This window comes from Salmo trutta, chromosome 33 (genome assembly GCF_901001165.1).
Source record: "Salmo trutta chromosome 33, fSalTru1.1, whole genome shotgun sequence".
Lineage (NCBI taxonomy): Eukaryota > Metazoa > Chordata > Actinopteri > Salmoniformes > Salmonidae > Salmo > Salmo trutta.
The window spans coordinates 238,934-527,291 of record NC_042989.1 but is presented as its reverse complement, the minus strand read 5'-3'; the positions used below and the strand labels follow the sequence as shown (position 1 = coordinate 527,291).

Below are 288,358 nucleotides of genomic sequence, written 5' to 3'. Positions count from 1 at the left end.
TCAGCAAGGAAGAAGCCACTGCTCCAAAACCGCCATAAAAAGCCAGACTACGGTTTGCAACTGCACATGGGGACAAAGATTGTATTTTTTGGAGAAATGTCCTCTGGTCTGATGAAACAAAAATAGAACTGTTTGGCCATAATGACCATCGTTATGTTAGGAGGAAAAAGGGGGAGGCTTGCAAGCCGAAGATCACCATCCCAACCGTGAAGCACGGGGTGGCAGCATCATGTTGTGGGGGTGCTTTGCTGCAGGAAGGACTGGTGCACTTCATAAAATAGATGGCATCATTAGGAGGAAAATTACGTGGAAATATTGAAGCAACATCTCAAGACATCAGTCAGGAAGGTAAAGCTTGGTCGCAAAATGGGTCTTCCAAATGGACAATGTGTCACGTCCTGACCATATACTTAGGTAATTTTGTATTATATTTGGTCAGGACGTGGCAGAGTTATGTTTGGTTATGGTATAGTGGGGTTGTGAGTGTTGGGTTAGGTTCTAGGTTAGGTTTTCTATGTGTAGGTGTATGTCTATGTTTGGTTAATTGGGGTTGGGACTCTCAGTTGAAGGCAGGTGTTGTCTATCTGCCTTTGATTGAGAGTCCCATATAGTGGGGTGTGTTTGTGTTTGGTATTTGTGGGTAATTGTATTTTGCACTGTGTTTCGTTTCACCTGTGAAACTGTCACCTTTCTCCTTTGCGTGTTTATTTTGTTTTGTCGTTTCCATCTATAATAAATATGATGTGGAACAGTCAACCTGCTGCGTATTGGTCATCAAGTGATTTCGACATATCTTCCGATGAGGGAGAATACGAGGAACGTGACAGAATTACCCACCAACAACGGACCAAGCAGCAGAGGAAGGAGCAGCACAAGGAGAGGCACCAGGAGAAAAGCTATCTGGAGTCATGGACTTGGGAGGAGATCCTGGATGGGAAAGGACCATGGGCTCAAGCTGGGGATTATCGCCGCCCGCAGTGGGAGATCGAGGCGGCGAGAGCTGAGAGGCGCTGGTATGAGGAGAGGGAGCGCAACGGACACGGGAGGCAGCCCCACAATTTTCTTTGGGGGGGGCACACGGGGAGATTGGCGGAGTCAGGTGGTAGACCTAAGCTAACTCCCCGTGCTTACCGGAAGCAGCGTGGTACTGGTAAGACACCGTGTTATGCTGTGGAGCGCACGGTGTCCCCAGTGCGCGTTCAAAGCCCGGTGCGCTACATACCAGCCCCCCGCAAGTGCTATGCGAGTGCAGGCATCGAGCCAGGGCGGATGGTGCCAGCTCAGCGCGTCTGGTCTCCAGTGCGCCTCCTCGGTCCAGGTTATCCTGCGCCGGCGTTGCGCACTGTGTCTCCAGAGCGCTGGGAGGGTCCAGTTCGCCCAATGCCTGCTCTCCGCCCGTGCCGGGCCAAAGTGGGCATTCAGCCTGGAGTGTGGGTAAAGAGTGTCCGTACCAGAACTCCAGTGCTCCCCCACAGCCCGGTTTATCCTGTGCCTCCTCCTCGGACCAGGCCTCCAGTGGGTCTCCCCATCCTGGACCATCCTGTGCCACCTCCCAGGACCAGGCCTTCAGTGGGTCTCCCCATCCTGGTCCAACCTGTGCCACCTCCCAGGACCAGGCCTCCAGTGGGTCTCCCCATTCTGGTTCATCCTGTGCCACCTCCCAGGACCAGGCCTCCAGTGGGTCTCCCCATCCTGGTCCGTCCTGTGCCACCTCCCAGGACTAGGCCTCCGGTGGGTCTCGCCAGTCAACAGTCGTCAGAGCTGCCCGCCAGTCAACAGTCGTCAGAGCTGCCCGCCAGTCAACAGTCGTCAGAGCTGCCCGCCAGTCAACAGTCACCAGAGAGGTCAGACTGCGCTGAACTGCCGGAGTGGCCAGACTGCGCTGAACTGCCGGAGTGGCCAGACTGCGCTGAACTGCCGGAGTGGCCAGACTGCGCTGAACTGCCGGAGTGGCCAGACTGCCCTGAACTGCCAGAGTGGCCAGACTGCCCTGAACTGCCAGAGTGGCCAGACTGCCCTGAACTGCCAGAGTGGCCAGGGACGCCCGCCAGCCCGGTGAGTCCTGTGCCTACGCCTAGGGCCAGGCCTCTGTCATGTCTCCCCAGCCTGGTGAGTCCTGTGCCTGTGCCCAGGGCCAGGCATCCATCATGTCTCCCCAGCCTGGTGAATCCTGGGTCAGGGCCGTCGGAGTATCCGACACCGGTGTACGGCCCAGAGGATCCGACACCGGGGTGCGACCCAGAGGATCCGACACCGGGGTGCGGCCCAGAGGATCCGACACCGGGGTGCGGCCCAGAGGATCCGACACCGGGGTGCGGCCCAGAGGATCCGACAACAGCTTGCGACCCGGGACTGAGGGGAGCTGCCTGTGACCCAGAACCGGGTGAGTCTGGTCACAATTCTAAAGTAAAGTTGATTAACTATGACTGTGATGATTCTGCCTACAACCCAGAACCGAAGGAGTCTGCTTACAGCCTGGGACCGAAGGAGTCGGCCCACGAACCAGAACCAAAGAAGTCTGCCTACTGTCCTAAGCCCAACAGGTCTGTCTACGGTCTGTTGGACAGTAGGCCAGAACCGGAGCCACCTCCAATATAGGTGGGTTGGGGAGGGGGGGTGTAGCACTGTGCCGTCGTTGACGGCAGCCACCCTCCCTTCCCTCCCTTTAGTTAAGGGGTTAATTGTGTTGTTTTTTTTGTTTTTTTTTCTTCTGTTGGTTTGGTGCATTCAGTGTATGCACCTTTAGGGGGGGGTAATGTCACGTCCTGACCATATACTTAGGTAATTTTGTATTATATTTGGTCAGGACGTGGCAGAGTTATGTTTGGTTATGGTATAGTGGGGTTGTGAGTGTTGGGTTAGGTTCTAGGTTAGGTTTTCTATGTGTAGGTGTATGTCTATGTTTGGTTAATTGGGGTTGGGACTCTCAGTTGAAGGCAGGTGTTGTCTATCTGCCTTTTATTGAGAGTCCCATATAGTGGGGTGTGTTTGTGTTTGGTATTTGTGGGTAATTGTATTTTGCACTGTGTTTCGTTTCACCTGTGAAACTGTCACCTTTCTCCTTTGCGTGTTTATTTTGTTTTGTCGTTTCCATCTATAATAAATATGATGTGGAACAGTCAACCTGCTGCGTATTGGTCATCAAGTGATTTCGACATATCTTCCGATGAGGGAGAATACGAGGAACGTGACACAATGACCCCAAGCATACTTCCAAAGTTGTGGCAAAATGGCTTAAGGACAACAAAGTCAAGGTATTGGAGTGGCCATCACAAAGCCCTGACCTCAATCCCATAGAGAATTTGTGGGCAAAACTGAAAAAGCGTGTGAGAGCAAGGAAGCCTACAAACCTGACTCAGTAGCACTAGCTCTGTCAGGAGGAATGGGCCAAAATTCACCCAACTTATTATGGGAAGCTTGTGGAAGGCTACCCAAAATGTTTGACCCAAGTTCAACAATTTAAAGGCAATGCTACCAAATACTAATTGAGTGTATGTAAACTTCTGACCCACTGGAAATGTGGTGAAAGAAATAAAAGCTGAAATAAATAATTCTCTCTACATTTCACATTCTTAAAATAAAGTGGTGATCCTAACTGACCTAAGACAGGGCATTTGTACTAGGATTAAATGTCAGGAATTGTGAAAAACTGAGTTTAAATGTATTTGGCTATGGTGTATGTAAACTTCCGACTTCAACTGTATATTGAATTTACAGCATTAAAGGGGGAATCTGTGATTGGTACATCCATTTTTGGACTTTTAAATCAATGCTATATATTGACTGAATCTTGAAGAATATAACTTAGAAAAGACTCATGAATTTGGCTAAACCGTTTTGTTGATGTTTGAATTCCAGATTGTCCCTAAAAAGGTGCTTTGATATGCCTAAACATTTGTGCAAAGTGCACCATTTCCTGGACACATAAAACAATAAGAAAACTGAATAATTAAATTATGTATCCACTTTTCACGACCTATTGAGTGCAAGTCAACATATGTGTTATTGCAATTTGCCAGGCTTGTATAGCACAGCCTGTATCTACTCACCAGGGTACAATAGCTCCGCCCAGGATGTGTGTGGAAAATGGAAACCCAGTATACCCATTAATATGCCCATTAAGCGGGCACAGTTTATCATGGCAGCACAGCACAGGGACCGGACCAGGGGCAGAGGGGCTCATATATGCCCCATATTACAGTGGCATCGATCTGAGTCTGATGAACAGCACAAATAACAACGGCCTCTATAAATAATTGATGCGCCTGTGTAGATGAATCGGGGGGGACAATATAAGGGGTTCATACAAGTCTTACAATTAATTAGAACCAGTAGGCTTTAAGTAAAGTGTCGCAGAATCAGGGATCTGTCTGTTTTAACCACAGTATGTAACGTCCATTCCGAATTCACATACACTACTATTATCAATACTACTCTGTGTGGGAGATGTTATCACTGAGAATTCGGCAATGGGGAGAAGGATGGAAAGAAGGACTGAAAGGATGGCAGTAGGGGATAGTCAGTGTGTTGCCTTGCTTTGTGAATTATACGGAGAGCTAAATTGAATCAGAGAGGAAGTCTGGCTCCATTGATCTTCACTCTTCTGCTCAGCTCTCTCTCTCTCTCTGCCTTTCTCCTTCTCTCTCTGCCTCTCTCTTTGCTCAGTCTCTCTCTCTTTCCATCAATCGATCTGTATCAGATTGCAGGCCAAATTGCAGCAACTGCTGTGGCAACCAAGATGCTTTGGACAGTGTCACGGCATCAATGGTCAGACTGACGTGATGCACTGTTAGCAGTTAGGAGTTAATGCTATGGTTAGGATAATTGTGCTTGACGTTGAGTCATTGTTTGAGCATTGTCTTGTCTTGTCTTTTAATAGGCATAGTGTCCCAAACTTATTCTTCTCCGAGACAAGTTGTTGAGTGGACGGTGTCATTTAGTGAATTCCTCGCTCTTACTTTGCACTTCCCTTCACTTGCTTTGCAGTTCACCTGTTCATTGTGCAGCTAAGAATGTGACAACATTCCAAGGGCAAACACTAACACACAAACAGGATGTTGTTATTTCCTTTGATTCCTAGAATGCATTTCCTGGAAATCAATGGGCCTGTGTTTAAACCCTGGAAATGTATACCTTTGATTGGCTTCAATGTCTCAGCTGAATGTATCGGACAACACATGGCGTGTCCTGCTTGCTTGCACAAAGGAGAACCACAATGGACTGTGTAACAGTCTGCCATTTGCGTACTATCCTTGATGATTTTGAACTTCTGTAAGATCCTACTGTATATCAGGAGTGAGAGTGAGAAAGACCTGGTTTAAAAAATATCCTAGTATTTGTTTTGTTTCTAAATACTAAGCATCTGAAGTGCCAGATTGACGGATTCACCATTTTTTAACTATTCCATTGGTAATATTGTGCTTTGCATATTCAATCAAGTGTAACGTACAGATGTAGGATCTTAATTTGATCACTCTTTTGTTGATGAACATTTTCCTGCACAGCAGGAAATGCTAACTTGTAGTATATTCAAGGTTTTAAGAAGGTTTCTAAATATTGTAATTTCCACCAGACCTGGATGGAAAATAGTTGTATTTTGTTGTTTATTTCAAAATACCAACTTTTCAAATACTTAAGGTAGTCGAATATACTTTATATAGAGTTTAAATTAAAAGGCAACTATTTTATTTATATTAAGATAGAGGTCTCAGGAAAAAAAATCATATTTGAAAGTATTTTGAATACCTCTCAGATAACCAAGTAATATTTGAAGGTATTTGAATATATGCAAGTTATTTGAAAACCAAAAAATATTTATTTGATGGCTGCACAATATTTGAACCAAAAATCTACAACAGTTAGTTGAATTAGTCTAAATATATGACAATAAGCACATGGTTTGGAGGGCTCTTAGATATGAATCTTAATATAGCCTATAGCCTAGAAATTAATTAGGGCTTTCCCCGACTAAAAAAAATCTTGGTCGTCCGAGAGTCATCTGTTCTTACAACCAATTGTTTGGTCTAAATTTTAAAACGTGTATTTTTTTAAACATATATAGACACTATGGGTTTTAATAAAATCAGCTTGTCTGATGCTTTAAGGGCACTATTCTATTAAATAATTAAGACACACAAATGATTCAAGAGGGAGACAGTCAGCCAGAGATCAAATAACCAGAAGAAAAAAACATGTTCAACCCGATCCTCCTCCTTCCGCTGCTGCTGGCAGATTCTGCCGTTATACTTCTGAAGTTGCCAGTAATAGGCTATAGGCTACACCAGGGGTCGGCAAACTTTTTGATGTGGAGTGCCAATTTACTATTTATCTTTCCATTACTACTGATCTGCGTGCCAGTTATGATTTTCATATGCATTTCATTTATTTCTAAATCATTGCCATGTGGTTTGTCTAAATTCTATCTAAAGCTAAATTAAAATTATACAAATCTAAAAGTTAAAAATAATCTAATGCAAGAGTGTCCCCTGAATCAGGGGCAAACCATGTCAATATATCCTCCAAAGACTGGCTTCGAGAGCATTATCACTTTTATAAAACGGGTTACCAACATATTCAAATAATGATTGACATATTTTCATAAGAAAATGTTTAATTTGGTGAATTTATTCATACTATTTCATCCTTCCACGAGATATAGTCCCGACACAAATCTAAGGTTGCTACCCAAGCCGGGTGGTCGTTCGTTCTATTGGTTCAGTTAAGTCTTTTTGTTCTGTATCTATGGACGCGACCCAGTCGTTAATTCTAAATGTTCCATTGCCATACTGGCTGGCAACGTTCTCATCCCTTGCTTGCTAGCTAGCCAAGTATGGCTAACTTACAGTCACGTCAAACAGTGCAGACAGAATAACAGCAATGTAGCTGCATTTGCGTTTGTTTAACCTGTTTTCTAGTGACATTAATTTTGATACATCCATAACAATGAGCTGATGATATATGATTTTGCCTGGCATAGAAAATGTGCTCTCTCATCAGGACACTGTTGTTCAGAGGAGCTAGCCAACAACACAGCTAACACAATCACTTCAAACGGAAGCTGGAAAGAGTGCAAACCAGCTGCATTTAGTTTTGTTTTACCTGTTTTCTATTGACATTTCTTTGTATATATTCATACAAATGATTCCAGCTGATTCTTGATTTTGACTCACTGAGAAAAGAAGATGTCTGCCTTTCTGTCTCGTACTGACATGTTCATTACTATGGGACAGCTGGACGGTGAATTTCAATAGTGAAGCAATGTTGCAAATGTCAGAGAGACAGACAGCAAGGTTTATACAAATCTCTGCTGTTGAAAACCAAATGCTAGTTTAAAAGAAATGGGAGATAATGTCTATGTAAGGACCGACGCCGGAGATGAGAAGCAGGTGTCAAACATTTAATCTGGAACAGACAGGGAACAAGACAGGAACAGCGTCAGCACACAGGTATACAAGGACATATGAACATTAATGCAGAAGCAGGGAACAGAGCGGGGAACCAGACAGATATTGGGAAGGTAATGACAGAGGTGATTGAGTCCAGGTGAGTCCAATAATCGCTGATGCACGTGACGGGGGAAACGCAGGCGTGCGTAATGATGATGGCAGGAGTGCGCAATGCTAGGGAGCCTGGCGCCCTCGAGCACCAGGGGGAAGAGCAGGAGCAGGCGTGACAGTCTAGATGCTTTTCATAGTTGAGATCAAGTTTATAAATTGCCTGGCTGGGCTGATGAGGTCAGTGGATTGCGCAATGAGATGGAACAGAGTAAATAAGCATTTCAACATCATAGCTTTTGCCGGTGGTAACTTGTGGAATAGACACCGGCAGTGTCACGGTTGTCGTCGGTAATGGAGGACCAAAACGCAGCAGGTATGTGTATGCTCATCTTGCTTTTTAATAAATACAAAATGAACACCAAAATAACAAAGAACGAACGATCAACAAAAACAGTCTGGTAAGGCACAAGGCTAAACACAGAACAATCTCCCACAAAATACAAGACAAACACACCCAACTAATATAGGACTTCCAATCAAAGGCAACACCAAACAGCTGCCTTCAATTGGAAGTCCAACCCCAATTAACTCAACATAGAAACACACACACTAGACTAACCATAGAATACATGAAAACCAAACAGTGCCCAAAAACCCCGGAATACTTAAATCAAATGCCCTTTCAACAAACACACCACCCCGAACCACATAAAACGAATACCCTCTGCCACGTCCTGACCAAACTACAATACCAATTAACCTTATACTGGCCAGGACGTGACAGGCAGGAATGTGGTTTTAACCAATCAGCATCCAGGATTAGACCCACCCGTTGTATAATGTACAACAAAAATTTGTGCTTTACCGTATTAAATCCATGAATGCTAACACAAACTCCTCTGGTCTTCCCCTGAAATTTACCTCATATTCTATGGATGTGACTGACAAGAATAAACTGCTTGACATGTTTAATGAGCATTTTTCTAAAGCTGGGCATTTATTTGACAATTAACTCCTTCCTAACATCTCAAATGAGCCTGTGATAATGAAACTGCCACATGCCAGCCTATGGTTTATCTATTTCAGTTTAACGAGATTAAACTTTCAGCAGTTGTAAAGGAACTCAAATATATTGATATTAATAAGAAAGTGGCTGGCGCAGAAGAATTAAACCCTCATTTAAAAAAAATTGGTTCAGAGATCATTGCTGCACCTCTCACTCATATATTCAATATTTCATTAGTGAGTAATACCATTCGAAAAGTCTGGATAGCAGCCTATGTCACGCCTTTACATAAGGGTGGAGATCCGTCCCAGTTGGATAACTATCGTCCCATATCTAAACTGTCTGCACTGGCAAAAGTTTTGGAAAACCTGGTGAACTCGCAGTTGAAAGACTTTTTTTATAATAACTCAGTTTTATGTCAATTCCAGTCGGATTTTAGAGACAAGCATTGTACAATTACTGCTGTAAGTAAGGTTGTAGGTGATATTCTAGATACTCAGGACAAGAAAAATCTGTTTTTATTGACTTATCGAAGGCCTTCGACACTGTTGACCATGCCCTGCTGTTGTATAGACTAAAAAAGGTTGATCTAAGTGTTGATGCATTGGATTGGTTCCAAAACGACCTTTCTGACAGAACACAGCGTGTAGCTCAGGAGGGTATGAAATCTGAGTTTCGAAGGCTTACAGTTTTAGGTCCGATCCTTTTTACACTGTATATAAACGATATAGGGAAGACTTGACTCTGCAAATCTCCATCTGTATGCTGATAACACAATTATTTATTCTAGCGCATCTAATATTGAAAAGGCTTTTCAGGACTTACAGCTGGCTTTTGATATTATTCAAAGGCAGCTTTTACAATTGAAACTTGTGCTTAATGGAAGGAAAACAAAGTTTATGGTTTTCTCTTCCCTGAAAGTAAACAGATGGAGTCAATTGCATATTTTATCTATAAAAGGTCAGAAAATTGATAGGGTCACCTCGTATAAGTATCTTGGGATTTGGTTAGATGAAAAGCTGAATTTTAAACAGCACATTGATAACTTGACCAAGAAACTGAAATTGGGTTTCTATTTCAAGAACAAATCTTACTTTTCAATGTTAGTCAGAAAGGATCTTGTTCAAAGCACTTTTTTTCAGTGCTGGATTATGGTGATAGTGTCTATATGCAGGCCTCAGCAAGTACCTTGAAAACTCTGGACACAGCGTATCATGGTGCTTTAAGATTTATTACAAATGCTAGACCACTGACCCATCACTGTGATCTGTATGCTATGGTGCAATGGACCTCTCTCTCCACTAGGAGGCTAAAGCACTGGAACACTTTTGTGTACAAAGGATTGATGGGACAACTCCCTTTGTATCTCTGTTCTTTACTGACCAGATCAGTCACTCAATACAGTCTTCGTTCACAGTACCTGCTGTCCTTGTCTGCTCCTAAGGCTAGAGCTGAGATGGGGAAACAATATTTTTCCCATAATGCCCCTTCATCCTGGAACATGCTTCAAAAGTTAGGGGAGTTAGTGTCCTTGCCTGTTATTAAGACTCTGATCGACAACACTGTTTGTGATAACTGCAGTTGTTTCTAATCTTCAACTGTATCTGTGTCTGTATCTGTGACACTTTGTCTTTTGTGTGTATTTTGTATTTTTCTGTAATATGTTATGGACACGCTGCTATTTTCCTGTTTTGCCTTCATGCCAGGTCGCCCTCGCAAAATAGGTTTTTAACCTCAATGGGTTTTACCTGGTTAAATAAAGGTTAAATTAAAAAAATATAATAAATACTTATGCTAAAATGCAAAACATTTTACTGAGCTATTTACTTTATGTTTATCTTATTTCTTAAGTTGCATTGCCGAGAAGGAACCTGCAAGTAAGCATTTCGTTGGACAGTGTATACCATGTGTATCCTTTACATACGACTAATAAAAGTTTAAACTTGAGCTTTCTGTAGGTATATATTTTTTTTCTTCACAACTCTCAATATTCACCTCAAATGTACACCATTTACATTTACATTTAAGTCATTTAGCAGACGCTCTTATCCAGAGCGACTTACACCAGCCATTGTGAGGCATATTGTCACGGTTGTCGAAAGGAGAAGCGGACCAAAGTGCAGCATGTGTGTCGTTCCACATTTTATTTATACTGTGAAACTATGCAATACATTAATAAACTGAATGACAAAACAACAAACTGTGACGCAGAGGTGAAACATACACTACTCAAAATGTGTCTCCCACAAACCCAGGTGGGACAAACACCAACTTAAATATGACCTCCAATTAGAGACAACGATGACCAGCTGCCTCTAATTGGAGATCATCCCAAACACAGCCCAACATAGAAAGACAAAACTAGAACAACCCAACATAGAAATACAAAACTAGAACATAACAACATAGAAAAACTAAACTAGAAAAAACCCCTGTCACGCCCTGACCAACTCTACCATAGAAAATAACAACTTACAATGGTCAGGATGTGACACCTATAGGCCTAAACTTTAATATTTTTATTTTATGACATTACATTTACTGTTGGATGAATACATGGCTACTAGCAGTGGGTAGTTTATATTTAATTAGCCTAGTTAATGCACATAAAACATTTTTAATTCTGGAGTCCTATTTTGACAGTAAAATAAAGCAACTATAGTCCTATTGTGAACTCAAAATTCATGACCATCACTGAATAAGGTTGCACAAAACATCTTGAGTCATGCATTCCTGCTCGGATGTGTTAGATTAAACAACTTTTTTCTTGAGTACCTCAGTACCTCAGTAGTCTATGAATTACACTTCTTAATAAAGCACTATGAATTACTTTATAAAATGATTACTCATGATTTGGGTCGGTGCCACCAACTGTAAAAGTTAGTGGCACTAGTGACACCTTGGGAAAATGTTAGTCTGGAGCCCTGTAATAGTAATTAACACTTTAGGGTATATGTCGATTCAGGGGAACACATGACAGGCCCTAATTTGCAATATAGCCTAAATTGTTAGCTTGGCTTTTATAACATACAAGGCTTAAAGCTATAAAATGTAACTTTTTGTGGGACCCAACCAAATTCACATAGAAATGTGAATTATAGATCTGTCTTCCTCGTTCTAATTGAAAGTAAGTCTAAAAAGCAGTAGATATGTTCTATGTCCACACTTTCTATACTTCTCATTCTTAAGTTTTGTTTTTACTTTCGGTTTTGTACACCAGCTTCAAGCTACTGAAAATACAATATATTTCACAATGGTTTAGATGGTACAATGATTCTCTACACAATGACTGCTTGTTTTGTCAAATAAACTGAAATCAGGCGAACTATTAGAATTTTAGCAACCAGAAAATGGCGGCGCAATTTCTGAATATTGCACCTTTAAGCAGACAGGTAGACAGCCATAAAGAGAACAAAAGAAGCACAGAGTGACATCAGAGAAGATGCTGAGACAGATAAGACAGCACAACAAGCAGGCAAACAAAATGGCTGGAGCAGAGGCACAGTTATTGTGGTGAGTTGTATCTCCAGTGTGTTTTTACATATTGTAATTGTTTTAAACATGAGCTGGTTAATTAATTAACCTTTTACTGCAGTGGGCTAAATCAAGGTCACACAGAGTGTTTCTTGATAGTCTTAAACAAATCTACTTTGAAACAAAAGTATACAGCTCACACACATGGTTATTGCCCCCCCCCCCCCCAAAAAAAAGACACCTGCACCATGTCAGATATAGAGTTGAAATGCATTCAATTTTGAATCCCCATATTACACATTATATACATCACAGAAGGGTCAGGGTGTAGTGTCTATGTGTGGGGATGGGTTGGTGGTTGGTGGCCAGCCAGGGTGGTGGTGGTGGGGATAGTGCAGGGTGGGGGGGTATAAGTTGGAGGCGCAGGCAGTTATGTGGGCCAAGGATGAATTCTTGCCACAGTCCGCCCCTGATTCTATTTCTATGGAATAAACCATCAGATTCTATGTTTAGCAGAGATCTTCTGTGTATATAGAGACGAGGGAGGTCAAAAAAGCATCTAAAGATGCACTTAGCTCTTCTATGAGTGGTCTGAGGCAGGCGTTAGATTATGAGCGTGTTCAAGTGCAACGTTGATAACAATGGTTTTGGGAAACAGCTTGGAGATTTAATAATGCTCCTATGAAGGACCTTCATGTCTTAAAGTAATGATGGACTGTTGTTTCTCTTTGCTTATTTGAGCTGTTCTTGCCATAACATGGACTTGGTCTTTCACCAAGTAGGGCTATTTTCTGTATGCCCCCCTACCTTGTCACAACACAACTGATTGGCTCAAACGCATTAAGGAAAGAAATTCCACAAATGAACTTTTAAGAAGGCACACCTGTTAATTGAAATGCATTCCAGGTGACTACCTCATGAAGCTGGTTGAGAGAATGCCAAGAGTGTGCAAAGCTGTCATCAAGGCAAGGGGTGGCTATTTGAAGAATCTCAAATATAAAATATATTTTCATATGTTTAATACTTTTTGGTTACTACATGATTCCATATGTGTTATTTCATAGTTTTGATGTCTTCACTATTATTCTACAATGTAGAAAATAGTAAAAATAAAGAAAAACCCTTGAATCAGTAGGTGTTCTAAAACTTTTGACTGGGAGTATATATGTAATGGGGAATTGATAGTTAGTGTCTATCAAAGGGCAAACAATTCACACAATGAAGTTATGAAACAATGAATGCGCACGAATTGGCGGGAGAGAGCACTTGAGCATCTTAGCCACACTCAACATTTAAAATTATACCCAAGACAAATTATCTTCACATACTGTAGGCCTAAGGAATACTCTCACAAACTGTAGGAGGTCCAAAGCAGTAGCTTTTTATGGAAAATCAATGCAATTATTTTCAACATTTTATCAAATTGCTTGGCGTGGCAAAGCAAATCTTAAGATTCCTGTCTTAGTGTGATGGACTGTGCCATCCCCACTGCCTCTGCAATGGATTAGTCCACTGAGTCAGGCGCGAGTCAGACAGATGTCTCCCGTGCCATGAATTATATTTTTTTGCAACAGCTTCACAAAATAAATCTCTTATCAACTAAACAACCGACCAGTCGACTAATGGGGTCAGCCCCAAATTAAATATATGAGGGACATGGAATCACCTCAACATTATTGTAGATCACTTTTGCAACTTCAAAATGACTAAGAAATATATTCTCATGAGTGAGACATAAGGTAATATGCTACACATGACATCAAGTTATTATACATGTGTAGTAATTTTGATTATTACAATAACAACATTGTTGTTACATAGGACTTTGGAAATTATTTTATAATTGCATAATAATGGAGTTATTACATGAGTGGAAAAAAGAATAGTCATTATTCCTCATGTACAGTAGATACAAAAACTACATTTATTGCGATGCAATTAAAATGCAATTACCAATATATTATATAACAACATGTAATGCTAAATGTTGCTCCAAAAGTAATTACGCGTTTATTACAGAGGCACAAGAGCAGTTTAAATGTTAAGTGCTTCTGAGAATCCAAACAGTAAGAAAATATGGCTATTAAGTTTGGAAAGGTAACTAAATATCCCAAACTGCCTTCTTGAATCAACTACAGCCAAGGTAGGTGTAAAATCATGTTAGTTTCTGTTCTAAGTAAACTATCCCTTTAAAGATGGTATAGTGTGTGTTTGAAACAAGAACACTTACCTTCAGATGGACAAAGCAAGTTGGATTTGCTAAGCATCCAACTTGCTGTTTGCAATGTTTGCAAATGGTTTTGAATTACTCTGCAGTATTTTCAGGTACCATAAAATATATTGCAGCTTTCAACCTTGTCAGTGGCATGTTGAAAGAGTCATACAGTAGTTGAGCGTCACAACTTATTTATACTTATCTGGACAAATTATAATTGGTTAACTGGTTTGACTTGATTATGTCAACCTGGGACAATGGATATTCAAGAGCATGGACATTTACAAAATGTTAAAATAGAAATGTATTGTGTAGATATGGCTGTCAAATAGATTGGAATAATATAGGAGGTTGTGTATGCTATTAATTATATTTCTATCATCAACATGCAGTTCCAGATACAGCCCTTCCAATAGTTTAGGTAACCAATCCAATAGTTTTGAAAAGTATTCACTTTCTGAGATCTGTTTTCCAATAGTTGTAGTCACCTCCAAAGTAACTATTTGTTCCCCCGGAAAAATAGTTACTTTCCAAAGATCATAAATTAAAACTATCGTTATCCCAGGTCTGTATCAACTCCTACAATAATTATCTATTAATGACAGTATAATCCACATAATAATTGATATTTCCTGTTGCCGCAGGATGATTTTCCTGCTGTTGCAAACTGGATCAAATTAAGATCCTACATCTGTAAGTATTTGAACGCGAACAAGCCCTTTTTGAACCAAGGTCTGGTAGAAAATGTGTATATATGTTACATTTTAACTTGAAGTAAACTAGCAACGCTCCCTGCTACACCTCCAGGCCCCATCAATTGGGATCAGCCTGGATGACTCACTACTCTCCCATTCCAGCATATGGCCATAGCCATTAATATACAGACAGACTATCTCTCCTCAATATGTATCTCCCACTCAATACACTTATCCGTGGTGCTGGAATCATGTAAATCAGTGTATCAGTTTTCCGCCCCCCATTTCCTGCAAGCTCCATTCAATACTAAGCTCTCCCTCTCCAATGTGTCGCTGACTAACACATTAAAGACTGGGGTTGTTCCTCACCAGTAACTGGAGAGGGCTGAAGCTGGCTGGAGCATCATTGGCCAGTGGCCCTTGTCTTGTACATATTGTACATTCGTATATGTATTACTAGAGTGTCTGCAGTTGTACAGTATAGGTACTACTGTCTAGGGGCAATGGCCTATAAGCTAGACGGAAACTGTTGTCAGAGTTCCATGAGTTATTTTCTGAATATTTGTTGATTTGTTGTCTGAACTTATGTAATTGTGTCTTCTGGGTGTGTTTTATTGCCTTGGTCAGGTCGTTATTGAGAATTTGTTCTCAACTGACCACATGCTTTCCAGACAGGTATTGTTTGGCCACAGGATTCTTGGGATTTCTTGCACTGAAATGCATCACAGGAAGTCTTCCTTAGATTGTTAAGTTAGTGGTAGCACTCAGAATTACAGAGAATTTCAAAATGACATTGTTAAATGGTAATAATACTGTAATAACACATGAATGACTGTTGATTTGAGATTGTTTTAATCAAACACCTCCAAGTTGTTATTGATAATGTTACCAAAACTACCACAATTGATAAAACATTATTTCCTAGCAAATATACCAGTGCAATATTTAAGTGCCAAGCTGTTGAGTTCCGAATACAACAATCAACATGTCCGTGAATACAGTTCAACCACCGTATACAACTATGATATTCCATTTTTTCCCCAAAGAGCATCGAGCTAAAAAAAGCCGATCTAGCACTTGCACATCCCCTTCCTTAGCCTAACACATTACCCATCTGATCCAGAGTTGTCAATAACAGCTCTGGAGACACTGAGGAATCACTGAGGGCCATTTCTATCTCTGATTCCCCCCCATAGTTGACTTATCTACCTCCTTACATCCTCTTCCTGTCTCTTGACCTCTAATGCCCTGGAGGACAAAATCATTAGAAAAGGCTTGTATGTCTCTAATGTTCATGTAAATGTTCAGAAGGCACCCGAAAAATCAATAGGAGGAGAGAAGAAAAATTCCAGTAACTGTGTGTCCGTGCTGCTGCTTACAAAGATAATCTTACAAGGCAGGCGTGGACCTGGGAGACATGGAAACATAGTCAGAATGCCATACAATGCACGCATACAGAAAATATTTTGAATGGATGTTTATTTTTGTAATTTTTTTAGAAACCATTATATTATCCTTAAACTCTGCACCCCATACTGAGCACTCTGTTCTGCAACCTCTGGTCTCTTGGCCCTCCCACCCCTACTGGAGGGCAGCTCCTGCTCAGCCCAGTCCAAGCTCTTCTCTGTCCTGGCACCCCAATAGTGGAACCAGCTTCCCTTTAAAGCTAGGACAGCAGAGTCCCTGCCCATCTTCCGAAAACATCTGAAACCAACCTCTTCAAAGAGTATCTTAAATAATTCCACAGCACCCCCCCATCATGACTAAATGCTACTGTCCGACTGTCTCCTTCTGTGACTTTGGTGATTGGTCATCGCCTCCATCTTGGTGTTGATTTGCTTTGTAGATTGGAAGTTGCAGATTGGAAGGAGGTATCTTTTCTGGCCAGACGGTGTGGGTGTGCGCAGTGGGGGCGGCTCCACTATTAAGATCAGTGCCGTGGCTTGGCGTTGCTACACTCCAATACAATTATTCTGACAAGATTTTCAATTAAATGCAAATCCTACTGTAAATGCCTGTTTGTAGCCCATTTAATGGAATTCCCCCCCCATGTTTTTCAAAGGAGTTCCTTTGAAGGAGGCACCTCCCCATGGAGAAGAAAGATCTCCATTCAGCTTCAATGGCTTCACCTCATCCAGGAAGGCACCAAGCTGAGAAGGAACTTGTCTCCCCCTTTCATTTAACATTTACATTACATTTAAGTCATTTAGCAGACGCTCTTATCCAGAGCGACTTACAAATTGGTGCATTCACCTTATGATATCCAGTGGAACAACCACTTTACAATAGTGCATCTAAATCTTTTAAGGGGGGGGGGGGGTTAGAAGGATTACTTTATCCTATCCCAGGTATTCCTTAAAGAGGTGGGGTTTCAGGTGTCTCCGGAAGGTGGTGATTGACTCCGCTGTCCTGGCGTCGTGAGGGAGCTTGTTCCACCATTGGGGTGCCAGAGCAGCGAACAGTTTGGACTGGGCTGAGCGGGAACCGTGCTTCCTCAGAGGTAGGGGGGCCAGCAGGCCAGAGGTGGATGAACGCAGTGCCCTTGTTTGGGTGTAGGGCCTGATCAGAGCCTGAAGATATGGAGGTGCCGTTCCCCTCACAGCTCAGTAGGCAAGCACCATGGTCTTGTAGCGGATGCGAGCTTCAACTGGAAGCCAGTGGAGAGAGCGGAGGAGCGGGGTGACGTGAGAGAACTTGGGAAGGTTGAACACCAGACGGGCTGCGGCGTTTTGGATGAGTTGTAGGGGTTTAATGGCACAGGCAGGGAGCCCAGCCAACAGCGAGTTGCAGTAATCCAGACGGGAGATGACAAGTGCCTGGATTAGGACCTGCGTCGCTTCCTGTGTGAGGCAGGGTCGTACTCTGCGAATGTTGTAGAGCATGAACCTACAGGATCGGGTCACCGCCTTGATGTTAGTGGAGAACGACAGGGTGTTGTCCAGGATCACGCCAAGGTTCTTAGCACTCTGGGAGGAGGACACAAGGGAGTTGTCAACCGTGATGGCGAGATCATGGAACGGGCAGTCCTTCCCCGGGAGGAAGAGCAGCTCCGTCTTGCCGAGGTTCAGCTTGAGGTGGTGATCCGTCATCCACACTGATATGTCTGCCAGACATGCAGAGATGCGATTCGCCGCCTGGTTATCAGAAGGGGGAAAGGAGAAGATTAATTGTGTGTCGTCTGCATAGCAATGATAGGAGAGACCATGTGAGGATATGACAGAGCCAAGTGACTTGGTGTATAGCGAGAATAGGAGAGGGCCTAGAACAGAGCCCTGGGGGACACCAGTGGTGAGAGCGCGTGGTGCGGAGACAGATTCTCGCCACGCCACCTGGTAGGAGCGACCTGTCAGGTAGGACGCAATCCAAGCGTGGGCCGCGCCGGAGATGCCCAACTCGGAGAGGGTGGAGAGGAGGATCTGATGGTTCACAGTATCAAAGGCAGCAGATAGGTCTAGAAGGATGAGAGCAGAGGAGAGAGAGTTAGCTTTAGCAGTGCGGAGAGCCTCCGTGACACAGAGAAGAGCAGTCTCAGTTGAATGCCCAGTCTTGAAACCTGACTGATTAGGATCAAGAAGGTCATTCTGAGAGAGATAGCAGGAGAGCTGGCAAAGGACGGCACGTTCAAGAGTTTTGGAGAGAAAAGAAAGAAGGGATACTGGTCTGTAGTTGTTGACATGGGAGGGATCGAGTGTAGGTTTTTTCAGAAGGGGTGCAACTCTCGCTCTCTTGAAGACGGAAGGGACGTAGCCAGCGGTCAAGGATGAGTTGATGAGCGAGATGAGGTAGGGGAGAAGGTCTCCGGAAATGGTCTGGAGAAGAGAGGAGGGGATAGGGTAAAGTAGGCAGGTTGTTGGGCGGCCGGCCGTCACAAGACGCGAGATTTCATCTGATATAATCACACCAACTGTTGTCACCTTCTCACCAAGCTGCTTGGCGATGGTCTTGTAGCCCATTCCAGCCTTGTGTAGGTCTACAATCTTGGTCTTGGCCATGGTGGAGAGTTTGGAATCTGATTGATTGATTGCTTCTGTGGACAGGTGTCTTTTATACAGGTAACAAACTGAGATTAGGAGCACTCCCTTTAAGAGTGTGCTCCTAATCTCAGCTCGTTACCTGTATAAAAGACACCTGGGAGCCAGAAATCTTTCTGATTGAGAGGGGGTCAAATACTTATTTCCCTCATTAAAATGCAAATCAATTCATCACATTTTTGACATGCGTTTTTCTGGATTCTTTTGTTATTATTCTGTCTTTCACTGTTCAAATAAACCTACCATTAAAATTATAGACTGATCATTTCTTTGTCAGTGGGCAAACGTACAAAATCAGCAGGGGATCAAACACTTTTTCCCTCACTGTATATAGGGCAGGTAATCAAGGAGGTGATGGAGTCCAGGTGAGGGTGTGACTTGGGTGGGAAAGTCTATGTTTTCTATTTCTTTGGTTTTGGCCGAGTGTGGTTCCCAATCAGAGGCAGCTGTCTATCGTTGTCTCTGATTGGGGATCATATGTAAGTTGTCATTTTCCTTTTGGGTTTTGTGGGATCTTGTTTTCTGTTTAGTGTCTGTGCCTGACAGAACTGTGCGCTTTCATTTTTGCCTTTTGGTATTTTGTTTGAGTGTTTTGTGAATAAAAGAATCATGAACACTTTCCACGCTGCGCTTTGGTCTACTCTTCCTACCACCAACGAGAGCCGTTACAAGACTGGAGGACACCAAATTTCTTGGGAAAGCATTGATTAAATTAATAAAAAGATCAGCATTCTTTACTCAGTGGGCATTTGTTTCCCTGAAGAAGTTTCTGTTTTTGTAAATTCAGGACCTCAATTTACAGTAGATTTTTCTCTCTCCAGTTCCATGTCAGCTATGGGGTGTTTGCTTGGCATCTCTGTTCTTTTTGCTGCTGGTGCCAAGTCTGGTGCAAGATCCAGGCCTTGCTGTTTCTCCACGGCATAGGGTGTCAGCTCAACTAAAGGAAATAAAGAAAATTAACTCATTATTAGTCGGCTACTTATGTGCCCATTTTGTACAGCCATTTAATTGCGGCTTGTGATATGCCCAGCCTTGGTACAAATGATGGCTGTAAGGGACTGATAACGGTAACATTGTAGTGAATTAGCATTAACGTTAGTTTTCACGTTTACGAGTTATTTATGCGTACTAAATATTGGTGGGTCGAGTTGTCCATGGTCATCATTGGGGTTAAGGAAAAGGGCAAACTGTGGGGGAATCATCTTGCATATTTTCTGGGAGAGAGAAACAATTCCCTGGCCTTGGATGGATGCCCCCCTCCTGTCTGAAATAGCCCCCATCTCTCCTCTGTCACATTCTTTTTGGCTTTCACTTTTACTGTACGTTTGTCCAACACGCCTTCATCTGATTTGTGCCACTCTTTTCTTTAATCCCTGTCGATCCATTAAATCTTCCACATAAAATGGCCCAGGTGTCTTCCTTCTTTTTGACAGTTGTCTGTCTTTTTATCCTCCTTTTACATTCCTAAATTCTTCCATCAGCTCTGACAAGATTTTTTTTTCATAAACGGAGATATTTGAACTTTTTTGACGTGCCATGATCAGGTGGCTAGCGAACAAATAATAAATGGCTAAATAACGTTAAGTCATGACAATAATAAGCCAACTAGCTTCGTTTATAAACTAGCTAGTCAGCCCAGCTACAGTAGCTAATGTTAGCTCACGAGCGGGTTGTCTGTTGTAACGCCCTGGCCATAGAGAGGGGTTTTTTGTTCTTTATTTTGGTTAGGCCAGGGTGTTACATTGGGTGGGCGTTCTATGTTCGTTTTCTAGGTTTTTTGTATTTCTTTGTTTTGGGCCATGTGTGGCTCCCAATCAGGCACAGCTGAAGTTCGTTGTTGCTGATTGGGAGTCACACATAAGGAGCATGTTTTTCCTTTGGGTTTTGTGGGTAATTGTTTCTGTTAGTGTTTTACGCCTGACAGGACTGTTTGGCTGTCGGTTTATCTTGTGTTTGTATAGTGTTCTTACATTAATTAAATACTATCATGATGAACACTAACTCCGCTGCACCTTGGTCTACTCTCTCTCACGACAGCGGTTACATCTGTCTAGTATAGTACTGGCAAATAACGGATTTTATATAACGGAAGTGATAATTCCCGAGAAGCCAGTGTTTTGTTGGATATATTGGCACGGGTGCTGTTAGGCCTGAGACGGCAGTTTTATGGAAATGTACTAAATGGGAAGGGGGAGCAGTACAGCATAAGTAGCTACCTGGCACTCCGTACTGGGCTCAACAGGTTTCTAAATGACCCACCCATCGATCGCAGCTAGTGCCTTATGAAGGACACTGAATTCACCACCTCGAATCATGTATTTCTGGGCAACATCAAACAGCTAAGAAGGCAAGGAAAAGATATTACAAACAGCCACCCTCCCATCACCGATAAGGACATGGCCCAGCTCCAAAACTCCCAGGCTCTGAATCCTGGTATACCAAGGGGTCTGGTCCAGAAAGTGTGGTTCGAACTCCAGTTACATCTGGGTCGAAGAGGAAAAAAGGGGAACATACAACTAAAGCCCAACTCATTCCTCGTAAAAACAGACGAGAACAGTGTAAGGTATGTTGTTCATAGCCTGTTTGTGTTATTTCTAATTTTCCCGTAATTAGTCTACTGGAAAACAATATTAGACAACGCATTCACTGTCTCAGATAAGCCACTCTCACATATAACGAGATCATAAAAAATTATCTGGACCCAAGGGAGTCACCCGTGCCAAAATATAGGTTGCCTTGGTGTTCTTGGGCACTGAGACTATGGTGGTCTGCTTGAAACATCTTGGTATTACATACTCGATCAGGGACAGGTAGAAAATGTCAGTGAAGACACTTGCCAGTTGGTCAGCGCATGCTCTGAGTACACGTCCTGGTAATCCTTCAGGCCCTGCGGCCTTGTGAATGTTGACCTGTTTAAAGGTCTGACTCCCATCAGCTATGGAGAGTGTGATCACACAGTCGTCCGGAACAGCTGGTGCTCTTATACATGCTTCAGTGTAGCTTGTCTCGAATCGAGCATTGAAGTTATTTAGCTCGTCTGGTAGGCTCGTGTCACTGGGCAGCTCGCGGCTGTGCTTCCCTTTGTAGCCCATAATAGTTTGCAAACCCTGCCACATCCGACGAGCGTCGGAGCAGGTGTAGTACGATTCAATCTTAGTCCTATATCGACGCTTTGCCTGTTAGATGGTTCGTCGAAGGGTATAGCATGATTTCTTATACTCTTTCAAGGAGTGGGTTAGAGTCCCACTCCTTGAAAGCGGCAACCCTACCCTTTAGCTCAGTGCGGATGTTGCCTATAATCCATGGCTTCTGGTTGGTGTGGCCACTGTGGGGATGACGTTATCGATGCACTTATTGATGAAGCCAGAGACTGATGTACTGTACTCCTCAATGCCATGCAGAAGAATCCCGGAACATATTCCAGTCTGTGCTAGCAAAACAGTCCTGTAGCTTAGCATCTGCGTCATCTGACCATGTCCTTATTGCGCGAGTCATTGGTACTTCCTGCTTTAGTTTTTGCTTGTAAGAAGGAATCAGGAGGATAGAGTTATGGTCAGATTTGCCAAATGGAGGGCGAGAGAGAGCTTTGTACGGGTCTCTGTGAGTGGAGTAAGGTTGGTCTAGAGTTTTTTCCCCCCTCTGGTTGCACATTTAACATGCTGGTAGAAATTAGGTAAAACTGCATTAAGTCCCCAGCCACTAGGAGCGCCGCCTATGGATGAGCATTTTCTTGTTTGCTTTTAGCCTTATACAGCTCGTTGTGTGCCATCTTAGTGCTAGCATCGGTTTGTGGTGGTAAATAGACAGCTACAGTGAGGGGAAAAAATATTTCATCCCCTGCTGATTTTGTACGTTTGCCCACTGACAAAGAAATGATCAGTCTATCATTTTAATGGTAGGTTTATTTGAACAGTGAGATAGAATAACAACAAACAAATCCAGAAAAACGCATGTAAAAAATGTTATAAATTGATTTGCATTTTAATGAGGGAAATAAGTATTTGACCCCCTCTCAATCAGAAAGATTTCTGGCTCCCAGGTGTCTTTTATACAGGTAACGCGCTGAGATTAGGAGCACACTCTTACAGGGAGTGCTCCTAATCTCAGTTTGTTACCTGTATAAAAGACACTTGTCCACAGAAGCAATCAATCAATCAGATTCCACACTCTCCACCATGGCCAAGACCAAAGAGCTCTCCAAGGATGTCAGGGACAAGATTGTAGACCTACACAAGGCTGGAATGGGCTACAAGACCATCGCCAAGCAGCTTGGTGAGAAGGCGACAACAGTTGGTGTGATTATTCGCAAATGGAAGAAACACAAAAGAACTGTCAATCTCCCTCGGCCTGGGGCTCCATGCAAGATCTCACCTCGTGGAGTTGTGATGATCATGAGAACGGTGAAGAATCAGCCCAGAACTACAGGGGAGGATCTTGTCAATGATCTCAAGGCAGCTGGGACCATAGTCACCAAGAAAACAATTCGTAACACACTACGCCGTGAAAGCCTGAAATCCTGCAGCGCCTGCGAGGTCCCCCTGCTCAAGAAAGCACATATACATGCCTGTCTGAAGTTTGCCAATGAACATCTGAATGACTCAGGGGACAACTGGTGAAAGTGTTGTGGTCAGATGAGACCAAAATGGAGCTCTTTGACATCAACTCAACTCGCCGTGTTTGGAGGAGGAGGAATGCTGCCTATGACCCCAAGAACACCATCCCCACCGTCAAACATGGAGGTGGAAACATTATGCTTTGGGGGTGTTTTTCTGCTAAGGGGACAGGACAACTTCACCGCATCAAAGGGACGATGGACGGGGCCATGTACCGTCAAATCTTGGTTGAGAACCTGCTTCCCTTAGCCGGGGTATTGAAAATGGGTCGTGGATGGGTATTCCAGCATGACAATGACCCAAAACACACGGCCAAGGCAACAAAGGAGTGGCTCAAGAAGAAGCACATTAAGGTCCTGGAGTGGCCTAACCAGTCTCCAGACCTTAATCCCATAGAAAATCTGTGGAGGGAGCTGAAGGTTCGAGTTGCCAAACGTCAGCCTCGAAACCTTAATGACTTGGAAAAGATCTGCAAAGAGGAGTGGGACAAAATCCCTCCTGAGATGTGTGCAAACCTGGTGGCCAACTACAAGAAGCGTCTGACCTCTGTGATTGCCAACAAGGGTTTTGCCACCAAGTACTAAGTCATGTTTTGCAGAGGGGTCAAATACTTATTTCCCTCATTAAAATGCAAATCATTTAATAAAATTTTTGACATGAGTTTTTCTGGATTTTTTCGTTGTTATTCTGTCTCTCACTGTTCAAATAAACCTACTATTAAAATTATAGACTGATCATTTCTTAGTAAGTGGTCAAACGTACAAAATCAGCAGGGGATCAAATACTTTTTTCCCCCACTGTATGTTGAGATGTGACTGTTACTTGAACTCTGTGAAGCATTTATTTAGGCTGCGATTTCTGAGGCTGGTAACTCTAATGAACTGTAGCAGAAGTAACTCTGGGTCTTCCTTTCCTGTGGCGGTCCTCATGAGAGCCAGTTTCATCATAGCGCTTCATGGTTTTTGCGACTGCACTTGAAGAAACTTTCAAAGTTCTTGAAATGTTTCATATTGATTGACCTTCATGTCCTAAAGTAATGATGGTCTTTCGTTTCTCTTTGCTTATTTGAACTGTTATTGCCATAATCTGGACTTAGTTTTACCAAATAAGGCTATCTTCTGTATACCACCCCTACCTTGTCACAACCCAACTGATTGGCTCAAACGCATTAAGAAGGAAATAAATTCCACAAATTAACTCTTATGAAGGCACACCTGTTAATTTAAATGTATTCCAGAGAATGCCAAGAGTGTGCAAAGCTGTCATCAAGGCAAAGGGTGGCTATTTGAAGAATCTCATATATAAAATATGTTTTCATTTGTTTAACAATTTATTGGTTACTACATGATTCCATATGTGTTATTTCATATATTTGATGTCTTCACTATTATTCTACAATGTAGAAAATAGTAAAAATAAAGAAAAACCCTTGAATGAGTAGGTGTTCCAAAACTTTTGACCGGTAGTGTATGTTATTGGGAAATCAGGGGCCATGGCAAAGCATACACTTTGATAGTGGAGGAGCAGCAAGGGAGGCATTATCATTGGACAGTGTCACCTTTGTTGTATCAGGGTTTAGTTTACATGCTGCTCAGAGACGATACGTTATCATTATCGTTATCTCTCTCTCTCTCTGTTGCTAGCTAGCATTAAACTTATCTTATAAAAAACAATCAATCTTAACATAATCACTAGTTAACTACACATGGTTGATGATTTTACTAGGTTAACTAGCTTGTCCTGTGATGCATTTAATCAATGCGCTGCCTGTTAATTTATCATTGAATCACAGCCTACTTCAACTTCGCCAAACGGGTGATGATTTAACAAAAGCACATTCGCAAAAAAAGCACAATCGTTTCACAAATGTACATAACCATAAACATCAATACACAGAAGTATATGATTTTTAAACCTGCATATTTAGTTAAAAGAAATTCATGTTAGCAAGCAATATTAACTAGGGAAATTGTGTTACTTCTCTTGCGTTCAGTGCAAGCAGAGTCAGGGTATATGCTACAGTTTGGGCCGCCTGGCTCGTTGCGAACTGTGTGAAGACCGTAATTAATTTGCCAGAATTTGACATGATTATGACATAACATTGAAGGTTGTGCAATGTAACAGCAATATTTAGACTTAGGGTTGCCACGCGTTCGATAAAATACGGAACAATTCCGTATTTCACTGAAAGAATCAATGTTTTGTTATCTAAATTATAGTTTCCGGATTTGACTATATTAGTGACCAAAGGCTCGTATTTCTGTGTTTATTATATTATAATTAAGTCTATGATTTGATATTTGATATAGCAGTCGGACTGAGTGGTGGTAGGCAGCAGGAGGCTCGTAAGCATTCATTCAAACAGCACTTTAATGCGTTTTGACAGCAGCTCTTAGCAATGCTTAGCAAAGCGCTGTTTATGACTTCAAGCCTATCAACTACAGAGATTAGGCTGGTAATACTAAAGTGCCTATAAGAACATCCAATAGTCAAAGGTATATGAAATGCAAATGGTATAGAATTATAGGAATTATTATTAATTCCTATAATAACTACAACCTAAAACTTCTTAACTGGGAATATTGAAGAACAGGGAACTTAAACGTTAGCTTTTTTACATGGCACATATTGCACTTTTACTTTCTTCTCCAGCACTGTGTTTTTGCATTATTTAAACCAAATTGATCATGTTTCATTATTTATTTGAGACTATATAGATTTTATTTATGTATTATATTAAGTTGAAATAAAAGTGTTCATACAGTATTGTTGTAATTGTCATTATTACAAATATATATATATATATATATATATATATATATATATATATATATATATATATATATAAATATATATATATATAAATAAATCATCCAATTAATCGGCATCGGCTTTTTTGGGTCCTCCAATAATCGGTATCGGCGCTGAAAAAGCATAATCGGTCGACCTCTAATTAAGAAATTGGCCATTTGCTCTCTAGGTCATGTTTAGGGTTAGCTAGCTAGCTAATAAGCTTATTAGCAATACTTATCATAACTGAAAGTTAAATACTCTCACTAGCTAGCTAGTTGTATTTGCTTGCTAGCTAGCTAGCCTGACATGCTATGAAAAGGTGGAGACACCACTAGTGAAGATTCAGGCACTATGGCATCTTGTGTCAACATAGCTTGTGTGCCTTTTGTAAATAGTGAACATTTTATGACAGCTAGCAATGATTTAATCCTAGATTCATCAGGGAAAACAATTTTAATTTAACACTTCCATAACTAGACCAGTCCTTCACAGTTAATGAAACAGAATAGTTGGCTGGTTGTTTAGCAACAAAACCGGGGCTTGCAAACTAGGGAAGTCAAATGACTTTTTCTGGAGCTCCCGGTTAAATTGTGCATAAGAACTTTTTTTTCATCTCTAAATGGTTAAACTAGTGAGAAATATATGTGATTATTGGAAGAATCTGTGAGTTTGCTTAATTTACTATCATCCTAAATTAAGATATTAAATTATTTTGCTATATCTAATTAATTTATATTACACTACTTTCCATGATGTGGACAGTATGTGTTACTACATTACACAAACTGACATTTTTGCCACATCGAATTGGGGGGAATTACACATCCTCTTTAACTCAGATTGGTGATGTTTATAGTCAACATGATGACACAAGATCATTTGCTTAAAATATATCAATATCCTTAGTTTTGTACTGTTTATTTTGTCACAAATGGCACATATAATTTGGGGGTGTCTATCAAAGTTGCTGGCCATACACCAACACACGGATTGACAGTCAAACGATCATTTAAACAGCAGCCAACCATTGTCACTGTTGATATAAAAAAATATATATCCTATGGCGGGTTGTGATTAGTTGAAGTTAACAAAAAAAGTGGTTTGTTCCCTTTTCCATGATGGCAGCCTCCCGAAATAGAAAGAAGCCTTCTACAAATTCTCATCTAACCAACCCTGTATAGTTTCCGTGTGGTCTTTGTATAATGTACGTTTAAACAGTGCATACAACCAAAACGTTTTACCCCCATTCTATTGATTTCAACGAGTAATTATATGAGTGATTGACAAAAAAGTGTTGTTACACTTACCGCATTGGCGACCCACTTCAATCAAAATGAAACACTTAAAAATGTAGCTGGCTATCTTCTACAAGTTGTCCTGTACCTGTAATATACATATTATTCACAGATTCCATGTGGGTTTAGAGCTGTGCTAGTTTTAACAGGACTTTCCACTTGATTTCCTCCCTCTCGCTGATTGATTTCAACGTGATATCGATGAGTGATTGACAAATCAGTAACCAGGTTTCCATCCAATATTTTTATGCGAGTTAAGCATGTCAGATAAAAATAATTATGACTTGGCCTTATGGAAACAGCAAATTTGTCAGTAAACTTTCCAAATGTAGACAAAACCAAAATACGCTAGACAAGGTGGGATCTTTTTGTGTCGGTAGAAGAGCCATTATGCGTAAATATTTATATAACCATTATATCGAAATAAACTTGATATGGTGTTTGGTCTTCACACGGCAACAAAACCATCAGTCGATTTGAAAATGCGATGGAAAACCATTTAAATTGTTTGTTTTTTATTCGGTAGATGGGAATTTTTATGCGCAACCTTTTATGCGCAACCTTTTTTGCGCAACAAGTTAATTTGATGGAAACATCTCTGGTGGGAAAATGCGGATTTTAGAATATTGTCAAGAAAATCTGTCGCCAATTGGATGCGTTTCCCTTTCTGTTTTGACAACCCCCTATCAAAATCAAACACTAAAATGTAGCTGAATGTTTTCTGCGGGTTTACCAGTGAGGTAAAAAATAACTCCCAATTCCATGTCGTTTTTTAGTTGTGCTAGTTTCAACAGCATGAACAACCAGATTTCCCCCCTAATTAATATGAGTGATTTATTGCCACTTATCAAAACAACAGGGTTTTTGGTGCTTGTGCAGTTTACAAGGTTTAATTGGTGACAGAATATTCAACAGAATATTCTAAAATCTGCATAAAGAAAATATGTGCATTTTCCCACCAGTGGTGTGTTGGCACCAAAGTGATTTGTTGCAGATATAAATCAGTGTGTGACGACGTAGTGCACACAAAATGTACTTTTTCGCTTAAGTTCTCATTTACCGAATACAAATCTAAAGTTCAATGTGTTTCAACTCTACCAATGGTTTTGTCACAAAAGCTGTTGTGATGAATAGCATTTATGCCTACTCTGGTTTTGGCATGTGTGCAGTAGCCAACAGCTCGCAGATACAGTGCCGGTAGGCTATGTGGGTTGGCTAGGGGTTAGAGCATTGGGCCAGTAACCAAAAGGTTGCTAGATCAAATCCCCAAGCTCACAAAAATCTGTTGTTCTACTCCAGAACAAGTAATTTAACCCACTGTTCCTAGGCTGTCATTGTAAGTAAGAATTTGTTATTAACTGACTTGCCTAGTTAAATAAAAATTAAATAGTCTACATGATAATTATGGATATGTGAGAATATTTTTTGTTGTTGTCAAGCATCGATTATCAAGTCACCAGAATAACACCCTTGATATTTATTGGAAAGGAGCATCAAGCTCATCACCATGCACTTTCACCCTCTATGAAGTTCATCATAATTTATTTCATCTGTAGCCTAATATGCCACGTTCACGTGCTAGTCAGGGCGCCTGGCGCCCTCAAGCGCCGTGACAGTACCCCCCCCCCCCTCTAGGGGTGCCACCCGGTGTCCCACCTGGGTGAACCGGCCAAGACATGGGCACTGGGCAAGCCAGTTGGGGCGTGGAAGCCCAACGAACCGGCAGGAGCGTGAAAGCCTGGCAAGCCGGTTGAGGCATGGAAGCCCGACGATCCGGCTGAGGCAAGACGCCTGTCGATCCCGCTGCAGAGAGGGAGCCCGAAGATCCAGTGGAGTGTGGCGTGGGATGGGAAGCTGCCAAGCCAACCGAGGCAAGGAAACCTCTTGAGCCAACCAGGGCGTGTAAGCACGACGGGCTGGCTTAGGCACCCCGGTTCCATCGGCGGCGGAATCCACCCCGACGTCACCAACAAAACAAACCAAAAAAACTCCTGGACCGGCTGGGCGAACAAGAACTGACGATCCGGCTGAGGCCCGACGTGGGATGGGCGCCATCCAAGCCAACCGGGGCAAGGAAACCTCTCGTGCCAACCAGGGCGTGCAAGCACAACGGGCTGGCTTAGGCACCCCGGTTCCATCGGCGGCGGAATCCACCCCGACGTCACCAACAAAACAAAACAAAAAAAACTCCTGGACCGGCTGGGCGAACAAGAACTGACGATCCGGCTGAGGCCCGACGTGGGATGGGCGCCATCCAAGCCAACCGGGGCAAGGAAACCTCTCGAGCCAGCTAGGTCGTGGAAGCCCGACAAGCTGGCTTGGCACCCCCGGTTCCATCGGTAGCAACCCAGAACCGATGCCACCATACCAACCGGAATGCCAGTACTCCCCGATGCTTCGTGTGAATTCCTTAACAAACCTCCAAACGAGCTTCAATGCCGTACAACACTCCTTCCATGGCCTCCAACTGCTCTTAAACGCTAGTAAAACTAAATGCATGCTTTTCAACCGATTGCTGCTCGCACCCGCCCGACTAGCATCACTACTCTGGACCGTTCTGACTTAGAATATGTGGACAACTACAAATACCTAGGTGTCTGGCTAGACTGTAAACTCTCCTTCCAGACTCATATTAAGCATCTCCAACCCAAAATGAAATCTAGAATCGGCCTATTTCGCAACAAAGCCTCCTTCACTCACGCTGCCAAACATAGTTCGTTTTACGAGGGTATCCTACCGATCCTCGACTTCGGCGATGTCATTTACAAAATAGCCTCCAACACTCTACTCAGCAAATTAAATGCAGTCTATCACAGTGCCATCCGTTTTATCACCAAAGCCCCATATACCACACACCACTGCAACCTATATGCTCTCGTCGGCTGGCCCTCGCACATATTCGTCGCCAGACACACTGGCTCCAGGTCATCTATAAGTCTTTGCAAGGTACAGCTCCACCTTGTCTCAGCTCACTGGTCACCATAACAACACCCACCCGTAGAACGCGCTCCAGCAGGTATATCTCACTAGTCATCCCCAAAGCCAACACCAGTATTTTGCACACCAGTATTTCTACTTGCACATCATCATCTGCACATTTATCACTCCAGTGTTAATTTGCTAAATTGTAATTACTTCGCTACTATGGCCTATTTATTGCCTTACCTCCTTACGCCATTTGCACACACTGTACATAGATTTTTCTATTGTGTAATTGACTGTTCTTTTGTTTATCCCATGTGTAACTCTGTGTTGTTGTTTTTTGTCGCACTGCTTTGCTTTATCTTGGCCAGGTCGCAGTTGTAAATGAGAACTTGTTCTCAACTGGCCTACCTGGTTAAATAAAGGTGAAATAAAAAAATTAAAAACTTGTTATCTCTCAAATACATCGGTACAAGTTGTTTGTTTGCTAGCTGTCGAATTGTCACCATATTATCATAGACATGACATGAGTCAAAACACCTCAAAACAAGAAACGGTATCAATACGATACAACGAGCTGAAACGAGCCACCTGACTTCCCCACATGGCAGCTTCTTGTCATTGTTGCTAGCTATCTGACCTTTCAGAATCGTGCCTCATCAACATGCGTGCATCATTTTTGTGAAGTTGTCCGCCAATGAAGTTGTCCGCCTATACAAGGCAACACAATTTATTTTGACCACCATCAGTCATTTCCCTTACTTAGCAAAAGGTGAAAGTGGAGGTAAATGCTTGTTCTATGGCTGCACCCAATAGTGTCCACGTAGTGAGACTGGGCCATCTCCTGTTACACATCCTGGATAAGAGGAGAGTATGAGATGGCATATCCACAATACAGTTGTTATTCAATCACAGTAAATGGGATATAGGAGACAATGAATTATTTTGCTTGACAAAGCCAAGAGCAAATAATAATTTCCCCCATATACTTTAGTGGTGTCATTAAATTAATTATCACACAATTTCCTCAAGTAGAATGTTAGTCACTCACTCACATTCTGTGTACCATTTTAGAAATGTAAAGAACCACTAAAGATAAAACTTAGTGCTTCGTCGTGAGTGAGAAGAGTGTGTTGTTCTGCAAACTCTCAGGTGAGTTGGATAAGGCTTCCTCGGTCAGTGTTTTTGGCTTCTAAGGAGATGGGATCATTCGTCCCATGTGTGTGGCCTCACCTTGTGGAACTTGATCTAATTTCTGGTTAGTAAGTCCTCTAATTTATAGGGAGACTCACAGAAGGTGGGCTCTAATGGCCGGACAGTGTCATTGGGACCACCCCGTTGATTGTAAGGATTCAGCATAGCAATATTCACATGATATAAACCTGAGACTTACTCATAAGTGTTCACAGCATGTTTATCTTGTCCGGAAGACAGTTTCACATTCCCCATGATGAAAAGCGTAGATTGTAGAGTACAAACATGACCATGGTTACCTTTACACACTGTATGTTACAGCAACATCCACATTATACCCCCTTTTAATGCCAGAAAAATCAGAAGAAAGATATTCAAGTTACAGTATATCAACATGTCATGCATGAGTCCTAAGGTTTTAAATGTCCTTTTGCACTCTAGGCGCCATTTTATCTTCGTTACAAAGAGTAACAATTCCTGACTCTCCTCTTGGGATACACATGCAGATCACCAGGCGGTTTGCTAACTTGCTGAAGGGTCTGGTTTATGTTTCCTCACCTGCTCAGGCCATTCAGTCACAAAGGGAGAGCAGTTTATTGGTCCTGTGATGGGTTGAAAGGGGGCGCCGTCAATTACAGAACTGTAAATCTTGGCCTGGAATGTGGTACTCTGTCCACTTATGGGCTCTTATTATAACAGAACTGAACACAACTGAATTCATACTGCATTTGTAATGAAGAAAGTAAGCAAATTAGGCAAAAATTGGGGAAAGGATTGACCCACTATACATGGTCAGTATTTCATTAGTATATTCATTGTATTCCCACACCTTTCGGTCAGAGTTTCACTAACACTAAATGTGTCTGTGTCTTGCAGAGCCTGTGGCATGCTGCTGGTGGAGACGCTCCTGTCCGAGCCAGCTCTGTTCCAGGAGCTGGACTGTAGTAGCAACACCATGTCCTCTCCCCCCATCTCCCCCTCCCAGCCTGGGGAAGGCCTGGTCCTCAGGCCACTCTGCACAGCCGACTTCAACAGGGGTAAGGAAGGAAGTGCCACTGCAACACAGCCGTACCTGGGTTGTCTTCATTAGGCACCAAACGGAAGAAAACTGACAAACAGGAAGAGACTATCTGGACTTGTCCAATGGGAAACGGTCATTTCTGTTGCAAAACCTTTTCCTACGGTGTTCCGTAATGAACACACCCTGACTGACGTGTTCCCAATAATAAGATTGACTGACCTGAAACAATAAGAGACTGACTTAAATGTTCCTAACAATAGAGTGGCTTTACTGAAAGTCAGGGTCTTCACGATAAGAGACTGACTTGCCTGGTTCAACAGTAATGTATTCTATTCTTTACTGCTCAATGTCAAAAAGAAAAGGTTGTCTAAAAGAAAAGGTTGAATTTACGTTGAATGGAAGTTTGCTAATAGTCCCAATGTTGTATTTGCTACACAGGATTCTACAAGATGTTATCCCAACTCACAACTGCCGCGGATGTTACTCCAGAGCAGTTCATCAGTAAGTACCAACCAATGCATATACTGTATGATGCCTCAGATATGGCAAGTCATTTGACAGGTTGATTTCGACAGTGGGCACTGTATTGTGGATGTAAGTTTTTTCAGTTTTACAGTACACCAAATATCATGCAACATTAAACCCCTCCTGGATCTAGGTGATTTCATCTCCTTTTTGGTTTATGTAGTTGGTCTATTCATATAGAGACATATTCTGATTTGTGGTACACCTAAATCATGCATTAATGATAATGGGATATTTGTTTAAAATCACATTTGTCAAAATAGTATTTCAGCCCATAGGTAACCTCTGCCTACTGACATAATTTACATATCATCTGCCATATTTTGTCTATTTCACAGAGAGGAAGGGTGGAGGAGGTGGTTGTCAGTGACGTGCCGGAGGAAACAGCTGGGGAAACTGTGAGTAGTCTGTGGTGACTCTGTTTCAAGCCCTGTTCTGTCATAATCTGGTATAACATGGAAGATATATTTCAGAACTTCAAATCAGTCTAGTTTTTGCAAACTACTAACAACTGTCTTGCAGGCTATTCTTCTGTTTAATTCTTCATTGTTAACAGTCCTTGTTTTCTCTAACCAATTTCAGGTTAGTGTCGACCCTCACTCTTTTCAGCAAAAAAATGGAATGTGCACCCAACAATGTGGCTTTCTACAAAAAGTTTAGCTACTCCGCGTCAGACGAGACCTACACGAAGTGTTGATTCTTCGATTGAGGTCAGGAAACTTCGTTCTCTCTCCCTGGGAAGAAATTGGTTCCAGGATATTGTCACATAGTTCAAAGTTCAAGTCGTCTTCCCACCGTCAGTCACTGTCCCTCTGGTCACAAAGCTACCTCACCTGGGCTGAGATCTGACATTGTGTCCTAGGCTTCCCCAGCTTTTAAACAAAGGAATGGCAATCCAGTGTGGAATCCGGGAACTTTTGCAAGTGCAATAAAATACTCTCTGCGCCTTATGAGGCATTATTTTCATTATTAAATCATTTGAATGTTAAGAGGGATTTAGTGAATAATATTTACATAAAATAATGTTACAATTTTGATTTAAGATGAATTGCAGACTTTTCCACATTGTGAGATGTGCAAAGGCAAGTGGGAAAACCCCCACTGACACTTACAAAAAACATTTGGGAATGGATCGATTAAACTTTACTTGGAATGAAACCTTGAAATGCAGCGTAGAAGACCTGGGACATTCATTATGCTAATGTTCTGCGCATTCATTATTGAAAATGTGACACAATCACCCACTGAGATGGTATTTTATGTTCATATCGGCATAGACTAATAATCATGCTTAAAACCTATTGGCCTATTGGGCAACATGCAATACAGAATTGCTATCAAGTTTGGACAGAATCCTTTTTCATAAGTATTCAGACCCTTTGCTATGAGACTCGAAATTGAGCTCAGGTACATCCTGTTTCCATTGATCATCCTTGAGATGTTTCTACAACTTGGAGTCCACTTGTGGTAAATTCAATTGATGGGACATGATGTGGAAAGGAACACACCTGTCTATATAAGGTCCCACAGTTGACAATGCATGTCAGAGGAAAAACCAAGCCATGAGGTCGAAAGACTTGTCCGTAGAGCTCCGAGACAGGATTGTGTCGAGGCACAGATCTGGGGAAGGATACCAAAAATGTCTGCAGCATTGAAGGTCCCCAAGAACCCAGTGGCCTACATCATTCTTAAATGGAAGACGTTTGGAACCACCAAGACTCTTCTTAGAGCTAGCTGCCCAGTCAAACTGAGCAATAGGGGGAGAAGGGCCTTGGTCAGGGAGGTGACCAAGAACCCGATGGTCACTCTGAAGGAGCTCCAGAGTTCTTCTGTGGAGATGGGAGAATCTTCCAGAAGGACAACTATCTCTGCAGCACTCCACCAATCAGGCCTTTATGGTAGAGTGGCCAGACAGAAGCCAATCCTCAGTAAAAGGCACATGACAGCCCGCTTGAAGTTTGCCAAAAGACACCTAAAGACACTCAGACCATGAGAAATAAGATTCTCCTGTCTGATGAAACCAAGATTGAACTCTTTGGCCTGAATGCCAAGCGTCATGTCTGGAGGAAACCTGGCACCATCCCTACGGTGAAGCATGGTGGTGGCAGCATCATGCTGTGGGGATGTTTTTCAGCTGCAGGGACTGGGAGACTAGTCAGGATTGAGGGAAAGATGAACAGAGCAAAGTACAGAGAGATGCTTGATGAAAACCTGCTCCAAAGTGCTCAGGACCTCAGACTGGGGCGAAGGTTCACCTTCCAACAGGCTAACGACCCTAGGAACAGCCAAGACAATGCAGGAGTGGCTTCGGGACAAGTCTCTGAATGTCTGAATACTTTCCGAAGGCACTGTATATAACATTCTATTGTTTTCAAGAATTTTGTATAATTTAAATTGAAAAACTAAGTTTTAAATCCAGTGCATTTTGTGTATCAGTTCATTAACCATGTGCCATGGAATTGGTACATCGAAAATCTCTTCCCAACTATTTTGCAATCTATATGACACAGCTTTGGTCCTTAAATGAAATGGGTATACCTATTTATCACAATTGTCTTTAGCCAATTTTGGTCTTTAATGCAAGGCCAACAGACAAGTTCCTTACTTTCTCCCCCTTCCACTTGCCTTTTCCATTTTTTTCCATTTTGAGTAGAGCAGACATTTCCATTTATATTTGTTAGCTGCATGTGTCACATAACTCCACCAGTCATTAAAAATACACTGCTCAAAAAAATAAAGGGAACACTTAAACAACACAATGTAACTCCAAGTCAATCACACTTCTGTGAAATCAAACTGTCCACTTAGGAAGCAACACTGATTGACAATAAATTTCACATGCTGTTGTGCAAATGGAATAGACAACAGGTGGAAATGATAGGCAATTAGCAAGACACCCCCAATAAAGGAGTGGTTCTGCAGGTGGGGACCATAGACCACTTCTCAGTTCCTATGCTTCCTGGCTGATGTTTTGGTCACTTTTGAATGCTGGTGGTGCTTTCACTCTAGTGGTAGCATGAGACGGAGTCTACAACCCACACAAGTGGCTCAGGTAGTGCAGCTCATCCAGGATGGCACATCAATGCCAGCTGTGGCAAGAAGGTTTGCTGTGTCTGTCAGCGTAGTGTCCAGAGCATGGAGGCGCTACCAGGAGACAGGCCAGTACATCAGGAGACATGGAGGAGGCCGTAGGAGGGCAACAACCCAGCAGCAGGACCGCTACCTCCGCCTTTGTGCAAGGAGGAGCAGGAGAAGCACTGCCAGAGCCCTGCAAAATGACCTCCAGCAGGCCACAAATGTGCATGTGTCTGCTCAAACGGTCAGAAACAGACTCCATGAGGGCGGTATGAGGGCCCGACGTCCACAGGTGGGGGTTGTGCTTACAGCCCAACACCGTGCAGGACGTTTGGCATTTGCCAGAGAACACCAAGATTGCCAAATTTGCCACTGGCGCCTTGTGCTCTTCACAGATGAAAGCAGGTTCACACTGAGCACGTGACAGACGTGACAGAGTCTGGAGACGCCGTGGAGAACGTTCTGCTGCCTGCAACATCCTCCAGCATGACCGGTTTGGCGGTGGGTCAGTCATGGTGTGGGGTGGCATTTCTTTGGGGGGCCGCACAGCCCTCCATGTGCTCGCCAGAGGTAGCCTGACTGCCATTAGGTACCGAGATGAGATCCTCAGACCCCTTGTGAGACCATATGCTGGTGCGGTTGGCCCTGGGTTCCTCCTAATGCAAGACAATGCTAGACCTCATGTGGCTGGAGTGTGTCAGCAGTTCCTGCAAGAGGAAGGCATTGATGCTATGGACTGGCCCACCCGTTCCCCAGACCTGAATCCAATTGAGCACATCTGGGACATCATGTCTCGCGCCATCCACCAACACCACATTGCACCACAGACTGTCCAGGAGTTGGCGGATGCTTTAGTCCAGGTCTGGGAGGAGATCCCTCAGGAGACCATCCGCCACCTCATCAGGAGCATGCCCAGGCGTTGTAGGGAGGTCATACAGGCACGTGGAGGCCACACACACTACTGAGCCTCATTTTTTACTTGTTTTAAGGACATTACATCAAAGTTGGATCAGCCTGTAGTGTGGTTTTCCACTTTAATTTTGAGTGTGACTCCAAATCCAGACCTCCATGGGTTGATAAATTGGATTTCCATTGATTATTTTTGTGTGATTTTGTTGTCAGCACATTCAACTATGTAAAGAAAAAAGTATTTAATAAGATTATTTATTTCATTCAGATCTAGGATGTGTTGTTTAAGTGTTCCCTTTATTTTTTTGAGCAGTATATATATTTACCAAGATGTTTTATCCCCCCCAAAAAATGTAATAAATTTGAATATTTGAGTTGTACCATAATATTTGTTGTAATATTTGTTCTGTCTTTTCTGGTGGATTAAACTGAAATTGCAACCAACATTCCATGGCTTGTTTAAAAAATAGCAATATATTTGTGAGAATTTAATTCTCAAATAACCAAAAGTGAGAGGTTGTAATCTGAAAAAAGGCCATGCTTGAACATGAGGTGAGACATTCTTACTAATCTGCTACAGAACCAGTTCGGATTTAAGTATAACTTTTGCATGACTGAAGCCTTTAGTGAGAGGTCTAATGCTTTAATATTGAATAATTTCTGCCCTCCAAATTCATATTCATTATATAAATAGGCCAGTTTCATTTTGTCTGGCTTGCCATTCCAGGGTGATTATTCCACAAATAGACAGGTATTTTACTTTCCACGGTTGCAAGATCTTAACTATTTTTGCTAACTTTCTATAAAAATGTATTTTAGTGAGACCATTTCTTTTTTTTGGGATATGAATGCCGAGTATGTCCACTTCACCGTCAGATAATTTTATTGGTAAACTACACAGTAATGTAAAAACAATTTTTTTTGTGATCCAATACATAATATAGTACACTTAACATAACTTGGTTGTAATCCAGAGAGGTTAGAAAAATGATCTAGATCTTCTATGAGGCTGTGGAGGGATCCAAATTGTGGATTTACAAGAACATGAATCATCAACGTACAATGACACCTTTGTTTTTAAGGTATGGATTTCTAATCCCTTAATATTATTGTTGGATCTAGTTTTAACAGCAAACATTTAACAACTAACAGTTGAAAAATAAATCCAATATGGACGGTGTTAAGAGATAGTTGGAAGGGGTTGAATGGAGCTAAAGGGTGGGACTAATAACAAGATAACCAATGTAAAACATACAGGGTCTGTAAAATGTATACAGGTTCAGAACTTTTGTGAAATAGCAGTTAAAAATATCAAACTGGATGGACATCAGAAATAGAGGAAGGCCAGGAATAAAAACAAACAAAACATAATCATTGTAAAATGTGTATAGTGTGTATAAGCTGGAAGTAGAAGCCTAAGTGTTACTGCTTATTAGTTTACTCCAATTGGGGGAGCGGTGGTAGGGTTTGCGGGGAATAATAAGGAAAGGTATATTAAAAAAAAGTGTGCATGTGTATATATGTACAGTTGAAGTCTGAAGTTTACATAAACTTAGGTTGGAGTCATTAAAACTCATGTTTCAACCACCCCACAAATTTCTTGTTAACAAACTATAGTTTTGGCAAGTCGGTTAGGACATCTACTTTCTGCATGACACAAGGAATTTTTTCAACAATTGTTTGTAGATAGATTATTTCACTTATAATTCACTGTATCACAATTCCAGTGGGTCAGAAGTTTACAGTAAGTTGACTGTGCCTTTTAACAGCTTGGAAAATTCCAGAAATGATGTAATGGCTTTAGAAGCTTCTGATAGGCTAATTGACATAATTTGAGTCAATTGGAGGTGTACCTGTGGATGCATTTCAAGGTCTACCTTCAAACTCAGTGCCTCTTTGCTTGACATCATGGAAAAATCAAAAGAAATCAACCAAAGAAATTGTAGACCTCCACAAATCTGGTTCATCCTTGGGAACAATTTCCAAACGCCTGAAGGTACCACATTCATCTGTACAAACAATAGTACGCAAGTAAAAACACCATGGGACCACGCAGCCGTCATACCGCTCAGGAAGGAGACGTGTTCTGTCTCCTAGAGATGAACGTACTTTGGTGCGAAAAGTGCAAATCAATCCCAGAACAGCAGCAAAGGACCTGGTGAAGATGCTGGAGGAAACAGGTACAAAAGTATCTATAGCCACAGTAAAATGAGTCCTATATCGACATAACCTGAAAGGCCACTCAGCAAGGAAGTAGCCACTAAATGTAGTTTAGGTGTATGTAAACTTCCGACTTCAACTGTATACATATGATTCTTTCATTTGTTTTTTCCCCCCACTTTAGTTTTAGAAAATATTTTCTTAACTCCATTTCTTGAACGGCATTGTTGGTTAAGGGCTTGTAAGTAAGCATTTCATGGTAAGGTCTACAGTCGTGGCCAAAAGTTTTGAGAATGACAAATATTAATTTACACAAAATTTGCTGCATCAGTGTCTTTAGATATTTTTGTCAGATGTTACTATGGAATACTGAAGTATAATTACAAGCATTTCATTAGTGTCAAAGGCTTTTATTGACAATTACATGAAGTTGATGCAAAGAGTCAATATTTGCAGTGTTGACCCTTCTTTTTCAAGACCTCTGCAATCCACCCTGGCATGCTGTCAATTAACTTCTGGGCCACATCCTGACTGATGGCAGCCCATTCTTGCATAATCAATGCTTGGAGTTTGTCAGAATTTGTGGGTTTTTGTTTGTCCATCCGCCTCTTGAGGATTGACCACAAGTTCTCAATGGGATGAAGGTCTGGGGAGTTTCCTGGCCATGGACACAAAATATCGATGTTTTGTTCCCCGAGCCACTTAGTTATCACTTTTGCCTTATGGCAAGGTGCTCCATCATGCTGGAAAAGGCATTGTTTGTCACCAAACTGTTCCTGGATGGTTGGGAGAAGTTGCTCTCAGAGGATGTGTTGGTACCATTATTTATTCATGGCTGTGTTCTTAGGAAAAATTGTGAGTGAGCCCACTCCCTTGGCTGAGAAGCAACCCCACACATGAATGGTCTCAGGATGCTTTACTGTTGGCATGACACAGGACTAATGGTAGAGCTCACCTTGTCTTCTCCGGACAAGCTTTTTTCCGGATGCCCCAAACAATCGGAAAGGGGATTCATCAGAGAAAATGACTTTACCCCAGTTCTCAGCAGTCCAATCCCTAAACCTTTTGCAGAATATCAGTCTGTCCCTAATGTTTTTCCTGGAGAGAAGTGGCTTCTTTGCTGCCCTTCTTGACACCAGGCCATCCTCCAAAAGTCTTCACCTCACTGTGCATGCAGATGCACTCACACCTGCCTGCTGCCATTCCTGAGCAAGCTCTATACTGGTGGTGCCCCGATCCCGCAGCTGAATCAACTTCAGGAGACGGTCCTGGCGCTTGCTGGACTTTCTTGGGCGCCCTGAAGCCTTCTTCACAACAATTGAACCGCTCTCCGTAAAGTTCTTGATGATCCAATAAATGGTTGATTTAGGTGCAATCTTACAGGCAGCAATATCCTTGCCTGTGAAGCCCTTTTTGTGCATAGCAATGATGACGGCACATTTCCTTGCATGTAACCATGGTTGACAGAGGAAGAACAATGATTCCAAGCACCACCTTCCTTTTGAAGCTTCCAGTCTGTTATTCGAACTCAATCAGCATGACAGAGTGATCTCCAGCCTTGTCCTCGTCAACACTCACACCTGTGTTAACGAGAGAATCACTGACATGTCAGCTGGTCCTTTTGTGGCAGGGCTGAAATGCAGTGGAAATGTTTTGGGGGGATTCAGTTCATTTGCATGCAAAGAGGGACTTTGCAATTAATTGCAATTCATCTGATCACTCTTCATAACACTCTGTGGAGTATATGCAAATTGCCATCATACAAACTGAGGCAGCAGACTTTGTGAAAATCAATATTTGTGTCATTCTCAAAACTTTTGGCCACGACTGTACACCGGTTGTATTCGGCGCATGTGACAAATACAATTTGACATGGGTTGTATTAGTTACTGGTTATTTCATCCCTCAGGAAGTTTGTAATCAAGAGGAAATTCTGTCCCATAAAATACATAGCTACAGTACATTTGGTATCAGATATCAAAGAACTGCCATGTATATTTGTGTGGGGTAAATTAAATGTTGTAGTGAAAGCTTATTTATTCAACCCTAGTTTTTTTCAGTATTAGTCTTAACTGGAGACATTTGTATGTTATTTTTTAACATTCAACTGGTTGTTACTTTGTCTATTGGTCGAAATACTAAAACCTGACTTATACTACATGGGTGCATTGACTTTTACGTGAACTTCCATAATAGTGTTAAATTGACAATCTAGAAATGACAGTACAACAGACATGTTAGCCGTCTGTTTATTGAGCAGAGCAAGCTTTTCTCTCTCCCTTTCATTTAAATACCATCACATTTTAAGCCTGATCTCTGTCAAACATTCCCAAATCCCAAATGTGGGCCTGCATCTCTCCATAGGGCATTGACTTTCTATTACGCCAACTGCCACCTTCTGGCGAGAAATAACAATTCAAGTATCAAAAGTGCATTATTGCAATACTGTCCCGCTGAAAATGCAAAATGCTTTAAATAGTATAAAACTGCAAAAAACATCAGTGCATACAGCAAAAAATAATCACTTATGAACTGTACCCCCCTCCCTTTGGTCTCAGACGTCAGGAAGCGAATCCAATCCCCCACCCTTTCCCTTTAGAAAAGTTGAAATATTTACATTTTTAATCCCAATAAAAATGTAAAAAGTAAAGAAAAAAAAAAAGAGTGCACTGTATGCAAAGACACGGCTATCTGCATAATAAACCTATCCGTTCTGTGCAGCAGTGACCTGCATTCCCCCGAAGTCCTCATCTTCCTCCAGGCTTCGTTTCAGGCTGCCTACGAAGTACAGACATTCACAGGGTAAAACATCCAGAAGTAAAGAAAGGGAAAGATAGCGGTGACTGGTGGTGAACTTAAAAAAGGGATACTTCGGTACAATATGCTACCTTACATTTTTTTTCAAACTGCACGCAGAGCCATAAAAATAGTATCTGAGTTTGTCTGAATCTGGGTAAGTAGGAAGTTACCGAAGTATCCCTTTAATAAACTTTGTGTAAACACCTGAATTTCATGGGAAAGAACCACTTGTCTTTGGGCACTTTTGAGAGCATCAATTCCGCTCAGTTGCTGATCAACTTCTTTCAATGCATATTGCAAAATGGGGATAAAAGTTGAGCCTACATGTCGACTGCATAAACCACATGATTGGCGGTCATGCCGTTTTGATTTAAGTCGCTGCAAGTCTCTGCAGTTGCTCCTCACCCACTGCACCCTGCAGCTATTGTGGAAAGCACAATTGTCCCCCAATCATTAATTAGGGTGTTTAGCTTGATCTACGTGAACCTGAATAAGAATAATTTGCCATGATTTATAAGCTGTAGTGCCCCCATATACTCTACTGGCAGACCGCGGTCGGACTTCAACCCCTGGTATCATATAAACACTCATAAGGCATGGAAAGTGTGTAGAATTGCGGGAAATTAGCTTTAAAAATGAAAAATTCTATCTCCGCCAAGAGGGCTGTGAACAGTTTGGGTCGCATGGGGGTTTGCCACCTAGGAAAGGTGTGTGACCGGAACTTCTCAAATAGTACTTGAGTACTCCTGCTATAGTCGATTCAAACGAATGTGATATTTGAGAGACCTCTCACTGCAATATGATATTTAGTTTGCGAGTGTTCTTAATGTGTTGATGGACGATATAGGGTGGTAGAATGTCACGATAAACTCTTCATTAACTAAAACCTCTATTGAACAATGGTGGCTATTTTGACGCTGCCCTGTTGCTATGAGCTTTGCAGTTGGAAAACCACTAAATGTGTTGTCTGTACATAAGAACCTCCGCCGACTGCAATTGAGTGCTTTCTAGGCCGTTGGTAAGTCACCTTAAAATGCACCCACGGTGACACACATGTATGGTAAGCGTGGAATGAGCCCAGGTTCCTGTAACTGTAACCTGAATGGAAGATGCACACACTGACCTGGCATTCCAGCATGCAGGGAGAACGATCTGCCCAGCTGTATTGGTGACATCATCTTGATGGTTAGTTTAGCTGAGTAGATCGCTTCATATTCCTAGAAAACAAGTCATCAAGAGATGGAGAGCGCAGCATTACTAACCATTCAGACAGAAATGTCTTGTATCAAGCAGACATCCATCTGCCACATTTGTAAAGTTGTAATCTCAGTGATCAGAGCTGTTTGAAAGATTATGAGTTCACGACTTGATACACAGGACCCTACCTGTAATTGATGCACAAAGCCCACGTTAGGGTTGATGCAGAATCTCCTCTCCTGAACGTGGCTGAAAGCATCCCTGTAGAAGAACCAGCACATTTCAGAAGGACATTTTACTAGATATTTGGTCACAATGCATCTGGACAGTGTCTTTGTAATAAATGAAACCTGCTTGGTTTGTTGAACAGTCTTACCTGTACTTTATGCCAAATGTCTCCATAAGGTATGCAATAACTAAGGCAGCGCTGAAAGGAGAAGACAATAATTGTGATTGAGAGTAATACTTGTCTAACAGGAAGATCAAGCAAGATCAATAGACAAGCAGGCAAGAAGAGTATTTTCAAACACTAGGGATCTATTCAAAATCAAATCTATCACGAGACGTGACAAACCTTCTTGATATCCCTGCGTTTCCATGAACTAGTACCTTTCCTATGTGAACAAGACAAGGACAGAGTCAAGATACACTACCGTTCAAAGGTTTGGGGTCACTTATAAATTCCCTTGATTTTGAAAGAAAAGCACATTTTTTGTCCATTAAAACATCAAATTGATCAGAAATAGTGTAGACATTGTTAATGTTGTAATTGACTATTGTTGCTGGAAACAGCAGATTTTGTTATGGCATATCTACACAGGCCCAATTTCAGCAACCATCACTCCTGTGTTCCAATGGCATGTTGCGTTAGCTAATCCAAGTTTATCATTTTAAAAGGCTAATATTGATCATTAGAAAACCATTTTGCAATTGTTAGCACAGCTGAAAACTTGTTCTGATTTAAAGACGGAATAAAACTGACCTTTGAACTAGTTGAGTATCTGGAGCATCAGCATTTGTGGGTTCGATTACCGGCTCAAAATGGCTAGAAACAAAGAACTTTCTCCTGAAACTCGTCAGTCTATTCTTGTTGAGAAATGAAGGCACTTCCATGCAAGAAACTGAAGATCTGGTACAACACTGTGCTACTCCCTTCACAGAACAGCGCAAACTGGCTCTAACTTAAATAGAAAGAGTGGGAGGCCCCGGTGCACAACTGAGCAAGAGGACAAGTACATTAGTGTCTAGTTTGAGAAACAGATGCCTCACAAGTCCTCAACTGGCAGCTTCATTAAAAAGGACCCGCAAAACACCAGTCTCAACATCAACAGTGAAGAGGCGACTGTGGGATGCTGGCCTTTTAGGCAGAGTTGCAAAGAAAAAGCCATCTCAGACTGGCCAATAAAAAGATGGGCAAAAGAACAGACACTGGACAGAGGAACTCTGCCTGTACTGTATTTCTTATCAATTTGAAGGTATTTTAAATGGACAAAAAATGGGATTTTCTTTCAAAAACAAGGACATTTCTAAGTACTGTTTAGTACTGCAAATTCCAACAATTCTCAAGGTGCAGGGTACAAGAATTGTACCATTGAAGTAAAAGTACCCGCACACTGTTGTATGTTTATTGCAACTAAATTGTAAAGACAAGATACTATTCAATTAAAGAAATATTTATTACCTCCACTGGCTAAACAGCCATCAATAAATTCTTTAATCTGTGGAGAGAAAAAAATATATACATTTTAGGCCTTTAACAATAACATGACAGGGCAAATCAAATCAAATCTTATTTGTCACATGTGCCGAATACAACACCTTAGTGAAATGCTTAATTACAAGCCCTTAACCAACAATGCAGTTAACAAAAAAAAATTCAGTAAAAAATGAAGAATAACAGTAACAAATAATTCAAGAGCAGCGGTAAAATAACAATAGCGAGGCTATATACAGGGGGTACAGGTACAGAGTCAATGTGCGGGGGCACCGGTAAGTCAAGGTAATTGAGGTAATATGTACATGTAGGTAGAGTTAAAGTGACTAGATAATAAATAGAGAATAGCAGCAGCGTAGGGGGGCAATGCAAATAGTCTGGGTAGCCATTTGATCAGCTGTTCAGGAGTCATGGGTTGAGGGAAGAAGCCTTTTGGACGTAGACTTGGAGCTCCGGTACCGCTTGCCGTGCAGTAGCAGAGAAAACAATCTATGACTAGGGTGGCTGGAGTCTGACAATTTGCAGGGCCTTCCTCTGACACTGCCTGGTATAGAGGTCCTGGATGGCAGGAAGCTTGGCCCCAGCGATGTACTGGGCCGTACACACTACCCTCTGTAGCGCCTTGCAGTCCGAGGCCGAGCAGTTGCCATACCAGGCAGTAATGTAACCAAGTTAGGATGCTCTCAAAGGTGCAGCTGTAGAACTTTGAGGATCTGAGGACCCATGCCAAATCTTTTCGGTCTCCTGAGCGGGAATAGGCTATGTTGTGCCCTCGATTGTCTTGGAGTGTTAGGACCATGATAGGTTGGTGAAGTGGACACCAAGGAACTTGAAGCTCTCAACCTGCTCCACTTCAGCCCCATCAATGAGAATGGGGGTGTGCCTGGTCCTCTTTTACCAGTAGTCCAAAATCATCTTCTTTGTCTTGATCACGTTGAGGGAGAGGTTGTTGTCCTGGCATCACTCGGCCAGGTCTCTGACCTCCTCCCTATAGGCCGTCTCGTCGTTGATCAGGCCTACCACTGTTGTGTCATCGGCAAACTTAATGGTGTTGGAGTCGTGCCTGGCCATGCAGTCATGAGTGAACAGGGAGTACAGGAGGAGACTGAACACGAACCCCTGAGGGGCCCCTGTGTTGAGGATCAGCGTGGCAGGTGTGTTACCTACCCTTACCACCCAGGGGCGGCCCATCAGGAAGTCCAGGATCCAGTTGCAGAGGGAGGTGTTTAGTCCCAGGGTCCTTAGCTTATTGATGAGCTTTGAAGGCACTATGGTGTTGAACGCTGAGCTGTAGTCAATGAATAGCATTCTCACATCGGTGTTCCTTTTGTCCAGGTGGGAAAGGGCAGTGTGGAGTGCAATAGAGATTGCATCATTTGTGGATCTGTTGGGGCGGTATGCAAATTGGAGTGGGTCTAGGGTTCCTGGGATAATGGTGTCTTTGTGAGCGATGACTGGCCTTTCAAAGCACTTCATGGTTACAGACATGAGTGCTATGGATCGGTAGTCATTTAGGCAGGTTACCTTAGTGTTCTTGGGCACAGGGACTATGGTGGTCTGCTTGAAACAAGTTGGTATTACAGACTCAAGACAGGGAGAGATTAAAAATGTCAATGAAGACACTTGCCAGTTGGTCAGCGCATGCTCGGAGTACACGTCCTGGTAATCCGTCAGTACGATTCAATCTTATTCCAATATTGACGCTTTGCCTGTTTGATGGTTCTTCGGAGGGCATAGCGGGATTTCTTATAAGCTTCCCGAGTTAGAGTCCCACTCCTTGAAAGCGGCAGCTCTACCCTTTACCTCAGTGCGGATGTTGCCTGTAATCCATGGCTTCTGGTTGGGGTATGTACAGTTGAAGTCGGAAGTTTACATACACCTCAGCCAAATACATTTAAACTCAGTTTTTCACAATTCCTGACATTTAATCCTAGTAAAAATTCCCTGTTGTAGGTCAGTTGGGATCACTTGATTTTAAGAACGTGAAATGTCAAAATAATAGTAGAGAGAATGATTTCAGCTTTCATTTCTTTCATCACAATCCCAGTGGGTCAGAAGTCTACATACACTCAATTAGTATCTGGTAGCATTGCCTTTAAATTGTTTAACTTGGGTCAAACTTTTTGGGTAGCCTTCCACAAGCTTCCCACAATAAGTTGGGTGAATTTTGGCCCATTCCTCCTGACAGAGCTGGTGTAACTGAGTCAGGTTTCTGGGCCTCCTTGCTCACACATGGTTTTTCAGTTCTGCCCACAAATTTTCTATTGACTTGAGGTCAGGGCTTTGATGTCCACTCCAATACCTTGACTTTGTCGCCCTTAAGCCATTTTGCCGCAACTTTGGAAGTATGCTTGGGGTTATTATCCATTTGGAAGACCCACTTGTGACCAAGCTTTAACTTCCTGACTGATGCCTTGAGCTGTTGCTTTAATATATCCACATACTTTTCCTCCCTCATGATGTCATCAAGTACACCAGTCCCTTCTGTAGCAAAGCACCCTCACAACATGATGCAGCCACCCCCGTGCGTCACGGTTGGGATGGTGTTCTTTGGCTTGCAAGCATCCCCCTTTTTCCTCCAAACATAACGATGGTCATTATGGCCAAACAGTTATATTAATGTTTCATCAAACCAGAGGACATTTCTCCAAAAAGTACAATCTTTGTCCCCATGTGAAGTAGCAAACCGTAGTCTGGCTTTTTTTAATGGTGGTTTTGGAGCAGTGGCTTCTTCCTTGCTGAGCGGCCTTTCAGGTTATGTCGATATAGGACTCGTTTTACTGCGGATAAAGATACTGGAGGAAACGGGTACACAAAGTATCTTCACATGGTTCTTTGCTGTTGTTCTGGGACTGATTTGCACTTTTCGCACCAAAGTACGTTCATCTCTAGGAGACAGAGCACGTCTCCTTCTTGAGCGGTATGACGGCTGCGTGGTCTAATGGTGTTTTTTCTTGCATACTATTGTTTGGCACTGAGTTTGAAGGTAGGCCTTGAAATACATCCACCTCCAATTGACTCAAATGATGTCAATGAACCTATCAGAAGCTTCTAAAGCCATTACATAATTTTCCGGAATTTTCCAAACTGTTTAAAGGCACAGTCAACTTATTGCATGTAAACTTCTGACCCACTGGAATTGTGATACAGTGAAGTGTAAGTGAAATAATCTGTCTGTAAACAATTATTGGAAAAATTACTTGTGTCATGTACAAAGATGTAGATGTCCTAACTGACTTGCCAAAACTATAGTATGTTAACAAGAAATATGTAGAGTGGTTGAAAAACGAGTTTTAATGACTCCAACCTAAGTGTATGTAAACTTCCGACTTCAATTGTACATACAGTCACTGTGGGGACGACGTCATCGATGCACTTATTGATGAAGCCAGTGACTGATGTGGTGTACTCCTCAATGCCATCGGAAGAATCCCGGAACATATTCCAGTCTGTGCTAGCAAAACAGTCCAGTAGCTTAACATCTGCTTCAGCTGACCACTTTTTTTATTGACCGACTGCAATACTATGTAACATTATCCACCACTCATGCTGAAACTCACCATAGGGAAATATCTAATTATGTTTTCCACAGGATTGTCAGCAATATCTAAAACGAGGTATCTGAAAACAGAAGCAAGCCACATTAATTAGCTGATATATTAAGTGAAAGATGTCATTGGTTGAGTTATAAACACCACAAGTACATGTTCTCAGTTTTGTCTCTTACCTAAATTTATGTGGGAAGTTGGGCTTTATAAAATTGGCTTCGATATCTTGGCGGACACACACCATGTGCGTTATCCCTTGTCTTTCAAGGACGGAAAGCTAAAAGAGAACAAAAGAGTTGAGTTAACTTGAGATTCTACAATGTTATTTTATCGTCCAGGGCCCGGTTTGAGCTGATCCGTCATTAGTATTGTGGAGGAATTATAATTTCAAGGTAAGATTTGAATGGAGAAGGATGATCAGAGAGCAGCCCTGGTTTTCTTTCGATCCTATCAGTATCAACACATGCTCCAACGACACACGTAACTTGTTTTTCGGTCGTTTTAGGATCATTAAAACACTTAAAACCCAGTCTATAGTCAAGCATAAGTTCCATCGCTATCGGAAAACTGTGCTGAGGCCCTTCAATGTTTCTATGACCAACGTAGAGGTCCGGTGTGGGTTCTGGCTTTTGATCTAGCCAAGCAGAAACACACCTGCTTCTAGTAATCAACTAAACCCAGTCTATAGTCAAGACTTTGACTTCTGTTGCAAAATGTTGTCTATTGCAAATTAGCGTTATTTGTGGCGGAGTGGACTAAGACACTGCATCTCAGTGCAAGAGGCGTCACTGCAGTACCTGGTTCGAATCTAGGCTGGATCATATCCGGCCGTGATTGGGAGTCCCATAGGGCGGTGCACAATTGGCCCAGCGTCGTCCGGGTTTGGCCGGGGTAGGCCGTCATTGTAACTAAGAATTTGTTCTTAACTGACTTGTCTAGTTAAAAAAAGGTTAAATAAAATATTTGGGTAGTTCCCTCCCAGTTTCATTCCATTTGGTTCTTAAATAGTAAACGGTTTCCACTTGACTGGTCTGGAACAAATACCTGCACCCACACCTGCCCTCAGCAGATAAGAACAGCCACCCCAGCAGATTTACGGGATACCAAATTACCTTGCTTTTCATAGCAGCTGAGTAGGGACCTAAAAACAGGCCTGGTAGAATTTCCTAAAACAAAAGATGAACAGGTTTTAGGTACATCATTATGAGATTACATGATTTAGCTACTATAGCTAATATCACTCAGCAGCAGTCACTTTTGGTGCCCCTAACAATAATTCCACTTTGGGGACAAAAAGGGCAACTAGCTAACGGTACCTGCATCTCTCTTCTCATTGGATACGCCCAGTCCTGTGGAATAGATCAGAAAAATCAATGGAATATGTTAACTGACTGGTTAGCTAGTTCTCTAGTCGGTCAGTAGTCATATGCCACAAGATACCCCTACTTGGATGTGTTATTGTAGCGAGCATAAGCTACACTTGCCAATGGGATAGCCAGCTGAACTCTTTCGACTGGCGATATGTGGTTAGCAAACTAGCTAGGAAAATTAGCTAGGTAGCTAACGGAAAACATAATTTGATCAGAAATGTGATTCAAGAGAATTTGAAAAATGCTTCAGACATGATTACATTTAGTTAAAAGTCTAATTTAGCGAGTGAGATTACATGTTATTAGACTAAGTTGTTCATGTTTAGGGCTGTTTTTGAGTATGCTCGCAGGTTAGCTAAGTTGCTCATGACATTTGCTAGCTAACCAGAAAGATTTAGCTAGCTGCGTTAGCTTGCATGCTAGCGCTTACCAATAGGTCATCCTTTGACGCAGGAAGGGACGGGAACTGAAGTTTATTATCCTCGTCCATGTTGCAGTGTATTCAGGCGGACGTGGCCTAGACCTGTCACACGGTTTTCGTGGTTTGCTAAGTGTATAATTGCAGGAGTTTGTTTTGAGGTTGCGTATACATGTCCGCCATGCTGCTCCCTCGGAGGAGTCACGTGACCAAAGACTGTAACGTCATAAGTTACGTAGATGTCGTTCGTCACTAGTTACCACATCCACAAAGTCATAAACCACGCCCATTTCTACAATTTATCTTCTTAAAAGGGGATTTTAAACCTATTCTTCAACCTAACCACACGGCTAACCTTATGCCAAAACATAAAGTTAAATTAAGACAAAAAATGGTTGTTTACATGGTAACACCGTTTGCCCTAAAACACCACCGGAGAAGAAGAATGGTTTCCACGAGTTACCATGTGGAAACCATTCTTCTTCTCCGGTGATGTTTTAGGGCAAACGGTGTATTGCCGCCCACTAGTGGATGCTGGGAATTAAAAAAGGTTCCGTGCTGTCTGGTTCATTGGGACGTCCCTACAGCCACTGTATTTGAAATTGAAAAAGGTTAAGACAAGCGTCAGGGTTTAGGTTTATGGTTTAGGTTAGGGTAGGGATGTCCCAAGAATCCCGGATGACCAATAAAAAAAGGGATATCCAAAACGTAAAACGGAATTCACTCAAATGTCCTAAAAAAACTAAATACAAAACAAAAAAGTAAAACCCTCAGTCCCTCAAAACACACTCAGAGCCCGACTCAGGCCTGATTGTCCATTCCATATTTTACTTTGACCTGTCCTGTTTTTAGGATATGTTGTTTGTTAACATGTCATCACTTTTTTTATTTGATGGGCGCCATTTAGTTTAGGCTATTTGATCAGAGAAACCTGCATCATGTAAAAACTGTCTGTCTCATTACATTGTCATACATTTTATCTACAGCCTGTAGGCTACAGAAAAGGCCACATACTCTTTCTACAGATATATCCTATATCTGCTACATGATTTATGTTAGATTCTTTTTTTGAATGTTGGGGGAGCGCTGCAACAGCGCCCCGGAGAGGCAATAAATATTTTGCAAAGTGGGCACTGCTTATCACAGGGCGGCATCAGTGCTCACCTAAAAAGCCCCTATGCCAGTGGTTGAGATAATTTGTCATTGTTTTTGGGCAGAGTTATGTGAAGTTTTATGTCTTGTTGGAGGTGAGTCTTGGTCAGTTTAGTTCAGAAAATGCTGCCCTTGTCAATCTGACGCCATAGGGGGCCGCCTAATCTACTTCTGAAGTTTGTCACCAGAGCAATAAATGCCAAAATATCTACTTCCTTCATGACAATGGCGCCGGAGAAGGCAGACATTTTACGTGTCCCCAACAGATTGTATTTTTTTGTTTATTTATTTGTGTTGTTTGTAACTTATTTTTTTATTTATTTTGTATATAATGTTGCCGCTACAGTCTCTTATGACTGAAAATAACTTCTGGACATCAGGACCGGGATTACACACCACGGATTGGCAGAATCCTTTTTTCTTTTCATGAGTCTGATGAGCCCGACGTGAACTATATACTGCTTTCTCGGGAACAGGCCCAGATCCCCGTGATTTGCGTGAAGAGGAGGTGGAGAAAAAGGGTCCAGAGGGCGGGCTGCCTTCTGATAATTCGTAGGTGATCAAATAAACCCCCACTTCCTTCCATTCTGCTAGCAAACGTGCAATCTTTGGACAATGAAATAGATGATCTACGCAGAAGATTAAACTACCAACGGGACATTCAAAGCTGTAATATCTTATGCTTCACGGAGTCGTAGCTGAACGACGACACGATCAACATACAGCTGGCTGGTTATACGCTGCACCGGCAGGATAGAACAGCGGCTTCTGGTAAGACAAAGGGTGGCGGACTATGTCTTTTGTAAATAACAGCTGGTGCACAATATCTAAGGAAGTCTCGAGCTATTGCTCATATGAGGTAGAGTATCTCATGATAAGCTGTAGACCACACTATCTACCGAGAGAGTTTTCATCTGCATTTTTCGCAACTGTTTACATACCACCACAGTCAGAGGCTGGCACTAAGACAGCATTGAATGAACTGTATTCCAACATAAGCAAACAAGAAAACGCTCACCCAGAGGCGACGCTCCTAGTTGCCGGCGACTTTAATGCAGGGAAACTTAAACCACATTTCTATCAGCATGTGAAATGTGCAACCAGAGGGAAAAAAACTCTGGACCACCTTTACTCCACACACAGAGACGCATGTAAAGCTCTCCCTCACCCTCCATTTGGAAAATCTGAAAATAATTCTATCCTCCTGATTGCTGCTTACAAGCAAAAATTAAAGCAGGACGCACCAGTGACTAGATCAATAAAAAAAATGGTCAGATGAAGCAGATGCTAAGGTACAGGACTGTTTTGCAAGCACAGACTGGAATATGTTCCGGGATTCCTCTGATGGCATTGAGGTGTACATCACATCAGTCATTGGCTTCATCAATAAGTGCATCGATGACGTCATCCCCAGAGTGACCGTGCGTACATACCCCAACCAGAAGCCATGGATTACAGGCAACAGTCGCACTGAGCTAAAGGGTAGAGCTGCCGCTTTCAAGGAGCGGGACTCTAACCCGGAAACGTATAAGAAATCCTGCTATACCCTCCGACGAATGCCCTCCTCCATCAAACAGGCAAAGCATCAATACAGGACTAAGATTGAATCGTACCGGCTCTGATCCACTCCAATTTGCATACCGCCCCAACAGATCCACAAATGATGCAATCTCTATTGCACTCCACACTGCCCTTTCCCACCTAGACAAAAGGAACACTGATGTGAGAATGCTATTCATTGACTGCAGCTCAGCGTTCAACACCATAGTGCCTTCAAAGCTCATCAATAAGCTAAGGACCCTGGGACTAAACACCTCCCTCTGCAACTGGATCCTGGACTTCATGATGGGCCACCCCTTGATGGTAAGGGTAGGTAACAACACATCTGCCATGCTGATCCTCAACACAGGGGCCTCTCAGGGGTGCGTGCTCAGCTTCCTCCTGTACTCCCTGTTCACTCATGACTGCACGGCCAGGCACGACTCCAACACCATCATTAAGTTTTCCGATGACACAACAGTGGTAGGCCTGATCACTGACAACGATGAGACAGTCTATAGGGAGGAGGTCAGAGACATGGCCGAGTGGTGGCAGGACAACAACCTCTCCCTGAACATGTTCAAGACAAAGGAGATGATTGTAGACTACAGGAAAAAGAGGACTGAGCACGCCCCCATTCTCATCGACGGGGCTGAAGTGGAGCAGGTTGAGAGCTTCAAGTTCCTTGGTGTCCACATCAACAACAAACTAACATGGTCCAAGCACACCAAGACAGTCGTGAAGAGGACACGACAAAACCTATTCCCCATCAGGAGACTGAAAAGATTTGGCATGGGTCCTCAGATCCTCAAAAGGTTCTACAGCTGCACCATCGAGAGCATCCTGACTGGTTACATCACTGCCTGGTATGACAACTGCTCGGCCTCCGACCGCAAGGCACTACAGAGGGTTGTGCGTATGGCCCAGTACATCACTGGGGCCAAGCTTCCTGCCAGGACCTCTACACCAGGTGGTTTCAGAGGATGGCCATAAATAGACTGTTCTCTCTGCTACCGCAGGGCAAGCGGTACCGGAGCGCCAAGTCTAGGTCCAAGAGGCTTCTAAACAGCTTCTACCCCCAAGCCATAAGACTCCTGAACACCTAATCAAATGGCTACCCAGACTATTTGCATTGTGACTAATAACATTTGATTTGATCTGGATCCTTTGAGAACGGCACCCACAGCACTGGACTGCAGTGTCTCCACAGCAACTGACTCACTAGAACATTATTCAACTTTTTGTTGCTGCCTCTGCATTGGAGAAATGCTGAACAGCATTTATCCAAGCAATCTCTGTCCCCACCCTTACAGGACATTCAGGGAACTCATGTGCATAGCTGCAGGAAGTACGGGGGCTGAGGGTGCTGCGGCACCCCCTGATCAATCATAATAATAAAAAAATTATAATAAAACTGGGCCTTAACTACTCCTGTATGAGCAGACCAAAATAGCCATCAGCAGCGCAGGGACAAAACATTTTCAATACCCCCACCACTAAACATCTTCCAGGGGCCATGCTCATGTGCATGCTTTCCACCACAATTGCGATATTCAACATCATCATCTTCTGCAACAAAACAATCACTCAAGTCATACTCTCTGCAACACTTGACACATGCCCAAATGCTTTGCATTTGGAACACTGCAGTAAGCTGGGTACAAATGCCCTCACAGGGTAACTCACATATCCAATCTTGGCATGTGTAGAGAGCAACTCCTCATAAAAGAACAATAATACAGACGTACTCTCTATCTTCTTTCCATTGAAATTAAACATCAATCGTCGAGCCCCAACTACACTCCAGACATTTTCATATTGGTCTTCTCCGCCCCAACTTCCACAGAGACTCCAGAAAAAACACCCTTCATTGGTGCTCTGCTCCAATGGCAGTCACCTCTTTCTCCTTGATTCTGGTGAGCGCAACACACAAAAAATCTACACAATTCCAGTTCTCGTCAGCCTCAAAGATTCCACAGTACGCAACACATTCTTCATCATTTAACATCAAACGGATCTCCCAGGTACATCTTCTTATCCTTAAACCATGCTGCTACTACAAACTGTGAAGTAGGCCTAGTTGAAGTATTTGTCTTAGGACAGCACAATACATTTATACTAAAAATCCATGAGCAGTAGGCTTACTAGATGTTGCTTTAACTGTGATTTGAGCTCTCTTTATCTGTCCTTCAGTGACTGTTGTCCGTCCATTATTCTCATCACCTTCATTCTCATCTTTGCAGTGCCATCAGATTCAAACTCAGCATCCGCTTCCGCCATTCTCTGCTCACCACGTAATGGGTTCTCAACTGCTCTGTGTAAAAAAACAAACAGGAAAAGGACTTGAGAGAATTAAGAAAGCAGTTGGAGCTGAATTTTCATTTCAGGTATATCAGTCTAGACTCAGTTACAATGAACTACACTTGTCCACTGTATCAATAGGCCTAACTCTACATACAACCATCCATACAATATTTTAGTAATTACATACTGTACATACATGATGGTGATCATGATGAGGATGATGAAGATGGTGACATAGAACAGACAAACATACATTCAAGACACATGCAAAATACATAAATATATAGTAAGATACAGTTCAGTGCAATTGAATTCCCTTTGCAGCTGTGACATTAAAGTTAGTATCAGTTAGTATAATTTATTGTGCTGTCCGAAGACAAATACTTCCTGTACAGTCTCTGTGTGCATACAGTATAATGACCTGTGTGTGTACTGTATGTGTGCTTGTTTGTGTGTGCTTTCGTGTGCGTGTAGACAAATGTTTGTGTCAGATGGCCACAGACAGGTCACGCCAGCTGACTTTTTACTTTGTGGATGGCACTTGCAACCATCACTGTCCTTGGACCAGAGATAAAGAGAATACATAGAAGATGAGTGTGTGTGTAATATGAGTGTGACAGATTTCTTAAGATAATAGTTTTAATCGCAGTAGATGCTATGTGACTGAACAACACGGCAAGGCATGGCACAAGTAGCAGAGAGACACAAGCATCGGAAAATGTTAAGATGAAGATTCCGGCCATGATGTACTGCATATGCATTCACAGGGTAGGTACATATCGTGAGTCGCTTTAGGTGAAGAGAGAGAAGAGGACCACTGCCTTTAAAATGAGTCTCTTTCAAGAAAGGAGAGTAGTTCAGCCTCTGAAATGAGTCCTGCCGTGGATTAGGACCCCTTCCATGGAGCTAAGAGGTGAAAACAGTCTGTGCTGTATGTTTGAGTATCTGTGTGCAGATATGACTTCAGATCTGAAATCCTGCAAGGACCTCAATACAATTCCATCATTTTCAGACTGTTTGAATTAAAGCTGGAATGTTTTTCTGTGTTGTCCTGAAGCCCAATCCACAAGCAGAGACCAGCTGTATGTCCATGAAGAGTGACCAGTCTATGATGCTGCCAATAGAATACAGACAGAAAGCTTTTCCTACAAAACAAGGGTAAATTCCCATGCATATCTTTTTTTGTTGGGGAGGGTGACATTTTATTATACTTTTTACTAGTTTGCAGTCTATCAAAAAGCCAGTGAAGTTTAGGGATGGAGAACATTACCTCTACATAATAGCATGAAATGTAACAAAGTTATTACAATTGAAATGACGCATAGAAATCATAGAACACTGTCAGAGGAAAAATACACTATTGCTAAATCTAAAAGTGAGGGACTTGACATCACATTTAACAAAAAGGCATGATATTCTTTGTTTCGTGGTTTAACTAATGTTCGTGTTATGTTTTTGACAAGGCCCAGCATGAGAGATCGGACTCACCTGTACCTAGTTGTGTGTCCATGAAGACTGCCTATAGAATTCAGACAGAAAGCCTTTCCTACAAAACAAGGGTACCTTCTCATGCATATATTTTTGGTGGGGGTGCTGAAAATGTTTTGTCCCTGCGCTGCTGATGGCTATTTTGGTCTATTTTGGGTGACATTTTATTCGACTTTACAAATGTTTCTCTCTACAATACTCTACGGCAGGGTTTCCCAAACTCGGTCCTGTGGCCCCCCCCCTGGGTGCACGTTTTTGTTTTTGTTTTTGTTTTTGCCCTAGCCCTAGCTTTTTATCAGCTGTGTAGTGCTAGGGCAAAAACAAAAACGTGCACCCGGGGGGGGGGGGGCAGGACCGAGTTTGGAAAACGCATCTCTATGGGACAAAGTTCTTAAAGTAACTGTCCAGTATAAAAAACTCACTTTTAAAAGTTCATATTCATGTAACTCATACCCAAATAATGTTGTTGGATCGTATTTGTGGCCAAAGCAACTTGTAAATAGACTGTTTCAACTATTTGAAGATGTAATACTCCTGAGGAGGATGAGATGGCTAATCAGCGGTCTACTCGCATGAATATTTTTAAGGACTGGTATACGCCCACACCATTCCAACACAGAAAAGCTGATCTTTAATATACTTAATTGAAATGTTCTGCATTGTTGGGAAGGGCTCGCAAGTAAGCATTTAATTGTTAGTCTACACCTGTTGTTTACGAAGCATGTGACAAATACAATTGTATTTAATTGTTTTGTAAGGAAAACAATTTCAATCATATTGAATGTAATGAATTATAGGTCATATTTCATAGAAATCTGGAAACACTGGCCAGTTACTTTAAATTGAACAAGGTTATCACATTTGAAATGGTACATAGAAATCAAAACACTATCAAATGGAAAATACACTATTACACACATGAGAAACTGTTGAGTGACAAAAACCCATCAGCGTTGCAGTTCTTGACACAAACTGGTGCGCCTGACACCTACTTACATACCTCGGTCAAAGGCACTTCAATATTTTGTCTTTGTAAGGATCGAGGCTGGTAGACGAGAAGCAAATACAGGGAGTGAACTTTTAATAGGCAACGGACATGGAACAGGACAGGACAGCGTCTGGACATGAACACATAACAACATTACTGCTGACACAGGAAACAAATGGTGGATCAGACAGATATAGGGAAGGCAATCAACAAAGTGAAGGAGTCCAGGAGAGACCAGTGAGCGCCAATGCGCATAATGATGGTGACAGGTGTGCGTAAAGAAGAGCAGCCTGGCGCCCTCGAGCGCAGGAGAGGGAGAGCGGGAGCAGGCGTGACAGTCTTGCCCATTCACCGTCTGAATGGCAGACATACCTCACGTCTCAATTGTCTCAAGTCTTAAACATCCTTTGTTAAGCTGTCTCCTCCCCTTCATCAACTGAACTTTATAGCATACCATAGAAGGGGGTTTTACTCCCATTCAATCCTGGCACAGGCGCACCACAAGAACATATACAGTAGCAATGAAATTAAAGTGACTATCACCTCACTGTTTTTTTTTTTGGGGGGGGGGCACGCCACCCTTCTTTGGAGGACTTTGTTTTAACAGCTTTTTCTTTTGTTGTTACATGTACACACATTTTACATACATCACTGTTATTTGAAGAATTTGAAATATAAATTATATTTTGATTTGTTTAACACTTTTTTGGTAACTACATGATTCCATATGTGTTATTTCATAGTGTTGATGTCTTCACTGTTATTCTACAATGTAGAAAATAGTACAAAATTTAAAAAAAAACCTTGAATGAGTAGGTGTGTCCAAACTTTTGACTGGTACTGTATATATTATGCATAGGTTGATGAGGGAAAAAATGTATTTAATCAATTTGAGAATAAGGCTGTAATGTAACAAAATGTGGGAAAAGTGAATGGGTCTGAATACTTTCCGAATGCACTGTACTGTATATATGGGCGAGCTGAATATATATAGATTTTATATAGATTTTTTACCAATATAATGTATTTTAATCATCTCATAAGGATTCAGACTAACAGCCATTATTATCAAAGCCATTTTGAGTCAATGACTCAACAATTTCCTACATAGAGACATAAATGATAATAAACCTTATAATAGGATATCATAAAGGCTTGTACAGTACATGCATATAACAAGTAATGAAGCATTATACCTAGAGACTTGAAGCAAATGTGTTACTGATTTTTCTATAACTTTTGTTTTCTCCATCGGATGCCTGTAAGCTCACACTGGATCCAAACAGAATGCTCTCTCTGTCTGAGGGAAACAGAAAGGTGACACGCGGAAGCTATCAGCCATACAGTGCATTCAGAAAGTATTCAGCCCCCTTCCCTTTTTCACATTTTGTTACGTTACAACCTTATTTAAAATGTATTAAATACTTTTTATCCTCATTAATCAACACACAATACCCCATAATGACAAAGCAAAAACAGGTTTTTAGACATTTTTGCTAATTTCTTAAAAATAAAAAACCTTATTTATTTACCTTATTTACATAAGTATTCAGACCCTTTGCTATAAGACTAGAAATTGAGCTCAGGTGCATCCTGTTTCCATTGATCAACCTTGAGATGTTTATACAACTTCGTTGGAGTCCACCAGTGGTAAATTCAATTGATTGGACATGATTTGGAAAGGCACACACCTGTCTATATAAGGTCCTACAGTTGACAGTGCATGTCAGAGCAAAACCCAAGCTATGAGGTTGAAGGACTTGTCAGTAAAGCTCCGAGATAGGATTGTGTTGAGGCACAGATCTGGGGAAGGGTACCAAAGCATGTCTGCAGCATCGAAGGTCCCCAAGAACATAGTGGCCTCCATCATTCTTAAATGGAAGATGACTGGAACCACCAAGATGCTTCCTAGAGCTGGCCTCCCGGCCAAACTGAGTAATTGTGGAAGAAGGGCCTTGGGTTCTTGGTCACCTCCCTGACCAATTGTCACTCTGACAGAGCTCCACAGTTCCTCTGTGAAGATGGGAGCACCTTCCAAAAGGACAACCATTCTCTGCAGCACTCCACCAATCAGACCTTCATGGTAGATTGGCCAGATGGAAGCCACTCCTCAATAAAAGGCACATGACAGCCCACATGGAGTTTGCCAAAAGGCACCTAAAGGACTGAGAAACAAGATTCTCCTGTCTGATGAAACCAAGATTGAACTCTTTGGCCTGAATGCCAAGTGTCATGACTGGAGGAAACCTGGCACCATCCCTACGGTGAAGCAATGATGGTGGCAGCATCATGCTGTGGGGATATTTTTCAGCGGCAGAGACAGGGAGACTAGTCAGGATCGAGGGAAAGATGAACGGAGTAAAGTACAGAGATACCCTTGATGAAAACCTGCTCCAGATCGCTCAGGACCTAAGACTGGGCCGAAGGTTCACCTTCCAACAGGACAATGACCGTAAGCACACAGCCAAGACAATGCAGGAGTGGCTTCGGGACAAGTCTCTGAATGTGCTTGAACCCGAATGAACATCTCTGGAGAGACCTAAAATAGTTGTGCAGCAACGCTCCCCATCCAACCCGACAGAGCTTGAGAGGATCCGAGAGAAGAATGAGAGAAACTCTGCAAATACTGGTGTGCCAAGCTTGTAGCATCATACCCCAAAATAATTGAGGCTGTAATCGCTGCCAAAGGTAACTTCAACAAAGTAATGAGTAAAGGGTCTGAATACTTATGTAAATGTGATTCGTTTTTTTATTATATACATTTGCAAAAATGCCTAAAAACGTGTTTTAATTTGTAATTTTAGGGTATTGTGTGTAGATTGATGAGGGGGTAAAAAACTATTTAATCAATTTTAGAATAAGGCTGTAATGTAACAAAATGTGATAAAGGTCAAGGTGTCTGAGTACTTTCCGAATGCACTGTATCCAGATCACCCAGAGAAATATGAGGTCTGGCCACAGATGCTGTGTAGAGAAGGGCTGACTGGGTGCTGTTACTGGGACTCTTTTAGGGGTGGCATAAAGGAAATAGCGGGAACAGGAGAGGAGGTTAACTGAATGCTTAGAAATTATGATAAGTCCTGGATTCTGCAATGCTCTAAGTACAGATACTCTGCCTGCCGCAACTGTAAACAGACTACCATACACTCCTATTCTGTTGGAGGGGGCAGGTATCTGGACTGGCCAGTTGACACTCTGCGGTGTGTTTTACCCTGTTCTGTTGACTGTCCAGGTGTTCTCGCTCCTCTGTCTCACTTTATCCACTGGAGATCAGTGTATACTGTGAAATTGATACAAACTTTTGAAAAGGATAATGGTGCAAACCACTTACCTGTAAATGTTTATAATTATTGGCCATGTGGTCACAACGGTGATAAGTGTAGTTTAATGCTCGTCACTGCAGGCATGTTTTGATAAACTGACTGCTTAGAATGACCTACCAAGATGTGTGCATGTGTAACACTGATTTCCACCCCACTGTGAATCATCCTCTATTCTGACATTTTCACCATCTTTTATGGCAGTGTTATGTTTTGCTATTGCATGACAGGTGGTTTTACTCTACTCATACGTCACTTAAGGGCTCGATTTAATCCGGATCGAGGAAGATCTGTGGTATAGCACGATTGAAATGTAAAAAGGTAACCTATTTCCGATTGAGCCGACATATACAGTGTTTACCATGAATGCAGTCTCCATTAATGCGGGAACATTGCCTTTAAATTTTCATCCTGCTATACCCCGGATCTTCTGCAATACAGATTGAATCAAGCCCTAATTTAGAGGTACGCCGCCTTCAAATCAAATGTGCCTAATGTTGAGATACAAAAATAAGGACAATGCATTGCCCATGGACACTGAAGTCAAATGAACAGCTCAATAACAGCTTTCAAGAATTCCTTGTTGAAAATGCTTTTTATTATAATTGAATTACGAAATTAACAAACATTGCGATACATATTGCTGTTTTTTGTTTTGAATCATTTTAAACAATTAAAGCATTTGGAAAAATAAGAAATAGATGTCAAAAACAGAAGACATACAGCAGATTACATGTACAGTAGAATATCTAAAGTTGATGGCTTTCCTACGTGTTTTTAGGGGGTTCAAAAAACTTGAACAGACAAACTCTGACAATTACATTTTGGTATCTTTTTTTCTTGGTCTGCAATTTATCCCAATGCATGATAGGAGTTGTTGTCCAAATGCTATCATGTGATACTATAACCATCCAAACGAAGATCAATAAGTGATGTGACTAGTCCACAACAACAGCAATGCTTTTAATGTCTTATTTGCTGCACCCAGCACAACAAAAATGTTTCAGTCCGTCTTCTGTCCTGTGATCACCACAAAGGTCATTACCCCACTGACCATGTAAGGAATGTTTGAAGTAAACAATACGTCTGAAATATTGCAATTCTATCCATTTCAGTGCTTGGTATCCTTAACCCTCTGTCCCATAAAACACACACACACACACAAAAAAAAAAAGAGTGTTCTTTTACCATTATCCTCAAGACATTCCTCTTCCACCTCAGGCCAGCTGAAAAGAGAATCTCATTTGTCCCATCAGTCAAAAGGAATTGGAAAGTGCATTGTTTTTGCTATGGGTCTGATATGGCCACACAATGGCCAGTGAACAGATTTCAATGTGCTTGTTGATATATAGGGTCACCTGCCCACATATTGGTGTTGCCCCTTATAAGAACATTAATAATGATGAAATTACAAAATGATGTAGCCAGTGTTATTACTACTACCACCATGTTTTCACACCACAGTAGCATCTGAAAAGTTCAACCAGACCCCTCCTTTAGTACAAATGATATACAGATGTAGGTTTCGAAACCAAAAAAATACCCTATTGCAAGGGAATATTGAGATCACTTGGCAATATCCAATCCCCTTTTCTGACAAAGCCAGAGTTTGTGTTACAGGCGAGAGGAAAAAATAATCCTGATTGAAAGTTATCCATTTGTTTTCTATCAAGCTCTAGTGTGTCTGGTTGAACTCTCCTTCAGTAGTGGGGGTATAAGGATTTGCTCACAACCTCATTGGTCAAACCGTCTTGGTGAATGATATCATTTTAGAAGTAGAAGGGAACACTGTTTGAATTTCTCCTCAGATATCACTCCAGCACTTAAACCCCAATGCCTCCCGTGCTGCTCCTTAAAAAAAATTGTATTCAACCACCTCACATCAATGTAAATCGCACAAACTTGTAATAAATGCATAATATAGTTCAGGTACGTTACTGAGGAAAACACATCAATACGATGGCCATCAATACTATGATCAATGTTTTAAGAGTAGACTGGTGACGAACTAGGCATTGAGTAAAAATTGGCTCTTTTCCTTTGAGACACTGAGGCTTTGTGGCTCACCCAGTGAACCATTTTGCTGTTCTACAGGCAGATCAGAAGACAACATCAGAACGCAAGGACACACATTTAGAAAATATTAGCACACGCCATAAATACAAGTAGATATGGAAATAAAGTCAGATGTTTATAAACACTCTGTATTCTCCCAATAGTTTCTGTGAGAGGGAGGAGACAAATCAAGAAAAAGATACATCTGCTTTTGAAATCTCTCCGTTGTCTCTGTATCCCTCCTTCAAACAGGAGGTATGTCAGGAAATGCTGATTTCTGTCTCTCATTTAGTGATTTATTGATAAATTGATCATAGGAGAGTGCAACTGTCACCAGATGGCTTTACTTAATGTTGATCTAAAAATATGTCTTGCTTTCCACAGTTTCCACCTCATGAATGGCTTTTCTGGCATTTCTCACCTCCATGTCATCTGTTTATTGTTCAAGAAGCAAATTGAGGTGCTGGAGTTGAAATGAAGAAGGGACGACACTGGCTGGTAGAGGTGCACACATTTGGGTATTAAAAAATAAATAAAAAATCACACTGAAGCGTATGAGGAAAAACAAGCGGCTTAGCCCTCGAGGGTTCCTGGTGTCAAGAACACAGCTCACGGTTGGCTTGGTCCAGGTTTGAATGTGCTTTTTGTCTGCCAAGTCGGTAGGGGGCGCTGCTCACCCTCCCCCAGAACCTCATCTTAACTGTCCCTGCTCAGAGGGCCAGGAGGGTGGGGGAGTTGAGGGAGTCCGAAGACTGATCCCCGCTGCTGCTGCTGCGCAGGTGAGCCTTCGAGCAGGACTCAGAGGATGGCGAGGGGCTCTCTGGCTCCAGCATGCTGGGGTAGGTGAATATGAGGCTGGGGGCGCTGGGTGTGGATGCTGGGGTAGAGGCTGCCACCACCGGGGTGTTGAGGCTGTCACTATCGCAGAAGATCCCACTAACTCCCCCAAGGCAGATAGGCTTAATGACAGAGCGCTGGAACTTGCCGTCCACGTCGTCTTCTTGTGGTTCTTGCTTCACCACAACGGGGTTGATGGGGCCTCGGGGACCCAGATTGTTGCGCATGGTCAGGGGGAGAGGGGCACACTGCTGCTGGTGGTGGCTCCTCTGGTGGCGATCATTCGGGGGCAGCTTGCACATGGGGTTGTGGGCCACCAGCATGAACTCCAACTTGTCCTTCTCCTTCTGCAGTGTCTCTATCTCTTTCTGTAGATCAGCCTTCTCTTCCTCCAGCTCCTCAGTCTCCTGGAAACCACAACACCAAAAAACAGCTGATAAGGACGCATTTTATCTTCAGTATCCGAAGGGTTCACATTCAGCTCAATTACAATTCTGGTGTATGGAGTAGACAGCAAAGCCCCAACCACTGTTTAAGGTACACATTGGTAAGTTTCTGCATCACCTAATGCTACCACAAGAGTGCGGTGTTTCCCAAAAAGAACCCAATGCACATTATATTTCAGTGTACAGTGCCTTCAGAAAGTATTCATAACCCTTGACTTATTCCACATTCTGTTGTTTCACAGTCTGAATTCAAAATGGATTACACGCAATACCCCATAGTGACAAAGTGAAAACATGTTTAGAATTTTTAGCAAATTTATTGAAAATTAAATATGTAAATGAGATTTCTCTAGGTATTCACACCCGAGTCAATACTTACAGCGGTGAGTTTTTACGGGCAATTCCAGAGCTTTCCACACCTTGATTGTGCAACATTTGGCCAATTATTCTTTTCAAATTTATCATTGCTAGACAACCATGTTTAGGTCTTGCCATAGATTTTCAAGTAGATTTAAGTCAAAACTGTAACTCGGACACTCAGGAACATTCACTGTCTTCTTGGTAAGCAACTCCCGTGTAGATTTAGCCTTGTGTTTTAGGTTATTATCCTGCTGAAAGGTGAATTTGTCTCCCAGTGTCTGGTGGAAAGCAGACTGAACCAGATTTTCCTCTAGGATTTTGCCTGTGCTTAGTTCCATTACGTACATTTTTAACCCTGAAAAACTCCCCGGTCCTTAACGATTAAAAGCATACCCATAACATGATGCAACCACCACTATGCTTGAAAATATTGAGTGATACTCAGTAATGAGTTGTATTGGATTTGCACCAAACATAACACTTTGTATTCAGAACAAAAAGTGAATTGCTTTGCCATATTTTCTTTCCTTTAGTGCCTTGTTGCAAACAGGATGCATGTTTTAGAATATTTTTATTCTGTACAGGCTTCCTTCTTTTCCCTCTGTCAATTAGGTTAGTATTGTGGAGTAACTACAATGTTGATCTATCCTCAGTTTTTTCCTACCATAGCCATTAAACTCTGTATCTGGCCTCATGGTGAAATCACTGAACGGAAGGATGCATGTATCTTTGTAGTCACATGGTGAATTGATACACCATCCAAAGTGTAATTAATAACTTCATCATGCTCAAAGGGATATTCAATGTCTGCCTTTTTTATTTTTTACCCATCTACCAATAGGTGCCCTTCTTTGTGACGCATTGAAAAACATCCCTGGTCTTTGAGGTTGAATCTGTGTTTGAAATTCACTGATCAACTGAGGGACCTTACAGATAATTGTATGTTTGGGGTACAGAGATGGAGGTGGTCATTCAAAAATCATGTTAAACAGTATTGAATTATTGCACAGAGTGAGTCCATGACACTTATACATTTTTACTCCTCAACTTATTTACATAAGTCCACTTTGACATTATGGGCTATTGTGTGTACTGTAGGCCAGTGACAAAAACAATCTCAGTTTAATCCATTTTAAATTCAGGCTGTAACACAACAACATTTGGAAAAAGTCAAGGGGTGTGAATACTTTCTGAAGGCATTGTAAGTTTGCTAAGGAAAAGATACAGCGAAAAGGCAATCAATCAACATCTTGGCCATCTTGCGCCTAAATTACCTGAACTCAAACCTGTATTTGTCAGAATATCTGGCATTCCGGTTTGACCGTTATCCTGATACGAAAAGTAATTCCTATTTCAACTTTGTCCAAACAAAAAACACATTCATGTTAAGGTTTTTGTTGTTCCCAGATGGCGCTACGTGATGTAACACGCAAAACACAGCGTGTTTCCTCTAGCGTAATGTGCCATTAATGTGTCACGGCCACAGCAGACAAAGACAGACCCTTAGAAGCCTGTAGTCACCAGATTGGGCGGGCAGAAAACAGATAAGTCACAGGCCTGTCTGAGAACTGTGTCTCCAACACAAAGATATGAGAAAGTAGGAAACAAACTAGCAGACCCCCACCAAAACAAAAAATAGGAGCAATAGAACAAGAAAGAAGGATAAGTCTGCTGACATGGTTGGAATATGACACTTCCTTATTTGGTAATTCAACAAAGAGTCGTGTGTGGTGGAGGAGGGAAAGCATTTTTGCTGGAAGCAGTTTGGGGGAGTTAGAGGGTGTAGCCATGAATTTGTCAAAATTGCACGGGATAGTAAGAGATGAGAGATGGAACTCCCACTTTATAAAACATCCCCCATTCATAATGACAGCCGCCTGCAGCACATTCCTTTCCCGTTTCTTTTGTAATTGAGCTAATGAGTCTAATTAGTGCTGTCTGCTTGGCTAGGAGGGTTAGGGCCCAGCCCTGTCCATGTCTACAGCTGTCTGCACCCAGACAAAAACCTTTACATCCACTGTCAGCACGGCTTAGTGCTAATAGCTAAAGTTCCCCTAGAGACCTAGACAAACCAGTATCGCAAGGTTCTGGTTTGAGGTCGACACATGAATACGTGCAACACTGTTTGAGAAGTGTTAGTGAACCGAGCTGAACATGAAACTGTCCTGCACAAGGGAATAAGTTTTCCCTTTTCATGCTTTGGTGCTTCGTTTGTACTGCAAGTGCACAACATATGACGAATAGTAGCAACTAAGTTGACAAATAGAGAGTCTCTGGAATTGAAACTGACAGGGACGTGTGTGTGTGTGTGTGTGTGTGTGCGCGTCTGTGTATGCGCGCGTGTGTACGCGTAGAAGAGTGTGTTGTGCCGTTGTACGGTGCCGTTGTCAAACTAACCCCTTGGAGCATCTCGGTGAGCTCTCGTCTGCGATTGCGGCACTTGGCGGCTGCCAATTTGTTCCTTTCGCGCCTCACCCTCCTCTTCTCCTCTTCCTCAGGGGTAAGCTGAGGGCAAAAAGAACACACTTTGTGAGTTGTCATTAACACTTAAGCTGAACAGCGCAAACAAGTAGAGAAGCTTTGGGTTACAACTATAAGCCTTCATCTTCAATATCGCCAAATTCCTCATATCTTGGTACTTTGAAAGTAGAACTCACTCTACTGTTTTACAATGTTAGAAGATTTTAAAATGTTTCTTGCCGCCACTAGATGCTCTCCACACTGCCAGACATTAGTAACTTTTGAACACACGCATCTGTACACTTGTGGCCCTCACCTGCTCATCTCTCCTACGTCGTACGCGGGTGTCCCCGACGGAGCGTATGACACCCGGGCGGGCGAGGGTGGTGTGACCCAGGAGCCCAGGGCTGTTGGACAGGTGGTGGCTGTAGGGGTGGGAGCGTGAGTAAGGGTTGGACATGGAGGTGATCACTGTGGGCTGCACCATCCACTGCAGGTCCTGGCTGGTCGTTATGGCGTTTATCGTGGGGATGAAGGCACTGCTAGAGCCAGGCATGTCGGCCCGGTATTTCTAGATACAGTAAAGGTAGCAAAGAGAAAGGGAGGTTGGGGGGGGGGGAGGAGGAGGGCAGATCAGGAGAGAAATGGTGAGTGGATGATTTCAAGATGACAATTGATCCTTCATTTGCTGTTGCAACCTCTGACAACATTTTCCCGGGAAGCCCAATTCAACCACTGCCGAAATCTCACTGTGTTTCTAATACAGACTGAAATTAAACAGACTTCCCCTTGCTAATCAGGAAACTCTTGGGTATGTTGTGGTGGACTGCTAGAACAATTGCTTCATGGGAAGCTGGTAAAATTATATTTGTAGTCTAGCTAGCCACTGAATGGCTCTGAATTCCCTGTCAGCATGCAATTTTGGAGCCAACTAGTGCTCTCAAATCGTATCCTCATGTCGACAGCAGATGGGAGTTATATTCATAACATTGCCAACTTAGCTAGCTAACATACATCTTAAGAAAACAATATATATTAAGTGGCTAGCTAGCTAGCATTAGAAATGTTTGGTGGTCAATGAGACAGTGCTAGCTAACCACCTGGGCGAGCAAATAATGTAGCAAAAGTATAATTTCAGATTTTAAAAATACTCCATGAACTGGCTCTGAATTTCAGGAATCACAGTTGCTACTCCTGCGGCACTTAAATTATTCAGCCATTTAAGCAATTAAAAAAAAAAAAAAAAAAAAACGCTGTTTATCAACATAGCCTTCACAGGCTTTCATACCATTTAAAAGTGACCAGTGTCCAGGTGGTGGACTCGACTATCCATTGGAGCGCTGCAATTGGTTGCCCAAAATTCTGGGGCAGGGCCTAGCAAATAAGTTGTGTGTGTCTTCAACTCTAGGGAAAGACCCATTGTATTGGAGTAACATAAAATGGTGCTTGTATTTCATCTCAATTTCCATTCATTCATTTATTTTTTGCTTAAATCCAATTGTATTTATTTCACTTGTTACAACAGCAGAAGAAAATAAACACACCACTTGACATGTAGGCTATTTGACTCTGCTATCAATTTCCAAGTCCTGTAGCTTAACAGGTCACCCACTCTTAATCATACTCACAAATCCTCTGCATTGAAGCCTACTGTAGTAGTGAATCACTGACTCTACACACAAACACTGTCTAGATTCACCCGTTTAACCCCCGGAGTGGCAGTCAGTGACACATTCAGTGAATCATGGCGGGAAAGCCCGTAGTGCTGCTGCTGCCTCCATCTTACTATGGCTATAGGAGAGAAGAGCTTAGTTGCGTCAACCAGCAAGTCATCTGGTGAGCAACATGGTATGGAATTGTACACCTCTCTGGAAAAAAAATACAATCCATGGAGAAAGGACAAAGGTGTGATGACTAGTTTATTCCTGTCAGAAAATGTGATAATGTTGTTTTGCATTGGCACTGATATCACTGGATAGGCCCATCTCTTTCCTTATACAAGTGTAGCCTATATAATAAAATAGATTGTATGAATAGATTAGATAAGACATCAAGGTTACTTGGGTTTCTGAAGACTATAACGCTCATAAGACAGTGACACATTTTACCAACATTGTGAGTGGCAGCACAGAAGTGACCATCTGTGAAGCAAAATATAGTAGAGGCCTACTAAATAAAGCTTAAGCTTAAGCCCTCATGAGGCACCTTTATGGTGATAGGACAATATTTTGATGGTATAACGATATTGACCTAAAGGCGAGGATATGACACCAGTGAGCGTGTCCATTATACAGACAATGAAAGCTCTTACAATGTTCGATGATTAATTCATCCATTATGTCCTTGTGGTGAGTCGTGTTTGGGATATGTAAAGCATGTGCGTAAAACGGTCAGTTCCAGTAAGGCGGAAGTGGCATTATATTAGGCTAGAGAGAAAAGCCAGGTCCCCCGCCAATACATTCCAGAAGTGAGGCAACAGTGAAAATTCCATTGCATTCATAAATCCCAGGGGCAGATAACTAACCAGAAGGTAAAGTTATAAATTGAGTAACCTAATGGTTGGTTACAATAAATTGCGGTGCCTGTTGCTACACGGAGAGGACATACATTTCTGGTAAAGGGGGGGATATGAAAATATGTCAAGGAAGGCGATTGTGCAAACTTGATTTTAGAGACAATAGGTGAATCGACCGTGGGTAAACTAATTAAAATGCATGAAAAGCACCATTGTTTGGAAACATTTCAGGTGCAGGGTCCAAATAAAACACGTAGCCTACACGTTTCCTGGCAACGAGATTTGTCTCCCATAGGATAGGCTATCATGTCAGTCCTAGTGCCTTGTGTGTCGGAAAACAGCTCCACACGTGTTGCCCCCTTTCCCGGATTCTGGTCCTTAATAACTCACTGGGACTTGCCCACTGCTGTAAGAGAAAAAAAACAGACCTCTTAAACTAACAATACTTGTCCTCCGCCCCCAGAAAACTAAAGGATGATGTAAAATTCCAGGAACTTTTGCCTGCATAATACTAAACCCTTCCAGGGTAGAGAAAGCACCAATGGCAATGCTTGACTATCTCGAAGCTGATGTAACCCAAACGGTCTTTTGATGTGTAGGCTCATTTTAAAAGACCAACTTAAACTCTGACCAGTCCAGCTATTGTGCTTCTGCACGCCCACTGGTTCCATTTGGCAGAAGCAGACACCGTCATAATGACAAAATCCAACTGATAAAGTCACGTAAAATTGCCACCCGTCTTAACACTTCCAGTCAACTGATTATTAGGCCTACAAAAATGAGTCACAGTTCCCACATTTGTCTTATTAAAGGAGATCTGAACAGCCTATGTCCATTATTCTAAATAAGATTAGAACACTGGTGTATGAAAGAACAACATCCCGATTGTAGCGAGCACAGAAATGCCCTTCCATGTGCCAGTAGGCTTACAGCAGGTTGTACATGTGCTACTGCCTGTGGCTATTTAGCATGTAAATCATGGTGGGGGGGGAAAAAAAGTGGGATGCATGCCAGCAAAGCCACAACACAACACTAAACAATACATTAATTGCACTATAACGGTGACAAACGGTGCACACAAACTGTTAGGGTCTATATCAAAGCTGTCCCAACAGCAGAGTTCCAACAACTTACCACTGCTACACCTGGCTTTCAGCAGAGCCTTGTCTGACAGCGAAACAGTTCATTCAGCCTCATTTACTGCCTTAAAAAAAAAAACATAGCTGATATGGCTGATTTGCTTAAACAAATGTGGTTTGTACTGACAATTGAGATGTACAAACTATGGCATAAGGGGACGACAAGCGGATAAGAGGCAATCCGTAATTTCAATTAAGACAGTAATGACCGAGCGACGACGGACGCAGTCAATATGTACAGCGACAGAATTTAAAAACATGGGCCGTTCTTACAGTGTACTCCCTGTACAACAAGTCAGAACTGTAGGATAAATAAAGGGGGCATATAAGACAATGAAAGCACTTACAATATTCAGTGATTCAATTTCTCTAAAACATGTTATAGGTTACATGTACACCATCAAGTTAGAACAGTAGGTGAAATTAAGAGGTGAAAATAGACTAAATGATTAGGGTGAGGCACATTAAACCCCGTTTGGGTCTTTGCATGTCAAAAAAGATGCATCATATAACACTACTTGACGCGTTAAATAAGCTTTTAATTTGACTTGTCAAATAACACAATTCTATTATAGAATGTTGTGTGTGGTGAATTTGCATGTGCAAGCCAAGCGCCATCACTACTATCAGTAGCACTGTCAAAGCTGTACAAAAAAGTTGTCAAACAAGCACACACCAGCTACGAACGATGTGTTCACAATACAGCATTGGTGAAAATAGGCCAAATTATTAGGGTGAGGCACATGGGCTACTAACAGTTTACTTCACAACATACACTTAGTATTACTTTCTTAACTGCAGTATACATATCTCCCTTGCATATTACATAATTTATGCAGCAGCATATATTACATTTTTGGACTCACCTTGTGAAGGTGGCGCTGCGGTCCTATGTGGCCAAATTTTATCATCAAACTTTGTCATCAAAGTCTGGCATTCTCTGAACTTTTAAAAAACTTTTTTTTAATTTTTTTAACAGCCACTCCATTGAATAGCAGGCTAATATTAGAGGTTGCTTTGCAATGCTTGCAGTTAGCCACTGATTCCTTCCAAACGACTCAATGTTGAATTTGCAATTTCCAACTTGTAGTAATCTTTATGCCCAATGAGCACCGATAAGTTTTATCTATAATTTCTCTTCATATGACAAGGATTAAAAAGGATTTGCTAGTAGATTGTCGACTTGATTCATGATGATGACTGCTAGCTAAGATTGTGAAAGTATAATGCTGACATGATCAGTCCAATTAAAGCTACTGTACATATAACGTGATTTGACATCATTTTATCTGTGGCCAATGACCTTGAGCCTTAGAAGGGCACTTGTAATAACTATGGCAGGACCCAAAGGGCTGAAATTGTGGATGTCTACCCTTACTTAAGGACTAAAGCTAGGCGATGACGTACTGTCCCCATGAGTGACAGAACACTGAGCCAATCACGGCGCAATGCTCCCATTTTCTGCTGGCTCGACCCCACCACCACAGAAAGCACAGAGCTAGGCTGAAACACTCTGCCCCACCTGCCCTGAATGACGGATCGCCACTGGATACTGCCAACATAAAAACAACAGGAAACATGTCTCTGTCGCCTTCGTAAAAACTATCGATATGCTACATCTTAATTTAAAAAGGGAATATTTGACTGGAACAGCATTGGAAGGAGACATGAGGTGTGACACGCTGATATATATGGTTGTTCCTCAATGATAGCCACTGAGCATCACATATCAGAATGAGAGAACGGGAGGCAGGTAAAATAGGTAACGTAATCACAATAGGACATCTGGAGGAAATTCCAGCCTCGAAGTCTCCATGTTCTCCAACATCCCCGAGGGCGCATTCAGAGACGCTTCATAAGCTTTTTAACCCGCCGTTCCCAAGTCAGGCCAACATCTTCCAGTGCATGACTACATGTTGCCCATCTGCAACACACACACACACACCTCGAAGCTTTGGGTCGAACCCTTTGGCGTATCAGCGTCGACTGGTTGTCCATATTGTACACAGCGTACAACCACTGACTGACACTATAGGCCTTGCTGCAGAACTAAAGTCAAGATTCATTGTTGCATTGTTCACTTTACACAGTTTGAACACCAATCATCATCAACAGATCAGAGACCTAATAGACAGAGAAGAATTGGGAGAATCAGTGTGTGTTTGTTCAAGGTGACCAAATTATGCGCATGAATAAAGCCTTTATCCAGTGCGGGAAACGGTAGCCCTTTGGTTTAAGCATTCCAAGTACGGCGTGATCCAATAATAGCCTACCAAATGTCCTCAGCATTTCTATTTCAATCCATATCTTGCAGGAAAAATGTTGAGAGCAATTAGCATGGACAAATATGATGTAGCAACCTATATGCAGTTTGGTGTGTATAATAATTCATGATAGCAGATTATACTTATCCAAAAGTTATTATAATACGATTTTGGCTACATTATCTGTGGACACTTTCGAAAGTTACATTTTCCGTTTACAAAATATGTATTTCCCAATAAAGCCTCCCATCAACTTCTGGTGCACAGTCCCATAGCAGTGCAAGACCTGGGTGTTAAAGTACAGCGACTGTGCAATACCTGATTGTATATGGAAATTCGGATGACACAAACACCTGTCAATAAGTAATTTTCTGCAGTTAGGTTTCATGACATTCCAAATATATTCGGCATTGGTCGGTCATTTTGTCCTTTTTATGCACTTCACTGGCGCACCGGTGTCTTGGCCAGAGCTATAGCGCTATATATATAACAGGATAATGCGACGCGCTCTTTCCAAAGGTAAAAAAAGACTCTACAGCAGTAGGCTATAGTTTGGAGTAACATATTCAATATAAATATAATGTTCTAAATGCTTCTCAAAAATAAAACTTGACACAGCAATATATTAGAAAGATATCATGCACCTCTATTGCATTGCACACCGATAATTACACACAGCGTGATAGCCTTGCCAATACTGTAACTACGCATCAAGTTAGGCCTACCAATCGAAAAGTGTGTCAGTGGGTAGTAACTCAAAAGACAACTGCAGTGACATTTCGATACAATGAAACAAATGATAGTTGTGAATATCAATATTTTCATTTGAGAGAAGAGAAAATACATAGTGTCGGTTACCTGGTAGCTTGAGGTAGAGATCGGACTGCCGATCGTGCTGCTGCCGCTCGTGAATGACTCTGGCTGGGCCGGAGAAGTGCTGCTGCCGCGGGACGAGGTGTCGTAGTTCACGGAGTAGTCCTGGTACATGATCCAGGAAAGAGGAAGATTTCAGTAGATGATATGAGCTCCGACGCTCTCAAAAAAATCCCCTGACAGAAAATCTCTGACAGTGCGATCCCTTTTTGTGTGCCGAAAGTGGACCAGATTGGAAAGTGACCAACTTGAACACAGTCTTTAAAACACTCTGATATCCCCCCCAAAATTCTCAAAATAGCCTGGCTATTAGTGCAATAAATCCAGTCTCCTCGAAATGAAATAACTTAAGGCAATTACCAAGAAGTAAAGCCGAATTTTTTATTTTTTTTGTCCACTCCAAATAATTCTCTCCTCGAGAATAACTTCAGCTATTGTTCTTTCCTCCACTGCTAGCCTATTCAGGTGTACTACAAAAAAAAGTCAGTAGGACACCTACTTTCGCTACCAAAACAGAGTTGAGTCACAGACAGAGGATTTATGTTTGCTTTCCACCTCAGCCTAGTCTATAGAATCCCTTCCCCGCGACACATTTATTTCAGCTATCCCTTGGTATATTTATTTCTATATCCCTTCACCGCACTTCCTAAGATGACTCACTTTAATGGCAACACTTAGAAATGCAACCGCTTATCAACGCTAACGGCTCCTCACGTCACTGTCTCTGGGCGTAGACACTTCTCTTGGGAAGGGGTTATCATAGCTAAGATTGTACAAATCAGCACACAGTATCGTAAATCAGTTTTATTGTTCATACATAACATAGTTAAAGGTGATTTATTATGTTTATGCTAAATGTTAATGCACATGTATATACAATCCGTTGGAGGTGAGACTCACCCTTTGTCTGATTTGGTACGGTCCATTGACGCATGTTTCCTGAAATGGGCAGTTGCGTCAGAGGACACGCGTGTGGGTTTCCTTGGTAAAGACACGTCAGAGACTGGAAGGGATTACCTCCCCTCCCTCAACGCACTTTCTCATCTCATCTCATCTCATCTCTAGCTCTAGCGTCTCTGGACCGCATAGAGTAGGTCTATGCAGTTAATCCCCGCACATTATATCTTTATCTTGCAGTCCTTTTGGATATTAATTTCATGACTATTCAAAGTGTTTGTAGCTTTTGATTTTTACGCGAAGAGAGAGAAAGAGAGAGAAAGAGAGAGGGAGAACGCAATCGAGAGAGATGATATCCCTTTAAAAAAAATCGCAGCTTCAGTATGTCAATTCCTGCCCTTATGTGTAGCCCAAGGAACAGATAGATGTCGCTAGGCCAACAGTAACGTGAAATAATAAAGGAAACGCTACCACTTTCTCGAGCGCCAGTCTAGAACGTCTTTAAGGATACGAAACTGCAATGACATTCTTTCCCCCGTCTCGAGTCCGTATAGCACATCGAACTATTTGGACCAGTGACATTTGAGAAAATACATCTGGCAAAGGCATATTGCTTATGTGGTCCATGCATGATATATTGGTTATTTTGCTGTAAAGACATCTGGAAACAAAACACAACACAAAAAATGCTATGGAATTATCATAGAGTGCAGCCGTGGATAATGTGTTTTACAAAAATGTGTTTCATAGCTACAGCAAAGGATGCGACATGAAATGTGGGGTAATTCAGACCCAGTTCCAGGAGGGCATAGAGCCCAGAATACGCCACGTAGAAGAGGTCTACTAAATGCCGAATTAACTGCAATCCAATGTTATATGGTTCCTATGTTAGTCGTTAACACCACAACTACAAATAACACGCACTAAAATAGTGTTTGTTACATGCATCCTTGCCAAGACAGCGTATTTAAGAGAGAGGCCTACGCTCAACAAACTACCGTTAAATTAGGTCTACACTTGTTTAGGAAACGTTCAAAACGAAAGACCAATGACAGAGACCAAAAGTGTTCCAATATGACACAAAAGGAACAACACAGTATTGGGAGTTTCCTCAAATTACCTTTGAATTAATTGAGTCGCCCCTGACCTATAGCCATAATCTGTTCAAGCCAGTTTCCAGAGTGGTCCACTATTTCTTCACTGCATAAAATGAATGAAAAGCCAGGCTATCGGGAAATAGTTGAAAGGTAAAGGCTACAATGCGGCCTAGTTCCAGTCAGATATGTGAGGGGGTCATCTATATTCATCACCAACAATGTGAGGAATGCTTGTTATGAGAATGGCAAATTGCAGGAATCAAAAGCAGGTATTTGGATCATCCACAAAAATACAGATTTCATGGAAATTGGTGCGATTATGGTTGTTTATACAGTTGAAGTCGGAAGTTTACATACACCTTAGCCAAATACATTTAAACTCAGTTTATCAACATTTCTGACATTTAATCCGAGTAAAAATTCTGTCTTAGGTCAGTAAGGATCACCACTTTATTTAAAAAATGTGAAAAGTCAGAATAATAGTAGAGAGAATGATTTATTTCAGCTTTTATATCTTTCATCACTTTCCCAGTGGGCCAGAAGTTTACATACACTCAATTAGTATTTGGTAGCATTGCCTTTAAATTGTTTAACTTGGGTCAAACATTTCGGGTACCCTTCCACAAGCTTCCCACAATAAGTTGGGTGAATTTTGGCCCATTCCTCCTGACAGAGCTGGTGTAACTGAGTCAGGTTTGTAGGCCTCCTTGCTCACACACGCTTTTTCAGTTCTGCCCTCAAATGTTCTACAGGATTGAGGTCAAGGCCTTGTGATGGCCACTCCAATACCTTGACTTTGTTGTCCTTAAGCCATTTTGCCACAACTTTGGAAGTATGCTTGGGGTCATTGTCCATTTGGAAGACCCATTGTGACGAAGCTTTAACTTCCTGACTGATGTCTTAATCTTAAGTAACTCTTCCCACAATCAAAACAGTGGTGAGATTTCCATCCTGTGTGTACTCGCTGGTGTATTTTAAGTTCTGATGAAGATTTGCAACGTTTTCCACAGTTTTCCACATTGCTTCAATATATACACAATTTTCCTATCTCATGATGCCATCTATTTTGTGAAGTGCACCTGTCCCTCCTGCAGCAAAGCACCCCCACAACATGATGCTGCCACCCCCGTGCTTCACGGTTGGGAGGGTGTTCTTCAGCTTGCAAGCGTCCCCCTTTTTCCTCCTAACATAACGATGGTCATTATGGCCAAACAGTTCTATTTTTGTTTCATCAGACCAAAGGACATTTCTCAAAAAAGTACTATCTTTGTCCCCATGTGCAGTTACAAACCGTAGTCTGGCTTTTTTTATGGTGGTTTTGGAGGAGTGGCTTCTTCCTTGCTGAGCGACCTTTCAGGTTATGTCGATATTAGATTTGTTTTACTGTGGATATAGACACTTTTGTACCTGTGTCCTCCAGCATCTTCACAAGGTCCTTTGCTCTTGTTCTGGGATTGGTTTGCACTTTTCGCACCAAAGTATGTTCATCTCTAGGAGACAGAATGCGTCTCCTTCCTGAGCTGTATGACGGCTGAGTGGTTCCATGGTGTTTATACTTGCGTACTATTGTTTGTACAGATGAACGTGGTACCTTCAGGCGTCTGGAAATTGCTCCCAAGGATGAACCAGACTTGTGGAGGTCTACAATTCTTTTTCTGAGGTCTTGGCTGATTTCTTTTGATTTTCCCACAATGTCAAGCAAAGAGGCACTGACTTTGAAGGTGGGCCTTGAAATACATTGTAACGCCCTGGCCATAGAGAGGGGTTTTTGTTCTTTATTTTGGTTAGGCCAGGGTGTTACATTGGGTGGGCGTTCTATGCTCATTTTGTATGTTGTCTGTTTCATTGATTTTGGCCGTGTGGCTTCCAATCAGGCACAGCTGTTGTTAGTTGTTGCTGATTGGGAGTCACACATAAGTGCCTGTTTTTCCGTTGGGGTTTTGTGGGTAATTGTTTCTGTTAGATTATTTCCTAACAGGACTGTTTTGCTGTCGTGTTTTTGTTCAGTTTTGTATAGTGTTCTTACGTCTACTCTCTCTCTCGACAGCCGTTACATACATCCACAGGTACACCTCCAACTGAATCAAATGATGTCAATTAGCCTATCAGAAGCTTCTAAAGCCATGACATCATTTTCTGGAATTTTCCAAGCTGTTTAAAGGCACTGTCAATTTAGGGTATGTAAACTTCTGACCCACTTGAATTGTGAATTATAAGTGAAATAATCTCTCTGTAAACAATTGTTGGAAAAATTACTTGTGTTATGCACAAAGTAGATGTCCTAACCGACTTGCCAAAACTATAGTTTGTTTACAAGAAATTTGTGGAGTGGTCGAAAAACGAGTTTTAATGACTCCAACCTAAGTGTATGTAAACTTCCCGACTTCAACTGTATTACAAAACATTATATTGACACTTGAACATGTATCTGTAGAGGCCAAGGATTACGTGGTTTTTGGTCCATGCCTATTTCCCAAACAAACATCTGCTAATATGAGAACTTGTCTAGTGTTAAATATGGAAGAAGCCATTGCTCCAAAACTGCCATGTATTCATTCAAAAAAGCCAGACTACGGTTTGCAACTGCACACTGCGACAAAGATTCTACTTTTTGGAGAAATGTCCTCTGGTCTGTTGAAATATCAATAGAACTGTTTGGCCATAATGACCATCGTTATGTTTGGAGGAAAAAGGGGGAGGCTTGCAAGCCGAAGAACACCATCCCAACCGTGAAGCACGGGAGGGACTGGTGCACTTCACAAAATAGTTGGCATCATGAGGTAGGAAAATTATGTGGATATATTGAAGCAACATCTCAAGACATCAGTCAGGAAGTTAAAGCTTGGTGGCAAATGGGTCTTCCAAATGGACAATTACCCCAAGCATACTTCCAAAGTTGTGGCAAAATGGCTTAAGGACAACAAAGTCAAGGTACTGGAGTGGCCATCACAAAGCCCTGATTTCAATCCTATAGAACATTTGTGGGCAGAACTGAAAAAGCGTGTGCGAGCAAGGAGTCCTACAAACCTGACTCAGTTACACCAGCTCTGTCAGGAGGAATGGGCCAAAATTCAACCAACTTATTGTGGGAAGCTTGTGGAAGGCTACCTGAAACGTTTGACCCAAGTTAAACAATTTAAAGGCAATGCTACCAAATACTAATTGAGTGTATGTAAACTTCTGACCCATTGAGAATGTGATAAAATAAATAAAAGCTGAAATAAATCATTCTCTCTACTATTATTCTGACATTTCACATTCTTAAAATAAAGTGGTGATCCTAACTGACCTAAGACAGGGAATTTTACTAGGATTAAATGTCAGGAATTGTGAAAAACTGAGTTTAAATGTATTTGGCTAAGGTGTATGTAAACTTCCGACTTCAACTGTACTTTATAAAGACTAAATAGGCTACTTATAAATGTTTTTAAAATGTTGGTATTTCTTATTAATTGCATTGCTCACAATGCTTATACATGCTTATGAATGTTATGACATACTCATTGATTAATAATATGTACATTACTTATATAGTTTAAGAAGATTTATTCATGAAAGTAATTATACATTGTTACCTAATTGTTTTACATGGGCTCTCTACAGCCTTATCAACAATGTAGGACAAGGGCGTGCAACACATAGGTAGTTACAAACAGCACAGGAATGAAATCATCAACATGTACTGATCTCATCTTTACTAATGCTGCACACATTTGCTTTAAATCAGTATCCAAATCCATCGGATGTAGTTATCACAATATAATAGCCTAGGAAAACCAAAGTTCCAAAGGATGGACCTAATTTAGTGTATAATAAGTTATACAATAAGTTTTGTTGTGATTCTTATGTTGATGATGTAAATATGTGCTGGTCTGTGATGTGTAATGAGGAGCAACCAGACCCTGCACTTGACACATTTATGAAATTGCTTATTCCAGTTACTAATAAGCATGCACCCATTAAGAAAATGACTGTAAAAACAGTTAAATCCCCTTGGATTGATGAGAAATTGAAAAATGGTATGGTTGAGAGGGATAAAGCAAAAGGTATAGCAAATAAGTCTGTCAGCACAACCGATTGGCAAAACGTACTGTAAATTGAGAAATCACGTGACTGAACTGAATAAAAAGAAGAAGAAACTGTGCTGTGAAACAAAGATAAATGATATAAAGAACAAAAGTAAAAAGCTTTGGAGCACCTTAAATGAAACTTTGGGCAAAAAGGCTACCCAGCTCCATCATTCGTGTCTCATTCATCACAAACCCACTGATGTTGCCAACTACTTTAATTATTAGCAAACTTCGGAATGCCATGACAACAACAAACACTGACACTACACATCCAAGTATATCTGACCAAATTATGAAAGACAAGCATTGTAATTTTGAATTCTGTAAAGTGAGTCTGGAAGAAGTGAAAAAATGTATGTTGTCCAGACAACAATGACAAGCCAACGGGGTCTGACAACTTCGATGGAAAATTACTAAGGATAATAGCGAACGATATTACCACTCCTATTTGCCATATCTTCAATCTAAGTCTACTAGAATGTGTGTGCCCTCAGACCTGGAGGGAGGCAAAAGTAATTCCGCTACCCAAGAATAGTAAAGCTCCCTTTACAAGCTCAAATAGCTGACCAATCAGCCATTTACCAACCTTTAGTAAACTTTTTAAAAAAGTGTTTGACCAGGTACAATGCTATTTCACAGTAAACAAATTGACAACATAATTTCAGAATGATTGTAGGGAAGGACACTCAACAAGCACAGCACTTACACAAATGACTGATGATTGGCTGAGAGAAATTGATGATAAAAAGATTGTGGGGGCTGTTTTATTAGACTTCAGTGCGGCTTTTGACATTATCGATCATAGTCTGCTGCTGGAAAAAAATGGTGTTATGGCTTTACACCCCCTGCTATATTGTGGATAAAGAGTTACCTGTCTTACATAATAACACAGAAAGTGTTATTTAATGGAAGCCTCCATCTTAATCTAGGTAGAATTCCCAGGGCAGCTGTCTAGGCCCCTTACTTTTTTCAATCTGTTTTAAAGCCAGTGTGTCTATGTATGCGGATGACTCAATACTATACACGTCAGCTACTACAGCGACTGAAATTATTGCAACATTTAACAAAGAGCTGCAGTTAGTTTCAGAATGGGTGGCAAGGAATATGTTAGTCCTAAATATTTCAAAAACTAAGCATTGTATTTTGGAGAAATCATTCACTAAACGTTAAACCTCAACTAAATCTTGTGTTGAATAATGTGGATATTGAGCAAGTTGATGTGACTAAACTGCTTGGCGTAACACTGGAGTGTCATGGTCATGGTCAAAACATATTGATACAACAGTAGCTAAGATGGGGAGAAGTCTGTCCATAATAAAGCGCTGCTCTGCCTATTTAACAACACTTTCAACGAGGCAGATCCTACAGGCCCTAGTTTAGTCACACCTGGACTACTGGTCAGTCGTGTGGTAAGGTGTCACAAAGAGGGACTTAGGAAAATTACACTTGGCTTAGAACAGGGCAGCAGATTTAACATTAATGATATGCATGTCTGTATTTGTTTGTTGGTTTGGCAATGCCACTGTCAGCCAGATAAATATGCTGAGAAGGATTATCACCACAGCAAGCAAGGTACTTGGAGTCAAACAGGCAGGCCTGGATGAGATCTTTAAGGTCAGGACCCTCCGCAAGGCTCACAAAATCATTTTAGACCAAAGCCACCCCCTGTACCCGGACTTTGAACTACTCCCCTCTGGGCGCAGGTATAGGGAGCCCCTCAGCAGGAAAAAAAGAACTAGACAATCATTTGTACCAGGTGGGATATCCCTCCTAAATAGCTCAGGCTAATGTTCCTATCAACTCAGTAAGGCCAGTAGGCTAGTCTTTAAAAAAATATGTTTTATTGGTATGTAACTGTTATGAAAGTTGTATTGTCAATTTTGTTTTGTATTTAAACACCACTTTAAATGTGTACATGACACTGCAACAAAATTTCCCCATGGGGACAATAAAGTCAGTAAGTAAGTCTCTCATGGCTCAAAGTGGAGAAGAGATTGACTTCATCACTACTTGTTTTTTATGTGTTGACAAGTGGAATGCACCGAGCGGTCTGTTTAAACTACTAGCACACACCTCGGACACCCATGCATATCCCACAAGACATGCCACCAGAGGTTTCTTCACAATCCCCAAGTCCAGAACAGACTATGACTATGACTACATGGAACTGTATTCCACATCAGGTAAGTGATGCCAGCAGTAGAATCAGATAAAAAAAACAGATAAAAAACATCTTATGGAACAGCGGGGACTGTGAAGACACACACACACACACAGGTACAGACACACGCATGCACACACACGCTTGCCCACGCACTCTACACACACGTACATTGTAATATTGTTTTATGGTGGTATTATACATTTTGTATTGTAGATATGTGTAATTATGTTATATGATGATAATGTTATATGATGTACTGTTTTATCGTACATTATTTTATGACGGCAGGTAGTCTAGTGGTAAGAGTGTTGGACCAGTAACCGAAAGGTTGCTGGATCAATCCCAGAGCTGACAAGGTAAAAATCTGTTGTTCTGCCCCTGAACAAGGCAGTTAACCCACTGTTCCTCAGTAGGGTGTCATTGTAAATAAGAATTTGTTCTTAGCTGACTTGCCTAGTTAAATAATGAGATCAGGAGGGTCGAACTCTTTTGACCCACTGCCTTCAATGACTAAACCCAATTCCTATTGTTTTTATCTCCACCAACAGCCGGCATTCAAACAAAACACAACTCAGTGTGTAAATCAATAGAGGTCAAGATCAATGTTTGACCATCCACCTCCATATGACCGTGTGAGACAAAACAGCATTCTGCTAGCTGGTTACAGTTTCAGTGGTATTGTAATATCCATCTGTATAATATGTGGCTTTGTTTTGCTGCAGGGCTTATGTTAATTTCAGCATGACATCAATGCAAATATAATAATGACAGTACATCTGGTATATATATATGGAAGACATATTTCAAATACACTGACTCAAATACACTCCCATGCATTTAACTCAGGTATCTGAAAATATTTGAAATAAGTATTTGAAAATACTGTAGAATACTTTCCAAGAGTATTTCCAAATACATTAAAATATTAAATTACTTGTCTTTCAAAGAAAATATATCTGAATTCTTAATTTGAATGTATGTGAAAGTAATTGAGATATTTGAAATAGTATTTGTCTGATTGAATGATATAAATAGTATGCTTTTTGGTGTACTAATGTTTTCACTTGTGTGAGGACAAATCTGAAAGATTAGGAACATAGGGTAACGTGTAATTTATGTATTATTATTTACCTAGGCAAGTCAGAACAAATTCTTATTTTCAATGACAGCCTAGGAACAGTGGGTTAACTGCCTTGTTCAGGGGCAGAATGACAGATTTTTACCTTGTCAGCTCGGGGATTCGATCTTGCAACCTTTCGGTTACAAGTCCAACGTTCTAACCACTAGGCTACCTGCCGCCCCATAATGATGAAAGTGTAAAGATAAAAGTGAGATGGCTGGAAAGGTGGGGAGAAGAACTGTGTGATTAACCAGATTATAAACTGAAGTGGGCTCAATTCCATTTGTTTAACAGTAAGCCAAGGATATGAACTGATATTCAAAGTACGAGGAAATGTTTAAATCGGCTATTCAAATCATTGCATGAATGTATGGGATTTGGATGACAAAACTCATTTGTTTTCTTTCTCTGTATCACCTCTTCAACAGTATTTTTTAAACAGGTTTAATTAACACTCTAACCTGGATAATAGCTCATGTGATCAGACTAGCTAATCTGATCACTCCAAATGCTGTCTATGCATGCACACGCTAAAGTGCTGACTCGGAGGGCAATGGGGTAAAGGATCAGACAGGGAACTAGGCAGTGTGAGCTGTTATTGCAGTCATATGCACGAGGTGTACGTACAACTATTTATGATGTCAGCATGACAGTCTGATATACATATTTTACATATAAAAATTCAAAAGCCTAGTTGTACTACCATTATTATTATTATTATTATTATTATTATTATTATTATTATTATTATTATTATACTATAGATTAGTTGAGATGTTATCCAGGTGACTGAAAATATAGTGGTTTGTCTATAAGATTTTCTAACCACCATCTAAATTTAAGCAAGAAAATATAATTTTGTTACAACCTATTTTAAATGACAAAATGTAAGCCAATTATGCACCCCTTTGTTGGTGACGTCTACCATGGTCTTCATAATGTTATTACATTTCATGTAATATTTTGTAGAACCAGTGCTCAAGATGACAACCCATTCACGTCATGAACCTTGCACAGATTTGTATTGTATTTCAATCCAGATTGGTAGACACAGCAACCTATCTTTCTGCAATTTTATTTGCCGGTTACCATGGTGACTAATGTCAAGTAGTAAGAAACAGAGGAGCACACCAGAACAATAGAGCGTTCCTGACCTTAATGGAATGTGTGATACTGAGGAGAATTTATTTTATTTTATTCTGATGTGCATTTCCTCCCATAAGACCAATCAAAAATAAAGTATGCAAAAAAACATAAGGATAGTGTAGCTGTCAAGTGTCTTAACAATACCCTTCCAGTTGTTGCAATTACATAGTAATAACTGCAGGTTTGACAAGCTCAAGATAGACATCCAAGTGCAGTTTTAACCCTCTGGTCTCTATTCTGACAGCCGTCATTATGATGTGAACTAATTAGAGGGTCAGAGCAAGAAAATCAGAAAGCCTATATGGTGTTTTGGACACGTCAAGCCAAGAGCTTCCAGGGCTTCACAGTGATTGATAACCCCACCTATGATCTATTTCTATGACTCCATCATAAAATTCTTCTTTACATCCTTGTCAGATCACTGATCTGGAGGTATGGGCAGGCTTTGATACGATTTTAAACAGGTGGTGATCTCAGGGATCCAACCTTTAAAGGTTCCTTATGGATGAGGCGCTAGTGAATAGGCCTACCTCTTTGCTTATTTTAAACAGTATTCGAGCAGTAGTCAACAAACCCTTCATTCATAATGCCTCAGTCTCCTTATAATTTCAATATGTCATAAAGTATCCAATTGGACACTAGTGCTGTAGAAAAAAGAATAGCCTTATGTGAAAACCTCTGAAGAATAGCACTGTCTAAAATGCCAAATTGCCATTATGTAGCAACCACCAAATGTTTCTTTGTTTGTTTGCTGAGGGCGGAAAAATCGAGCTGGTGACCTGAGAGGTAACTCAATGTTGTTAAGGAACGTTACGGTTCAACACTTCTCCTTTGTATGTTGACAACCCGCAGTCCATTGCATAGTGGACTAAACGTGATTCTCGATATTCGTTGCTAAATGCTATACAATTCTGCAATGGAATCATAACCTTTACCCTAGCCATTCTAGTGGCAAAAACAAGCTACAACAACACCATGTGCAACAGGAGATGACTGTGAGTGAAGGTACCATATGTGACCTGTTTGAACAAACTTTTTTTTAAATCAAAATGCGTTTTTTGGCAGAAATGCATTCTCGAACATGTGAACTTTCATGTGTCTTAATAACAAACTTGTATGCCAAATGTAAATACGAATACAATTGTTGAATTACGAGCCTCGTTGGTTTAGCCACAGTTAAAGACAGCAACTTTCCCGCTAGCCATGATTGGCTAAGATAATGAGTGGGCTAGACATGCCGAGAGATGAGTTTGGATTGGTCTGCCATAACCTGTAACACACTTCTGTCTATTTGTTTCAGAGGACGAATGGCTCTCGACCTTCGCCTCTCCTGAGTCCGTACGGGAGTTGCAGCGATGGGACAAGACTGTAACTACCATTTGGATACCACAAAATTGGGGAGAAAAAGGGGTAAAAAAAATTAAAAATAAAATAATAATAATATTGTTTCCAGTAGCACAGTTACAGTCACCAACAGTCACTAAAGCTTGTGTGAACGATGCTGAATGGGTGTAGACAAAGAAGAGCTCTCCAGTAGGTACCAAAACATTCAAAGGCCATTTTCTAAAAAGTGAAGTTACAAGTTTATCAACTTTCAAAGCAGAATTACTTTCTCATTGTTCCTCAAATGCAGTGTATGATATACCATTTTGTAGCTTTGTGCTTCTGCTTTTATCCAATGTAAAAAACAGAATCTCCAATTTTTCTACATAAGACTGAATCAAGGCGTTCTTATGTCGATATCCTCAATCACGTTACACATGAACACACTTAACAGTAATAACTGAGTTTTTTTTACCATAAGTTTACAACCAGAGGGTATCAGTTCTTCCTGCTACAATGGAAGGAAGTATGCCACGAACACAGCGTACCTCCAAACAAAGAAGAATGAAACACTGCTCAGGCAAGGCGAAAAACAGAAGAGGGGAAATGTTGGACTGTTTATCTCTGTCCGTCAACAATGTTGTCCAGTGCATACGAGAATGTCGGCCTGAGCGGGAAGGCCCGTCAGCTTGGAATGTCAATGGCTTTTTTTTGGTCGGAGCGCAAGTCGTGCTCCCGTTGACTACACTAACTGATCCTTTCTTATGATGACTCTACATTCCTGTCCCATGATGACTCCTAAATACAGTGATAAAGTGTAATTACTTAACACAAGGATGATCTAGAGGAACTAAGAAGAAATGTAGGTTGTCAGGCTAGATCTGAGAAGAATTTGAGGTTGTCAACAATGGCCATCTAGAAGGCAGGTGTGCCACAGCACAGCAAACATTGAGAAGCAGGGGGAAAAAAGGAAGCGAGATAGAGAAAGTGATATCATTAAAGGGAAAGAAATAGAGAGCGACACACAGACAGAATATCTCTTATGCCACTATGTGCACACTCAAATGAGCACCGTCCTGTCTGAACACTCTCTTTACAGACACATTAACGAAGGAAAATCAGGAATCCAGAAAATGTGATTATATCCCTGGATTCCCATGGAATGCTTTAGCAAGATTATCACACAATAGACTTGAGCTTGTATTTCTTAATCTTGAAGAAAATAATTCATGGTGCTGCAATTTGTGTGCCAATAACTGCCTCAAGCTCAGCATTTTGCTTCTAATCTGCTAGAATCGTCCCAATAATGTTTTTGTGTTTTATCTATGCTTTTGATCATGTTCCCTCATGTACATTTTAAATGGAAGCAAATGAGCAGGCATCTCTATAATGACTGATGAGTATTCCCACTAGGGATTCTCTTCTAGGTGCTAAGGGACAGTCAGCTGGTGAAGATGAAGAGACTGACTTCTCCTGACTGCTCTTGTCTCATGCACAACAGACTATTTCTCCCCTTTGCCATATGCAAACAACTACAGCACAAATGCTGTAGAGGAGAGGAGACTTGAGCGAAAAAGAGGAGACATGAGCGAAAAAGAAGGAAGGAGGGAGGGGTGGAGTCTTTTCCCGAGGTCTACTCCTCCAGTGAGTCCATTTCTTCTGGCTGGATGGAGGCTTAATGCGAGTGTGGAAAAGTGGAAAATGTAATTAGGCTGCCAAGGGGGGTTTGTGTCACTTGGCACGAGCGACCCCCCCCCCCCCTTCACTCTTTCATTACTGTGTTTGCTGCAGTCCAACCCGCACCTCACTTTTTACCCACAGTCCTTGGGGGCATGACCTACAGGGCTGACGGGGGCGGATCGAGGTCAACCATGTACAGCTGTGCAGTGGCTGCCATCAAGTGTCAGGGTAGTTTCAGGTGCTGTTTTCTCTGGATTGGGTTAACGTTTCTTTATGGTTACGCAAAAAAGGGCAAATATTCTTTGTAGCTACATACTGTATAGCCTCACAACAAAATGTGATATTAATGAGCTTAAACATCAGACATTTGTAGGTGTGTATGTGAGTATGTGTGTGATGGTGTGCCAATTTTCATTTAATCTATATAGCCAAAATGGTACTTATCTATAGAACAGTGCTAATCTTTATAGCTAAAACAGTTATAATCTGCATATAACACAATATTTAGTAATAAACTTGTTACTGTAAGCCTGTTACTGTAAATAGCGAGAATTCAATGGTAAAAAAAACTACATTCATTTCATATGGAGCACATTTCACTCAAACTTGAATTCGAAAACCTGAAGAAATTTCGAAAATTAAGTTGTAATTTCGTGTACATCTATAATTGACATATCATATGCTTACAGTAGACTACTTCACATCCATTCAGGCTCAGGTAAAGTTTCCCATGTTGCATGGACACTTGTCCACACACTATGAAAAGTTACTAACACGCACGTATTTACATATATTTATTTCCTGCCTGTCCAAGTCCTGGCTGTCACTCCACCTGACAGGTCTATCAGTGTACAAGGCAGATTGGGATGTGTCCCTCAGTCAGTGTGACAGGCTGAACCGGCAGCATCACAATCCAGAGTGACAGCTCCTCAGGTAGACTTGCCAGTGGAAAAGAGAGGGAAGAGAGAGATGGAGAAGGAATGGAGAAAGAGCAGAGGAAAAGTGGTAGAGTGCAAAGAAAGAGAGACAGACAGGCCACAAAACTGTAAAAGGGAAGAGAAAGGGCAACCCATGAGAAACCCATGAAGGTCAACTTCAAGTCACTTTTATTTACATTACCTCTAAATTCCACTTAAACCTCCAGTCGAACCTCTCTGCCAAGAAAAACAGTGTCTACGATTGCCAAGTAGGCCTATTAGGCAGATCAAGATGAAACTTTTATGCTGATTTAGCATGTCAAGCCTTCGCCAAATTCCCTGTTAAATATCAGAGAACCAAAAGCTGCATTCCAGAGACAAACCACCTGAGGGATGTGCTTTGGTAAATCCACGACATGTTTAAATCAAATATTTGTGATTGTACCCTAGAGGAAGACGGAGTATAAAAAAATATCTGCCCTCATCTCGTCAAAAGCCATCAAACCCATCCAAAATGCCCAAACAACGTGACAAAAATGGAAAACCTACAAGCTCTGGAGCGAGGAGTCCTTTGATCGGCTTAGCCACACTCTCCTGGCTTCTCATGTTTCGGCTAGGATGAGAGTAATTAGCTATTAACAATCACCGTTTAACGAGATCCTGTTTTTATCTATACGAGAGGGAAAAATCTGCTGCTTTGACAGTGAGTGCATTAGAATATCCCTGTGACTTCGGGATAAAAAAAGAGAGGCCCGATCCAGTAATTCTCTCAATTCCATGACATCTCTGGGCTATTTTTTTATTTTTATTTTAGGCAAATCCCCCCACTCTCCTCACTCCTTCCCAAATTAGCTAAGCCTCTCAGCTCCATCATCTTAAACATGGCTTGCATCAACAACCCCGCTGCATACCAAACATTGTCTCCTGCTGAAACCCCAATATTAGCTCTCCAGCTTGTTAAAAGTGTGGAGCTTTTGACTTTCTTGGCCTCAGTCTCTGCTTTTGAAAGTTTTTTGAGTTCTTCGAGTTACTTCTTCTTAGGTGAAACCGGTGTGAGTGATGCTAAAATCTAGCCCCGGGTTATCACCTAGGGAAGATGCTACAGAGCTTAAGTGATCCTGTTTCACACACCTGTCATTAGCTGAGACTGTTAGATCCATGGCTGCCTTGAAGCTAACCGCAAACAGGATTTCAGTCTAATGTTGATAAAGCTAGCTAGCAGTGGCGTGTATTCATGGATGCCAAGGGAAGCCAGGCTTCCCCAAAAGATTAACCCCAGAATAAGAACAATTATTTATCTTTTGTCTCTCTGTTTCATACATTTCCTTCAATTTGCAAAAGACTGAATGTATCTCACCGGAGAAAGCATCCAAGTGAACGAAACAGCGCCCCTATGTCTCAGTATGTGTAGCGTATATCTATCTGATGCTGTCTGGTCAGAAAGAGTATGACAGTGTTGCTGCCCATAGCATTGAATGCAAGGGAAGCCAGCGAGCATTTGGCCTCCTTTGCAAAAAAAGTAAAAAAGAATAATAGCCAATCAGCATTGAGCCTAACTGAGTGAGCTCAGCTGTGAATGGTCCTGGCACACCAAAAAAAAAGTGTGAAGGGAAGCCAGTTTGGATTTGGCTAAAGACCAATCCCATCACAAGCCAAATGTCATTATTCACAGATTTTTTTTTCTTTTTTACATCTTGTTGTGCTGTTGTCATCCAGTGGCTAGCTAGCTAAAATCATCCCTTTCCTTAATTAGCCATGGGTGGAGATAGGGATTTGGACTTGTGGTTTTACTTAATTCTCCGTACTGGCAAATCATTATCATCAAGGTAATTCTGATCCAACCATAAATTCATACACTGTGCCCCTGGCCTGAGAGGATGGACGTTCAACATGTAGCTAGATGTAGTATGCTAATGTTAACTAGCTGGTCTGGCGTATCGTTGCCCATGAAAGGAAGTTAGGCTAGCGAGCAAGTATTTTAGCCATGTAACCTAGTACAACAAAAACTAAAAGTATGTACTGCTGTTTAGGCAATATGAAAGAGGAGGATGGCATTGGCGTTTCTTTACAAGTTGGGTGAGTCAACATGTTTTTTCTACTTGCACGCACACACACACAGAAATCAGTACCATGGACACCCACATCATATTTAGCTTACGTTGATTGGACTAAATCGTTTTTGGTGTATTTTAGTTGTCACTGTATTAGATTAAGCACAGGTGATTAGATGATGTTGAAATGTTGAAATTGAAATGGTGCTGGAATAGTGGGGTCAGCTCCTGTTCTCTTTGTGACTTGAGGTAACGCTCTGTGGTTCTAAATCAATAGTTGTTTAGTGGTCTGAAAATGTCGGAAACATTACCTCGCTTGACCATGCTGTAGGTCATGTAACTGTTTATTACATGCAATATGTTTGTGGACTTCACCACACAGATGTTGTCGTCCGATTTTCGAATGAAAGAAATGTGTGGTTGAATTTATTCTTATTGTCTCGGCCTTAGGCCGATATATCACGGTGTTAAGGCATATGAACAAGCAGGTTACAGAGCAAACAACTCAATTATCACAACACATACAGTAGGTTGTAATATGGCTTTTATTTCTGGATTGGCTTCCCCAGTGATTTTACCCACGCACTGCGCTACTGCTAGCTAGCCAACTCCCTTGAGTTGAGTTGGAAACACCTGCTGAGCAAAACATGCCAGGAGCTCGAGGAAGGAGAAATAGTGTGAGGTAGGTGAACGATTTGACTAGTGCAGTGTTAGCTAGCTAGCTACATAGTTGTCTTTGTCATAGCTTGATAATTGTGTAGTTTAGTAATTATCGAGGTTAGCTAGCCAGCTATTTCCGTCCCCCGCGACGCCATTGTTCCATACCTAGCCAACTATTACCGACGAGCAGCATTGTAGAAACTAAATACATTACAAAGGAACGTCTTGATTAGTGTTATGTTAGCTAGCTACAAAGTTGCTTTTGTATCATGACAAGGTGTAGTACTGAAACTATCGAGGTTACCTAGCCAGCTACACCTTCAAACAAAGTCAACAACGCAGCCACTGCTAGCTAGCCTACTCCACCAGCCAGCAGTACTGTATCATTTTCGTCATTTTAGTCAATAAGATTTTCGCAACGTAAGCTTAACTTTCTGAACATTCGAGACGTGTAGTCCACTTGTCATTCCAATCTCCTTTGCATTAGCGTAGCCTCTTCTGTAGCTTGTCAACTATGTGTCTGTCTATCCCTGTTCTGTCCCCTCTGCACAGGCCATACAAATGCTTCACACCGCGTGGCCGCTGCCACTCTAACCTGGTGGTCCCAGCGCGCACGACCCACGTGGAGTTCCAGGTCTCCGGCAGCCTCTGGAACTGCTGGTCTGCGGCCAACAAGGCTGAGTTCATCTCAGCCTATGCTACCCTCCAGTCCCTAGACTTCCTGGCGCTGACGGAAACATGGATTACCACAGATAACACTGCTACTCCTACTGCTCTCTCCTCGTCTGCCCACGTGTTCTCGCATACCCCTAGAGCATCAAGCCAGCGGGGTGGTGGCACTGGAATCCTCATCTCTCCCAAGTGGACATTCTCTCTTTCTCCCCTGACCCATCTGTCTATCTCCTCATTTGAATTCCATGCTGTCACAGTTACCAGCCCTTTCAAGCTTAACATCCTTATCATTTATCGCCCTCCAGGTTCCCTTGGAGAGTTCATCAATGAGCTTGACGCCTTGATAAGTTCCTTTCCTGAGGATGGCTCACCTCTCACAGTTCTGGGTGACTTTAACCTCCCACGTCTACCTTTGACTCATTCCTCTCTGCCTCCTTCTTTCCACTCCTCTCCTCTTTTGACCTCACCCTCTCACCTTCCCCCCCACTCACACGGCAGGCAATACGCTTGACCTGATCTTGACCTGATCTTTACTAGATGCTGTTCTTCCACTAATCTCATTGCAACTCCCCTCCAAGTCTCCGACCACCACCTTGTATCCTTTTCCCTCTCGCTCTCATCCAACACTTCTCACTCTGCCCCTACTCGGATGGTATTGCGCCGTCCCAACCTTCGCTCTCTCTCTCCCGCTACTCTCTCCTCTTCCATCCTATCATCTCTTCCCTCTGCTCAAACCTTCTCCAACCTATCTCCTGATTCTGCCCCCTCAACCCTCCTCTCCTCCCTTTCTGCATCCTTTGATTTTCTCTGTCCCCTATCCTCCAGGCCGGCTCGGTCCTCCCCTCCTGCTCCGTGGCTCAACGACTCACTGCGAGCTCACAGAACAGGGCTCCGGGCAGCCGAGCGGAAATGGAGGAAAACTCGCCTCCCTGCAGACCTGGCATCCTTTCACTCCCTCCTCTCTACATTTTCCTCTTCTGTCTCTGCTGCTAAAGCCACTTTCTACCACTCTAAATTCCAAGCATCTGCCTCTAACCCTAGGAAGCTCTTTGCTACCTTCTCCTCCCTCCTGAATCCTCCTCCCCCCTCCTCCCTCTCTGCGGATGACTTCGTCAACCATTTTGAAAAGAAGGTTGATGACATCCGATCCTTGTTTGCTAAGTCAAACGACACCGCTGGTCCTGCTCACACTGCCCTACCCTGTGCTTTGACCTCTTTCTCCCCTCTCTCTCCAGATGAAATCTCGCGTCTTGTGACGCCCAACAACCTACCCGCTTGACCTTATCCCCTCCTCTCTTCTCCAGACCATTTCCGGAGACCTTCTCCCCTACCTCACCTCGCTCATCAACTCATCCTTGACCGCTGGCTACGTCCCTTCCGTCTTCAAGAGAGCGAGAGTTGCACCCCTTCTGAAAAAACCTACACTCGATCCCTCCGATGTCAACAACTACAGACCAGTATCCCTTCTTTCTTTTCTCTCCAAAACTCTTGAACGTGCCGTCCTTGGCCAGCTCTCCTGCTATCTCTCTCAGAATGACCTTCTTGATCCTAATCAGTCAGGTTTCAAGACTGGGCATTCAACTGAGACTGCTCTTCTCTGTGTCACGGAGGCTCTCCGCACTGCTAAAGCTAACTCTCTCTCCTCTGCTCTCATCCTTCTAGACCTATCTGCTGCCTTTGATACTGTGAACCATCAGATCCTCCTCTCCACCCTCTCCGAGCTGGGCATCTCCGGCGCGGCCCACGCTTGGATTGCGTCCTACCTGACAGGTCGCTCCTACCAGGTGGCGTGGCGAGAATCTGTCTCCGCACCACGTGCTCTCACCACTGGTGTCCCCCAGGGCTCTGTTCTAGGCCCTCTCCTATTCTCACTATACACCAAGTCACTTGGCTCTGTCATATCCTCACATGGTCTCTCCTATCATTGCTATGCAGACGACACACAATTAATCTTCTCCTTTCCCCCTTCTGATAACCAGGTGGCGAATCGCATCTCTGCATGTCTGGCAGACATATCAGTGTGGATGACGGATCACCACCTCAACCTGAACCTCGGCAAGACGGAGCTGCTCTTCCTCCCGGGGAAGGACTGCCCGTTCCATGATCTCGCCATCACGGTTGACAACTCCCTTGTGTCCTCCTCCCAGAGTGCTAAGAACCTTGGCGTGACCCTGGACAACACCCTGTCGTTCTCCACTAACATCAAGGCGGTGACCCGATCCTGTAGGTTCATGCTCTACAACATTCGCAGAGTACGACCCTGCCTCACACAGGAAGCGGCGCAGGTCCTAGTCCAGGCACTTGTCATCTCCCGTCTGGATTACTGCAACTCGCTGTTGGCTGGGCTCCCTGCCTGTGCCATTAAACCCCTACAACTCATCCAGAACGCCGCAGTCCGTCTGGTGTTCAACCTTCCCAAATTCTCTCACGTCACCCCGCTCCTCCGCTCTCTCCACTGGCTTCCAGTTGAAGCTCGCATCCGCTACAAGTCCATGGTGCTTGCCTACGGAGCTGTGAGGGGAACGGCACCTCCGTACCTTCAGGCTCTGATCAGGCCCTACACCCAAACAAGGGCACTGCGTTCATCCACCTCTGGCCTGCTCGCCTCCCTACCTCTGAGGAAGCACAGTTCCCGCTCAGCCCAGTCAAAACTGTTCGCTGCTCTGGCACCCCAATGGTGGAACAAGCTCCCTCACGACGCCAGGACAGCGGAGTCAATCACCACCTTCCGGAGACACCTGAAACCCCACCTCTTTAAGGAATACCTGGGATAGGATAAAGTAATCCTTCTAACCCCCCCCCCTAAAAGATTTAGATGCACTAAATGACTTAAATGTAAATGTTTCAGCTTTGGTTGAGAGCCCTCAGCATTAACAACCTGCAGGGGCCACAAAGGCCAACCCTGACAGGGCCCTATTGCAATATACGGTTAAGTAATCAAAGAACATAAACATTTATTACAATCAGGCAAAGAGGTTGTGGCTTGATTAACTGTGCACCAAACCACTTCTCCAAAACCAAAATGGCCGACAATCATTAGCAAAACCATTCCACGGTTCAGCAAAGGTTAAACTGGTTTTCAGCAGTAAAGAGATGCCGAGCGTCATTTTAATAATCTCTCTCCAGAGATCCCCGGGTAATTATTCCTACCTTTAATGATTCCGGCCGACTGCCATTGCAATCTCCTAAATAAGGCTGGATTAGTGGATTTGGAGTATTAGCAACAGAGTTGGCAGGCAGGAGAACTCTGTGCCGTGAGTCAGGGAGTGAGAAACACAGCTTCAAAAGGTACCTTGAGCAGCAACCTTGGTAAGATCATTACGAAGACCGTATCACTATTAAGAGGTTTAAAGTAAGTGAGAGAGGCGAGTTCCATGTGGACTACGTGATATGACACTTGTGCCTTAGTTTAAATTGAAAGAGTTGCTTACGAGCAACTCATAAGGTTTACTTCAAAGTGCTTCACCTTCAAACTTAAAACCGATTTCTATGAATCGTCGACAATGTTAGCGTCTGTAGATTCCTCACAGCTCACTCCAATTTATATTCATGTATTGAATAATAAAAATACATTATTTTTAAATATATTTAAAGCTGATAAAAAAAAAAGCCAAAATCTATTAAAGGAAAACAAAATGATTTTTGAACATGAAGTGAATAAAAAAAACTTAAATAAAGACTGCAATCGAGAAGCCTTTGTTAGAGAGGCTGTTACCCCATATCCTCTGTTCTTCCTCTGCACACCCTCCTTCCACTTCTCAAAATAAAGATAGCAGTTCGTCCCCGGGCTGATGAGAGAGACGATTTGAAAGCAGGTCGGCAAAGGTTACCGCGCGAAACATGGAACGCCGCAAAAAAAGACAAAAATAAAAATAATGCTTTTAATATTTTTTTATTAATAGACTTAATGCTGTTAAATGCCTCAGATACATTCACCGTATAGTTCCCAATTAGACTTGACAGTTGCTGCATTACCAACAATAAATATAGCAAAGGGCTGGCCCCCGGGCCAGGAAAGACCCCTAACAATGACCCCCTAAGATTTAATGATGAAAACAAGCATGCACACACACTCCCACTCTCTCTTTCACCCTTCCTCCCTCACACAGACCATCCCTCCCTCCCTACTCTCCCTGTTAGTCTCGCTTTCTCTCACACACCATCCATCCCTCATTCCCTGTTTCTCTCTCCCTTTCTTTCAAACACAGCTACATTTAGCACAGGCCATAATTTAATCACAGTGCATCAGTGGCTTAGTGACAAGCAATAATAATGAAACAATAAAGAATGTATTTACAGACAGTACAGGATTTCAGGGTTTGTTGGGAATAGGAGTGATTGAGATGGTGGTGAAATGAAAATATAACAGAAAACATTTAGTAACATACCTTCATGAAGTAAGTGAATAAAATATGATCACAGGTCTTTACAAATGAAAAATGGAACATACAGTATTCTCTCCAATGTTCATTGTACTGAGGAATACTCTCAAGGCAAAGATTAAGACAACTGTAGAATGATAAAGTAATGGTACCACTCTAGTAAGAATGTATTATATGAATCAAGATGAACCAATGAAGGTTTTTCCAGAAGATGACCGTATCACATCAAGCTCTAGTTAAAGAGTTCAGGGCCCTTTTCCAGTTTTCTTACAACCAATCAGAAGATCAGAAATGATGCCTTGTTTGAGGTTGTAGCACCTTGGCTGGGCAAGCCCAACATCTGTCTATTGACGGACCAAGTGGTTCTGAACTACTGACCCTAACCATTTTAGCAACAGCATTTCCTCTCTGTAATTTTTAAGAAAGCTGAAAAAACAACTAAATAAAATGGAAACACAGACAATTCAGGGAAAAGAATAAAACACATGGCTCAACATGGAGTTACAGAGAGTCCCTGTACAGCGTACATTGTCACTTATGTGCAGCGCATTCACACACACTACACTCCTAGAGTTTCACAGTGGCAAAGGCACCTTCCTGAAATTGAGGAATGAAGCTCTTGAAATATGCTCTGTGGAGTGAGAGAGAGAAAGAAAGATACCAATTAAACGTAATTTAGATAGACACAGATTTACTGGGAGTACTACAGTTCTTATCTGACCATAAAAGCACAGCACCAGTTTGTTCTTTCAGCAGTAGAATGTTCTCTCCTGACATGCTGAGAGTATAATCTAAACACAAAACATCTCAACAATTTACCACTGTGAAATCAAGACAGAGAGACCGACGGCTACTCCTCATTATCTCAATGTTCAATCTTCCTAATAGAAAATGACAAATTGTGAAGAGCAAGCAAGCAAGTAAAACTAAAAGAAAAACCAAGACAAAAAATGCAATGGAATGACAAGGTACAATAACTTAGAGCTGTCAACATCACCAAACAGTGTATGCGTGTGTGTTTTCAAGGGCGAGTTTCACTCCATGTCAGGTAGCCGAGATTATAAACTCTTCTCAGTTATAAACCAGTAGCTGATAGGTTGCAATCCCAGGCATTTGGAATGTTTGCATATTTTGGGCCCTCCACAGTGCCAAACTAAGACTGAAAACTACTTGTCAGCAAAACAGAGATAAGATACTGACTTTCCTTGGAGACTAGCGATGTAAACAAAGAAAATTCCATCTAACTATCAACTTTAGGACAAAAACTCAACTGTTACAGTTAAGCACTCCTTTGCTGTGCTAAGTAAACACGATAAAGCTAGAGATAACGCCATTAATTCACGAATAGGGTCAACGGGTTCTTGTTAAATAGAAAATAGGTCAAGTAAATACAATTTGGGAGATCCATACATCTATAATTGTTATTACAAAAAAATCCATATAAATCTTCACCAGTGTGAGTAGTGATATGTGTTTTCAATTAAAGTGATTTGATGTCCGTACTGTTAGTGATTATTAGTATGACAGGGATTATTTTGCTTTTCATGTTTCCATTATAAATCCAGATAAGTTTAATTGAGATAAAATCTATTTTACGAGGGAGACCTGGTCCAAAGATGGCAGCAGGTTCTAGTTTTGTGCTAGTCGATTGGATTACATGACTTAAACAAATGACTTAGATTTGAATCATTATCATCATGTATTATGGGTAATTACTGTACGGTATAGTAGCTCAAATAGTCATTGTTGTCCAGTATGCTACGGGTGATGTTTCCCCTAGGTACAGATCTAAGATCAGCTTCCCCTCCCCCAATCCTAACCATTAGTGAGGAAAAGGCAAAACTGATTCAAGATCAGCATCTAGGGGCAACTTCACCCAGTAGCGTCTTGCCTTACTTGGCTCTTTTGGCCATCTCGTTGCCGTCCCATCACGGGCTGTAAGGGTAGGACTTCTGCACTTGCCAGTAAAGCTGCCCACTGTTGGTGAAGTGGTACACAGACTGGAATGTCAGGGTGGGCTGGTCCCGTGGGAAGTACAGAGGAAGGTCCACTGGAGGAGGAGGGGTGAGAGAAAGATAGAGAGAGGGAGAAAAAGAGAGTTTGGGGAGGAAGACATAGTGAGACTGAAAGAAAGTGGTGTGTCTGTGTGTGTGTGTGTGTGTGTGTGTGTGTGTGTGTGTGTGTGTGTGTGTGTGTGTGTGTGTGTGTGTGTGTGTGTGTGCGTGTGTGTGTGTGTGTGTGTGTGTAACTCACCATGGACAAGGAAACAGAAGTCTTCCCACATGAGGAGAAGAGTGAGCTTGGTGAATCCCTCTGCATCATACTCCACCATCCCCTGCATAAAGCACACACACATTGGCAAACCTTTCTTACATAGACACTGTAATGTGCCCACCATAAAAATCAAATACAATGTTACAGATATGCTTGCTCCCAAAAACGTTTCCTTGCCCTTCTCCCTATTCTCGCTTACATGCGCACGCACACCAGACTCACATTCCAAAGTGACTGAGAAAGGCAGCAATGTACTCTCTCCTCTTGTGGTAGTCTTGAATGATATACTGCACCTGAGAACAGGGGAGGGAGAAAGAGAGAGGGAGAGAAATACCTACGTTATTCTCAGATATCAGCAAATACCAGCTGAAGCAGAACTGTACAATATTAAAATGTTACTTTTTGGTTTGGTCATCCTGAAAAGCCAACCAAATAAACTGAAAATAAAAAGCTATTTAAATCACTTAATCAATTGAGTGACTTGAGTTCAAATTCACCCCAGTTAACCCTGGTTGGTACACATGGATTTTTGCTACTTTGATGCAAAAATGTATACTGATCAAATACGTATCCAGCCTCTCAAGAAGACGAGAAACCATATCATTAAAGCATCAATTGATACTCTTCAACTTAATGCGGCAGGGTTTTTAATGAGTGCACTTATCGAAACGCTGAGATGTCAAACTCAAAGCGTATCAGAGAATGCGTGTACACTTGGGGTCAGACACCAACCTGACGACCCCTTAATGACGCTAATAAGCATGAAGCGCACGCATCCACCCACCACACACAAACCAGACTGTTGTAGTATGTTGATAGCTCTGAGTTGCAGTTGCTGGTGTGTGTGCCTAGCAGGGACGCTCCAGGTTTGGTCGACTATTGACCGTCCTGGGCAGGTGAGAGAGACTGCGGTGACTGCACTCTAACCACCTTACAGCCCCAGACCGAAATCCCCAATTCTCAATCGCAAAAATAGCATAGTCTAGTCAACCAATGGGTATTCTGCGTCAAAAATCAGTTGACATTAGTAAAGTATATAAGCATGCACAGAAGGGGAAGTTGCCCTGTACCATAGACAAGACATTAGCTTGTTTTCCTCCAATTCCAATCTTAACCATGCATTTTTCTCCGTCTGCCACACACACACACACACACACACACACACACACACACACACACACACACACACACACACACACACACACACACACACACACACACACACACACACACACACACACACACACACACACCTCCTGCTGGGAAACACACTACACACAGTGATTCAGACTCCCCTATTCAAGTCTATTCGTCTTTGTTTACGTAGGACCAAGTGGGGGGTAGTCACAGCTCTCTGAAAGGCAGCAAGGCCACACTGTCTGTAAAGAGTGTGTTTATTTAGTCACAGCAGGGTGTGTGTTTGGAATTGTGGATCACTGAACTTAAACACACCCGCCCTCCCTGGCATGACAACGGGGAATCAAGCATTCCTATTGGCTATGTGGTAGTCTAACTGACGACAAAAAGGTGAGATCATGCAGCAGGTATTCAATGTGCCCGCACCCAGGACATGCCGCCTCCGCTTCTGGCATGTGTACCTGCCCCTGGAGGGTATTATGCAATGTGTCCGGAAGTGTTTCCTGTAGTAATGTGTAACAATCCTCATTCACCTCATTTCTCTCTCTCTCTCACACATACACACACCCTGAAGTTTTGCTTTTCATAATGTGTCAGGTCTTCCATCAACACATCTCAAATCAAATCAAATTGTATTTGTCACTTGCGCCTTACCGTGAAATGCTTACTTACAAGCCCTTAACCAACAATGCAGTTCAATAAATAGAGTTAAGAATGACTAAATAAACTAAAGTGAAGTGAAAAAAGAAACGAGAAAATTACATAACAATAACAAGGCTATATACAGGGGGTACCGGCACCGAGTCAATGTGCGGGGGTACAGGTTAGTCAAGGTAATTTGTACATTTAGGTAGGGGTAAAGTGACTATGCATAAATAATAAACAGAGAGTAGCAGCAGTGTAAAAACAAAGGGGGAGGTTCAATGTAAGTAGTCCGGGTGGCCATTGATTAATTGTTCAGCAGTCTTATGGCTTGGGGGTAGAAGCTGTTAAGGAGCCTTTTGGTCCTAGACTTGGCGCTCCGGTACCACTCGTGGTGCGGTAGCAGAGAGAACAGTCTATGACGGGTGACTGGAGTCTTTGAAAAACAGTACGTTTCATAAACCAAAAGAATGAAAAAAGAATTACATATTCAGCATTGCATCAGCAAAGGTGACACAGATGTCAGTTGTGCTCTAAATACTGAGTTCAACAGAAGAATAGGTGACTAAAATGACCAAAATAAAATGCTATTACATTTTGAGGTCTGACTGATTCACTGATTCACTGATTCATGTCTCCCACACCTTTAGTGTGCTTCATTGTGAATGCTTGTCCCTGAATGGAATTTCATCCAACAAATTCTCATGTGCTGTTTGGATTTTGGTTCAATTTAGTCTGTGTCTGGCCAGGTAAAAGATAGTTCTTTCTTCTTTCACAATACAATTTAACAAAATCCGGTCCAATGGGAGCCTGATGAAGACCTGGTGGTCTAAACATTGTCTAATCAATTCACATGGGAGCATAATGCAGTGTACAGAATACACTTTTTTGACATGAACCATGTGCTCCAAGTCTATCGATATGCAGATGTTATTTATTTTATATTCATCAAAACACTCAATGAATAATTGACATCCTGTTTTGTGGAGAAAAGCAGTTGGATGCTTACACACGTACTTTCTGCTCCTAGTTGATTGAGTAACATCGACCTATTCCCTTCTCTCTCTCTCTCTTCACCCTGTTGTGCTGCTCTTTTCTTCCCCCTGGCTTACAGGAAAACCAAACAGGCCACGTTGCATGCGTGAGCATTGCAAAATAAATTAACGTGTGCATGTTAGTCAATCATTTTATCCACACTGCTCGCGCATGTCAACAAGTGTTTGTGTTGCCAAACACAAAAATAGAAAATAGGTTTTATTTAAGATGTTTGACGCACTGCAATTCCTGTGTCTCCCATCTACCCACATGGGCATACAAACCCACGTGGGTGCTTGAAAAATGAACAAGGAGAATCAAAGATGACTAACTAAAAACGAACTAGGTTTCCCCTTTTACTGTGTATTAATCAGAGTAGAGAAACATATGGTTTGGAATGACTCTGGGTCTAAATTCTACAAATATCCAGCTAAAGAAAGGACCATATGCATTGAAGGTAAAATGACAACCCAATGTTAATCTCCCAGGACAAACTATAGCAACAGCAAGCTTCCAAACGTCCATGAATGTTTCATGTGTGTTTTGACCTGCCCCCAAATTAATATAGTTGGTTCTATTATTTTAACCTGTGTGTCATGATCACGTCTGGTGGGGATAGACAAAAATCAACATGCACATGATGGCCCACGTGGATGCACGGACGGTTTGGTCATGGTGTTAATCCACCCTCATCCTCCATATCATCCCCCCACACACCTCTGCCCTCATTGACCCCAGATGCGGTGAGGCACCGCTGGGGATCTCGCTCTACTGTAGCTGGGTCTTGGCTTGGACAACCAGGGGCTGGGGGTTGACTGGGGACAGCGGTAGCGTCTCCCTGAGTATGCTGGCCAGTGTCCAGGTGAGGGAGGGAGGGGGATAACGGGGCCCACCTTGGGGGTAGTTACATAGCAGAATGTCAACATTCCGTCTCTCCCTCTCAACTCCTAGCGAGCGCAGAGACAGACTGTGAAGGTTGGCCAGTATACTAGAGCTGGCGCCAGACAATGATCAGCTGGTGGGCATTTTGTTTCAAAGGAGGGGCACTCATTTTTGATGCTATATTTATAGTTACATAAAATATATGCAACAAATCTTCTACCAACAGGTTTCTGTGCCTATGCACCACATAACCAATAAGCAAAGCATAACTTCTACATTCTGATTACCGACATTGGGCGCTTCAACATCAAGGTTTGCGTTTTCAACATTCAATTAGACTAGGCTAATGTCAATCTCAAGAAACAGAAAATACATCCCTCCATACCTTATACTCAGTGTAGTAGGCTAGGTTATAGGTCTACTGTATTAACCAAACATTTGATCATCATTTTGAAGAGTAGCATGGCCTAGTCTCCCTAGGCAGACAGGTTGCTAAAGGTAATACTTTTTAAAAGTGAAATAACAAATCTACAGGCTATATTAAAGCATTATGTTCTAGGTGCGTGAGGAATAGGCGCACGGAGGGGAGAGGAAAGCTTTCCTGAATAACTGGGCCTGCTGGGAGCATAATATTATTGGGGGCCACATTATTATAGGAACGACTTGGGAGAATGATGATCCACGACAACAGACAGGGTATCTCACTATCAGAAGTCAAAAGACATCCAGACTGGCTTGCTAATGTGCCTTTTTAGAACTTGTCGAGAGTAGACCCACAACTAATTCAAATGGTTGCCTAGGCAGATGCAGTTATTTCGGAATGAAACATTCAAAATATCTCTCTCCTTTTGATGAGCTTCAAAATGAAATTTACTCAAGTTTACAGCAAAATGTTGTAATAATAATACAGTTAATAATTTTGGTGTTGTAGTCTATGTAGGATCATTTCATCACCATCCAATGTGATCACACCATTGCACGCACTCTCTCCTTTCAAACTCCCTGCCAGTTGTTTTGGATGCTTTATACAGTCGCTTGCGAAAGTATTCACCCCCATTGGCATTTTTCCTATTTTGTTGCCTTACTGCCTGGAATTAAAATAGATTTTTGGGGGGTTTGTATCATTTGATTTACACAACATGCCTACCACTTTGAAGATGCTAAATATTTTTTATTGTGAAACAAACAAGAAATAAGACAAAAAAAAACAGAAAACTTGAGCGTGCATAACTATTCACCCCCCCCCCCCCCCCCCCCCCAAAAGTCAATACTTTGTAGAGCAACTTTTTGCAGCAATTACAGCTGCAATTCTCTTGGGGTATGTCTCTACAAGCTTGGCACATCTAGCCACTGGGATTTTTGCCCATTTTTCAAGGCAAAACTGCTCCAGCTCCTTCAAGTTGGATGGGTTCCACTGGTGTACAGCAATACTTAAGTCATACCACAGATTCTCAATTGGATTGAGGTCTGGGCTTTGACTAGGCCATTCCAAGACATTTAAACGTTTCCCCTGAAACCACTCAATTGTTGTTATAGCAGTATGCTTAGTTTCATTGTCCTGCTGGAAGGTGAACCTTTGTCCCAGTCTCACATCTCTGGAAGACTGAAACAGGTTTCCCTCAAGAATTTCCCTGTATTTAGCGCCATCCATCATTCCTTCAATTCTGACCAGTTTCCCAGTCCCTGCCGATGAAAAACATCCCCACAGCATGATGATGCCACCACCATGCTTCACTGTGGGGATGGTGTTCTCGGGGTGATGTGAGGTGTTGGATTTGCACCAGACAGAGTTTTCCTTGATGGCCAAAAAGCTAACTTTTTGTCTCATCTGACCAGAGTACCTTCTTCCATATGTTAGGGGAGTCTCCGACGTGCCTTTTGGCGAACACCAAACGCGTTTGCTTATTTTTTTCTTTAAGCAATGGCTTTTTTCTGGCCACTCTTCCGTAAAGCCCAGCTCTGGAGTGTACGGCTTAAAGTGGTCCTATGGACAGATACTCCAATCTCCGCTGTGGAGCTTTGCAGCTCCTTCAGGGTTATCTTTGGTCTCTTTGTTGCCTCTCTGATTAATGCTCTCCTTGCCTGGTCCGTGAGTTTTGGTGGGCGGCCCTCTCTTGGCAGGTTTGTTGTGGTGCCATATTCTTTCCATTTTTCTTAATAATGGATTTAATGCTGCTCCGTGGGACGTTCAAAGTTTCAGATATGTTTTTATAACCCTACCCTGATCTGTACTTCTGCTCAACTTTGTCCCTGACCTGTTTGGAGAGGTCTTCGTCTTCATGATGCCGCTTGCTTGGTGGTGCCCCTTGCTTAGTGGTGTTGCAGACTCTGGGGCCTTTCACAACAGGTGTATATATACTGAGATCATGTGACACTTAAATAAAGTCCACCTGTGTGCAATCTAACTAATTATGTGACTCCTGAAGGTAATCGGTTGCACCAGATCTTATTTAGGGGCTTCATAGCAAATGGGGTGAAAACATATGCACGCACGACTTTTCTGACTTTTACTTTTTAGAATTTTTAGAAGAAAGTTATTTTTTTCATTTCACTTCACCAACTTGGACTATTTTGTGTATGTCCATTACATGAAATCCAAATAAAAATCCATTTAAATTATAGGTTGTAATGCAACAAAATAGGAAAAATGCCAAAGGGGATGAATACTTTTGCAAGGCACTGTATAGGCTGGCTATACATTCAGCTAGGATCTATTCTCGAATATGCTATTAGTAAAGAAAAAGCTTTAAATAACTGTCCAATAAGCTATTGTAGACTAGCTGTTCCTGGGATTCCACAAGACCTAAGGAATAGCTGAAAGGCAGCACCGCAGTGCCAGGTGCATAATTGCACAAGATTATAGTGAAGCCAGACAAGCTAGAGATGTGCAGCCTATAAAAGTTAGAAGGTAAACTCTTAGAAAAAAGGATTCAAAAAGGGTTCTTTGGCTGTCCTCATAGGAGAAGCCTTTTTGATTCCAGGTAGTACCCTTTTTGGTTCCATGTAGAACCCTCTGTGGAAAGGGTTTTACATGGAACCCAAAAGGGTTTTTCCTGGAACCAAAAGGGTTCTACCTGGAACCAAAAGGGTTCTACCTGGAACCAAAAGGGGTTCTTCAAAGGGTTCTCCTATGGGAACAGCCGAAAAAGCCTTTTAGATTCTAGATAGCACCTTTTTTTACAAGAGTGTAGCCTACAATATCTGTGCTTCCGCCTCCCGAGGCTGCGCTCCCAGTCCCCAGCACAAAAAAATCTCCCTTGACAAACTTTTTTAGGGACATGAAAATTATCCTACCGAGGCTTGAGGCTACAACACAACGAAAAATGGTATTTGGGTCTTGGTGGTAAATGGTTTTATCTCATTAATAACACTACCCAGATAAAAGTTTTTTGCTTTATCTAAATAAAGTCTAAATATATTTGTTATTAAATATATAATGTCACGCCTTTCACCTCCACTTAGCATTGGCTTAATTTAAGCACCACCTCTACTCGAGTTGATTGGACACACATATTTTAATTCCATTATCAGTGGACATGAATACAGTCACCAAAGATTCTGTCATACCTTGTTGGTGAGGAGCTGGCAGACTTGAGGTACATAGTCGATGAGGCAACCTCCACTAGGGAATGCTGGGATGTGTAGTGCAGAGGAACCTCCCAGGGCGCTGATGGACAGAAAGAAAAATAAAGAGTTAAACTACGGTACACAGCAATTCAATTCATATCACTACTAAGACCCTAGCCAGCAGATTGCTTACAGCCATGCTAGGGTCGGACAGGCTTCCTGTGTAGATTAAGACCCTGCTTACAGCCGCGCTAGGGTCAGACAGGCTTCCTGACTTGAGTATCCTCGTAACTGACTGACTGCTCTTTTTACTGCTGAACTATCACGTGTAGGATATATCAGAGGTCAAACATGCTGCCACGGAGCCTCGGGGGCGGGATGCGTGTTTGACAAGGGATCACGACGGCCCAATAGAAATCATAAACCATGTTTTTTCATTGTGTGAATTCGATTGAATGTCATTATAAGGCAGTATTTGGTGTTCTACAGTAGTGGTGTTGTGTTTCACCTTTTAACAAGAATATGACTAATAGTCCTGGGTTCACATAGTATTTTCTTTCAAATATTTGATTGAGCCTGCATGGAGTGCCAAATGGACAGGGTTTACACCTTTGGGGATATTCTGTTTCTTCTATAGCTCCAGACAAGCTCAATCAAGAGCAACCAAATGTTTTTCCGAAAGAAAACAAACACTATTTGAACCCAGGTCCATATTCAGGTCTCTACATAACTTTATTAGTTACATGTTTATATGCAACGTTCTGAACATTTCACCTTACTGAACACAACACTGATGGCCCAAAACCACAAGGTGTGGTGGGAAAGGATGATGAAATGATGATGATGATGACATCGTATGGGTCAGACAGAGGTTGTAACTGAAAAAAACATTTGAAAAAGTCACACTGCAATATCCAGGCATGAGGAGGAGTTGCCTGAGTGCATTGTGGGAGGCAGTTAATGTAAGCCATGGATGTTCATCAGTAGATTCATCATGTCTAAAATTCTTTGGGAGTCTTCTTACTGACAGGCCTCATTTATAAACTGACGACTGTGCGGATTTTACACACTGTGGGCTGTGACCGCTTCCCTTTAATGCAGTTTTGCAAAGCAACCAATTGCGGTTTAGCAACTTTCTAGTGTTGCTCATGATTTAGATACGGTATGAGTCAAAAGTTGGACACACCTACTTTTTCTTTATTTTTGCTATTTTATACATTGTAGAATAATAGTGAAGACATCAAAACATTGAAATAACACATATGGAGCCATGTAGTAACCAAAAAACTTTTAAACAAACCAAAATATATTTGAGATTTGAGATTCTTCAAAGTAGCCACCCTTTGCCTTGATAACAGCTTTGCACACTTTTGGCATTCTCTCAACCAGCTTCATAAGGTAGTCACCTGGAATGCATTTCAATTAAAAAGTGTGCCTTGTTAAAAGTTCATATGTGGAATTTCTTTCCTTGACTACCACAGCATTCTGTTGCGATATGCCATGTTTTTCCAACAGAACAATGAACCAAAACACACCTCCAGGGTGTGTATGAGCTATTTGACCAAGGAGAGTGATGGAGTGCTGCATCAGATGACCTGGTCTCACAATCACCCAACCTCAAACCAATTGAGATGGTTTGGGATGAGTTAGACCGCAGAGGGAAGAAAAAGCAGCCAACAAGTGCTCAGCATATGTGGGAACTCCTTCAAGAACTCCTTCAATGTCAAGCGTGTGCAAAGCTGTCATCAAGGCAAAGGGTGGCTACTTTGAAGAATCTCAAATATAACATTTATTTTGATTTGTTTAACACTTTTTTGGTTACTACTTGATTCCATATGTGTTATTTCATAGTTTTGATGTCTTCAGTATTATTCTACAATGTAGAAAATAGTAAAAATAAAGATAAAACGTGGAATGAGTAGTTGTGTCCAAACTTTTGACTTGTACTGTATATATAGTGTATGTAATGCATTGGAAAATGTAATTAATGCATTTGAAAAACATTCTGAAATACATTTTAGAATATATTTCCACATGTATTTATCTATATATTTAAAAATGTATTCGGAAATGTTTAATAAAATATATTACAACATTCATTTAAATGTATTCTGTAAGAAATATGTTAATTAAAATGCATGGCAAATATAAAAGTAGACCAAATCATATTGTCACAAAAAGGTGCTTGTCTCCACAATTAAATCTAATTACAATTTAAATTAAACACAACATTACTCATTAACTGGTGTGATAATCCATTTCACGGGAGGAAGAACAGGCATTTCTCAGTCTTGATGTACAGGTCATGCTCCAACAGGCGACCAAGCACTCTCAAAATGTCTTCAATATACACCACTACACCCTGCCCGTGCATGTCCCTGAAAATCTCGTCTACAAAGGCTTGGAAGACTGATGGCACATTCATCAACCCGTACGGCATGAAGAGGTACTCATAGTGCCCAGAGGTACTACTGAAAGCCGTCTTCCACTCGTCTCCCTCTCGGATATGCACCAGGTTGTAAGCGCTCCTGAGATCTAGTTTAGTGAAGAAGCGCGCCCCGTGCATTGACTCTATCCCTGTGGCTATGAGCGGTAGCGGGTAACTATACCTCACAGTGATCTGATTCAGACCCCGATAGTCAATACACGGGCGCAGACCCCCCTCCTTCTTCACAAAAAATAAACTCGAGGAGGTGGGTGAAGTGGAGGACCGAATGTACCCCTGACGCAGGGATTCGGAGACATATGTTTCCATAGCCTCCATCTCCGCCTGTGAGAGGGGATACACGTGACTCCTGGGAAGTGAAGCGTCTACCAGGAGGTCTATCGCACAATCGCCCCATCGATGAGGTGGTAATTGAGTCGCCTGCTTTTTGGAGAAGGCGAGAGCCAAATCGGCATATTCAGGGGGAATGCGCATGGTGGAGACCTGGTCTGGACTCTCCACTATTGTAGCACCAACGGAAACCCCTAAACACCTACCTGAGCACTCTCGCGACCACCCTGTGAGAGCCCTCTGTGGCCAAGAAACAGTGGGGTTATGACAAGATAACCAGGGTAGGCCCAGCACCACGGGAAACGCAGGAGTCAATAAGGAAGAGACTAATTCTCCCCGTATGACCCCCTGCGCCACCATGCCCAAAGGCGCGGTGACCTCCCTAATCAACCCTGACCCTAATGGTTGACTATCTAAGGTGTGAACGGGGAAGGGCACATCCACGGGAACAATGGGGGTCCCTAAACTATGAGCAAACGCTCTATCAATGAAATCCCCAGCCGCGCCTGAATCTACGAGCGCCTTATGCTGGGAATGCGGAGAAAACTCAGGAAAAATGACAGACACAACATATGTGCAACAGAGGGCTCTGGGTGAGAATGGTGCCGGCTCACCTGGGGTGATGCCAGAGCGCCCTGCCTGCTGCCTCGATTCCCAGAGGAACCAACCCGGCACCGACCGGCAGTGTGACCTCTGCGGCCACAGATGGTGCACGAGTGGGAACCCCCTCCGGTCTCCCTGCGCACCGCCCCTCCCAGCTCCATGGGTATCGGAGAGGGGGTGCGGGAGGATGGAACCACCAGACCCTGATCTGGACGTCCGCGAGTAGCCAGCAGGTTGTCCAGCCGGATGGTCAGGTCCACTAGCTGGTTGAACGTGAAGGTGGTGTCTCTGCAGGCCAGCTCCTGATGGAAGTCCTCGCGCAGACTGCAAAGGTAATGGTCGATCAGGACCCTGTTGTTCCATCCCGCACCGGCAGCCAGAGTCCTAAACTCCAGGGCGAACTCCTGGACGCTCCTCGTCTCTTGCCTCAGATGGTAGAGGCGTTCTGAGCAGACCACAGTGGGCTTCTCTTTTGAGCCAACAATAGCAGATCTAAGAGTGGAGTTCAAATGAATGGGTACAAGATCACATCTGACAACACCCCTGGTAGTATAGACAACAGTACAACAATAACACTTAGAAAGGATGGGAGGTCTTGGGTGCCCCTGGTGTAAAGGACTTCAGCATTAATATTAGTGCTAACAGGGGAAGGAAAGTGTCTCATCAAAAGCTGAAAAAGGTCAAAAATGAATTTGGAATATTTTGTTAAATACGACGTTCCGATCGCTCTCCATCAATTCTTTGACCCAAAGGGTTCCCAAAGTTCCCATAGACCTAAATCCATGTGTACAGTACATCTCCTGTTTTGGGCTAATTAATGACACTCCCTACTCAGAATTTCATGAGAAGACTTTGGCCCATGGCAACATGTTCCTGCAACCCTGCTATTCTAGTTACTGTCCTGACATGCCAAAAAGAGTTTCCAAAGAAACTTTAGTCACGACAGAACATTTTCTAGAGAAACTTTATCTGTGACAAAGACAGATTCCACAATCCAAAGAACCTCAAGAGCATAAGGTAAAATGGTGCCCTAGTAAAAAATAATTCCCGTGAAAATATTGTTCTAGGAATTGTGGGTGACGTAGTCTCATGAAACTGCCTGTCATAGTCAGAACCCAAATCAGGTCACACTGGGAGGGATTATGCTGGATCCACCAGGGACACAAAAAGCATGACAGGGGTGAGGGTGAAGTCAGGCAGCATGATGTTCTGTAGAACAAAGGATCTCCTCCACACAGTGTGCAACCTGGAGGTCTTTGGGTGCTTTTGATATACATGAGGTGCATTGCGGAACACTCACAATTCTTTTGGTGTGTGTGTGCGTATGTGTGTGTCTGTATGTGGAGTGTTCTTGTGGATGCCTGCGGCTATGTTAAGTATGCAGCTCCCTCTGGATATGAGTCCAACCAGAGGGAGGGCGTTATAGCTATGGCTACAGTACAAAGACTATAGAGGAAAACTGCAAAGAACTTGGGAGCTTAAAGCACACAAACACAAAAGCACACTAAGAAATACATTTGTGGAGGCACACATAGATCATAGAAGCACATACATAAAGACACATGTGCAATGCACATTACAAACACAGACAAAGGCACTTGCATTCACAAGGGGCACGCACGCACGCACGCACGCACGCACGCACGCACACACACACACACACACACACACACACACACACACACACACACACACACAAACAAATAGACCCAAACATTGCGCTGCCACAGCCTAAAACTGTCTCTCTCCGTTTATTTTTTTGGGGCTACCAAATCGGCTTTGGTTTGGGGGCAGAGACGGTGCCCACTCAATTATTTTATGTAATGCTGCAGGCTTTCTGGTTAGATCTCATAGAACGACTCGGTATGCTCAGGTTCAGACCAGCCAAAAGTGGAGATGAAAAGAGAGAGAAAGAAGAAAAAAGAGATAACAGCGAGGCAGGAAAATGGGGAAGGAGAAGGACGGAAGAGACATGGTCCGTCAATCTAAACCTTTTAGATGGCTAAAACTTGTAGATGACTTGTAGATGGCTGGCATAACCATGTCCATTTAACTTTAAATAAGGTAATGATTTGAGTAATGACATTTAATTAGAGGCTAAAGTCCCTTTAAAGATACACTCTGTGACCTTAATCACAACACATTTGTAACATATTGAATTAATTGGATTCGTAACATATCACACAAAATGGATGATGTAGTACACAATTGGATGACGTAGCACACAAAAAACGGGGACCACTTTTGGCTCATAAGCAACACTTTAAAAACTACTGGCTGAAATTCTGAGTGTATCTTTAAAAGAGTTCAGCACTACAGTACAGCCTGTCCTTATTCAAGTGGCTACTGAATGTACTTTTGAATAACGACAATAAGTGTTCAGGTTTTTGTATGGCACATTTCAATATCCCAAGGACTTCACTTCACAGTCAATCAAAGAGGAACGGTCCTTTTGAAGATACAGAAGTAGGCCTACATGCATTCAGAAAGCACTGCTGTCAGGAAATCAAAACCTCATCCACAGCATGTCAATAGAAGTATCGATGTGAAGTGAATAAACACAAATGTGTAGGAGAAGAAACTCTTAACATCTTTCCAAATCAATGCGAAGAAGAGTGGTGAAAGTATTTACTTCTGAGCAAACTAACGTACAATCTAACATACAATAGCTACAGCCCTATGTATAGGCAAATATGTGGGTGTCAGGGGAGTAGCTATAAAGTCTCTCTCACTGGAACTGCTGGTCTGTTTGAAAAGAGAGATAGGAGAGAGGTAGAACAAGAAAGAGATAGAGGTATAACATTAAGAGTGAGAGTGAGTGAGCGAGAGAGAGGTATAACATCGTAGCTTTGGGGGGGAATCATATCCCGGAGCTACCATGGCTCTCTGAGGAAAGAAAGGGAAGAGAGAAGGAAGTGAGATATCAAACAGCTTCAGGAGTGACGGAAGAGAAGAGAGAGCAGAAGAGAGGAGAGAACAGCCCTATGTGTCGTTTTTTCTCTCTCACACTCACTTCAATCGAGTGGGAGCGACCTCACTGTGTATAGTAGCGGCTCTTGGCTCCTCTTTTAAGTCCCACTCTCTCCCGCTCCCTTTGAGGCTACGCCAGCAAGACTGACTGGGAGGCGAGAGAGAGATCAGAAGCGGAGGGGAGAAGCAGGGGAGCGAAGAAGGAGGGAGTGAGAGGGAGAGGAGTAGGGAGAGGACAGAGGGAGAAATTAAGAGGAGAGAGAGGGATGATGGGAACAAGAAAAAAAGGGAGAGAATGATGAAAACTGAAAGAGAGAGAGAGAGAGAGAGAGAGAGAGAGAGAAGAAAGGAAAGAGAGAACACAAGCTGTTGAATTTTTCAGATTTATTTTATTTTTCTTTGCCGGGTCAGCTTCAAGGGAAGGGGGACATCAAGCTGGGGCCAAAGTGGAACGAGTACACAAGCAAGGGCAGAGGCAAAACCAACAGAGCCACAGGCATAGATAACACACACAGTACATCACAGACATATGGCTGCGCGCACACACGCACACGCACACGCACACACACACACACACACACACACACACACACACACACACACACACACACACACACACCCAAAGTACCATGTCAGTGCTACACTCAAGCAAGCATGCATGCATAAACATACACTACCATTCAGTTTGGGGCCACTGAGAAATATCCTTGTTTTCCATGAAAACATACATGAAATGAGTTGCAAAATGAATAAGAAATATAGTCAAGAAGTTCACAAGGTTATAACGACCCTGCCTCACACAGGAAGCGGCGCAGGTCCTAATCCAGGCACTTGTCATCTCCCGTCTGGATTACTGCAACTCGCTGTTGGCTGGGCTCACTGCCTGTGCCATTAAACCCCTACAACTCATCCAGAACGCCGCAGCCCGTCTGGTGTTCAACCTTCCCAAGTTCTCTCACGTCACCCCGCTCCTCCGCTCTCTCCACTGGCTTCCAGTTGAAGCTCGCATCCGCTACAAGACCATGGTGCTTGCCTACGGAGCTGTGAGGGGAACGGCACCTCCGTACCTTCAGGCTCTGATCAGGCCCTACACCCAAACAAGGTCACTGCGTTCATCCACCTCTGGCCTGCTCGCCTCCCTACCTCTGAGGAAGCACAGTTCCCGCTCAGCCCAGTCAAAACTGTTCGCTGCTCTGGCACCCCTATGGTGGAACAAGCTCCCTCACGACGCCAGGACAGTGGAGTCAATCACCACCTTCCGGAGACACCTGAAACCCCACCTCTTTAAGGAATACCTAGGATAGGATAAAGTAATCCTTCTAACCCCCCCCCTTAAAAGATTTAGATGCACTATTGTAAAGTGGTTGTTCCACTGGATATCATAAGGTGAATGCACCAATTTGTAAGTCGCTCTGGATAAGAGCGTCTGCTAAATGACTTAAATGTAAATGTAAATGTCTGTAGCTTAGTATCTGCGTCATCTGACCACTTCCGTATTGAGCAAGTCACTGGTACTTCCTGCTTTAGTTTTTGCTTGTAAGCAGGAATCAGGAGGATAGAGTTATGGTCAGATCTGCCAAATGGAGGGCGAGCTTTGTACGCGTCTCTGTGTGTGGAGTAAAGGTGGTCTGGAGTTATTTTCCCCTCTGGTTGCACATGTAAGATGCTGGTAGAAACTAGGTAAAACTCATTTAATTAGCCCTGCATTAAAGTCCCCGGCCACTAGGAGCGCCACCTCTGGATGAGCATTTTCTTGTTTACTTATGGCCCTATACAGCTCATTGATAGCAGTCTTAGTGGCAGCATCGGTTTGTGGTGGTAAATAGACAGCTACAAAAAATATAGATGAAAACTATTTTGGTAAATAGTGTGGTCTACAGCTTATCATGATATACTCTACCTCAGACGAGCAAAACCTAGAGACTACATTAATATTACATTTATGCACCAGCTGTTATTGACAAATAGACACAGATCGCCACCCCTTATCTTACCGGAGGCAGCTGTTCTATCTTGCCGATGCACGGAAAACTCAGCCAGCTGTATGTTATCCATGCTGTCATTCAGCCACGACTCGGTGAAAAGCTTTCGGAAAAGCTGACCACGACTCCATTTTGTTGCTCCCAGCTTATAGACAGAAACTAAAACAGGAAGCACCCGCGCTCAGGTCTGTTCAACGCTGGTCCGACCAATCCGATTCCACGCCTCAAGATTGCTTCGATCACGTGGACTGGGACATGTTCCGCATAGCGGCGGACAACAACATTGATGAATACGCTGATTTGGTGAGCGAGTTTACTAGCAAGTGCATCGGTGATGTTGTACCCACAGCGTCTATTAAAACATTCCCCAACCAGAAACCGTGGATTGATGGCAGCATTCGCGCAAAACTGAAAGCGCAAACCACTGCTTTTAATCAGGGCAAGGTGACTGGAAACATGACCGAATACAAACAGTGTAGCTATTCCCTCCGCAAGGCAATCAAACAAGGTAAGCGTCAGTAAAAAGACAAAGTGGAGTCGCAATTCAACGGCTCAGACACGAGAGGTATGTGGCAGGGTCTACAGTCAATCACGGACTACAAAAGAAAAACCAGCCCCGTCGCGGACCACGATGTCTTGCTCCCAGACAGACTAAACAAGTTCTTTGCTCGCTTTGAGGACAATACAGTGCCACTGACACGGCAGCCAATGTGAGTAAAACATTTAAACGTGTTAACCCTCGCAAGGCTGCAGGCCCAGACGGCATCCCCGGGCCGCGTCCTCAGAGCATGCGCAGACCAGCTGTCTGGTGTGTTTACGGACATATTCGGACATATTCAATCAATCTTTATCCCAGTCTGCTGTTCCCACATGCTTCAAGAGGGCCACCATTGTTCCTGTTCCCAAGAAAGCTAAGGTAACTGAGCTAAATGACTACCGCCCCGTAGCACTCACTTCTGTCATCATGAAGTGCTTTGAGAGACTAGTCAAGGACCATATCACCTCCATCCTACCTGACACCCTACACCCACTCCAATTTGCTTACTGCCCCAATAGGTCCACAGACGACGCAATCGCAATCACACTGACCTAACACATCTGGACAAGAGGAATATCTATGTAAGAATGCTGTTCATCGATTACAGCTCAGCATTTAACCCCATAGTACCCTCCAAACTCGTCATTAAGCTCGTGACCCTGGGTCTCGACCCCGCCCTGTGCAACTGGGTCCTGGACTTCCTGACGGGCCGCCCCCAGGTGGTGAGGGTAGGTAACAACATCTCCACCCAACTGATCCTCAACATGATCCCCACAAGGGTGCGTTCTCAGCCCTCTCCTGTACTCCCTGTTCACCCACGACTGCGTGGCCATGCACGCCTCCAACTCAATCATCAAGTTTGCAGACGACACTACAGTGGTAGGCTTGATTACCAACGATGAGACGGCCTACAGGGAGGAGGTGAGGGCCCTAGGAGTGTGGTGTCAGGAAAATAACCCCACACTCAATGTCAACAAAACAAAGGAGATGATCGTGGACTTCAGGACACAGCAGAGGGAGCAGCGCCCATTGACGGGACAGTAGTGGAGAGGGTGGAAAGTTTTAAGTTCCTCGGCGTACACATCACGGACAAACTGAAATGGTCCACCCACACAGAGCGTGGTGAAGAAGGCGCGGCAGCGCCTCTTCAACCTCAGGAGGCTGAAGAAATTTGGCTTGTCACCAAAAACACTCACAAACTTTTACAGATGCACAATCGAGAGTATCCTGTCGGGCTGTATCACCGCCTGGTACGGCAACTGCTCTGCCCATAACCGTAAGGCTCTCCAGAGGGTAGTGAGGTCTGCACAACGCATCACCGGGGCCAAACTACCTGCCCTGCAGGACACCTACACCAACCGATGTCACAGGAAGGCCAAAAAGATCATCAAGGACAACAACCACCCGAGCCACTGCCTGTTCACCCCGCTATCATCCAGAAGGCGAGGTCAGTACAGGTGCATCAAAGCGGGGACCGAGAGACTGAAAAACAGCTTCTATCTCAAGACCATCAGACTGTTAAACAGCCATCACTAACATTGAGTAGCTGCTGCCAACATACTGACTCAACTCTAGCCACTTAAATAATGGAAAAATTGATGTAATAAATGTATCACTAGCCACTTTAACTTCTTACAGATCATTGGGACACTAGCGTCCCATCTGGCCAACATCCGGTGAAATTGCAGAGCACAAAATTCAAATTAAATTACTATAAATATTTAACTTTCATGAAATTACAAGTGCAATACATCAAAATAAAGCTTAATTTGTTGTTAATCCAGCCGTTATGTCAGATTTCAAAAAGGCTTTACGGCGAAAGCAAACCATGCAATTATCTGAGGACAGCGCCCAGCACACAAATGCATAACAAATCATTTTCAACCAGGGAGTTGCGACACGAAAGTCAGAAAGAGCGATATAATACACTGCTCAAAAAAATTAAGCGAACACTTAAACAACACAATGTAACTCCAAGTCAATCACACTTCTGTGAAATCAAACTGTCCACTTAGGAAGCAACACTGATTGACAATACATTTCACATGCTGTTGTGCAAATGGAATAGACAACAGGTGGAAATTATAGGCAATTAGCAAGACACCCCCAATAAAGGAGTGGTTCTGCAGGTGGTGACCACTTCTCAGTTCCTATGCTTCCTGGCTGATGTTTTGGTCACTTTTGAATGGTGGCGGTGCTTTCACTCTAGTGGTAGCATGAGACGGAGTCTACAACCCACACAAGTGGCTCAGGTAGTGCAGCTCATCCAGGATGGCACATCAATGCGAGCTGTGGCAAGAAGGCTTGCTGTGTCTGTCAGCGTAGTGTCCAGAGCATGGAGGCGCTACCAGGAGACAGGCCAGTACATCAGGAGACGTGGAGGAGGCCGTAGGAGGGCAACAACCCAGGAGCAGGACCACTACCTCTGCCTTTGTGCAAGGAGGAGCAGGAGGAGCACTGCCAGAGCCCTGCAAAATGACCTCCAGCAGGCCACAAATGTGCATGTGTCTGCTCAAACGGTCAGAAACAGACTCCATGAGGGTGGTATGAGGGCCCGACGTCCACAGGTGGGGGTTGTGCTTACAGCCCAACACCGTGCAGGACGTTTGGCATTTGCCAGAGAACACCAAGATTGGCAAATTCGCCACTGGCGCCCTGTGCTCTTCACAGATGAAAGCAGGTTCACACTGAGCACATGTGACAGACGTGACAGAGTCTGGAGACGCCGTGGAGAACGTTCTGCTGCCTGCAATATCCTCCAGCATGACCGGTTTGGCGGTGGGTCAGTCATGGTGTGGGGTGGCATTTCTTTGGAGGGCCACACAGCCCTCTATGTGCTCGCCAGAGATAGCCTGACTGCCATTAGGTACCGAGATGAGATCCTCAGACCCCTTGTGAGACCATATGCTGGTGCGGTTGGCCCTGGGTTCCTCCTAATGCAAGACAATGCTAGACCTCATGTGGCTGGAGTGTGTCAGCAGTTCTTGCAAGAGGAAGGCATTGATGCTATGGACTGGCCTGCCCGTTCCCCAGACCTGAATCCAATTGAGCACATCTGGGACATCATGTCTCGCTCCATCCACCAAAGCCACGTTGCACCACAGACTGTCCAGGAGTTGGCGGATGCTTTAGTCCAGGTCTGGGAGGAGATCCCTCAGGAGACCATCCGCCACCTCATCAGGAGCATGCCCAGGCGTTGTAGGGAGGTCATACAGGCACGTGGAGTCCACACACACTACTGAGCCTCATTTTGACTTGTTTTAAGGACATTACATCAAAGTTGGATCAGCCTGTAGTGTGGTTTTCCACTTGAATTTTGAGTGTGACTCCAAATCCAGACCTCCATGGGTTGATAAACTGGATTTCCATTGATTATTTTTGTGTGATTTTGTTGTCAGCACATTCAACTATGTAAAGAAAAAAGTATTTAATAAGATTATTTCATTCATTCAGATCTAGGATGTGTTATTTTAGTGTTCCCTTTATTTTTTTGAGCAGTGTATATGCCTTACCTTTGAAGATCTTCTTCTGTTGGCACTCCAAAAGGTCCCAGTTACATTACAAATGGTCCTTTTGTTCGATAAAGTCCTTCTTTATATCCATAAAAACTCAGTTTAGCTGGTGCGCTTCAGTCAATAATCCACTCGGTTTCCCTCCTTCAAAATGCATACAAAATGAATCCCAAACGTTACCAATAAACTTATCCAAACAAGTCACTCAACGTTTATAATCAATCATTAGGTAAATTTAAGACGGAGAATCGTTATTGTCTTTACCGGAGATAAACAAAAAGAGCACGTTCTCTCAGCCATGCACTTGGAAACACTACAGGCAAAATGGGAGCCACTTAGAAAAACTACAACTTCTCCCTCATTTTTCCAAAAACCAGCCTGAACCTCTTTCAAAAGACTGTTGACATCTAGTGGAAGCCCTAGGAACTAAAATCGGGGACGATTTCGCCCTATTATAAAAGTGGCAGCCATTGAAATCAGTGGTATGCTGATTTTTATTTTTGTTGTTGATGGTTTGTCCTCGGGGTTTCACCTGCCATTTCAGTTCTGTTATACTCACAGACATTATTTTAACAGTTTTAGAAATTTCAGAGTGTTTTCTATCCAACTATACCAATTATATGCATATCCTATCTTCTACGCCTGAGTAGCAGGCAGTTTACTTTGGGCACACTTTTCATCCGGACGTGAAAATAGCGCCCCCAAGCCATAAGAAGTTAAACAATGGCACTTTATATAATGTTTACATACCCTACATTACTCATCTCATATGTATATACTGTACTCTATACCATCTGCTGCATCTTGCCTATGCCGTTCGGCCATCACTCATTCATATATTTTTATGTACATATTCTTATTCATTCCTTTACACTTGTGTGTATAAGGTAGTTGTTGTGAAATTGTTAGGTTAGATTACTTGTTAGATATTACTGCATGGTCGGAACTAGAAGCACAAGCATTTCACTACACTCACATTAACATCTGCTAACCATGTGTATGTGACAAATTTTTTTTGATTTGATTTGAGATATTACAGTTTATAATGTCCCGTTGGTAGGATAGTCTTGATCGGAGCTTATCCAGTTGATTATCCAATGATTGCACGTTGGCTAATAGGACTGATGGTAGAGGCGGGTTACCCACTCACCGTCGGATACTTACAAGGCACCCCTATCTATGACCAATATATCTCCATCTCTTCTTCATGCGAATGACGTGGATTTGGGCCTTGTCCGGTGTCTGAAGTAAATCCTTCGCTTCCGACTCATTAAAGAAAAACATCTTTGTCCAATACGAGGTGAATAATCGCTGTTCTGATATCCAGATATCCTTTTCGGTCATAAGAGACGGTGGCAGAAACATTACTTAATTATTATTTTTTATTTTTTTATTTTTTTTGAAATAATGCGAAAAAACACAATAGCACAGTTGGTTAGGAGCACGTAAAACGGCAGCCATCTCCTCCGGCAGAATGATATTCCCTGATGGATTGAATTTGAGTTTTTTTCTCATCAATCTACACACAATAGCCCAACACAATAGGTTTTTAGAAAGTTTTGCAAATGTATAAAAAAACAACAACTGAAATATCACATTTACATAAGTATTCAAACAGTACTTTGTTGAAGCACCTTTGGCAGTGATTACATCCCCGGGTCTTCTTGGTTATGACGCTACAAGCTTGGCACACCTGTATTTGAGGAGTTTCTCCCATTCTTCTCTGCAGATCCTCTCAAGCTCTGTCAGGTTAGATGTGGAGCGTCGCTGCACAGGTCTCTCCAGAGATGTTCGATCGGGTTCGAGCTCAGGCTGGGCCACTCAACAACATTCAGAGACTTGTCCTGAAGCCAGTCCTGCGTTGTCATGGCTGTTTGCTTAGGGTCGTTGTCCTGTTGAAAGGTGAACTGTCGCCCCAGTCTGAGGTCCTGAGCACTCTGGAGCAGGTTTCCATCAAGGATCTCTCTGTACTTTGCTCTGTTCATCTTTCCCGTGATCCTGACTAGTCTCCCAGTCCCTGCCGCTGAAAAACATCCCCAGGAAAATAACCTCTCAGTCAACGTCAACAAAACAAAGGAGCTGATGGTGAACTTCAGGAAACAGCAGAGGGAGCACCCCCCTATCCACATCAACGGGACCACAGTGGAGAAGGTGTAAAGCTTCTAGTTCCTTGGCGTACACATCCCTTACAAACTGAAATGGTACACCCACAAAGACAGTGTGGTGAAGAAGGTGCAACAGGAAGGCCAAAAAGATCATCAAGGACAACAACCACCCGAGTCACTGCCTGACCACCCTGCTATCATCCAGAAGGCGAGGTCAGTACAGGTGCATCAATGCTGGGACCGAGTGACTGGAAAAAAGCTATTTCAAGACATCAGACTGTTAACTTCCCTGGGCTAGTCAACAGCCAGTGGAATCGCGTGGTGCAAAATACAAATACCTCAAAAATGCTATAACTTCAATTTCTCAAACATATGACTATTTTACACCATTTTAAAGACAAGACTCTTGTTAATCTAACCACATTGTCCAATTTCAAAAAGGCTTTACAGCAAAAGCAAAACATTAGATTATGTCAGGAGAGTACCGTGCCAAAAATAATCACACAGCCATTTTCAAAGCAAGCATATATGTCACAAAAACCAAAACCACAGCTAAATGCAGCACTAACCTTTGATGATCTTCATCAGATGACACTCCTAGGACATTATGTTATACAATACATGCATGTTTTGTTCAATCAAGTTCATATTTATATCAAAAACCAGCTTTTTACATTAGCATGTGATGTTCAGAACTAGCATACCCACCGCAAACTTCCGGTGAATTTACTAAATTACTCATGATTAACGTTCACAAAATACATAACAATTATTTAAAGAATTATAGATACAGAACTCCTTTATCCTCTAGGGGCTAGGGGGCAGTATTTTCACGGCCGGATGAAAAACATACCCAATTTAAACAGGTTACTACTCTGGCCCAGAAAATAGAATATGCATATTATTAGTAGATTTGGATAGAAAACACTCTGAAGTTTCTAAAACTGTTTGAATGGTGTCTCTAAGTATAACAGAACTCATATGGCACGCAACAACCTGAGAAAAAATACAAGCAGGAAATGAATATCTTGTGGCTGTACTATTTTCAAGTCATTGCCAATAAAACACACAGTGACAAAGGATTCATTTTGCACTTCCTATGGCTTCCACTAGATGTCAACAGTCTTTATAAAGTTGTTTGAAGCGTCTATGATGAACAGAGACCGGATGAGAAGGAAGGGAAGTTGATGTCCCTGGGATGTCGTCACTTCATTATTGCGCGTTCATGCGCGTTCATGTGGGATGAGACCTTTTTCAAAATGTTTTTCAAGACACAGGAAAGGTCCGGTTGAAATATTACTGATGTTTCACGTTAAAAATGGCCCTAAAGATTGACATGTTTGAACGAACGTAAATAGAACGCGCTAACAACACGGAACAACATGGAGTTATTTGGACATAAATTATGAACTTCATCGAAAAAAAAAAACATTTGCTGTGGACCTGGGATGCCTGGAAGTGCCTTCTGATGAAGATTATTAAAGGTAAGGGAATACTTCTAATGTTATTTATGATTTTAGATGATTCCAACATGGCGGCTATCTGTATTGCGTAGTGTATTTTTCTGAGCAGAGTACTCAGATTATTGCAAAGTGTGCTTTCCCAGTAAAGTTATTTTGAAATCTGTCAATGCGGTTGCATTCAGGAGGTGTTAATCTATAATTCTTTGAATAACAGTTTAACCACGTTTTATAATGAGTATTTTTTGTAAATTCACTGGCAGTTTTGGGGGAGACACATTTTCTCAACGACACGCACCGATGTAAAATGCTGTTTTTGGATATAAATATGAACTTGATAGAACAAAAAATGCATGTATTGTCTAACATAATGTCTTAGGAGTGTCATCTGATGAAGATTGTCAAAGGTTAGTGCATAATTTTAGCTGGTTTTCAGCTTTTGGTGACGCCTGTCCTTGAATTGAAAATGGATGTGTGTACTTTTTTGGCTATGTACTCTCCTAACATAATCTAACTTTATGCTTTCGCCGTAAAGCCTCTTTGAAATCGGACAATGTGGTTCGATTAAGGAGATATTTATCTTTTAAATGGTGTAAAATAGTTGATTGTTTGAGAAATTGAAATTATTAGATTTTTGCTGTTTTGAATTTCCCGCCATGCTAACAATCCCGTAAGTGGGATTCTATCCCCAAGAGGTCCCCGAGAGGATTTATGCAATCGCGGTGTCAGATTTTAAAATAGCTTTTCGGCGAAAGCACATTTTGCAATATTCTGAGTACAGCTATTTTGACACCCACCAAGTTTGGGACAACCTAAACTCAGAATAACTATTAGAAAAATTGGATTACCTTTGCTGTTCTTCGTCAGAATGCACTCCCAAGACTTCTACTTCAACAACAAATGCTGTTTTGGTTCCAAATAATCCATAGTTATATTCAAATAGCTCCATTTTGTTCGTGCGTTCAGGTCACTATCCGAAGGGTGACGCGCGAGCGCATTTCGTGACAAAAAAAATTCTAAATATTCCATTACCGTACTTAGAAGCATGTCAAACGCTGTTTAAAATCAATTTTTTTGCTATTTTTCTCGTAAAATAGCGATAATATTCCAACCGGGCAACGTTGTATTCATTCAAAGGCTGAAAGAAAAAAATGGAAAATTCTCATGAACGCGCATCTCCAGTGTCACTGTCCCCAGGCTGACCACTCACAAATTCTCCTGCTGTCCTTCGCCCAGAGACAGTAGACACCCCATTCCACTTTCTGGCGCCTTCTGAGAGCCAATGGGAGCCTTAGAAAGTGTCATGTTACAGCACAGATACTGTATTTTCGATAGAGATGCAACAGAAGGACAACAAATTGTCAGACATGGCACTTCCTATATGGAATCTTCTCAGGTTTTGGCCTGCCATATGAGTTCTGCTATACTCACAGACACCATTCAAACAGTTTTAGAAACTTTAGAGTGTTTTCTATCCAAATCTACTAATTATATGCATATTCTAGTTTCTGGGCAGGTGTAGTAACCAGATTAAATTGGGTACGTTTTTTATCCAGCAGAGCAAATACTGCCCCCTAGCCCCAACAGGTTTTAAAAGCCATCACTAGCACATTAGAGGCTGCTGCCCTATATACATAGACTTGAAATCACTGGCCACTTTAATAATGTTCACATATTTTGCATTACTCATCTCATATGCACATACTGTATTCTATTCACATTGCTTGTCAATATATTTATATATTCTTAATTCCATTCCTTTACTTTAGATTTGTGTGTATTGTTGTGAAATTGTTCGATATTATTTTTTAGAAAAAACTGCACAGTTGGAGCAAGAAACACAAGCATTTCGCTACACCCACAAAAACGTCTGCTAAACACGTGTATGTGACCAATAAAATTTGATTTGGTTTGACAGCATGATGCTGCCACGACCATGCTTCACCGTAGGGATGGTGCCAGGTTTCCTCCAGACGTGACACTTGGCATTCAGGCCAAAGACTTCAATCTTGGTTTCATCAGACCAGAGAATCTTGTTTCTCATGGTCTGAGAGTCCTTTAGGTGCCTTTTGGCAAACTCCAAGCGGGCTGTAATGTCCCTTTACTGAGGAGTGGCTTCAGTCTGGCCACTCTACCATAAAGGCCTGATTGGTGGAGTGCTGCAGAGATGGTTGTCCATCTGGAAGGTTCTCCCATCTCCACAGAGGAACTCTAGAGCTCTGTCAGAGTGGTCACCTCCCTGGCCAAGGCCCTTCTTCCCTGATTGCTCAATTTGGCTGGGCGGCCAGCTCAAGGAAGAGCGTTGGTGGTTCCAAACTTCTTTCATTTAAGAATGATGGAGGCCACTGTGTTCTTGGGGACCTTCAATGCTGTAGACATTTTTTCCCCCCAGATCTGTGCCGCGACACAATCCTGTCTCGGAGCTCTACGGACAATTCCTTCGACCTCATAGCTTAGATTTTGCTCTGACATGCACTGTCAACTGTGGGACCTTATATAGACAGGTGTGTGCCTTTCCAAATAATTTCCAATCAATTGAATTTACCACAGGTGGACTCCAATCAAGTTGTAGAAACATCTCAAGGATGATCAATGGAAACAGAATGCACCTGAGCTCAATGTCGAGTCTCATAGCAAAGGGTCTGAATACTTACGTAAATAAGGTATTTCTGTTTTTTATTTTTAATACATTTGCATAAACAGTTTTTGCATTGTCATTATGGGGTATTGTGTGTAGATTGATCAGGATGTAGATTGATGAGGACATTTTTGTATTTAATCCATTTTAGAATAAGGCTGTAACGTTACAAAATGTGGAAAAAGCCAAGGCACTGTATGTTTATATTATAGTAAGGTCTGCTGTGCAGCCCTCTCTGCTCCATCTCTCCTCCCCCCAGCACCACACGGTCCCCCCTTCCCGCTCTCTTCTTTCATGCCTTTAGCCTCCTTCTGTCCACCCTCCTCACTCAACTGGCGGAGGACCCTGAATGCCGCTGCAGCCTGGTCCAGCACATGGGCAAGGTCATGTGCCAGACCAGGCCACGTGCTAGACCCCCCCCCCCCCCACACACACACATACAGCTGAGTGGGCAGGCTTCTCCTCTTGATTGTTGGTATTCTCATCCTCATTGGAAAAAAATATGGCACAATTCTCTAATTGCAGTTGGAATCCAATTCACTACCTGAATCAATTTCCTGAATCAACTGACCAATGATATAGACTCTGGTGCTATTTTGCACAATCAGAGAGTACTTCAACGTAGAGTGTGGAGAGTGCAGGGGACTAACTAGATCAAATCAAAGTTTATTTGTCAAGTGCGCCGAATACAACAGGTGTAGACCTTACAGTGAAATGCTTACTTACAGGCTCTAACCAATAGTGCAAAAAAGGTATTAGGTGAACAATAGGTAAGTAAAGAAATAAAAACAACAGTAAAAAAGACAGTGAAAAATAACAGTAGCGAGGCTATATACAGTAGCGAGGCTATAACAGTAGTGAGGCTACATACAGGCACCGGTTAGTCGGGCTGATTGAGGTAGTATGTACATGTAGATATGGTTAAAGTGACTATGCATATATGATGAACAGAGAGTAGCAGTAGCGTAAAAGAGGGGTTGGCGGGTGGTGGGTGGCGGGACACAATGCAGATAGCCCGGTTAGCCAATGTGCGGGGGCACTGGTTGGTCGGGCCAATTGAGGTAGTACGTACATGAATGTGTAGTTAAAGTGACTATGTGTATATGATAAACAGAGAGTAGCAGCAGCGTAAAAGAGGGGTTGGTGGGGGGAGGGGGGAGGCACACAATGCAAATAGTCCGGGTAGCCATTTGATCATCTGTTCAGGAGTCTTATGGCTTGGGGGTAAAAACTGTTGAGAAGCCTTTTTGTCCTAGACTTGGCTAAAGTGTGCCCTGGTTAAAGTGTGTGATTTTGGCTGATTTCTATGTATTACTATGCCATGCAGGGGAGAGGTTGGCCCTGTGGGGAAGGTGGATAGAGTAACCTGTCACAGCACACCTGAACACATCTGTAGAGGAAGAGAGGGACGGGAGAGAGAGAAATGAGGGGAGAGAAAGATGGAGGAAAGGAGAAACAGAGAGCTAGAGAGCAAAGAGGACAAAAAGGGAGACAGGGATACATGGAGAGAGAGACACAGGGAGACAGCTAGAGAGAGAGACAGCGAGAGATAAAGAGAAGGTAAAAGGGAGAAAGTGAGAAAAATGGAGGACAGAAGAAACCGGGAAGAAGTAAAAAAAAAAAGAAAGAAGGGAGACAAGGACAGGGGGGAGACAGAGAGAGTTAGGAAATTTGAGGGAGAGGAGGGATGAAGAGAGAGAGAGAGATAGAGGGGGAAGAGGCCCCTTAACCTGGTGTGACAGGGCGTGCACTCGTAAAAAACATCTCCAGAGATTCATTCGAGCACAAACATCCAGACCAGGCAGGCTGGAGGGGGGCCTGGGGTCAGGAGAGGGGATGTACATACCTAACACTCTGCCCGACACACACGCACACACACGAGCATACGCACACACAAATTCATGTATATTTTGATGTGATTTATTTTGTCATGGCTCTTCATGATGCCCAGCCCACATGGGCTTATAAGACACTGTATTCGCTGTATCCAAATACAATTATCATACTTATATATGCGCACACACGTACATACGTACGCCCATACATACAGTACATACATACATACAGTACCAGTCAAAAGTTTGAACACAAATACTAATTTCAAGGGTTTTTCTTTATTTTTACAATTTTCAAAACTATGAAATAACACATATGGAATCATGTAGTAACCAAAAAAGTGTTAAACATCAATAAATATTTTATACTTCAGATTCGTCAAAGTAGGCACCCTTTGCCTTGATGACAGCTTTGCACACTCTTGGCATTCTCTCAACCAGCTTCAGCTGGAATGCTTTTCCAACAGTCTTGAAGGAGTTCACACATATGCTGAGCACTTGTTGGCTGCTTTTCCTTCACTCTACGGTCCAACTCATCCCAAACCATCTCAATTGGGTTGAGGTCAGGTGATTGTGGAGGCCAGGTCATTTGATGCAGCACTCCATCACTCTCCATCTTGGTCAAATAGCCCTAACACACCTGTTGGGTCATTGACCTGTTGAAAAACTAATGATAGTTTCACTAAGCTCAAACCAAATCGGATGGCAAATCGCAGTAGAATGCTGTGGTAGCCATGCTGGTTAATTGTGCCTTGAATTCTATGGTTTTTGCACTTGAAGAAACTTTGAAAGCTCTAAAATGTTCCGGATTGACTGACCATCATGTCTTAAAGTAATGATGGACTATTGTTTCGTTGCTTATTTGAGCTGTTCTTGCCATAATATGGACTTGGTATTTTACCAAATAGGGCTATCTTCTGTATACCACCCCTACCTTGTCACAACGCAACTCATTGGCTCAAATGCATTAAAAAGGAAATAAATTCCACAAATTAACAAGGCACACCTGTTAATTGAAATGCATTCCAGGTGACTGGAAGCTGGTTGAGAGAATGCCAAGAGTGTGCAAAACTGTCATCAAGGCAAAGGGTGGATACTTTGAAGAATCTCAAATATAAAATATATTTTTATTTGTTTAACACTTTTTTGGTTCCCACATGATTCCATATGTGTTATTCAATAGTTTTGATGTCTTCACTATGATTCTACAATGTAGAAAATAGTAAAAATAAAGAAAAACCCTGGGATGAGTAGGTGTGTCCAAACGTTTGAGTAGTACTGTACGTACATGCATACATACATACATACATAAATGCCTATATACATACGTACACATTTGCATTCCTACTGAAATGAACACAAAAAACGTTCAGTTTTACAAAAAATTCCCATTGCGAAAATGCATTTTAGCCTGTTAATTGATTGAAATAGCAGTCAATGTAGTGCGCGAGCTGCTGCTTCGGCTCATCAAACAGCTCATTTGTTGCTGCTGGAGTGAAACGTGTTTTTATAAGCCCAATCATTGCGTAACAATTCTAAACGCAATCGTGTGTTTATAACAGTTTAGATGGCCACGATTTATTCTCAAATGGTAATTGAAGCGCACTTCCCATTCAAGGGCATAGGTAACTACTATGCAGGCTTCAGCGCGTCACACCCCACTTTGTAATGAGCTGGAGGCAGTATGCATGCTTGAAAACATATACTTAATTGTTTGAAACCTGAATGTTTTACTACATATTATGAGGCATGTCTTACCATGCTTCAAAGTAGCCTAGCCAAAATCTAACCAAACATGCAGGCAATTATTTTATAAAGACTTCCATATGCCATTGAAACCAGTAGCCTATTTCTCTTATGTTCTACTGGTTTTCAAATGTCTTTCATTGTCCAGTAGCCAAAGGAACTATCCTAGTCATATTAGCAACCCATGCTAGTGTTGTTGCATCTTTATAGCCCCTGTTTCTACATTTCTAATGGATATTTTCATCTTTGTCTCATGAAACCGTACACATGTGCAGTGCGCATTTGACAACAGTGTTTTCAGCTAATTGCATTATGGAACGTAGCCTACTGTCTTGTGTGTATTCCTGCGCTTATAATGTGAATAAATAATAGTTGATCAACATTTTATTCTTATTGTTCTGATCTGTTGCATGAGCCTCATTGCTTTTAAACATTTTGGGGATGTAGCCTAGTTGTATGAATTTGGCCTAGTCCAGACCTAATCCCAATTGAGATGTTGTTGCAGGATTTGAAACGAGTATGTTTTTGGGGGATTCAGTTCATTTGCATGGCAAAGAGGGACTTTGCAATTAATTGCAATTCATCTGATCACTCTTCATAACATTCTGGAGTATATGCAAATTGACATCATACAAACTGAGGCAGCAGACTTTGTGAAAATTAATATTTATGTCATTCTCAAAACATTTGGCCAGGAATGTACATCCAATATTTTTAGCTTAAGGAGAAAAACAAAGGTTGGTTCCAAAATGTATATTTTTTTACTGTCCACTTCTTATAAACCTCTTCCTCTTGATACTGTGTGGAAAAGAGACCTTCCAGGCATGGATCAATGTTTTAGTTGGGACGTGTGTGGTCTAATATCTCCTTTTGTTTACTTTTAAAAGATTTTTCGGTACATCATTTATCTCTATGTCAGAAGCGCATTCTTCTTGCTGGGATAACAGCAAGAAAATGATTGCAGTACAATGGAAGCCTCCACACTCACTTGCTATCCGTCAATGGATCCTCATTTTCTGGGATGTAATTTACACTCACTGGCCAGTTTAGTACCGGGTCGAACCCCCCTTTGCCTCCAGAACAGCCTGAATTCTTCAGGGCATGGACTCTACAAGTTGGAAACATTCCACAGGGATGTTGGTCCATGCTACAGATTGGATGGCGGTACCCCACCACCACCGGCCAGTACCGTTGACATCATGTCTAAACTACTGGCACACAGCTCGGACACCCATGCATACCCCACAAGACATGCCACAAGAGGTCTCTTCACAGTCCCCAAGTCCAGAACAGACTATGGGAGGCACACAGTACATGACTACATGGAACTCTACTACACATTAAGTAACTGACGCAAGCAGTAAAATTACATTTAAAAAAATAGATAAAAACACACCTTATGGAACAGCAGAAACTGTGACGCAACACAAACATTGGCACAGACACATGCATACACACGCACACACACGATAACATATGCACTATATATACACATGGATTTCGTACTGTAGATATGTGGTGGAGTAGGGGCCTGAGGGCACTAAGGGTATTGTGAAATCTGTGAATGTAATGTTATGTTTTAAAATTGTATAAACTGCTTTAATTTTGCTGGACCCCAGGAAGAGTAGCTGCTGCTTTGGCAATAAATACAAATATACCAGGCAGGATGGGTCCATGGACTCATGCTGCTTACGCTAAATCCTGACTTTGCCATCAGCATGACGCAACAGGAACTGGAATTCGTCAAACCAGTTTTTCCACTCCTGCTTCTTCTTGTTTTTAGCTGATAGGCGTAGAACCCGGTGTGGTCGTCTGCTGCATTAGCCCATCCATGGAGTCCACTACCAGGATCGACGAGATGTGTTCCAAGATGCCGTTCTGCACACCACTGTTGTTCTGCACAATTATTTGTCTGTTTGTTCCCCGCATGTTAGCTTGCACGATTCTTGGCATTCTCTTTCGACCTCTCTCATCAAAGAGCTGTTTTCACCAACAGGACTGCCGCTGGCTGGATCTTTTTTGTTTGTCACATCATTCTCGAGAAACCCTAGACACTGTTGTGCTTGAAAATCTCAGGAAGGTGGCCGTTTCTGAGATACTGTATCTGGCGTACCTGGTACCGACAATCATACCACGCTCAAAATTGCTTAGGTCACTCGTTTTGCCCATTGTAATGTTCAATCGAATAGTAACTGAATGCTTCGATGCCTGTCTGCCTGCTTTATATAGCAAGCCCACTTACATGTGATTGTCTGTAATAGCGATCCATTTTCGTGAATGCGGTAACTAATAAATACCTAATAAAGTGGCTGGTGAGTGTATATGGAGCTAAAGAAAACACCGAAGCAAAAAAACACTTACTGTTCAATGCTGGGGGACAGGTAGAGTTTAAAGAACACCTGGGTTGCCTCTGCGTCCTCGAAGGTTACGGAGAGAAGGGCCACGTCTTCCCCAGGGTCCAACAATGTATCCTGGGGGAAGGGGGGGAGGAGGGGGAGTTAGTACTCACAAAGAAGTCTCATTTCACTTCTGCATGACTGATATGAATTAAACAAATCAATGTGAATGAAGTTAATTAAAACTTCCCCCCACACTGTAGGACATTTGGATTACAGCTGAAGTGAGCTGTACTTCAGTAATAAGTCAAGCTCAACCCAACCAAGTCCAGTTTAGCTTAGCTCAGCTACAGTAAGGCCAAATTCCCAGTCTAAGACTGATTTAAGTAAATCTGAGTGTGTTTGAAACAGACACACAAAGAGAGGGCAAGAGAGAGAAAGAGAAGAAAAAATAAAGATAAGAGACCAGATTTGTTTCACGCCGCGTTAACTACAACAGCTGCAGCCGATTAGCGGTGCTGATGACTGGGATCACCAACCATGTGTGAAAGAGAGAAGCTACTCGAAGCTGCTCTAGATGAGCCGATGACGCCGATCCATCTCTTCAAGGTTTTGATTTATTCCCCCCATTCTCTCTGTATCTATTGGTCTTTTTTCCTAGAGCTAGGCCCACCCTGTGACGGATTGTCATTAGCACGATCTGACATTAAGCACGGCTCAGGCTAACCGAAAGAGGGCCGGGGCGTTAAACAAATGTCTTACAGTCGGTTTGAACTCATCCATTTGGGATAATCACTGCCCTTCGCAACAAGAGGGAATCTCCCTCACCACCATACGGTATCGGTTAAGGGTCGGCGCTACCAGTTCGTTAGCCAGGCGACTCAACACGGCCAACTCCGTAACCAAAGCAGGCACAATGAGGTCTGTTAAGAGGAGAAGAAACTGCCTTTTCTTTGATAGGCGCGAAACGGTTGACTGTGTGCACTCCCTCATTGGGCAGTTTCTGAGTTAAAGTGTGTTAATTGTGTTTTGTGTAACCTAATTGCTATTGGGTTTTTGGTTGGGTTTTTAATTTAAAGTGTTTTAAATGAGACTTGAGGGAGTTGGATACATGACTCTTTCACATCAAGGACTCCCTCTCTGGCCCTGAATGAAGATGGCTGCCACACTGCCCACGTACGTTGGGATTTCCATACCACTGTTTCAAGAGGTCGTGGGTCAGAATTAACCATCTGAATTAGTGTTTGTGGCTCAGTTTTTGTATTTCAAAAACAACGTGAATTTAGTTGTCAGGGTCCTCTGCAGGCAGGGAAAAAGTTCCCTTCCATCTAGCCCAAGCAGATCAGAGTGATGCACAACACACAACACGAAGCCACACTTCTTCCCAAATCATCTTGGTGTGTGAATGTGTATATGTATGTATGCCTGTGTACCAACAGCCACAACAATGAAGATGGCAACATCATGTCGAATCCTGTCACTCGTCAAAGAAAATAGCATAGAGGGGGAAAGAAAGGGGGATGTGGGGTAAAAGAGAATAGGGTGTCTGTCTGGCATCCAAAGGTGTTGCTTGATTGAATCAGCTCGCATCAACATAGTGGACGTCTGCATCAATGAGCAACCACACTCCCTCCCTGAGTTGCGCTTCCGCAATTTACTATTTGGAATGGACTGGAATACATGGAAAGGCGGGGGAGGAATGAGACGAAGGGGAGATTTTTTTATTTTACCTTTATTTAACCAGGTAGGCCAGTTGAGAACAAGTTCTCATTTACAACGGCGACCTGGCCAAGATAAAGCAAAGCAGTGCGACAAAAACAACAACACAGAGTTACACATGGGATAAACAAACATACAGTCAATAACACAATAGAAAAATCTGTATACAGTGTGTGCAAATGAAGTAAGGAGGTAAGGCAATAAATAGGCCAATAGTGGCGAAGTATTTACAATTTATCAATTTACACTGGAGTGATATATGTGCAGATGAGGATGTGAAAGTAGAAATACTGGTGTGCAAAAGAGCAGAAAAACAAAAACAAATATGGGGATGAGGTAGGTAGTTGGTTGGATGGGCTATTTACAAATGGGCTGTGTACAGCTGCAGCGATCGGTAAGCTGCTCTGACAGCTGACGCTTAAAGTTAGTGAGGGAGATATAAGTCTCCAACTTCAGTGATTTTTGCATTTCGTTCCAGTCATTGGCAGCAGAGAACTGGAAGGAAAGGCGGTGTTGGCTTGGGGATGACCAGTGAAATATACCTGCTGGAGCGTGTGATACGGGTGGGTGTTGCTATGGTGACCAGTGAGCTGAGATAAGGCGGAGCTTTACCTAGCAAAGACTTATAGATGACCTGGAGCCAGTGGGTTTGGCGAAGAATATGTAGCAAGGACCAGCCAACGAGAGCATACAGGTCGCAGTGGTATTATATGGGGCTTTGATGACAAAATTGATGGCACTGTGATAGACTGCATCCAATTTGCTGAGTAGAGTAGGCTATTTTCTAAATTACATCGCCGAAGTCAAGGATCGGTAGGATAGTCAATTTTACGAGGGTATGTTTGACAGCATGAGTGAAAGAGGCTTTGTTTTGCGAAATAGGAAGCAGATTCTAGATTTAACTTTGGATTGGAGATGCGTAATGTGAGTCTGGAAGGAGAGTTTACAGTCTAGCCAGACACCTAGGTATTTATAGTTGTCCACATATTCTAAGTCAGAACCGTCCAGAGTAGTGATGCTCGTCGGGTGGGCGGATGCAGGCAGCAATCGATTTAAGTTTTATTTTTGCCGCTATCAGACACTGCTGATTTATGCTGATACATACATTTCTGCATGGGTACAATCCCCCTGTGCATCCAAGCCTCCCAGCGGTTTTGGTTGCACTTTTGAAAAAAAATGTCCTTCTGTAAGAGTTTCCTTTTGTAAGGCCAAAATCCTGACTTGCGATATGCATACATAACTTTAGAACGCATTCAGAAGATCATGAGGTATTCCAGGAAACACGAGGAATTCTCCAATCACGAGTTGGCGAGTGACAGAGGGGTAAACGTACAACTTCTGTCTTCAATCCCTTACAACCACATCAACCTTCAAGTTTGGTCTGAAGATGATTAGTGTGGAAGCTTACAGCCTCACACACTGCGGTGCATATCAGAAAGCTGGGTGCAATCTCTAAGTTAGGATACAGAATACAGACAGTCCTACCCATTTGGCCTCTCTTCTGGCCTTAGTTTGGGAGACTATCACAAGGCCTTGATTTACCAAACCAAGAGCTGAAGATGGGTAATGTAAATTTAATTTATTTAGTCAGGGGAGTCCAATTGAGACCAGCGTGTCATTAACAATGTAGCCCTGAGGACAACAATTTCACAAATGAAGTAAGACCAAGACAAGGATTTGTATGATTGAGCAGAGTTTTTACTACTTGATGTTGGTAGTAAACAAGTAGTCAAAACACTACAGCCAGTGTTGGGGAGTAACAGGTTACATGTAATCCGTTACACGTAACTGATTACAAAAAAACGAACTGTAATATGGTACGTTACCAGCAAAATTATCGTAATCAGATTACAGATACTCTTGAAAAACTACATGATTACTTACTATGGATTACTTTTAAATTCATAAAGGAAATTTGCGAAACAAATATGAATAGGTTTTTGTAGGCAACAGTGCAAGCTGCCTTCCAATGTCGTGACTGCTATCAATATCAAAGATTACACGACCAACTTTAATATACGCTTGAAGGTAAGGACGACAGAAGTGGTGTAGCCTACGGGCGATACGGATATCACTACGGCCTGTTATTGATATATAGAGTGCATTTGGAAAGTATTCAGACTCCTTGACTTTTTCCACATTTTGTGACGTTACAGCCTTATTCTAAAATGGATGACAATATTTTTTCCCCTCATCAATCTACACGCAATACCCCATAACGACAACGTGAAAACAGGTTTTTAGAAATGTTTGCACATTTATTACAAAAACAGGAATACCTTATTTACATAAGTATTTAGACCCTTTGCTATGAGAATTGAAATTGAGGTCAGGTGCATCCTGTTTCCATTGATCATCCTTGAGATGTTTCTACAACTTGATTGGAATCCACCTGTGGTAAATTCAATTGACTAAACATGATTTGGAAAGACACACACCTGTCTATGTAAGGTCCTACAGCAAAAACCAAGCCATGAGGTCGAAGGAATTGTCCATAGAGCTCCGAGACAGGATTGTGTCGAGGCACAGATCTGCAGAATTGAAGGTCCTCAAGAACACAGTGGCCTCCATCATTCTTAAATGGAAGAAGTTTGGAACCCCCAAGACTCTTCGTTGAGCTGGAAGAAGGGCCTTGGTCAGGGAGGTGACGAAGAACCCAATGGTTACTCTGACAGAGCTCCAGAGTTCCTCTGTGGAGATGGGAGAACCTTCCAGAAGGACAACCATCTCTGCAGCACTTCACCAATCAGGCCTTTATGGTAGAGTGGCCAGACAGAAACCACTTCTCAGTAAAAGGCACATGACAGCCTGCTTGGAGTTTGCCAAAAGGCACCCAAAGGACTCACAGACCATGGGAAACAAGATTCTCTGGTCTGATGAAACCAAGATTGAATTCTTTGGCCTGAATGCCAAGCGTCACGTCTGGAGGAAACCTGGCACCATACCTACGGAGAAGCATGGTAGTGGCAGCATCATGCTGTGGGGATGTTTTTCAGCAGCAGGGACTGGGAGACTAGTCGGAGCAAAGTAAAGAGAGATCCTTGATGAAAACCTGCTCCAGAGCGCTCAGGACCACAGATTGGGGAAAAGGTTCACCTTCCAACAGGACAACAACCCTAAGCACACAGCAAGACAGCAAGACAGCCATGTTTTCCAAAACTTTACTAAGGGTTGGTAACAAGCTGATTGGTTGGCTGGTTGAGCCAGTAAAGGGGGCGTTTACTATTCTTAGGTAGTGGAATTACTTTTGCTTCCCTCCAGGCCTGAGGGAACACACTTTCTAGTAGGCTTAAATTGATGTGGCAAATAGGAGTGGCAATATCATCAGCTACTATCATCAGCTACTATCCTCAGTAATTTTCCATCCATGTTGTCAGACCCCGGTGGCTTGTCATTGTTGATAGACAACAATATTTTTTTCACCTCTTCCACACTCAATTTACGTAATTCAAAATGACAATTTTTGTCTTTCATAATTTGGTCAGTGTTTTTTGCTGGCATGTCATGCCTAAATTTGCTAATCTTACCAATGAAAAAAAAATAATTAAAGTAGTTGGCAATATCAGTCAGTTTTGTGACGAATGAGCCATCTGATTCAATGAAGGATGGAGCTGAGTTTGCCTTTTTTCTCAATATTTCATTGAAGGTGCTTGAAAGCTTTTTACTATCATTCTGTATGTCGTTTTTCTCTGTTTCATAGTGTAGTTTCTTCTTTTTATTCAGTTTAGTCACATGATTTTTCAATTTGCAGTATGTTTGCCAATTGTTTGTGCAGCCAGACTTATTTGCCATTCCTTTTGTCTTATCCCTATCAACCATAACATTTTTCAATTCCTCATCAATCCATTTAACAGTTTTTACAGTACTTTTTTTAATGGGTGCATGCTTATTGGTAATTGGGATAAGTAATTTCATAAATGAGTCAACTGCAACATCTGTTTGCTCCTCAATACACACCACGGACCAACAAATATTCTTTACATCAACAACATAGGAATCACTACAGTGAATCATATAAAGTGCCTTCAGAAAGTATCCTTTGACTTGTTCCATATTTTGTTGTGTTACAGCCTGATATTTTTTTCTCACCAATCTACACACAATACCCTATAATGGCAAATTGAAAACAGGTTTTTGGAAATTTCTGCAAATTTATTGTAAATGAAATACAGAAATGTAATTTACATAAATATTCACACCCCTGAGTCATTACATGTTAAAATCACCTTTGGCAGCGATTACAGATGTGAGTCTTTCTGGGTAAGTCTTTAAGAGCTGTCAGGTTGGTGGGTGTAGCTGGTGTATAAAGTCAGGCGCAGGAAAGCAGAGATGAGTGAAACAACGCACTTTACTCGACATCACAAAGTAAACAATTTACAAAGTGCAAAAAGAACGGTTGCCACAAAACATGGGTGAGAACAGCACCCGGTACAAACCAGCCGGAACATACCGACCTGAACAAATAACAATCACACACAAAGACATGGGGGAAACAGAGGGTTAAATACATGACCAGTAATTTGGAAATGAAAACCAGGTGTTTGGGAAAACGAGACAAAACAAATGGAAAATGACAAATGGATCGGCGATGGCTAGAAGACCGATGACGTCGACCGCCGAACACCGCCCGAACAAGGAGAGGCATCAACTTCGGCCGAAGTCGTGACAAGAGCTTTGCACACCTGGATTGCACATTATTTGCACATTATTCCCTTCAAAATTCTTCAAGCCCTTTTAAATTGGTTGTTGATCATTGCTAGACAACATTTTTTAAAGTCTTTCCTTAGATTTTCAAGCAGATTTAAGTCAAAACTGTAACTCGGCCACTCAGGAACATTCACTGTCTCCTTGGTACGCAACTCCAGTGTAGATTTGCCTTTGTGCTTTAGGTTGTTGTCCTGCTGAAAGGTGAATTTATCTCCCAGTGTCTGGTAAAAAGCAGACTGGACTTTGCCTGTGCTTAGCTCCATTACGTTTCTTTTTTATCCTGAAAAACTCCCCAGTCCTTAACAATTACAAGTATACCCATAACATGATGCAGCCACCACTATGCTTGAAAATATGGAGAGTGGTACTCAGTAATGTGTTGTATTGGATTTGCCCCAAACATAACACTTTGTATTCAGGACAAAAAGGTAATTGTTTTGCCACATTACTTTAGTACTATATGTGCCCTTCTTTGCGAGGCATTGGAAAACCTCCTTGGTCTTTGTGGTTGAATCTGCGTTTGAAATTCACTTCTCGACAGAGGGACCTTATAGATAATTGTATGTGTGGGGTACAAAAATCATGTGAGTCCATGCAACTTAATATGTAACTTGCTAAGCAAATGTGTACTCCTGAACTTATTTAGGCTTGCCATTACAAAATGTTTGAATACTTTTTGACTCAAGACAATCAGCTTTTAATTTTTAATTAATTTGTTAAACAGAATTCCATTTTGACATCATGGGGTATTGTGTGTAGCCCAGTGAAAAAAAATCTCAATTTAATCCATTTAAAATTCAATTAGCAAAACAACAAAATGTGAAAAAAGTAAAGGGGTGTGAATACTTTCTGGAGGCGCAGTAGATGGTAAACAGTAGAGGGCCCTTGTGGGACCCCAATGTTATAGTAGAGAGAGTCTGACTGAGTGTCCCCCAGACAAACCCATTGGCTTCTGTTTGTCAAATAGAAATACATCCAACTAATGGCTTCAGGAGAAACATTAAAGGAGGATAGTTTGCATAGGAGGACCTTATGACTCACAGTATCAAAGGCCTTTAAGATCCAGAAAGAATGTGCCAATATATCACTCTTTATTACTTAAAGTACTACATAAATCACTACTGGTTTACTACACAATAGCAATCAATAGCAATCAAGTTGTAAAACCAGTAAGTTTTGTGTAGATCTTGTGTAGTATTAATGAGTAGTAATTCAGTAGAACTTTTTCATCAGGGTGAACCAAACTTACCTACTCATTTTAAGTTGTATTATTATAGCTAGAAAGTAAGCAATATATTTCTTGTAGAAAAAAATGCATTTAAATAAGAAAATATATTTTAAAGTGAGCTTTTAATACCAACTGCAAACTACTGAAACGAAAACAAGAGGCTCAAAGCGCTCCAAATTTAAGAGCAAAGAATGCCTCTATGCGTTTGTTTATACACAGATTATATGCTTTTAACAGCAATACACTTGGGGCCAAGCACTGTCTGCTTAAGTAAAGAGCGGAAAAGCTAAGATCATTAAAAAATCCCTTCTCTCCACAGGCCATAGCAGGGCCTTAATGAAGAGCCTAACCTCTCCATGGGGAGTAATGAGTCGCTAAAATGACCCCGGTTGGAGAACTGCGCATCAGGGGGGACTCCTTAGGAGAGTGGGTGGATGGGGGAAGTTACTTACTACACACCCTGGCAGTATGTGAGTCAGCCCCAAAAACTGGGGTTGAGAGAGAAGATGAAGGGTGTATGTATGTGTGTGTGTGTGTATGGGTGGGGAGTATAGGCTGCTCCAATCCACTGCTAGCCTTGCTCGCTCCTCTCATCTGCCTTTCTCGCTCTCCCTCTCTTTCCTTCTTCTCGTTCCTTTCCTCCGTCCGTTGATGCCCAGCCTGTGGCATCTCTTCTCTGTGACATGTGACAGGTTGGAGATGTGACAGCTGTCCTTACGCCAGACCATGTCCGGCCACAGTCACAACACAAACACACACACACTAAACAGACAAGGCTCTCGAAAAGGGCAGTACGGAGGTAAGGGCTCTTGTTCGTCTTACTTGCCCATCTTGAAATGTCACGGGCAACGTGATGGGGCAGCTTGAGTGACAAAGAGGTTATTGCGTAAGGACGAGGGCAGCTCCTGGGCTTGCTTTGAGATTCTCTGTCCGTCTGTCTGTATGTTGGACACAGTGTTTCACCCCAACTACGCAACCTGCCAGTCAACATTCTAGGAGGAAAGTACAAATCTTGAGGTCTACATTGAGATGGTAATGAGCTGATATTTTTTTTATCCAGAATATGTAGGTGGGAGACTGGGAGATTTTAAGGAGCTCTGACATTTCAGTTGGTGCTTGGAGCTAAATGGATCCTTTGCACAAGGGACACTAAACCAAGCAAAAATGTCAGAATTTGTCAACTGGATTTTGGATTTATTAGGTGGGGAATCAAAATTGTCTTACCTTTTCCTCCATTGAAACTACAAACAATTTGATGACAAATGATTCAAAATTATGCTGTTGCACCCTTATGACAGTTCTGCGTCTACTTCATAAATTGCCTACTGCCGATGACCTTGTCCATTTCGCTGAGAACTCATAACCAATGTTCTCTCTAAGCCCCGGGACTGCCACGCAGAGCGCAGAAGAATGGTGCGAGATTGAACATCACTCAATTTTCTAGAGGTTTCCCTGTTAGTTAACACTATCAACGTTTCCCTTTACTGTGGCAATTATGATCGAACCAATGCAATATTATATTACCTCAATTAACCTCGACACCGGTGCCCCGCACATTTACTCTGTACCGGTACCCCCTGTATATAGCCCCGCTATTGTTATTTACTGCTGCTCTTTAATTATTTGTTATTTTTATCTCTTACTTTTTTGGGGGGGTATTTTCTTAAAACTGCATTGTTGGTTAGGGCTTGTAAGTAAGCATTTCACTGTTGTATTCGGTGCATGTGACAAAAACAATTTCATATTAGCCACTTTCAATGCAATTTAGTTTTTTTTAATTTAACCTTTATTTAACTAGGCAAGTCAGTTAAGAACAAATTCTTATGCCTAGGTTAAATAATAAACATTTAAAAATATCATTTCTTGTCACGTCCTGACCAGTAAAAGGGGTTGTTTGTTATTGTAGTTTGGTCAGGGCGTGGCAGGGGGTGTTTGTTTTGAGTGTTTCGGGGTTTGTTGGGCTATGTTCTATGTTAGTATATTTCTATGTTTATCTAGTATGTCTAGTTCTATGTTTAGTTAATTGGGTTGACCTTCAATTGGAAGCAGCTGCTCCTCGTTGCTTCTAATTGAAGGTCCTATTTAAGAGGGGTGTTTTTTTCTATGGGATTTGTGGGTAGTTGTTCCGTGTGTAGCTGTGTGCCTCACAGGACTGTTTTGTCGTCGTTATTTTTGTTTAAGTGTTTTGTTTTGTTTCTTCGTAATTAAAGAAAATTAGCATACACATTCCTGCTGCATTTTGGTCCACTCCTTACAACGGCCGTGACATTTCTAGTCTATGCCGAGGTTAAATAATACAAATTTAAAAAGATCATTTCTAGTCAGCAATAGTGGGGTGATTGCTTCCTACAAGAGCACAAAACGTGTACATTTCTAGACATCTTTCAAAAGCCAGTCAGGTAAAGATCTTTTTTTTTGTCTTAAAGAGGCAGTTTGGATTTTGAGATGGGCTTGAATAAGCTAAGTAGCCAATAGGCAGAGGGTATAATTTGTCTGATTCTTTGTAATAATTGTATGGCAATAATAATACATTTTATAAAGTAATTTATTGCATCAAACAACATTTTCAGTCACCTTGTCTGAAGGACAAGTGGATAAGCAGGTTGTCAAGCCCTGGATGTTTTTTTTTTCTCTCAAAAGTTTCAGGGAATGTAAGCCAACATTGAACACCACACATTAGCTGCTACTGTAGGCTGAATGATAGAACAGCTATTTCCATGTTAAAATGTTATGGGATGCATTTTCTCCATTATTTTTGGTGGAAGGCCACTCTGATAGGCACACATTATGATCAAATAGTCATAGTAGCCTACTTGGCCACTGTTAAAACTAACTTAAAGCGGGTACAGCAGTAAACGCGCACTGGAAGTTGCAAAGAATTTTCACAACGTTCAAGTTTGCACTCAGCAGACCTGAAATTTGCTCAGTGCTGAAAAAAATAGAGGGAACATTGCTCATAACTGCAGTGTGCTATTAGTTAACAAAGCAGTGTCTCGTAGAGCAATTTTCATTCCACTGTCTTTCATAGCTTTGATGTTGAAATTACATTTTCTCATTAAGAGGAAGCACACGGGAGGGGATATTGGAAGATCATTGCCATAACAAAATAGTTCACTTTTCATTTCTGCCTGCGTTTCAATTAGTTTTTCCAAGAATGGGTGAATAAGATGGAAGATACAAGGGTATTACTATAGTTTCACCGTGTATATTATAGCACAAAACCACTCAATCAACATAAGTCTTTAAATAGTCTTCTTTACAATTTTATTCATAAGAAAGGTAAGGCTATAATGCCATGCATATTCAAGAGACCAAGCTTTCAACTGATTGAAAAGATGTCCAAACAAATAATGCAGATCGGAGATACAGAGCGACATGTTTTGTGTCAGAGGTTCATAGGCTTGATGGAAGCTTTGTGCCACAACGCCCTGAGGCGGAAAAGCATATATCATAGGGTCAAGGTGGCTGTTACCAACGCATGTCTCATCGCATGAAATGTTCTGTTCTCACAGAGTTAGGAGGGGAGTTGAGGACATGACATTGTTCCTAATTAAGTCCTACTGTGTGTGTGTGTGGGGGGGGGGGACTTGTGAGGACAGTGGTAAGGGTAAGATGTGCCCTGTCGCCGTCCCCAAGCCTTCACAAACCTGTATACATATACGCAAATTGGGCAGAGGACACTAGAGGCACAAATCGCATGTGAACACACACACAGAATTCCTCTGTCCCAGGCAGTGGACCATGCTAAAATGCATAAAAACGGGAACAGTCAATCATTAACTAACCGGCTCTATGCCGTCACATTACGTGCTGTGTATATGGGCTTCATGTAGACAATAGGGAGCCGATTACAGAGCATACACACACATGGTCTGGCTGGATCCACCCCTGTGTCAAGAGTATGCCAGGGACACCACAAACCAAACATACCTAAAGCTCGTTGCCATGGACACGTGTGTGTGTTGTGAGAGAGTGTGTGTGTGTGTGTAAGAGAGAGTGAGAAAGTGAGCCAGAGAGAGAGAGAGAGAAATCCTAAATTTGTCAAAAGGAATAGCTGGGAGTGGCAGCAAAAGGGAACCCACGTTGTGTTAGTTACATGCCAGGCAGTTCCAAAGTTCATGAAGAACATAAAGTCATGGTTACATCATCTACAATGACGAAACCAGAAGCATACCATCCTGCATCCCACTGCTGGCTTGCCTCTGAAGCTAAGCAGGGTTGGTCCTGGTCGGTTCCTGGATGGGAGACCAGATGCTGCTGGAACTGGTGTTGGAGGACCAGTAAGGCACTCTTTCTTCCAGAGCATTGTTTGGGGACATTACGCTGTGTAGGGTGTTGTCTTTCGGATGGGATGTCGAATGGAAGTCCTGAATCTCCGTGGTCTAAAGATCCCATGGCACTTATCGTAAGAGTAGTAGGAGTGTTAACCCGGTTGTCATGTCTAAATTCCTAATCTAGCCCTCATACCATCATGGCCACCTAATCATCCCCAACTTCCAATTGGCTCATTCCTCCTTTCCCCAGGTCGTTGCTGTAAATGAGAATGTGTTCTCAGTCAACTTCCCTGGTAAAAATTATTTTTTTTTAAACATTTTGTTATGTTACAGTCTTATTCTAAAATGGATTAACAAAAAAAATCTTATCAACCTAAACACATTACCCCATAATGACAAAGCGAAAGCAGGTTTTTATAAATTTTTGCAAATGTATTAAAAATAAAAACATAAGTATTCAAACCCTTTGCTATGAGACTCGAAATTGAGCTCAGGTGCATCCTGTTTCCATTGATCATCTTTGAGATGTTTCTACAACTTGACTGTAGTCCACCTGTGGTAAATTCAATTGATTGGGCATGATTTGGAAAGGCACACAACTGTCTATAAAAGGTTGACAATGTATGTCAGCCAAAAACCAAGCCAGGAATTGTCCATAGAACTCTGAGACAGGATTGTGAAGAATGGGAGAAACTGCCCAAATACAGGTGTGCCAAGCTTGTAGCATCATATCCAAGAAGACTCAAGGCTGTAATTGCTGCCAAAGGTGCTTCAACAAAGTACTGAGTAAAAGGTCTGAATACTTATGTAAATGTGATAGTTTTTTATCTTTTATAAATTAGCAAAAATGTCAAATAAATAATTGTTTTGCTTTGTCATTATGGGTATTGTGTGTAGATTGATGAGGGAAACAACTATTTAAATTAATTTTAGAATAAGGCTGTAACCTACCAAAATGTAGAAAAAGTCAAGGGGTCTGAATACTTTCCAAAGGCACCGTAAATAATGAAAATCAACACAAAAGCAATGATGGCAAGTGTCGATACTCAATTATAATCAGCTCGTGCTTACATGGTGTCTTCACGCAATGGCATCAGTTGGAGCCTGTCCATGTCACAAACAATGAAATCTGGTGAATGCATTGTTGATGTTGTTTTTTGCTTGAGATGGGGCTGCTCTCTCAGTGATGACATTTTGTACTGATAATCGACCCGTAGCACTGTCACCGGCTTGTTCTATTGAAACGGAGCCGTCCCTTACTCTCTGCTGTTTCACCGTTTAATTTGGTGGTGGAGCAGGCAACTGATCAGGGAGCACCGTTCTGGCTTTTTTGCGGAGGCTCAGAATCAGATGTCATGATTCATTTCATCCCCACCATCAGACGATTTCATCCTGATTTTATAGCAATGCTAACGCAGCATGTGCATCGATTCGTCTTGGTCTTCTTGCCATTGTAAATTACTCATGCTCTCACTGTGCACTCCAAGTAGGCCAGAGTAGACTGATAAATCAGATTGCACTGATATAGGGTACATACCATTTTGAGATTATAGTTAGAATAGATCAATACAATAGAATGGCCCACCCTGTTCTTCATTCATAATTGGTGATTACATAATTATGCATCGTTCGCTACCCCTCGCTCTTCAACTCCCCCTTCTTCCCTTTTCCCCCATCAAAAGATGACATGCCCTCCTAAAACTGGTTATAACTCCAGTTCTGTTTGCGATATTAAGATTATAACAAATGACAGCGTGTTATATAGACTTAGGAAAAATCACAAATGGAGGGAGGGCATGATTATAAAAATGGCAGAGTAATATTTTTTTTTATTATTCATGAGCAGTCCAAATGACCTTTTTTTGCAGGTGGCACACGCAAATGAGCCTAATTGTAGGTTAAGACTTGTCTACTGGTACATATGGTAGCTACATGATACTGTTATTAGGCCAACTTAATACAAAATGCAGATGGCAGCATTTCATTGTACACTGAACAAAAATATAAACTCAAGATTCAACAACTTAAAAGATTTTATTGAGTTACAGTTCAATAAAGGAAATCAGTCAATTTAAATAAATGCATTAAGCCCTAATCTATGGATTTCACATGACTGGGAATATGGATATGCATCCGTTGGTCACAGATACCTTAAAAAAAGTAGGGGTGTGGATAAAACAAAGTCAGTATCTTGTGTGACCACCATTTGCCTCATGCAGCGCAACACATCTCCTTCGCATAGAGTTGATCAGGCTGTTGATTGTGGCCTGTGGAATGTTGCCCCACTCGTCTTCAATGGCTGTGCAAAGTTGGTGGATATTGGCGGGAACTGGAACACGCTGTCGTACACGTCGATCCAGAGCATTCCAAACATGCTCAATGGGTGACGTCTGGTGGGTATTCAGGCCATGAAATAACCTGGACAATTTCAGCTTCCAGGACTTGTGTACAGATCCTTGCGACATGGGGCCGTGCATTATCATGCTGAAACAAGAGGTGATGGCGGCGGATTAATGGCACAACAATGGGCCTCAGGATCTCGTCACAGTATCTCTGTGCATTCAAATTGCCATGGGTCACTCTGTTTACAATGTTAACATCAGAAAACTGCTCGCCCACAATATGTCATACACGCCGTCTGCCATCTGCCCGGTACAGTTGAAACCGGGATTCATCCGTAAAGAGCACACTTCTCCAGCGTGCCAGTGGCCAGCGTAGGTGAATTTTTGCCCACTGAAGTTGGTTTTAAGATGCCGAACTGCAGTCAGGTCAAGAACCTGGTGAGGACGACGAGCACGCAGATGAGCTTCCCTGAGACGGTTTCTGACAGTTTGTTCAGAAATTCTTTGGTTGTGTAAACCTACAGTTTAATCAGCTGTCTGGGTGGCTGGTCTCAAACGATCCCGCAGGTGAAGAAGCCGGATGTGGAGGTCCTGGGCTGGCGTGGTTACATGTGGTCTGTGGTTGTGAGGCCGGTTGGACGTACTGCCAAATTCTCTAAAATGACGTTGGAGGTGGCTTATGGTGGAGAAATTAACATTAAATTATCTGGCAACAGCTCTGGTGAACATTCCTCCAGTCAGCAGGCCAATTGTACGCTCCCTTAAATCTTGAGACATCTGTAGCATTGTGTTCTGTGCAAAAACTGCACATTTTAGAGTGGCCTTTTATTGTCCACAGTACAAGGTGCACCTGTGTAATGATCATGCTTTTTAATCAGTTTCTTGATATGCCACACCTGTCAGGTGGATGGATTATCTTGGCAAAAGAGAAATTTAGATTTTTGTTGTTCAGTGTAGTAAAGGATGACGCCAAAAAAATAGAATAGAAACTCTGCAAACAGTGGTTTGCTTACCATAGTTTGACAACGAATATGACATACCACTTAAAAACAGTAAATTAGCCTACTTTGTTTTTCTAGTTGCATGCCAAAACATTGACAGGTTTTATATGCTTGACAGCGGCCGCTGCAGTGGTGCTCTCCAAGGTGAAACATAATCTTCAGTGCGTCGCTGAATTGGCGCACTGCTGGTTTGCAAGTTAATTAAACAACATCATTCTTCCTTTTTACCTGGCCTTCTCAAATATAGTTACAATAAGGCCTTTTGTGTAGCCTATTACCAACAACTTCAGGAGCGTAAAGGCAGAATCTGCGCAGGCCAGCAGCAGCGGTGAGGAGGGTCGGGAACAGCTTTCATTCTTATGGTTATTTTGATCTCTGGCTCCCTCTTGAGTCATTTGTGTGTCTTAATTATTTAATCAAACAGTGCGCTTAAAGCATCAGACAAGCTCAGTGCATATAATTGTTTTATTAAAACACAGGGCGTGTCTATATATGGAAAAATACATGCTTTCACATTTAGACCAATCGATTGTTCAAAAGAACAGACAACTCTCGGCTGACATCTATCTCTTGTCCAATTTGAACATTTTAATCTTTCCCTGTGCTGGAGCAGTTCAAAACACAACACACACATTGTTTCCCCACCCCAACCACACTATTCATTGCCTGGAAATGAGAATGGAATGAAGCACCTGTTGGTGAGTCACAACCACAGGTTAAATTATCCCAGCACAACAAATAACTGGGTACACAATAGTCAGCACGAGTCATTACCCAAAACAGGAGTCAACGCAAATGGACATCTATACCTTCAGGTGGGGAAGACTATGTTCCCATGTTCAGAGAGGGGGAGAAACTATGGAGAGTCTGAGGACACTGCAAGTTTAAGTGGATGGGCAAGCTAAGTGGGTGGTTTAAGCCAAGGGCAGACTAGTACACCATGTTTGATTGAATGAGGGCAGAGGGAAGGTAAAGATATATCAGATTTGGAATCCTGCCAATGTCGAATTCTGCACAGGGAAGTTTTTAGAGAACACACTAACATATGAACTTAACTTGTTGGACTTACACTAGGATAGGGGGCGCCACAGCGCATTTTGGAAAAAAATCGTTCCCATTTTCAACGGCCTACTAATCAAAGTCAGAAGCTAGGACATGCATATACTTATTTTATATGGATAGAAAACACCCTAAATTTTCTAAAACTGTTTGAATGGTGTCTGTGAGTATAACAGAACTCGTATGGCAGTCAAAACCCCGAGACCGATTGAACCAGGAAGTGGAAATCTGAATTGTCGACTCGACTTCACAGCCTTACCTATAAATCACAACGTAAAAAAATGATAATTGAGCACTTTCCAGTGCTTCCACTAGATGTCCCCAGTCTTTACAAAGTGTTTTGAGGGTTCTGCGGTGGAAACTCAGTGAAAGAGACGATGTGGCAATTGGTCACAGTCGGAGGGCCATGAGCATTGTGACGTTGGCGGCCGTGTCTGCCCCCACCTTTGGAAGTTTTTTGAAACACAATGAAATCGTCCCACTTGAATCTGATTGGCTCTCTTGTTGAAACAGGCCCTGACGATTACTTGATACAACGTTTGACATGTTTGAACGACCCTAACTTACCGTAAACAGTCATTTTGCGTTAGACAGCTGCCGCCCACGGATCGACATTTGATTACAGCCTTAGGACGCGCTAACAAGAGGAAGCTAATGGAACATAAAGCATGGACTTTTTCGACCGAAAATACATTTGTCATGGACCTGGGACATCGGGAAGTGATTTCTGATGAAGACAACTAAAGGTGAGGGATTATTGGCGATATTATACAATATCAGATGTTACGTGCTATTGTTCACAGGTGGCGCCGAGCTAGGTTTTCGAGCTCAATTTCTGGGTATCGCATCCCATTTGATCTCAAAGTGTGATTACCCTGTAAAGTTAATTTAAAATCTGTTTTGACTGGTGTTTTCAAGAGATATTCATCTATAAATCTTAGATTGACAATATAAAAAAAAAAAATCGTTTTCGAATAGTTATTTATAAAATTGTAGCACTGTTTCCCGGGACGCATTTTATGGGAAATTGTTAGTCAACCTCAGGTGCCGATGTAAAATGCTGTTTTTATATAGAAATATGACCTTTATTGAACAAAAGATTGCATGCTGTGTGTAACATGATGTCCTAGGTGTGTCATCTGATGAAGTTTGTAAAAGGTTAGTGCTGCATTTAGCTGTTTTTTGGTTATATGTGATGGGTGTGCTTGCTCGGAAAATTCATATGATGCGACTTTTACCATGTACTCCTCTAACATAATCTAATATTGTGCTTTTCCTGTAAAACCTTTTTGAAATCGGACAACGAGGGTCGATTCAAGAGAGGTGTATCTATAAAACGATATGAGACAGCCCTATATTTGAAAAAAAAAATATATTGAATTTCGTTATGCTAATGTCGCTAGGAGTTTTCGCTGGAAAATGATCCCGCTAACGGGATGGTAGGCTGAAGAAGTTTTAAGGGACGCATTTCAACGATAAGAAAATGTAAACAATGAGGGAGAGTTTATAAAAGGTGGGGGATGACAGAGATTTTGTAGATACAGATGAGTAGACAGCTTATTAATAATTTGTTCAATGTTAGGACTCAGTGCCATGTTACGTCATGAAAACATGCTCAGTTTACATGTCACTTACAATTTCTAAAATATTAGCAAAGCCAGCTCCTCTTTTCCTTTTCTATTCTTCCACTCACTTTGTTTCTCTCACCCCCTGCTTCTCTCTTTCCTTCACATTCTACTGTTTCTCGATTTCTTCTTCTCCAATTCTTCTGTCAGGTGACCAATCCCTCTCATTGAGACACTGAAGCTGGGGGATACATAATATGTCACACCAGTCACGGAACCATGGCTCTCTCGAGATATACTGTCAGACTCTGTAAAGCCAGTTGGGTTCTCAGTACATCGCGCCGACAGGAACAAACATCTCTCCGGGAAGCAGAACGGTGGAGGTATATGTTTTACGATTAAGGACTTATGGTGTAACTGTGATAACATACAGGAACTCAAGTCCTTCTGTTCACCCGACCTATATCACAATCAAATGCCGACCGTACTATCTCATAATAGAATTTTCGTCAATAATAGCCACAGTGGTCTATATCCCCCCTCAAGCCGATACCACGACGGCCCTCAAAGAACTTCACTGGACTTTATGCAAACTGGAAACCACATATCCTGAGGCTGCATTTATTGTAGCTGGGTATTTTAACATTTGATGAAAAGGCTCCCGAAATTCTATCAACATGTTAATTGTTGTACTTGCGATGCTAAAACTCTCGACCATTGTTATACTACCTTCCAGAATGCATATAAGGCCCTCCATTCGGCAAATCGGACCACAATTCAATCTTGCTCCTCCCCTCCTATAGCCAGAAACTCAAACAGGAAGCACCCGTGGTAAGGACTATTCAACTCTGGTCTGACCATTCGGAATCCACGCTTCAAGATTGTTTTGATCACGCGGACTGGGATATGTTCAGAGTAGCTTCAGAAAATAATATCGACACATATACCGATACGGTGAATGAGTTTATCAGGAAGTGCATAGGAGATGTTGTACCCACTGTGACTATTAAAACCTACCCCCAACCAGAAACTGTGGATAGATGGGAGCATTCGCGCAAAAATGAAAGAGTGAACCACCGCATTTAACCAGGGCAAGAAGACTGGGAGTATGGAAGAATACAAACAGTGTAGCTATTCCTTCCGCAAAGCAATCAAGCAGGCTAAACGTCGGTATAGGGACAAAGTTGAGTCCCAGTTCAACGGCTCAGACAAGAGACGTATGTGGCAGGGTCTACAGACAATCACGGATTATAAAAGGAAAACCAGCCACGTCAGGGACACCGACGTCTTGCTTCAGGACAGGCTGAACACCATCTTCGCTCGCTTTGAGGATAATACAGTGCCACCGACGCGGCCCGCTATCAAGGACTGTGGACTCTCCTTCTCCGTGGCCGACGTAAGGCCTTTAAGCGTGTTAACCCTCGCAAGGCTGCCGGCCCAGATGGTATCCCTAACCGCGTCCTCATAGCATGCACAGACCAGCTGGCTGGTGTGTTTACAGATATATTCAATCTCTCCCTATCCCAGTCTGTTGTCCCCACATGCTTCGGCCACCATTGTCCATGTACTTAAGAAAGCAAAGGTAATTGAACTAAATGACTATTGCCCCGTAGCACTCACCTCTGTCATCATGAAGTGCTTTGAGAGACTAGTCAAGGATCATATCCCCTCCACCTTACCTGCCACCCTAGATCCACTTCAATTTGCTTACCGCCCCAATAGATCCACAGACGATGAAATCGCCACCACACTGCACACTGCCCTGTCCCATCTGTCTAACCATCCCATCTGGTTAGACTGTAAACTCTCCTTTCAGACTCACATTAAGCATCTCCAATCCAAAATTAAATCTAGAATCGGCTTCCGATTTCGCAACAAAGCCTCCTTCACATATGCTGCTAAACATACCCTCGTAAAACTGACTATCCTACCAATCCTTGACTTCGGCAATGTCATTTACAAAATAGCCTCCAACACTCTACTCAGCAAGTTGGAAGTAGTCTATCACAGTGCCATCCGTTTTGTCACCAAAGCCCTATATACTACCCACCACTACGACCTGTATGCTCTCGTTGGCTGGCCCTCGCTTCATATTCGTCGCCAAACCCAGGTCATCTATACGTCTTTGCTAGGTAAAGCCCTTATCCTTAGCCTTATCTCAGTTCACTGATCACCATAGCAATACCCACCCGTATCACACGCTCCAGCAGGTATATTTCACTGGTCATCCCCAAAGCCAACACCTCTTTTGGCCGCCTTTCCTTCCAGTTCTCTGCTGCCAATGACTGGAATGAATTGCAAAAATCACTGAAGCTGGAGACTTATATCTCCCTCACTAACTTGAAGCATCTGCTGTCAGAGCAGCTTACCGATCATTGCACCTGTACACAGCCCATCTGTAAATAGCCCACCCAACTACCTCTTCCGCATATTGTTATTTATTTTTTTGCTCCTTTGCACCCCAGTATCTCTACTTGCACATCATCTTCTGCACATCTGTCACTCCAGTGTTAATGCTAAATTGTAATTATTTTGCCACTATGGCCTATTTATTGCCTTACCTCCCTAATCTTACTACATTTGTACACATTGTATATAGATTTTTCTATTGTGTTATTGACTGTATGTTTGTTTCTCCAATGTGTAACTCTGTGTTGTTTGTGTCGCACTGCTTTGCTTTATCTTGGCCAGGTCACAGTTGTAAATGAGAACTTGTTCTCAACTGGCCTACCTGGTTAAATAAAGGTGAAATTAAAATTAAAATCTGGACAAGAGGCATACCTATGTAAGAATGCTGTTCATTAACTATAGCTCAGCATTCAACACCATAGTACCCTCCAATGTCATTATCAAGCTCGAGGCCCTGGGTCTGAACCCCGCCTTGTGCAACTGGGTCCTGGACTTCCTGACGGGTCGCCCCCAGGTGGTGAAGGTAGGAAACAACACCTACTCTTCGCTGATACTCAACACTGGGGCCCCACAAGGGTGTGTGCTCAGCCCTCTCCTGTACTCTCTGTTCACCCATGACTGCGTGGCCAAGCACGCCTCCAACTCAATTATCAAGTGTGCAGACAACAGAACAGTAGTAGGCTTGATTACCAACCCGCAATAACATCTGCTAAACACGTGTATGTGACCAATACATTTGATTTGAAGTGTCAATGATAGTGCCATTGATAGCATGTCACTGCCATGACCTGGCCTTGGTTGGTACTGTATGAATCACCAGTGAGTAATGAGGCATTAACCACATCATGATGAATCAACGTACGCTGCCAAGATAGAGATTGACATCATTTTTACGTGTCTGAAACTGTGTGTGTTTGTGTGTGTGTGTGTGTGTGTGTGTGTGTGTGTGTGGAGTCCACAATAACTGCAGCATCACACTGAAGTAAATCCCAATACACTCTCTCAATTGCAATCTTCACGTAATGACAACTCTGCACATAAAACTCAACAAAATGTATGACATTCAGAGAATAAGATCAAATAGCTTGCCTGCTACAGCAAGTGCATTGTCAGAACTAAAATGTCACACTGTCTTGAAAGCAAAAAAAAGTACTTATAAGCTTATCTGAATAATTTTGACAGAACATCCCATCGGTTTTGAGAATCATTGGCACTACATCTCATATACCAGGAGACTCCATTCCCATGCACACTGACATTGACCTAGGCTACCATAGACCTGAATTCGGTCAAATATGTTATATAGATATGAAATATCAAGTCTAAATAGCAGACATTAGCATTGGCTCACCAGAAGCTGCTAGCTCAAGAGGCTAGCCTCCGAGAAGTGGGCTAATTGTACACACTGGTTTGATTAAACGGCCGTTGCTGTCTCGTTTGATTGTCATTGCATTACTATTGTTTGAGTGAGGGGGGTACTGGGACGGATATTGGGTTGAGGGGCTTCTTCCGTTCGACTGCACTGTAAATGGAGCCATCATCATGGTCTTCTGTCTGTGGCCCGGGAGCATTGGGATGTTCCAAATGACCATGAAATCATCACTTGTTGAATTGCAAACCATGCGTGAAGACAACTGTGTGACCACTGACAGTAATATGTTTTTTTTTCTCATCCTATGAACACCCACACATGAATACATGAAAATGTATACCCTGAGACACGTCACCCATTAACTTAATTACCAATAAACAATTGCAACGATAGTTAACATAAATATATTTTTAACTCGGATTATCTATAGATTATCTAATTTATGACAATTAGCAATTTAAATCACAACAAAAGCCAACCCCTCCAATGCTTTGCTCTCTTACTCTTTCAGGCCTATCTGTTTGAGCATAAACAACATGTCTGGTCGACTTAGCTAGCTTTGGGAGCCTGCCAGGAGGCTGCTGCTATGAGTTGATAGCCTCATTGAACTGATTTGCGGCTCTGTACATTTGCTGTGGTGAGACAATGAGCAGACCGAGATAGACATAGAGATAGCCAGATTCTTTACATCGCAAAGGGTTTAAAAAGATAAAGCAATGCCGGAGATATCTGAACGAATACTGACACCGGAGTCACTGGGGTAAAAAAAACACCACAGAGCCACCAAAGGATTAAGAATGTGAGCTTGTCAGCTCTGACATGGAGAAGCACAGAGAAAATGAAAGCAAGATAAAGATAGACAAACACAGAAAAAGAGAGGAACGGGAGACAGAGAGAGAGAGAGCGGGCGAAAGAGAGAGAGAAGGCAGCCAAGAAAGATTTTTGCAAGCCGAACATATAGATCGCATCTAGTTTATCAGGTGCTGGGGCATAAACTAGGCCAGATGGAACTAATTCCGTGGAAGCGTGTACTGGCAGTGGTTGGGAGTGGAGAGGGTCCCCTGAGGGATCTCTCCTAAGATTCCGATGTTGGGAAACCCCTGATATTTGTCTGGGGGTTTGGGGAGGCAGGTGGGTGGGTGGGTGGGTGGGTGTCAGGAAGCCAAGATTTGGAGTGTGTCTGTGTGTGTGGTTGGGTGCCAGGGTGTACAATGTGAGGGGTGAGCGCTAGCAATCACAGTGGTAGGCGACGATTGGTTTCTCTGAGGGAGGTAGGGGGTGGTTGTAACCTTTAGGAAAGTAGGTCATATGGGGTCAGGAGTGGCTGCTTTTGTGACTGGCACCCTCCACCTCCACCCTCCTTATGCAGCGGGTGCTATTCTCCCCTTCTGTTCCTATCAACAAGCTTCTGCCCTTCACTGAAGGAAAGGAAGAACTCTTCTATCCATCTCTTGCTTTAACCGCAGAGAGAACCTGAACTTCTGCCCTTCACTAAAGCAAAGGAAGAAAGCTTCTATCATTTGCTTCCTTTCACTGAGGGAGAGAAAGAGAGCAAGTGTCTGGGGAAAGAGTGGTATGCACCTAATGGTTTGGAAAGTATGACAAGACACAAGACACTGGCTGAAGCAGATTGCTAATAATGTGCAAACAAATTCAGTGCCAGTTCATTAGCGTCAAAGGCAGCAGTGATATTAGTCATCACACATGGCCAACACCTATTTCGGTGACATGATTAGCCGAGACTAAATAGAAGAATGTGCATCACCGATGGGGAGACGTCACAGCGCTGATGTCCCAATAACGCAAAGCTCCTAAACAATCTGAGTAGATACAAATTGTCAAACAATGAACTAATGAATACATACAATCGTACACATCTTTACGATAAATATGCACTTTTGTATACGTATTAACTACCTTCCTCCATATAATAAGGAGATTTTCAACCATTTCTAGTGGCCATTGTTTGTGCAGGCACTGTCATGATGCTGATTTGCAGTAGATATGCCTGGAATAATAGTACTCGGTACCACATTTCCATAGAGCCTAAGATGAAACAACATGGCTATTGCGAGTATGGGAGAGAGGGAGCAAGAGAGCAGTGAAAGAGTATTAGAAATCATATGGAGGAGAGTAAGTGCATGAGAGAGCAAGCCACAAAAAAGACAGAGATTGAGAGGGGGAGCACACCACGAGAAAACAGACGGATAAAGTGAGAGCATGTCACAAGGGAAAAGGAGGGAGGAAGAAAGAGAGATAGAGGGGGGAAGCGAGAGAGAAGACAAAGGTCAGGCCTCTCAGTGGTGTTGCCACCTTGTCGGTAACCAGCCCATAACAATGGCGTGCTCTGGTGCCACTAGTCATGTGTCACAACAAGGAGGGGATAGGGGAGGGCACCCCACTGCTCCAGGGCGCGACATTTCTGACAACCTGTACATATCTGTCGCAATGGGGTTGTAGTTCCTAAAATGTCAGGTTGGGGAGTGGAACTGCCGTTGCCTCACGGTGGAGGTGAAGCCATTTGCTTCACAAGGGTTTGACAACTGTCTCACCTTATCTATATGGTCCAGAGAGACCTTGTTACAAGGACAGGTCCACTATGAGGCTTGAAAGACAAGAACATTTGAAAGAAGATTCTGGGCCAGAAGTACTGTGCATTTGGAACTTATTCAGACCCCTTCCCTTTTTCCACATTTTGTTACGTTACAGCCTTTTTCTAAAATGGATAAAATAAAAACAATTTGTCATCAGTCTACACACAATACCCATAATGACAAAGCAAAAACAGGTTTTTCAAATTTATTTGCAAATATACACTACAGTTCAAAATGTTGGGGTCACTTTGAAATGTCCTTGTTTTGTTCATTAAAACAATATCAAATTGATCAGAAATACAGTGTCGACATTGTTAATGTTGTAAACGACTATTGTAGCTGGAAACGGCACATTTCCAGCTACAATAGCAACAATCACTCCTGTGTTCCAATGGCACGTTGTGTTAGCTAATCCAAGTTTACCATTTTAAAAGGCTAATTGATCATTAGAAAACCATTTTGCAATTATGTTAGCACAGCTGAAAACTGTTGTTCTGATTAAAGAAGCAATAAAACTGGCCTTCTTTAGACTAGTTGAGTATCTGGAGCATTAGCATTTGTGGCTTCGATTACAGGCTCAAAATGGCCAGAAACAAAGACCTTTCTGCTGAAACTCGTCAGTCTATTCTTGTTCTGAGAAATGAAGGCTATTCCATGCGAGAAAATGCCAAGAAACTAAAGCTCTCGTACAACGCTGTGTACTACTACCCTCACAGAACAGCGCAAACTGGCTCTAACCAGAATAGAAAGAGGAGTTGGGAGGCCCGGGGCACACCAAGTAGTACCCAGCGTTGTATGAGATCTTGAGTTTCTTGGCAATTTCTCGCATGGAATAGCCTTCATTTCTAAGAACAAGAGTAGACTGACGAGTTTCAGAAGAAAGTTCTTTGTTTCAGGCCATTTTGAGCCTGTAATCGAACAAACAAATGCTGATGCTCCAAATACTCAGCTAGTCTAAAGAAGGCCAGTATTCAGACCCTTTACAATGTGACTCGAAATTGAGCTCAGGTGCATCCTGTTTCCATTGATCATCCTTGAGATGTTTCTTCAACTTGATTGGAGTCCACCCACGGCAAATTCAATTTATTGGACATGATTTGGAAAGGCACACACACCTGTCTACATAAGGTCCCACAGTTGACAGTGCATATCAGAGCAAAAACCAAGCCATGAGGTCGAAGGAATTGGAAGGAATTGTCCGATGAGCTCCGACACATGGTTTGTGTCAAGGGACAGATCTGGGGAAAGGTACCAAAACATTTCTGCAGCATTGAAGGTCCCCAAGAACACAGTGGTCTCTATCATTCTTAAATTAAAGAAGTTTGTAACCACCAAAACACTATCCTATAGGTGGCCTGCCCGGCCAAACTGAGCAATCGGGGGAGAAGGGCCTTGGTCAGGGAGGTGACCAAGAACCCGATGGTCACTCTGACAGAGCTCCTCTGTGGAGATGGGAGAACCTTCCAGAAGGACAACCATCTCTGCAGCACTCCACCAATCAAGCCTTTATGGAAGTGGACAGACAGAAGCCGCTCCTCAGTAAAAGGCACAAGAGTTTACCAAAAGGCACCTAAAGGACTCTGACCATGAGAAACAAGATTCTCTGGTCTGATGAAACCAAGATTGAATTCTTTGGCCTGAATGCCAAGCATCACTCCTGGAGGAAACCTGGCACCATCCCTACGGTGAAGCATGCGGGTGGCAGCATCATGCTGTGGAGATGTTTTTCAGCGGCAGGGACCTGGAGACTAATCAGGATCGAGGAAAGATGAACGAAGAGATACTTCATGAAAACCTGCTCCAGAGCATTCAGGACCTCAGACTGGGGCAAAGGTTCACCTTCAAATAGGACAAACAGGACTAAGAATACATCCAAGACAATGCAGGAGTGGCTTCGGGACAAGTCTCTGAATGCGTTGAGTGGCCCAGCCAGAGCCCGGACTTGAACCTGATCAAACTTCTCTGGAGAGACCTGAAAATAGCTGAGCAGCGAAGCGCCCCATCCAACCTGACAGAGCTTGAGAAGATCTGAAGAGAAGAATGGGAGAAACTCCCCAAATACAGGTGTGCCAAGCTTGTAGCGTCATACCCAAGAAGACTCAAGGCTGAAATCACTGCCAAAGGTGCTTCAACAAAGTGTGGAGTAAAGGGTCTGAATACTTATGTAAATATCTAAAAACCTGTCTTTGCTTTGTCATAGTGGGGTATTGTGTGTAGATTAAAACGATTTAATCAATTTTAGAATAAGGATGTAACGTAACAAAGTGTGGCAAAAGTCAAGGAGTCGGAATACTTTCTGAATGTACTGTAAAAGTCAGTTGAAGAGACTGACAGAGAGGAAGGCAGGCAAACAGGTTAGAATAAAGAAATACAAATAATTAGAGTCAACACAACCAAAATGACCTCCTCTCATGTGATTCTCTCACACCTATGCCCTTTGCATGCCAGCCGTGCCATGGCAAAACAATGAGGGCATTGTCATGGCCCAAAGCTTCTCTTGAGTTCCAGGCTTTACAGTACCTTCTAGGCTCAGTGTTTGCTTTCCCATGAGAGCGCCAACTGAAGGGTGTGGACGGTCCGCAGTTACAAAAGAATGTGCCACAAATTGATATTTACATAACATAATTGATGGGGTTTCAGGCAGGTCAGTTTAAAACTGCTTTGGCAGTCTATATTTGGTGCTAGGACAGAGCTACACGATTAGCCACCTCTAGACAGACATGTCTCAACATGTCCTGGTCTGGGTACTTTAATGGATCATAGTTGTTTCTTTGGACCTGTCTGGATCTCATTGTCCAAGTCTGTACATGAACTTCAAACCCTCAAGAACCTCTTTGTGACCTGAATCAGCTCACTCTGACATCTGTTTCCATATTCGCTTCTCAAGTCGTTTAAACTTGATTTATAGGATATGATAATGTGGATTATGGATGTATTGCCGAAGCATGACACAGCAATCCTCGCTTCCCTACATATCATTACAAATGCAGTTGTTTTATGGTGTTCTCTAGAATTTCGACTTTGTTTTCTCACAATAGCTGTTATCAGCTAAGATCTTTTCCATGCAACTGGGAAGGTGGTGCAGTTGGTGACTGAGAAAGTAACGTAGGCTTATTTGCTCAAGGTGCCTCCCTCTTGTAGTTTAGACCAGACTGCATTTAGATGGTTTGGCTGGAAGACAAACGTTTTTATTGTCCAAGTAGCACCCTCTGGGCAAAGTCCAACCGCTTATCAATGTCTAGCTGTTACTACATTGAATTCCATACACATTATGTCAAGGGCTATCAAATGGGAGAGTCTACACTCACAGTAGTCACTCTTTGCATTGTTACTCATTGGCTATGTTCCAATGTCCATACTAGCATACTACTTAGCATGTTAAATACATTATACAATACTTCTTTATGTCAGATGGTTTTACCAACCTTATGGATGAAGGGCGGAGGACAAGTTGACTTAATGATGTGGACAGAATCATTCAAGTTTTATATGCTGTTTGTGGAGACATCCACACTCTCATCTACCCCTTGCAACATCATGCCCCTTCTCTTCCTCAAACGTTTGGCAGGGACACACCACCAAGATTGCCGACCTGCACAGTAGGGGGCCATTCCTTCGCTTGCTAGAACAAGACCTGCACTGTGCCAGGAGGACTGCAGTTTCTCTCGCTGTTTCAACATGTAGAATCAGCGTGGCCGTCGACTTTGAGCCAACCAGAAAGCATGAAATGAGCATCAACAAGGAGAAAAGAGGGTACTTTTCCCAGTAACATACACCCCTTTCATTTTCAAAATAGAATTGATCTTAACGAAAACAATAAATCTGCATATTAAATCATTTTTTCTAGAGAAAGTCTTAGTTACATCATTTACATCTAGCTAAGGAGTGTTGTGCATTATTTCTGAAGTTTGAAATGTGCAAAAAAATTGCTAGCTAGGTAACGTTAGCTTGCTAACTGAGCCAGTCACACTTAATATGAAACGAATAGAATAGCAAGTGCAGCAAATCAAATCTTATTTGTCACATGCGCCGAATACAACAGGTGTAGACCTTACCGTGAAATGTTTACTTACCCTTAATTAAGAAAGCAAGTGCACACAATGCTGAACACTACATCGCTAAACACTAAATCCCTCTGTCTCACCCTGTCCCTTAGTTTAATTAGCCTAAACAGTTGCTCAAACTGCGCACTAGCCATTGTTAACGTTCCCTGAGTGTGTGCATGCGTCAATCAAGCATCCGCTCTCAGTTGTTTCTCTTGTTTACTAAGACGTATGCTTCCCCAAGATGAATTAACCTTGATTAATCTATCTAATTAATTAACACCTTGCTCAAATGAAAGCTGAGTGCTAGCTTGCACACAAGAACCTTTTGCTGCTCAAACCGCTGAGCGTTTTGCGAAGATAAGGAGGTGAGGCAGGCTGGGGGGGGAGAGCCAGTTTTGAAGGTCATGCATCCCTCTACTACATCATAAATGTCAGTTAAGACAGGGGATCACTTTTGGGAGAGGCATTGAAGTTCAAGTGAAGTGGGGCCAGGGCAACTTTCGGGTAATGTACGAAGCAGCAGAATTAATAGAAGTGGTGGCCCATCACTTCCCTGTTTAGCATACACACCTTGGCTCAACATGTAAAACATCCTTAGGCGGAGAACACACTGCATTTTTTCGGAGTAGAAACGAGAGGGGCTTTTGGGCATCCGGAGTGCTATGCTAAAAACATGCAAGCAGCCCACACAGACATAAAAGCAAGTGCTTTGATTAAACAGGTGCTTTGAAACACTGGGCAAGCAAGTTGAGTTGGCAGTGGCACGCACCAACAATTTGACAGATGTAGCCATTACCCACGATTATGGTGCGTTTACACGCTAGGGTCTACTTTCCTACTGAGACTCCAGGGCTCCTGTTGCCACCTTGATGTGTGTTCTGTTCTTAAGAAAATGAATCTGTGAGTGTATGAGTAAACACACACCACAATGGGGCCAGCCCTGAACAGGTTACAGAACAGGTGCAGCTATGTGCTGTGTTGCAGATTATCCCCTCCTTCATTTCCTCCATCTTTCTCTCAGCAGATTCAAACACCTGTAGCAGCCTCAAAGATGTTTAACCACCTGGCAAACATCATTATACTAATCTTATATGTGTGGGGCACAGGAGGTTGGTGGCGCCTTAATTGGGGAGGACGGGCGCATGGTAATGGCTGGAGCGGAATCAGTGGAAGAGTATCAAATACATCAAATATACGGTTTCCATGTGTTTGATGCAATTCCATTCACTCCGTTCCAACTATTATTATGAGCCGTCCTCCCCTCAGCAGCCTCCACTGGTGTAGGGATTATGAGACCCAACACCAGACCATCAACTTGGAATAGCCTGTGAAGTATAAGACACAAACTATACTGACCCCAGTCTGAAGTCTTATAGAACTTCTGCTATCTTCAGCTACAGATGTAGGATCTTAATTTGAGCCTGTTTGCTACAGCAGAAAAATAACCCTTAATTGACATTTTTGTAGGGGTTGATACATTTTTTGTTAGGGTTAATGAAGTAATTTAATAATTTAAGATTACAAACTTTAGCTTTCTTAAACCTCTAATACACTACACGTTTGCATTTTCTGCTGTTCAACAACAGTGTGATCAAATTAAGATATGGCATCTGCATAATAGTCTGTGATTGGGTTGAATTGACTGTGTGTAGTAACACAAAAAAGTTACAGTATGTTCCAAGTAAACTTGACAGTAATGTACTTTGAAACCAAAGTTTCTTTGGAATTTACGGTAACATATGGTAACTTTTTTTTACAGTAACCTACACGTAACTGGCTGCCAGTAAATTACCATAACTTGGTTTTATGGTTTATACAGTGTAAATAATCTTTCGATAGACCGATACTGAGATATTGAATTGTCGGACACTTTGTAGATCGACCGATAGCTGCGCTGCTAGGACCTCTAATAAACTGGATGATTGGACAACTACATTGGAACACTGATGTAAGGTAGTTTTGGCAAGACGTCACAGAACAACCACACACTGCATCTTATATAGTTTTGCAACTGTATCTACTGTTTTGCGACAGTCAGAGACAGGACCATCAGATGGCTGTCAGCAAAGGGGGCCCTAACATGTTTCCTGTCTTCCATGTGCATTCTCATAGTAATCTGTGTCAAATCAATCCCAGACAACAAACGTCACCCATATTTTTATATTATTATTGGACAATCCCTCTGAACATGAGTAATATGTAAAAGTCAAAGACAAGTACACATACTCTACGCTTTAATTCAGAGGTGACTACAATTCTCTGAGTTCTCGCATTCCTGACGCGTGATCACTTAGTTCAATGTTTATTTTCCATTGTCTTGCTATTAGGAATAGCTGTTAGTGTTAAAAATAGCTAATTTGAGACAGAAAATGTTACGGGTCCTTGATGAGATGATGCAATGGAAAGATGTGGGCATTTCCATTACAATTTGGTAAATCTGTATTCAAACTAGTTTCAAATGATTCACGATGTACTCAATCCCCCACACCGCCATCTGAACATTCACATGACCGACACTTCAACCCAAATCTCCGCCCCTGCACACAGTCCTTAATCCTCATACTACCAACATATTTTACAGTGCTATCAGAAAGTATTCACACACTTGACTTTTTCCACATTTTGTGGTGTTACAGACTGAATTTAAAATTAATTTAATTGAGATTTTGTTTATCAATGGCCTACACACAATACCCCATAATGTCAAAGTGGAATTATGTTTTTCAAATTCTTTTAACAAATTAATAAAAAATGAAAAGCTGAAATGTAGTGAGTCAATTATTCAACCCCTTTGTCATGGCAAGCCTAAATAATAAGTACAGGAATCCAAACTTGCTTAACAAGTCACATACTGTAATAAGTTGCATGGACCCACTCTGTGTGCAATGATAGTGTTTAACATGATTTTTGAATGACTACCTCAGCTGTGTACCCCACACATACAATTATCTGTACGGCCCCTCAGTCAAGCAGTGAATTTCAAACACAGATTCAACCACAAAGACCAGGGAGGATTTCCAATGCCTCAAAGAACGGTACCTATTGGTAGATGGGTAAAAATAAAATAAATATTATTTTTTGAATACCCCTTTGAACATGGTGAAGTTATTAATTACACTTTGGATGGTGTATCAATACACCCAGTCACTACAAAGATACAGGCATCCTTCCTAACTCAGTTGCCAGAAAGGAAGGAAACGGCTCAGGGATTTCACCATGAGGCCGTGATGGCTGTGATAAGATAGAACTGAGGATGGATCAACAACATTGTAGTTACTCCACAATACTAATCTAATTGACAACCAGGCACAAAAGTAATACTGCAAACATTGTGGCAAAGCAATTCACTTTTGGTCCTGAATACAAAGTGTTATGTTTGGGGCAAATCCAATACAACACATTACTGATTACCACTCTCCATATTTTCAAACATAGTGATTGCTGCATCATGTTATGTGTATACTTGTAAAAGTTAAGGACTGGGGAGTTTTTCCAGATAGAAACGGAATGGAGCTAAGCACACGCAAAATCCTAGAGGAAAACCTAGATCAGTCTGCTTTCCACCAAACACTAGGAGATTAATTCACCTTTCAACTGGACAATAACCTAAAACACAAGGCCAAATCTAAACTGGAGTTGCTTACCAAGAAGACAGTGAATGTTCCTGAGTGGTTGAGTTACAGTTTTGATTAAAATCTGCTTGAAAATCCATGCCAAGACCTGAACATGGTTATCTAGCAATGATCAACAACCAATTTGATAGAGCTTGAAGAATTTTGATAATGGGCAAATGTTGTACATTCCAGGTGTGGAAAGCTCTTAGAGACTTAGAAAGACTCACAGCTGTAATCTCTGCTAAAGGTGCTTCTATAAGGTATAAGGTATGACTCAGAGGTGTGAATACTTATGTAAATTATATATTTATTGTATTTAATTTTCAATTCATTCACAAAGATTTCTAAAACATTTTGTTCACTTTGTCATTATGGGGTATTTTGTGTAGATGGGTGAAAATCAATCAATTTTGAATTCAGGCTGTAACCCAACAAAACGTGGAAAAAGTCAAGGGGTATGGATATATATGGATTATCAATGAATAAAACAAAATATATTTTTTTAATAATAAAACTATTGGAAAAAGCAACAATCATAGCAAAAAAATCTACGTAATTCTTATAAAAACATCATTAGACATGTAAATAATGTTATCTGAAAATGTTTTATAAAAATAGACTGTTATTTTAGCAAAATTACAGGTCATTTGCATATTGTTTCAAACAAAAATATAAATGTTTCTCATAAATAAATTGCAGCTTTTTTCCAATGTGCTTGTTTTATCACACCAAAATGTTACTTACTTTTATTGACAAAAAATGATTCATCGATTGATCCTGACAGACAATTACCAAAAATATTGCTTAGTTTTCTTTATTTACATACACCACAGCCAGCATTAGCAGGAGGCTTAAAAAATAATGCTCATCTTCAAAAAGCCCCTTCAAACCAAATGTTATAGCAATCAAAATACCATAACAAGTTGAACACATAGAATATTGGAGAATATTATAGGAATTCTGATATTTATATACCAAACATACCAATACAGAACTGTGTACATTCAGAGGGTAGCTAGTTTCTGTATTACAGTTCTACCAATTATTCATACCACTGACAGACCTTTATGAGCTGTTTTGACTGCAACTAAGCATATATGTAAGGTCATTTGGATTTTGTACATGGTCATTCATAGTTACAAACAGTTAGAACCATAAGTTGAGTACATAAGGTGCTCCAGCTCTGGTGATCCCTGGTACAGGTCCCCCTCCACCCTCTGATGATACATTTAACTTCATATTATATCACCAGAGAAATCTGAATTCAAAGAAATACTTTTTTAGATTTGCCCTAGAATAAATACCTTTTAGGAGAATACACACCAATACAGATATCTATGTAGATTCAGAGGGTATCTGAGTTCTGTATTGCAGTTGTATGAAGTATTTATTCCATTGGCAGACTTTGTATACCATTTGCAGATTTTATATGCACAAAAATAAGGTAATTTTGGTTTTGTACTGAGTCATACAATGTGGTATAGAAAAGTACACTCTTAGGCGAGTACATGGAGAGCATTATCTCTGCAGATACAGGTCCTCTGATACAAGTCCTCTCCACCCATCATCCTGGTGGTATGGATAACTTATTATTTTGTCTCCTGAGAAAACTAGATTCAAAAAGGTTCTATCTATCAAATTACTATAGATGAAATTAGGTGTTTTTAAGCTGGGGTCAAAAGGACCCCAAAGGACATGAATTTTTAAAAGGTACATATTGATACAGAAACACTAAACAAACAGCTGCCGTTGAAGTACCTGGGGTCAAGCTAGCAAAATGGCACCGCGGGATCAGATGCTTGCTGCCGGCTTGCTGTGACTACTACTACCATGAGCACAGAGCCAAATGTGCCATGCCTTACAATGATTTACCCTTCAACAAAGGTTAATATGGTTGATATGAAAGGTTGATGGGTTGATATGAAAGGTTGAAATGACTCAAAAAGTAAATGTGACTGAAAAAAGAATTTCCAGAAACTTCACCAAAACTTATGAGACGCACTCCAATTTTGATGGACAGTTCAGGCCATTGTTTGGCACTTGTACCTGCTTGTAGTTAGAGGATAATGGGGAGAGAGAGAGAGATATATAAACATACTGAGCATTACAGGAGTAACCTGCAAATATTTTATAGCTCTTAAGATTCCTGAGCTTTTAGCCAGTGTTTACCGTCAAAGGGTGAGGCCACAAATTAGAACCACTCGCTCTGACATCAAATGCTTGGCAGTCACGCACAGACTTGAGCTTAATCTATGAAAGGGTACAGCACCAGGGTGAATAAAAGTGGGGGAATACAACCCGTCCAATTACCCCAGTGCCTTCTCATTCAGGTGGAACTAGTACCACTTGGTTCCTGTACACACACGCACACAGCTGTAGGGTTTTATCAAAGTATCTTCACTGTACAATTTCAAGCACTGTACCAGCTCTTTAGCTTCTACAGTAGACTTGACACTGTCCTTCAACAACTAAAGTCAAAGAATGATGCCTGGTGTCAGTCTAGTGTTGCACAGTATACAGAAACTTCTAAACTTTTTCGATACTTGAACATGAAAAAAGGTTTGGCACTACAATTTTTGTTACTTCAGAACTTCTGTCAAATGTATCTCATGTCATCTACTGATTGAGAGAGGATCAAGTCGGTCTATCAGCGCAGCCGATGTCTCAATATGCTCCCATGTTTCATGAGCTGGAATAAAAGATCCCAAAAATGCTCCATATGCACAAAAAGCTTATCTCTCAAATTTAGTTGACAAATAATGTTAGTGAGCATTTCTCCTATGCCAAGATAATCCATCCACCTGACAGGTGTGGCATATCAAGACGCTGATTAAACAGTATTATCATTACCCAGGTGCACCTTGTGCTGTGGACAATAAAAGGCCACTAAAAAGTGCAGTTTTGTCAGACAACAATGCCAGATGTCTAAAATTTTGAGGGAGCATGACATGCTGACTGCAGGAATGTCCACCAGAGCTGTTGCCAGATAATTTAATGCTCATTTCTCTACCAACGTCGTTTTAGAGAATTTGGCAGCATGTCCAACCGGCCTCACAACCACAGTCCACGTGTAACCATGCCAACCCAGGACTCCACAACTGGCTTCTTCACCTGCAGGATCGTCTGAGACCAGCCACCCAGACAGCTGATGAAACTGAGGAGTATTTGTCTGTAATAAAGCCCTTTTGTGGGGAAATACTAATTCTGATTGTCTGGGCCTGGCTCCCCAGTGGGTGGGCCTATGCCCTCCCAGGCCGACCCATGGCTGCAACCCTGCCCAGTCATATGAAATCCATAGATAAGGGCCTAATACATTTATTTCAATTGACAAATTTCCTTATATGAGCTGTAACTCAGTAAAGTCATTGAAATTGTTGCATGCTGTGTTTACATGTTTTGTTCAGTATAAACAGTAAAGTACAATTACCCCCCAAAATTCCTTAAGTAGTACTTTAAAGTATTTCTACTTAAGTACTTTACACCACTGCTCCCAATCCCAGTCAAGAACTAACTGTGTATCTGAATGACTTCATGGGTCTTAGAGACATCACGCACATTTATACAAGAAAAGATTGCTTCTTCTATGCAAATGTTGTTGATCAGTATAATTAAGTCCCAAATGGAAGGGAAACAGGTTGTTTTTCATTTAGCCCCATGAAATCATCCAAAACAAGCTCAATAACTCAATGCATTAACACATATGTATTCACTTGTATTGTGAATAGGACCAGGCTACATCTTGATTTACCCAGTTTATCAATAGATCAATTTAAGAGTATATGCACTGATTTTAATCTGACTTAACTGAACTACACAGGTAAATGTGAAAAACCCTGTTAACTCCTCATTGATTGACTTAATTCTAACTAATAACCCCCATAAATATTTGTCTAGTGGTGTATTTGCATATGATCTCAGTGATCATTGTCCCATTGTATATATTAGAGATACTAAACTGCAAAATACTAACTCTAGTTGAATTAAGAACATACAGTGCATTCGTAAAGTATTCAGACCTTGAATTTTTTCACATTTTGTTACGTTACAGCCTTGTATTAAAATGGATTAAATAGTTGTTTTTCCCTCATCAATCTACATACAATACCCCATGACAAAGCAAAAACAGGTTTTTAGACATATTTGCAAATGTATATTTAAAAAAAACATTTACATAAGTATTCAGACCCTTTACTCAGTACTTTGTTGAATCACCTTAGGCAGCGATTACAGCCTTGAGTCTTACATTTTAGTCATTTAGCAGACGCTCTTATCCAGAGCGACTTACAGTAGTGAATGCATACATCTCATATTCATTTCATAATTATAATTTTTTTTCTTCTTGGGTATGATGCTACAAGCTTGGCACACCTGTATTTGGTGAGTTTCTCCCATTCTTCTCTGCAGATTCTTTGAAACTCTGTCAGGTCGGATGGGGAGTGTCGCTGCACAGCTATTTTCAGGTCTCTCCAGAGATCTTCGATCAGGTTCAAGTCCGGGCTCTGGCTGGGCCACTCAAGGACATTCATAGACTTGTCCCGAAGCCACTCCTGCGTTGTCTTGGCTGTGTGCTTAGGGTTGTTGTCCTGTTGGAAGGTGAACCTTCGCCCCATTCTGAGGTCCTGAGCACTCTGGAGCAGGTTTTCATCAATGATCTCACTGTTCTTTGCACCGTTCATCTTTCCCCCGTTCATCTTTCCCCCGATCCTGACTAGTCTCCCAGTCCATGCCGCTGAAAAACATCCTCTCAGCATGATGCTGCCACCACCAGAGAATCTTGTTTCTCATGGTCTAAGAGTCCTTTAGGTGCCTTTTGGCAAACTTCAAGCGGGCTGTAATGTGCCTCTTACTGAAGAAAGGCTTCTGTCTGGCCACTCTACTATAAAGGCCGGATTTGTGGAGTGCTCAAGAGATGGTTGTTCTTCTGGACGGTTCTCCCATTTCCACAGAGGAACTCTGGAGCTCTGTCAGAGGGACTATCGGGTTCTTGGTCACCTCGTTGATCAAGGCCCTTCTCCCACAATTGCTCAGTTTGGCCAGGCGCCCAGCTCTAGGAAGAGTTTTGGTAGTTCCAAACTTCTTCCATATAAGAATGATGGAGGCCACTGTGTTCTTGAGGACCTTCAATGCTGCAGAACATTTTTGGTACCCTTCCCTAGATCTGTGCCTCGACACAATCCTGTCTGAGAGCTCTATGGACAATTCCTTCGACATCATGGCTTGGTTTTTGCTCTGACATGTACTGTCAACTCTGGGACCTTATATAGATAGGTGTGTGCCTTTCCAAATCATGTCCAATCAATTGAATTATCCACAGCTGGACTCCAATTGTAGAAACATCTCAAGGATGATCAATGGAAACAGGATGAAAACAGGATGCAATAGCTCATTATCGAGTCTCATAGCAAAGGGTCTGAATACTTATGTAAATAAGCTATTTCTGTTTTTACATTTGCTAAACATTTTAAAAACCTATTTTCACTTTGTCATTATGGGGTATTGCGTGCAGATTGATGAGGAAAATACTTACTTTAATCCATTTTAGAATAAGGCTTTAATGTAACAAAATGTGGAAAAAGTGAAGGGGTCTGAATACTGGGATTCATCTCCAGCATGCCAGTGGCAATTGAAGGTGAGTATTTCCCGCTAAAGTTGGTTACGACGCCGAAGTGCCGTCAAGTCAAGACCCTGGTGAGGATGACGAGCACGCATATGAGCTTCCCCGAGACAGACGGTTTCTAACAGTTTGTGCAAACCCACAGTTTCATCAGCTGTCCAGGTAGATGGTATCAGAAAATCCCACAGGGGAAGAAGACGGATTTGGAGGTCTTGGGCTGGCGTGGTTACACGTGGTCTGCGGGAATTCTATAAAACGATGTTGGAGGCAGCTTATGGTAGAGAAATTAACATTCACTTCTCTGGCAACAGCTCGAGGACATTCTTGTAGTCAGCATGCCAATTGCACACTCCCCCAAAACTTGAGATATCTATGGCATTGTGTTGTGTGACAAAACAGCACATTTTAGAGGGGCCATTTATTGTCCCCAGCACAAGGTGCATATGTGTAATGATCATGCTGTTTAATCAGCTTCTTGATATGACACACCTGTCAGGTGGACGGATTATCTTGGCAAAAAGAGAAATGCTCACTGACGGGGATGTAACCATATTTGTGCACAAAATTTGAGAGAAATAAGCCTTTTGTGCCTATGTTACATTTCTGGGATTTTATTTCAGCTCATGAAACATGGGACCAACATTTTACGTGTTGCATTAATTTTTTTGTTCAGTATAGATTATTGATGGCCCCCAATTCACCTCGGTAATATTTCTATACATTTTCTCTGGTTTACTTATCATTGGTAAAATGTCCATAAGGAAATGTTCTATATTCTCCTTAGAACTTTATTTTCAGATTGATACAGTTTGTGATAAAATCTTTTAAAGACTGAGTTGATTTCAGAAGGACCCATTGCAGTGACCTTTTCAAACTAAACATGCTTGCTGCCTACAGCGATTAGAAACAACTTATAAGTAGGCTACAGCCCACACTTCCATGCTAAGGACGAATTGCTGTTCAATATTTTGTTCATCAATAGGTTATTGTGTTAATCAATGTCCTGCCTTGGCATAGGCTCTAAGATAAAGTTTATGATGTTGTGCTCCTATCTCACAGCAATACTGTAGCCTACCCATACTTACAAATATTTGACATAAGCTATCGGTCTATTTACTGTGTTGGCAGAATGTAAATTTTTTTTACAGTATTTTATGCTGTATTTGGCAAAGGACAGACAGTTTCTGAAGAAAAAAGTCAAAATGTTGTGGACCGGTCAGCAGAACGTTTGAATTCAACAATGTTTTCCATCGACTTTTCTCCCAACCTATATATGCTGGACTGCCCGCCAATTCTGAAACATTGTTTTGCTACTGAAAACAAATTGAAATGACACACAGTAGTATCACATATACTTTAAAGTAAAATATAAACTGCCTTGATATTCACCTGTTAAATGTATCTGTAGGCTATAAACCGTGGTGCCTATAGTAAAACATGAAATACAGAGCCCATCTATTTACAAAGGCCCATTTAAATTAGAGATGCTCATGGTAATTTGGTGTATGGCTACTTCAGGAATATGAACCCATCACGGCCAGAAAAGGTAAGGAATATATTCTGCAATGGTTATGAAAATAAAATAAATAGGAAATAGATTCCTATGTCAAATTACTTTAGATTCCAAAAATAAAACACACTTGATTTTCACTCTTCTGACTATGGCAAATGGCTGCATCTTGTTATTATGTTTTTATGAATAAGCCTGTCATCATATTCCCCATTTGCACAAAATACTTAGGCCTACTTGTTTGCTTTCAATACAAAACTTCAACAACTGGGAGATGTGCGTACGCATGGTCTAAAGTTTGCGTAGAGGACAGGACATTCTTATGTCAAATTAAGTTTCTATAAATGCCAACTTTTGCGAGAAAACCGGCACACACACATTTTGGGGTATATTTTGTAAATAAGTACAGTTTATAAATGAGGCCGCAGAGCTCTACAACCTAGAGATCACCACTCTGTTCTTGTCCTAGGGATCAATACTGCCAAACAACATATTGTTTTAATGCTGCATGTGATCGGTGCCTGGATCCTGCAGATCGGCCAATGCCAAAATGTCATTTCTCCAGGCAAAAAAGGTCCATGTGTGGCATCCTGCTCAAACATGTCCAAGCCCTGACCGCAGTACTTCCTTTCAAGGTCAGTGGCCATCTCCCAGAAATTCAGGTAGGTGCACCAGTGGGGCTGTCCTCGGTCTGGGATGTCTGGAGATCCATGGGATAGATTCCCCCAAATGAGGACTGAGGTTCTTCAAAACTGAAATACTACAGAAAGAACTTGTAAACAACACTGTTAGGAATGTATTGTAATGTTCAGTACATGGTCTATTATGTATAACTGAAAAACTTTTTCATGCAGAAGGGTCGAGTATGACACTTCGACAATCAACACTACATCTAGATAACCAATGTAGCTAATGAAATAACCACCTGTAGATACTAAATAAAATGCATGAGCTAGTTTTTGTTGATTATATAAAATAAAATGTAATGCGTCCTCTATGATTAGGACTACATTTGGCATTGACGCACAAATGGTGACATTATCACCGCTTGTCTATTACACAAAGGTCTGTTTGAAAACAATGTCTAGCTAATTAGCTTGCTAGCTAGTCTAACTAGGTATCTAGATTGCTACCTAAGGACTACCATAGCTCTTGTGAATCCAAAGGGCCATAACCAATATTATTGTCATAAGGGCAAAGGACTACCAATGCATGCCAAAGCCAAAGTAATGTTCTGTGAATGCAGAGCTATGACAGTCAAAATTAATTGTATTAAACTGCTTTTTTCCAGAAGTGTGATAGCTAGCTAATGTACCAATTTAGATAGCTACAGTATCTAGCTAATCTTTTACCAGGCAGAGAAATTCACAGAAGCAATAAGGTTATTACAATGTCCCTAACATCGCTACCTTTCTGGCAAACAACATTAATACTTTTTATTACAATATAAATAATTATACCCAGGGCTCTATTTTCGGTTGGTGTTAACGCACGCTCAGTGTCAAACGCACGCTCTCTGGAAATTTCGACTTGTAAATGCCAGCGCTCTGCTATTTATAATTTACCCGTCTTATAGAAGCTTGCTTGCGCTGAGGTGGGAGGGGTGGAAATATTTGAGTTGTGTCCTTAAAAACATCCGCCAATGTGCAAATTTCAAGCAGCGCTACTGGTGACATTTAAGACTCTGGTCTTTGCGGTAATGCAATTGGTTATGGCATTGATGTTGTCAGTGGAGGCACACAATAGTCTAATCAGTAGACTATAATTAAGGTTTTACTAAAATATCACGAGCAGCAAAACAGTCAGACATTCCTTTATATTGTAAATTATTGTCGATGCAGCTTCTGTAAAAAGCTTGGACTCATTAGGCCTATGTGCGATGCCCATGGAATGAAAGGTGCCAGTGAATGTAGGAAGTCTGTTTAGGAACATCAAGTTATTACAATAGACTGCTTATAAACTCTGTAAAAAATCCCACTTTTTCAGGACCCTGTCTTTCAAAGATAATTCGTAAAAATCAAAATAACTTCACAGATCTTCATTGTAAAGGGTTTAAACACTGTTTCCCATGCTTGTTCAATGAACCATAAACAATTAATGAACATGCACCTGTGGAACGGTCGTTAAGACACTAACAGCTTACAGGCGTTAGGCAATTAAGGTCACAGTTATGAAAACTTAGGACACTAAAAGAGGCCTTTCTACTGACTGAAAAAGACCAAAAGAAAGATGCCCAGGGTCTCTGCTCATCTGCGTGAACGTGCCTTAGGCATGCTGCAAGGAGGCGTGAGGACTGCAGATGTGCCAGGGCAATAAATTGCAATGTCCGTACTGTGAGACGCCTAAGACAGCACTACAGGGAGACAGGGCGGACAGCTGATCGTCCTCGCAGTGGCAGACCACGTGTAACAACACCTGCACAGGATGGGAACATCCGAACATCACACCTGCGGGACAGGTACAGGATGGCAACAACAACTGCCCGAGTTACAGCAGGAACGCACAATCCCTCCATCAGTGCTCAGACTGTCCGCAATAGGCTGAGAGAGGCTGGACTGAGGGGTTGTAGGCCTGTTGTAAGGCAGGTCCTCACCAGACATCACTGGCAACAACGTCGCCTATGTTTCCGGAGACACCTGAAACCCCACCTCTTTAAGGAATACCTGGGATAGGATAAAGTAATCCTTCTAACCCCCCCCCCCTTAAAAGATTTAGATGCACTATTGTAAAGTGGTTGTTCCACTGGATATCATAAGGTGAATGCACCAATTTGTAAGTCACTCTGGATAAGAGCGTCTGCTAAATGACTTAAATGTAAATGTCTATGGGCACAAACTCACCGTCGCTGGACCAGACATGACTGGCAAAATGTGCTCTTCACTGACGAGTCGCGGTTTTGTCTCACCAGGGGTGATGGTCGGATTCGCGTTTATTGTTGAAGGAATGAGCGTTACACTGAGGCCTGTACTCTGGAGCGGGATCGATTTGGAGGGTCCGTCATGGTCTGGGGCGGTGTGTTACAGCATAATCGGACTGAGCTTGTTGTCATTACAGGCAATCTCAATGCTGTGCGTTACAGGGAAGACATCCTCCTCCCTGATGTGGTACCCTCCCTGCAGGCTCATCCTGACATGACCCTCCAGCATGACAATGCCACCAGCCATACTGCGAATGCAATGTGGGTAGACAAATATTTCCATGTTGAAGCCAATATAAAAAAAAAAATTAGAAGGCTACAAATTTATTATAACTAGGACTAGTGTAGTATTTAATAAACTATAGTCAATGAATAGGACACACATCCATGCCTCCTGCTGAAGAGCCCTTAGGCCTACGTGTGCACACATTGCCTCATACTCATGGATCGAGAGATGCGATTTATGATTATAATGCTTCTGACCCGATCCTATTTAGAAATATTGTTGTTGGTTTTTAAAAATATTGTTTTTTGTTTAATTTGATTAAAACCCAAACTTAATATAAAGATTCACCTTCCATGGGTTTATGGTGAGAATGTACAGTATCCACAACAGAAGCTAGCCAGAAGTTAGCCAGTTCACTGGCTAACGTTAGTATTCAGCTAACCACAGTTGGAGGTCATCAGCTATCCTTTAGCTCGAAAAGCTATCGGCAGTTTTGTACAACGCGACTCAGACCAGAGCATACCGGACCTATTTTCTCTCCATATCCCCGAATTTCTACCGCAAGCTCCGGACATTTACGCCTGGATCTTGCAGCTAGTTAGCCAATAGTCACTTGGATAGCAGCTAACGTCGGTCCCGGAGCTAGCTCCAATTAGCCAGCTGAAGAGTTCCATCAGCCACTCCTGGGCTACAATCACCTATCTGGACCCGTTTTACTGCCAATGCGGAGCCCCACCGGGCCTTCACGACTGGTCTACCGACGTTATCTGCCCGAGGGATTTATCCAACTGGCCCCTCCGTCGCGACGTAACCTGAACGCCCATCTGCTAACTGTGGCCTGCTAACCGTTAGCTGTTTTGAGCATATCGGCTGCTATCTGAAAAGGTCTATCGGACAATTTTCTTGGGCCACTATAACTATAACTATTTTGCCAATTGGATTGGTCCCCTCTACCACACGGAACCCCACTAATCTACCGACGGAAACGCACGAGGTGGCTAAAAACAGACCTCCATCTTCTGCCAGCTTGCTACCCATGGCCCGGCTAGCTGTCTAATCGCCGTGACCCCAACCAACCGCACTACTCACTGGACCCTTATGATCACTTGGCTAAGCATGCCTCTCCTTAATGTCAATATGCCTTGTCCATTGCTGTTCTGGTTAGTGTGTATTGGCTTATTTCACTGTAGAGCCTCTAGCCCTGCTCATTATACCTTATCCAACCTTTCAGTTCCACCACCCACACATGCAATGACATCACCTGGTTTCAATGATGTTTCTAGAGACAATATCTCTCTCATCATCATTCAATGCCTAGGTTTACCTCCACTGTATTCACATCCTACCATACCTTTGTCTGTACATTATACCTTGAAGCTATTTTATCGCCCCCAGAAACCTGCTCCTTTTACTCACTGTTCTGGACATCCTAGATGACCAATTCTCATAGCTTTTAGCCCTAGCCTTAACCTACTCCTCCTCAGTTCCTCTGGTGATGTAGAGGTGAATCCAGCCCCTGCAGTGACTTGCTCCTCTCCTATTCCCCAGGCACTCTCTTTTGATGACTTCTGTAACCGTAATAGCCTTGGTTTCATGCATGTTAACATTAGAAGCCTCCTCCCTAAGTTTGTTTTATTCACTGCTTTAGCACACTCCGCCAACCCGGATGTCCTAGCCGTGTCTGAATCCTGGCTTAGGAAGACCACCAAAAACTGTGAAATCTCCATCCCTAACTACAACATTTTCAGACAAGATAGAACGGCCGAAGGCGGCGGTGTTGCAATCTACTGCAGAGATAGCCTGCAGAGTAATGTCCTACTATCCAGGTCTGTACCCAAACAATTTGAACTTCCACTTTTAAAAATCCACCTCTCTAAAAACAAGTGTCTCACCGTTGCCGCTTGCTATAGACCACCCTCTGCCCCCAGCTGTGCTCTGAACACCATATGTGAACTGATTGCCCCCCATCTATCTTCAGAGCTCGTGCTGCTAGGTGACCTAAACTGGGACATGCTTAACACCCCAGCCATCCTACAATCTAAGCTTGATGCCTTCAATCTCACACAAATTATCAATGAACCTACCAGGTACAACCCCAAAGCCGTAAACACGGGCACCCCATAGATATTATCCTAACCAACTTGCCCTCTAAATACACCTCTGCTGTTTTCAACCAAGATCTCAGCGATCACTGCCTCATTGCCTGCATCTGTAATGGGTCAGCGGTCAAACGACCTCCACTCATCACTGTCAAACGCTCCCTGAAACACTTCAGCGAGCAGGCCTTTCTAATCGACCTGGCCCAGGTATCCTGTAAGGATATTGACCTCATCCCTTCAGTAGAGGATGCCTGGTTATTTTTTTTAAATGCCTTCCTCACCATCTTAAATAAGCATTCCCCATTCAAGAAATGTAGAACCAGGAACAGATATAGCCCTTGGTTCTCTCCAGACCTGACTGCCCTTAACCAACACAAAAACATCCTGTGGCGTTCTGCATTAGCATCGAACAGCCCCGTGATATGCAACTTTCAGGGAAGTTAGAAACCAATATACACAGGCAGTTAGAAAAGCCAAGGCTAGCTTTTTCAAGCAGAAATTTGCTTCTTGCGACACAAACTCAAAAAAGTTCTGGGACACTGTAAAGTCCATGGAGAATAAGAGCACCTCCTCCCAACTGCACTGAGGATAGGAAACTCTATCACCACCGATAAATCCATTATAATTGAGAATTTCAATAAGCATTTTTCTACGGCTGGCCATGCTTTCCACCTGGCTACCCCTAACCCGGTCAACAGCACTGCACCCCCTACAGCAACTCGCCCAAGCCTTCCCCATTCTCCTTCTCCCAAATCCAGTCAGCTGATCTTCTGAAAGAGCTGCAAAATCTGGACCCCTACAAATCAGCCGGGCTAGACAATCTGGACCCTTTCTTTCTAAAATTATCTGCCGAAATTGTTGCAACCCCTATTACTAGCCTGTTCAACCTCTCTTTTGTGTCGTCTGAGATTCCCAAAGATTGGAAAGCAGCTGCGATCATCCCCCTCTTTAAAACCTGTTGGGGATCCCTGCCCGGTAATGGGAATCATTGTCAAGTGACCATGGCGGGGAATTCAAAACTGCAAGAGTCTAATCATTTCAAATACTCAAACAATCAACTATTTTCCTCCATTTGAAAGATACACATCTCCTAAATCTAACCACGTTGTCCGATTTTCAAAGAGGCTTTACGGAGAATGCATAAAGTTAGGTTATGTTAGGAGAGTACATTGACAATAGCTGTGTGTAATGTTTAGCCAATTCAAAGAAGGGCATCAACAGAGACAGAAAACCAGCTAGAATTATGCACTTACCTTTGACAATCTGCATCAGATGACACTCATAGGACATTATGTTATACAATACATGCATTTTTAGTTCCATCAAGTTCATATTTATATCCAAAAACAGCATTTACAGTCGCGGTGAAATTCAGATTTTTTTTCGCCTCAAGTGCTCCCAGTGAATTCAGCGTTACAAATTACGGAATAACTATTCGAAAACATTGGTAAATTATAATATTGTCATTCAAAGAATAATATATTATCATCTCGTAATTGCTACCGAATGGCCAGATCTCAAAATAACTTTACTGGGAAATCACATTTTGCAATAAACGGGGTACTATGCTAAGAACAATAGGCTAGGCTATACAGGTTAGCAGCATCTAATATCGATAATAACATTGTAAATATCCCCTTACCTTTGATTATCTCCATCAGAAGGCACTTCCAGGAATCTCAGGTCCAGAACAAATGTGGTTTCTTTTGACAAAGTTCATAATTTATGTCCAAATAACACCAAGTAGTTAGCGTTCAGTAGGCTCCCACAAAACGTGGTGGGGGGGTGTAAAATCACGCCGAAAAGCTAAAAAAACCTAGTAAATAATCTATTTACGTTCGTTCAAACATGTCAAACGTTGTTTAGCATCAATCTTTTGGTCCATTTTTAAAGTGAAACATCAGTAATATTTTCACACGACCTATCCTGTGTCTAGAAAAACGTTTATGAAATATTCTCTCTTCTCACATTTATGCGCAGGCGCGAAAAATGAAGTGACGACATGTCAACTTCCCTGCATTCTAATTTGCTCTCTGTTAATCATAGACGCTTCAAACAACTTTATAAAGATCGCTGACATCTAGTGGAAGCCGTAGGAGTTGCGAAATGAATCCTTTTCCACTGTGGTATCTATAAAACAATGACCCTAAATAGTACAGTCACAAAATTCACATTTTTTTTTTTAATCTATTTTTCACAGGTTTTTGCCTGCAATATGAGTTTTGTTATACTTACAGACACCATTCAAACTGTTTTAGAAAATTCAGAGTGTTTTCTATCCGAATGTGTTAATAATATGCATATCCTAGCTTCTGAGTTGGTGTAGGAGGCAGTTAAAAATGGGCACATATTTTTTCCAAAATTCTCAATGCTGCCCCCTAGCCCGTAGAGGTTAAAGGGGGGGACACTCTTGACCCAAACTGCTACAGACCTATATCTATCCTAACCTGCCTTTCTAAGGTCTTCGAAAGCCAAGTTAACAAACAGATTACTGACCATTTCGAATCCCACCGTACCTTCTCCGCTATGTAATCTGGTTTCAGAGCTGGTCATAGGTGCACCTCAGCCACGCTCAAGGTCCTAAACGATATCTTAACCGCCATCGATAAGAAACAATACTGTGCAGACGTATTCATTGACCTGGCCAAGGCTTTTGACTCCGTCAATCACCACATCCTCATCGGCAGACTCAACATCCTTGGTTTCTCAAATGATTGCCTCGCCTGGTTCACCAACTACTTCTCTGATAGAGTTCAGTGTGTCAAATCGGAGGGCCTGTTGTCCGGGCCTCTGGCAGTCTCTATGGGGGTGACACAGGGTTCAATTCTTGGGCCGACTCTCTTCTCTGTATACATCAATGATGTCGCTCTTGCTGCTGGTGATTCTCTGATCCACCTCTACGCAGACGACACCATTCTGTATACTTCTGGCCCTTCTTTGGACACTGTGTTAACAGCCCTCTAGACGAGCTTCAATGCCATACAACTCTCCTTCCATGGCCTCCAACTGCTCTTAAATACAAGTAAAACTAAATGCATGCTCTTCAACCGATCGCTGCCTGCACCTGCCCGCCCGTCCAGTATCACTACTTTGGACGGTTCTGACTTAGAATATGTGGACAACTACAAATACCTAGGTGTCTGGTTAGACTGTAAGCTCTCCTTCCAGACTCACATCAAACATCTCCAATCCAAAGTTAAATCTAGAGTTGGCTTCCTATTTTGCAACAAAGCATCCTTCACTCATCCTACCAAACATACCCTCGTAAAACTGACCATCCTACCGATCCTCGACTTTGGCGATGTCATTTACAAAATAGCCTCCAATACCCTACGCAACAAACTGGATGCAGTCTATCACAGTGCCATCCGTTTTGTCACCAAAGCCCCATATACTACACACCACTGCGACCTGTACGCTCTCGTTGGCTGGCCCTCGCTTCATACTCATCGCCAAACCCACTGGCTCCAGGTCATCTACAAGACCCTGCTAGGTAAAGTCCCCTCTTATCTCAGCTCGCTGGTCACCATAGCAGCACCCACCCATAGCACGCGCTCCAGCACGTATATCTGGTCACCCCCAAAGCCAATTCCTCCTTTGGTCGCCTCTCCTTCCAGTTCTCTGCTGCCAATGACTGGAACGAACTACAAAAATCTGCAACTGGAAACACTTATCTCCCTCTAGCTTTAAGCACCATCTGTCAGAGCAGCTCACAGATTACTGCACCTGTACATAGCCCATCTATAATTAGCCCAAACAACTACCTCTTCCCCGACTGTATTTATTTATTTAGCTCCTTTGCACCCCAGTATTTCTACTTTGCACATTCATCCACTGCAAATCTACCATTCCAGTGTTTTACTTGCTATATTGTATTTACTTCGCCACCATGGCCTATTTATTGCCTTTACCTCCCTTATCTCACCTCATTTGCTCACATTGTATATAGACTTATTTTTGTACTGTATTATTGAGTGTTTGTTTTACTCCATGTGCAACTCAGTGTTGTTGTACGTGTCGAACTGCTTTGCTTTATCTTGGCCAGGTCGCAGTTGTAAATGAGAACTTGTTCTCAACTTGCGTACCTGGTTAAATAAAGGTGAAATAAAAAATTAACTAAACATGGCTCGAATTCAATGCAATTATGTAAAAATATGATCATTACACTACATTACATTTGCGAGCAGTATAAGGCTGAGTGTCTATTCCCCCTTTCTCTTTATATTGGATCTGGATGCCTCATTATACACCCATGGGGAGCAAATTTAATTTAATTTATTTAACCTTTATTTAACTAGGCAAGTGAGTTAAGAACAAATTCTTATTTACAATTACGGTCTACCCCGGCCAAACCCTAACCCGGACGACGCTGGGCCAATTGTGCGCCGCCCTATGGGACTCAAAATTACGGCCGGTTGTGATACAGCCTGGAATCGAACCAGGGTCTGTAGTGACACCTCTAGCACTGAGATGCAGTGCCTTAGACCACTGCGCCACTCGGGAGCCAATTAAGGTGCACGTAACTGCATTTAGAAGTTGCCTATTTAAAACAAGTTGTTTTGTTTTTATAATAATTTGATTACAATTATAGTGTTTTCAGGCCTTATCAATAGCCTAGTGAATTTAATCTTGCTTATTGACTATGTTTGACATGTCCAGACTGCAATTTACAGTAGGCCTAGCCGGTATATCAGTGTGAATGCAATAGCCTATGTTTAACAATGTATTTCAATTTTGAAGCAATGTAGTTAGAATGATATGGACTGCAAACATGTTCAAAACATTTTGCAAATATGGGGCAGGCTATTTACTGAACTAGGCTATAACATACTAACATTTGAGTTGATGAAACGCAATAGGATAAAAGACTCTAAAAACACAACTTGAAGCAACCACATATTTAGCCATGAAGTACGTTCTGATTGGCCAGTGAGGGGCCAAGCCTCGACACACCCACAACTTGTTTATACATCAAAATACAGGCCTTTCACACCACTGCCAGCTACTGCACCCATAATTCCGGTTGTGAAAATAGCTCAAATATTTCTGATACACCCTATAATGCCTATAACGCTACCGCCAGCGCTACCATTGATTTACCATTGCATTTGGTTTGTTAAAAGAGCCCCCAGTGTATAATGTTTTTACTTGTTCTGAAGACATTGTAAAATGGAATTGATTTATGTTCTTTTCAATCTTGTCCGTAGCCGTTTATCGCATTTTCTGGAGCCTCGACACGGCTCAATGTACTATCTCATTCCCAGCCAACTACCAATGAGAGTGGGGGTTTCTTGGAAATTGTGTTAATCTAGAAAATATACCACATTCTTGCCAGAAGGGTCTCCAAAACACATGTACACACAGTTACGCAGTGTAGCTTTAATGGAGCCCTAATGAAGGGTGTTAAAGTCACATTGGATGATGTCACGGCCACAATCTCCTTCTCAATTCTTGTCAAATCCAGTTGTCCGTTTGGGGAGATGTTTGTGTGTGAGATTGAGAGTGAGGAATCATGGTTGTTTTGGGGAGGAGGACCAAGGATTGCTCCATACACACAGTCATGTGACTCAGTGGGCTATCTTGAGCCCACAACTTCTCTAAAAACCAAACTGCTGCAGCAAGAGGAACGTCAAGGCCGCAAACCGTAGCAACAAAGGAATGGCCATGGAGGACGAGGATGGGGCAACATATCGATGTGGCAACAGGATAAAAACTAGGTAACAGTGTTGAAGGCCAGTACAGACAGAGAACCATCCGTCTCATTGACCACCTGAAATCGCAACCACAAAGAAACCGGTTTCCCAACAAAGGACACCAGACAGTACGAACGTTGACATTCAGGCAAAGACATCACAACATTAGTCCGTGTCCCCACACTGCTGTATCCAGAGGATGACTAATCAGTGTAGGCCACCACGTAAATGGCTTTAATCTGGACATTGTGCAAAAGAGGTGTTGAGGAGGAGTTTTTTGGGGGGGGGAGTCATCAGGTGAAGAGATTGATAAGACTCAATTGAGGCAGTAAACAAGCACACACTGATTTATGATTTGATTTGTCCTGTGGCTTAGTGTGCAGTAAGAGAAAAGGGTATTTAGAGACTTAGCTTTGAATCCAGGTTTTGGACGCTTCCATATCTCTTCCCCATTCCCCCTTCCCACATAACTAATGGCTTAGAACATACTGTATAGTAGTCCTCAGTAAATTTCCTATATTCAAAACTAAATTATGTGTAGGTATCACAAATACCAGACCATGGGCTCAAACAGATTCAATGCTATTCTACGGACTTGGTCTTAATAACAAATGTGAATTCCAAATGAGCAACAAGAAAATTCAGGGCAGAGAGAGAGGTGAGAGTAAAAGAAGAAGTAAGAGTTAGTTGCAATGGAAAATCTGCTGGACATTGATATGGAAAGAATGTTATAGTATGATATGCTACAGTATATCCGGTCAATATAACTAAAGCAAATAATACAAATAAATACTGATGCATTAGTAAACCTTGTCTTAATTTCCTCTGCTTTGCAGTTACACATTATTAGGCATTTCAACTCCTAAACAAGAATTTACTAGATAATAACCTGGTTATATATTTTTCTATTCAGTATCAGTAAAAACTTTGGACACATCTACTCATTCAAGGGGTTTTCTTTATTTACTATTTTCAACATTGTAGAATAATAGTGAAGACATCAAAACTATGAAATAACACATATGGAATCATGTAGTAACCGAAAAAGGTGTTAAACAAATCAAAACATAGTTTACATTTGAGATTCTTGAAAGTAGCCACCCTTTGCCTTGATGACAGCTTTGCACACTCTTGGCATTCTCTCAACCAGCTTCATGAGGTAGTCACCTGGAATGCGTTTCAATTAACAAGTGTGCTGCCTAAAAGTTAATTTGTGGAATGTCTGTCCTCCTTAATGCGTTTAAGCCAATCAGTTGTGTTGTGACAAGCTAGGGGTGGTATACAGAAGATAGCCCTATTTGGTAAAAGACCAAGTCCATATTATGGTAAGAACAGCTCAAAAAAAAGCAAATAGACTATTGTTACTATCATTACTTTAAGACATGAAGGTCAGTCAATGCAGAACATTTCAAGAACTTTGAAAGTTTCTTCAATTGCAGTCGCAAAAACCATCAAGTGCTATGATGAAACTGGCTCTCATGAGGGAAAGGAAGACAGGAAAGGAAGACCCAGAGTTAATTAGAGACCCAAGTTCATTAGAGTTAACCTCACCTCAGACTGCAGCCCAAATAAATGCATCACAGAGTTCAAGTAACATACACTCAACATCAACTGTTCAGAGGAGACTGTGATAATCAGGCCTTCATGCTCAAATTGCTGTAAAAAAAAACACTACGAAAAGGACACCAATAAGAAGAATAAACTTGCTTGGGCCAAGAAACACGAGTAATGGACATTAGACCAGTGGAAATCTGTCCTTTGGTCTGATGAGTCCAAATGTGAGATTTTTGGTTCCAACTGCCATGTCTTTGTGAGACGCAGAGTAGGTGAACGGATGATCTCCGCATGTGTGGTTCCCACCGTGAAGCATGGAGGAGGTGGTGTGATGGTGCTTTTCTGGAGACACTCTGTCAGTGATTTATTTAGAATTCAAGGCATGACCCAACACTTCCAGGCGGTGTAAGGGCTATTTGACCAAAAAGAAAAGTGATGGAGTGCTGCATGATTCCATATGTGTTATTTCAGTTTTGAAGTCTTCACTATTATTCCACAATGTAGAAAATAATAAAATAAAGAAAAACCCTTAAATGATTAGGTGTGTCCAAATTGATTAGGTGTGTCGCAATTTTTGACTGGTACTGTATGTTGAAAACAGGTCTTTAGTTCTATTTAGTGCAGGCCACGCTTTGAAACGCATAGTGCCTTCAGAAAGTATTCACACCACTTCACTTTACCCACATTTTGTTGTGTTACAAGGTGGGATTAAAATGGATAAAACATGGATAAAATAGATTTTTTTTAAATCCAACGATCTACACATAATACTCTGTAATGTAAAAGTGGCTTTTTTTGTTTTTTTACATTTGTAAAACATTTATGAAGAAAAAAAAACCATTGTGATCACACAAGTATTTCAACCCCCTGAGTCAAAATTAAAATATCCACTTTGGCAATGATTACAGCTCTAAGTCTTTCTCGGTGTGTCTCTTAAGAGCTTTGCACACCTGGATTGTACACTATATTCGCACATTATTCTTTTAAAAATTGTTTAAGCTCTGTCAAGTTTGTTGTTGATAATCGCTCGACAGCCATTTTCAAGTCTTGCCATAGATTTTCAAGATGATTTAAGTCAAACTGTAACTAGGCCACTCAGGAACATTCAATGCCGTCTTGCTAAGCAACTCCAGTGTGTATTTGGGCCTTCTGTTTAAGGTTATTGTCCTGCTGAAAGGTGAATTTGTCTCCGAGTGTCTGTTGGAAAGCAGACTGAACCAGGTTTTCCTCTAGGATTTTGCCTGTGCTTAGCTCTACTCCATTTATTTTAAAAAACTCACTTAGTTCTTGCCGATGACAAGCATACCGTACGTAACATGATGCAGCCACCACCATGCTTGAAAAAATGAAGAGTGGTGCTCAGTGATGTGTTGGATTTTCCCTAAACATAACACTTTGTATACAGGACATGAAGTACATTTCTTTGCCAAATTCTTTACGGTTTTACTTTAGTGCCTTATGAACTGATGCATGTTTTGGAATATTTTTTATTCTGTACAGGCTTCCTTCTTTTTACTCTGTCAATTATGTTAGTATTGTGGAGTAACTACAATGTTGTTGATCCTTCCTCAGTTTTCCCCTATCACATTCATTGAACTCTGCAACTGTTTTAAAGTCAACATTGGCCTCACGGGTGAAATCCCTGAGCGGTTTCCTTCTTCTCCGGCAACTGAGTTAGGACGCCTGTATCTTTGTAGTGACTGGGTGTATTGATACACCATCCAGAGTGTAATTAATAACTTCACCATGCAAATTGATAATCAATGTCAGCTTTTCATTTATTTTTACCCATCTACCTATAGGTGCCCTTCTTTGTGAGGCATTGGAAAACCTCCCTGGTCTTTTTGGTTGAATCTGTGTTTGATATTCACTGCTCGACTGAGGCACCAATAATTTTATGTGTGGGGTACAGAGATGATGTAGTCTTTCAAAAATCATGTTAAACACTATTATTGCAAACAGAGTGAGTCCATGCAACTTGTGACTTGTTAAGCCAATTTGTATTCCAGAACTTATTTAGGCTTGCCATAATAAACGGGTGGATTAGTTATTGACTCAAGACATTGCAGCTTTTCATTTGTAATTAATTAGTAATTTTAAAATAATAATAATTGAATTCCACTTTGACTTTATGGGGTATTGTGTGTAGGCCAGTGACACAAAACCTAAATGTAATACATTTTAAATTCAGGCTGGATCACAACAAAAAGTAGGAGATTGAGAGGAGGTTATACATAGGTTGATAATATCAAACAATTTTGGTAAAGAACACCCACAAATGTTGCCCCTGCTTTAATCGAAAAACAACCTCTTGCTGTGACCGATGCTTGCATCTCGCCCTAATCATAACTATTGCGTTAGCTCAATTGATTGAAGAATCTTCAATGGGTCTTCAATGGGTCTAATCTTCAATTAGCAAAACAGTGCTTCAAAGGCGGTACTGAGAAATCACGAATACATTTTGAAAAGTGTAAGGGTGCTTTTAAAAGGTAATAACATTTGACAAAAGGGTGAATGTTCAAATGACATTTACTGCACTGTTGCTATATGCCATTGAGCAATAACTATGTACAGTAAATACAGAGATGGATGGATTAAGTATCAATATTATTTTTAAAGCTATGGCTCTCAGGCATCTGTTTTATATCAAATCTGTTGAGTACTTGCAAAATATAATAAATTAATGCAAATTTGACTATTTATTCTGATAAGAAAAATTAAATCAATTAAAACTACAGTTAATGAAGTACTGTTTTCCCTACTGCATCTTGAAGACTATGAGTTGTCAGAGCAGCAGTCTTGGGTAAATGCTTTACATGTACATGCATTTTGTTAAGCATTGCATAGTTTATGTAGGTGCACTTACAGTATGTATCAAAGGGTATGTGCCTTTGGAAAGTATTCAGACCCTTTGACTTTTTCCACATTTTGTTGCATAACAGCCTTATTCTAAAATGGATTAAAAAAATTATAATAATCCTCAGCCATCTACACCCAATACCCCATAATGACAAAGCTTAAACAGGTTTTTAGAATTTTTATAAATGTATAAAAATCTAAAACAGAAATACCTTATGTACAAAATTGAGCTCAGGTGCATCCTGTTTCCATTTTTTTAACTAGGCAAGTCAGTTAAGAACAAATTCTTATTTACAATGACGGTCTACCACGGCCAAACCCGGACGACGCTGGGCCAATTGTGTGCTGCCCTATGGGACTCCCAATGACAGCCGGATGTGATTCAGCTTGGATTTGAACTAGGGACTGTAGTGATGCCTCTTGCACTGAGATGCAGTGCCTTAGACCGCTGCGCCACTCGGGAGCCCTACTCTGCAACTGTTTTATTGATCATCCTTGTTTCTACAACTTGATTGGAGATGTTTCTACAACTTGATTTTTACCCACCTACCAATAGGTGCCCTTCTTTGTGAGGCATTGGAAAACCTCCCTGGTCTTTGTGGTGGAATCTGTGTTCACTGCTCAACTGAGGGACTTTACAGATAATTGTATGTGTGGGGTACAGCGATGAGGTAGTCATTCAAAAATCATTTAAAAACACTATTATTGCACAGAGTGAGTCTATTCTGCGACTTATCTAACAAACCTTTACTCGTACATTCATTTAGACTTGCCATAACAAAGGGGTTGAATACTTATTGACTCAAGACATTTCAGCTTTTTGTAAACATTTCTAAAAACATAGTTCCACTTTGACATTATGAGGTATTGTGTGACACAAAAGCTACATTTAATACATTTTAAATAGTCAAGCTTTGTGAATATTTTCTGAAGGCACTGTATACAGTATATCCACCAAGTCGGCGATTGAGAGAAGGGTATACATAGGTTGATAATATCAAACGATTTTGGAAAAGAATGCCCACAAATACGGCCCCTGCATTAATCGAAAAACAAGCTCTTGCTGTGACCGATGCCTGCATCTTGCCCTAACCATAACTATGGTGTTCGCTTAATTGATTGGAAAATGTCAAGGGGTGTGAATACTTTCTGAAGGCACTATAAACAATGTCTGATTCCATGTGTGTAGGGTGGTCAGGGGGGTTCCTTGAGTCCTCTGCATAGATGTTCAACTGCTTGATTTGATTTTCTTTAATTCAATAAGAAATCATGAAATTGAATTTGCATTGACATCCCAAAAATGAATTGTTGTGTAAGAGATGTTTTTTTTTTTAATGATAAGGGCTCCTGGAATCTCTTGTTAAACCCCCCTCCCCCCCATTATTTTGTAAAAGGCATTTTGGGGGATTTGTTAGTTTTTTCTCAGATACAAACATTGCTTTTCGGTGGATATTTTGGGACATTTAAATTCACGTCTAGCTCATACATGGCCTTCGATAACAAAGGAGCAAAATAAAGATACAAAATACAGGGAAATAAACAAGTGCGTACATAAATAACTGAGTTAGTGATGTTGTTGAAGAAATTAAGCTGGGAAAGAAAAGGCCGGAGCCCAAGGCTCCGCTTCACCCTGCTCCTACTCTTTTGAGCTGCAGCCTGTGGAATTTCAGGAGTTCAGAAAAGAAAAAAACGATGAGAATAAAAAGAAGCAGAAAATAATTAGACCTAAGTGTTCTTGCTGAGGCATACAGTGACTTTGGAAAGTATTCAGACCCCGTGACTTTGTTTCGTTACAGCCTCATTCTAAAATGGATTAAATAGTTATTTTTCTTCAATCTACACACAATACCCCATAATGACAAAGCAAAAACAGGTTTTAAAAAACGTTCACAAATGTATTTAAAATAATTAAATATAACATTTACATAAGTATTCAGACCCTTTAGTCAGTACTTTATTGAAGCACTTTCGGAAGCAATTACAGCCTTGAGTCTTGGGTATGACACCACAAGCTTGGCACACCTGTATTTCTCCCATTTTTCTCTGCAGATCCTCTCAAGCTCTGTCAGGTTGGATGGGGATCGTCGCTGCACAACTATTTTCAGGTCTCTATAGAGATGTTCGATCGGGTTCAATTCCGGGCTCCTGCTGGGCCACTCAAGAACATTCAGATACTTGTCCCTAAGCCACTCTGCGTTGTCTTGGCTGTGTGCTTAGGGTTGTTGTCCTGTTGGAAGGTGAACTTTCGCCCCAGTCTGAGGTCCTGAGCGGTCCATAGAGGAACTCGGGAGCTCTGTCAGAGTGACCATCGGGTTATTGGTCACCTCCCTGACCAAGGCCCTTCTCCCCCGATTGCCCAGTTTGGCCGGGCGGCCAGCTCTAGCAAAAGTGTTTGTGGTTCCAAACTTCTTCCATTTAAGAATGATGGAGGCCACTGTGTTCTCGGGGACCTTCAATGCTGCAGACATTTTTTGGCACCCTTCCCCAGATCTGTGTCTCGACACAATCCTGTCTCGGAGCTCTACGGACAATTCCTTCGACCTTACGGCTTGGTTTTTGCTATGACATGCACTGTGGGACCTTATATAGACAGGTGTGTGCTGTTACAAATCATGTCCAATCAATTGCATTTACCACAGGTGGACTCCAATCAAGTTGTAGAAACATCTCAAGGATGATCAATGGAAACAGGATGCACCTGAGCTCAATTTCGAGTCTCATAGCAAAGGGTCTGGATACTTAAGTAAATAAGGTATTTATGTTTTAAATGTTTTCATACATTTGCTAAAAATTCTAAAAACCTGTTTTTGCTTTGTCATTATGGGGTATTGTGTGTAGCTTGATGAGGAAATGTTTTATTTAATCCATTTCAGAACAAGGCTGTAATGTAACAAAATGTGGAACAAGTCAAGAGGACTGTACACATTCCGAATGCACCGTATATACATTTTAGAGTATTTATTTCCATTGATAAGATGAGTCTGTGAGTAGACAGTCAGCCAATATTACAATACATGCATCCTGTTTGCAATAAGGCACTAAAGTAAAACTGCCAAAAACGTTGGCAAAGAAATTAACTTCATGTCCTGAATACAAAGCGTTATGATTGGGGCAAATCCAACACAACACATCACTGAGTACCACTCTTCATATTTTTAAGCATTGTCGTGGCTGCATCAGGTTATGGGTATGCTTGGCATCGGTAAGGACTAGGGAGTTTTTTAGGATAAAAAGAAACTGAATAGAGCACAGAGCACAGGCAAAACAGAGCACAGGCAATAGGCAAAATCCTAGAGGAAAATCTGTTTCAGTCTGCTATACAACAGACACTGGGAGACAAATTCACCTTTCAGCAGGACAATAACCTAAAACAAGGCCAAATATACACTGGAGTTGCTTAAGAAGATGACATTGAATGCTCCTGAGTGGCATAGATACTGTTTTGAATAAAATGGGCTTGAGAATCTATGGCAAGACTTGAAAATGGCTGTCTAGCAATGATCAACAACCAACTTGACAGAGGTAGACGAATTTAAAAGAATAGTGTGTAAATATTGTACAATCTAGGTGTGCAGAGCTCTGTAATCATTGCAAAAGGTGATTTTAACATGTATTGAGTAAATTTTTCATCCACTTTGACAGAGTATTTTGTGTAGCTAGTTGACAAAAATAACAATTAAATCAATTTTAATCCCACTTTGTAACAACAAAATGAAAAACATGTATAATGTTTTAATTTACGGTTTAGGTTATGATGCAGAGGTCTTGAGCTCAGTACATTCAGGAATTCCAAAACTCTACCAGTGATGCAACAATGCCAATATAGTGATTTACAGTTATAGTTAGCTGGTGTTCTAAAGCCTAGTGTTTCCATCAGTGGCGTTGTGTAAATCTTGGTGGGGCAAATTCATGCCAGCAAAGCTACTACACAACACTAAACAATCCATTAATTGCACTATAACGGTGACAAACGGTGCCCACAAACTGTTAAGGCCTATATAAAGCTGTCCCAACAAAAGAGCTTTCTTTTCAGCACCATGGAGTGAATAGTTACCACTGCTACACCTGGCTTTCAGCGGAGCCTTGTCTGGCAGCGAAACAGTTCATTCAGCCTCATTTACTGCTTTCAAATTTTTTTGGGAACATAGCTGACTTGCTTAAACAAATGTGGTTTCTACTGACAATTGAGATGTACAAACTGACATAAGGGGACGACGAGAGGATAAGAGGCAATCAGGATAGATAATAATAAGAGTAAAATAAAGAACAGAGTAGCAGAGGCATGTGATGAGTGTAAAAGTGTGTGTGTGTGTACTGTATGTGTGTTTGTGAATGTGTGTGGGTTTTTGTTAAAGTGTCAGTGTAGTGTATAGTGTGTACAGTCATGGCCAAAAGTTTTGAGAATGAAACAAATGTTAGTTTTCACAAAGTTTGCTGCCTCAGTTTGTATGATGTCAATTTGCATATACTCCAGAATGTTATGAAGAGTGATCAGATGAATTGCAATTAATTGCAAAGTCCCTCTTTGCCATGCAAATGAACTGAATCCCCAAAAAACATTTCCACTGCATTTCAGCCCTGCCACAAAAGGACCAGCTGACATGTCAGTGATTCTCTCGTTAACACAGGTGTGAGTGTTGACGAGGACAAGGCTGGAGATCACTCTGTAATGCTGATTGAGTTCGAATAACAGACTGGAAGTTTCAAAAGGAAGGTGGTGCTTGGAATCATTGTTCTTCCTCTGTCAAACATGGTTACATGCAAGGAAACATGTGCCATCATCATTGCTTTGCAAAAAAAGGGCTTCACAGGCAAGGATATTACTGCCAGTAAGATTGCACCTAAATCAACCATTTATCGGATCATCAAGAACTTCAAGGAGAGCGGTTCAAATGTTGTGAAGAAGGCTTCAGGGCGCCCAAGAAAGTCCAGCAAGCGCCAGGACCGTCTCCTAAAGTTGATTCAGCTGCGGGATCGGGGCACCACCAGTACAGAGCTTGCTCAGGAATGGCAGCAGGCAAGTGTGAGTGCATCTGCACGCACAGTGAGGCGAAGACTTTTGGAGGATGGCCTGGTGTCAAGAAGGGCAGCAAAGAAGCCACTTCTTGACACGAAAAACATCAGGGACAGACTGATATTCTGCAAAAGGTACAGGGATTGGACTACTGAGAACTGGGGTAAAGTCATTTTCTCTGATGAATCCCCTTTCCGATTGTTTGGGGCATCTGTAAAAAAAGCTTGTCTGGAGAAGACAATGTGAGCGCTACCATCAGTCCTGTGTCATGCCAACAGTAAAGCATCCTGAGACCATTCATGTATGGGGTTGCTTCTCAGCCAAGGGAGTGGGCTCACTCACAATTTTGCCTAAGAACACAGCCATGAATAAAGAATGATCCCAACACATCCTCCGAGAACAACTTCTCCCAACCATCCAGGAACAGTTTGGTGATGAACAATGCCTTATCCAGCATGATGGAGCACCTTGCCATAAGGCAAAAGTGATAACTAAGTGGCTCGGGGAACACAACATCGATATTTTGGGTCCATGGCCAGGAAACTCCCCAGACCTTAATCCCATTGAGAACTTGTGGTCAATCCTCAAGAGGTGGGTGGACAAACAAAAACCCACAAATTCTGACAAACTCCAAGCATTGATTATGCAAGAATGGGCTGCCATCAGTCAGGATGTGGCCCAGAAGTTAATTGACAGCATGCCAGGACGGATTGCAGAGGTCTTGAAAAAGGGTCAACACTGCAAATATTGACTCTTTGCATCAACATCATGTAATTGTCAATAAAAGCCTTTGACACTTATGAAATGCTTGTAATTATACTTCAGTATTCCATAGTAACATCTGAAAAAAATATCTAAAGACACTGAAGCAGCAAACTTGGTGGAAATTAATATGTGTCATTCTCAAAACCTTTGGCCACGACTGTTTATACTGTATAGTCTTGTGAGTGTGCATTGTAACATTGACTATTCCACAACTGTAACATTGTGCAGTCTACAAGTGAGTTCCTAATACATATATGGAGGTAAATTCAGTTATCCAATTGTTACACTGTACAAAGCTGCAGTGGCTTGCTTGGGAAAACAATAGTTATTTATAGAGAGGAAGAAAACCACAATTAAAACAATTGCAATGCATCTGAGAAATTAGGTTGTTGGTCTGCAGTACATTTCCGCTCCAAGCCTCCTCTGTGCTCGTGTGGCGAAAATCACGAAGCCCCGTACCTTTGGGATGCGTGGGCGGACGAGGTGTCTTTTCAACACTTCCCATCTATGTGGATGCTCTTCCTGATTTTTCCAGTGGTCCCTTAATACCTCTACATATCCTACTTGAACATGGCAAGGTCTGAATGTGTGAACTGATGAAACACAGCGATATATTTGTGTGTGTGTGTGTGTGTGCTTGTCTTTCTGTGTTTATAAGTGTGAGTGACTATAAACATGGTATGATTGTGGAGACAGGGACCTGACTCAATGCAGAACCTATTTTCTTATCAACAGCTTCGTGGATAAAAAAACTATTTTGATAATGCTATGTTAGTGCCTACAAAACGACTTCCCACAGGGCTCACATTGTGTTGACGTGCCTACCTGGTTTGTGGACATCTCCAGAGGGAAATCTAGACAGTCAAGTGACAGCTAACATAAAAATTCAATTTTCCGCGGAACCTCGGGACACAGACAATGGCTTTTAAAAACTAGGCATGAACCTAAAAGCCTGACATCAATGACCCAACAACGTTCTCCCACACTTAATTTAATAATATGTGCCATTTAGCAGACAGTTTTACCAAAGCAACTTAGAGTAGTGCATGCATACATTTTAGTATGGGTGGCCCCAGCGGGAATCAAACCAACGATCCTGAGGAGCAAATACGGTGCACTACCAACTTAGCCACACATGACCACGTCTATGGACTTCAGTGAAAACCCAAATAATGCATCTGTAGACAGACAGTCCACTAAAAGAGTCTAACTCTTTACAGAGAGGCTGGTGTGTTTCAGTGCTGAGAGGCATGAGGGACGAGAGACATGAGGGACAAAAGGCCTGTGATGCCAATGACTGCTGCTGTTTTCCTTATGTTTATCATCATTTCCCCTCACAAACACAGCGCAGGCTGGAAAAGGCCGGGCCTCCCAAAGCCTAGCAGCACAACCACATGCAGCGAAAAGACTGAGCGAGCGAGAGAGTGAGGGAGCGATAGAGGGAGGGCGCGAGAGAGCTTGGTCTGCGCAGCCTGCAGGTATCACACAGATTTAAGCTGATAGGAAGTGACGGGCTGTTGATTAGTCAACTTACAGCCCCGGCGACCAGTGGCTGTATGTGTACGAGGCTGCGCGCACACTTACAGAACACACACACACACACACACACACACACACACACACACACACACACACACACACACACACACACACACAGAGGTCGAATAGAAACATACAGATTAAGGACACACAGACACATTCCTACACACAGATCTAAAACATACAGTTTGAAACCATACACGTGCATGCACACACACAGATCAAAGACAAATGGGCATTTGATATTTTTTGACTTTCAAGTACTTGCATGATCCCCCCCCCCAAAAAAAGGCCCGCACCGGAAAAAAATATGTGCGCATTCATCTATATGCCAACAGAGCACAACCATGCCTCATTTATCATAACCATTACAGATAGCAATTCTTAATTGCCCATATACAGTGCATACGGAAAGTATTCAGACCCCTTGACTTTTTCCACATTTTGTTACGTTACAGGCTTATTCTAAAATTGATTCATTTTTTCCCCCTCATCAATCGACACACAATACCTCATAACGACAAAGCAAAAACTGTTTTTGAGACATTTATAAAAATAAAAAGCAAATATTAAATTTACATAACCATTCAGACCCTTTACTCAGTACTTTGTTGAAGCACCTTGGCACCTAGCCTGACGCTAGAATCTTGGCACACTTGTATTTGGGGAGTTTCTCCCATTCTTCTCTGCAGATCCTCTCAAGCTCGTTCAGGTTGGATGGGGAGAGTCGTTGCACAGCTATTTTCAGGTCTCTCCAGAGATGTTCGGTCAAGTTCAAGCCCGGGCTCTGGCGGGCCACTCAAGGACATTCAGAGACTTGTCCCGAAGCCACTCCTGCGTTGAGCTGACTACACTGACTGTGCTAGTGGCAGACTAATAAGTACAGATCGTAGTATAAATCCTCTCGCACAATCCCCGCAGCCGGACAATTTTCTCATGGCTTCTGGAAGCAAATGCTGTAGGAATGCTCAACCGGTGTCGCTCATTCAGCCGACAGAAACTCTCAAACAGTTCTCCCCATTAAGTAACAGGTCGGAGTCAGAGGCCGAGTCTTCTCTGGTTTCCTCCTCCTCCCGTTACGGGATCAGAGACGCCGAAGCCTCCCACCATTAGCTCTGACAAATTGAAAACCCTAGTCATTGGCGACCACATTACCCGCAGTACTAGACTTTAAAAGAATCATCCAGCGATCATACAATGTTTACCAGGGGGCAGGGCTACCGACGTTAAGGTTAATCTGAAGATGGTGCTGTCTAAGGCTACAACTGGCGAGCGTAGAGAGTATAGGGATATTGTTATCCACGTCGGCACCAACGATGTTAGGATGAAACAGTCAGGACACCAAGCGCAACATAGCTTCAGCGTGTAAATCAGCTAGAAAAATGTGTCGGAATCAAGTAATTGTCTCTGTCCACCTCCCAGTTAGGGGGAGTGATAATCTATACAGAGTCTCACAACTCAATCGCTGGTTGAAAACCGTTTTCTGCCCCTCCCAAAAGATAGAATTTGTAGATAATTGGGACTCACCCACAAACAGGACCAAGCCTGGCCTATTGAGGAGTGACGGACTCCATCCTAGCTGGAGGGGTGCTCTCATCTTATCTACAAACATAGACAGGGCTCTAACTCCCCTAGCTCCACAATGAGATAGGGTGCAGGCCAGGCTTAGTGGAGTCTGCCACTAGCACAGTCAGTGTAGTCAGCTCAGATATCCCCATTGATACCATGTCTGTGCCTCGATCTAGGTTGGGCAAAACTAAACATGGCGGTATTCGCCTTAGCAATCTCACTGGAATAAAGACCTCCTCCATTCCTGTCATTAATGAGAGAGATTGTGATATCTTCCATCTCAAAATAAGGCTACTTAATGTTAGATCCCTTACTTCCAAGGCAGTTACAGTCAATGAACTAATCACTGATCATAATCTTGATGTGATTGGCCCGGCTGAAACACGGCTTAAGCATGATGAATTTACTGTGTTAAATGAGGCCTCACCTCCTGGTTACACTAGTGACCATATCCCCCCGCGCATCCCGCAAAGGCGGAGGTATCGCTAACATTTACAGTAGCATATTTCAATTTACAAAAAAAACTAAAATACGACTGCGTTTTCGTCCTTTGAGCTTGTAGTAATGAAATTTATGCAGCCTAATCAATCACTTTTTATAGCTACTGTTTACAGGCCTCCTGGACCATATACAGCGTTCCTCATTGAGTTCCCTGAATTCTTATCGGACCTTGTAGTCATGGCAGATAACATTTAATATTCACATGAAAAAGTCCACAGACCCACTCCAAAAGGCTTTCGGAGCCATCATCGACTCAGTGGGTTTCGTCCAACATGTCTCCGGACCTCACTGCCACAGTCATAATCTGGACCTAGTTTTGTCCCGTGGAATACATTTTTGTTTTCATATCTCATCCTGGACTATCGGACCATCACTTTATGACATTTGCAATCGCAACAAATCATCTGCTCAGACCCCAACCAAGGATCATCAAAAGCCGTGCAATAAATTCTCGTACAACACAAAGATTCCTAGATACCCTTCCAGACTCCCTCCACCTACCCAAGGACATCAGAGTACAAAAATCAGTTAACCACCGAACTGAGGAACTCAATTTAACCTTGCGTAATACCCTAGATGCAGTCACACCCCTAAAAACCATTTGTCATAAGAAACTAGCTCACTGCTATACAGAAAATACCCGAGCTCTAAAGCAAGCTTCCAGAAAATTGGAACCGAAATAGCTCAACACCAAACTGGAAGTCTTCCGACTAGCTTGGAAAGACAGTACCGTGCAATATCGAAGAGCCCTCACTGCTGCTCGATCACCCTATTTTTCCAACTTAATTGAGGAAAATAAGAACAATCCAAAATCTATTTTTGATACTGTTGCAAAGCTAACTAAAAAGCAGCATTTCACCAAGAGAGGATGGCTTTCGCTTCAGCAGTGATAGATTCATAAACTTCTTTGACGAAAAGATCATGATCATTATAAAGCAAATTGCAAATTACGGACTCTTCTTTAAATCTGCGTATTCCTCAAAAGCTCAGTTGTCCTGAGTCTGCACAACTCTGCCAGGACCTAGGATCAAGGGAGACACTAAAGTTTTTTAGTACTATATCTCTTGACACATTGATGACAATAATTATGGCCTCTAAACCTTCAAGCTGCATAGTGGACCCTATTCCAACTAAACTACTGAAAGTGATGCTTCCTGTGCTTTGCCCTCCTATGTTGAACATAAAACGTCTCTCTATCCACCGAATGTGTACCAAACTCATTAAAAGTGGCAAAAATAAAGCATCTTTTGAAAAAGCCAAACCTTGACCCAGAAAATATATTAAACGATCGGCCTATATTGAATCTCCCATTCCTCTCAAAGATTTTAGAAAAAGCTGTTGCGCAGCAACTCACTGCCTTCCTGAAGATAAACAATGTATATGAAACGCTTCAGTCTGGTTTCAGACCCCATCATAGCACTGAGACTGCACTTGTGAAGGTGGTAAATGACCTTTTAATGGCGTCAGACCGAGGCTCTGCATCTGTCCTCGTGCTCCTAGACCTTAGTGCTGCTTTTGATATCGATCACCACATTCTTTTAGAGAGATTGGAAAACCTAATTGGTCTACACGGACAAGTTCTTGCCCGGTTTAGATCTTATCTGTCAGAAAGATATCAGTTTGTCTCTGTAGATGGTTTGTTCTCTGACAAATCAACTGTACATTTCGGTGTTCCTCAAGGCTTGTTTTAGGACCACTATTGTTTTCACTATATATTTTACCTCTTGGTGATGTCATTCAGAAACATAATGTTAACTTTCACTGCTTTACGGATGACACACATCTGTACATTTCGATGAAACATGGTGAAGCCCCAAAATTGCCCTCCCTGGAAGCCTGTGTTTCAGACATAAGGAAGTGGATAGCGGCACATGTTCTACTTTTAAACTCTGACTAAAACAGAGATGCTAGTTCTAGGTCCCAAGAAACAAAGAGATCTTCTGTTGAATCTGACAATTAATCTTGATGGTTGTACAGTCGTCTCAGATAAAACTGCGAAGGACCTCGGCGTTACTCTGGACCCTGTTCTCTCTTTTGACGAACATATCAAGACTGTTTCAAGGAGAGCTTTTTTCCCATCTACGTAACATTGCAAAAATCTGAAATTTTTTGTCCAAAAATGATGCAGACAAATTAATCCATGCTTTTGTCACTTCTAGGTTAGACTACTGCAATGCTCTACTTTCCAGCTACCTGGATAAAGCACTAAATAAACTTCAGTTAGTGCTAAACATGGCTGCTAGAATCTTGACTAGAACCAAAGAATTTGATCATATTACTCCAGTGCTAGCCTCTCTACACTGGCTTCCTGGTAAGGCTAGGGCTGATTTCAATGTTTTACTGCTAACCTACAAAGCATTACATAGGCTTGCTCCTACCTATCTTTCCGAAATGGTCCTGCCGTACATACCTACACGTACACTACGGTCACAAGACGCAGGCCTCCTGTCCCTAGAATTTCGAAGCAAACAGCTGGAGGCAGGACTTTCTCCTATAGAGCTCAATTTTTATGAAATGGTCTGCCTATCCATGTGAGAGACGCAGACTCGGTCTCGACCTTTAAGTCTTTATTGACGACTCATCTCTTCAGTAGGTCCTATGATTGAGTGTAGTCTGGCTCAGGAGTGTGAAGGTGAACGGAAAGGCACTGGAGCATGAAACCACCCTTGCCGTCTCTGCCTGGCCAGTTCCCGTCTCTCCACTGGGATTCTCTGCCTCAAACCCTATTACAGGGGCTGAGTCACTGGCTTACTGGTGCTCTTCCATGACGTCCCTAGGAGGGGTGTGTCACTTGAGTGGGTTGAGTCACTGACGTGATCTTCCTGTCCGGGTTGGTACCCCCCCTTGGGTTCGTGCAGTGGGGGATATCTTCGTGGGCTATACTTGGCCTTGTCTCAGGATAGTAAGTTGATGATTGAAGATATCCCTCTCGTGGTGTGGGGGCTGTGCTTTGGCAAAGTGGGTGGGGTTTATCCTGCCTGTTTGGCCCTGTCCGGGGTATCGTCAGACGGGGCCACAATGTCTCCTGACCCCTCCTGTCTCAGCCTCCAGTATTTATGCTACAGTATTTTGTGTCGGGGGGCAAGGGTCAGTGTTATATCTGGAGTATTTCTCTTGTCTTATCCAGTGTCCTGTGTGAATTTAAGTATGCTCTCTCTAATTCTCTTTATTTCTTTCTCTCGGAGGACCTGAGCCCTTGGACCATGCCTCAGGACTACCTGGCCTGATGACTCCTTGCTGTCCCCAGTCTTGGGAGTTTTTCCTAGCCACCGTGCCTCTACACCTGCATTGCTTGCTGTTTGGGGTTTTAGGCTGGGTTTCTGTACAGCACTTTGTGACATCAGCTGATGTAAGAAGGGCTTTATAAATACATTTGATTGAATTTTTTTTATATTACATCATGGAACACAATCTTCAAAAAGGCGGTAACGTCAGCAGTGGCACTACCTTCTAGAAGCCTTATGTTAGGAATCAAAAGGACAATGTAAAGGTAGGTTAGGTAATTAAATATGGACTCAAATCTAATTGCTCCATACTGTATATATTCAGTCAATAAAAAACAAGTGCATTTTGAGAATCAATCATGAATCCGTCTCTGCTCTGGCGGGGTCACAGCGTCAATTTGCAGTAGCAAAAGATGTGATGTGAGATTGCTGCTGCTTGTCCCCCTCTGAGAATTTATTTGTACTTGATAAGCATATGATTTTCATGGAGGTAGTTGTGCTCTGATAGGGGAGCTTGATATTGCATAGTTTGCATTGTACATGAGTTTCATCAGTTTGATCAAAATACTTCCAAACCTTGCTGTGTTTGGCCGCCATGCTGATAGTGCCCACTTCCTGCTATGTGCCTGAAACAACCCCCCCTCAGCCAATCAGAAGCGCTTGCCATAAAATATTTATATTTTTCAATCGTACATTTTTTCTGATTGTTAACCACGCTCTCAATATAACATGTTTAGTTTTACAGTACTCATGCCCATCCCTAATACACTCACATTCTGTATCTGGAACACACCCTGTATACTGTATATGCTGTGCTGCATGCATAAAGGACACAGTGAGAATTTGCCTTCGCACGAACTCGTATTCCTTTCTGTGTGTGCAAATACATGTATGAAGGAGGGGATGTTGGCTGGTTGGTTACCTTGAGGAGATAGACGGGGATGTCGCTGAAATCCACAGGGAGCTTGAGCAGGAAGCGAGCGGGGAACTCCCCCACCTGGAACACAAGAGACAGGAAAAAGAACATCACACCGTGTACAGATGGAGAACACACACACACAGGATAACACACACACACACAGGTCATATTGAAACAACACAAGAGCACTACATGGGAATGATTAGGGATGGCTAAAGATGAGTGCATTGCAAATGAGATTTGAATATCTGTTTGAATCTAATTTGTTTGTCTTATTATGCCTATTTTATGGCAAATGATGGAGATGTATTTCCTGATTTTAGGGATATATTTGCTCTTTGGATGTTCAATGCAGTTAATTTTATGATTATCTAACTCTAAAGGTTCATTGGATTTTGAGTAATTTACAAGTCAAAAAAAAAAACATGAGAAATGATCAATGCAATTACCAACTGTTCCAATTCAAAGGATGTTCAAATTTATAATGCAGATAATAAAATGCCTAGATGTAGCCATCTAAAACATAATCATTGTCTTTTGCCCACACCAACCCTCACCACATCCTTCAGAGGCAAACCTAATCTGCAATCCTCCTAGTTGTGCAACTGTTTTTTTTTTTTTTTTTTTCCCATCAAGGCATTCTGTCCCATAACAGTAGTAGGTTAGTTAGTTGCGCAATATGAGTGGGGAGTGTCAAATCAAAGTTTATTGGTTGCATAACATAAATGCAGGTCTTTAATATAGCAGGTGCAGCAAAATTCTTATGTTACTAGCTCCAACAGTGCAGTAGAATGTAAATGTAACACAAATAATCTAAAAATCTAAACAGGAAATCAAGAAATTAAAGAACAGGTCCACTTAACAATCCAGAGCAGATACAGTTGAAGTCAGAAGTTTACATACACTTAGGTTGGAGTCATTAAAACTTGTTTTTCAACCACTCCACAAATTTCCTGTTAACAAACTATAGTTTTGGCAAGTCGGTTAGGACATCATTTTTCCAACAATTGTTTACAGACAGATTATTTCATTTAGAATTCACTGTATCACAATTCCAGTGGGTCAGAAGTTGACTGTAACTTTAAACAGCTTGGAAAATTCCAGAAAATGATGTTATGGCTTTAGAAGCTTCTGATAGGCTAATTGACATCATTTGAGTCAATTGGAGGTATACCTGTGGATTTATTTCAAGGCCTACCTTCAAACTCAGTGCCTCTTTGCTTGACATCATGGGGAAATTAAAAGAAATCAGCCAAGACATCAGAATTGTTTAAAAAAAATAAAAAATGTAGAACTCCTAAAGTCTGATTCATCCTTGGGAGCAATTTCCAAACGCATGAAGGTACCACGTTCATCTGTACAAACAATAGTACACAAGTATAAGTAAATTAAAGTTTTGGCAAGTCGGTAAGGACATCTACTTTGCACATGACACAAGTAATTTGTCCAACAATTGTTTACAGTACGCACGTATAAACACCATTGGACCACGCAGCCGTCATACCGCTCAGGAAGCAGACGCGTTCTGTCTCCTAGAGATGAACGTACTTTGGTGCGAAAAGTGCAAATCAATCCCAGAACAACAGCAAAGGACCTTGTGAAGATGCTGGAGGAAATGGGTACAAAAGTATCTATATCCACAGTAAAACGAGTCCTATATCAATATAACCTGAAAGGCCGCTCAGCAAGGAAGAAGCCACTGCTCCAAAACCGCCATAAAAAAGCCAGACTACGGTTTGCAACTGCACATGGGGACAAAGGTCGTACTTTTTGGAGAAATGTCCTCTGGTCTGATGAAACAAAAATAGAACTGGTTGGCCATAATGACCATCGTTATGTTTGGAGGAAAAAGGGGGCTTGCAAGCCGAAGAACACCATCCCAACCGTGAAGCACGGGGGTGGCAGCATCATGTTGTGGGGGTGCTTTGCTGCAGGAGGGACTGGCGCACTTCATAAAATAGATGGCATCATGAGGAAGTAAAATTAGGTGGATATATTGAAGCAACATCTCAAGACATCAGTCAGGAAGTGAAAGCTTGGTCGCAAATGGGTCTTCCAAATGGACAATGATCCCAAGCATACTTCCAAAGTTGTGGCAAAACGGCTGAAGGACAACAAAGTCAAAGTATTAGAGTAGCCATCACAAAGCTCTGACCTCAATCCCATAGAAAATTTGTGGGCAGAACTGAAAAAGCGTGTGTGAGCAAGGAGGCCTACAAACCTGACTCAGTTACACCAGCTGTCAGGAGGAATGGGCCAAAATTCACCCAACTTATTGTGGGACGCTTGTGGAAGGCAACCCGAAAGATTTGACCCCAGTTAAACAATTTAAAGGCAATGCTACCAAATACTAATTGAGTGTATGTAAACTTCTGACCCACTGGGAAACTGATGAAAGAAATAAAAGCTGAAATAAATCATTCTCTCTACCATTATTCTGACATTTCACATTCTTAAAATCAAGGCAAGTCAATAAAAACAAATTCTTATTTACAATAACGGCCAAACCCTAACCCTGGGCCAATTGTGCGCTGGCAGGCCAATTGCGCGCCGCCCTATGGGACTCCCGATCACGGCCGGTTGTGACACAGCCTGGAATTAAACCAGGGTCTGTAGTGACCCCTCTATTACTGAGATGCAGTGCCTTTGACCGCTGCGCCACTCGGGAGGATGAGGTTTAGATGTGGAAGGTCAAATGTTTGAGAGAATCAGAGAAACTATAGCTTCATATCAGTCTGTCCATAAGATGAAACCAATTTAAAGCTTCTAAAAATAATAATGTGTGTGTGTGTATACAAACATTTAAAACAAAGCAAAGATGAATGCTGAACCACATAATGTGCACAACTCTGAGTGGTTGTAACCATGTCCTTCGATGTGGCTGTATCATGTAGCATACCCAGCTGTTCTTGTGCCCGGTGTAGATCTCCACGCTTCTGCAATAGTTGGGGTCCTTGAGCAGGCTATCGTACTCGAAGAGCAGCTGGGAGCTCTCGCGCAGACGCTGGCACTGGTGGTACTGCTGGATCAGCTCCTTCACCAGCTGCAGCAGGCACTACACATCTCCCGCATCTCACTGGGCCAGGTGCTGGAGAGAGAGAGTGAGAGGTTATTAGATGGGTTTAAAGAGACAGTCCACTTAAAGTTAGATAGATTTAAAGGGACAGTCCACTCAAATGTAGATGGGGTCGAAGAGACAGTCCATTCAAATGTAGAGTTTAAAGGGAAGACCACTAAACCACTTTCTTAACTTTAATATGGCCAGTGGCGAGATTGTAATCTAAAATTGTTCTTTGGGCCTGCATGCAAAGTGAACAAAATAGCTTGAACAAAATAGCTGAAAGCCTACATGACTAAGAGCACGTTCATTTCAGGTCGACATAACATAATCATGAACAGTGGCTATCTATTCTGGTAACTAACTGCAGAGAAAAATTCCAGGAACTTCAATAAATACCCTGGTTTTCCAGAAATCCTGGTTGGAGGATTTTGGACTTCCTGCTTATTCACTCCTGATTCCGGGAATCCTCCAACCGGGATTTTGCAACCCTACTCGAGGCACTGACTTGACGTCGTGTACAATAGAGGCCATTTTGCCATGTCAGAGGAGAGAAATCAACTGACACGATGAAAGGAATTAAAAACACAATGGCGGGCAAAGATAAGGTTCACTTGGGCTTTATAGACAGCCATTACGGGAATAATCCCAAACTGTTATCCCAATCACCCCCTCGCTTCCTCCTGCATTACAGGAACATGGCAGCAGCACAGGATTTCCTGAAGTGACACAGCGTTACATCAGTTAGCAGGGAATGATTTCATGATTCCCAGCCCCAATGCCATTTATCTGACCTCATTCACCAAAATGGTGTGCCTAAATCTGGAAAGAGGCAAGGAAAGAAAAGTCACCAAGAGAAAAGTTAGCGATGGGAAGAGCATTGTTTCAAGGAAGCGGATAAGGATACTAGGGACTTGGCCAATAAAAAAAAAATTATACGACCAACTGTTTTGGTACACAATGGTTTGGTTAGGCATCAAAGACTGGACTTGGTGAAACACATTTTCAGATGTGGATGAGAATTGTGTTATGCTGTTGCTACTTCTGTGTATGTTGCATCCAAAAATAAACTGCTCACATTGAGGACATAACATTGTGAAGAGTGTTTGTGCAAAATGTTTCTGTGAAAAAAAACAGTGGCCCGCTCAAACGCTGACTGTAGCGTCAATCGTAACTAGACGTTCTAATGATAATGATCATAGCCATGTGTTCATACGTGTCAACGGGTTAAAGGTAAAATACACTGCATTTCAAACAGTCAGCAATAATATAATGAATTCAGGGCATACCTAGGCAAAATATAAACCTTCCAACCATAACACCCACTGATAATGTAATTATTTTATACAAATAATCACTGATATCTGCCTTTCAAGTCTGTTTATGAAAATGCTCTGTTTGTTAACCAGAACCATGCAGATTGCACATTCGCTAATAATGACTAACTTCTTGTAGCAGGCATTATATTGATTTTAAGAATGTGAAATGTCAGAATAATGGTAGAGAGAATGATTTATTTCAGCTTTTATTTCTTTCATCAGTTTCCCATAACCTCTCAAGCACAAGCCCACTTCCTAGTGAGTAGCCAGCTAATCTTCATATTTAAAGTTCAGCCAATTTAGATCTATTTGCTAGCTAACAAGGTCCATCTCCAACTGTTTGAAGAGAATGTTTGCCTGTCCAATTTGTTCAGATGTTGAAATTAAGAGGCCTACCTTATTTCTCATAAATAAAACGAGTTACTTATATAATTCCTTAAATAATTGTGTTTTATGCTTATTGCACATTTATAAAACATAAACCAGACAGCTGGTATAACAACCTCTGGGTAAAATGCTGCTAGTGGTACATGGCACCGCAATGCAGCGCGCAACAAACTGAGCATACATTTTCTAGAATAAATGTTCATTGATACTCCTGTTTTACTAGTGTCTGCTCTGTGCGCAACTTTAGGAGTTAAGTCATAAAAAGGGTATCATTTGAAAGGTTAACTTCTCCTATATTACAATAAAATAATGTCTCAATTTGTTTGGGTGTCTATATGACTGATTCTGTTGGACCAAACCTCAAACGCAAATAGTGAGTTAAAACTGCTTGTCAGAGAGGAAGAAGTGATCTCTCATCTTTGTTGACGTGAGTGGCAGGGGTAGGGGCTTGAAGTGTGTAAAGAGAGAAAAAGAGGCGAAGCGAGATGTTTCACTCTCGCCTAAATCATGCGAAAATAAGCCCAATGCGTTTCTATTGGCTTATTTGGGACCTAAGCCTGCCTTTGGGACAACGACTCCCATTGTTAGGGCGGAGACATGAGCATCTCCTCATTATATACAGATCTCTGGTGCAAATGGAAAGGTGCACACAGCACATAAGGAGCAAAAGAGACGGGACGAAAAATACCACATGAGATCAAGCGGATTTAAACGCTCATATTCTTGCGATACAGGCAGTAAAAAAAATTATAATAATAATAAAAAATAATAATATTTTTTTTTTAAATCGCACAAAACCAGATTAGATCGCCTGGCCCTAGTCTAAATGAAGGGATAATTCCATTGGAAAATCCACTACACAGTGCATCGGAAAGTATTCCGATTCCTTCCCATTTTCCACATTTTGTTACGTTACAGCCTTATTCTAACATTTATTAAATACATTTTTTTCTTCATCAATCCACACACAATACCCCATAATGACAAAACGAAAACAGGTATGTGGGATGTTTTGCAAATGTATTACAAATAAAAAACAGATATACCTTATTTATAGTTGAAGTCGGAAGTTTGAATACACTTTAGGTTGGAGTCATTAAAACTCGTTTTTCAACCACTCCACACATTTCTTGTTAACAAACTACAGTTTTGGCAAGTCGGTTAAGACATCTACTTTGTGCATGACACAAGTAATTTTTCCAACAATTGTTTACAGACAGATTATTTCACTGTATCACAATTCCAGTGGGACAGAAGTTTACATACACTAAGTTGACTGTGCCTTTAAAGAGCTTGGAAAATTCCAGAAAATGATGTCATGGCTTTAGAAGCTTCGGATAGGCTAATTAACATAATTTGAGTCAATTGGAGGTGTACCTGTGGATGTATTTCAAGGCCTACCATCAAACTCTGTGCCTCTTTGCTTGACATCATGGGAAAATCAAAGGAAATCAGTCAAGACCTCAGAAAAAAATTGTACACCTCCACAAGTCTGGTTCATCCTTGGGAGCAATTTCCAAATGCCTGAAAGTACCACGTTCATCTGTATAAACAATAGTACACAAGTATAAACACCATGGGACCACTCAGCCATCATACCGCTCAGGAAGGAGCCGCATTCTGTCTCCTAGAGAGGAAAGTACTTTGGTGCGAAGAGTGCAAATCAATCTCAGTGAAGATCCTGGAGGAAACAGGTACTAAAGTATCTATATCCACAGTAAAACGAGTCCTATATCGACATAACCTGAAAGGCTGCTCAGCAAGGAAGAAGCCATTGCTCCAAAACCGTCATAAAAGGCTACGGTTTGCAACTGCACATGGGGACAAAGATCGTACTTTTTGGAGAAATGTCCTCTGGTCCGATAAAACAAAAATAGAACTGGTTGGCCATAATGACCATCGTTATGTTAGGAGGAAAAAGGGGGAGGCTTGCAAGCCGAAGAACACCATCTCAACCGTGAAGCACGGGGGTGGCAGCATCATGTTGTGGGGGTGCTTTGCTGCAGGGGGGACTGGTGCACTTCACAAAATAGATGGCATCATGAGGAAGTAAAATGATGTGGCCATATTGAAGAAACATCAAGACATCATTCAGGAAGTTAAAGCTTGGTCGGCAAATGGGTCTTCTAAATGGACAATGACCCCAAGCATGCTTTCAAAGTTGTGGCAAAATGGCTGAAGGACAACAAAGTCAAGGTACTGGAGTGGCCATCACAAAGCCCTCACCTCAATCCCATAGAAAAGTTGTGGGCAGAACTGAAAAAGCGTGTGGGAGCAAGGAGGCCTACAAACCTGATTCAGTTACACCAGCTCTGTCAGGAGGAATGGGACAAAATTCACCCAACTTATTGTGGGAAGCTTGTGGAAGGCTACCCAACATGTTTGACCCAAGTTAAACAATTTAAAGGCAATGCTTCCAAATATCTATTGAATGTATGTACACTTCTGACCCACTGGAAATGTGATGAAAGAAATAAAAACTGGAATAAATCATTCTCTCTACTATTATTCTGACATTTCACATTCTTAAAAAAAAGTGGTGAAACTAACTGACCTAAGACAGGACATTTTTTTTATACAGAAGATAACCCTATTGGGTAAAAGACCAAGTCCATATTATGGCAAGAACGGTTCAAAAAAGCAGAGAGAAATGACAGTCCATCACTACTTTAAGACATGAAGGTCAGTCAATGCGGAAAATTTTCCAGAACTTTGAACGTTTCTTCAAGTACAGCCGCAAAAACCATCAAGCGCAATGATGATGAAGCCTGTGTTTCAGACATAAGGAAGTGGATGGAAGCCTATTTTCTACTTTTTAACTCTGACTAAAACAGAGATGCTAGTGCTAGATCCCAAGAAACAAAGAGATCTTCTGTTGAATCTGACAATTCATCTTGATGGTTGTACAGCCGTCTAAAATAAAACTGGAAGGACCTCAGCGTTACTCTGGACCCTGATCTCTCTTTATACAAACATAAAGAATATTTCAAGAATAGCTTTTTTCCATCTTTGTAACATTGCAAAAATCTGACTTTTTTTGTCCAAAAATGATGCAGACAAATTAATCCATGCTTTTGTCACTTCTAGGTTAGACTACTGCAATGCTCTACTTTCCAGCTACCTGGATAAAGCACTAAATAAACTTCAGTTAGTGCTAAACATGGCTGCTAGAATCTTGACTAGAACCAAAGAATTTGATCATATTACTCCAGTGCTAGCCTCTCTACACTGGCTTCCTGTTAAGGCAAGGGCTGATTTCAAGGTTTTACTGCTAACCTACAAAGCATTACATAGGCTTGCTCCTACCAATCTCTCCGATTTGGTCCTGCTGTACATACCTAGACGTACGCTACGGTCACAAGACGCAGGCCTCCTTATTGTCCCTAAAATGTCTAAGCAAACAGCTGGAGGCAGGCCTTTCTCCTATAGAGCTTCATTTTTATGGAATGATCTGCCTATCCATATGAGAGACGCAGACTTTGTCTGAACCTTTAAGTCTTTATTGAAGACTCATCTCCTCAGTAGGTCATATGATTGAGTGTAGTCTGGCCCAGGGGTGTGAAGGTGAACGGCAAAGCACTGGAGCGACGAACTGCCCTTGCCGTCTCTGCTTGGCCGGCCCCTCTCCACTGGGATTCTTTGTCTCTGACCCTATTACGGGGGCTGAGTCACTGGCTTACTAGTGCTCTTCCATGCCGTCCCCAGGAAGGGTGCATCACTTGAGTGAGTTGAGTCACAGACGTGATCGTCCTGTCCAGTTTTGCGCCCCCTAGGGCTACTGCGTGGAGGATATCTTTGTGGCCTATACTCAGCCTTGTCTCAGGGTAGTAAGTTGGTGGTAATTTGATATCCCTCTAGTGGTGTGGGGGCTGTGCTTTGGCAAAGTGGGCGGGGTTATATCCTGCCTGGTTTGCCCTGTCCGGGGGTATCATCAGACGGGGCCAGTGTCGCCAGACAGGGGTGGCCCTGTCTGAGTGCTGCAATAGTTTAATGTGCCGGGGGCTCAGTTCAGTCGGTTATATCTGGTGTAATTCTTCTGTCTTATTCGGTGTCCTGTGTGAATTTATCTCTCTCTCTGAATTTATCTCTCTCTCTCTCTCTCTCTCTCTCTCTCTCTCTCTCTCTCTCTCTCTCTCTCTCTCTCTCTCTCTCTCTCTCTCTCTCTCTCTCTCTCTCTCTCTCTCTCTCTCTCTCTCTCTCTCTCTCTCTCTCTCTCTCTCTCTCTCTCTCTCTCTCTCTCTCTCTCTCTCTCTCTCAGCATCCTGAAGTACTGACCTGCTGCACCCTCAAAACCAATGAGATTACAGTGAGGGAAACAATAATTTGTTCCCCTGCTGATTTTGTACGTTTGCCCACTGACAAAGAAATTATCAGTCTATCATTTGAATGGTAGGTTTATTTGAACAGTGAGAGACAGAATAACAACAACAAAATCCAGAAAAAGGCATGTCAAAAATGTTAGAAATTGATTTGCATTTTAATGAGGTAAGTATTTGACCCCCTCTCAATCTGGCTCCTTGGTGTCTTTTATACAGGTAACGAGCTGAGTGCTCCTAATCTCAGCTTGTTACCTGTATAAAAGACACCTGTCCACAGAAGCAATCAATCAATCAGATTCCTAACTCTCCACCATGGCCAAGACCAAAAAGCTCTCTAAGGATGTCAGGGACAAGATTGTAGACCTACACAAGGCTGGAATGGGCTACAAGATCATCGCCGAGCGGCTTGGTGAGAAGGTGACAACAGTTGGTGCGATATTCGCAAATGGAAGAAACACAAAAGAACTGTCAATCTCCCTCGGCCTGGGGCTCCATGGGGCTCCATGAACAGCTTGAAGAACAATCTGGCCTTAAATGGCCATGTGCTCTTATAATCTCCACCCAGCACAGCTAAAAGAGGACTGGCCACCCCTCAGAGCCTGGTTGTTCTCTAGGTTTCTTTCTAAGGAATTTTTCCTAGACACCATGTTTCTACATCTGTGTTAATTGCTCTTTGGGGTTTTAGGCTGGGTTTCTGTATAGCACTTTGTGACATCTGCTGATGTAAAAAGGCCTTTATAAAGGAATTTGATTGATTGAATGACTTCGAAGAAACTCAAATATCACATTTATTTTGATTTGTTTAACACTTTTTGCATTACTACATGATTCCATCTGTGTTATTTCATAGTTTATGTCTTCACTACTATTCTACAATGTAGAAAATAGTAAAAATAGAGAAAAACCTTGCAATGAGTAGGTGTGTTCAAACCTTTGAGTGGTAGTGTATATCAACTCAGCAAAAAAATAAACATCCCTTTTCAGGACCCCGTCTTTCAAAGATAATTAGTAAAAATCTTACACAGATCTTCAAAGTAAAGGGTTTAAACACTGTTTCCCTTGCTTGTTCAATGAACCATAAACAATTAATGAACATGCACTTGTGGAACGGTCGTTTAGACACTAACAGCTTACAGACGGTAGGCAATTAAGGTCACAGTTATGAAAACCTAGGACACTAAAGAGGCCTTTCTACTGACTCTGACAAACACTAAAGGAAAGCTGCCCAGGGTCCCTGCTCATCTGTGTGAACGTGTGTTAGGCATGCTGCAAGGAGGCATGAGGACTGCAGATGTGGCAGGGCAATAAATTGCAATGTCCGTACTGTGAGACGCCTAAGACAGCGCTGCAGGGAGACAAGACGGACAGCTGATCGTCCTCGCAGTGGCAGACCACGTGTAATAACACCTGCACAGGATTGGTACATCCGAACATCACACCTGCGGAACAGGTATAGGATGGCAACAACAACTGCCCGAGTTACACCAGGAATGCACAATCCCTCCATCAGTGCTCAGACTGTCCGCAATAGGCTGAGAGAGGCTGAAATGACAGCTTGTAGGCCTGTTGTAAGGCAGGTCTTCACCAGACATCACCGGCAACAACGTCGCCTATGGGCACAAATCCACCTGTCGCTGGACCAGACATGACTGGCAAAAAGTGCTCTTCACTGACGAGTCGCGGTTTTGTCTCGCCAGGGGTGATGGTCGGATTCGCGTTTATCGTCGAAGGAATGAGCGTTACACCGAGGCCTGTACTCTGGAGCAGGATCGATTTGGAGGTGGAGGGTCCATCATGGCCTTCAGACAGGGAAACAGAGGGCAAGGACAGGCCATTCAGTACCAGTGGCGTCATCATCCTGAGCAGTGATGCCAGGATTCCCGAAATGAGGGGGCAATGAAAACAAGGACGGGCATTGTCCAAAGAGACATCGTGATGGCCCAGGGGTAGGAATGAGCTGAAACTGAGAAGGGACTGAGAAGGGACTGAGAGGAAGTGCTGTGTCAGGATTGTGACATGACATATCACTGAAACTTCACTGAGGAGGAAGAGAGAGGAAGGGAGTAGAAGAGGGAAAGAGAGAGGGGGAAATAGAGCAAGAGGAGGAAGAGAGAGAAAAGAGCTGAGGGGCAGGTAAATTAGAGGGCCTTCATACTTAGTCAAATTTTTGCAAAAATACCTAAACATAATTACTGCAATGTAAACTTGCGAACCTGTCACGTCGACCGCTACCTCAAGATGTATTGCACGACACTTGCCCCCCTCTAAGCAGGGCAGTGTAAACACACTTGTCTCGTTGAGCCAACACAAAAAAAAATAATAGCAGAGCAATAGTTTTAAGCAGATATTTTCCCATAATTTTTTTGTTTTTACCTGAAATTGTAGTAACAGCCAGTTACATTCTAAAATTGTGTATTTTTGTTGTTGTTGCTTGACTGCACTGAGCAACCTACGTCTCGTTAAGAAGTCCCCAGGGAATTATGTTTTGAGCTGCAATTTCACCTAATATAATGACTTCCATGATATTCATAAAATTATGCTGAGCAATTAGTGGTTTTTGAGGTCAGTTGGGTTTCGGTTTGCACTTTTTTTTATAATCACGTTTTTTTAAAGATATGTTTCATTTTTTTATTTATTTTTACATTAAGATGCACTATGCACAGAATAAAAATAAAAAAAACGTGCACCCAGAAGGAGCCCCAGGACCGAGTTTGGGAAACCCTGCTCTAATGCAACAACACTGCCATGTTCATTACATTTACATTTGAGTCATTTAGCAGACGCTCTTATCCAGAGCGACTTACAGTAGTGAATGCATACATTTCATACATTCTTTCTCCGTACTGGTTCCCCGTGGGAATCAAACCCACAACCCTGGTGTTGCAAACACCATGCTCTACCAACTGAGCTACAGGGCTACGTTAATAGAATGTTTCAGTTGTTGTGCAAATTACATGTTTTATTTGATTACTTTATTATTTCATTCCAAATCATCATCTCATCTCTATAGAGCTGCTGTCTATGCTGTCTGACAAAATCACAATTTTAGTAAAAGTAAATAAGGCTTAATTTTATGACTGCTTAAATACCAACTATCAATCACTTAGATCATATATTTTCAGGTAGAGATACCTCGCAAAGCAACTCTCGATTGCGCATTCTTCTGTCGCTTATGTAGCAGGCGTAAACGAAACAGACCGGAGAAGTAGGAGTGCAATGGATTATGGTTATTGTAGTTAATTACCATGTTTTCTATGTAGAATATTTTGGCCTGTTGGAAACTACAACTCCCTACTACATCACACAGTTCGGGCTTGATCTGATTTATCTTTAGATAAACTGTGCAATGTGGGCATTAAGTTCACAGAAAAAAACGGAATAAAATGGAATTCAATTGAACTGTGCTAAATACTAAATACTGGCCCTGGACCAATACGTCTCTCTTCATGCTTTGAACTCCAGCTTCTTCTCATCCATCAACGGGTGTTTAACAATAGCCAAAACTTCTTCCCATCACCCGTCCCTGCTCGCAACAATAGCAGGTCTAATAAAACCATTCCTGTAAACTTTTCCCAGATCTGTCAGTGAGCTCTGCCAACAATAAACTTGACAATAAATGCCAGGGACTTGTTATTCTTCTTTATTGCATATTGGTACATGCCCAGGTCGCCGTGACTCTTTATGGGCCATCTGAGGTCCATTGCTACCAAGGGGATGAGCTAGCCTACTGAGGGAAGAGCACCCCTACGTCTGTTGGAAGTTAGAGGCACATTCACAACATGTAGAATGTTTGGATTGGTTCTACCTTGCATTTTCTCAATGGGATTCATCCAAATTAAGAAAAATTACTTATTGTACAAGACTAAACATCTCAAAGGAGTCTTAATTCTAAAAGGGTGAACCAAAACATTTAGTAATGTCAATGGTCTGCCTTAACAGCTATGAGAACTCATGACCTTGGCTTGACTGCGAAATAAGGCAATTAAGAGCTGAGATTTATGAATCATTCCAACATACAATTAGAAAGGAATAATTTTTGTAATTTACAGTGACTTCAGAAAGTATTGACACCCCTTGACTCGTCCACATTTTGTTGTGTAACAGCCTGAATTTAAAATTGATTAAAATTGCACCAAAAAATATCATTGGCCTACACACAATATCCCATAACTTCAAAGTGGAATTTTGTTTCCACAATTTTTACAACAAAAAAAGACAGACATCGAATGTCCCTATGAACATGGTGAAGTTATTAATTACACTTTGGATACTGTATCAATGCACTCAGTCACTACAAAGCGTCCTTCATAATTCAGTAGCCGGAGAGGGAGGAAACCGCTCAAGGATTTCACCATGAGGGCAAAACAGTCAGGGTGGGTTGCACCAACATGGTTTAAATTAATCTAGGATTAGAGCTAATCTAGGTTTTGTAAATCTAGGTATATAATTAATCTGAGATGTGTTGCACCACTTAATTTTAAATCTGGATCAGTAAATCTATCATTAACTGTTTTAAACTATGATTAGTGACATGTTACACCAATATATAAGGTATTTCATGAGTTGAAACGAAGTAGCTAGCCTACTTGTCAAATGTGGCCACAAGTTGCTGTTCCTTGATAAAATAATAACAAGGTAAAGTTAGAACTACTGCAACTCCATCGTGAAAGGTTCTCATGGGTTGGCTGATTGGAAATAAAATCAGTTATTTGCCAGTACTAGACAGAAAACTAATTCATTAGCTACTGTAGCTAGCTAGTTTATAAACCAAGGTAGCACGCATACAATATTATTTATTGTCATTACTTAACGTTATTTAGTCATTTATTATTTGTCCGCAAGCCACCTGATCATGGCACGTCAAAGTTGTTGAAATTTCTCCACTTATTAAAAAAAAAACAATTTTCAGAGCTGATGGAGGAATTTAGTAAGGTACTCAATGATAAAAAGACAGACATCTGTCAAAAAGAAGGAAGACACCTGGGCCATTTTATGTGACAAACGTAATGAATCGTCACAGATTAAAGAGAAGAGGGACCCAAATAGGATGAAAGCATGCTGAAAAAAAAAAAAGCCAAAGCCAAAAAGGATGCGGCAGAGGAGAGGCGGGGGCTATTTCAGACCGGAGCTGGAGGGGGGCCTCCATCCAAGGGAATTGATCCTATCACCCGGAAGATATGCGAGATGATTCCCCAGCAGTTTGCCACTCTCCATAAACCCCTATGAAGACGACAGACAACTTGACCCATCAATATTTAGTAAGCATAAATAACTGGTGAATATCAATGCCTATAATGCACGTTAAAACCAACGTTAATGCTACAATGTTACTGTTATCAGGCCCGTTACAGCATGTTGCATAACATCATCATTCGTACCAAGGCTGGGCATATCATACGCCCCAATTCAATTGTTGTACAAACTGGGCACATTTTGGTCTCTCCACAGTAGATATGCTGCCCTTTTATCAGTTAAACCACCTCAAGTGGCAGTTTAGAATGAATCTCCAATCTAAGTTTATATTTGTTTGAATTCATTGAGCAACCGGCTTAAAATCAATCTAGGTTTAAAGAGAAAACTAAACTTAGATTAGAGGAAGGATTTAATTAACTAGGATTAATTTAAAACTAGGTTTAAAATTTGGTGCAACAAGATTAATAGATAAACCTTGACTTAACCCAGTGACGTGTCTGGACTATCATTAAATGTGAAGACTTATTTATATCAAATCAGTTCTCTAGGTTTAATTATTACGTGATTAAACAAATCATGTAAACATTAATTAACTAGGAAGACGGGGCACCACAGAAAATATTGAGCTTTACAGAGCTATAATTTTCAGAATATAACTCTTCAGATATGTTAATATCTGATCGATTAGTCATTCTCATTAATGTATTAGTATTACCTCAACTGTTATAATTAATGAACGTTGCAAACCCTTGGATATCTGCATGAACCCTAGAAAAAAATCCTGAATCAGCGATATACAAATTGGCTTAATTATTTAATTACTAACTAACTAACTAAATAATCACACAGAATTACATAACAAACAAACAGTAGATATTGGTTACTAACGAAGATAGAAAAGTCCCTAGTGGGCTAAGCCGATATGATTGCTTGGTAGACAAAGGAAAGGGGTGGGGACTGAGAAAGGACTGAGAAACTGGGAAAGACAAAATGGATTCACTACACACACTGGATAATTGTACTCATGGAAATGCTAATACTTTGCACATGAACGGCTGCTAATTCTGAAAGAAATTGCAATGTACATATTTACGCCTGTTTGCCGTTGTTGTCTCTCCGTTAAAAACACTCAATCATCCGGTAGAGTTCATCAGAGTCTCTGGTTAACTTTCTCAGAAGTCAGTGTCTTTCGTGGTTGTAAGTGGTATAAAAGGATATTTCAGAGTACCATTCGGAAATGTTCTCATAGAATAGATGCTTCGGCGGTTGTCAGTATTCTCGTACTAGGTTTACAGTGGCTTGCAAAAGTATTCACCCCCCTTTGGCATTTTTCCTATTTTGTTGCCTTACAACTTGGAATTAAAATTGGGGGTGGGTTGTATCATTTGATTTACACAACATGCCTAACACTTTGAACATGCAAAATATTTTTTATTGTGAAACAAACAAGAAATAAGATAAAAAACAAAACTTGAGCATGCATAGCTATTCACCCCCCCAAAGTCAATACCTTGTAGAGCCACCTTTTGCAGCAATTACAGCTGCAAGTCTCTTGGGGTATGTCCCTACAAGCTTGGCACATCTAAACACTGGGATTTCTACACACTCTTTAAGGCAAAACTGCTCCAGCTCCTTCAAGTTGGATGGGTTCCACTGGTGTACAGCAATCTTTAAGTCATATCACAGATTCTACATTGGATTGAGTTCTGAGCTTTGACTAGGCAATTTCAAGACATTTAAATGTTCCCTCTTAACCCACTCGAGTGTTGCTTTAGCAGTATGTTTAGGGTCATTGTCATGCTGGAAGGTGAACCTACGTCCCAGTCTCAAATCTCTGGAAGACAGAAACAGGTTTCCCTCAAGAATATCCCTGTATTTAGCCCCATCCATAATTCCTTAAATTCTAACCAGTTTCCCAGTCCCTGCCGATGAAAAACATCCCCACAGCATGATGCTGGCACCACCATGCTACACTGTGGAGATGGGGATCTTGGGGTGATGAGAGGTGTTGAGTTTGCACCAGACATAGTGTTTTCCTTGATGGCCAAAAAGCTCAATTTTGGTCTCACCAAACCTGTTTGCTTATTTTTTTCTTTAAGGAATGGCTTTTTTCTGGCCACTCTTCCATAAAGCCCAGCTCTGTGGAGTGTATGGCTTAAAGTGGTCCTATGGACAGATACTCCAATCTCCGCTGTGGAGCTTTGCAGCTCCTTCAGGGTTATCTTTGGTCTCTTTGTTGCCTCTCTGATTAATGCTCTCCTTACCTGGTCCGTGAGTTTTGGTGGGCGGCCCTCTCTTGGCAGGTTTGTTGTGGTGCCATATTCTTTCCATTTTATTTAATAATGGATTTAATGCTGCTCCGTGGGATGTTCAAAGTTTCATATATGTTTTTATAACCCTACCCTGATCTGTACTTCTGCTCAACTTTGTCCCTGACCTGTTTGGAGAGGTCTTCGTCTTCATGATGCCGCTTGCTTGGTGGTGCCCCTTGCTTAGTGGTGTTGCAGACTCTGGGGCCTTTCAGAACAGGTGTATATATACTGAGATCATGTGACACTTAGATAGCACACAGGTGGACTTCATTTAAATAATTATGTGACTTCTGAAGGTAATTGGTTGCACCAGATCTTATTTTAGGGGCTTCATAGCAAAGGGGGTGAATACATATGCACCCACCACTTTTCCGTTTGTAATATATATGTATATATATTCATATATACATATATTGTTTTTCACTTGGACTATTTTGTGTATGTCCATTACATGAAATCCAAATAAAAATCCATTTAAATTACAGGTTGTAATGCAACAAAATAGGAAAAAAGCCAAGGGGGATGAATACTTTAGCAAAGCACTGTACATAATTTCTAGCTGCAGACTAGTGCAGACTAGTGTCGTCTAGAGTTTGCTTCTTCTTCTGTAGTGATCGATAGTCTCAGAGTTTAACCATTTCCAGCCGTGTAGCCAAAACTACAGCTTTATGGTCACCCTGGCCCAGTACATCACTGGGGCCAAGCTTCCTGCCATCTAGGACCTCTATACCAGGTGGTGTCAGAGGAAGGACCTAAAAACTGTCAAAGACTCCAGCCACCCTAGTCATAGACTCTCTCTGCTCACCGCATGGCAAGCGGTACCGGAGCACCAAGTCTAGGTCCAAGAGGCTTCTAAACAGCTTCTACCCCTTCTAATACTCCTGAATATCTAGTCAAATGGCTACCCAGACTATTTGCAGTGGCCTCCTCACCCCCTCTTTACACCACTGCTACTCTCTGTTGTCATCTATGCAGTCACTTTAATAATTCTACCTACATGTACATACTACCTCAACTAACCGGTGCCCCCGCACATTGACTCTGTGTCGGTACTCCACCTGTATATAATCTCGCTATTGTTATTTTACTGCTGTTCTTAAATGACTTGTTACTTTTATCTCATTCTTATCTGTATTTTTTTTTTTAACTGCATTGTTGGTTGGGGGGTCATAAAAAAGCATTTCACTGTAAGGTGTTGTATTTGGCGCATGTGACTAATAAAATTTGATTTGATGTCTTACCTTGCTTCAAATTAACCAATAGGCAATTACTTAATTAGGTGGCGTGTGAGTTTCAAGTTTGGTAAGCTTACAATTTATCTAGGGCCTCAGGACAGGCAGTTGTTTTTGTGCAAGGAAAAAGTGTGCAGGTATTTTATGCCGTTTCCACTGGATATATGGGATCATCAGATCATTATATTTTGGTCTTTCACACCTAGGCTTGTTGAATAGAGGGGGAGATTATTGGAAAGACTTTTCAAATACTGTGAGGACCTATTATAATTTGCAATGGATGTAAAAAACAGACTTCGTTGAGCATGCATTCTGGAGAGAGAAACGCCTATATCTTTGCCACACACCCCTCCCCTTCTTCTTGTCTCAACACTTTCAATTATACTCAAGACACATTATCTTGAGACATATTTTAGATGCTTTTCACTGACAGCTAATCAGCTAGGTCTATTGCCACGCACGCTGCACAAATTGCGGGCTTCCCAAATAGGCATCGTAGGCCTACGAGCTTATGATTTGAAACAATCTACAGCTATTTTTTTAAAGAAGCAAATGATCCTCAATTCCTCTGCGACATGCTCTCTGGTGAAGTATTTAGAATTATTTTAGTTATTATATAATTTCGGCAAATGTATATATAAAATGTACTATAAGGGGAAACTTAGACTTACTCATATGCCATTTCTCTCTTGTTCTATTGGTTTTCATATCAACTTTCTTTTGTTGTCCAAAAGTCAAAGGCACAATCCTAGTCATATTAGCAACCCATCCTAGTTGTTGCATCTTTAAATTCCCCCTCTTTCTATGTTTTTAACAGAGATTTTCATCTCTGTCACATATGGAACGGCTTGCATCAGGGGGGCCGTTTTAGAATTATGTTTTTCCTCTAATTGCATTTTTGCAAATGTTTGAAAATTATGTTTTATCGGCCTCTTCATTAGAGGAGTTGGATGTTCTGTTAAAAAGCATTACCATAATCTAAATGCGATTTCTGTCATTTTGAGCACCGTGGGTGGACGCCCTGATGGGTTATGCACCCAATGCATTTGGGTCCAGTAACTTTCTCAAATGGCCTAGTTTCCTAGTTGCTTTTCAATCTTGTTCAGTCAGCATACGGTAGGTAACCTTCAAAACACATAGCAAGGTCTCATAAGCTGAAGTTTCGATCTGTCATTAAAATGTCTTGGTTATAAGCAACAGGCAGAGAACATGTAATTCTAAATCCCATTACTGTTTTTTTCAGTCCTTAACACAAACAAGCAAGCACTCAAGAGTAGCAAGCTCTCCCCTTTACGAAAAACAGACGGTTGTTGTTGATGACAGCGATAGCCAATATGTTTCCTTAGCTGACATAACAACTAATGTTTATACTTGCCTTAAAGAAGGAAAACTCAGCTTCAAAGGGTTTTTTTGTCATGTTGCATCTACATCTGACAGATGTTGTGTCTCTAACGACGCTGGAAAGCCCTGGATTTGTCTAAAGAAAAAATGTGGGGTTTACCAAAATGAAAAGTCCCACATACAACTTGCTATTAGGAATGTGCATCCTGTATGTGGGTAATTCCCAATGCAGAGTCAGTCAGGGTGGAGTGAGTGGGCTATCGCTATCGCCGCTCTTAGCTACTCTCATATCATGACTGATTCAAATGACTTATCCGGTCTTTTTTTTTGGGGGGGGGGGGGCTGTGATTGGAGCTAGACAGAGAAGCCTGCTGTCTCTGTGACAATAAGCTGTGTTGTCTGAGAGGACACGTGGGAACAAGCTGGGATCTATGGCAAGAGAAAGAGGACATGGAGGTGACACAGGTAAACACACGCACAGTCGCACACACATTCACTGCTGTCACAAACACGTGCACACACACACACTGCACACACACACAGTGGTCGAGACTCCTGAGGTGTCAAACTGCTGCACCCTCTATAACCACTGTGGATATTATTTGAACCTGCTGGTCATGTACGAACGTTTGAACGTCTTGAAGAACGGATCTGGCCTAAATGGCCTTGTACGCTTATAATCTCCACCTGGCACAGCCAGAAAAGGACTGGCCACCCCTCTGAGCCTGGTTCCTCTCTAGGTTTCTTCCTAGGTTCCTGCCTTTTTAGATAGTTTTTCCTAGCCACTACGCTTCTACATCTGGATTGCTTGCTCTTTGGGGTTTTAGACTGGGTATCTGTATAGCACTTTGTTACAACTGCAGATGTAAAAAGGGCTTCATGAAATACATTTTATTGAAACTTGATTGACATTGGTTGAGACATAAAACACTAGGGAAACTCCCAGGCCAAGGGGCTGTTTCAGCAGAGGTCTGGGCAGGTCCCAACCAGACTAATTACTAATTACAGACAGAGAGGGACAGAGGGGCAGACGAGTGGAGGTAGAGGGCAGAGGGAGCGTAGGGAGTATGGATAAGTGTAGCCTGTACAGATGACTGTTGTTTATGAGTAAATAACCTTGAACAAGTAGATGTTTGTAATCCGGTTGACCAAATGTGAAGAATACTGACAGAAAATAATGTTGTACTTCTGTACAAAAATACTTGGTCAAATTCTGACTCCAACTCACAGTGGCATAAAGTATTGATTGAAATACTATTTTCAATCTAATACAACGAGCACTTCTCTTGTGAGAGTCTGCAAACTGTCTCAACCTCTACGCCTTAATCTTTTTCCAACATTACAACTTGTGTCAGTCACACGGAGGATAATTATTGCGATGACTGCAGAACAGTTTCAGACGGCCTGTTGTGGTTTGTGACCTCTACACTGTAGACATGGGTAGTTTAAACTGCAGATGCTGCTTTACAGAAAAATCACCAAAACATATACTGTGTTATACAGTTGAAGTCAGAAGTTTACATACACTTAGGTTGGAGTCATTAAAACTCGATTTTCAAACACTCCACAAATTTCTTGTTAACAAACTATAGTTGTGGTAAGTCGGTAAGGACATCTACTTTGCACAAGACAAGTCATTTTTCCAACAATTGTTTATAGTACGCACCTTTAAACACCATGGAGCCGTCATACCGCTCAGGAAGGAGACGCGTTCTGTCTTCTAGAGATGAACGTACTTTGGTGTGAAATGTGCAAATCAATCCCAGAACAACAGCAAAGGACCTTGTGAAGATGCTGGAGGAAACAGGTACAAAAGTATCTATATCCACAGTAAAATGAGTCCTATATCGATATAACCTGAAAGGCCACTCAGCAAGGAAAAAGCCACTGCTCTAAAACCGCCATAAAAAAGCCAGACTACGGTTTGCAACTGCACATGTGGACAAAGATCGTACTTTTTGGAGAAATGTCATCTGGTCTGATGGCCATAATGACCATCGTTATGTTTGGAGGAAAAAGGGAGAGGCTTGCAAGCCGAAGAACACCATCCCAACCGTGAAGCACGGGGGTGGCAGCATCATGTTGTGGGGGTTCTTTGCTGCAGGAGGGACTGGTGCACTTCACAAAACAAATGGCATCATGAGCAAGGAAAATGATGTGGATATATTGAAGCAACATCTCAAGACATAAGTCAGGAAGTTAAAGCTTGGTCGCAAATGGGTCTTCCAAATGGACAATGACCCCAAGGATACTTCCAAAGTTGTGGCAAAATGGCTTAAGGACAACAAAGTCAAGGTATTGGAGTGGCCATCACAAAGCCCTGACCTCAATCCTATAGAAAAGTTGTGGGCAGAACTGAAAAAACATATATGCGAGCAAGAAGGCCTACAAACCTGACTCAGTTACACCAGCACTGTCAGGAGGAATGAGCCAAAATTTATCAAATGTATAGTGGGAAGGTTTGTGGAAGACTACCCGACACGTTTGACCCAAGTTAAACAATTTAAAGGCAAAGCTACCAAATACTAATTGAGTGTATGTAAACTTCTGATCCACTGGGAATGTGATGAAAGAAATAAAAGCTGAAATAAATCACTCTACTATTATTCTGACATTTCACATTCTTAAAATAAAGTGGAGATCCTAAGTGACCTAAGACAGGGAATTTTTACTAGGATTAAATGTCAGGAATTGTGAAAAACTGACTTTAAATGTATTTGGCTAAGGTGTATGTAAACTTCCGACTTCAACTGTATAAACAAACACTTCGTCATGACTTTGAAGATTGATCTGTACCTGTACTAACCCTGGAATTTAAACCTGAAATTGGCCATTTTTGTTTCAGTAAAGTTTATATGTGGGTTAAAAACTAGAGAACAGACCACTTTTCAGGCTACTATTTCAAATTAAAATCTGTTTTGACCTCTGAATTTGAACCAGCATGCAGTCTAGTACACTACTACATAGTCTGCCACATGACTAAATTAGTCATCTTCCTCTTCTCCCTTCCTGTCAGTTTCCTCGCCTTCCTCAGTCTTCCCAGCAGCTCCCTAGTGGTCATTCTTCATCATATTCCTGTCATCAGGCTTGGGTGTGTGCATACGGCCATGCCACTATCCATTGTGGAGCTCAGTCCCTCTCCTCTCAAGCCACTCTACAACAATGGTTTGTGCTATCCTGGTTACCTGGGATGTCCCTACCCATAACCCTTATCTAACCTTAACTGTTTTACATTTCAACTTCAATGGGGTGACGTCACAGTTGGAACATCCCAAGGACCCCATTTAGGATTTTACCTATAAGAACTAAGAGACTTGGGGCCGGCTGCCAGGAGTGTGGCCGATAGGCCTCTTCTATTGGCCGAATAGCCCACAATGGACTGCTGGAAAATGGTAGCCTCAAGAGGAAACAATTAGAACACAGGGACTGCCAAGGGAACTTTATAGACTTGGATGGGGGCTACTGATGGTAATTTGAAAGGGTAGTAACGAGGTATAACCTCAAATAGGAAGACAAGTCAGGCCACAAGGCATTCATGTTGTGCTGTTTAGAGCTCTATTATGCAATGTAGAGTGCAAAGAAACCACATTGGAACAGAACTGCTGTTAAAGGGTAGGCAGCACGAGTTTTTAAATCACCAACGTAACAATGTAGTGCAGTCAAAGATTTAGTAACTTAGTTGTAGTCATGGACTGGTTACCTATAACTCCAAAAATAGTTGTGTTTTTAAATATTTATGAACTACCTACTATGCACTATTGTCAACAGCATATACCAGTGCTACGTAGCTAGCTCTAGCTGGCTAACGTTAGCTACTAGTCATGCTAGCATGTAATTGCATTCAGGACCAAGTGTTGACAATTAAAACCTCTTCGGGCTAGGGGGGCGGTATTTTCACGTCCGGATGAAAAGCGTGCCCAAAGTAAACTGCCTGTTACTCAGGTCCAGAAGCTAGGATATGCATATAATTTGTAGATTTGGAGAGAAAACACTCTAAAGTTTCTAAAACTGTTACAACTATGCGAGTATAACAGAACTGATATGGCAGGCGAAACCCCGAGGACAAACCATCCCCCCCCAAAACAAATTCAACCTCCCACTGTTTTCAATGGCTGCCACTTTTATTATAAGGTGAAATCCTCCCAGATTGCAGTTCCTAGGGCTTCCACTAATGTCAACAGTCTTTAGAAAGAGTTTCATGCTGGTTTTTGGAAAAATGAGCCAGAAATGGTCGTTTTTCTAGGTGGCTCCCATTTTATTTGTAGTGTTTCCAAGCGCGTGAAAGAGAGCGCGTTCTTTGGTATTTTTCTCTGGTAAAGACAATAATGATTCTCAGTCTTAAATTTGATCGTTTACTTACGTATTAGGGTACCTAAGGTTTGATTATAAACGTTGTTTGACTTGTTTGGAAAAGTTTATTAGTAATGTTTGGGATTCATTTTGTATGCATTTTGATGGAGGGAAACTGGGTGGATTATTGACTGAAGCGTGCCAGCTAAACTGAGTTTTTATGGATATAAAGAAGGATATTATCAAACAAAAAAGGACCATTTGTGATGTATCTGGGACCTTTTGGAGTGCCAACAGAAGAAGATCATCAAAGGAAAGGCATTTATTATATCGCTATTTCTGACTTTCGTGTCGCACCTGCCTGGTTGAAATATGTTTTTCATGCTTTTGTATGCAGGGTGCTGTCCTCAGATAATCGCATGGTGTGCTTTCGCCGTAAAGCCTTTTTGAAATCTGACACAGCGGCTGGATTAACAAGAAGTTAAGCTTTATTTTGATGTATTACACTTGTGATTTTATGAAAGTTAAATATTTATAATTCTGTAGTTTGAATTTCACGCTCCGCAATTTCACCGGATGTTAGCCAGGTGGGACGGTAAGCAAGATCAGTCTCAATCCACCCCCGCCCAGAAAGTAACAAACCACTGGTAAGTCTAGTCTCGACCTTAGACCAGCACAGCTCCATTTAGGGCCTACTTATCTCCCCCATTTGCCTCATTTCGAATGTGCTTCATCTTTCGCTAAGTGTTTCCCATGGCTGTAATTACATCACATATTACAGAATATAACCGCTCTTTGTTCAGGAGGCATATAGCCACCAATTAAAAACACAAACATTGAGTCGTTAGGTTATGGCGCTACAAAATGTGTCAGCCATAGGAGGTTAGTGGCACGTTAATTGGGGAGGACGGGCTCGTGGTAATGGCTGGAGCAGAATAACTGTAATGGTATCAAATACATCAAACACATGGAAACCATTCCATTCGCTGCGGCCATTATTATGTGGTGTCAGCCTAGTAAAGGGATGATTACAGTAAACAGGGTAATACTACAGTAAGTCCCATTGGTTTCAATTCTAGGTCATATGAGCCAGTGACTCTTTCCTTATAAATCCATTTTTCTTTCCCTTATGTGGTATACAGTATTTCTTATATAGACTTATGGAGCCGGTTGCCAGGGTTGAAGAGATTAGAACCAATTAAAAGTGTGTAATATGTCTGAGGTTAGGAACTGTAAGGCAGTGGCCTTGATGGGTAATACATATGGGCTGGGTGATGCAGAATGTCAGGACACTGCCAACAAGCAAACACAAACACAAACTTTGTAGGTAGGCTACCTGCTTACAAGCAGCTTATACCTGGTAATACCAAACCACAATAGGCATAACATGTATTCCAGTCATAATCTTCCATCTTCATAACCCAGAAGCTAGCTTCTTAGACCTATAGACCTTTAATCATAATGGACATAATAAGTAGTGTATTGTCTGCTCAAAATGGCCTCCCCTCATTTTGTGGTTCTGAAGGAGTATGTATGAAATCATCTGTCAAAAACAGGTGATGATGTGTTGCTGTGGCTCTGTGTCTAGTGACCACATGTGGCTTTTAATGTGCCTTCTATTTATGCCTATAGAGTCTCTTTCATCATTCTGGGTGGTGGTTTATGTACTAAAAGGGCTTCTTTGGGAAAGCGGTTTGAGGATTTCTGAAATTGTGGAGTTCTTGAGAAGTAAAGTATCAAAAACATCTGACCTAATGAACTTTGTGGTCATGCTGATGATAACTGGCTTCGGGATAAGCCTGAAAAGATATTCCCAGACAGCCCTGCACTATAGTGGGGCTTTAGTGTGTGTTGCATTGCACCATAAAACATAGGCCTACCTGTCTAGCCTCTTAAATGTAAACTCCCCATATTTGGGGACCCTATTTGTTTTTATTTGATTTAATTCAGTCTGGTGAGAACGGTAGCCCCCATCTGCAAAAGCAGGATATCTGCGGAAAGCTGAGTATCTTGGCTATTGATCGGTGCCTTCAAATCTTTGGTGTGACTTAATACACTATATGGGCATACAAATATATTAGGGCAGGTTGAGCCGATGACCTAATTTCAAGATGGCTGCTACCTACATTCCGGTTAGCGTTGTGAAGCATAAACAAAATAAACACGGAATACGTTGATACACACCAAAGCCGGGACTCCACAGATCATGAGGATATCTTATTTGTCTGCCTGTGACCTACCGTTATTGATCACCATCCTCGAGAGTCAAAATGTTTATTTTCACAACGTTTTCACCAAACAGCAAAAATCTTACAAAAGGTAAGCTTCGATTTGGTCTGTGTTTGAGCTATAGCTACATATCAAATTAATTATTAAGTCTCTAGGAACAAATCTAGCCATTTGACTTAATGGCAACATCAAATGTCCACCGAGTGACTATCTTTGCCCATCAAAAATATGATGTTGCCTGCTTAGTGGGACTATCATTTGTTTTTCCAACAGGACAATAACCCAACACACCTCCAGGCTCTGTAAGGGCTATTTGACCAAGAAGGAGAGTGATGGATTGCTGCATCAGATGACCTGGCCTCCACAATCACCCGACCTCAACCCAATTGAGAAGGTTTGGGATGAGTTGGACTGCAGAGTGAAGGAAAAGCAGCCAACAAGCGCTCAGCATGTGTGGGAACTCCTTCAAGACTGTTGGAAAAGCATTCCAGGTGAAGCTGGTTGAGAGAATGCAAAGAGTGTGCAAAGCTGTCATCAAGGCAAAGGGTGGCTACTTTTTAGAATCTAAAACCTAAAATAAATTTTGATTTGTTTAACACTTTTTTAGTTACCACATGATTCCATATGTTATTTCATAGTTTTGATGTCATCACGTTTATTTTACAATGTAGAAAATAATAAAAATAAAGAAAATCCCTTGAATGAGTAGGTGTCCAAACTTTTGACTAGTACTGTATATCTGTCGCTTTTATATTGTTTTTGTAAACAGTTCATTTGTATGTGGGACCAATACATTGGATATGCCTAGGCTAAAAGTTCAGGCACTTTGGAGAGTTTGGAAAAACACTTGGATATCCCCTGTATGTACCCCGACACCACAACAATGTTTGAGAAAGGTTGGTGTTGTAGAAACTTAGTTTTTATAGTGATCACTAACTTTTAGGCACATCCAGTGAGCAAAAACAGTGCAATTATCACATTCGGACACTTTGGAGAGGTTGAAAGGACACTTGAATGTACCCTGGATACCCCATAACACCACCACAATGTTTGAGTGAGGTTGATATGGTAGAAATTATGATTTTATACTGAACAAATAGCATTTAGGGATCGCAAATATGTAATAGCACTGGAATTATCTAATTGTACACACATATGCCACTTTGGGAAGGTTTAGGGATACTTGGTCCAGTGACCACACCTGACACAACTTACTGAAACATCTGCCTATTTCTAGCTGTTTTCATTCTTTCTGCTTGATCTTGTGTATTCTGAATTATGTAACTCCTATCTTCTGATCATTTCCTCATAAATCTCCCAGAAGTCTTCTTTCCAAATATACCAAGTTGTTGCATGTCAGAATCATGTAATTACACATGAATAGCCGTTACTTTTGGGTATGTCTATTTAGGCGGAAATCTACATTTTGCCATTACATTTAAGAGACTAGGACTGTCAATTAGCCAAGCTTAGGCTTCATCTCAGCTTTGCCCTGTGAACTTAGTGATACTAGGCGTCAAGGTTACGATGTCCCCTGAGTTGATGAGGCCAACATTGTTAGTATTGATTTGCATTTTATCTCATCAATAAGTTATCAAAATATGTTTTAAAGGTCAACTAAACGAGTGAACCAAACGGCCTCACAAAACAAGCTTTGTCAAGTATCTGCTTGTGATCATCTCCATGTGAAATTCTCTACTATACAGTGCGTCTCTTAAAATCATTAAGCCAACTTTTGGTTATCACTTAGTTTTGAACTTCCCATTGTAGTTTCAACATTGCCCTTCATTAAAATTACACAGATAGGTTATAATGTTACACAGCTTCAATAGTGAAAAGTGACAGACTTACAAGAGGGCCAAAAACACACAATGGAGTAGGCTACTAACACTGTAAACAAGACAAACATTTAGCTGAGACGTCAGGAATACTGCAAGACCCTGAGAAAAGAAATGTTTACCCCCCTTGAGTGTAAAAAAAGCATGGCAGTTCCAAGGACAATAACAATTCACTCAATGCACTTTAAGTCCATGTTTATATTGACTTGCTTGTGTATGGGTAAAAAAAGGTACGTGTTGGGACATTTTGATTAAATGGAAAATCTCAGCGCCTCGTTGTTGACATCTTTGTTACCTAAATGGGGTGTTGTTTGGTCAAGAGTGTGCGATGTGATTAATGGTTGAGTTCATTAGCACGTGTTTGAGTGGTGGGCTTTGGCAAGACCCAGCATTGGAAAGACCCAGATCCATTTGTGTATTGAAGTGTGTGTACGTACATGATTTGTGTAGCCTACACTTGCTGCACACTTGTAAGGGTTTTGGCTTCCTGTCCTGAGTGCATGCCCCAAGCAAATCTGTTTGGCCCAAATCTCTATCTGAAATCTAAAGATGAATGCAACAATTGGACAGTGAGCCAAACTACATATATGTGTCTGTATAAACCCCACTGTAATGCTACACTATATATACACACAAAACAATGTGGACCCATTCAAATTTGTGGATTCGGCTATTTCAGCCACACCCGTTGCTGACTGTTGTATAAAATCGAGCACACAGCCATGCAATCTCCATAGACAAACATTGGCAGTAGTAGAATGGGGCTCCCGAGTGGCGCAGCGGTCGAAGGCACTGCATCTCAGTGCAAGACGCGTCACTGCAGTCCCTTGTTCGAATCCAGGTTGCATCATATCCGGCCGTGATTGGGAGTCCCATTTGTTCTTAACTGACTTGCTTAGTTAAATAAAGGTGAAATAAATAAAAATGTCAAACATTTTTTAAATGGCTTTACTGAAGAGCTTAGTGACTTTCAACGCGGCAACGTCATAGGATAACACCTTTCCAGCAAGTCAGTTTGTCAAATTTCTGCCCTTCTAAAGCTGCCCCGGTCAAATGTAAGTGCTGTTATTGTGAATTGGAAACGTCTAGGAGCAACAGCTCAGCTGCGAAGTGGTAGGCTACAAGCTCACAGAACGGGACCGCCAAGTGCTGAATCGCGTAGCACTTAAAAATCATCAATGCTCGGTTGCAACACTCACTACCAAGTTCCAAACTGCCTCTGGAAGCAACGTCAGCACAATAACTGTTCAGGGGTTTTCATATTTTAAAATGGGTTTTCATGGCCGAGCAGCAACACACAAGCACACAAGCCTAAGATCACCATCCGCAATGCCAAGTGTCGGCCCGGAGTGGTGTAAAGCTCGCCACCATTGGACACTGGAGCAGTAGAAACATGTACTCTGGAGTGATGAATCACGCTTCACCATCTGGCAATCCGACAGACACATCTGGGTTTGGTGGACGCCTAGAGAACGCTACCTGCCCAAATGCATAGAGCCAACTGTAAAGTTTGGTGGATGAGGAATAATGGTCTGGGGCTGCTTTTCATGGTTTGGGCTAGGCCCCTTAGTTCCAATGAAGGGAAATCCTAACACTATAGTTGTTCAAAGGTAAGTCAAAAGGTGGTTTATGCAGCTGCTGCAAGTTCTTCTTCCAATGAGGAAATAAGTTGCTCTGTCACCTAGTTCAGTTGTTCACTTTTAGCTCTTCCCAAAGTCCTACCTTGCAGTTTCCAGTTCGTAAAACTGATTCATAACGATTACTGGCGAAGGGGAGGTCTGCTTACGAGTCAATGGTGGGAAATGGCAAATGGACCGAAACGTTAGGAAAACAGGGTTTTATGGAATTAGAGAGCGGAAACATCCCGGGGAGAGAAAAAGTTGGGATTATGAAAACATGGCCAGAAAGACAGCGATAGTAAACAAAGTGGGGCTGCCAAGCAATGGCGCGATGATGTTCTTCCCCTTATGTGCGCAGCTGGTTTATGAGACAGTAAGCAATTATTCCCCACTTGTCTCCCAGACTCTGACACAGGCTGGAGAATTTAACTTCTCCCTCTTAGGTGGCTTTAGAAATAGCCATGTGGAAAACTTTAAGACCCTGTAGTAAAAGCAACAGTAACAAAAGCCTCTTGCCAAGCCTCTTAGCATCTCGTCTGGCATCCGTCGTCTTTGAAACATTTCCAGCAGTGAGTTTTCCACAGGGACAAAGCAATATTAACAAGTTAGCGCCCAACCCTATGTCCAATTCCTGGTTGCCATTAAACTCTTGCCTTTAATGTATTCTTATTACTGTACCATATCATCAGGTGTGTGTGTGCTGGTGAATTTCTCAGGAAAACCAATGATTGAGGTGATATGTTTGTTCCTAGATTGTGTTGGTGTATTAAGCCCATGTAAAATGCTCTGTCTTCCAACTACTCAGAACTTAACTCACAGACGACTGCTAAGCCACTTAATTTTGAATTTGTATAAGGATATTGAATTTGAATTGAAGAAATGTTTTTTTATTTGTAATGCACAAATTGAATCATTTAATTCATAAATTCATCTTGGATTTCATGATTTGAAACTGAATTGAATGAATATAACTGAATATTCAAATTCAATATTTATATATTCAGTTTCAATACGGTAGATATTGCATTCATTGTCTGTGTATAAAGTTGACAATCTATAATTTCAAGAACAGTTGAAGTCAGAAGTATACATACACTTAGATTACGTCATTAAAACATGTTTTTCAACCACTCCAAAAAAGCCTTGTTAAAACCTCTCTAGGGTATGTGGGACGAAATCGTCCCACCTACTCAACAGCCAGTGGAATCCCGTGGCGCGTTATTCAAATACCTTAGAAATGCTATTACTTCAATTTCTCGAACATATGACTATTTTACACCATTTTAAAGACAAGACTCTCGTTAATCTAACCACACTTTCCGATTCCAAAAAGGCTTTACAACGAAAGCAAAACATTAGATTATGTCAGCAGAGTACCCAGCCAGAAATAATCAGACACCCATTTTTCAAGCTAGCATATAATGTCACATAAACCCAAACCACAGCTAAATGCAGCACTAACCTTTGATGATCTTCATCAGATGACACTCCTAGGACATTATGTTATACAATACATGCATGTTTTGTTCAATCAAGTTCATATTTATATCAAAAACCAGCTTTTTACATTAGCATGTGACGTTCAGAACTAGCATACCCACCGCAAACTTCCGGTGAATTTACTAAATTACTCACGATAAACGTTCACAAAAAACATAAATTATTTTAAGAATTATAAATACAGAACTCCTTTATGCAATCGCTATGTCCGATTTTAAAATAGCTTTTCGGCAAAAGCACATTTTGCAATATTCTGAGTAGATAGCCCAGCCATCACGGGCTAGCTATTTTGACACCCACCAAGTTTGGCCCTCACCAAACTCCGATTTACTATTAGAAAAATGTGATTACCTTTGCTGTTCTTCGTCAGAATGCCCTCCCAGGACTTCTACTTCAATAACAAATGTTGGTTTGGTTCAAAATAATCCATAGTTATGTTCAAATATCCTCTGTTTTGTTTGTGCGTTCAAGACACTATCCGAAGGGTGACGCGCCCGACGCGTTTTGTGAAAAAAAAAATCTAAATATTCCATTACCGTACTTCGAAGCATGTCAACCGCTGTTTAAAATCAATTTTTATGCGATTTTTCTCGTAAAAAAGCGATAATATTCTGACCGGGAAACCCTGTTTTCGTTCAAAGACGAAAAAATAAAAACATGGTTATGCCTCGTGCACGCGCCTCAGTCTCATTGTTCTCAGATCGACCACTATCCAAATGCGCTGTTTTTCAGCCAGGGGCTCCAAAGGCATCATTCAGCGTTTTGCCGCCTTCTGAGAGCCTATGGGAGCCGTAGGAAGTGTCACGTTACAGCAGAGATCCTCAGTTTTCAATAAAGAGAGTGTAGAAGCCCAAGAAATGGTCAGAGAGGGCACTTCCTGTAAGGAATCTTCTCAGGTTTTTGCCTGCCATATGAGTTCTGTTATACTCACAGACACCATTCAAACAGTTTTAGAAACTTTAGGGTGTTTTCTATCCAAAGCCAATAATTATATGCATATTCTAGTTTCTTGGCAGTAGTAATAACCAGATTAAATCGGGTTCGTTTTTTATCCGGCCGTGCAAATACTGCCCCCTATCCCCAACAGGTTTTAACAAACTATAGTTTTGGCAAGTCAGTCAGGACATCTACCTTGTGCATGACACAAGTAATTTTTCCAACAATTGTTTACAGATGGATAATTTCACTTATAATTCACTGTATCACAATTCCAGTGGGTCAGAAGTTTACATACACTAAGTTGACTGTGCCTTTAAACAGCTTGGAAAATTCCAGAAAATGATGTCATGGCTTTAGAAGCTTCTGATAGGCTAATTGACATAATTTGAGTCAATTGGAGGTATACCTGTGGATATATTTCAAGGCTTAGCTTCAAACTCAGCGCCTCTTTGCTTGACATCATGGGAAAATCAAAAGAAATCAGCCACAACCTCAGAAAAAAACATTGTGGATCTCCACAAGTCTGGTTCATCCTTGGGAGTAATTTCCAAATGCCTGAAGGTACCACGTTCATCTGTACAAACAATAGTACACAAGTATAAACACCATGGGACTACGCAGCCGTCATACCACTCAGGAAGGAGACGCGTTCTGTCTCCTAGAGATTAATGTACTTTAATGTACTTTGGTGCGATAAGTGCAAAATCAATCCCAGAACAGTAGAAAAGGACCTTGTGAAGATTCTGGAGGAAACAGGTACAAAAGTATCTATATCCACAGTAAAACGAGTCCTATATTGACATAACCTGAAAGGCCTCTCAGCAAGGAAGAAGCCACTGCTCTAAAACCGCCCCAAAAAAGCCAGACTACAGTTTGCAACTGCACACGGGGACAAAGATCACACTTTTTTGAGAAATGTCCTCTGGTCTGATGAAACAAAAATAGAACTGTTTGGCCATAATGACCACTGTTATGTTTGGAGGAAAAAGGGGGAGGCTTGCAAGCCGAAGAACACCATCCCAACCGTGAAGCACGGGGGTGGCAGCATCATGTTGTGGGGGTGCTTTGCTGCAGGCGCGACTGGTGCACTTCACAAAATAGATGGCATCATGAGGAAGAAAATTATGTGGATATATTGAAGCAACATCTCAAGACATCAGTCAGGAAGTTAAAGCTTGGTTGCAAATGGGTCTTCCAAATGGGCAATGACCCCAAGCATACTTCCAAAGTTGTATGTAAACTTCTGACTTCAACTGTATAGTACCAATCAAAAGTTGACACACCTACCCTTCCAAGGGATTTTCTTAATTTTGACTCTACATTGTAGAATAATAGTGAAGACATCAAAACTATTAAATAACACACATGGAATCATGTAATAACGCAAAAAGTGTTCAACAAATCAAAATATATTTTATATTTTAGTGTGCCTTGTTAAAAGTTAATTTGTGGAATGTGTTTTAGCCAATCAGTTGTGTTGTGACAAGGTAGGGGTGGTATTCAGAAGATGGTATTTTACCAAATAGGGCTAAGTCCATATAATGGCAAGAACAGCTCAAATAAGCAAAGCGAAACGACTATCCATCATTACTTTACATGAAGGTCAGTCAATCCAGAAAATAACTTTGAATGTTTCTTCAAGTCTAGTCGCAAAAACCATCAAGTGCTATGATGAAACTGGCTCTCATGAGGACCGCCACAGGAAAGGAAGACCAAGAGTTACCTCTGCTGCAGAGGAAACGTTCATTAGATTTACCAGCCTCAGAAATTGCAGCCCAACAACTCCATTCATATTAAACAGCCTACCTGTTAGTTGATCATTCTAGCCTACTCCTTTTGATTTAGCAGACTTAATCCGTAATTAATTCAATTTTGCATTGATTAGAAATCTCCCACTTCACTTGCTACACATGGAGCCTGACTAACACCGCTTTGATCTTGGATTGACCGACAATAACAACAAGCTACAGGTGTGAAATGGATGTGCCTACCAGTGCGTAGTTTTTAATGGGACGTACTCATAAAAACTGTCATAAAGCATGTAATGGTCTATCGTTGTAGGCTATGTAGCAATGTCACATAGATTCTTGTATTTAATTTTAGATAAAGCCTTGTCATTGTTAAAATAGGCCCATTTTTTTGAATGAAAAATGTATATCCCAGGTAATCAAATACTAACATCTGTTCGGATATTTGAATACGCCCATCCCTACTAGCAACCTGCAATAGAAAGTTCCAGGGATTGCTGTATGTGTTTGTGAGTCTAAACATCTGAGTGGCTTAGCATCTGAGCAATCTAAGCTCATCATGCAACAATCTTAGAATATTTTTTACTGAATGTATAAGGAAACCATTTCTAAGCAATCTGATGGGATTAGTTACTGACTCATTGCCAATTGCAAATTAGCCTGGTGCAATCAACATTTTTTTGCAGAAGGGCGGGATATGCAGGCCAGCACATACAGAAGAAGCGATTACACAATGCACCAACGCCTTTTCAACAGAACACTGGATGTCATGGGATCAATATGGCTGTTGACTCATCCTCACATATCAATACCAGGACTTGAGTTCTAGATAAAAGGGCGTCAAAACAACAGAATGGCCCAAGGATGTGGACAGCAAACCAGAGCCATCTGCCTTCTAATGCTCACCACACAATCTGTCTGAGCAGTAACTTGAGTGAGTCGTTCACACTAGACCAGGGTGAGGAAACAGAGCTGTGGGGAATTGTGGGAAATGAGTGAGGTGTGGGAAATGAGTGAGTTGGGGAATTGTACTCACCAGGAGTTCCGAGGGTTCTGGCAGGAATTCCGTGTCCTCCCCAAATATGAAGTCTGGAGGCAGTTCTGGATCCTGTGCATTGAATATGATGTCCCCTGAGAAAGAACAGAATTATCACGTCAGCTTTGTCACAGCTTTCACACAACAAGTTAAGGAATTCAATTCAGACCACCATAGCAATGTTTACTACTCGAGCAGCGAGCACACACAAACACTTCTTATAAAAAATAAGAAGTTGATTCTACAGAAGATGGGGAAAATGTATATACCACAATGCTGATTCAACTGAATTAAGACCTTAGGTCAACACAATCAGGCCTACTTTGATTCTAGCTGATGCGATAAGGTACCATTGATGACCACATGCATCAACATTCACACGCTCCTGGCTATTAGTCCAATCACTCTGTTATTTAACACTCTGTATTAAAGTAAGCTGTGATGAAATGGACCTGTTATGAACATGTTATGTACTGTTATGAAAGAATGAGAACATGTGATTACAGGTGCACACTTGTTCAGAAACATCATCATGATGCACAAGGAACAACACACATTCCACTAACAACCAAACTGCCCATTTACAGTAAGACTTAAACATTTAAAATGCTAAATTTGCCATAGTCAGTATTGGCACAGAATAGTCAATATTGCTATACAGAATTTAACCTGTTGGGGCTAGGGGGAAGTATTTACACGGCCGGATAAAAAACGTACCCGATTTAATCTGGTTACTAATCCTACCCAGTAACTAGAATATGCATATACTTATTATATATGGATAGAAAACACCCTAAAGTTTCAGTGGTCAAACAGTGGCCTGTTTGACCATTTATTTGCTTTCTTTGACATCTCTTCCAAAAACTCAGGATCTCTGCTGTTACGTGACACTTCACACGTCTCCAATGGGGTCTCAGAGCCCGGGAAAAACCTGAATGACGTAATTCAAAGCCCTGGCTGAAACACACGAGAGCTTTTGCTAAGTGGTCTATCAGAGGACAAAGGCTTAGGCGCGTGACCTGCCCCGCCGCCGTCTTTCCCTCTGTTTACAGACAGGCAGATTCCCGATCGGAATATTATCGCTTTTCTACAAGATAAATTGCATAAAAATTTATTTTAAACAGCGGTTGACATGCTTCGAAGTACGGTAATGGAATATTTAGAATTTTTTTGTCACGTTCTGTGCCATGCGCACGACCGTGATTTACCATTCTGATAGTGTCTAGAACGCACGAACAAAACGTCGCTGATGGAACATAACGATGGATTATTTGGGACCAAACCTACATTTGTTATTGAAGTAGAAGTCCTGGGAGTGCATTCTGACGAAGAACAGGAAAGGTAAGACCATTTTTCTTATAGGAAATATGATTTTGATGAAGGCTAAACTTGCCGGGTGTCTAAATAGCTAGCCCGTGATGGCTGGGCTATGTACTTAGAATATTGCAAAATGTGCTTCATCCGAAAAGCTATTTTAAAATCGGACATATCGAGTGCATAGAGGAGTTCTGTATCTATAATTCTTAAAATAATTGTTATGCTTTTTGTGAATGTTTATCGTGAGTAATTTAGTAAATTGTTAGTAAATTCCCCGGAAGTTTGCGGGGGGTATGCTTTTTCTGAACGTCACATGCTAATGTAAAAAGCTGTTTTTTTATATAAATATGAACTTGATTGAACAGACATGCATGTATTGTATAACATAATGTCCTAGGTGTGTCATCTGATGAAGATCATCAAAGGTTAGTGCTGCATTTAGCTGTGGTTTGGGTTTTTGTGACATTATATGCTAGCTTGAAAAATGGGTGTCTGATTATTTCTGGCTGGGTACTCCGCTGACATAATCTAATGTTTTGCTTTCGTTGTAAAGCCTTTTTGAAATCGGACAGTGTGGTTAGATTAACGAGAGTCTTGTCTTTAAATAGCTGTAAAATAGTCATATGTTTGAGAAATTGAAGTAATAGCATTTCAAACGTTTTGAAAATCGCGCCACAGGATTCAACTGGCTGTTACGTAGGTGGGACGATTTGGTGCCACCTAGCCCATAGAGGTTAACAGAGTAGTGGGATTGAATAGGCTAGAACTTGGTCAATATCCAGCTCCAAAAGTCTTGGGACAGTGACAAATGTTGTTGTTTTGGCTCTGCATACCAGCACTTTGGATTTGAAATTATACAATGACTATGAGGTTAAAGACCGTCAGCTTTAATTTGAGGGTATTTTCATCCATATCGGGTGAACCGTTTCCCCCCCATTTTACAAAAAGTATTGGAACAAATTCACTTGCATATTAAAGTAGTAAAAAGCTTAGTATTTGCTACCATGACTCATCATTATTCACAATTCATTCAGGACAATCCATAATCATGGTAGCATCCACATTAATGTAGAAGTGTTTAGAAATATATTATATATTTTATTTACAATAAAAGTGACGACAAAATTATTTACCATTCATTTCTATTGGGCAAAATCATCTGAAACACAACCAAAACAAACAGTAAATGTATCCAACAAATTTGTAGTCACACAAGCTTGATCTAGTCATCGCGTGCTATGAATATGGGACCAAAAACTTTTTACTACTTTAATACACATACAGTGCCTTCAGAAAGTATTCACATCCCTTGATTTTTTCCACATTTTGTTGTGTTACAGCCCGAATGTATGTCACTGGCCTACACACACACACACACTAATGTCAAAGTATGTTTTTTTCAATATTTTTACAAATGGATTAAAAATGAAAAGCTGAAATGTCTTGAAACAATAAATATTCAACCCCTTTGTCATGGCAAGCCTAAATAGATTCAGGTGTACAAATTTGCTTAACAAGTCACATAATAAGTTGCATGGGCTCACTCCATGTGCAATAATAGTGTTTAACATGATTTTTGAATGACTACCTCATCTCTGTACCCCACAAAGACCAGGGAGATTTTCCAATGTTCGTAGAGGGGCACCTATTGATAGACTGAATATCCCTTTGAGCAAGGTGAAGTTATTAATTACACTTTGGATGGTGTATCAATACACCCAGTCACTATAAAGATACAGGCATCCTTCCTAATTCAGTTGCCGAAGAGGAAGGAAAGTGCTCAGAGATTTCACCATGAGGCCAATGGGGAGTTTAAAAAAGTTAAAGAGTTTAATGGCTGTAATAGGAAAAAACTGAGGATAGATCAACAGCATTGTAGTAACTCCACAATACTAACCTAATTGACAATGTGAAAAGAAGAAGGGAGCCTGTACAGAATACAAATATTCCAAAACCTGCATCCTAAGCAAGGTACTAAAGTAATACTGCAAAAAATGTGGCAAAGGAATTAATATTTTGTCCTGAATACAAAGTAGTGTGTTTGGGGCAAATCCAATACAACACATTACTGAGTACCACTCTTCATAATTTCAAGCATAGCGGTGGCTGCATCATGTTATGGGTATGCTTGTAATCGTTAACCTGATAGGGCTAGGGGGCAGTATTTACACGGCCGGATAAAAAAACGTACCCGATTAAATCTGGTTATTACTACTGCCCAGAAACTAGAATATGCATATAATTATTGGCTTTGGATAGAAAACACCCTAAAGTTTCTAAAACTGTTTGAATGGTGTCTGTGAGTATAACAGAACTCATATGGCAGGCAAACACCTGAGAAGATTCCTTACAGGAAGTGGCCTGTCTGACCATTTCTTGCCCTCCTTGATCATCTCTATCCAAAACAGGGGATCTCTGCTGTTACGTGACACTTCCTACGGCTCCCATAGGCTCTCAGAACCCGGGAAAAACCTGAATGATGTAATTCCAGGCGCTGGCTGAAACACACTAGCGCTTTTGGCAAGTGCTCTATCAGAGGGCCATCAGACTGAGGCTCGTGCATGAGGCGATCCCATGCTTTTACTTTCGCTCTCTTTGTATTAAAAAACGATTTCCCGGTCGGAATATTATCGCTTTTTTACGAGAAAAATGGCATAAAAATTGATTTTAAACAGCGGTTGACATGCTTCGAAGTACGGTAATGGAATATTTAGAATTTTTTTGTCACGAAATGCGTCGTGCTCTTCACCCTTCTTTACCATTCGGATAGTGTCTTGAACGCACGAACAAAACAGAGGATATTTGGATATAACTATGGATTATTTGGGACCAACCCAACATTTGTTATTGAAGTAGAAGTCCTGGGAGTGCATTCTGACGAAGAACACCAAAGGTAATAACATTTTTCTTCTAGTAAATCTGACTTTGGTGAGTGCTAAACTTGCTGGGTGTCTAAATAGCTAGCCCTGTGATGCCGGGCTATCTACTCAGAATATTGCAAAATGTGCTTTCACCGAAAAGCTATTTTAAAATCGGACATATCGAGTGCATAGAGGAGTTCTGTATCTATAATTCTTAAAATAATTGTTATGCTTTTTGTGAACGTTTATCGTGAGTAATTTAGTAAATTTTTTGTAAATTCACCGGAAGTTTGCGGGGGGTATGCTAGTTCTGAACGTCACATGCTAATGTAAAAAGCTGGTTTTTGATATAAATATGAACTTGATTGAACAAAACATGCATGCATTGTATAACATAATGTCCTAGGTGTGTCATCTGATGAAGATCATCAAAGGTTAGTGCTGTATTTAGCTGTGGTTTGGGTTTTTGTGACATATGCTAGCTTGAAAAATGGGTGTCTGATTATTTCTGGCTGGGTACTCTGCTGACATAATCTAATGTTTTGCTTTCGTTGTAAAGCCTTTTTGGAATCGGAAAGTGTGGTTAGATTAACGAGAGTCTTGTCTTTAAAATGGTGTAAAATAGTCATATGTTTGAGAAATTGAAGTAATAGCATTTCTAAGGTATTTGAATAACGCGCCACGGGATTCCACTGGCTGTTGAGTAGGTGGGACGATTACGTCCCACATACCCTAGAGAGGTTTTAACAAGGCTTTTTTGGAGTGGTTGAAAAACAAGTTTTAATGACGTAATCTAAGTGTATGTATACTTCTGACTTCAACTGTTCTTGAAATTATAGATTGAAATTGAAGTAATAGCATTTCTAAGGTATTTGAATAACGCGCCACAGGATTCCATTGGCTGTTACGTAGGTGGGACGATTTCGTCCCGCCGACCCTAGAGAGGTTAAGGACTGGGGAGTTTTTCCGGATAAAAGAGATACACAGAATGGAGTGAAGCACAGGCAAAATCCTAGAGGAAAACCTGGTTCAATCTGCTTTCCATCAGACACTGGAAGATGAATTCACATTTCAGCAGGACAATAACCTAAAACACACGGCCAGATCAACATTGGAGCTGCTTACCAAGAAGACAGTAATGTTCCTGAGTGGCCGAGTTACAGTTTGACTTAAATTTACTGGTTGACTAGCAATGATCGAAAACCAATTTGACAGAGCTTGAAGAATTTTGTAAAGAATAAATGGACAAATGTTGCACAATCCAGGTGTGAAAAGATCTTAGAGACTTACTCAGAAAAATTCACCTCTCAAGTGTTCAAATACTTTTGAGCTCACTGTAGTTCAGAATGTTCAGATGTTACACAATTCTATTTCCGTCCGCGCAGAGTGTTTTGGCAGAGGGGGAGAAGAGCCAAACATACACATGGCAGTATTTTTCCAGACAGGAGTTTTTTTTCTTTTTTTTGACCTTTATTTAACCAGGTAGGCTAGTTGAGAACAAGTTCTCATTTGCAACTGCGACCTGGCCAAGATAAAGCGTAGCAATTCGACACACACAACAACACAGAGTTACACATGGAATAAACAAAACATACAGTCAATAATACAGTAGAACAAAGTAAAACAAAAAGCTATATACAGTGAGTGCAAATGAGGTAAGTTAAGGCAATAAATAGGCCATGGTGGCGAAGTAATTACAATATAGCAATTAAAACACTGGAATGGTAGATATGAAGAAGATGAATGTGCAAGTAGAGATACTGGGGTGCAAAGGAGCAAAATAAATAAATAAATACAGTATGGGGATGAGGTAGGTAGATAGATGGGCTGTTTACAGATGGGCTATGTACAGGTGCAGTGATCTGCTCTGACAGCTGGTGCTTAAAGCAAGTGAGGGAGATATGAGTCTCAAAAAGGTATCAAAAAGGTAGGAGGGGATTTGCTGTTCTGGTTAGTGTTAATTGGCTTATTTCACTGTAGAGCCTCTAGCCCTGCTCATTATACCTTATCCAACCTCTCAGTTCCTCCACCCACACATGCTATGACATCTTCTGGTTTCAATGATGTTTCTAGAGACAATATCTCTCTCATCATTTACTAATTGCCTAGGTTTACCTCCACTGTATTCACATCCCACCATACCTTTGTCTGTACATTATACCTTAAAGCTATTTTATCGCCCCCAGAAACCTGCTCCTTTTTCTCTCTATTCTGGACGTCACAGACGACCAATTCTTATAGCTTTCAGCCGTACCCTCATACTCATCCTTCTCTGCTCCTCTGGGGATGTAGAAGTGAATCCAGGCCCTGCAGTGCCTGGCTCCACTCCTACTCCCCAGGCGCTCTCTTTTGATGACTTCTGTAACCGTAATAGCCTTGGTTTCATGCATGTTAACATCAGAAGCCTCCTCCCTAAGTTTGTTTTATTCACTGCTTTAGCACACTCTGCCAACCCGGATGTCCTAGCTGTGTCTGAATCCTGGCTTAGGAAGTCCACCAAAAACTCTGAAATCTTCATCCCGAACTACAACGTTTTCAGACAAGATAGAACGACCAAAGGGGGCGGTGTTGCAATCTACTGCAGAGATAGCCTGCAGAGTTCTGTCCTGCTATCCAGGTCTGTACCCAAACAATTTGAACTTCTACTTTTAAAAATCCAACTCTCTAAAAACAAGTCTCTCACCGTTGCCGCCTGCTATAGACCCCCCTCGGCACCTAGCTGTGCTCTGGACACCATATGTGAACTGATTGCCCCCCATCTATCTTCAGAGCTCGTGCTACTAGGTGACCTAAACTGGGACATGCTTAACACCCCAGCCATCCTACAATCCAAGCTTGATGCCCTCAATCTCACACAAATTATTAATAAACCCACCAGGTACAACCCCAAAGCCGCAAACACTGGCACCCTCATAGATATCATCCTAACCAACGTGCCCTCTAAATACACCTCTGCTGTTTTCAACCAAGATCTCAGCGATCACTGCCTCATTGCCTGCACCCGTAATGGGTCAGCGGTCAAACGACCTCCACTCATCACTGTCAAACGCTCCCTGAAACACTTCAGCGAGAAGGCCTTTCTAATCGACCTGGCCCTGGTATCCTGGAAGGATATTGACCTCATCCCGTCAGTAGAGGATGCCTGGTTATTTTTTTTAAATGCCTTCCTCACCATCTTAAATAAGCATGCCCTTTTCAAGAAATTTAGAACCAGGAACAGATATAGCCCTTGGTTCTCCCCAGACCTGACTGCCCTTAACCAACGCAAAAATATCCTGTGGCGTTCTGCATTAGCATCGAACTGCCCCCGCGATATGCAACTTTTCAGAGAAGTTAGAAACCAATACACACAGGCAGTTAGAAAAGCCAAGGCTAGCTTTTTCAAACAGAAATTTGCTTCCTGCAACTCAAACTCTAAAAAGTTCTGGGACATTGTAAAGTCCATGGAGAATAAGAACACCTCCTCCCAACTGCCCACTGCACTGAGGATAGGAAACTCTGTCACCACCAATAAGCCCACTATAACTGAGAATTTCAATAAGCATTTTTCTACGGCTGGCCATGCTTTCCACCTGGCTACCCCTACTGCATTCAACAGCACTGCACCCCCCACAGCTACTCGCCCAAGCCTCCCCCATTTCTCCTTCTCCCAAATCCATTCAGCTGATGTTCTGAAAGAGCTGCAAAATCTGGAACCCTACAAATCAGCTGGGCTTGACAATCTGGACCCTTTCTTTCTAAAATTATCTGCCGAAATTATTGCAACCCCTATTACTAGCCTGTTCAACCTCTCTTTCGTGTCGTCTGAAATTCCCATAGATTGGAAAGCAGCTGCTGTCATCCCCCTCTTCAAAGGAGGTGACACTCTTGACCCAAATTGCTACAGACCTATATCCATCCTACCCTACCCTAAGGTCTTCGAAAGCCAAGTCAACAAACAGATTACCGACCATTTCGAATGCCACCGCACGCTCTCCGCTATGCAATCTGGTTTCAGAGCTGGTCATGGGTGCACCTCAGCCACACTCAAGGTCCTAAATGACATCGTAACCGCCATCGATAAGAAACAATACTGTGCTGCCGTATTCATTGACCTGGCCAAAGCTTTTGACTCTGTTAATCACCACATCCTCATCGGCAGACTCAGTAGCCTTGGTTTCTCAAACGATTGCGTCGCCTGGTTCACCAACTACTTCTCTGATAGAGTTCAGTGTGTCTAATTGGAGGGCCTGCTGTCCGGACCTCTGGCAGTCTCTATGGGGGTACCACAGGGTTCAATTCTTGGGCCAACTATTTTCTCTGTATACATCAATGATGTCACTCTTGCTGCTGGTGAATCTCTGATCCACCTCTACGCAGACGACACCATTCTGTATACTTCTGGCCCTTCTTTGGACACTGTTTTCACAACCCTCCAGACGAGCTTCAATGCCATACAACTCTCCTTCCGTGGTCTCCAACTGCTCCTAAATACAAGTAAAACTAAATGCATGCTCTTCAACCGATCACTGCCTGCACCTGCCCGCCTGTCCAGCATCACTTCTCTGGACGGTTCTGACTTAGAATTTGTGGACAACTACAAATACCTAGGTGTCTGGTTAGACTGTAAACTCTCCTTCCAGACTCACATCAAACATCTCCAATCCAAAGTTAAATCTAGAATTGGCTTCCAATTTCGCAACAAAGCATCCTTCACTCATTCTGCCAAACATACCCTCGTAAAACTGACCATCCTACCAATCCTCGACTTCGGCGATGTCATTTACAAAATAGCCTCCAATACCCTACTCAACAAGCTGGATGCAGTCTATCACAGTGCCATCTGTTTTGTCACCAAAGCCCCCTATAACTACCCACCACTGCGACCTGTACGCTCTCGTTGGCTGGCCTTCGCTTCATAATTGTCGCCAAACACATTGCCTCCAGGTCATCTACAAGACCCTGCTAGGTAAAGTCCCCCCTTATCTCCGCTCACTGGTCACCATAGCAGCACCCACCTGTAGCACGCGCTCCAGCAGGTATATCTCTCTGGTCACCCCTAAAGCCAACTCCTCCTTTGGTCATCTCTCCTTCCAGTTCTCTGCTGCCAATGACTGGAACGAACTACAAAAATCTCTGAAACTGGAAACACTTATCTCCCTCACTAGCTTTAAGCACCAGCTGTCAGAGCAGCTCACAGATCACTGCACCTGTACATAGCCCATCTATAATTTAGCCCAAACTACTACCTTTTCCCCTACTGTATTTATTTATTTTGCTCCTTTGCACCATATTATTTATATTTTAAGTTTGAACTTTCTTCAAATAACAAATCTACCATTCCAGTGTTTTACTTGCTATACTGTATTTACTCTGCCACCATGGCCTTTTTTGCCTTTACCTCCCTTATCTCACATCATTTGCTCACATTGTATATAGTCTTATTTTTCTACTGTATCATTAATTGTATGTTGTTTTACTCTATGTGTAACTCTGTGTTTTTGTATGTTGTCGAACTGCTTTGCTTTATCTTGGCCAGGTCGCAATTGTAAATGAGAACTTGTTCTCAACTTGCCTACCTGGTTAAATAAAGGTGAAATAAATAAAAAATAAATAAAACATTTGCCATAAATCTGTCAAAATGTCTGGAAGCCAGTCAAAATACTTGTTGGACCAATATACTGGCACACACCCTGACCGGAGGGAGCTGTAGAGGGACTGGAGTAGGGGGGGTTACCATTTTGCACTAGACCACCTGTACAAGTAGGACTATATATGGAGAACATCATGAGAACATCATACACAGTCCATAGTGTGTGTGTGTGCATGCATGCCTGCTAGGGTAACCTCCCCCCAGGCGTTAATGACTAAGTAGACAAATGTTACGGTGGTCAAAAATCCTAGCCTCCACATCACACATTCTAACAGCTACGTTGGTGAGGCTCTGGAGAGAGCTTGCTCTAACGGCACAGCTTGTCTTTGGTTGTGTGCGGTGCCACCACGCTCTTGCACACTATCAGCAGGCAGGTCAAAACACTGGCAAGGACCCCGAGGCCTTGCATCCTTGACTAAACAAACAGTCTCCCTCGGGCAAAAGAGCAGGAAACAGTGAGCAATATTTTTATTTAAATAGGCAAGTCAGTTAAGAACAAATTCCTATTTACAATGACGGCCTAGACGGGCCAAACCGGACGACGCTGGGCCAATTGAGCACTGCCCTATGGGACTCCCAATCACGGCCGGTTATGATACAGCCTGGATTCGAACAAGGGCATCTGTAGTGATGCCTCTAGCACTGAGATGCAGTGCCTTAGACCGCTGCGCCACAACAAGTACTGAAGTTTCAGGCGCTGCCAGACTCCCAGAAACTGGGTCTGTAAAGTACTCTGTCTATTTTATTTGATTAGAGGCACTTTGGAAATGATGCCAGGTACATTCAATCTATTTAATACCACATTTATTTGCACACAAATAAACTTGATCTTCAGACAAAAATATTGAAACAATGAAAAAGGATACACATACAAAAAGGCTTATGGATGCCTATTCAAATGTAGGATTACTCAAAAGACAAAAAAACAGATAATGAGAAGCAGGCCTAGTAAAAATTAATTGGAAAAATAATATTGCTCAACATATACTGGATATTTTAAAACACTTTTGTATTTATCCAACAGTACACTCATTTTATTTCAGTGTTTTATGAGGAGGAAAAACACTGATGATCTAGACATACTGTAAAAATATTGGGGCAAGGGAAGTACCCATATCCAGTTTTAGTGAATTGAATACAAAAAAACTACACTATCAATTAAATCCCCAAATTACACTATGCTATAGTATGATAAAGGGCACAGAATAACCTGTATCAGCCAGATGGAATCACTTTGTGACATAGTCCCATACTGACTGATTCAGTATTCACATTTTACTAAGTCATGATCTTAAATCTCTTGCCAAAGTCTCAATGAAATGGTTAAGCATCTGTTCGAATGACTTGTCAGTAAGTCGTCATCCAACCACAAAACCAGAAATGCCAAACCAACTCACATAGCTGGCTCGCTCCTCATCTCCTGCTATTTTTGATGTGAGTGATTAAGTGGGAGGCAGATGCAGCTGAGGGAGTTGTGAAATCAAAACCAGGAAACAATTTGCCTCAGTAACTCTGTTTTTCCACACATTGACCTGCAGCAAGGTGGTAAATAATAGTCTATACTTCTCTACAGTATTTGTTTGACTTGAGCAATAGGTTCTACCTGTTGTGGCTATTTGCGTTTTAGGCTTATAACCTTTTCATTCACACATGCCAAACACAAAAACTTCAGTGCTGGTTTTAAAAACTATTCTTATAAAAATATAATTTAACCTTTTACTGTGTGTGTGTGTGTGTGTGTGTGTGTGTGTGTGAGAGAGAGAGACTCACAGCCATTCCAGGAACACCAAATTAAGATCATTCCCGCATGAGATATAATCATTTAAAAACATCTTGTGGCACATGAAGGCATTTTTGGAGCCAAGCTCATAAGGAAAGACTCAAATGTGGGACTTCTCTCAAAGGAGAGGTTTGTTTTATGCAATTCCAGTAAGATAAACACTATGTTTATTGGGGTATCAGCAAAATAGTGGCTGCAAGTGTTCAAATGTTCCATACTTTCATAAGCACTGAGAAAAAGGGTGGCAGGTATCCACTATTAGATAACCTAGCGGTTAGAGCATTGGGCCAGGTTCGAATCTCCGAGCTGACTTGGCAAAAATGGCGATCTGGCAATGAGCAAGACACTTAACCCTAATTGCTCAAATAATGGCTTATCCCATGACGTGACCCCATTGTACTAGGGTGTCTCAGGGGGAGTGAGATATGCAAAAAACACATTTGCATTTCATCACACACACTTGTACAGGCTACACACTTGTGAAACAGGACAAATAAGCACCCCCTATTTGACCTTTTGAGTTAAACTAAACTTTACCCTTGTGCGGTGCTCAGGTCTGTGGGACCCATTTTCAATGTTTACTAAAAGAAAAATTATACAATCGATAACTTTTCAACCTGAGACTCATTGGCCTTTACTCATTTTCTGTGAAGAACATGTAAAATAATACATTTTCACCTTTCACACTATGCACCCCTTCACATTTATACTACATATGTGGTGTTCGCGTCCACTGGACCCAGGGGTAATAAAAGTGTGGAAAAGTATGTGTGTGTAGGTGAAAACAAAAATTTCACAAAAACATTTGCTGTGTGCCTCCTCCCTGGGCCTGCTGTTTCAACATAGCACCAATAACCTGTCTGTCTCCCTGCCTGTCTCTCGCTTTTCTCGCACTCTTTAACCTTTGTAGTGTGTGAAACTACACAATGTCTTGCGGGAACCTGCACAATGTTATTATAATACATTATTTCGATACATTGTAAAAACAAAAAACTGTATTTTCCCCACACTCTACCCTAGCCAGGTGCAAATTGCGGGAGGGACACAACAAATAAATAGCTTTGCATGTGTGGCTCCTTAACACAATCAATCAGTATGGCAAAAACAATCTCTGCTCAGAGGGCCTTAAAAAAATGTTTTGCAGAGAGAGAAGCTAGTGTGGAAAGAGGGTCTTCCACTTTGGAAGATGAAGAATTTTCTGAATATGAGGATCATGTCTCTGTCAAGTCAGAGTCCGACAGTGAGTTGGAAGAAGAGGATGAGATTGACCCTCCGCCAGCCCCAGGACCAGCCCATCAGCAACCATCAGCTGCCTGCAGGAGGAGAAATATTGATGTAAAAAAACATTTGTTGAAATGTAATGGTCTTCTTGCCCAAGGAATGAGCCACCCTGCATGGCTACCAATGTGATAAGGATGCAAACCAGGGCCAACACGGATGGCGTTTACTCATGTGCAGGACATAAAGTCTTCTTCTGAACTATTTATCCCAGACACCACGCAGAAAATCATTCTGGCCTTTTAGAGGGAAGGCGTGTTTTTAGAGAGAGATGGAAGGAGATTGAAAAAACTCATTTACATGCATACTTTGGTGTTCTTATCCTTGCTGTTATTTTCAGATCCAATGGGGAATCTACAGTATCCCTTTGGGATGCAGAAACTGTCAGATAACTTTTCAATGCAACAACGTCTCTGGATATCTTCCACATTATTTCCAGGATTATCCGCTTTGATAACGGAGACACCAGACCAGCTCGGCGGCAGAGACAAGCTATCTGCAATCAGGTCAGTGTGGGATGATCGCCTTCCCCTGTTTTACAACACTGGGCCCAACGCTACTGTCAATGAGCAGCTTATGCCATTTAGGGGCCGATGCCCCTTCAGGCAGTACATACCGTCTAAACCAGCAAAATATGGAATCAAGATCTGGGCTGCCTGTGACGCTACTTCATCAAATGCGTGGAACTTGGAAGTGTATACGGCGAAGCCAGATGGAGGAGCCCCTGAGATGAACCAACGGATCCGGGTTGTCCTGGAAGTAACACTGGGACTCCGTGGCCACATCACCACGAGTACTTTTTTACTTTGCACAAGCTGGGACAGGAGATCCTCAAGAGGAAGCTGACGATGGTTGGAACTGTACGAAAAAACAAGCCAGAACCCCCACCTCAGCTGTTGAATACACAGAACAGGCCTATCAATTCCTCTAGTTTGTGTTCACGGCCAACACGTCCCTAGTGTCCTACGCGCCAAAGAAAGGCAAAAATGTGGTACTCATGAGTACGCTGCATAGGGATGGGAGAATGTGGCCAGGAATATCAAAAACAGAAATCATAATGGATTGCAATGCCACAAAAGGAGGGGTGGACAATTCAGACAAGCTGGTGACTGGCAACAGCTGCAAAAGAAGAACCCTACGCTGGCCACTTGTGATATTCTTCAACATCTTGGACATCTCAGCGTACAACGCATTTGTCATCTGGATGGCGTTGAACCCAGATTGGAACAGAGGGAAGCTCCAGAGGAGACGCCTCTTTCTCGAGGAGCTGGGCAAGGCATTGGTAAGAACTCAAATCCAGAGGAGGCAACATTCCCAAGGACCCCAGCTTCTGCAGCAATCGTGAGGAGGATTCAGGAGGAGGATGCTGGTGCCCCATCCGCCCGACCCACAGAACCAACAACTCCAATATCGGAAGTAAGTGTGAGTGATGTTGCACGTGTGTCTGACTCTCCTACCTTGGCCTGCTGTAACTATATATGTGAGCGAGTGAGATGTTAGTAAAATTCTTGAACTAAGTGTTTTCATCATTCTAGATTGCAGCCGGTAGCAACAAGAATAAGCGCTGTGTTGTGTGTGGACCCAAGAAGGACAGGAAAACACAGTACACATGCATCAAGTGCAAGAAATACATTTGCAACACACACACATTCTGACGAAGAACACCAAAGGTAATCAAACTTTTCTAATAGTAAATCGGAGTTTGGTGAAGGCTAAACTTGCTGGGTGTCTAAATAGCTAGCCCTGTGATGCCGGGCTATGTACTTAGAATATTGCAAAATGTGCTTTCACCAAAAAGCCATTTTAAAATCGGACATATCGAGTGCATAGAGGAGTTCTGTATCTATAATTCTTAAAATAATTGTTATGCTTTTTGTGAACGTTTATCGTGAGTAATTTAGTAAATTGTTAGTAAATTCCCCGGAAGTTTGCGGGGGGTATGCTAGTTCTGAACGTCACATGCTAATGTAAAAAGCTGTTTTTTTATATAAATATGAACTTGATTGAACAAAACATGCATGTATTGTATAACATAATGTCCTAGGTGTGTCATCTGATGAAGATCATCAAAGGTTAGTGCTGCATTTAGCTGTCTTCTGGGTTTTTGTGACATTATATGCTAGCTTGAAAAATGGGTGTCTGATTATTTCTGGCTGGGTACTCTGCTGACATAATCTAATGTTTTGCTTTCGTTGTAAAGCCTTTTTGAAATCGGACAGTGTGGTTAGATTAACAAGAGTCTTGTCTTTAAATAGTTGTAAAATAGTCATATGTTTGAGAAATTGAAGTAATAGCATTTCTAAGGTATTTGAAAATCGCGCCACAGGATTCAACTGGCTGTTACGTAGGTGGGACGATTTGGTGCCACCTAGCCCAGAGAGGTTAATGCAGCTGGTGGCCACACCAGATACTGACTGTTACTTTGATTTTGACCCCCCCTTTGTTCAGGGACACATTATTCCATTTCTGTTAGTCACGTCTGTGGAACTTGTTCAGCTTATGTCTCAGTTGTTGGATCTTGTTATGTTCATACAAATATTTACATGTTAAGTTTGATGAAAATAAACGCAGTTGACAGTGAGATGACGTTTCTTTTTTGCTGAGATCATGTATGTATATACAGTTGAAGTCGGAAGTTTACATACACCTTAGCCAAATACATTTCAACTCAGTTTTTCACAATTCCTGACATTTAATCCTAGTACAAAATCCCTGTTTTAGGTCAGTTAGGATCACCACTTGATTTTAAGAATGTGAAATGTCCAAATAATAGTAGAGAGATTGATTTATTTCAGCTTTTATTTCTTTCATCACATTCCCAGTAGGTCAGAAGTTTACATACACTCAATTAGTATTTGATAGCATTGCCTTTACATTGTTTAACTTGGGTCAAACGTTTTAGGTAGCCTTCCACAAGCTTCCCACAAAAGGTTGGGTGAATTTTGGCCCATTCCTCCTGACAGAGCTGGTGTAACAGTCAGGTTTGTAGGCCTCCTTGCTCGCACACGCTTTTTCAGTTCTGCCCACAAATGTTCTACAGGATTGAGGTGAGGGCTTTGTGATGGCCACTTCAATACCTTAACTTTATTGTCCTTAAGCCATTTTGCCACAACTTTGGAAGTATGCTTGGGGCCATTGTCCGTTTGGAAGACCCATTTGCGAGCAAGCTTTAACTTCCTGACTGATGTCTTGAGATGTTGCTTCAATATATCCACATAATTTTACTTCCTCAAGATGCCATCTATTTTGTGAAGTGCACCAGTCCCTCCTGCAGCAAAGAACCCCCACAACATGATGCTGCCATCCCCCGTGCTTTACGGTTGGGATGGTGTTCTTCGGCTTGCAAGCCTCCCCCTTTTTCCTCCAAACATAACAATGGTCATTATAGCCAAACAGTTCTATTTTTGTTTCATCAGACCAGAGGACATTTCTCCAAAAAGCACAATCCTTGTCCCCATGTGCAGTTGCAAACCATAGTCTGGCTTTTTTTATGGAGCCGTAGCTTCTTCCTTGCTGAGCGGCCTTTCAGGTTACGTCTATATAGGACTCGTTTTACTGTGGATATAGATACTTTTGTTCCGGTTTCCTCCAGCATCTTCACAAGGTCCTTTGCTGTTGTTCTGGGATTGATTTGCACTTTTCACACCAAAGTACGTTCATCTCTAGGAGACAGAACACGTCTCCTTCCTGAGCGGTATGATGGCTGCGTGGGCCCATGGTGTTTATACTTGCGTACTATTGTTTGTGCAGATGAATGTGGTACCTTCAGGCATTTGGAAATTGCTCCCAAGGATGAACAACTTGTGGAGGTCTACAATTTTTTTCTGAGGTCTTGGCTTATTTCTTTAGATTTTCCCATGATGTCAAGCAAAGAGGCACTGAGTTTGAAGGTAGGCCTTGAAATACATCCACAGGTACACCTCCAATTGACTCAAATGATGTCAAATCAACCTATCAGAAGCTTCTAAAGCCATGACATCATTTTCTGGAATTTTCCAAGCTGTTTAAAGGGACAGTCAACTTGGTGTATGTAAACTTCTGACCCAATGGAATTGTGACACAGTGAATTATAATTGAAATAGTGAATTATAAGTGAAATAATCTGTCTGTAAACAATTGTTGGAAAAATTACTTGTGTCATGCACAAGGTAGATGTCCTGACTGACTTGCCAGAACTATAGTTTGTTAACAAGAAATTCGTGGAGTGGTTGAAACACGAGTTTAAATGACTCCAACCTAAGTGTATGTAAACTTCCGACTTCAACTGTACCTGGCTAAAAGAGAAGTAATATAATATTTATTGTTTACAGAAAACTCCTGCTATAGCTTTAGATTAAGTTGTATGGAAAATGCCTTCGGAAAGTATTCAGACCCCTTGACTTTTTCCACATTTTGTTACGTTACAGCCTTATTTTAAAATGTTCCTCAGCAATTTACACACAATACCCCAAAATTACAAAAGTGAAAACAGGATTTTAGAATTGTTTGCAAATGTATAAGTATTCAGAACCTTTGCTGAGAGACTCGAAATTGAGCTCAGGTGCACCCTGTTTCCATTGGTCATCCTTAAGATGTTTCTACAACTTGATTGGAGTCCACCTGTGGCAAATTCAATTGATTGGTCATGATTTGGAAAGAGTTGACAGTGCATATCAGAGCAAAAACCAAGACATGAGGTCGAAGGAATTGACGGTAGAGATCCGAGACAGGATTGTGTCGAGGCAAGATCTGGGGAAGGGTACCAAAACATTTCTGCAACATTGAAGGTCCCCAAGAACACAGTGGCCTCCATCATTCTTAAATGGAAGAAGTTTAGAACCACCAAGACTCTTCCTAGAGCTGGCCGCTCGGCCAAACTAGGCAATCGGGGGAGAATGGCCTTGGTTAGTGAGGTGACCAAAAACCCAGTGGTCAGTCTAACAGAGCTCTAGAGTTCCTCTGTGGAGATGGGAGAACCTTCCAGAAGGACAACTCTCTGCAGCACTCCACCAATTAGGCCTTTATGGTAGAGTGGCCAGACGGAAGCAACTCCTCAGCAAAAGGCACGACAGCCCGCTTGGAGAGTGCCAAAAGGCACCTAAAGACTCTGACCATGAGAAACATGACAGGTCTGATGAAACCAAGATTTCACTATTTGGCCTGAATGCCAAGCGTCACATGTGAAGGAAACCTGGCACCATCCTTACGGTGAAGCATGATGATGGCAGCATCATGTTGTGGGGATGTTTTTCAGCAGAAAGGACTGGGAGACTAGTCAGGATCGAGGGAAAGATGAATGGAGCAAAGTACAGAGAGATCCTTGATGAAAACCTGCTCCAGAGCACTCAGGACCTCACACTGGAGCAAAGGTTCACCTTCCAACAGGACAACGACCTGTTGGACACAACCAGGACAACACAGGAGTGGCTTCAGGAAAAGTCAGAACTACTACTTCAAGGTCTCAGAGCGAGTGACGTCACCGATTGAAACGCTATTAGCGCGCACCACCGCTAACTAGCTAGCCATTTCACATCGGTTACACAAGCTTAGTCTGATGATGCTGTGACACACCGCCCCAGACCATGACGGACTCTCCACCTCCAAATCGATCCCGCTCCAGAGTACAGGCCTCAGAGCAAAGCTCATTCCTTCGACGATAAACACGAATCCAACCATCACCCCTGGTGAGACAAAACCGCGACTCGTCAGTGAAGAGCACTTTTTGTCAGTCCTTATCTGGTCCAGCGACGGTGGGTTTGTGCCCATAGACGACATTGTTGCCAGTGATGTCTGGTGAGGACCTGCCTTACAACAGGCCTACAAACCCTCAGTCTGCCTCTCTCAGCCTATTGCGGACAGTCTGAGCACTGTTGGAGGGATTGTGCGTTCCTGGTGTAACTCGGGCAGTTGTTGTTCCCATCCTGTACCTGTCCCGCAGGTGCTATGTTCGAAAGTACCGATCCTGTGCAGGTGTTGTTACACGTGGTCTGCCACTGCGAGGACGATCAGCTGTCCGTCCAGTCTCCCTGTAGCGCTGTCTTACAGTACGGACATTGCATTTTATTGCCCTGGCCACATCTGCAGTCCTCATGCCTCCTTGCAGCATGCCTAAGGCATGTTCACGCAGATGAGCAGGGACCCTGCACATCTTTCTTTTGGTGTTTTTCAGAGTCAGTAGAAAGGGCTCTTTAGTGTCCTAAGTTTTCATAACTGTGACCTTAACAACCGTTCCACAGGTGCATGTTCATTAATTGTTTATGGTTTAAACCCTTTCCAATAAAGATCTGTGAAGTTATTTGGATTTTTACTAATTATCTTTAAAAGACAGGGTCCTGAAAAAGGGACGTTTCTTTCTTTGCTGAGTTTACATAGACTTGAAATCACTGGCCACTTTAATCAATGGAACACTAGTCACTTTAATCATGTGTACATATTTTTCATTACTCATCTCATTTGTATATACTGTATTCTACTGTATCTTAGTCTAGACTGCTCTGACATTGCTTGTCCATGTATTTATATATTCTTAACTCCATTCCTTTACTTATATTTATGTGTATTGTTGAGAAATTGATAGATATTACTGCACTGTTGGAGCTAGAAACACAAGCATTTCACTACACCCGCAATAACATCTGCTAAACACGTGTTTGTGACCAACAGAATTTGATTTGATGTGTGCCTCAATAGTCTTCAATGGTACCCTTTGATCTTATCCTCCTCTTAATCTATACTGACAAAACTGGACAGGTGAAAGCTAACACATATCCACCATATTTCTTTCACCGATCCTATTCTTTCAAATTAGTGTAGATGAAACGGAGGATATAACTGAGAAGCCACTTCAAACTATTGAAATGCACCCAATAGTTTTATATCGAAGTATCACAGACAGAAATTGAGCAGAAGAACTCACCCAGTCTTGAGGTCCGTGATGCGAAGGCAGATCGTGGAATCAAGGCCCACTCGACCATTCCGCACCACACTGCACAGCAATGGGCGCAGCACAGGTGAGATGCTGTTCAGTGCACGCTCAGGGGACATGTTGTTCATCTTTCACACCCAGGTTCTCTGGAAACAGCCAAAGAAAGTCAGCAAAAGGGCATGACATCATTAGACCAGTAACGTTAGACCCACTATTCTATTCACAATGCATTGATAGCTACAAGACATATATTACTGAGAGAATGCTCTTGACTTGTAACAGTTTGACATTTGGCTAGCTAGCCTATTATTTCTGCAAGCTGTATATTGATTCATGAGTTAACATTACTGAGTTGTTGACAGACAGACATTTCCAACACTAGCAATATGCGAAACATAGCTAGCAACTAGAAGAGCATATTTCTGCTAGCTCTGGTCAAATGAATGACACCGTTAATATGTTCACTAAGGTTAGTTAAACTTTTATTTGGTGTTGTCGGAAGTAGCTAACTTATTGTTTCCATAAGCAGTAGTAAAAAAAAAAACTTAAATAATTAGCTAGCAAGCTTGCTACATTAATGACTGACAAAGTCAAACGTTAGCTCAAAACGGGGGGGACTACATTTGTCTTACTGTCTTGGAAATCCGAAAATGTTCACGTTGAAATTCAATGTTTACAGCAAATATTTCATGTTTTTGGGGTCCTTTTCGGACCTCAAAGTGCATAGCTGGTCTTGCTTTTGCCGGTCTACAAAAGGTTTACTTCCATCATGCAAATATTCTCCTTGTTTGTTGTGTTTTAATAATTCTAGAGAATAGAGATGCTATTGAGTTATTTTTATTCAAAACAAATAAGCCATTATACGTCTTTTTTAAATATGTAGCCAGGCAGTTAGCTACTGTGCTAGCAATGCACTTTTTATTTTTTATTAACAAATATCAACAAATAAAAGAGGAATAGTCACATGCAAACATACAAACTATTTACATTGCCAGGAATCCTAAACAAACAAATCATATTCATTAATAATACAAGAAGTTTTAACTGCCTTTTGGTTTTTCATTTTAATTAAAGTAGTGCCATATTCTTTAAATTAATTTATAAAGTGAAAGAAGTTAGGTTTTGAATTAGTCCATTTGCATTTGTGAATATGGAATGTACCTAATATTATTAGCAGTTGAATTAAATATACTACATCTTTATCAATGTCAGAATTTCTGAAATAAATAATTATATCAAAACCATTAAATAGTACAACCGGTCCTTTTTTTTGTAACAAAATTCTGTATGTCAATCCCAAAAATCCTACTATAAATACAGACAAATAACAAATGCAAAATGGTCTCCTTCTCCATTCCACAGAAATCACATTTATTGTCAATATTCAGCTTGAATCTTTCCAAAACATGTTTCACAGGATAAATTCTATGTAACATTTTAAATGAAACTTCCTTTACCTTATTACTGATACAATATTTGTTAGCAATTTCCCATGGTTTCCCACATTGTATATCACCATAGATATTTGACCAAAAGAATCTTGCTGAGGGAATTGTAGTGTCACAAACAATATTCCTAATCTGTTTATTACTACATTTATCTTTGATGTTAATATTGCCAATGAATATATTTTCATGTAAATCTATTTTACTTACGTCAACCACAGAGGAATTTAAAAGAGATACAACCCCCCTTGGAATCGCATCAAAAACAATTGCATACTCTTTCGGGGTTATTGGAATTTTAAACTTATCAAACAATTCCCAAATGTTTTACCTTTATTTAACTAGGCAAGTCAGTTAAGAACAAATTCTTATTTTCAATGACTGCCTACGAACAGTGGGTTAACTGACTGCCTTGTTCAGGGGCAGAACGACAGATTTTTACCTTGTCAGCTCGGGGATTCGATCTTGCAACCTTCTGGTTACTAGTCCAACGCTCTAACCACTACTGTGGTTAGATATCCATCCTCATTCAGTAACTGACCAACCAAAATCATTTTATTCTCAAACCAGATACAAAAAAAATTGACTTATTTTTAAACCGTATATCTTTGTTGTTCCATAGAAAGTGTCTGTGAGGGGAAAAATTGTGTTTATACGCTAACATCAAGCTAAAATTGCTTGCTTATGGAATTTGGCCAATTTTACTGGGATTTATCAACATCAAAATTACATCGAAGCAAAAATTCTCAACCACCAACAGAGTCAAATAAATACTTAGGGAAGACATTCCAAATACTGTTCTGGTTCTTAATATACTTCAGAATCCAATTTATTTTAAAAGTATTATTTAGAGTATTGAAATCTAAAACCTCAAGACCTCCTTGTTCTTCACCCACGGTATTGGTAGCTCCAGCCCGGAGCACAGACAGAACAATGAGACCGGAGTATCGACGAGAGCATGTGTATGGAAAGCGAGTCAGCTTATTGGGCAGATCTGTTGCCACTCAAGACAGTTTTATGTGGCTGATTGGGCTGCACAACTAGACGATTAGCAGTGCACCGGTGTTGTATTGACATGCCTGCTGACCAGAGCAGTGACCTGACCGTCATACCCAGTAGGTAGCTTCCTACGGCTAATATTGAAAACCATCTAAATGTCACCTTGATACATGTACATACAGTCTACTCAATGGGGAGGGCATAAATGGCAACACTGGGACACAGTGCCCTTTTCTCCCAGCAAAGGCTTGGGAAGTAGACTGTACAATACATTACCAAAAGTATGTGGACACCTGCTCATCGAACATCTCATTCCAAAATCATAGGCATTAAAATGGAGTTGGAACCTCTTTAGCTGCTATAACACCCTCCACTCTTCTGGGAAGCCATTCCACTAGATGTAGGAACATTGCTGCGGGGACTTGCTTCCATTCAGCCAAAACAGCATTAGTGAGGTCGGGCACTGATGTTGGGCGATTAATCCTGGCTCGCAGTCTGCGTTCCAATTCATCGTAAAGGTGTTCAATGGGGCTGACGTCAGGGCTCTTCCACACCTATGTCGACATTTCTATGTCGACATTTCTGTATAGACCTCGCTTTGTGCACAGGAGCATTGTCCTGCTGAACAGGAAAGGGCCATCCCCAAACTGTTGTCACAAAGTTGGAAGCACATATTCGTCTAGAATGTCATTGTATGCTGTAGTGTTAAGATATCCCTTTACTGGAACTAAAGGGCCTAGCCCGACCCATGAAAAATAGCCCCAGACCATTATTGCTTTACAGTTGGCACTATGCAGTGAAGCAGGTAGCGTTCTCCTGGCATCCGCCAAACCCAGATTTGTCCGTTAGACTGCCAGATGGTGAAGCATGATTCATCACTCCAGAGAACGTGTTTCCACTGCTCCAGAGTCCAATGGCGGCGAGCTTTACACCACTCCAGCTGATGCTTGGCATTGCGCATGGTGATCTTAGGCTTGTAAGCGGCTGCTCGGCCATGAAAACCCAGTTTGGAACTCGGCAGTGAGTGTTGCAACTGAGGACAAACGATTTTCACACACTACGTGCTTCAGCACTTGGCGGTCCTGTTCTGTGAGCTTGTGTAGCCTACCACTTTGCGGCTGAGCCATTGTTGCTCCTAGAAGTTTCCACTTCATAATAACAGCACTTACAGTTGACGGGGGTAGCTCTAGCAGGGCATACATTTGAGGAACTGACCTGTTGGAAAGGAGGCATCCTATGACGGTGCCACATTGAAAGTCACGGAGCTCTGCAGTAAGGTCATTCTAATGCCAATGTTTGTGGAGATTGCATGGCTGAAATAGCAGAATCCACTCATTTGAAGGGGTGTCCACATACTTTAGTAAACAGCTGGAGGCAGGGCTTTCTCCTATAGAGCTCCATTTTGATGGAAGGGTCTGCCTACCCATGTGAGAGATGCAGACTCGGTCTCAACTTTTAAGTCTTTACTGAAGACTCATCTCTTCAGTAGGTTCTATGATTGAGTGTAGTCTGGCCCAGGAGTGTGAAGGTGAACGGAAAGGCTCTGGAGCAACGAACAGCCTTTGCTGTCTCTTTCTGGACAGTTCCCCTCTCTCCACTGGGACTCTCTGCCTCTAACCCTATTACAGGGGCTGAGTCACTGGCTTACTGGTGTTCTTCCATGCCATCCCTAGGAGGGGTGCGTCACTTGAGTGGGTTGAGTCACTGACGTGGTCTTCCTGTCTGGGTTGGCGACCCCCCTTGGGTTGTGCCGTGGCGGAGATCATTGTGGGCTATACTCGGCCTTGTCTCAGGATGGTAAGTTGGTGGTTGAAGATATCCCTCTAGTGGTGTGGGGGCTGTGCTTTGGCAAAGTGGGTGGGGTTATATCCTGCCTGTTTGGCCCTGTCTGGGGGTATCATCGGATGGGGCCACAGTGTCTCCTGACCCCTCCTGTCTCAGCCTCCAGTATTTATGCTGCAGTAGTTTATGTGTCGGGGGCTAGGGTCAGTCTGTTATATCTGGAGTATTTCTCCTGTCTTATCCGGTGTCTTGTGTGAATTTAAGTATGCTCTATCTAATTCTCTCTTTCTTTCTCTCTTTGTTTCTTTCTCTCTCTCGGAGGACCTGAGCCCTAGGACCATGCCTCAGGACTACCTGGCATGATGACTCCTTGCTGTCCCCAGTCCACCTGGCCGTGCTGCTGCTCCAGTTTCAACTATTCTGCCTGCGGCTATGGAACCCTGACCTGTTCACCGGACGTGCTACTTGTCCCAGACCTGCTGTTTTCAACTCTCTAGAGACAGCAGGAGCGGTAGAGATACTCTCAATGATCGGCTATGAAAAGCCATCTGACATTTACTCTTGAGGTGCTGACTTGTTGCACCCTCGACAACTACTGTGATTATTATTATTTGACCATGCTGGTCATTTATGAACATTTGAACATCTTGGCCATGTTCTGTTATAATCTCCACCCGGCACAGCCAGAAGAGGACTGGCCACCCCTCATAGCCTGGTTCCTCTCTAGGTTTCTTCCTAGGTTTTGGCCTTTCTAGGGAGTTTTTCCTAGCCCCCGTGCTTCTACACCTGCATTACTTGCTGTTTGGGGTTTTAGGCTGGGTTTCTGTACAGCACTTTGAGATATCAGCTGATGTAAGAAGGGCTATATAAATACATTTGATTTAATTTGAGTGTATCAGGGTGATAGTCACAATAGGCACACACATCATGAAGCAACAGTACACCCATCATCAGTGCCTTTAATCAAAAAAACAAATGGTCAGTTTTATAACTGAAAATGTACAAATATTTGTGTAAAACTAGTGATATGACTCAGAGTCATCTTCTGGCTTCAAAGTCAAAACTCTCACGGTTTGGTAGCTTTATGTATGATACTTGTGTGGTAAAGCTTCAGGTGCACCAGATGCATCAAACTCTTTTGTTCATGCTGCACTTACACCTCGATCACACCAACATTGTCATTGCGTTTTGGTACACCAGAAGTACATACGTTTCCAATGGAATGATGCGTTTGCGTTGCAGCATTGCGTTGCAGAGACAGTGCATTCTGTGTGGTGCATACATTGGACTTAGTTGGATTTATCGAACTGTATGCATCAAACGGTATGCGCAAGCGGCTTGACAAAAATGGTAGCAGAAGATGAATGTTGAACTTTTGTTGCATACATATCCAGATGATGCTGCATACCATTTAGTGCAATAACACTGTCAGTGTGATCTAGGGTTGTGATCTAGGCATAGGCTACAGTACGTGCTGTGTACCATATGCTTCAATATTTTCAACTCATGTGTTGCATTACCTTGCAGAGTCCAAACTGATAATAACTATTGTGAGAAGATACCAGCTGAATGACTGCAAATTTGTCTCCAATGACACTGGGACAAATGAGCATTACTACACAGAACTGTTCTGTGAGTAATTTAGCATGCCATCATGCAGGGCAAGCTAGTGATTTGAAATGGGAACAACCAGTTCAATGTATTGATGGTGGACATATGGTGTAAGAAAAAAAACGTCTCAATAAAAACTGTCTAATCTATAGCAGAGTGCTAGGGGTGTGCCGACATGGCCATAATCGTATTCATAATCGAATCTGTAAATTGAAAGTCGGATCTGGTGATACTCATGTTCGGAAAAAAAACAAAAGTGTTTTATTATGCCTAAATACATGTTGGCATAATATCTCCCTGCGTGTTCTCACTGCAAAAAAAGCTGCAGATTAGGAGCAGCGCACAGAGGGGTGCGTGTCCTCAATTTGCAGCTGGCAGCCAAGTTTGCTGTCACTCAGTCCGAATGCACTTTACCATTTAAACTTTTTTCCCTACCCTTGCCCTACTTGTTAGATATTATGCACATTGATAGCTTGATAGCAAAGGTCCTTGCCATGTGATTTATCATAGTAGCAGCCAGCAGTAATCTAAATGATCAGACTGAAAATATGCAAGGAAAAGTGATCAGGTGAAATTATGAAGCAAGTAGATGGAGAAATACAGCTTCACTCTATCCATTCAGAGCAGCAGGATCAATGTGCAGCCCACCCTTCTCTTTATATAGACAGGCAAGCTAGCAAGTTGAGTTATTTAGACCACGCACATGACTGACTCAAAGACAGTACCGTGTCGTTTAGAAACTGTGACTGACACAAGAAACATGCTTGCTGGCACCTAAAAAAAAAAGCTTTATTCCCGATCATGGATAATTACAAAAAAAAATACTCAGATCATAACAGTATTCAGAAAATTGCCCATATCTGTTACGATACTCGTTTTGTTCGACAACTCAGCACAGCCCTAACACCCAGTTCTTTTCACACACCCACTACTTTTCTTTCCACACTCCAGTTGCCATTTTGAGCTGCAGCTTCCCCCTCTCACTTCACAAGCCCAATAACAAGACAGTGGGCCTCAAGGGGCCAGGGATCCGGTTGGGAAGCACGCCATCCCATGTACCCAGAGGATACAGGCGGTACTACAGTTTAAATGACAATGAGCCCAGAAAGATAATTCCCAAAGATACCCCAATTGAGTACCACAGTATGAGTCATATAACCAATAAACCCTAGCGGTAAAACCCGGAAATGGTTGAAATGATTTTTTGTCCCGTCTGGGATTTTAGAGCTACTTCATATACAGTGAGGGAAAAAAGTATTTGATCCCCTGCTGATTTTGTACGTTTGCCCACTGACAAAGAAATTATCAGTCTACCATTTTAATGGTAGGTTTATTTGAACAGTGAGAGACAGAACACCAAAAAAATCCAGAAAAACGCATGTCAAAAATGTTATAAATTGATTAGCATTTTAATGAGGGAAATAAGTATTTGACCCCATCTCAACAGAAAGATTTCTGGATCCCAGGTGTCTTTTATACAGGTAACGACCTGAGATTAGGAGCACACTCTTAAAGGGAGTGCTCCTAATCTCAGCTTGTTACCTGTATACAAGACACCTGTCCACAGAAGCAATCACTCAATCAGATTCCAAACTCTCCACCATCACCAAGACCAAAGAGCTCTCCAAGGATGTCAGGGACAAGATTGTAGACCTACACAAGGCTGGACTGGGCTACAAGACCATCGCCAAGCAGCTTGGTGAGAAGGTGACAACATTTGGTGCGATTATTCGCAAATGGAAGAAACACAAAAGAACTGTCAATCTCCCTCGGCCTGGGGCTCCATGCAAGATCTCACCTTGTGGAGTTGCAATGACCATGAGAATGGTGAGGAATCAGCCCAGAACTACACTGGAGGATCTTGTCAATTATCTCAAGGCTGCTGGGACCATAGTCACCAAGAAAACAATTGGTAACACACTACGCCGTGAAGGACTGAAATCCTGCAGTGCCCGCAAGGTCTCCCTGCTCAAGAAAGCACATATACATGCCCGTCTGAAGTTTGCCAATGAACATCTGAATGATTCAGAGGACAACTGGGTGAAAGTGTTGTGGTCAGATGAGACCAAAATGGAGCTCTTTGGCATCAACTCAACTCGCCGTTTTTGGAGGAGGAGGAATGCTGCCTATGACCCCAAGAACACCATCCCCAAACATGGAGGTGGAAACATTATGCTTTGGGGGTGTTTTTCTGCTAAGGGGACAGGACAACTTCACCGCATCAAAGGGACGATGGACAGGGCCATGTACCGTCAAATCTTGGGTGAGAACCTCCTTCCCTCAGCCAGGGTATTGAAAATGGGTCGTGGATGGGTATTCCAGCATGACAATGACCCAAAACACACGGCCAAGGCAACAAATGAGGTCCTGGAGTGGCCTAGCCAGTCTCCAGACCTTAATCCCATAGAAAATCTGTGGAGGGAGCTGAAGGTTCGAGTTGCCAAACGTCAGCCTCGAAACCTTAATGGCTTGGAGAAGATCTACAAAGAGGAGTGGGACAAAATACCTCCTGAGATGTGTGCAAACCTGGTGGCCAACTACAAGAAAAGTCTGACCTCTGTGATTGCCAACAAGGGTTTTGCCACCAAGTACTAAGTCATGTTTTGCAGAGGGGTCAAATACTTATTTCCCTCATTAAAATGCAAATCAATATATAACATTTTTTACATGCGTTTTTCTGGATTTTTTTGTTGTTATTCTGTCTCTCACTGTTAAAATAAACCTACCATTAAAATGATGGAAATGATCATTTCTTTGTCAGTGGGCAAACAAAGAAAATCAGCAGGGGATCAAACACTTTTTTCCCTTACTGTAAGGTCTGTGTTTCGTGTAGGCTTACACTGGCGTGCCATTTTGATAACCGTGCAAATCTCTCTCGGAAAAGGTAACTTTCCTCAATATATTTGCATGTAATTACCCCCCTAAAAATGAAATGCAAATTAACCGCTAATGTGGCTATCATGCAGAAATACACATCTTGGCACAAGCTTTGACGCCATCCCTCAAGGCACAATTCTCCATGCAAACTCATCGACAAGTAGCAAGTAACCTAGCAAGTAAATATTATAGCCTTTTCAGTTTTTCCTGTAAATAATTAATATAATGTATTTCACGTGTATTCTTGTTTATCATTTTTCAAATTACCTACAGTTGAAGTCGGAAGTATACATACTTAGGTTGGAGTCATTAAAACTCTTTTTCAACCACTCCAAATCAAATTTATTTATATAGCCCTTCGTATATCAGCTGAAATCTCAAAGTGCTGTACAGAAACCCAACCTAAAACCCCAAACAGCAAGCAATGCATGTGAAAGAGGCACGGTGGCTCGGAAAAACTCCCTAGGAAAAACTCCCAAGAAAGGCCAAAAACCTAGGAAGAAACCTAGAGAGGAACCAGGCTATGAGGGGTGGCCAGTCCTCTTCTGGCTGTGCCGGGTGGATATTATAACAGAACATGGTCAAGATGTTAAAATGTTCATAAATGACCAGCATGGTCAAATAATAATAATCATTGTAGTTGTCGAGGGTGCAGCAAGCACGTCCGGTGAACAGGTCAGGGTTCCGTAGTCGCAGGCACAACAGTTGAAACTGGAGCAGCAGCATGGCCAGGTGGACTGGGGACAGCAAGGAGTCATCATGCCAGGTAGTCCCGAGGCATGGTCCTAGGGCTCAGGTCCTCCGAGAGAAAGAAAGAAAGAGAGAAAGAGAGAATTAGAGAGAGCATATTTAAATTCACACAGGACACCGGATAAGACAAGAGAATACTCCAGATGAAACAGACTGACCCTAGCCCCCCGGCACATAAACTACTGCAGCATAAATACTGGAGGCTGAGACAGGAGGGATCAGAAGATACTGTGGCCCCATCCGATGATACCCCCGGACAGGGCCAAACAGGCAGGATATAACCCCACCCACTTTGCCAAAGCACAGCCCCCACACCACTAGAGGGATGTCTACAACCACCAACTTACCGTCCGAAGACAAGGCCGAGTATAGCCCACAAAAATCTCCGCCATGGCACAACCCAAGGGGGGGGCGCCAACCCAGACAGGAAGACCACGTCAGTGGCTCAACCCACTCAAGTGACGCACCCCTCCCATGGACGGCATGGAAGAACACCAGTAAGTCAGTGACTCAGCCCCTGTAATAGGGTTAGAGGCAGAGAATCCCAGTGGAAAGAGGGGAACCGGCAAGGCAGAGACAGCAAGGGCGGTTCGTTGCTCCAGCCTTTCCGTTCACCTTCACACTCCTGGGCCAGACTACACTTAATCATAGGACCTACTGAAGAGATAAGTCTTCAGTAAAGACTTAAAGGTTGAGACTGAGTCTGCGTCTCTCACATGGGTAGGCAGACTATTCCATAAAAATGGAGCTCTATAGGAGAAAGCCCTACCTCCAGCCGTTTGCTTAGAAATTCTAGGGACAATTAGGAGGCCTGCGTCTTTTGTTGTTACAAACTATAGTTTTGGCAAGTTGGTTAGGACATCTACTTTGTGCATGACAAGTCTTTTTTCCAACAATTTTTAACAGAGATTATTTCACTGTATCTAAATTCCAGTGGGTCAGAAGTTTACATACACTAAGTTGACTGTGCCTTTAAACAGCTTGGAAAATTCCAGAAAATGTGGGTCAGAAGTTGTCAGGGATTTGAAATGTCAGGGATTTGATCTTGCAACTTTTCAGTTAATAGTCTAAAACTCTAACTACTAGGCTACCTGCCGCCCATATTATTTGAGTCAATTGGAGGTGTACCTGTGGATGTGTTTCAAGGCCTACCTTCAAACTCAGTGTCTCTTTGCTTGACATCATGGGAAAAATCTAAAGAAAATCAGCCAAGACCTCAGAAAAATTTGTAAACATCCACAAGTCTGGTTCATCCTTGGGAGCAATTTCCAAACGCCTGAAGGTACCACGTTCATCTGTACAAACAATAGTACGCAAGTATAAACACCATGGGACCACGCAGCCATCATACGGCAGGTAGCCTAGTGGTTAGAGCATTGGACAAGTAACTGAACGTTTGCAAGATTGAATCCCTGAGCTGACAAGGTAAAAATCTGTTGTAACTGCCTTGTTTAGGGGCAAAACCCCACTGTTCCTAGGCCATCATTGAAAATAAGAATTTGTTCTTAACTGACCTGCCTAGTTAAATAAAGGTAACATAAAATACCACTCAGGAAGGAGATGTGTTCTGTCTCCTAGAGATGAATGTACTTTGGTGCGAAAAGTGCAAATCAATCCCAGAACAGCAAAGGACCTTGTGTAGATGCTGGAGGAAACAGGTACAAAAGTATCTGTAGAACGAGTCCTGTATCGACATAACCTGAAAGGCCGCTCAGCAGGGAAGAAGCCACTGCTCCAAAACCGCCATAAAAAAGCCAGACTACAGTTTGCAACTGCACATGGGGACAAAGATTGTACTTTTTGGATTAATGTCCTCTGGTCTGATGAAACAAAAATAGAACTGTTTGTCCATCATTCTGTTTGGAGGAAAAAGGAGGAGGCTTGCAAGCCGAAGATCACCATCCCAACCATGAAGCACGGGGGTGGCAGCATCATGTTGTGGGGGTTCTTTGCTGCAGGAGGGACTGGTGCACTTCACAAAATAGATGGCATCATGATGTAAAATGATGTGGATATTGCAGCAACATCTCAATACATCAGTCAGGAAGTTAAAGCTTGGTCGCAAATGGGTCAAAGTTGTGGAAAAATGGCTTAAGGACAACAAAGTCAAGGTATTGGAGTGGCCATCACAAAGCCCTGACCTGAATCCTATAGAAGATTTGTGGGCAGAACTGAAAAAGCGTGTGCGAGCAAGGAGGCCTACAAACCTGACTCAGTTACACCAGCTCTGTCAGGAGGAATGGGCCAAAATTCACCTAACTTATTGTGGGAAGCTTGTGGAAGCCTACCCGAAACATTTGACCTAAGTTAAACAATTTAAAGGCAATGCTACCAAATACTAATTGAGTGTATGTAAACTTCTGACCCACTGGGAATGTGATGAAAGAAATAAAAGCTGAAATAAATCATTCTCTACTATTATTCTGACATTTCACATTCTTAAAATAAAGTGATGATCGTAACTGACCTAAAACAGGGAATTTTTACTGAGATTAAATGTCAGGAATTATGAAAAACTGAGTTTAAATGTATTTGGCTAAGGTGTATGTAAACTTCCGACTTAGCATTTTTTTATTACTATAATTGTTTTTAAATGACCTCTGGCCTTTATAGCAAACTAGCTAACCTTAGGTCTCCCCGTCGATCAAAAGCAAGGATGGTTCTGTGCTATGTACCGGATATGTAACCATCACTCCGATAAGCACACATGCATTTTATTGTTTTCCGACCTCTGTAATCGAGAGGCTTTGCTGGAGCCGTGTGATAAGGTAAGCCCTATTTTGTAGCTGTTAGGTCAAAGATCTGGGGTTAGCTAGGTGATTAATAAAATTAGCTAGATAACCACCGGCAGTAGACATGTACAACGAACATTACCTTCCTTACAAGTAAAAAGAAAAACAGCATAGGCTAGCATAATGACTGTTCTGAGATTTTTATTGACAAGTCTTTAGGGAGCTAGCCGAATGGTGAGCTAATGTTAACCTGTCTGGGCTAGGGGGCAGTATTTTCACAGCCGGATAAAAAACATACCCGATTTAAACTGGTTACTACTCTTTCCCAGAAATGAGAAAATGGATATTATTAGTAGATTTGGATAGAAAACACTCTGAAGTTTCTAAAACTGTTTGAATGGTGTCCGTGAGTATAACAGAACTCATATGGCAGGCAAAAACCTGAGAAAATTCCAAGCAGTAAGTGGCCTGTCTGCGAATTTGTAGTTCTCCCTTTGCTTCTCTATCGACACTAAAGTGCCCGTGGGGTTATGTAGCACTTTCTAAGGCTTCCATTGGCTCTCTAAAGCCTTCAGAAAGCGGATTGACGCGTCTCCTGTCTCCGGGCAGAGTACAGGGGCACAGATTGTCAGTGGACTGCCTGGTGGCTAAGAGATTGGAAATGTGCATTCACGAGACCGCCATTTTTTCTCTTCCTTTTTGAATGAATACAGCATCGTCCGGTTGGAATATTATCGCTATTTTACGAGAAAAATACCATAAAAATTTATTTTAAACAGCGTTTGACATGCTTTTAAGTACGGTAATGGAACATTTTGAATTTTTTTGTCTTGAAATGCGCTCACGCGTTACCCTTTGGATAGTGACCGGAACGCACAAACAAAACGGAGGTATTTGCACATAACTATGGATTATTTGGAACAAAAACAACATTTGTTGTGGAAGTAGCAGACCTGGGAGTACATTCTGATGAAGAACAGCAAAGGTAATCCAATATTTCTAAAACTAAATTCTGAGTTTAGTGAGCCCCGAACTTGGCGGGTGTCAAATTAGCTAGCCGTGATGGCTGAGCAATGTACTCAGAACATTACAACATGTGCTTTCACCGAAAAGCTATTTTAACCTCTCTAGGGTAGGGGGCAGTATTTTCACGGCCGGATAAAAAAACTTACCCGATTTAAACTGGTTACTACTCTTTTCCAGAAACGAGAATATGCATATAATTGGTAGATTTGGATAGAAAATACTCTAAAGTTTATAAAACTGTTTGAATGGTGTCTGTGTATAACAGAACTCATATGGCAGGCCAAAACCTGAGATGATTCCATACAGGAAGTGCCCTCTCTGACCATTTCTTGTGCTTCTGTGGCATCTCTGTCAAAAATACAGGATCTCTGCTGTAACGTGACCATTTCTAAGGCTCCCATAGGCTCTCTGAAGGCGCCAGAAAGTGGAATGAGATCTCTGCTGTCTCTGGGCTAGGTACAGGAGCGCTGTTTGTGAGTGTTCAGGCTGGTGACTCAGAGACAGGAGATGCGCGGCCCCGAGAAGTGGCCATGTTTTCTTTCAGCCTTTGAATGAAAACAATGTCGCCCGGTTGGAATATTATCGCTATTTTACAAGAAAAATAAAAATTGATTTTAAACTGCGTTTGACATGCTTCGAAGTACGGTAATGGAATATTTTGACATTTTTTTCTCACGACATGCGTCCGCGCGTCACCCTTCGGATAGTGACCTGAACGCACGAACAACGGAGGATATTTTAATATAACTATGGATTATTTTGAACCAAAACAACATTTGTGGTTGAAGTAGAAGTCCTGGGAGTGCATTCTGACGAAGAACAGCAAAGGTAATCCAATTTTTCTTATAGTAATTCTGAGTTTAGTGAGCCCCAAACTTGGTGGGTGTCAAAATAGCTAGCCATGATGGCGAGCTATCTACTCAGAATATTGCAAAATGTGCTTTTGCCGAAAAGCTATTTTAAAATCTGACACCGCGATTGCATAAAGGAGTTCTGTATCTATAATTCTCTAAATAATTGTTATGTATTTTGTGAACGTTAATCATGAGTAATTTAGTAAATTCACCGGAAGTTTGCGGTGGGTATGCTAGTTCTGAACATCACATGCTAATGTAAAAAGCTGGTTTTTGATAAAAATATGAACTTGATTGAACAAAACATGCATGTATTGTATAACATAATGTCCTAGGAGTGTCATCTGATGAAGATCAAAGGTTAGTGCTGCATTTAGCTGTGGTTTTGGTTTTTGTGACATATATGCTTGCTTTGAAAATGGCTGTGATTATTTTTGGCAGGGTACTCTGATAACATAATCTAATGTTTTGCTTTCGCTGTAAAGCCTTTTTGAAATCGGACAATGTGGTTAGATTAACGAGAGTCTTGTCTTTAAAATGTTGTAATATAGTCATAAGTTTGAGAAATTGAAGTTATAGCATTTGAGGTATTTGTATTTCGCGCCACGCGATTCCACCTAGCCCATAGAAGTTCAGCTTGCCCGAGGCTAGTACTTTTCAGACTGGGCTAGTAGACAATGTGCCAAACTAGCCTGAGACAGCTGTGAAATTTTGCCTTTACAAATATCTCATGCCACAGATTTAGGACCTGAATGTTGAAATCGTGTTCTGTTGGCCAGCACCCAAAATCCTTATGTTCCATCCCTACATGTCAGTCCCTTTCAGACGATCTCCCTATCACTGTTGGTCCTCCTCAGTGACCTCACAGCTGAGGGTTTCCTCTTGAGAATTAAAATCAGAAGTACAGTAGCATTATCGTCGCAATTCTTCACCTCGTCGGGCAAATAGTACCATAGACTGTCCTAATCATCTAGTTAAGCATTCCAGGTAATTCCTCCATCCCAGCAGAAATGTTCCATCAACATAGTAGGATTTTAAATGTGCAGATAGACCAAAGCCCAGTCTATTTTACCATTACTGTAATCAAGTCTGTGGGTTACGGTATTTTAATATAGATGTTACCATTTTAGTAATCAATTTAGCCTCAGGCCTGTAGCTGACCTTTTCCGTTGGGAAAGAGAAATGGCCCTGTATTTACCAGAGAGGTAGCTCATCCACGATGGCAGAAGAGGAAGATCCAGACTGTTGATTGGAAAACAAGAACAATCAATGAGGCATGAGGGTTGAGGGACCACTTGTCAAATTGTCCAAGGTGGATTTGTTCTTATCTTGCATTTTCTGTCAAGATAAAGATGTTGATATGGCATTGAAAAAGACCCACCACCGACCAAATGTCCCTTTGTTTTCCAGTCCAACAGGACTGCATCCCTCAGGCCATCCAGTGCATGGACATCCGGTGCCAGTGTGATCGGAACGCAATCGTCCAGTTGAAGAGACTACAGCAGAACGAGCCTGTTGACGCACAGGTCTGTAACTCATAAAACGTGATACAACAATGGATTTGTAGATATATCTGCGCAGTATGTTTGTCACGTTTGTGTATGGTACTCATGACTTAAGATTGGGTGTTAAACCACTTATCACGTTGTCCAAGGTGTGTTTGTGTTATAATAAGCAATGCATTTTCTGTCCAAATAAAGATGGTGATACAGCATTGAAAAATACCTACCACTGACCAAATGTCTATGTTTTCCAGTCCAACAGGAATGCATTCTTCAGACCATCTGATGCATGGACATCCGGTGCCAGTGTGATCTGAGCGCGAGCATCCAGTTGTGGAGACTACAGCACATTGAGCCTGTGGATGGACAGGCAGTAACTCATCAAATATCAAACAATATTGGGTACAATATTGGGTAAAACATTGAATTTGTAGATGCATCAAAATTGTGACTTTATGTCCCCTTTTTCCCATCTTTTAGACATGAGGTGTGAGATGCGGGTCAGGCTCCCCCTACGAGAAGCAGCACATGATCAACGCCACCATCAGCAAGGATATCTGCTGAAAGTGATGTACAGTCGTGGCCAAAAGTTGAGAATGACACAATATTCATTTCACAAAGTTTGCTGCTTCAGTGTCTTTAGATATTTTTGTCAGATATTACTATGGAATACTGAAGTATAATTACAAGCATTTCATAAGTGTCAAAGGCTTTTATTGACAGTTACATGAAGTTGATGCAAATAGTCAATATTTGCAGTGTTGACCCTTCTTTTTCAAGACCTCTGCAATCCGCCCTGGCATGCTGTCAATTAACTTCTGGGCCATATCCTGACTGATGGCAGCCCATTCTTGCATAATCAATGCTTGGAGTTTGTCAGAATTTGTGGGTTTTTGTTTGTCCACCCACCTCTTGAGGATTGACCACAAGTTCTCAATGGGATTAAGGTCTGGGGAGTTTCCTGGCCATGGACCCAAAATATCGATGTTGTGTTCCCCGAGCCACTTAGTTATCACTTTTGCCTTATGGCAAGGTGCTCCATCATGCTGGATAAGGCATTGTTTGTCACCAAACTGTTCCTGGATGGTTGGGAGAAGTTGCTCTCCGAGGATGCGTTGGTACCATTCTTTATTCATGGCTGTGTTCTTAGGAAAAATTGTGAGTGAGACCACTCCCTTGGCTGAGAAGCAATCCCACACATGAATGGTATCAGGATGCTTTACTGTTGGCATGACACAGCACTGATGGTAGCGTTCACCTTGTCTTCTCCAGACAAGCTTTTTTCTGGATGCCCCAAACAATCGGAATGGGGATTCAGAGAAAATGACTTCAACCCAGTCCTCAGCAGTCCAATTCCTGTACCTTTTGCAGAATGTCAGTCTGTCCCTGATGTTTTTCCTGGAGAGAAGTGGCTTCTTTGCTGCCCTTCTTGACACCAGGCCATCCTCCAAAAGTCTTCACCTCACTGTGCGTGCAGATGCACTCACAGCTGCCTGCTGCCATTTCTGAGCAACTGGTGATGCCCCGATCCCACAGCCGAATCAACTTTAGGAGATGGTCCTGGCGCTTGCTGGACTTTCTTGGGCGCCCTGAAGCCTTCTTCACAACAATTGAACCGCTCTCCTTGAAGTTCTTGATGATCCGATAAATGGTTGATTTAGGTGCAATCTTACTGGCAGCAATATCCTTGCCTGTGAAGCCCTTTTTGTACAAAGCAATGATGATGACACTAGTTTCCTTGCATGTAACCATGGTTGACAGAGGAAGAACAATGATTCCAAGCACCACCCACCCTCCTTTTGAAGCTTCCAGTCTGTTATTCGAACTCAATCAGCATGACAATCAGCCTTGTCCTCGTCAACACTCACACCTGTGTTAACGAGGGAATCACTGACATGAAGTCAGCTGGTCCTTTTGTGGTAGGGCTGAAATGCAGTGGGAATGTTTTTGGGGGATTCAGTTCATTTGCATGGCAAAGAAACACTTTGCAATTCATCTGATCACTCTTCATAACATTCTGGAGTATATGTAAATTGCCATCATACAAACTGAGGCAGCAGACTTTGTGAAAATGTATATTTGTGTCATTTGGCCACGACTGTACTCCCTCTCACTCTGGGGGTAAGACATCAATTAAACATCAGATATAAATTCCCACTGTGCCCATGATAAAATGCAATGTGAATTGTGTTGTACTACTGAATGAAACTGAGGAGATGCAATCAGACCAACCTTTGTGATTACACTTACATTAAAGTTAAACACAATAAGTCTACTGCGTACCATGCTCAGAATCAGGGAGCTTTGGAACGTTTTCATCAAACTTTAAAATCCTTGCTTCGTGCATACTGTACAGAACTGTCTGCAGATGGGGAGGAGGGGTTACCTTGGTTGTTACTAGCTGCTCGTGAAGTAGTGCAGGAAAGCACTGGGTTTAGCCCAAATGACTTAGTGTTTGGTCATAAGGTGCGTGGGCCTTTAGCAGTGCTGCAGGATGGTTGTTTGCCTGAGGAACCACCTCGGAACCTTATTGACTATGTAAATGGTTTTAGGTTCAAGTTGTATAGGGCTGGTGAACTGGCAAAAGAACATTTTAGTTTTTCTCAACAGAAAATGAAACAGAAACATGACGGACAGGCTGAGCTGCGTGAGTTCAGTCCTGGTGATCGTGTACTTGCTCTTTTGCCTTTTGTAAGTTCACCTTTTCTGTCACGTCCTGACCAGTATAAGGGTTATTTGTTATTGTAGTTTGGTCAGGACGTGGCAGAGGGTATTTTGTTTATGTGGTTCGGGGTGGTGTTTTATGTAGTAGGGTGTTTGATTTATTATTTCTGGGTTTATGTTCTTTCTGGTTTCTTGTATGTCTATGTTTAGGTTGATGGGGGGGTTGGACTCTCAATTGGAGGCAGGTGCTTTCTCGTTGCCTCTGATTGAGAATCCTATATATATGGGTAATTGTTTGGTTTGGTGTTGTGGGAGATTGTTTCTTGTTTTGCCTGTGTAAGCCTGACAAGACTGTTTTGTCGTTCATTCGTTCGTTCTCGTTTTGTTATTTTGGTGTTCACTTTATTTTAAAATAAAATACAAGATAAGCATCCACATTCCTGCTGCGTTTTGATCCTCCATTCCCGAAGACAACCGTTACAGAATCTCCCACCACAAATGGACCAAGCAGCGGAGTAAGGAGCAAGGGGAATTCGATAAGGACTGGCGGGAGAAATGGACGTGGGAGCAGATTCTGGCCGGAGAGGGCCCATGGAGGAAGTCTGCTGAGGACCGGGTACGCTACCGGGGTACACGACTGGCGAGGAAACAGGAGAGGCAGCCCCAATAATTTTTTTTGGGGGGGGGCACACGGACAGATCAGCGGAGCCGAGGATGGAACCAGAGCTAGTCGGGGTAAAATTGGAGGTGAGAGAAACAGAGACTATAAAGGAGTTGATGGGAAAATTGGAGGAGAAAAGGATGAGAGAGCTACTGTGTTGGTGTATTAGGCATGACATTCGCCCTACAGAGCGTGTCCTAATGATATCACCTGAGTTAGTGTTTCATACTAGTCCTGAGGTGCGTGCGAGCTGTCTGGTGAAGATAATACCAGCACCACGCACCAGGCCTCCAGTTCGTCAGCCCAGTCCAACTCGTCCTGTTCCCGCTCCCCGCACTAGCCCTGAAGTGCGAACCCCTAGTCTGGCACATCCAGTACCAGCAGCACGCACCTGGCTTCCAGCGCGTCAGCCCAGTCCAGTAAGTCCTGTTCCCGCAAGTTGTTCAATCAAGTTCATATTTATATCAAAAAACAGCTTTTTACATTAGCATGTGACGTTCAGAGCTAGCATACCCACCGAAACTTCCGGTGAATTTACTAAATTACTCACGATAAACGTTCACAAAAAACATAATAATTTTAAGAATTATAGATACAGAACTCCTTTATGCAATCGCTATGTCTGATTTTAAAATAGCTTTTCGGTGAAAGCACATTTTGCAATATTCTGAGTAGATAGCTCGGCCATCATGGCTAGCTATTTTGACACCCACCAAGTTTGGCACTCACCAAACTCAGATTTACTATAAGAAAAATTGGATTACCTTTGCTGTTCTTCATCAGAATGCACTCCCAGGACTTCTAGTTTACACCCAATGTTGTTTTGTTTCCAAATAATCCATAGTTATATCCAAATAGCGGTGTTTTGTTCTTGCGTTCAAGACACTATCCGAAGGGTGATGCGCCGGCGCATATCGTGACAAAAAATTCCATTACCTTTCTTCGAAGCATGTCAAACGCTGTTTAAATCAATTCTTATACGATTTTTCTTGTAAAATAGCGATAATATTCCGACCGGGAGACGTCATTTTCGTTCAAAGACTAAAAATGTAAAATGGACTTTTCATTGTTCGTTTCATTGTTCTCAGATTGACCACTATCCAAATGCGCTACTGTTTTTCAGCCAGGGACTGCAGAGTCATCATTCCCCGTTCTGGCACCTTCTGAGAGCCTATGGGAGCCTTAGAAAGTGTCACGTTACAGCAGAGATCCTCTATTTTTGATAGAGATGACAAAGAAGGCCAAGAAATGGTCAGACAGGGTACTTCCTGTACAGAATCTTCTCAGGTGTTGGCCTGCCATTTGAGTTCTGTTATACTCACAGACACCATTCAAACAGTTTTACAAACTTTGGAGTGTTTTCTATCCAAAGCTACTAATTATATGCATATTCTAGTTTCTGGGCAGGAGTAATAACCAGATTAACCTCTCTAGGGCAGGTGGCACCCAATCGTCCCACCTACGTAACAGCCAGTTGAATCCTGTGGCGCGATTTTCAAATACCTTAGAAATGCTATTACTTCAATTTCTCAAACATATGACTATTTTACAGCTATTTAAAGACAAGACTCTCGTTAATCTAACCACACTGTCCGATTTCAAAAAGGCTTTACAACGAAAGCAAAACATTAGATTATGTCAGCAGAGTACCCAGCCAGAAATAATCAGACACCCATTTTTCAAGCTAGCATATAATGTCACAAAAACCCAGAACACAGCTAAATGCAGCACTAACCTTTGATGATCTTCATCAGATGACACACCTAGGACATTATGTTATACAATACATGCATGTTTTGTTCAATCAAGTTCATATTTATATCAAAAACCAGCTTTTTACATTAGCATGTGACGTTCAGAACTAGCATACCCCCGCAAACTTCCGATGAATTTACTAACAATTTACTAAATTACTCACGATAAACGTTCACAAAAAGCATAACAATTATTTTAAGAATTATAGATACAGAACTCCTCTATGCACTCGATATGTCCGATTTTAAAATAGCTTTTCGGTGAAAGCACATTTTGCATTATTCTAAGTAGATAGCCCGGCATCGCAGGGCTAGCTATTTAGACACCCACCAAGTTTAGCCTTCACCAAAGTCAGATTTACTATTAGAAAAGTTTGATTACCTTTCCTGTTCTTTGTCAGAATGCACTCCCAGGACTTCTACTTCAATAACAAATGTAGGTTTGGTCCAAAATAATCCATAGTTATGTTCCATCAGCGGCGTTTTGTTCGTGCGTTCAATAAACTATCCCAATGGTAAATAACGGTCACGCGCACGGCACATTTTGTGACAAAAGATTTCTAAATATTTCATTACCGTACTTCGAAGCATGTCAACCGCTGTTTAAAATAAATTTTTATGCCATTTTTCTCGTAAAAAAGCGATAATATTCCGACCGGGATTCTGCAATTAGGTAAACAGCCGAAAGAAAATACAGCACGGGGTCGAATCGGGCACGCGCCTAATTCCTTTGTCCTCTTATCGGCCACTTGGCAAACGCCCTAATGTGTTTCAGCCTGGGGCTGCCTCGTCATCGTTCAACTTTTTCCCGGGCTCTGAGAGCCTATGGAAGCCGTAGGAAGTGCCACGTTACAGCTAAGATCCCCACTCTTCAATAAACAGAGACAAGAAGAACAACTTCTTGTCAGACAGGCAACTTCCTGCATGAAACCTCAGGTTTTTGCCTGCCATATGAGTTCTGTTATACTCACAGACACCATTCAAACAGTTTTAGAAACTTTAGGGTGTTTTCTATCCAAAGCCAATAATTATATGCATATTCTAGTTACTGGGCAGGAGTAGTAACCAGATTAAATCGGGTACGTTTTTTATCCGGCCGTGTAAATACTGCCCCCTATCCATAACAAGTTAAGCTGTTTGAGAACCTGAGCAAATAAATGGGAGGTAAAGTTAGATCCCTGATCTGACTGCATGATTTTTGGAATCCCAAATGTTGAAATAAATTGAGTTAACGCTTTAACTACTGATTTTGAAGTTATGGTACGCAAGGTAAAAGCTGCCGGATATCTAGTTGCTTGACACATAACAGTTAATAAATAGCTATGACCTAACTTGGACCGTGGTAAAGGCCCAACACAATCAATAATAAGATGCTCAAAAGGTTGCCCCACGGCTGGTATTGGATACAAAGGTGCTGGCTTTACAACCTGGTTTGGCTTGCTTGTGCGCTGACACGTATCACAAGTTTTAATAAACTGAGATACATCCCGCTTTAAATGTGGCCAGAAAAAATAACGGAGTACGCGATCATAAGTTTTACGAACATCCATATGACCTGCCACATCACCATGTGATGTCTGCAACACTTTATTTCGCAAAGTAGTAGGTACAACTACTTGAAAGACTGGTTCTCCTAGACCCTGATCATAGTGTGGAACCCATTTCCTAACCAACAGCCCATCAAGAAGAAAGTAACACTGAGCACTATTCCTCACCACTGAATCAGGAACAACTTTCTCAAACAGATCATTGGCGAGTGTAGAGAGTATAGAGATATTGTTATCCACGTCGGCACCAACGATGTTAGGATGAAACAGTCAGAGGTCACCAAGCGCAACATAGCTTCAGCATGTAAATCAGCTAGAAAGATGTGTCGGCATCGATTAATTGTCTCTGGCCCCCTCCCAGTTAGGGGGAGTGATGAGCTCTACAGCAGAGTCTCACAACTCAATCGCTGGTTGAAAACTGTTTTCTGCCCCTCCCAAAAGATAGAATTTGTAGATAACTGGCCCTCTTTCTGGGATTCACCCACAAACAGGACCAAGCCTGGCCTGCTGAGGAGTGACGGACTCCATCCTAGCTGGAGGGGTGCTCTCATCTTATCTATGAACATAGACAGGGCTCTAACTCCTCTAGCTCCACAATGAAATAGGGTGCAGGCCAGGCAACAGGCTGTTAGCCAGCCTGCCAGCTTAGTGGAGTCTGCCACTAGCACAGTTAGCGTAGTCAGCTCAGCTTTCCCCATTGAGACCGTGTCTGTGCCTCGATCTAGGTTGGGCAAAATTAAAAATGGCGGTGTTCGCTTCAGTAATCTTACTAGTATAAAGACCTCCTCCATTCCTGCCATTATTGAAAGAGATTGTGATACTTCACGTCTCAAAATTGGGTTACTTAATGTTAGATCCCTCACTTCCAAGGCAGTTATAGTCAATGAACTAATCACTGATCATAATCTTGATGTGATTGGCCTGACTGAAACATGGCTTAAGCCTGATGAATTTACTGTGTTAAATGAGGCCTCACCCCCTGGTTACACTAGTGACCATACCCCCCGTGCATCCGGCAAAGGCGGAGGTGTTGCTAACATTTACGATAGCAAATTTCAATTTACAAAAAAAAAAACAATGACGTTTTCGTCTTTTGAGCTTCTAGTCATGAAATCTATGCAGCCTACTCAATCACTTTTTATAGCTACTGTTTACAGGCCTCCTGGGCCATATGCAGTGTTCCTTACTGAGTTCCCTGAATTCCTATCGGATCTTGTAGTCATAGCAGATAATATTCTAATTTTTGGTGACTTTAACATTCACATGGAAAAGTCCACAGACCCACTCCAAAAGGCTTTCGGAGCCATCATCGACTCAGTGGGTTTTGTCCAACATGTCTCTGGACCTACTCACTGCCACAGTCATACTCTGGACCTAGTTTTGTCCCATGGAATAAATGTTGTGGATCTTAATGTTTTTCCTCATAATCCTGGATTATCGGACCACCATTTTATTGCGTTTACAATTGCAACAAATAATCTGCTCAGACCCCAACCAAGGAAGATTAAAAGTCGTGCTATAAATTCTCAGACAACCCAAAGATTCCTTGATGCCCTTCCAGACTCCCTCTGCCTACCCAAGGACGTCAGAGGACAAGAATCAGTTAACCACCTAACCGAGGAACTCAATTTAACCTTGCGCAATACCCTAGATGCAGTTGCACCCCTAAAAATTAAAAACATCTGTCATAAGAAACTAGCTCCCTGGTATACAGAAAATACACGAGCTCTGAAGCAAGCTTCCAGAAAATTGGAACGGAAATGGCGCAACACTAAACTGGAAGTCTTTCGACTAGCTTGGAAAGACAGTACCGTGCAGTATCGAAGAGCCCTCACTGCTGCACGATCATCCTATTTTTCCAACTTAATTGAGGAAAATAAGAACAATACGAAATTTCTTTTTGACACTGTCGCAAAGCTAACTAAAAAGCAGCATTCGCAAATGGAGGATGGCTTTCACTTCAGCAGTAATAAATTTATGAACTTCTTTGAGGAAAAGATCATGATCATTAGAAAGCAAATTACGGACTCCTCTTTAAATCTGGGTATTCCTCCAGGGCTCCATTGTCCTGAGTCTGCACAACTCTGCCAGGACCTAGGATCAAGGGAGATACTAAAGTGTTTTAGTACTATATCTCTTGACATAATGATGAAAATAATCATGGCCTCCAAACCCTCAAGCTGCATACTGGACCCTATTCCAACTAAACTACTGAAAGAGCTGCTTCCTGTGCTTGGCCCTCCTATGTTGAACATAATAAACGGCTCTCTATCCACCGGATGTGTACCAAGCTCACTAAAAGTGGCAGTAATAAAGCCTCTCTTGAAAAAGCCGAATCTTGACCCAGAAATTATAAAAAACTATCGGCCTATATCGAATCTTCCATTCCTCTCAAAAATTTTAGAAAAAGTTGTTGCGCAGCAACTCACTGCCTTCCTGAAGACAAACAATGTATACGAAACGCTTCAGTCTGGTTTTAGACCCCATCATAGCACTGAGACTGCACTTGTGAAGGTGGTAAATGACCTTTTAATGACGTCAGACCGAGGCTCTGCATCTGTCCTCATGCTCCTAGATCTTAGTGCCGCTTTTGATACCATCGATCACCACTCCAGCTGATGCTTGGCATTGCGCATGGTGATCTTAGGCTTGTAAGCGGCTGCTCGGCCATGAAAACCCAGTTTGGAACTCGGCAGTGAGTGTTGCAACTGAGGACAAACGATTTTCACACACTACGTGCTTCAGCACTTGGCGGTCCTGTTCTGTGAGCTTGTGTAGCCTACCACTTTGCGGCTGAGCCATTGTTGCTCCTAGAAGTTTCCACTTCATAATAACAGCACTTACAGTTGACGGGGGTAGCTCTAGCAGGGCATACATTTGAGGAACTGACCTGTTGGAAAGGAGGCATCCTATGACGGTGCCACATTGAAAGTCACGGAGCTCTGCAGTAAGGTCATTCTAATGCCAATGTTTGTGGAGATTGCATGGCTGAAATAGCAGAATCCACTCATTTGAAGGGGTGTCCACATACTTTAGTAAACAGCTGGAGGCAGGGCTTTCTCCTATAGAGCTCCATTTTGATGGAAGGGTCTGCCTACCCATGTGAGAGATGCAGACTCGGTCTCAACTTTTAAGTCTTTACTGAAGACTCATCTCTTCAGTAGGTTCTATGATTGAGTGTAGTCTGGCCCAGGAGTGTGAAGGTGAACGGAAAGGCTCTGGAGCAACGAACAGCCTTTGCTGTCTCTTTCTGGACAGTTCCCCTCTCTCCACTGGGACTCTCTGCCTCTAACCCTATTACAGGGGCTGAGTCACTGGCTTACTGGTGTTCTTCCATGCCATCCCTAGGAGGGGTGCGTCACTTGAGTGGGTTGAGTCACTGACGTGGTCTTCCTGTCTGGGTTGGCGACCCCCCTTGGGTTGTGCCGTGGCGGAGATCATTGTGGGCTATACTCGGCCTTGTCTCAGGATGGTAAGTTGGTGGTTGAAGATATCCCTCTAGTGGTGTGGGGGCTGTGCTTTGGCAAAGTGGGTGGGGTTATATCCTGCCTGTTTGGCCCTGTCTGGGGGTATCATCGGATGGGGCCACAGTGTCTCCTGACCCCTCCTGTCTCAGCCTCCAGTATTTATGCTGCAGTAGTTTATGTGTCGGGGGCTAGGGTCAGTCTGTTATATCTGGAGTATTTCTCCTGTCTTATCCGGTGTCTTGTGTGAATTTAAGTATGCTCTATCTAATTCTCTCTTTCTTTCTCTCTTTGTTTCTTTCTCTCTCTCGGAGGACCTGAGCCCTAGGACCATGCCTCAGGACTACCTGGCATGATGACTCCTTGCTGTCCCCAGTCCACCTGGCCGTGCTGCTGCTCCAGTTTCAACTATTCTGCCTGCGGCTATGGAACCCTGACCTGTTCACCGGACGTGCTACTTGTCCCAGACCTGCTGTTTTCAACTCTCTAGAGACAGCAGGAGCGGTAGAGATACTCTCAATGATCGGCTATGAAAAGCCATCTGACATTTACTCTTGAGGTGCTGACTTGTTGCACCCTCGACAACTACTGTGATTATTATTATTTGACCATGCTGGTCATTTATGAACATTTGAACATCTTGGCCATGTTCTGTTATAATCTCCACCCGGCACAGCCAGAAGAGGACTGGCCACCCCTCATAGCCTGGTTCCTCTCTAGGTTTCTTCCTAGGTTTTGGCCTTTCTAGGGAGTTTTTCCTAGCCCCCGTGCTTCTACACCTGCATTACTTGCTGTTTGGGGTTTTAGGCTGGGTTTCTGTACAGCACTTTGAGATATCAGCTGATGTAAGAAGGGCTATATAAATACATTTGATTTAATTTGAGTGTATCAGGGTGATAGTCACAATAGGCACACACATCATGAAGCAACAGTACACCCATCATCAGTGCCTTTAATCAAAAAAACAAATGGTCAGTTTTATAACTGAAAATGTACAAATATTTGTGTAAAACTAGTGATATGACTCAGAGTCATCTTCTGGCTTCAAAGTCAAAACTCTCACGGTTTGGTAGCTTTATGTATGATACTTGTGTGGTAAAGCTTCAGGTGCACCAGATGCATCAAACTCTTTTGTTCATGCTGCACTTACACCTCGATCACACCAACATTGTCATTGCGTTTTGGTACACCAGAAGTACATACGTTTCCAATGGAATGATGCGTTTGCGTTGCAGCATTGCGTTGCAGAGACAGTGCATTCTGTGTGGTGCATACATTGGACTTAGTTGGATTTATCGAACTGTATGCATCAAACGGTATGCGCAAGCGGCTTGACAAAAATGGTAGCAGAAGATGAATGTTGAACTTTTGTTGCATACATATCCAGATGATGCTGCATACCATTTAGTGCAATAACACTGTCAGTGTGATCTAGGGTTGTGATCTAGGCATAGGCTACAGTACGTGCTGTGTACCATATGCTTCAATATTTTCAACTCATGTGTTGCATTACCTTGCAGAGTCCAAACTGATAATAACTATTGTGAGAAGATACCAGCTGAATGACTGCAAATTTGTCTCCAATGACACTGGGACAAATGAGCATTACTACACAGAACTGTTCTGTGAGTAATTTAGCATGCCATCATGCAGGGCAAGCTAGTGATTTGAAATGGGAACAACCAGTTCAATGTATTGATGGTGGACATATGGTGTAAGAAAAAAAACGTCTCAATAAAAACTGTCTAATCTATAGCAGAGTGCTAGGGGTGTGCCGACATGGCCATAATCGTATTCATAATCGAATCTGTAAATTGAAAGTCGGATCTGGTGATACTCATGTTCGGAAAAAAAACAAAAGTGTTTTATTATGCCTAAATACATGTTGGCATAATATCTCCCTGCGTGTTCTCACTGCAAAAAAAGCTGCAGATTAGGAGCAGCGCACAGAGGGGTGCGTGTCCTCAATTTGCAGCTGGCAGCCAAGTTTGCTGTCACTCAGTCCGAATGCACTTTACCATTTAAACTTTTTTCCCTACCCTTGCCCTACTTGTTAGATATTATGCACATTGATAGCTTGATAGCAAAGGTCCTTGCCATGTGATTTATCATAGTAGCAGCCAGCAGTAATCTAAATGATCAGACTGAAAATATGCAAGGAAAAGTGATCAGGTGAAATTATGAAGCAAGTAGATGGAGAAATACAGCTTCACTCTATCCATTCAGAGCAGCAGGATCAATGTGCAGCCCACCCTTCTCTTTATATAGACAGGCAAGCTAGCAAGTTGAGTTATTTAGACCACGCACATGACTGACTCAAAGACAGTACCGTGTCGTTTAGAAACTGTGACTGACACAAGAAACATGCTTGCTGGCACCTAAAAAAAAAAGCTTTATTCCCGATCATGGATAATTACAAAAAAAAATACTCAGATCATAACAGTATTCAGAAAATTGCCCATATCTGTTACGATACTCGTTTTGTTCGACAACTCAGCACAGCCCTAACACCCAGTTCTTTTCACACACCCACTACTTTTCTTTCCACACTCCAGTTGCCATTTTGAGCTGCAGCTTCCCCCTCTCACTTCACAAGCCCAATAACAAGACAGTGGGCCTCAAGGGGCCAGGGATCCGGTTGGGAAGCACGCCATCCCATGTACCCAGAGGATACAGGCGGTACTACAGTTTAAATGACAATGAGCCCAGAAAGATAATTCCCAAAGATACCCCAATTGAGTACCACAGTATGAGTCATATAACCAATAAACCCTAGCGGTAAAACCCGGAAATGGTTGAAATGATTTTTTGTCCCGTCTGGGATTTTAGAGCTACTTCATATACAGTGAGGGAAAAAAGTATTTGATCCCCTGCTGATTTTGTACGTTTGCCCACTGACAAAGAAATTATCAGTCTACCATTTTAATGGTAGGTTTATTTGAACAGTGAGAGACAGAACACCAAAAAAATCCAGAAAAACGCATGTCAAAAATGTTATAAATTGATTAGCATTTTAATGAGGGAAATAAGTATTTGACCCCATCTCAACAGAAAGATTTCTGGATCCCAGGTGTCTTTTATACAGGTAACGACCTGAGATTAGGAGCACACTCTTAAAGGGAGTGCTCCTAATCTCAGCTTGTTACCTGTATACAAGACACCTGTCCACAGAAGCAATCACTCAATCAGATTCCAAACTCTCCACCATCACCAAGACCAAAGAGCTCTCCAAGGATGTCAGGGACAAGATTGTAGACCTACACAAGGCTGGACTGGGCTACAAGACCATCGCCAAGCAGCTTGGTGAGAAGGTGACAACATTTGGTGCGATTATTCGCAAATGGAAGAAACACAAAAGAACTGTCAATCTCCCTCGGCCTGGGGCTCCATGCAAGATCTCACCTTGTGGAGTTGCAATGACCATGAGAATGGTGAGGAATCAGCCCAGAACTACACTGGAGGATCTTGTCAATTATCTCAAGGCTGCTGGGACCATAGTCACCAAGAAAACAATTGGTAACACACTACGCCGTGAAGGACTGAAATCCTGCAGTGCCCGCAAGGTCTCCCTGCTCAAGAAAGCACATATACATGCCCGTCTGAAGTTTGCCAATGAACATCTGAATGATTCAGAGGACAACTGGGTGAAAGTGTTGTGGTCAGATGAGACCAAAATGGAGCTCTTTGGCATCAACTCAACTCGCCGTTTTTGGAGGAGGAGGAATGCTGCCTATGACCCCAAGAACACCATCCCCAAACATGGAGGTGGAAACATTATGCTTTGGGGGTGTTTTTCTGCTAAGGGGACAGGACAACTTCACCGCATCAAAGGGACGATGGACAGGGCCATGTACCGTCAAATCTTGGGTGAGAACCTCCTTCCCTCAGCCAGGGTATTGAAAATGGGTCGTGGATGGGTATTCCAGCATGACAATGACCCAAAACACACGGCCAAGGCAACAAATGAGGTCCTGGAGTGGCCTAGCCAGTCTCCAGACCTTAATCCCATAGAAAATCTGTGGAGGGAGCTGAAGGTTCGAGTTGCCAAACGTCAGCCTCGAAACCTTAATGGCTTGGAGAAGATCTACAAAGAGGAGTGGGACAAAATACCTCCTGAGATGTGTGCAAACCTGGTGGCCAACTACAAGAAAAGTCTGACCTCTGTGATTGCCAACAAGGGTTTTGCCACCAAGTACTAAGTCATGTTTTGCAGAGGGGTCAAATACTTATTTCCCTCATTAAAATGCAAATCAATATATAACATTTTTTACATGCGTTTTTCTGGATTTTTTTGTTGTTATTCTGTCTCTCACTGTTAAAATAAACCTACCATTAAAATGATGGAAATGATCATTTCTTTGTCAGTGGGCAAACAAAGAAAATCAGCAGGGGATCAAACACTTTTTTCCCTTACTGTAAGGTCTGTGTTTCGTGTAGGCTTACACTGGCGTGCCATTTTGATAACCGTGCAAATCTCTCTCGGAAAAGGTAACTTTCCTCAATATATTTGCATGTAATTACCCCCCTAAAAATGAAATGCAAATTAACCGCTAATGTGGCTATCATGCAGAAATACACATCTTGGCACAAGCTTTGACGCCATCCCTCAAGGCACAATTCTCCATGCAAACTCATCGACAAGTAGCAAGTAACCTAGCAAGTAAATATTATAGCCTTTTCAGTTTTTCCTGTAAATAATTAATATAATGTATTTCACGTGTATTCTTGTTTATCATTTTTCAAATTACCTACAGTTGAAGTCGGAAGTATACATACTTAGGTTGGAGTCATTAAAACTCTTTTTCAACCACTCCAAATCAAATTTATTTATATAGCCCTTCGTATATCAGCTGAAATCTCAAAGTGCTGTACAGAAACCCAACCTAAAACCCCAAACAGCAAGCAATGCATGTGAAAGAGGCACGGTGGCTCGGAAAAACTCCCTAGGAAAAACTCCCAAGAAAGGCCAAAAACCTAGGAAGAAACCTAGAGAGGAACCAGGCTATGAGGGGTGGCCAGTCCTCTTCTGGCTGTGCCGGGTGGATATTATAACAGAACATGGTCAAGATGTTAAAATGTTCATAAATGACCAGCATGGTCAAATAATAATAATCATTGTAGTTGTCGAGGGTGCAGCAAGCACGTCCGGTGAACAGGTCAGGGTTCCGTAGTCGCAGGCACAACAGTTGAAACTGGAGCAGCAGCATGGCCAGGTGGACTGGGGACAGCAAGGAGTCATCATGCCAGGTAGTCCCGAGGCATGGTCCTAGGGCTCAGGTCCTCCGAGAGAAAGAAAGAAAGAGAGAAAGAGAGAATTAGAGAGAGCATATTTAAATTCACACAGGACACCGGATAAGACAAGAGAATACTCCAGATGAAACAGACTGACCCTAGCCCCCCGGCACATAAACTACTGCAGCATAAATACTGGAGGCTGAGACAGGAGGGATCAGAAGATACTGTGGCCCCATCCGATGATACCCCCGGACAGGGCCAAACAGGCAGGATATAACCCCACCCACTTTGCCAAAGCACAGCCCCCACACCACTAGAGGGATGTCTACAACCACCAACTTACCGTCCGAAGACAAGGCCGAGTATAGCCCACAAAAATCTCCGCCATGGCACAACCCAAGGGGGGGGCGCCAACCCAGACAGGAAGACCACGTCAGTGGCTCAACCCACTCAAGTGACGCACCCCTCCCATGGACGGCATGGAAGAACACCAGTAAGTCAGTGACTCAGCCCCTGTAATAGGGTTAGAGGCAGAGAATCCCAGTGGAAAGAGGGGAACCGGCAAGGCAGAGACAGCAAGGGCGGTTCGTTGCTCCAGCCTTTCCGTTCACCTTCACACTCCTGGGCCAGACTACACTTAATCATAGGACCTACTGAAGAGATAAGTCTTCAGTAAAGACTTAAAGGTTGAGACTGAGTCTGCGTCTCTCACATGGGTAGGCAGACTATTCCATAAAAATGGAGCTCTATAGGAGAAAGCCCTACCTCCAGCCGTTTGCTTAGAAATTCTAGGGACAATTAGGAGGCCTGCGTCTTTTGTTGTTACAAACTATAGTTTTGGCAAGTTGGTTAGGACATCTACTTTGTGCATGACAAGTCTTTTTTCCAACAATTTTTAACAGAGATTATTTCACTGTATCTAAATTCCAGTGGGTCAGAAGTTTACATACACTAAGTTGACTGTGCCTTTAAACAGCTTGGAAAATTCCAGAAAATGTGGGTCAGAAGTTGTCAGGGATTTGAAATGTCAGGGATTTGATCTTGCAACTTTTCAGTTAATAGTCTAAAACTCTAACTACTAGGCTACCTGCCGCCCATATTATTTGAGTCAATTGGAGGTGTACCTGTGGATGTGTTTCAAGGCCTACCTTCAAACTCAGTGTCTCTTTGCTTGACATCATGGGAAAAATCTAAAGAAAATCAGCCAAGACCTCAGAAAAATTTGTAAACATCCACAAGTCTGGTTCATCCTTGGGAGCAATTTCCAAACGCCTGAAGGTACCACGTTCATCTGTACAAACAATAGTACGCAAGTATAAACACCATGGGACCACGCAGCCATCATACGGCAGGTAGCCTAGTGGTTAGAGCATTGGACAAGTAACTGAACGTTTGCAAGATTGAATCCCTGAGCTGACAAGGTAAAAATCTGTTGTAACTGCCTTGTTTAGGGGCAAAACCCCACTGTTCCTAGGCCATCATTGAAAATAAGAATTTGTTCTTAACTGACCTGCCTAGTTAAATAAAGGTAACATAAAATACCACTCAGGAAGGAGATGTGTTCTGTCTCCTAGAGATGAATGTACTTTGGTGCGAAAAGTGCAAATCAATCCCAGAACAGCAAAGGACCTTGTGTAGATGCTGGAGGAAACAGGTACAAAAGTATCTGTAGAACGAGTCCTGTATCGACATAACCTGAAAGGCCGCTCAGCAGGGAAGAAGCCACTGCTCCAAAACCGCCATAAAAAAGCCAGACTACAGTTTGCAACTGCACATGGGGACAAAGATTGTACTTTTTGGATTAATGTCCTCTGGTCTGATGAAACAAAAATAGAACTGTTTGTCCATCATTCTGTTTGGAGGAAAAAGGAGGAGGCTTGCAAGCCGAAGATCACCATCCCAACCATGAAGCACGGGGGTGGCAGCATCATGTTGTGGGGGTTCTTTGCTGCAGGAGGGACTGGTGCACTTCACAAAATAGATGGCATCATGATGTAAAATGATGTGGATATTGCAGCAACATCTCAATACATCAGTCAGGAAGTTAAAGCTTGGTCGCAAATGGGTCAAAGTTGTGGAAAAATGGCTTAAGGACAACAAAGTCAAGGTATTGGAGTGGCCATCACAAAGCCCTGACCTGAATCCTATAGAAGATTTGTGGGCAGAACTGAAAAAGCGTGTGCGAGCAAGGAGGCCTACAAACCTGACTCAGTTACACCAGCTCTGTCAGGAGGAATGGGCCAAAATTCACCTAACTTATTGTGGGAAGCTTGTGGAAGCCTACCCGAAACATTTGACCTAAGTTAAACAATTTAAAGGCAATGCTACCAAATACTAATTGAGTGTATGTAAACTTCTGACCCACTGGGAATGTGATGAAAGAAATAAAAGCTGAAATAAATCATTCTCTACTATTATTCTGACATTTCACATTCTTAAAATAAAGTGATGATCGTAACTGACCTAAAACAGGGAATTTTTACTGAGATTAAATGTCAGGAATTATGAAAAACTGAGTTTAAATGTATTTGGCTAAGGTGTATGTAAACTTCCGACTTAGCATTTTTTTATTACTATAATTGTTTTTAAATGACCTCTGGCCTTTATAGCAAACTAGCTAACCTTAGGTCTCCCCGTCGATCAAAAGCAAGGATGGTTCTGTGCTATGTACCGGATATGTAACCATCACTCCGATAAGCACACATGCATTTTATTGTTTTCCGACCTCTGTAATCGAGAGGCTTTGCTGGAGCCGTGTGATAAGGTAAGCCCTATTTTGTAGCTGTTAGGTCAAAGATCTGGGGTTAGCTAGGTGATTAATAAAATTAGCTAGATAACCACCGGCAGTAGACATGTACAACGAACATTACCTTCCTTACAAGTAAAAAGAAAAACAGCATAGGCTAGCATAATGACTGTTCTGAGATTTTTATTGACAAGTCTTTAGGGAGCTAGCCGAATGGTGAGCTAATGTTAACCTGTCTGGGCTAGGGGGCAGTATTTTCACAGCCGGATAAAAAACATACCCGATTTAAACTGGTTACTACTCTTTCCCAGAAATGAGAAAATGGATATTATTAGTAGATTTGGATAGAAAACACTCTGAAGTTTCTAAAACTGTTTGAATGGTGTCCGTGAGTATAACAGAACTCATATGGCAGGCAAAAACCTGAGAAAATTCCAAGCAGTAAGTGGCCTGTCTGCGAATTTGTAGTTCTCCCTTTGCTTCTCTATCGACACTAAAGTGCCCGTGGGGTTATGTAGCACTTTCTAAGGCTTCCATTGGCTCTCTAAAGCCTTCAGAAAGCGGATTGACGCGTCTCCTGTCTCCGGGCAGAGTACAGGGGCACAGATTGTCAGTGGACTGCCTGGTGGCTAAGAGATTGGAAATGTGCATTCACGAGACCGCCATTTTTTCTCTTCCTTTTTGAATGAATACAGCATCGTCCGGTTGGAATATTATCGCTATTTTACGAGAAAAATACCATAAAAATTTATTTTAAACAGCGTTTGACATGCTTTTAAGTACGGTAATGGAACATTTTGAATTTTTTTGTCTTGAAATGCGCTCACGCGTTACCCTTTGGATAGTGACCGGAACGCACAAACAAAACGGAGGTATTTGCACATAACTATGGATTATTTGGAACAAAAACAACATTTGTTGTGGAAGTAGCAGACCTGGGAGTACATTCTGATGAAGAACAGCAAAGGTAATCCAATATTTCTAAAACTAAATTCTGAGTTTAGTGAGCCCCGAACTTGGCGGGTGTCAAATTAGCTAGCCGTGATGGCTGAGCAATGTACTCAGAACATTACAACATGTGCTTTCACCGAAAAGCTATTTTAACCTCTCTAGGGTAGGGGGCAGTATTTTCACGGCCGGATAAAAAAACTTACCCGATTTAAACTGGTTACTACTCTTTTCCAGAAACGAGAATATGCATATAATTGGTAGATTTGGATAGAAAATACTCTAAAGTTTATAAAACTGTTTGAATGGTGTCTGTGTATAACAGAACTCATATGGCAGGCCAAAACCTGAGATGATTCCATACAGGAAGTGCCCTCTCTGACCATTTCTTGTGCTTCTGTGGCATCTCTGTCAAAAATACAGGATCTCTGCTGTAACGTGACCATTTCTAAGGCTCCCATAGGCTCTCTGAAGGCGCCAGAAAGTGGAATGAGATCTCTGCTGTCTCTGGGCTAGGTACAGGAGCGCTGTTTGTGAGTGTTCAGGCTGGTGACTCAGAGACAGGAGATGCGCGGCCCCGAGAAGTGGCCATGTTTTCTTTCAGCCTTTGAATGAAAACAATGTCGCCCGGTTGGAATATTATCGCTATTTTACAAGAAAAATAAAAATTGATTTTAAACTGCGTTTGACATGCTTCGAAGTACGGTAATGGAATATTTTGACATTTTTTTCTCACGACATGCGTCCGCGCGTCACCCTTCGGATAGTGACCTGAACGCACGAACAACGGAGGATATTTTAATATAACTATGGATTATTTTGAACCAAAACAACATTTGTGGTTGAAGTAGAAGTCCTGGGAGTGCATTCTGACGAAGAACAGCAAAGGTAATCCAATTTTTCTTATAGTAATTCTGAGTTTAGTGAGCCCCAAACTTGGTGGGTGTCAAAATAGCTAGCCATGATGGCGAGCTATCTACTCAGAATATTGCAAAATGTGCTTTTGCCGAAAAGCTATTTTAAAATCTGACACCGCGATTGCATAAAGGAGTTCTGTATCTATAATTCTCTAAATAATTGTTATGTATTTTGTGAACGTTAATCATGAGTAATTTAGTAAATTCACCGGAAGTTTGCGGTGGGTATGCTAGTTCTGAACATCACATGCTAATGTAAAAAGCTGGTTTTTGATAAAAATATGAACTTGATTGAACAAAACATGCATGTATTGTATAACATAATGTCCTAGGAGTGTCATCTGATGAAGAT

At 42.0% G+C, this 288,358-nt stretch overlaps 3 protein-coding genes and 1 pseudogene across 3 annotated transcripts; 1 reads left to right on the top strand and 3 right to left on the bottom strand.

Moving 5' to 3' along the window:
- The first annotated feature begins 32,599 nt into the window (after positions 1 to 32,599).
- Positions 32,600 to 33,674, top strand: LOC115172107 (glucosamine 6-phosphate N-acetyltransferase-like). Its single transcript, XM_029729291.1, has 3 exons — positions 32,600 to 32,771; positions 33,194 to 33,256; positions 33,619 to 33,674. The coding sequence occupies exons 1-3, from the start codon at positions 32,621 to 32,623 to the stop codon at positions 33,648 to 33,650; spliced, it is 246 nt and encodes an 81-aa protein (XP_029585151.1). The 5' UTR covers positions 32,600 to 32,620; the 3' UTR covers positions 33,651 to 33,674.
- A 7,985-nt stretch (positions 33,675 to 41,659) lies between these two features.
- Positions 41,660 to 50,679, bottom strand: LOC115172186 (serine/threonine/tyrosine-interacting protein A). Its single transcript, XM_029729342.1, has 11 exons — positions 50,483 to 50,679; positions 49,999 to 50,031; positions 49,795 to 49,848; positions 48,862 to 48,959; positions 48,695 to 48,755; positions 45,102 to 45,138; positions 43,995 to 44,034; positions 43,797 to 43,847; positions 43,609 to 43,681; positions 43,347 to 43,440; positions 41,660 to 42,202 (listed from the first exon to the last, which is right to left on the bottom strand). Exons 1-11 carry the CDS (start codon positions 50,540 to 50,542, stop codon positions 42,129 to 42,131), a joined length of 675 nt encoding a protein of 224 aa, XP_029585202.1. The 5' UTR covers positions 50,543 to 50,679; the 3' UTR covers positions 41,660 to 42,128.
- Positions 50,680 to 61,837: 11,158 nt separating this feature from the next.
- On the bottom strand, positions 61,838 to 74,904 carry LOC115172185 (fos-related antigen 2-like). Its single transcript, XM_029729341.1, has 4 exons — positions 74,196 to 74,904; positions 67,736 to 67,990; positions 67,357 to 67,464; positions 61,838 to 64,560 (listed from the first exon to the last, which is right to left on the bottom strand). The coding sequence occupies exons 1-4, from the start codon at positions 74,322 to 74,324 to the stop codon at positions 64,027 to 64,029; spliced, it is 1,026 nt and encodes a 341-aa protein (XP_029585201.1). The 5' UTR covers positions 74,325 to 74,904; the 3' UTR covers positions 61,838 to 64,026.
- A 20,979-nt stretch (positions 74,905 to 95,883) lies between these two features.
- On the bottom strand, positions 95,884 to 253,194 carry LOC115172184 (BRISC and BRCA1-A complex member 2-like; annotated as a pseudogene).
- Between the last annotated feature and the right edge of the window lie 35,164 nt (positions 253,195 to 288,358).

Excerpts from the sequence above, each read along its gene's own strand:
- LOC115172185 (XM_029729341.1), bottom strand. The coding sequence starts at position 74,324 with ATGTACCAGGACTACTCCGTGAACTACGACACCTCGTCCCGCGGCAGC. Across the intron at positions 67,991-74,195 it reads TCTCTACCTCAAGCTACCAG|AAATACCGGGCCGACATGCC; the intron begins GTAACCGACACT and ends TACTGTATCTAG. Across the intron at positions 67,465-67,735 it reads GACGTAGGAGAGATGAGCAG|CTTACCCCTGAGGAAGAGGA; the intron begins GTGAGGGCCACA and ends TTTTGCCCTCAG.
- LOC115172107 (XM_029729291.1), top strand. The coding sequence starts at position 32,621 with ATGCTGCTGGTGGAGACGCTCCTGTCCGAGCCAGCTCTGTTCCAGGAG. Across the intron at positions 32,772-33,193 it reads CACAGCCGACTTCAACAGGG|GATTCTACAAGATGTTATCC; the intron begins GTAAGGAAGGAA and ends TTTGCTACACAG. Across the intron at positions 33,257-33,618 it reads TACTCCAGAGCAGTTCATCA|AGAGGAAGGGTGGAGGAGGT; the intron begins GTAAGTACCAAC and ends TCTATTTCACAG.
- LOC115172186 (XM_029729342.1), bottom strand. The coding sequence starts at position 50,542 with ATGGACGAGGATAATAAACTTCAGTTCCCGTCCCTTCCTGCGTCAAAG. Across the intron at positions 48,960-49,794 it reads CAGCTGCTATGAAAAGCAAG|CTTTCCGTCCTTGAAAGACA; the intron begins GTAATTTGGTAT and ends GTTCTCTTTTAG. Across the intron at positions 43,441-43,608 it reads GCTTTGTGCATCAATTACAG|GAATATGAAGCGATCTACTC; the intron begins GTAGGGTCCTGT and ends CTTGTTTTCTAG.